Source organism: Mobula birostris, chromosome 10 (assembly GCF_030028105.1).
Source record: "Mobula birostris isolate sMobBir1 chromosome 10, sMobBir1.hap1, whole genome shotgun sequence".
Classification (NCBI taxonomy): Eukaryota; Metazoa; Chordata; class Chondrichthyes; order Myliobatiformes; family Myliobatidae; genus Mobula; species Mobula birostris.
In genome coordinates this window covers 29,241,424-29,489,496 of record NC_092379.1, presented here as the reverse complement: position 1 = coordinate 29,489,496, position 248,073 = coordinate 29,241,424, and the positions used below count along the sequence as shown (strand labels likewise).

Genomic DNA, 248,073 nt, shown 5'->3' with positions numbered 1-248,073 from the left:
TATATTCGTAATTAATTAAGATCATTTTGTCGAGATTCCTTTTCTCTTTGACACAAAAGTCTTTTTCTGTTGATCAATGTAAAAAGAAGCCAAATTAAATCCACTTTGATTCAGTGTTGTGAAACAATAAAACATGATAACTTCCGAGGAGGGTGAATACCTTTTATAGGCACTGTAACTCAGACTGAGTTATCAGATGAGACTCGCTCGACATAAAGGTTTCAAAATCTGTATCAGTTTCAGCGTTGTTTTTCATTCCTGACTCGTGCATTATAGCATCTTGATCTGCCTCCTCTAGACTCCATGTACTGGAAGATGATCGTCTTGTGGCACAAGTCTCATGGCTGAAGGGAGATTGGGATGTTCAGTGGATTACTTGTTTTTGCAGGGAAACCATACATTGTGGTCAGATGGAAGCAGCAGTCTTTACATGATCCTTCTGTTCTCGCCATATCATGGGGACCGTGAGCAACATGAACTTCAGAGTACCTCTGAGCCAAGCTCTAAGATTGACAGCCCACCTTGCACAACAAATGTGAGGAGCCCAGGCTATGAATTAGTCACCAATTTTAACACCAAAGTAGAGCTCATAGGATAAGTTTTATTAACAAGAGGTGTCATGCTCAGTCTTTGAGATTTAAGTGTATACCTTTAGGCGTTATATTTGAATGCCCTTAGTATATGGAGGAAGATAGATGAATTTGCAGCACAGTTGCAGATTAGCAGGTATGATATTGTAGGGATCACTGAATCATGGCTGAAAGGAGATTATAGCTGGAAACAATGTCCAAGGATACACATTGTATCAGAAGGACACCAGGAAGGCAGTGGGGGTGGCATTGCTCTGTTGGTAAAAAAAAAATGAAATCAGAGTATTAGAGAAAGGTGACATAGGGTCAGAAGGTGTTGAATTATTGTGGATAGAGCTAAGGAACTGCAACAGTAACAATACCTTGATTGAAAACACCCAAACAGTAGTAAGGATGTGTCCTACTAATTGCATGGGAGATGGAAAATGCATGCCAAAAGGGCAATGTTACATTAGTCATTGGGGACTTCAACATGCAGGTAGATTGGGAAAATCAGGTTTGTGCTGGATTCCAGGAGGGGGAATTTCTTGAGTGTGTACGAGGTGGCTTTTTAGAGCAGCTCGCTGTTGATCCTACTAGGAGATCAGCTATTCTGGATTAGTTGTTGTGCAATGAACTGGAATTGATTCGATAGCTGAAGGTAAAAGAACCCTGAGGGGAAAGTGATCATAATGTGATTGAACTCACCCTCAAAATTGAGAAGGAGAAGCTAAAGTCAGATGAAGCAGTATTACAGTGGAGTAAAGGGAAATACAGAGGCACGAGAGAGGAGCTGGCCAGAATTGATTAAAAAAGAACACTGGCAGGGATGACGGCAGAGCAGCATGACTGGAATTTCTGGAAGCAATTCAGAAGGCACAGGATATATACACCCCAAAGAGGAAGAAGTATTCTAAAAGAAAGGTGACACAGCCATGGCAAACAAGAGAAGTCAAAGTCAACATAAAAGCCAGAGGGAGGACATATAATAGAGTAAAAATTAGTGGGAAGTTAGAGGATTGGGAAATGTTTAAAAACCAACAGGCAACTAAAAAGTCATTAAGAAATTAAAGACGAAATACAAAAGTAAACTAGCCAATAATATTAAAGAGGATACGAAAAGTTTCATCAGATTCATAAAGGATAATAGAATGGAAAACGATGCTGGAGCGGTAATGGGGAGGATGAACTGAATAAATATTTTTTGTCAGTCTTCATTGTGGATGATACTAGCATTATGGTGCAAGTTCCAGGTATCAGGGCTAGTGAAGTTACCATAACTACAGAGAAGGTTCTTGGGAAACTGAGAGGTCTGAAGGTAGGTAAGTCACCTAGACCAGATGGGGTACACCACAGGTTTTTGGAAGAGGTGGCTGAAGAGATCATGGAGACATTAGTAATGATCTTTCAGGAATCAATTATTCTGGAATGGTTCTGGAAGACTGGAAAATCGCAAATGTCTCTCCATTCTTCAAGAAGGGAGAGAGATACAAAGAAAGGAAACTATGGGGCATTTAGTCAGACCTCAGTGGTTGGGAAGTTGTTGATTATTAAGGATAGGGTCTCAGGGTAGTTGGAGGTGCATGATAAAATAGGCTGTACTCAGCATGGTTTCCTCAAGGGAAAATCTTGCCTGACGAATCCGTTGGACTTCTCTGAAGAAATCAGTTGATGTGCACTTGGATTTTCAGAAGACCTTTGACAAGATGCCGTACATGAGGTTGTTTAACAAACTATGAGCCCATGGTATTACAGGAAAGATACTAGGATGGATAAAGTAGTGGCTGATTGGCCGGAGGCCAAGAGTGGGAATAAAGGGAGCCTTTTCTGGTTGGCTTTCAGTGACTAGTGGTGCTCCACAGGGGTCTGTATTGCGACCGATTCTTTTTACGTTATATGTCAATGATTTTGATAATGGAATTGATGGCTTTGTTACAAAGTTTGCAGACGATATATAGGTAGATAGATAGATAGATATACTTTATTAACCCTGAGGAAAATTTGATTTTGTTACAGCCGCACCAACCAAGAATAGAGTGAAAATATAGCAATAGGTGGAGGGGCAGATAGTTTTGAGGAAGAAGAGAGGCTACAGAAGGACTTAGACAGATTAGGAAAATGGACAAACATATGGCAGATGGAATACAGTGTTGGGAAGTGTATGGTCATGCACTTTGGTAGAAGAAATTAAAGGGTTGACTATTTTCTAAAGGGAAAGAAAATACAAAAATCTTTGTACAAAAGATTAGAAAATCTAGTTAAAAAGAAAAGAAAAGCTACAAAAGGTTCAAGAACCTAAGTACCGTTAGAGCTCTAGAAAATTACAAAAGTGTCAGGAAGCAGCTCAAGAATGAATTTAGGAGAGCTAGAAGGGGCCATGAGAAGGCCTTAGTGAGCAGGATTAAGGAAAACCCAAAAGCATTCTACAAGTATGTGAAGAGCAAGAGGATGAGCCGTGTAATTAATAAATACTTTGCTTCAATATTCACCAGGGTAAAGGACCTCGGCAAATGTGGGAATGACTTACAGTGAACTGAAATGCTTAAGTATATAGTCATTTAGAAAGAGGATTGCTGGAGCTTTTGAAAGGTATTAAGTTAGATAAGTCACCGGGACCGAACGAGATATACCCGGCTACTGTGGAAAGTGAGGGAGGAGATTGCTGAGCCTCTGGCAATGATCTTTGCATCATCAATTAGAATGGGAGAAGTACCAGAGGTTTGAAAAGTTGCAAACATCGTTCCCTTGTTCAAGAAAGGGAGTAGAGATAACCCAGGAAATTATAGACCAGTGAGTCTTACTTCAGTGGTGGGCAAGTTGTTGGAGAAGATCCTGAGAGGCAGGATTTATGAGCATTTGGAAAGACATAATCTGATTAGGAATAATCAGCATGGCTTTATCAAGAGCAAGTCATGCCTTACAAACCTGATTGAATTCTTTGAGGATGTAACAAAACATATTGCTGAAGGCAGAGCAGTGGATGTAGTGTATATGGATTTCAGTAAGGCATTTGATAAGGTTCCCTGTGCAAGGCTCATTCAGAAAGTAAGGAGCCATAAGATCCAAGGAGACCTTGCTTTGTGAATCCAGAACTGGCTTGCCCACAGAGGGCAAAGGATGATCATATTCCACATGGAGGATGGTGTTCCGTTGGGATCTGTTCTGGGACCCATCCTCTTTGTGATTTTTATAAGTGAACAGGATGAAGAAGTCAAATGGTGGGTTAGTAAGTTTGTAGGTGACACAGAAGTTGGGGGTGTTGTGGAGGGTTGTCAGAAGTTACAGCATGACATCGATAGGATACAGAACTGGGCTGAGAAGTGGCAGATGGAGTTTAACCCAGATAAGTGTAAAGTGGTTCATTTCAGTAGGTCAAATTTGAAGACAGAATGTAATATTAGTGCTAAGACTCTTGGCAGCATGGAGGATCAGCAAGATCTTGGAGTCTGGTTCCAAAGGACACTCAAAGCTGCGGCGCAGGTTGGCAGCGTCATTAAGAAAGTGTATGGTGTGATGGACTTCATCGACCATGGGATTGAGTTCAAGAGCCAAGAGATAATGTTACAGCTTTATAAGACCTTAGACCTCACTTGGAGTACTGTGTTCACTTCTGGTCACCTCACTACAGGAAGGACGTGAATGCTATAGAGAGAGCGCAGAGGAGATTTACAAGGATGTTGCCTGGATTGGAGAGAATGCCTTATGGAATATGTTGATTAAACTTGGCCTCTTCTCTTGGAGCAATGGAGGATGAGAGGTGACCTGATAGAGGTGTTTAAGATGATGAGAGGCATTGATCATGTGGATAGCCACTGGTTTTTTCACGGGGCTGAAATGGCTAACATGAGGGGGCATAGTTTTAAGGGGCTTGGAAGTAGGTACAAGGCGATGTCAGAGGTAAGTTTTTCCACACAGAGAGTGGTGGGTGCATGGAATGCACTGCCAGCGATGGTGGTAGAGGCAGATACAATAAGGTCTTTAAAGAGACTCTTGGGTAGGTACATGGAGCTTAGAAAAATAGAGGGCTAAGCAGTTGGGAAATTCTAGACAGTTTCTAGAGTAGGTTACATGGGCAGCATAATATTGTGGGATGAAGGGCCTGTAGTGTTCTGTAGGTTTCTATGTTACTATCTGAGGTGCAAACAGACTTGTGAGTCCTTGTGCATGATTCCCTAAAGGTTAATTTGCACATTAAGTCTATGGTGAGGAAGGCAAATGCAATGTTAGCATTCATTTCAAGAGGACTAGAATATAAAAGCAAGGATATAATGTTGAGACTTTATAAGGCACTGATGAGGCCTCACTTGGAGTATTGGGCCCCTTGGCTAAGAAAGGATGTGCAGAAATTGGAAAGAGCTTGAAGCAGATTCATGAAAATGATTCCAGGATTGAACAGCTTGTCATATGAAGAGCCTGTGATGGCTCTGGGCCTATATTCACTAAAATTCAGAAGAATGAGGGGTGACATTGTTGACATCTATCAAATGGTGAAAGTCTTTGATCAGGTGGATGTGAAGAGGATATTTCCTATGATGAGAGAGTCCAAGACCAGAGGACACAGCTTCAGAATAGAGGGGCATCCTTTTAGAATGGAGATGAGGAGAATTTCTTGAGCCAGAGGGTGGTGAATTTATGGAATTTATTGCCATAGACAACTGTGGAGGCCAAGCCACTGGGTATATTTGGAGCAGAGGTTGATAGATTTTTGATGGGTCAGGGCTTGAACGGAAATGGGGATAGGGCAGGAGATTGGGGCTGAGAGGAAAATTGGATCAGCTAGGATGAAATGGCGGAGCAGACTCGATGGGCCAAATGGCCTAATGCTGCTCTTATATTTTATGGTCTAATGGTATACTCGCCATAAATATAACAGAAAGTATCACACTGTTGCAACATTTTGCTGTCAGACAAACCCCTGAAAATACAATTACTTTATTATAATGAGTACACACAATATCCTATGCACGTAGAGCATGTACGTCAATGTGATAGCCAACCGATATAAATGTTAACACAATGTATAGAATGGTGTGTGCGTGCTGTTTTCATAACCTTTCCTAAACCTATCCTGTCATACAGCATTAGCCCTGCGTAAGCATGCCTGGACAAGGTAGAAAACTTTTCAGCTTATGTTGTGGGCAACATTTTAATTGATTTGAATTATGAATTGAAACAACATATAGAGGCCATTTCAAAAAAATGGTGCATGATCAGGAAATTTCATGGTGATTTTCATGATCAGCAGCCCCAAATCCATAATATACTGCCAAAAGTATTCAGGGAGCAAAATCTATGTTGTCCAGTGCATCACTGGTGAGGAATACAAGGACCAGCAGGAAGTAAACAAGCTAATGCCCTGGTGCAATCATAACAACTGGGAGAGATGAATACTGTGGAGATGAATATGGACTTCAGGAGAAATGTGTTTCTCTCCACCCACTCATCTTCATAAACAACTCTACAGTTAGCATTGTTTCAGCATTCAGATTCATCGGCATCTTTGTTTTTCAGAACCCCGTGAGAGAGCCATTTCTCTGTCATGAACAAAAAGAGCTGGGCAGGGGATGTATTTCTTGCAGCCGTTGGTAGAATACCATCTTCTTCAGGACATACCGGTTCATTTGCACAATACCAGCATAGAGTGCAACCAAAGTTCACTTTGGTGCAGCACCCTCTCACAATATACAAAAACTGGCAAACTCAGCTGAAAAGGGCATTGGCTGCTGCCTACCATCACTGCATGTGTTCAGGATAAAGAAGCAAGCAGGAAAAAAAATATCATTCTGAACATTAGTCACCTGCCCTTTCTCCCCCCAAAAGCTCCCTTCCAGAAAGCGCTAATGGCCTATTTAAAAAAAACTGCTAGTATCTTAAAAGTTTCCTTCCCCAGACAATTAACCTGATAAACCATTTTTATAATGTTGTTTACATTGTAAATACATGCTAGTATGTATGTATTAATGCACACTCCATATCATTACTTTAATCTCTAACTTTATTCTTTATAGAATTCTTTATTCTTTATGATAGTTGTAAGTTTTTTTTTGTTGTGTGTCTAACCAACTCACCACAGCAAATTCTTAATATATGTAAATATTTCTGGCAAATAAAGTTGATCTTTCTCATGAGCTTTCTACAATTACAGTCTCACTCATGCTCTCTCACTATCTCTTGCCTATTCATACTATCTCTTTCTCACAATATCTCTCATTCCCTCACACTCTTCTTCAATATGAGTCTCTTTAACATAGTCTCTCCCTCTCTCACACACACTATCTCTGTCACACTTTATCTCTCCCTGAACCTGTTTCTGTCTCACACACTATCACTCTCTCAATATTTATCTTTCATACTATCTCTCTTTTTCACAAACTCTTTCTCCCACTTTCACTTTCTCCCTTTCTCATACTTTCAAACTATCACCTACTCACGAAATATCCTCTTACTCACTCTATCAGTCTGTCTCACACTTTCTCTCCCCCTATCTGTAAATGGCTGTAATCCTTCACTCCCCAGATAGCTCAATGCTTTGAAAGTGAGACGAAAGCTACACTTGCGCTAATCCCCACAGCACTGGGCAATCCTGTGATCTCTGTCTTGGGGTTTGACATTAGAACCTTCACACCCCACCCCAACAGGGCATTGAAATCCTGTGCCAACCAACTGGCAGAAAATCTTTAACCTCTCACTACTGGTGTCGGAGGTTCCCACCTGCTTCAAAAGGGGAACAATAATATCAATGCCCAAGAAGGACAGGGAAAGCTGCCTTAATAACTATCACCTAGTAGCACTCCCATCTGCTGTAATGAAGTGATTTGAGAAGTTGGTCATGGCTAGAATTAACTCTTGCCTGAGCAAGGACCTGGACCACTGTAAATTACCTACCACCACAAGTCTACAGTTGGTGGAATCTCACTGGCTTTCCACTCGGCTTTGGACAACAGCAATATCTGTTGCAGGCTGCTGTATATCGATAACAGCTCTGTGTTCAACACTGTAATCATTTTAGTACTAGCTTCAACAAGCTTCATAACCTGGGCTTCTGCAACGTATCCTTGACTTTCTCATCAGGAGACCCCAGTCTGTGTGAATCAGTAATAACATCTCCTCCTCACTGACAATCATCACGGGTGCACCTCAAGGATGTGTGCTTAATCCAATCCTCTATTATCTTTACATTCACAACGGTGTGGCACAGCCCAGACGGCATCTATTAAATCACTGATGACAACACTACTGTTGGCAAACTATCAGATGGTGATGAGGCGTGTACAGGAGTGAGAAAGGTGGGATGGTTGCATGGTATTGCAAAAACAACACTCACTCAATGGCTGCAACATCTAGTAGCTCATTGTGGACTTCAAGAAGAAGGAGTCAAGAAAATACACACCAGTCATTATTGAGGTGTCAATAGTGAAAAGGATGAACAACTGCAAGTTCTGGGTCCAACATATTGATGCAATCACAATGAAAGCACATCAGTGGCTACTCTTCATTAGGAATCTGAGGAGATTTGGAGTGTCACCAAATACTCCAGCAAATCTCTGCTAATGTACCGTGGAGAACCTTCTGACTGGTTGCATCACGACCTGCTATAGAATGCACAGGATTTAAGGAGGCTGCAGAGGGTTGTAGAGTAGACTCAGCAATCTCCATCACAGGCACAACCCTCCCCACCATTGAGGATATCTTCAAAAAATTGTTCCTCAAGAAGGCAGCATCCCATCTCCGAGGGTCCTCATCATCCAGGACATGTCCCTTCTTGTTACTACCATCTGGGAGGAGGTACCCGAGCTTGAAGACCCACATTCAACATTTTAAGGACAACTCTCCCCTCTGCCATCAGAGTTCTGAATGGTCCATGAACACTGCCTGACTATGCTCTTTTGAAGAATTCATTCATTTTTTATCGTAACTTATAGTATTTTTTTATGTCTTGCACTGCACTGCTGCCACAAAAGCAATAAATTTCATGACATATGTCAGTGATATTAAACCTGATTCTCATATGCTCTCTCACACACACTATTTCTCTAACTCACACGACCTTTCTCTCATGCACCATCTCTCACACCTTGGGTTAAGTGTATCTCCCTCTCTGTCACACTCTATCACTCTCTCTCCCAAACTAATGTTCTCTCTTACTATCAATGTCTTTCTCACAATATTTCTCTCTGTCTCTCTCTCTCACACATACATACTGTTTCACTATATCTCTCACAAGCAATCACACCATCTCTCTCGCTCTATCTCTCTCTCTTGTGCTACCTGTCTCTATCTCTGCTACACATCTCTCACATACACTCTCTGTTTCTATAACAATCGCAAGCACACAATATCTCTCCATTTCTTTAACACACATCCTTCCTACTTCACACACATCCTCTCTCTCACTAGCTCTCTATCACTCTTTTTCATTCACTTTCACACTCTAATTATCTCTCTGACACTCTACTATCCTTCTCTCAATCTCCCTGTCACACATTAACTCTCCGTCACACAAACTATCACTCACATCACTGTTCTCTGACATACATTATACCTCTGTCTCCCTTATACTCATTCACACTATCTCTCTCTCACACTCTCACTATCCTTTCTCTCACACACTCAGTCTCATTCACACTATTTTCTCTCACACACTACCTCTGGCTGGCCCCGCACTCTCTCACCTGTATACAGTACATCTCTCTTACACTCTGCTTCTCTCTCTTGCACCATCTCTTCGTCTTTCTTAAACTATCTTTCTGACACTATTCCCCTTTCTCAATCTCCCTCAAACACGTTCTCCTCTCCCTCTGTCACATCATCTGTCTCTCACACTATCTTACTCTCACTCTAAAACCTCCTGTCTCTCTCTCTCTCTCTCTCTCTCTCTCAGCTATCTCTACCTCTCCCTTTCACACCATCTGCCAGGACAGACCAGAGAACTCAACCAGAGAGGTGTTATGGGTGGAAATGAGAAATAAGAAAGGGATGGCCACGTTACTAGGGATATATTACAGACCACCCAACAGCCCTAGGGATTTAGAGGAACAAATTTGTAAAGAGATCACAGACTGTTGCAAGAAGGTTGCTATAGTAGGTGATTTTCAAGCTCTCTCTTCAAGGAGGAGGAGAAGATGGCGGCACGACGGCAGCGCACGCGGCCTCTCTGGTGAATGATATCTGTAATCTGTCAAGTAGGAGACCGTGCACAATTCTGATTTGATGGAGACAGATGTGACAGTGCGGAGGAACATCTGGAGAAACTTCTGGAATGCCCGCTTCGCTACCGCTGCTACTGTGTGGTAACCAGAGTCTCCGGAGCATAAGGCCCGAATCCTCAGCTTTGCTTGTTTCAGCGGCCGGGGTGAGGTCGAAGGCGCTCGGCAGAGGATGGCGCTCGGGAGGCTGTATTGGAGGGGCTGGTCAGAAACTCAAAGTTTTCAGACAGATGGACTCAGTGTCGGCTGTGGTCGGCTGCTTCCAAGGCATCTGCAAGTTGACAGTGCCTGGAGGATTATGGCAGGGAGTTTCTCCCTTTTGCCGCCTGCTATCGGGGACTCAGGAGTTGATCGACTTGGGGACTTTGAGATTATTTTTTACCGTGCCCATGGTTTGTTCTTCATCAAATTATGGTATTGCTTTGCACTGCTGTAACTATATGTTATAATTATGTGGTTCTGTCAGTGTTAGTCATTGGTTTGCCCTGTTTTCTGTGGTATCACTCTGGAGAAACATTGTATCATTTCTTAATGCATGTATTGCATTTCTAAGTGACAATAAAAGAGGACTGAGTGTTCTCATAATCTTGATTTTAACTTTCCATGTATTGACTCGGAATCCCAAACTGTAAAAGGACTCGATGGGTTAGAGTCTGTCAAATGTATTCAGGAAGGTTTCCCAATATGAGGGGAAACTTCTTCACTCAGAGAGCCATGAGAGTGTGGAATGATCTGCCAGCACAAGTGGTGCATGCGATTTCAATGTTAAGAGAAGTTTTGATAGGTACAGTACGTGGATAGTAGGAGTATGCAGGGCTAAGGTCCCGGTGCAGGCCGATGGGAGTAGGCAATTTAAATGGTTTTAGCACGGACTAGATGGGCCAAAAGGCCTGTTTCTGTGCTGTACTTCTCTTTGACTATGACCATTTCCCCCTCTTTATTACACTCTCTTACAATATATCTCTCATCTTGCACACCCTATCTCCTTCATATTCTTTTTCTCTCTACCACGAAAACCTGGAAAATCCACTGTTCAAATTCCCAGTTAATGGACTCTGGAAGCAAGATGAGAGAAATAGTAGGTAAAATTGGATGTAGCGGTATTAGCATTGAGTGAAGGTTATGACAGGGGCAGGAGAATGGATTTGGACAAAGTTGACTAGAAGGGGACACTAGCAGGGATGGTGGTAAGAAAGCAAAGGCTGGAGCTTCTGGAAATAGTACAGAAGACATAGGATTAGTTCATCCCAAAGAAGAAGCACCATTCCAATTGGATCATGAGGCAACCATAGCTGACAAGAGAAGCAAAGACAGCATAAAAGCAAATGTGAGGACTTACAGTATAGCAAAATCTAATGGGAAGTTAGAGGACTGGGAAGAATTTAAACAACAACAGAAGGCAAGTAAAATAGCAATAAGGATAGAAAAGATGACATATGAAGGTAAGCTAGCCACTAATATAAAAGCAGATGCCAACGTTTATTTTTCAGATTCAAGATTCAAGATGGCTTCATATCATTTCCAATACAGAAGTGTAAAGGAGAATGAATTGTTACTTTGAACCCTATATGAGGTCATTCTCACCCTCTGCCACCAGGCTCTATAATGAGTCAACGTATAGCTGGGGAAGTGATCTTGTAATCTTTGACTTGTAAATCTTGTACATTTTGTTTTTATTTTTTCTTACTTCTCTTCTAATATTTATATATCTGTGCACTTGTAATACTACTGTGACTCTGTAATTTCTTTTGCGATCAATAAAGTATCTATCTATCTATCTCTCACACAGATACAGACAGACATTGCAGACAATGTACCCTCACTCAGGTATGGCCAAGAATTGCAAACAACATACCTCACACAGAGGGCACATGTCCGAATGCTGTTTCTGGATTTCAGTTCGGCATTCAGCCCTATTGTCCCACACACTTTAGTGAACAAACTCCTATCCTTAGTCTAAATACGCCACTATGCAACTGGCTGTGGGACTTCCAGGATGTGCATCTGCTACCCCAGCCCCATCATCCTCAACATGGGTGCCCCACAGGGCTGTGGGCTGAACTCATTGCTGTACACTCTGCTCTCACATAACAACATGGCCAAATACCCAAGGAATCACGTTGTCAAGTTCGCCAATGGCACAACAGTGTTTACAGCTCATCACCAACAATGATGAGATGGCCTACAGAGAGATGGTGGAAGAGCTCAAGGCCTGGTGCCAGGCGAATAACCTCTTCCTCAATGTCAACAAGACAAAGGTGATGGTTATCAACTTCGGGAGAACTTGTTCCACCCCCACTCAAATATATAAAGAGTAGAACAAAGGCAAGAGTGGACATCAGACAACTGGAAAATTATGCTAGAGAGGTAGCATTGGGAGACAGGTTAATGGCAGACAAACCGAATAAGTATCTTGCATCATTCTTCACTGTGGAAGACACTATCAACATGCCAGAGAATCAGAGTGTAAGGGGGAAGAAGTGAGTGTAGAAGCTATTATAAAGGAGAAGGTGCTTGGGAAGCTGAAAGGTCTGAAAGTAGGTTAAGTCACCTGCACCTTATGGACTACACCCCAGCGATCTGAAAGAGCTAACTGAAGAGATTGTAGGGGCATTAGCAGTGATCTTTCAATAATCACTACATTCTGGAATGGTTCTGGAGGACTGGAAAATTGCAAATGTCATTCCATTCTTTAAGAAGGGAGGGAGGCCAAAAGACAGGGAAATTATAGACTAATTGGCAAGAGTCCATTATGAAGTTTGAGGTTTTGGGTTACTTAGAGACATGCAGTAAATAGGCTGAAGTCAATATGGTTTATTTAATGGGAAATTTTGCCTGAGAAATGTGTTGGAATTCTTTGAGGAAATAGCAGGCCAGATAGACAAATGAGAGTCAGTGTATGTTACTTACTTGGATTTGCAGAGGCTTTTGATGAGATGCCACACATGAGGCTGCTAAACATGTTAAGAGCCCAGAGCATTAGAGGAAAGATACTAGCATGGACAGAAGACTGGCTGACTGGAAGAAGGAAAAATAAAAGGGAATAAAAGGGGCCTCTTCAGTTTGACTGTCAGTGACTAGTGATTTTCCACAGGGATTGGTGCTATGATCATTTTTCACATTATGTGTCAGTGATATGGATGATGAATTGATGGCTTTGTGACCAAGTCTGAGCATGATACAGAGATAAGTAGACAAGTCTCGTTGAGGAAGCAGAGAGTCTGCACAAGTACTGGACAGATTAGGAGAATGGGCAAAGTTTGTAAGTAACAGATGGAATACACAGCGAAGGGAACTGAATGGTCACACACTTTGGTAGAAGGAATAAAGGCATAGACTGTCTTCTAAATAGGGAGGGAATTCAGAAATTTGTGATGCAAAGGGACTTGAGAGTCCTTGTGCATGACTCCCTAAACATTAACTTACAGGTTTGAGTTGGTAGTAAGCAAGGCATTTCAAGGGGACTAGAACATAAAGACACGGATGTAATGCTGAGGTTCAAAAGGGCACTGATAAGACTGCATTTGGAGTACTGCGAGCAATTTTATAATCAATAGACAATAGGTGCAGGAGTGGGCCATTTGGCCCTAAAACCCAGCACCACCATTCACTGGGATCATGGCTGATCATCCACTATCAGTATCCAGTTCCTGCCTTATCCCCATAACCTTTGATTCCGCTATCTTTAAGAGCTCTATCCATCTCTTTTTTGAAAGCATCCAGAGACTTGGCCTCCACAGCCTTCTGGGGCAGAGCATTCCTTATATCCACCACTCTCTAGGTGAAAAAGTTTTTCCTCAACTCCGTTCTAAATGGCCTACCCCTAATTCTTAAACTGTGGTTCTGGAATCACCCATCAGTGGGAACATGTTTCCTGCCTCCAGCGTGTCCAATCCTTTAATAATCTTATATGTTTCAATAAGATCCCCTCTCAGCCTTCTAAATTCCAGAGTATACAAGCCCAGTCGCTCCAATCTTTCGACATATGACAGTCCCGCCATCCTAAGAATTAACCTTGTGAACCTATGCTGCACTCCCTCAATAGCAAGAATGTCCTTCCTCAAATTTGGAGACCAAAACTGCACACAGTACTCCAGGTGTGGTCTCAGCAGGGCCCTGTACAGATGCAGAAGGACCTCTTTGCTCTTATACTCAATTCCCCTTGTTATGAAGGCCAGCATGTCATTAGCTTTCTTCACTGCCTGCTGTAATTTTAGGCCCTTATCTAAGAGAGAATGCACTGGAATTGGAAAGGTCCAGAGAATGTTTATGAGAATGATTCTAGGAATGGAAGAGTTAACATATGAGGAGCATTTGATGGTCTGGGCCTATATTCACTGGAGTTTAGAATACTGGGATGGATCTTATTAAAACCTGTTGAATATTGAAAGGCCTGGATACGTTTCGAAACGTCGACTGTACCTCTTCCTATAGATGCTGCCTGGCCTGCTGCGTTCACCAGCGATTTTTATGTGTGTTGCTAGAGGAGAAATTTTGGTAGCCAGAGGATGGTGAATCTGTGGAATTCATTGCCACAGATGGCTATGGAGGTGAAGGCATTGGGTATTTTTAAGGCAGAGGCTGTTAGTTACTTAATTAGTAAGGATGTCAAAGGTTATGGGAGAAGGCAAGAGAAAAGGATTGAGAGGAAAAAATATATCGACCATGGTTGAATGGCAGAACAGATTTGATGGTCCGAATGGCCTAATTCTGCTCTTATGTCTTATGGTCTTATTATGGTCTTGTCTCTCTCACGTACACTACCTCTTTCTCATGTCATCTCTCTCTCTCTCTCACTAACTCTCTCGTACACACCATCCCTCACACATTTCTCACACAATGTTTCTCACATTCTCTCCACTAGCACTATCTCTCTCCTTCGTACTTTCTCCTCATGTCTCTCATGCAATCTTCCCTCTTTCACGCCGTCCCTCTCTCTATCGCACTGTTCGTTTCCCCTCACACACTCAACTTCTCTCAAACACTACTTCTCTCTTACACAAACTCTCTCTCTCAGGATTTCTCTCTCACACACTATTTCTCTATCTCTCCTTCTCATCCTTCGCACACCCTCTCTCTCACAGTCTCTCACTCCTACACATTGTCCGACTCTCAAACACATTGCTTCCCTGATGCACATGTTTGCACTCTGCATCATTCTCACTGTATCTCACACTATTGTCCCCTCTCACACTCTCTCCCCCTTCCACTATCTCTCTATCTCTCTCACACACTCTTTATCTCTCTCACTCTTTCACTCTCCCTCTCTGTCTCACACTATATCCCTCCCACCTTGTCTCTCTCTCTCTCTCACATTATCGTCCTCTTACTATTGTCTCTCTGACACACGCACTCTCTCACTATTTTATTTCTCTCTTACACGCTCTTGCCCTCTTGCACAATCTCCCCTCGCCTCAGAAGATGATTTTTCTCTTTCACACTACATCTCCACACACCCCCTCACACTCTCTCACACATTTTATATATCTCCATCATACGGTCTCTTTCTTTTGCACACTCTCACACCATCTTGCTCTTTCTCATGCTTCTCTCTATGTTTATGACCCTCTAAATCTCTCTCCCTCTCCCTGCCTCCCTCTCACATGTTATCTCTCTCTGTCTCCCTCTAACGCATTCCCTTTCTCACACAGTCCCTCACAATATCCTTCATTCCCTCACCACACACTGCGATCTCAATCTCTCACTGTTACACACTCTCTCGATCACACACTTTCTCTCACTGTTACACACTCTCTATCACACACTCTTTCTCACTGTTACACACTGTTTCTCAATCACACACTCTCTCTCTCACTGTTACACACTGACTCTTGATCACACACTCACTGTTACACACTATCCCTCAATCACACTATCTCCCTGTTACACACTCTCTCGATCACACACTCTCACTGTTACACACTCTATCACACACTTTCTCTCACTGTTACACACTCCCTCTATTACACACTATTTTTCACTGTTACACACTGTCTCTCGATCACATACTCTCTCTCTGTTACACACTCTCTCTCACTGTTACACACTATCTCACTATCACACACACTCTCTCACTGTTACACACTATTTCTTGATCACACACTCTCACTGCTACACACTCTCTCGATCACACACTCTCACTGTTGCACACTCTCTCTATCACACACTATCTCTCTATCACACACCATCTCTCTCACTGCTACACACTATCTCTCGATCACACACTCTCACTGTTGCACACTCTCTCTATCACACACCTTCTCTCTCACTGCTACATACTATCTCTCGTTCACTTTTACTCTCCCTTCATCATGTAGAAACTCCTTAAGAACAGCAGCAGAGTTGACCTGGCTTTGATTCCCACTGTTGTCTGTAAGGAGTTTCTACGTTCTTCCCGTGACCATTTGAGATTCCTCTGGCTGCTCCAGTTGCCTCCCACACTTCAAAGACGTGTGGGTTGTTAGTTTAATTGTTCACATGGGTGTAATCGAGCACAGCAGACTCAATGGGCTGGAAGGAACTGTTATCGTACCGAATCTCTAAATAAATTTTTAAAAATTGCTCACAATCTCAGTCTCTCTCATCACCATTTCCTCACACTCTCTCTCTCTCTTTCCATAAAAGGATATATGCCTGTCTCACATTATTTCTCTCTAACTCTCTCTCATGATATCTCACTCTCACACTACCTCTCTCTTTCTCACATATCATCCTGATTCAGACATGCATTATCTCCCTATTTCTCTTTCACACATCTCTCTCACCCTATCCCTCATTCTTGCTCTCTCTCTCTCTTTCACACACACTATCTCCTTCTCACACTCACTCATGCAGTCTGTCTCTCTCTTACATCTTTCCTTTTCTCTCACACGCTGTTCCTGGCCCTCACACGCTGTCCCTATCCCCCAGACTCTGTCCCTATCCCTCACATGCTATCACTCTCACTGTATCTCCCTCTCTCTTTCTGCACACATAATCTCTCCCTCTCACATGACCTCTGCCTTTCATTCACACATGCTCTCTCTCTCTCTCTCTCCTCATGCTGTATTCTTCCCTCTTTCCCTCTCACCCTCTCCCCTACACACACTGCGACCCTACCTCACCCTACATATCTTTGTCACATAGTATCTCCTTCACCCTCTCTCACTCTTTCCCATTGACTATCTCACTCTCTCTCTCTCACACAGTTTCTCTTTCATAATATCTCTCTCATAGTATGTCTCTCCTCTTTATCTCACTATTTCTCACACTTTCTCACACACACTATCTCTCCCTGCCTCCCCTCACACATTCTCCCACTCTATCTTAAATCCAGTGGCCTTACAATATCTTTCTCACACACGCTACCCTTTTCTCACCATATGTGTCTCTCACACACACACTATCGCTGTCTCTCTTTCTCCCCATACTATCTCCCTCTGCCATATAGTGTCTCTCCTGCTCTGGAACACCATGTCTCTCCCACATTATTCCCTTCCAACGCACTACCTCTGTCTCCCTTACGATCTCTCTCCCATACTCTCTGTCTCTCTCACTCTATCTCACTCACACACACTATTTAATCATACTCACTCTCATACCCTCTCTCTCCCTCACACACACACTCTCTGTCCCTCTCTCTATCACTCTCTCTCTCACACACATATTGCCCCTCTGTCTCACCACACATTGTCTGTCTCTTTCTCTCTCACTGCCTCTCTCAAACACTCACTCTCACACAAACTAAAATTCCTTCTGCACCATTCCTCACACAGTCTACCTCTCACTATTTCTCTTTTTCACATTTTATCTCACTCTCTCTCTCACACCACCTCAGGCACCGTCTCTCTCAGATTACCTCTTCCACATTACGATGGTAGGTGAAGCCAAATGGGTGGGCAGCGGGGTTGATAAAGTAGGAAGCTGGAAAGTGCTGGGGGAAAAGGCAAGGGGCTGGGATAAAAGGAGTCTGATAGAAAAGCTGAGTGAACCATGGGAGAAAGGGAAGGAGAAGGGGCACCAGGGGGACCTGAGGAGAAGATGTGAGAGGCCAGAGTAGGGAATAGAAGAGAAGGAAGGGGGAGGGGGAAAATGACCAGAAGTTGGAGATGAGGGAGGGGGGTGAATGGACAGGTGTGGCATTTCTCTCGCTTGTGCCAGTGGTCTGTGCCAGGAGGAGATGAGTGGCAAGGGATGAACGGATGGACAAGGGGGATGCAATACATATGGAGAACAGAGAGTGGAGGAGAGGTAAAGGTGAGTTTGCTGATAGGATCCCAATGAAGATGGCAGAAGGTGCAAAAAAATGATGCTTTGGAACCAGAGGGTCATGGGGTGTTAGGTGAGGACAAGGGGAACTCTATTCCTGTTAAGGAGGCGGGAAGATGGGGTGAGTGCAGATGTCTGTTAAATGGAGGAAATGTGGAGGAAAGGAAAGCCTCATCCTGGAAACGAAGAAACTGAGCAAAGGGAAGGAGACAGGGTGGGAAGAGGTATAACCAAGATAGCCATGGGGATCAGTAGGTTTATGAAGATATTGGTAGACAGTTGTCTCCAGAAATGAAGGCAGAGAGACTGAGAACGGGGAGAAATGTGTCAGAAATTGACCAAGTGAATTTAAGTCCTGACGAAGGGTCTGGGCCAGAAACGTCGACTGTACCTCTTCCTATAGATGCTGCCTGGCCTGCTGCGTTCCACCAGCATTTTGTGTGCGTTGCTTGAATTTCCAGCGTCTGCAGATTTCCTCGTGTTTGAATTTGAGAGCTTGGTGGAAGTTGGAGGCAAAGTTGATGAAACTGATGAGCTCAGCAAGGGCGCACAAAGCAGCACCAATGCATCGTCGATGCAGCGCAGGAAGACTTGGGGAACAATATCAGGGAAGGCCTGAGCCATGGACTCCTCCATGTAGCCAACGAAAAGGCAGGTATAGCTGGGGTCCATGTGAGTACCCATGCCTACCCCACAATTTTGGAGAAAGTGGGAGAAGCCAACAGAGAAATTGTTGAGGGTGAGGACCATTTCTGCCAGGTGGAAGGGGGGTAGTGGTGGAGGGAAACTGGTCAGCTCTATTGTCAAGGAAGACATGGAAATTTTTAAGGCCTTCTTAATGGGGGAACAGAAGTGTATAAGGACTGGACATGCATGGCGAAAACGAGGTGGTCAGGGCCAGGGAACTGTAAGTTGTTGAGATCGAGAGCATGTGAAATGTCGCAGATGTAGGTGGAAAGAGACTGAACCCAGGGGTATAGAATGGAGTGGAGGTATGCAGGTTTGAGTTCAATGGGGCAAGAGCAGGCAGAAACAATGGGCCTACCCAGGCAGTCAGGATTGTGGGTTTTGAGTAGAAAGTAGAAACAAACGGCGGGTAAGCGGAAGATGAGGTTGGTGGCAGTGGCTGGGAGTTCTCCAGAGTGCATGAGGTTAGTGATGGTGCAAGAGGCAATGGCCTAAAGGTCTGGAGTGGGATCCTTTTAAAGTACAGGGAGGTGTCCAAGAGTTGCGGCCTGGCCTCAGCACGGTACAGGTCAGTCCGCCACTCGACAACTGCACCCCCTTTGTCTGTGGGTTTGATAGTGAGGTTGGGGTGGGGGCAGTGCATTCAGGGGGGTTGAGATTCAATGAGGAGAGGGGAGTGCTGAAGTTGAGATGGTTGATGTCTCGTCAACAAAGATCCAAAGCAGGCAGAGAACCAGAGTGGGATGTCCAAGATGAGGAGGAGGGCTGGAGATGGGAGAAGAGGGTCATCGGTGTGGTGTGGGGAGTTCTTGCCAATAGTGTGGGCTCGGAGATGGAGGTGATGGAAGAAGAGCTCGGAGTCACAGTGGGAGTGGAACTCACTGAGGTGCAGGCGAAGGGGGACAAAGGTAAAGCTCTCGTTGAGGACAGAGTGTACTGTCACTCTCTCTCACACACTGCCTCCCCCTGTCACCCAATCTCTCTCTCTCTCATGCACACACACACACACACACACACACACACACACACACTGTCTCTATTTCAGACACTAGTATCTCTCATACTAACATCTCTCGTCAGTGTGCTAAATGAAGCAAAAACAACAAGCATTGAAGCCTACGTCATCAAGAACCAACTAAGATAGAACAGTCATGTTGTTCAGATGAAAGACGAACGGCTGCCGAAACAAATTTTCCACTCCCAGCTTAAAGAAGGCAAACGTAAAAGAGGCGGACAACAGAAGAGATTCAAAGATGTCTTAAAAGTCAACATGAAGAAATGTAACATCGACATCAACAATTGGGAAACCAATGCCAAGGACAGGAAACTCTGGCAAGCCATCATCCGAGAAGGAACAGCAACTTTCGAAGCCAACAGATGTGCAGAATTAGAAGAAAAGAGAAGAAAATGGAAGGAGAGGCAGCAACAACCAAAGCCCGATCTGCCATCTGGAACTACCTGTCCTGAATGCGGAAGAACTTTCAAAGCCAAGATTGGACTCATAAGCCACTTGAGAGCCCATAAATAGATCAACAGAATGGAGACCATCATCCTCGACCTCGAGGGATAGCCACAATGACGACGATCTCTCATACACACTATCTCTGTCACACACACATTCTCACACACAAACACACTCTCTCACATTCCATCTCTCAAAGAAATAGGTCATTACACACACACACACACACACACACACACACACACACACACACACACACACACACACACGCAGCATCCTACACCAATATCACTTCCTCCCCACACTTCAGCACTATCCACTGACCCACTGAAACCACCACTTCTCCCACCTTCTCTCCCAGCAGCAAGATCTGAAGGTGGAGAAGATCTGATAAGACGGAGCGGGTTGAGGTTTCCGCATTCACTTACCATGGTACGGAGAGAAGTCCCAGGACACGGGGGTGGGGGAGATACCAGTGTGAGCTGTGCTCTCTCCAGGCAGGGCTGTGATGGATTGGCAGAGGTCTGGAGCTGAGGACCCGACAGAGCTCTAGGCTGCAAAGGAGCCGTCTGCTCCTGGGGTGGGGTTTACCTGCCCAGACCTGCCGACTGATCCTCACCACACCTTCCCCGCTTCTGTCTGCTTTCTTAACTCTCAACACACCGGGAGTCTCTCGTTACTGGGGGAGGGGACGACAGCACAATCAAAATTAAGTTTATTATAATTTTCAAGGGTCAAGAAATTTGTTGTTGTTGAGCAACAGTGCAGTGCAAAGGTATAAAACCACTATAAATTACAACGTAAGTACATAGAGCAAATAAAAGAAATATTGAGGCGGTTCGCGGGTTCATGAGCTGTTCAGAAGTCTGAGAGCAAGAAGCTGTTCCGAAGGGATTTATCAGACTCCTCACTGATGGTGGGTACAAAGAGAAGGCATGTCTCAGACAGTGAAGGTTCTTAATGATGGATGTCTCCTTTTTAAGGCACCATCTTTCGAAGGCGTCCTCGATGGCGGGGAGCTTCGCAGAGGATCTGGCTGAATCTATAGTTCTCTGCAGCGTCTTGTGATCCTGTGCATTCGAGTGTGCACACCAGACAGTGATGTGGACAGTCAGAGTGCTCTCCACAGTTCATCTGTGGGCACTGGCAAGAGTCTTTGGTGGCAAACTGCGCATTTCATTCTGCACTTTATTCACCTTGTAATACCTCAGTGTACTGTTGTAATGAATTAACCTCTATGGACAGTATTCAAAAAAGTTTTTTTTCTCTGTATCTCTGTACATGTGACATATTAAACTAAGTTATCAATTCCCTCAAACTCCTATAGAGGTATCAACATGCATAACAGTTGCTGGTGCGCCTGCTGCGTTCACCAGCAACTTTTGTTCTGTGAGAGGTATCAACATTTTGGACACAGGATGGATCCCCTGAGGTGCTGACACCCAGGAACTTGAAGCTGCTAATCCTTTCCACTGCTGACCCCTGAGTGAGGAATGGCGAGCGTCCCCCCCCCCAACCTCTTTTTCTAAGTTCACAATACATTCTTTAGTCTTGCTGGCATTGAGTACAAAGCTGTTGTACTAAACCAGCTGATCTTTCTCATTCCTCTTCATCGTCACCTGAAATTCTGCCAACAGTTGTGTCATCGGCGAATTTATAGTTGGTGTTCGAGCTGTGCCTAGAAACACAGCCGTGAATGCAGGGAGAATAGAGGCGTGAACGGGAGGGGAAAAAATAATCAGCCATTGTTGTATAGGAAGCCAATGATCAGCTGAATGGTCTAATTCTGCTCCTATGTCTTATGGTCTTCTGGCTAAACAGAACCTTGAGATGCAGCTCTGTTGATTATCAGCGAGGAGTAAATATCATCACTGATACACACTGACAGTGGTCTCCCAATGAGGAACACAAGGATCCAGTTCACAAGGTTGGGGGGGAGGTACAGAGGCTCAGTTTTTGAAACTTGTTGATTAATACTGCGGCTATGATAGTGTTGAACGCCGACCTGTAATCAATAAACAGCGACCTGACGTAGATGTTGCTGGTGTTCAGAAGGTCCAAGGCTCGGTGATGAGGCAGTAAGATTGCTTCTGCCGTAGACCTGTTGTGGTGATAGGCAAATTTCAGCGAGTCCAGGTCCTAGCTTAGGCAGGAGTTAATGCTAGCCGTGATCAATCTCGCAAAGCATGCAATCATGTGAGTGCTACTGGGCGATAGTCGTTGAGGCAGCTCGTCCTGCTCTTCTTGGGCACTGGTATGATGCCCGCTCAAAGCGGAAGCGTCTGGATGCAGTAGTAAGAAATTGAAGATGTCCTTGAACACGCTATTCAGTTGGTTAGCATGGGTTTTCAGTACCCTGCATACATCATCAGGGTCCAACGCTTTGCGAGGAATCGTGCTGTGGAAAGATGTTCCAACATTTGCCTCCGAGACAGAGAAATGAGGCGGGGGGAAGATAAGGTGAGAAAGGGAGGTGAGTGAGAGGGGAGGAGGTGAGGAGAGGATGAGGATGAGGGGGAGAAGAGGGGCAGGGAGATGGGGACAGGGGAAAAACGGTGAGGGGAAGGAGGAGCAGGGTGGAGAGGGAAGGGGTGGTGGAGGGAGAGGGGGTGGAGGAGGAGAGAGGGGGAAGGAAAGAGGGGAAGGGGAGTAGTGGGACAGTGAAAAGGGGATGAGGGAATGTGGGAGCAGTGGAGGGAGAGGTAGGGGATATGAGGTAAGAGGAATGAGGGAGGGGCAGGGGATGAAGTGGGAAAATGTGTGAGTGGGAGGGAGAGGAGGCAGGAGAATAGGATGGGGAAAGAGCGAGAATTAAGGAGGCAAGGTGGGTGGGGGGTGGGGAAGAGAGAGGGGTTAGAGAGTGAGTTGAGAGAGGGAGAAATGAGGGGAGAGAGGGGTGGAGATATGTAAAGATGCACACACATCACACATACAGACAGGAAGATACAGAAACACACACACACACCAAAGGACAAGGTGAAGCATACGGTGAGGCTTCATCCACACTGTCCTTTCACACAGTCTCAAGATCAGAAGCATCAGAGGCATGTCCCAACAGACAGCTGTGTTGAAGTGGCAGATTGAAATTTTAGCCAATTTAAGTCTGTGGAGGCAAGATATTATTCCCTGTTTGTGTACTGTTCCCTCTAATTCCACCCCTCTCACCTTCTTGCCCCTGTGGCCTGCGAGCTTGCTCTCTCCCCTTCCCTCACTTTCCTTATCTGAGAAGCTCACTCTAACCTCTCCTCTCACTCACCTGGGTAGCTCCTGTCCTTTGAGAGCTCCTTTTAACACCCCGCGCCCACCCCATTCCTTGTCTGAGGAACTTCTATAACTCCTTTCTGCCAAGCTCCCTCCTTCTGGATCAAGCAACTCCTTCTCAACTAACCCCTCACTCTACTGTGTCTGAGGATCTCCCCCAAACCCTCCATCACCCTACTATACCTGAGGAACTCCATCCGACTTTCCTTTAATGAAGGCTCTCTCTGGCCTCCTCCTTCTCACTCCTCTCTCTGAGAGGCTCCCTCCATTGCCCCCCCTCAATCTTTCAGACAAATTCCTTCCATCCCCTCCCTCAGTCTGCTATGTCTAGACCCCATTGACCTGAACTTCCCAGACGATTCCCGATCAAAGAAAGATGTCACCAAGGCTGATGGGACATTTTTCACGTTGCTTTTGTCGATGTTTGCCCCCTCACTGCCCGCGGGAGTAGTACCCAGGAGATGGGAGGGCGGCAGATGTTATTCCTTTGTTTTGGTACATAAGTAGGAGTAACCCTGGGAATTATAGACCATTGACTCTTACATTGGTGGTGGACAAATTATTGGGGAAGATCCTTAGAGATGAAACTTAAAAGCATTTGGAGAGGCAGGGTCTGATTCGGAATAGTCAGCATGGCTTTGTGGGAGGCAGCTCACGCCCCAGGTGCCATATTGATTACTTAGAGAGAGTGGCAAATCAAGTTGATCGAGTGGATGTGGTATACTGTTTATGGACTTTATAAAGCATGTGGTGAAGTTTTCCAAAGTAGGCTCATTCCAGAAGATCAGGACAAATGGGGTCCAGGGAAGCTTGTCTGCCTAGATGCAGAATTGGTTGGCCACAGGTAGTTGTAGATGGAGAGTCAGTGGCCTGTGGTTTTCTTCAGGAATCTTTTCTGGGACCTCGGTTCATTGTGACTTTTATAAATTACTTGGATGTGGAAATGGAAAGGTTGGCTAGTAAATTTGTAGGCGGCACCAAGTTTGAAGGAGTTGTGGATAGGGCAGATGGCTTTCAACAGGACATTGATCAGATGCAGAAGAGGGCTGAGGAGCACAGCTATGTGGAGGAAGGGATAGATTGATCTAAGGGGACGTTAAACGGTGGGCACACAATCCTGGGTAGAGGGGCCTGTACTGTGCTATACTCATTTGTTCTATATTCCAATCCGTGTGGACTCGAGCATCCTCCCCGAGCGCCAAGGTCCCTCGGTCAGTCTCGTTCCTCGAGCGGAATCTGTCAGAAATCCCGAAAAATCTCCCACCCCCTCCACCTCCCCCGCCCTCCTCCCGGCAATAGTCCAGGAACTCCTCCCACCACATCCGACCCCAAACTTCCTCCAGCTGGCTCCCCCCTCGCACCTGATCTGTCTGCAATCAAATTCGGACTGGGTGACGGGCGTTGCGAGGGGGTTTGGGAGGGAGTTGGTCACGTGGTACGAACATTTGCGTCTCTTGGCTGCATTACACAGACCCTTCCGTCTAACTTGTCCACGCTGAGCAAGCTAAACTAGTCCTATTTACCGTACTCAGGCCATATCCCGCTAAAACAAGGGTTCCCAGCCTGGGGTGTACGGACCCCTCGGTTAATGGCAGGGGTCCACGGCATAAAGGAGTTTGGAAACCCCTGCTCTAAACCTTTCCTATGGGTGTATTCATAGCCGTCTCTACCACCTCCTCTGCAGCTCGTTCCACACACCTCTAGTGTGCTCTAGTTTTGAACTCTCCGACCCTGGGGAAAAGACGGTGACCGCCCTCTTAAGCCTTATGGTTTTATAAAACTCTATAAGATAACCATGCAGCCTCCTTCACTCCAGGGAAGACGGGCCCGGCCTATCCAGTCTCTCCCCGTAACGCAAGACCTCCACCCTCCTGGCAGTCTTTTTTTCTTTCTCTCTCTCTCTCTCTCTCTCTCTCTCTCTCTCTCTCTCTCTCTCTGTCACATGATCTATATCTTTCGGTGTCCTCTCTCTTTTCCTTCTCTCACATTCGCTCTATCATCTGTCCCTCAGCCGCTCCCTTGTCTACCTCTCGTTTTCCCACATTGTCTCGTTTATTTTCTGACGTAATTCTTCCTTACTTTTCCTTCTTCCTTTCCCTTATTCTGTCAATCTATTCATGTTTGTCTTTCTCTAGTTGTCTTGTTTACTCTCTCTCTTTAATCTCCCCCTCCAAACATTTCTCCTAATTTCTGCTTTCTGTCTCCGTCTTTCCCAATCGCTCCCTCTCTCTCTCTCTCGTTTTTTCCATTCTTTTCTAGTTTCAGACCAGAACTGCGCTCGATAAATGGGGTCCTGTTAATGCCTTGTACAGCTGTAATGTAATATCACAGCTGAGCGTCTTGTCCCATGTAGGCGAGCGCGCCAAACGCCTTCTCCACCACCCCTGGTGAAGAGCGAAGGGAACTTTGCCACCTATTGTTGACACATTTCCAGCGCTTCTCCCCTCGGTGACCAGTTGCCCTTAGCAACTCGAGGCCAGCTCCAGGAAGTCCGGCGATAATTAGATCCCACCCAGTGTCGGTTCCATCAAATATTAAATCCCTCTCATTAGCCGGATTAGAGCGAGGTCGGGGGCATCCTCTCGACGGTGAGAACAGCGTCGCTCGTGATCTCGAAGGTGGGTGGTAGATTCGGAGAGGGGAGCCACGGTGGAGAGGACGAGAACGGAGCGGAGGAGCTGAAGGAGAGTGGAAGGTGAGGGGTTGGGGTGGGAAGAAACGGGGTGGAATTCGGGTCTGAGGCGCTCCTGGTTGGGCGGGAAAAGGAGAAAGGGCAGGGGAGACCAAACCCATTCGAAACCGAGAGACGTCCGTATTCCGGATTGTCCCACAATCCGCACTGATTTAGGAAGGTCTGAGAAATTGGGGGGTAATGAGGGGAGAGTGAGAATGGGCTAAGGTGATTGCCAAGTGCACGAGGGGGCTACAGGGAGCACCCCGAGACTGGAGAGTGAAGTGTGGGTAGAGGGATCCGGGAGAGTGTGGGAGGGCACTCCCCAGATACTGAAGGAAGAATTTAGAGAGTTCCCCTAGATATTGGAGAATGAGGGGGTCATTAGAGGGAGCTTCACAAGTAGAGAGTGGGGGAGGGGTTGAGAGGGAGCTCCCCTGGGACAGGAGAGGGTAAGAGGGAGCTGCACAGAAACGTCGACTGCACCTCTTCCTACAGATGCTGCCTGGCCTGCTGCGTTCACCAGCAACTTTGATGTGTGTTGCTTGAATTTCCAGCATCTGCAGAATTCCTGCTGTTAGGTGCAGAAGTTGTTGGAGTGTGCTTCCCAGATACAGGACAGTGAGGGAGGTGTTAAAGGGAGCTCCCAGGCACAGGAGGAGAAGGAAGGGTTAGAAAGGGCTTCATGATGTCGGAGGGTGAATGAAGGTGTTGGAGAGAGGTTGCCAGATAAAGGAGTGGGGAGGGAGTGGTAAGGACTGTTAGCATTCATTTTGAGGAGACTAGAATGTAAGAGTAAAGATGTGATGCTGAGGCTATATAAGGCATTGGTCAGTCCGCAGTTGGAGTTGTGTGTGTCCAAGAAAAGATGTGCTGGCTTTGGAGAGGGTTCAGAGGAGGTTCATAAGAATGACTCTGGGAATGAAAGGGTTAACACGTGAGGCCGGTTTGATGGCTCCAGGCCTGTGCTTGCTGGAGTTTACAAGAATGAGGGGGATCTCATTGAAACCTATTGAATATTGAAAGGTTCAGAGAGTGGATGTGGAGAGGATGGTTCCTATAGTGGGTAAGTCTAGGACCGGAGGGCACAGCTTCAGAATATCGGGATGTCCATTTAGAACGGGATGATAAAAAAATACTTAGCTGGTGAATTCATCGCCACGGGTGGCTGTGGAGGTGAAGTCACTGAGTATATTTAAAGCAGAGGTTGATTGGTTCTTGATTAGTTAGGGCATCAAAGGTTATGGGGAGAACATAGCAGAATGGGGTTGCAAGGGACAATAAATTAGTCATGATGGAATAAGGGAGCAGACTCCATGGGCTAAGTGGCCTAATTCTGCTCCTACGTCTTATCAACTTCGGGTTAGAAGCTGCTCTCGAGGTACAGTAGGAATAGGGAGCTCCCCAGATACGGAGGGAGGGGAGTAGTTAGAGGGATCTCCCCAGACACAGGGAGAACAATCAATGCTCTGGCACTCAGAGCCCTGCAGACTGATGCTGGGCCATCCTGGACTGGGTCTATGAGGCCCCACGGGAGGCCGGCAGCACAGGCTGTGAAGAGCAGGAAATCCTCCGCCCTCACTGTGCTGGGCTCCTCCCTGTCACTGGAGGGATGTTTGCAGGGGTGTGAGGGAGGTAGCATGACCTCTCCTTATGGGAGACACCCGTCTCGGGGTCAGGGGTCACCCTGCAGCTTGACAGGAAGTAGCTAAACACAGCCCACCCTCCTAGGCAAGTTTCCAGACTCGGGCTCTGGCCTACCAAGCTTCATCCTGAAACAGACAATCCAGGGAAGGAATTAAGAGGAGAGGGAAGGCGTGGGTAGAGTAAGTAGGAGGTAGGAATTCCTCTCTCACCACCCCAACCCCACTCTCGTTTCATTGGAAGAGGTGCTGCTGATAAGTGCACAGGAAGATCCCATGTGTAGTACCACCTGTTGCTTTTGTCCGAAAGATTTGCAAGGGGTGCTGGGGGAGATGTGAAGCAGCCACAGGCAAAGTAAGGAACAGCACAGGAATAGGCTGCTCGGTTTCTACTCTGTCCCTCCCAACCATAACCCTTCCCCGTTCTATCGGACCGGGAATGACCCTCTACCCCAGACCCACCCTTCTGCACCAACCCCATCTCCCTCCCTCCCCTTCACATCCAAAACTCACCGACCCACCTCCTTCTGAGGGAGAATGAATTCCAAAGACTCACCTCTCTCCAGGGAATTGGGGGATGGATGCAGAAGGAATCGCTCCCATCTCTGTCTTGAACAGCCAACCACCTTATTCTGAGATGGTGACCCTCTCTTCCCCACCCCGAGTCAGGGGGTAACCTATGACCTCACACCCACCCTGTCATGAGTGAGTTTTCAATGAGATCCCCTCTTGTTCTTCCAAACCCCAGAGAATACAGGTCCAGCCAGATTAATCTCTCCTGATGGGAAAATACCCCCACTCCCACCCCATCCCAGGAAATGATCTGGTGAAACTTCTCCGTCTGTCACATATCTCCCCTTTCTTAGTCCGGGAGACCAGAGCTGTACACAATATCCCAGTTACAAACCATTTGGCTATCCTCATGTAACTAGCAACAGGCTTGACTTGGGGTCAATCCAGAGATGGTAGCGGGAGTAGAAGAGGTTCACTGGGATGCTGCCTGGCTGGAGAGCACGTGGCATGAGGTGTGGTCGGACAAACTTCGGTTTCTTCTCTGGAGTATCAGAGGGTGTGGGGTGACCTGTCAGAGGTTTATAACTTTATGAGAGGCAGTCATTTTGCCCAGGGTGTGAACATCAAACCTAGAGGGCATGGGTGAGAGGAGAAAGCTTAAAGGAGATGTGTGGGGCAACTTTCTTTTTATACAGAGAGAGGTGGACACATGGAACAGGCTGCCAGGGGAGAAGATGGAAGCAGACACATTAGAGGTGATTAGGGGGCATTTAAATGGGCACACAGATGGACAGAGAGAGTGAGGGGATGGAGGTCAAAAGAGCATTGCAATCGGCACTGACAGGGCGGCCCACGGGGCCCTGTTCCAGTCTGTCCCGTTCCATGATCTGTGGTGTGCGGTGCTGGGAGCTCAGCAGAGCCAACGAGATTCCTGTTGTACTCAGAAGCTGGTGAGGACTTGGATGCTACTATCTGGCGTGGGGGGTTTGTTGGTGGTGGTGAATGGAGATCGATCGATTGTGGTGAGGAAGCAGATGTGAGGGAAAGAGAAGGGGTGAAGTCATGGGCTCCATCCACTAAGGAGGGGTTAGGCACTTTTGTAGAAAGTCTTGTCTTTGAAGCAGGCACAGCAGAGGTGAAGGGGACCGAGAAACATGGAAGAGACGTTCAAATAATTAAGGCACATGGATCTTGGCAGATTGGATTCAGAACTAGCTTGCCTATGCAGGATGGTCAGTGCTGGTGGTGGAGTGTTACTCTGGCTGGAAGGGGGTTATTCTTTAACTTACTCTAGTTTTTGACTGTACCTCTTCCTAGAGATGCTGCCTGGCCTGCTGTGTTCACCAGCAATTTTGATGTGTGTTGCTCTAGTTTTTGATAGCTTGGGCCTCTCCTGATGGAACATAGAACATAACAGCACATTACAAGCCCTTCGGGCCACAACGTTCTGCCAACCTTTAAAGCCACTTCAAGATCAATCTAACCCTTCCCTCCTACAATGTGTTGCCGTTGGAGAAGGTCCAGGGGAGGCTCATGAGAATGATCCCAGGAATGAGAGGGTTAAAATACAAGGAGCTTTTGATGGCTCTGGGCCTGAGCTTGTTGGAGTTTAGAAGAATGAGGGGGGATCTCATTAAAACATACCGAATTGAAAAGCCTAAATAGAGTGGACAATAAGAAACTGTTTCCATTAGTGGGAGAGTCCAGGTCAAGAGAGCACAGCCTCAGAATAGAAGGATGTCCATTTAGAACAGAGTTGAGATGGAATTTCTTTAGCCAGAGGCTGGTAATCTGTGGTGTTCATTACAGATGGCTGTGCAGGCTATCATTGGGTATATTTAAAGCAGAGGTTGATAGGTTCTTGATTAGAAAGGTTACAAGGAGAATGGGGTGGAGAGGGAAAATAAGTCAGCCATGATCGAATGGTGGAGCAGTTAGAACATCTGTAGAAATTTGCAAGAGTCTTTGGAGGGCTGATTAGCAAATTTGAAGATGACTTAAAGATTGGTGGAGTTCTGTTACAGTGAGGGAAATTGTCAAAGGATTCAGCAGTATTCATACCAGCTGCAAATGTGGGTGGGAAAGTGGTACTTATCAATTGTTTGGTGACAATAAAGTATATTAGAACGTACAATCATCACAGCGATATTTGATTCTGCGCTTCCCACTCCCTGGATTACAAATATTAAATATTAAAAATAGTAAAAATTAGTAAATATTAAAAATTTAAATTATAAATCATAAATAGAAAATAGGAAAATGGAAAGTAAGGTAGTGCAAAAAAACCGAGAGGCAGGTCCGGATATTTGGAGGGTACGGCCCAGATCCGGGTCAGGTTCCGTTCAGCAGTCTTATCACAGTTGGAAAGAAGCTGTTTCCAAATCTGGCCGTACGAGTCTTCAAGCTCCTGAGCCTTCTCCCGGAGGGAAGAGGGACAAAAAGTCTGTTGACTGGGTGGGTCGTGTCCTTGATTATCCTGGCAGCGCTGCTCCAACAGCATGCGGTGTAAAGTGAGTCCACGGACGGAAGATTGGTTTGTGTGATGTGCTGCGCCGTGTTCACGATCTTCTGCAGCTTCTTTCGGACTTGGACAGGACAACTTCCATACCAGGTTGTGATGCACCCTAGAAGAATGCTTTCTACGGTGCATCTGTAAAAATTAGTGAGGGTTTTAGGGGACAGGCCAAATTTCTTTAGTTTTCTCAGGAAGTAAAGGCACTGGTGGGTCTTCTTGGCAGTGAACTCTGCTTGGTTGGACCAAGTCAGGTCATTTGTGATATTGACCCCGAGGAACTTAAAGCTTTTGACCTGTTTCCACTTGCGCACCACCGATGTAAATTCGGTTGTGTGGTCCGCTACTCCTTCTGAAGTCAACAACCAATTCCTTCGTCTTGCTGACGTAGAATCAGAGAGGACAGGAAAATTTTTAATTGGGGAAAGGCAAATTATGAGGCTATAAGGATAGAACTTGCGGGTGTGAATTGGGATGATGTTTTTGCAGGGAAATGTACTATGGACATGTGGTCGATGTTTAGAGATCTCTTGCGGGATGTTAGGGATAAATTTGTCCCGGTGAGGAAGATAAAGAATGGTAGGGTGAAGGAACCATGGGTGACAAGTGAGGTGGAAAATCTAGTCAGGTGGAAGAAGGCAGCATACATGAGGTTTAGGAAGCAAGGATCAGATGGGTCTATTGAGGAATATAGGGAAGCAAGAAAGGAGCTTAAGGGGCTGAGAAGAGCAAGAAGGGGGCATAGAAGGCCTTGGCAAGTAGGGTAAAGGAAAACCCCAAGGCATTCTTCAATTATGTGAAGAAAAAAAGGATGACAGGAGTGAAGGTAGGGCCAATTAGAGATAAAGGTGGGAAGTTGTGCCTGGAGGCTGTGGAAGTGAGCGAGATCCTCCATGAATACTTCTCTTCAGTATTCGCCAATGAGAGCGAACTTGATGATGGTGAGGACAATATGAGTGAGGTTGAAGTTCTGGAGCATGTTGATATTAAGGGAGAGGAGATGTTGGAGTTGTTAAAATACATTAGGACAGATAAGTCCCTGAGGCCTGACGGAATATTCCCCATGTTGCTCCACGAGGCGAGAGAAGAGATTGCTGAGCCTCTGGCTAGGATCTTTATGTCCTTGTTGTCCACGGGAATGGTACCGGAGGATTGGAGGGAGGCGAATATTGTCCCTTGTTCAAAAAAGGTAGTAGGGATAGTCCGGGTAATTATAGACCAGTGAGCCTTACGTCTGTGGTGGGAAAGCTGTTGGAAAAGATTCTTAGAGATAGGATCTATAGGCATTCAGAGAATCATGGCCTGATCAGGAACAGTCAGCATGGCTTTGTGAAGGGCAGATCGTGTCTAACAAGCCTGATAGAGTTCTTTGAGGAGGTGACCAGGCATATAGATGAGGGTAGTGCAGTGGATGTGATCTATATGGATTTTAGTAAGGCATTTGACAAGGTTCCACACGGTAGGCTTATTCAGAAAGTTAGAAGTCATGGGATCCAGGGAAGTTTGGCCAGGTGGATTCAGAAATGGCTTGCCTGCAGAAGGCAGAGGGTGGTGGTGGAGGGAGTACATTCAGATTGGAGGATTGTGACTAGTGGTGTCTCACAAGGATCTATTCTGGGACCTCTACTTTTTGTGATTTTTATTTACGACCTGGATGTGGGGGTAGATGGGTTGGTTGGCAAGTTTGCAGTTGACACAAAGGTTGGTGGTGTTGTAGATAGTGTAGAGGATTGTCAAAGATTGCAGAGAGACATTGATAGGATGCAGAAGTGGGCTGAGAAGTGGCAGATGGAGTTCAACCCGGAGAAGTGTGAGGTGGTACACTTTGAAAGGACAAACTCCAAGGCAGAGTACAAAGTAAATGGCAGGAGACTTGGTAGTGTGGAGGAGCAGAGGGATCTGGGGGTACATGTCCACAGATCCCTGAAGGTTGCCTCACAGGTGGATAGGGTAGTTAAGAAAGCTTATGGGGTGTTAGCTTTCATAAGTCGAGGGATAGTGTTTAAGAGTCGCGATGTAATGATGCAGCTCTATAAAACTCTGGTTAGGCCACACTTGGAGTACTGTGTCCAGTTCTGGTCACCTCACTATAGGAAGGATGTGGAAGCATTGGAAAGGGTACAGAGGAGATTTACCAGGATGCTGCCTGGTTTAGAAAGTATGCATTATGATCAGAGATTAAGGGAGCTAGGGCTTTACTCTTTGGAGAGAAGGAGGATGAGAGGAGACATGATAGAGGTGTACAAGATAATAAGAGGAATAGATAGAGTGGGTAGCCAGCGCTTCTTCCCCAGGGCACCACTGCTCAATACAAGAGGATATGACTTTAAGGTAAGGGGTGGGAAGTTCAAGGGGGATATTAGAGGAAGGTTATTTACTCAGAGAGTGGTTGGTGCGTGGAATGCACTGCCTGAGTCAGTGGTGGAGGCAGATACACTAGTGAAGTTTAAGAGACTACTAGACAGGTATCTGGAGGAATTTAAGGTGGGGGCTTATATGGGAGGCAGGGTTTGAGGGTCGGCACAACATTGTGGGCTGAAGGGCCTGTACTGTGCTGTACTATTCTATGTTCTATGTTGAGGGATAGGTTATTGTCTTCGCACCATGCCACCAGGTTCTTAATTTCCTCTCTGTACTCAAACTCATCATTACCCGAGATATGGCCTACAATTGATGGGGTTTCATCTGGGCAAATATGAGAGGCTGCATCTTGGGTGGTCCAATGTCAAGGAAAAGTGTACAGTAAATGGAAGTCTTGGAAAGACTAGTCTTAGTCTCGGAATGCAGGCCCATTGTTCCCTGAAGCTGACAACACATGCGACAAGATAATGAAGAAGGCAGACAGTACACTTGCCTTCATCGTTTGAGGTACTAAGTACAAAAGTTGGGATGTCACATTGTAATTTTACAAAACTTTGGTCAAACCGCATCTGGAACACCGTATGCAGTTCTGGTCACAGAAAGAATCAGTTGTGCTGGAGACAGTGCAGAGGAGGTTTTCTAGGATGGCGCTGGGACTGGGGGAGGACCTCAGTTATGGGTAGAGACGAGAAAGGGTGGGACTGTTCTCCCTGGAATGGAGGGGCCACCGATAGAAGTCTGCAAGGAGCACAGAAGCAGGAGATAGTTAAGTTTTCTTCAGTGGTAGGAATATCTGAATCAAGTTCAAAGCTGCAGTGTAATGCTGCAGTTCAATATAACTGTGGTTAGATTAGTTCCGATCGCTTCATTATAGGAAGGAAGCGGAAGCTTTCGAAATGGTGCAGAGCGGATTTACCAGGATGCTAAGTGGATCAGACAGCATGTCTTATGAAGATGGGCTGAGCGAGCTGCTGCTTTTCTCTGAGTGAAGGAGGATGAGAGGTGACTTGATGGAGAGGTAAAAGACTGCAAGAGGCATAGAAAGAGCAGAGAGGCAGACGCCTTTACTCAGGGTGGAAATGACTCATACAACAGGGTCTTAATTTTGTGATTGGAGGAAAGTATACAGCTGGCATATCAGTGGTAAGTTCTTTACACAGAGGGTAGTAGGTGTGTGGTTGCTGGAAGAGGAAGATACACTAGGGGCATTTAAGAAACTCTTAGATAAGCACATGGATGAAAGCAAAATGGAACATTTTGAGGGAGGGAAGGGTTAGATTGATCTCCGAGTAGGTTTAAAGCTCGGCACAGCACCATGAGCAGAAGGGCTTTCACTGTGTTGTAGTGTTGAATGTTCTATGTTGTAAGAGGAGGTCGTTTTAAAGGGAAGGGAGGGCGATTTAAAGGGAATCTGAGCATTAAGTTCCACAAGCAGAGGGTGGCAGTTATTGTGGAACAAGTTGCCGGAGTGAGTGGTATAGAGATGGTCACATTGTAGCACATTTGGACTGGTGTATGGATAGGAAAGGTGCAGAGAAATATGGGCTAAATGCAGGCGAATTTGAGGAACGTGGATAAGTTGGATGGTTAGTCTTTTTTGACCCAGAATAGAGGTCTAAATGTGGGGGTGGGGGGGTAAGAAGCAGATATAGCCAAAAGGCAGTTCATCAGCAACTTCACTGGCAACTCTGTAGGAGGGTACTTTCGTAATAGAAGCAAATAGGATCAGCGTAGACAGGTGGAGGTCCACCAGGACGAGATGGGATGAAGTACCTGGTTCTGTGCTGCACCACTCTGTGCCTGTGACTGGCATGATTAGGGGTGGGAGGGCAGAGAGTCGGGATGAGGGAGGGTAGTTGATGTTCTGCTGGGAGTCAGTGAGTGTGGGTCAGTAACCTGACCTGGCTAGTGGTTGTGGCCACAGCTGGATATCACCAGCTGGGGGGAGCCAACACGGCGGCAGTGACCACAGGAGAGGAACGGGTGGTGTCAGGCTGTCCCATGACAAGGGAGTGGGTCGGTTGTAGACAACAGGAGAGAAGTGACCAGCAGATGAGACTAGCAGCATGAGAACAGCGGTTTGTCAGTCACAAGAGTTGGAGTTTGACACAGTGTGGGTGGGCAGAGAGGAAGAAAGGGAAGTAGAGTGTAGAGGGAGAGAGTGGGAGTCAGACGAGGGAAAGAAGGACAGAAAGACACTGGGGGTGGCGATGGGAAGAGACGGGGGAATGGAGGTGGAGGGTAGGGCTGGAGGGATGGAGAGAGGGAAAAGGCAGGAGGTGGTAGAGGGGATGGGGAGGGGGGAAAGGGAGGGAGGTTGAGAGGAAGGGAGAGAGGTGGGGAGTGAGGGGGTGAGGATTAGGTGAGAGGATGGAGGGAAGAGTAGGGTAAGAGATGAGGGAGAGAAGGAGGAGGGGAGAGGGTGAGGAGGAGTGAGCTGGGGAGTGGGAGAGAGGGGGATTGAGAGGAGCTGAGTAGGAGGAGGGGAGGGCAAGAGAGGAGGGAGAGAGGTGGGTTGAGATGGGGAAAGGGAAGTGTTGAAAGGTGGGGGAAGAGAGGGTGATGAGAAGAGGGAGGAGAGAGGGTTTGAGAAAAAGGAGAGAGATGGGGATTGGGAGGAGGGAGAAATGAAGGGATGGAGGTAGTGAGGGGGTTGGAGAGAAGGTGAGGATTGTTTAAGGGAAGGGTAAGGAGGAGAGAATGACTATGTGAGGAGAAAAGACAGAGGGACACACACACACACACACACACACACGTGGGGAGCCCTCATCCTTTATAGAAGCAGAAGCCCCATCTCCAGTGGGACGTGTGAACCTGTTGTATCTGTGTTTTCCGGGCCCTGATCGATAGGAGCTGGCCACATCAGCAGACTCCATTAGTGTGGGATCCCGGCAGTGCACCGAGGTCGCTAATGGCTCACCCAGAGCTGCAGGCACAGATCCACACCTGCTGAATTATTGATCTCCCACTCGGGGGAGAGAGAGAGAGAGAGAGAGAGAGAGAGGGTGGGAGAGAGAGAGAGAGAAGGAAGAGGAGTAAGGAAGAAATGGAGGGGAGGGAGGGGGAGAGAGAGGGAGGGGAAGGAGGGAGAGTGAAGAAGGGAAGGAAGGAGGGGAGAGGGGTCGAGGGAGTAGAGAGATGGAAGTGAAGGAGGGGTGAGATGGAGAGAGGGGAAGGACAGAGGGAGAGAAAGAGACAGAATTAGTGAGGAGGGGAGGTGGGGTTGGAGAGAGGGAGGGTGGAGAAACGGATAGGCGGGAGGTAGAAAAGAGAGAGGGGGTTAGTGGGGACACAGGGAGAGATGGGGAAAGGTATGGAAAGGCCGGGAGAGGTGGAGAAAGAGAGACAGAGAGGTTAATGGGAACGGGGAGAGATAGGTAGAGAGGTGTGGAAAGTTGGAAGAGGGGAGAAGGGAAGAGGTGGGGACAGAAAGAGAGGAGGATGGGAGCGAGAGAGAGGCAGATAGAGAGGACAGAGGGTAAAGGCGGTAGCGAGAAAGAGATAAAGAGAGGAAGTGCGAGATCGATAGAAAAAGAGGTGGAAGAATGATTTCTGGGATCTTGTCGTGCCCGCCCAGGCTCGGCCTCCCTCCAACACTCGGGACATCTGTGGGTTGGGTGTGAGCGTGTCCGCGGGACGTCCGGAGAAGAGGCTCGCCTGTCCCTGCGGCTCCCGGGGGCGGGAGCGAGACCGGACCATTTCCCGGTTTGAGGCTCACGCCTCTTGATCTTGAAGTTGGTTTGGCGTAACCCACCCTGAATCCGACCCGACAAACAGGCTGTGCAAGTTCACTTGTGTTGCAGGAGGAGGAGATTTGGTCTTGTTTTACAATGCGAAGTGTCTTTGGATTCTGCTAATTCACCTGGAGGGAAAGGCCGCTCCGATTACTTGGGTGTCGTCTCAGGCCACCCGTCCCGACAGCTGGCTATCGATTTGCGGAGGTCTCCACACATTCACTAGGTAAGGACCCGATGGACAGCAGCGCCCCCAGAAGTCAAGGGAACTGCTCGGGGCAAGTTGAGATACGTCTGGAAATGAGGAAATGAGAGAGCGAGCGGGGCAGAGAGAGGGGGCTGGGGGCAAAGAGAGAGGAGAGGGCCAGAACGGGAGGGGTGAGACTGAGAAAGAGAGACAGTTACATCTGAGATATAATCCCGGGGTTCTGGGTTTAAAGGCAAAATTACACATTCTCCGACCGTGTTACAGGCTATGATTTAATCCAGGAATTCCGGAATTTTCTTTTTGTATGGAATTACAGATCCCCGGGAGTGAGTTACAGGCTGGAAACTAATCCAGAGGTTCATGCGATCTGGTTTTTATATAGCCCCCTGGATGATATTTTACCTTTTATTCCACTCCGGCGGTTTGTTTTTCTAGATATAAACAGTGCATTTCCGATTAGATTCCAGGTTGTAACTCAGTCCTTGGGGACCTGTTATTCTAAATATGAACGACCTGAACTTCAAACTAGATTCTGTGTAGTAACCCACTCCCGGGGATCTGTTATATATTTAAAGACTCCGAACCGCTGGATCAGATCTCACGCTGTAGATCGCTCCAGGGGATTTGTTGTTCTATGTATAAACCCTGAACCCATGAATTAGATTCCAGGCCCTTGACTCACTCTGGGGGAATCATTTATTCTATATATAAACACTTCAAATCCCTGAATCCTATTCCTGTAACTCAATCCTGGGATTGGTTAATTCCATACATACATCTTCTGAACCCCGGAATTTTACTCCAGGCATTCCCTGGGATCTATTTTTTGATATATACAGTGTCTATAAAAAGTATTCACCCCTTTATGGAAGTTTTTGAGTTTTATTGTTTTACAACATTGAATCACAGCAGATTTAATTTGGCTTTTTTGACACGGATCACAGAAAAAGTCTCTTTCATACCAAAGTGAAAATAGATCTGTACAAAGTGATCTAAGGTAATTGCAAATATAAACCACAAAATAATTGATTGCATAAGTTTTCACTCCCTTTAATATGGCACACCAAATCATCACTGGTGCAGCCAATTGGTTTTAGGAGTCACATAATTAATTAAAGCCAAATGGCCGACTTCTGCTCCTTTGTTTTATGGTCTTAAATGGAGATCTGTTTTTGGAGACCTGTGTGCAGTCAAGGTGTTTCAATTGATTGTAGTAAAAGTACACCTGTATCTGGAAGGTCCAGCTGCTGGTGAGTCAGTATCCTGGCAAAAACTACACCATGAGGACAAAAGAACACTCCAAGCAACTCCACAAAAAGGTTATTGAAAAACACTAGTCAGAGGATGGATACAGTACAAGAAAATTTCCAAGTCACTGAATATCCCTCAGAGTACAGTTAATTCAATCATGGAGAAATGGAAAGAATATGGTGCAGCAGACTGTCCTCATAAACTGAGTGACTGTGCAAGAAGGGCACTAGTGAGGGAGGCCACCAAGAGACCTCGACAATTCTGGAGGAGTTACAAGCTTCAGTGGCTGAGAGACTGCATACAACAACTTTGTCTGGGTTCTTCACCTGTCGCAGCTTTATGGGTGAGTGGCAAAGAGAAAGCCACTGTTGAATAAAACTCATATGAAATCTCAGCAACACACATCAAAGTTGCTGGTGAACGCAGCAGGCCAGGCAGCATCTCTAGGAAGAGGTACAGTCGATGTTTCAGGCCGAGACCCTTCAGTTAGTCCTGATGAAGGGTCTCAGCCCGAAACATCAACTGTACCTCTTCCTAGAGATGCTGCCTGGCCTGCTGCGTTCACCAGCAACTTTGATGTGTGTTGCTTGGATTTCCAGCATCTACAGAATTCCTTGTGTTTGCGTTATGAAATCTCAGCTAGAGTTTGCCAGAAAGCATGTGGGAGACTATGAAGTCAGCTGGTTCTATGGTCTGATGAAACCAAAGTTGAGCCTTCTGACAATCAGACTAAACACTATGCTTGGCATAATCCAAACACTGCACATCGTCAGAAACACACCATTCCTACTGTGGAGCATGGTGGTGGGTGCATCATGCTGTGGGGATGCTTCATTGCAGCAGGACCTGGAAGAGAGTAAACTGAATGCAGCAAAATACAAGGATACTTTGGAGGAATACCTGATGCAGTCTGCAAGAGAACTGTGACTTGGGAGAAGATTTGTTTTCCAGCAAAACAATGACCCCAAAGCTACACAGGAATGTCTCAAAAACAACAAAGTTAATCTCCTGGTCAGAGTCCAGACCTCAATCCAACTGAAAAATTGTGGCTGGACTTGAAAAAGGCTGTTCACTCACAATCCCCATACAATATGATGGAGATTGAGCAGTTTTGTAAAGAAGAATGGGGGAAATTTGCAGTGTCCAGATGTGCAAAGCTGATAGAGACCTATCCACACAGTCTCAAGGCTGTAATTGCTGCCAAAGGTGCATCTACTAAATACTGACTTGAAGGGGACGAGTAGTTATGCAATCAATTTTTTGTGTTTAATATTTGTAATAACTTTAGACCAATTTGTTTAAATTTGTTCTCACGAAAGGTTCTTCAAGAAAGCCAGATTAAATCCAATGTGATTTCATGTTGTAAAATAATAAAACATGAAAACTTCCAAGGGGTGTGAATACTTTTTATAGGCCCCTGTAAATCCTGGATTAGGGTCTCAGCCTTTAACTTGCTTCTGCACATCTCATATTCTATATATAAACCACCCACCCGCCCCCCTACCCAAACCCCTGGAGTGGATTCTAGCCTGTAACCCACTCCCAGGGTTCTGTGGAAGAAACATGCAAAATGCTGGAGGAATTCAACCAGTCAGGCAGCATCTGTGGAACGGAATAAAGAATCAAGATTTTGGACTGAAACTGGAACTCATCAAGGCTGGAAAAGAAGAGGGAAAAGCTAGAAATGTTACTCTATATAATCCAACGAATCCTTGGATTAAATTCCAGCCCGTAACTCCGTTCTGGGGATTTCTTATTTTACGTAGAAATCTCATCAAAACTTTGGATTAGATCTCAGTCTGTGATTGTATTCTATATATAATCCCTGAACCCCTTGATTACCTCCCTGCCTATAACTCTCTCTTAAAGATTTGTTATTCTATGTATAAACCCCCCGAACCCCTGATTAGACTCCAATCTGTAACTTACTCCCAGGATTCTGTTATTTTATATAGAAACCCTCAAACCCTCTGGATTGGATCTCAATCCTGGGGATCTGCTATTTCAGCCAAGTCCCATGTTATAACCTGATCTTTCTGTCTCTTGCAGAATTTGGACTTGCAGGGAGAGCTGGGACTCTGATCCTCACTGATCTGGCGGGCAATGGCGTCTGTGTGTAAAGGACCGTGAGGCAAGGGGAGCGCTGGTTGAGCTGGTGGGAGCTGGAAGCAAGTCCTGCACGGTGGCTGTGTGGGGGGCCATGTCCGGTGCGGCAGGGTGGCCGCCGGGCAGGAGGGGGAGGCGGTCAGACGCGCCTCGTCCTGACCATCACCTGTACGAGTCCTACCATCGGGTCAGCCAGCAGTTTCCACTGCTGGTGCTGCTTCTGCTCGTCATCAGTACGGCTTCTATTGCCCTGATCATCCTCTTCTTCAGCCGAGGACTGGTATGTTCCTCTGTGAGACCCGTAGCCTCCCATCCTGATCTCTGCTCCTATCCCCACTAACCACCTCTCCACCACCACCCTCCCTTTTGACTTGTGTTACTCCACAATCAGCTTGGGAGAAGAGGTTTTAGCCCACCCTGATGGTAGGAATGCCAGGATTTCAGGAGGGATCTCAGAAGTGTGATTCCTGGGAATGGAGAGAAAGAGCCCAGTCTCTCCTAATCACTCATCATCTTCATGAATCTTCTCTACATCCTCTCCAGCTTAAACGTATGCTTCCTCTAGCTGGGTGACCATGTCTTGTACAGCAGTATCATAACATCCCAGCTCCTGTACTCAGTGCCCCGACCGATGAAGTGAAGGTCAGTGTGCCAGATGCCTTTCTTCACCATCCTGTCTATCTGTGTCATCACTTTTAAGGAACCTTGTACCTGTATCCATAGTCTCTCATCTCCCCTCTTCGATTGGCCAGAAGATACAAAACCTTGAAAGCATATACCACCAGGCTCGAGGACAGCTTCTACACCACTGTTAGAGTTTCCTCGTATGATAGGTTGCACACTTGAACTCAGAATCTACCTTGTTATGACCTTATTGTCTACACATGCATCGCATGCTCTCTGTACTGTAACACTTAACTCTGCACTCTGTTATTGTTTTACTGGGTACTACCTGAATGCACTTTGCAAAGAATTCTATGCAGACAGTTTTTTGCTGTATCTTGGTATATAACAGATAGAGCATAGAATGCTACAGAGCAGTACATGCCTCTCAGCCCACAATATTGTGCAGACCTTTTTAACCAACTCCAAGATCAATCTATCCCTTCCCTTCCAATTGGCCCTCCATTTCCCTTTCATTCATGTACCTGTCTTCAATAGCCCTAATGCATCTGCCTCTGCCAGTAATTCTGGCAAAGCGTTCCACATACCCACTCTCTGTGTGAAGAACTTACTACTGACATCCCTGCTGTACTTTGCTCTACCCATTTCCACTGTCTGGCTATCTGCTCTATCTGCAGCTTTTATCATCTTGTACATCTCTGTCAAGTCGCCTCTCATTCTCCTTTGCTTCAAAGAGAAAAGCCCTGGCTCGCTCACCATATCTTCATAAGACATGCCCTATAGTCCGGTCGGCATCTTGGTAAATTTCCTCTAGACCCATTCTGAAGCTTTCCCATCCTTCCAATAATGAGGCGACCTGATCTGAACATAATATTTCACATCTGCTGCAACATTAACTCAAGGCTCTTGAACTTAATCCTCTAACTAATGAAGGCCGATACACTATATGCCTTCTTAACAACTCTGTCAACTTTAAACTGAGATACACCAGAAAAACTAAAGTAAATTGGAAACTTTTCACTGTATCTCAGTACACATGACAGTAAGAAACCAGTTTATAGAACAAGGGAACATACACAAACCAGTCCTCATGAAGGGATCAGAAGTGGAGAGAGTGAACAATTTCAAGTTCCTGGGTGTCAATATCTCTGAGGACCTAACCTAGATGCAACATATTGATGCAGCTATAAAGAAGGCAAGACAGGGGCTGTATTTCAATAGGAGTTTAATCTGATTTGTCACCTAAAAGACTCAAAATCTTCTACAGATGTACTGTAGAGGGCATTCTGACTGACTGCATAATAGTCTGGCATGTGGGGGTGGGGGGGTGGTTACTGCACAGGATCAAAGTAAGTTTCAGAACGTTGTAAAATTAGTCAGCTCCATCAAGGGTACTAGTCTCCGTAGTATCCAAAATATCTTCGAGGAGCGCTGCCTCAGGAAGGCAGCATCCATCATTGAGGTCACCCACCACCCAAGACATGCCTCTTTCCATTGTTAGCACAGGAAAAACGTATGCCAGCCTGAAGGCACACACTCAGCAATTCAGGAACAGCTATACTTACATTTTCTACTGCTGCCGCAAAGTTAGCAAATTTCATGACATATACTGGAGATATGAAACCTGATTATGGTTCTGATACTAATTTACCAGCACAGCACAGGAAGAGGCCCTGTGATGTGCCTAACTGATTCAACTAATAATTAACTAACTAAACTAGACATGTCAGTCCATGGCCTCCTCTACTGCTGTGATGAGGTCACTCTCAGATTGGGGAAGCAACACCTTATATTCCATTTGGGTAGCCTCCAACCTGTTGGGCATCATTGATTCCTCGAACTTCCAGTAATTGCACCCCCACTCTCCTTCACCATTCCCCATTCCCATTTCCTTCTATCTCCTTACCTGACCATCACCTCCCTCTGGTCCTTCTCCCCTTTCTCCTTCTCCCATAGCCTTCTGTGCTCTCCTATCAGATTTCCCCGTCTCCAATCCTTTCTGTCTTTCACCAGTTGACTTCCTGGCTCTTTGCTTCTCCCCTCGCCCTCTCCCGGCTTCACCTATCACCTATTACCTTTGTGCTTCTTCCTCTGCTCCCCCCACCTCCACCATCTTACTCTCACTCCTCATTCGTTTACCAGCCCTGAAGAAGGGTCTCAGCCTGAAACGTCAACTACTTGCTCTTTTCCATAGAGGCTGCCTGGTCTGCTGAGTTCCTCCAGCATTTTGTGTGTGTTGTCATGGTCTTTCCAGCATCTGCAGATTTTCTCTTGTTTGTAACTAAACGGATCTCTTCTGCCATCTCCATATACCCCTCAACTCTCTGCACATTTATGGCATATTTAGGAGCCCCTTGAATACCTCTGTTGTGTCAGCCTCCGTCATCCAGACACCCACCACTCCCCGTTAAAAAAAATAACCTGCCCTGCCCTGCACTTCTGCTTGGAACGTATCCTCACCCCCCCCATTTTAATTGCATGTCCTCTGGGATGAGATATTTCCACCCTGGGTAAAAGGGTGTCCGCTCTGTCTGTTCCTCTCGTGGTTTTATAAAACTTCTGTCAGGTGGGGAGGGTGGCGAGAAACCCCAGGGAGGGGATAGAACGGACAGGACTGACTCCCATCACCTCCTCTCTTGCGCAGGAGGTCTCGAAGAATGTGGCTTTCTTCGCCACTGTCGTCGTGGCTCTCGGAGTCTTCCTGTGCACCCTGGGCCTGGCTTACGTGGACCTGGTGTTCAGCAGGGGCATGAAGGCCCTATCGCTGCTGATCTGGGCCTGTCTAGTCGCTATGGGTTACGTCTTCATCTTCGAAGGGCCCGTCGTCAACGCCTGGGATCAGGTAAGAGCCGGGGACAGGATGGTAGGGAATGGATGGTAAAGGGGAGCAGGTGTCAGGTCTGCGCATGTATCACCTGACACATCCTCTGCCTCACCATTTATTCTGCATATTCACCCTCTCCCCCTTTCCTTTACCCCGCCTTCCCCATCTGCCAAACCCCTCTTCCTCTCCTCGTCCACCACTCCATCTCCGCATCACCCTTCCCCCCTTCTTCCATCACCCTCCCAATTAGCCACTCACTGCCCCTTCCCTCTCCACCTCACTTCCTCTTTCCCTGCCTGACTCCTTTTCCTGTTCCATCTCCGTTATGCTCCTTTCTCCTTCTCCCTTTCCCTTTCCCTCACCCTGTGTCCAACCCTGTCCCTGGGAGTGTGTGATGGGACGGTGTGGAGGGAGCCTCACCCTGTGTCCGACCCTGTCCCTGGGAGTGTGTGAGGGGATGGTGTGGAGGGAGCCTCACCCTGTGTCTGACCCTGTCCCTGGGAGTGTATCAGGACGGTGTGGAGGGAGCCTCACCCTGTGTCTGACCCCGTCCCCATGTGTTTGATCACCACAGGTTTACTTTTTCCTGTTCATCACCTTCACGGTCTACACCATGCTGCCCCTGTCCGTGATGGAGGCAGCCATCGCCAGCATCCTCAGCTCCGTCTCCCACATCGTGGTGCTGAGCGTGTACCTCCCCCTGACGTGGCCTACCCAGGCACTGCTGCCTCACCAGGTAATGGCTACGGGAGAGGGAGGGGAAGGAGAAAGAGGGGAGGCAGGATGGGAGTGAGTGGAGGAGTGCGGGCAGAAGGCAATCGAGATTGTTTCAACAGTTTGCAGAGAAGGATCAGCGTCTGCCGTTGGGGGAGGAGGGTGTAATTCACTCTGCAAAGGGAGCAACGTGTACCTCTGAACCTCTCAGTGACTGAACCTCTCTTCCTTCCTATTTCCCTACCACACCTCCTGCACTGTCCTTTCTGTCCCTTCACATCTCCCTCCCCCACTCATAACCACTCCCTCTCTGCACATCTCTCACTCTCCCCTTCATCCTCTCTCTCCCACACCATCCCTCACCCCTCACCCTCCACCTTCCTCGTTCCTTCCTCCCCTAATCCCCCAACTCTCTCCTTTGACTCCCTTTCTCCTTCCCTTCCTCTTTGCCTCTCCCCTGTCCTACCTTGTCTCTTCGCTTTGCTCCCCTCCACCTCTCACCTCGTCTATCTTCCCTCTCCTTCCTCTCCCCATTCCTTCTCTTCATTCTCAATCTTGTTTTCCTTACTCCTCACTTTTCCAACCCCCCCATTACCCCCTCCACCCTCCCCTCTCCATTTCCTCTCCACCCATCCCTACTTCCTCTTCCCCCTATCTCCCTGTTCCCCTTCTGTTCTCTTCCCCTCCTTGTTTCTTCTTATTTATTTCCTCCTCCCCCCTCTCTTCTCTTACCTCCTCTCCCATCCCTGTCTTTCCTCCCTTTACCCCTTCCTCTCCCCCACTCTCTCTCTGGCCCCCATTCCACCCCCTCACCCCGGATCAGCTGCTGGCCAATGCCGTGATCTTCCTGTGCGGAAACTTGGTGGGTGCCTACCAGAAGCTGCAGATGGAGCGAGCCCTGAGGAAAACATTCAAGGACACGCTCAACTGCCTCAGGTCCCACGTGAAGCTCGAATCTCAGAAGAGGCAGCAGGTAGGTGTGGGTGTCAGTTGTCACGTGTCACTCACGGAGGCCAGCCGTCATCTCCTAACTTTCCACTTCCTGGCCCTTAGTCTCCCTCCCCTTTCTTTCGACGTCATAATGAAGGCAAGGCGGTGGATGTGGTCTGCATGGACTTTAGCAAGGCCTTTAATAACGTCCCGCATGGGAAGTTGGCCAAGAAGGTTCAGTTGCTCAGTGTTCAAGATGAGGTAGTAAACTTGATTAAACAGTGGCTTCATAGGAGGAGCCGGAGAGCGGTACTAGAGTGGAAAACGAGATGCCACCGCAAGTGGTCCATACGAGCTCGATTTCAACGTTTAAGGGAAGTTTTGATGGTGCGTGATGCTAGGATTATGCAGGGCTATGGTCCCGTTGCAGCTGAATGGCAGTGGGCAGTTCAACTGTTCGGCATGTACTAGGTGGGCTGTAATTTTCTGTGACTATGTCCTGGGATCAGTGCATTCCCCTAGGAATTGCCTTTATCCAGACAGGACTTGGGGGGGGGGGGGGAGGTGGGGAAGGTGTATAGAGTGAGATGGAAGGAAGGGGAGAATGAGACAGAAATGAAGAGCAAGAACAAGACTGTGACAGATGTCGGGGTGGAGGGAGAGGAACGGACAAATAGAAAGAGAGAGACAGACAGAGAAAGAGAAAAACGGAGGGAGAGGTAGAAGGTGGAGGGGGAGTACAGTCAGAGAGAAACAGCAAGAGGTACTGAAAGGCAGGAAGGGGTAGAAAGAGGGAAAACAAGAGTGGGAGTAGAGGGCAGAGAAAAAGAGAAAGAAAGGGAAGAATAGAGAGAAAATAAGACATACAGAGAGGCGTTAAGGCGGCGAGGGCATGGGGAAAGTCAGGGGCAGATGGGACGTAATGGGAGAAGAGGAAGGGAGAAAGTAGGATGGGAAGAGGGGATGGGTGGTTAGAGAGGGAGGCGGAGAGGCAGGAAAGAGAGGGCAAGAGGGTGGACAGACAGGGAGGAGGAGAGGCATAGGGGCAGAGAAAAGGGTGTGAGAGATAGAGGCAGAGAGAGGGAGAAAGTTAGACAGGAAGGGTGGCCAGACAGAACGGGAGATAGAGGCGGCAAGGAGGAAGAGATTTGGGGAAGGAGAATGAGGGAGAGAGAGGGGCAGAGAGAGAGATAACGTGTGTCGGAGACGGTGTGCGTGCAGTATTTGCACATACTCCTTGTTACCCTGTGAGTTTCCCCTGAGAGCCTCTGGTTCCCTCCCACATCCCAGAGTTGGTAGGTTAATCAGCGACTCTGATTGCCCTCAATGGTTGATGAGGTGGGGTGTGGATACATAGGGCCAGTGGCCAGTAGGGGTGGGGCAGTGGGTGAATTGGTGGGACAGGGTTTGGATGTGGAAGACCACAGACTTCTGGTGTTGGGATGGAGGGAGGTTTGGTGGGACGACCAGAGGTTTGGTGGGGTGGGGGAAGATTTGGTGGGACGACCAGAGGTTTGGGGGGGTGGGGGAAGATTGGGCGGAACTGGGGTTGGACAGAAGATCAGTGGCCTTGGCTTCCCCCCAGGATCACCTCCTCCTGTCAGTGCTGCCGGTCTACATCGCCCTGGAGATGAAGGCGGAGATCATGGAGCGTCTGAGGGGTCCCAAGGAGGGCCAGCCCCAGGTGGAGAGTGGTAACAACTTCCACAACCTTTACATCAAGCACCACAAGGATGTGAGGTACGGGGGTGGGGGGTAGTGGTGTGGGATGGGGAAGGGAGGAGGAAGGGATGGTGGTAGGGAGGAGAAGATGTGGAGGGAATGGGGAGAGGGAAAGGGGCAAAGGCTGACAGACCCCAGAATCATCCTATGTGCACTCCCTCCAAAGACAGAAAGCGACCCTTCCGTACCCTCTGGGTCAGAAAGTGACTGTCATTGACTACTGGGACACGAGTAACTCTTTCCCCCCCCCCACCTTAATCCTCTAGGATAGGAAGTAACACCCCACCAACCTTCTGGGGCAGGAGGTAGCCCCTCTGGGTCGGGGAGTGACCACTCCCAACCGGGACAAGGATGGACCTCCACAGACCTTCTGGGACAGGGACAGATGCCCTGACCCTCTGGGAGGGAAAGTGACCACTCACTGGCTTTCTAGGACTTTCTAGGTCTTTTCTTTAAAGCTTTCTGTCCGTGGACTCACTTTACACCGCACGCTGTCGGAGCAGTGCTGCCAGGATAATCAAGGACACGACCCACCCAGCCAACACACTTTTCGTCCCTCTTCCCTCTGGGAGAAGGTTCAGGAGTTTGAAGACTCATACAGTCAGATTTGGGAACAGCTTCTTTCCAACTGTGATAAGACTGCTGAACGGATCCTGACTCGGATCTGGGCCGTACCTTCCAAATATCCGGACCTGCCTCTCGGTTTTTTTTGCACTACCTTACTTCCCATTTTTCTATTTTCTATTTATGATTTATAATTTAAATTTTTAATATTTACTAATTTTAACTATTTTTAATATCTTTAATATTTAATATTTGTAATCCAGGGAGTGTGAAGCGCAGAATCAAATATGATTGTACGCTCTAGTACCAATTGTTTGGCGACAATAAAGTATAAAGTATAAAAAAGCAACCTCTCACTTGGACAGGAAGTGACTTATCACTGACTCGAGGAATGGAGATGACTCCTCACTGGCCCTTGGGACAGAGAGAGGGACTCCCTCCCCACTGGAACAGGATGACTGGGACAGTGGGGAGGGGGATGAACCTACACTGACCCCAGTCCCTTGTTTCCACAGTATCCTATATGCAGACATCGTGGGCTTCACGCGACTGGCCAGCGAGTGCTCACCCAAGGAACTGGTGCTGATGCTGAACGAGCTTTTCGGCAAGTTCGACCAGATCGCCAAGGTGAGGCTGTCAGCGCGGTGGTGATGGGGAGGGGACCGAGCCCTGAAGCTTTGCCCATCCACTGAAACATCATGTTCCCCACTCCTTCTCCCGTTTCCCTCCCTTTCCCTCCCTCACCTCTCGCAGTCCCCTCCCTTCTGCTGGGATTTCCCTCACCTTCCTCTAGCACTGCCTTGTAAGTCTCGGCGTTCAACTCCACTCACTGCTTCGCAAATTCGTACAACACAGAAACAGAGCCCCTGACCCAACTTGCCCATGCCTCCCAGACATGCATCAGCTCCAGTCCCAGTGGCTCATAAACTCCTAACCCTTCCCCACCCCTGTGCCAGTCCAAATGTCTTATAATCATAATTGTACCTACCTCTACCCGCTGCTCCAGCAGCTCGTTCCACACACCCACCACCGTCTATGTGGAAAACTCACCCATCGGGTCTCTTTTAGAACTTTCCCTTCTCACCAACAGCAGTGTTTGACTCTAAATATCTGGTCATCTGCACAAATGGGTTAATGTTCTTGCTGGGGAATTTAGTAATTTATTCCCCCTCTCCCCCTCTCCCCCTCTCCCCCTCTCCCCCTCTCCCCCTCCACCCTTCCTCTCTCGCTCTCCTTTCCTCTCTCTCCTCACTTCTTCCCATTCCTTTCTCTCCTGTTCTCTCTCTTACACCCTTTCTTTCTCACTCACTCTTTCACTCTTTCACTCTATCTTTTACTCTCTCAATCTCTCTCTCTGTCACACATGCACTCTCACTCTTACTCTCCCTATCGCTCACTCACTTCTCTCGATCTATCTTTCTCTCACTCTCTCTATTCCACTCACTCTCTCACACTCTCTTGCACCCTCTCTCTCACTCTTGTTCTTGTTTTTCACTCTTACACTACCTTTTTCTCACTCTCTCACTCTGTCTACCTCTCCACTTCCCCTCCCAGGACAATGAATGTATGAGAATTAAGATCCTGGGTGACTGTTACTACTGTGTCTCTGGGCTACCTGTCTCCCTCCCTACCCACGCCAAGAGCTGCGTCAGGATGGGGCTGGACATGTGCCGGGTGGTGAGGTGAGTCACCCTCCCTCCTCTTCAGGAGTCTGACCGACTCGGGGGTGGGCGAGTAGGAATGAGGGGGTTGTGGATGAGAAGAGTGAAAGGTGGGGATTGGTGGTGTCGGAGGTGGGAGGAAGGAGGAGAGATGGATAGAGGGAGGAATAGGAGTGGGTCAGTAAGGGAGAAGATAGGAAGGAGCAGGGGTGCAGTGCTAGCTGGGGCGCAGTGGAGCACATCCCGCACGTCTTTAAGAAAAAAGCCAAAATAAACAAGCTAATTAATTAGGTGATGCCCAGGGTGATTTCAGTATCTCAGAAACTGCTGATCTTCTGGGATTTTTACACACAATGGACTCTGGAGTTTACAAAGAATGGTGCCAAAAACAAACAAAAAAATCCAGTGAATGGCTGTTCTGTGAGCGAAAGCATCTTGTTGAATCCACTCACTGGATTTTTTTTGTTTTTGCACCATTCTCTGTAAACTCCAGAGTCTGTTGTGCGTAAAAGTCCAGGAGATCAGCAGTTTCTGAGATACTCAAATCACCCTGGGCGGCACCTAATTAATTAGCTTGTTTATTTTGACTTTTTTCTTCAAGGTGTGCAGGATGCGCTCCAGCTAGCATTGCACCCCTGGGGAGGAGGGGAGGGGAAAGAATTGTGGATGATAAAGGGGAGCAGGAGGGGAAGGAGTAGGAGGATGAAGGAAAGGGCGAGGGAGGAGGGAGGGGTTGAAGAACAAATGAGTGATGTAGGTGAGGGAGAGTTGGAGGGAGAGGGAGGAAAAAGGGAAGCGATGAAGGAGTGAAGTGGGGTGAGAGGGGAAGAGGAGAGATGGATGGAGGGAGGAGTAGGTCAGTGAGGGAGAAGAGAGGGCAGAGGGGAGTGGAAAAGATTGTGGATGAAGAAGGGGGCAGGAGTGGGAGGATGAAGGAAAGGGTGAAGGAGGAGGGTGAGGGAGGGTTTGAGGAACAATGGAGTGAAGTAGGGTGAGGGAGAGTTGGAGGGAGAAAGAAGAGAAGGGATAAAGCATGATGGAGTGAAGTGGGGTGAGAGTTGGAAGGACAGGGTGGGAGAGGAAGGGGGAGGGGATGGAGGGAGTTAATTAGAGGGCGAGATATAGGGAGGTAGGGAGAGGAAAAGGTGAGGGGGAGGAGGGAGGAGGGGGGAAGGACACATTTGGCCCTCCTTACTCTGCTCCAGCCCCAATGTCAGTGACAACCATCCTCTCTCCGGCCCTCCCCCCACAGGAAGCTGCGGGACGCCACGGGCGTGGACATTAACATGCGGGTTGGGGTCCACTCGGGGAACGTCCTGTGTGGGGTCATCGGCCTCCAGAAGTGGCAGTATGATGTCTGGTCACATGACGTCACCCTGGCCAATCACATGGAGTCAGGTGGCATCCCTGGGTAAGTCTCTCCAAGCATCTCTGCCCCTCCCTCTCTCCCCACCCATTCTCCCCCTCCCTATCTCTCTTTCCCAACCCTCCCTTCCACACTCTCTCCCCCCACCACTTTATCCCAACTCTTTCTCCCTCCCTCTCCTAACCCTTTCTCTACTACACTCTCTGTCCCCCCATCTCCCCACCCTCACACTCTCTGCCCTTGCCTCTTTTTTTCCCTCCCTCATTCCCTCTTTCTCTCCCTCCACTCTCTCCCCCCACACTTTCCCCCTCTCTCTTTGCCCCAGCCCCACACCTCCTTGAACCCCTCTTTATCCCACCCACAGCCGCGTCCACATCACTGCCTCCACGCTTGCCCACCTCGGAGGAGCGTTTGAGGTGGAGGAGGGGAACGGACATCTCCGGGACCCGTACCTGAAGGAGAGTAATGTGACCACCTACCTGGTCATCGACACCTGGGTAAGTGTGTGGCTGCAGGGGGTTGGGGGTGAGGGAGAGAGAGGCATGGGAAGCAGTGGCGGAGGGGAGAGAGAGAGGGGGGGTTGGTGAAAGACTGTGGGAGGGAGAGAGAGGCGGGGAATAAGGAAGGGGTGGGAGAGAGATTTGGGGGCTAGGAGAGTGGGGCTACGGAGGGGAGCGCCGTGTTGCGGGGAGCTGCTGAGGAAGGATGGGAGAGGAAAGATAGGAAAGGAAGGAGAGGAGAGGCTGGGATTTTGGTATTGAGGAATTGTAATGAAATATGAGTTCTCCCTCTTTCTTTCTCATATCTCATTTCCACTTTCCCTCTCTCCCTCACCCTTCTCACTCCCCCTCTCTCCTTCTCTCCCTCCATCCCTCTCCCCCACTCCCCTCCCTCTCCCACCCTCCCCCCTTTCTCTTATCTCTCCCACTCCATCTATCTCCCCACTCCCCTCCCTCCCTATCTCTTCCTCTCTTCCCCTTCCTCCCTCACTGCCCCCTCCTCCTCCCTCTTCCTCCCTCTTCCTCTTTCCTTCTCCACCTCTCTCCCTCCTTAACACCTTTGCAATCTGTCTCTCCCCCTCCCTCTCTCCCCCTCCCTCTCTCCCCCTCCCTCTCTCCCCCTCCCTCTCTCCCCCTCCCTCTCTCCCCCTCCCCCTCTCTCCCCCTCCCCCTCTCTCCCCCTCCCCCTCTCTCCCCCTCCCTCTCTCTCCCCTCCCTCTCTCCCCTCTCTCACCCCCACTCCCAGTTCCAGGAAGAGCCTGGCAAGGAGTCCCTGACCCCAGACTGGGACGAGTGTGCCAAGATCCGTGCCTCTGTCCGGATGACCCGCTACCTGGAGTCGTGGGGAGCGGCCAAGCCCTTCGCCCACCTCCGGCACCGGGACAGCCTGCCGGTGGAGAGTCCGAGCATCAACCGCTTAATGAGGCAGGTGGGTTGTCTCGCCACAGAGGAGAGGGGCCAGACCACGTTTGGAATATTGTGAGCAGTTTTGGGTCCCATAACTTGGAAAGGATGTGCTGGCACTGGAGAGGATCCAGGGGATGAATACGAGAATGATCCCAGAAACAGAAGGGTTAGCTGATGAGGAAGGTTTGATGGCTCCGGGCCTGTATTTACTGGTATTGAGAAGAATGAGAGGAGTTTTCACTGAATCTTATCAAATATGGAAAGGCCTTGCTAGAAGATGTTTCCAGTTTTTGGGGTGTCCAGGGTCAGAGGGCACTGCCTCAGAATACGAGGACGTCCCTTTAGAACAGAGATGAGAAGGAATTCATTTTCACAGACGTTCATGGAGACCAAGTCATTGTGTACATTTACAGCAAAGGTTGATCATTTCTTGATTAATAAGAGCGTTAAAGGTTACAGGGAGAAGGCAGGAGAATGGGATTGAGGGGGAAAATAAATCTGCCACAATCGAATGGCAGAGCCAACCCAATGGGACGAAATGCCTAACTCTGCTCCCATTTCTTGTACTCTTATAGTCTTCAATGATACAGATCCTGGTAAGACCACCCCTAGAATGTTATGTACAGGTCTGGTCTCCCGACCTAAGGCAAAGGGAGACATGCGACAGGGAGAGAGCAGAAGAGAATCAGAAGACTTATTATCACTCACACACGTTGTGAAATTTGTGGCAGAAACATGGCATGAAAAATTTATTTACACAACAAGAAAAATGAAATATATAGATAATAGTGAGGTAGTCTTCATGAACTGTTCAGAAATCTGATGGCAGAGGGGAAGAGGCTGTTCCTAAATCATTGAGTGTGGGTCTTCAGGCTCTTGTTCCTCCTCCCTGATGGCAGTATTGAGAAGAGGGCATGTTCTGGGTGCAGGGAGTCCTTAATAATGGATGACGCCTTTTTCTGGTGCACCATAGCTTAAAGATGTCCTGGTTGGTGTGAAGGCTTGAGCCCATGGTAAAGCTGCATGAGTCTACAAACGATGACACGGGCGGGTCCCGCTCCAATGATGGATATTTCTTACAGTAATTATAGTACGTTTTATGCCTTGCAAAACTGCACATTTCATGACATATGTCAGTGATAATGAATCCGATTCCAATTCTGATTTTGGAATTCTCTCCCCGCAGAGGGAGCTGGGAGGTGAGTTTTAGACACAAAGGTGAGGGCGGGAGATGGGGATGTGGGGCTGGTGTAGAAGGTCAGTCCAGGTCTGATAAGTTGTGGAGAGGGTTGTGTTGAAGGTGTTGGCACGTGGCCAGGTGGTTAAGGCGTCAGTCTAGTGATCTCAGCTGAGGCAGTGTGTTGTGTCCTTGAGCAAGGCACTTAACCACACATCGTTCTGCAACGACACTGGTGCCAAGCTGTATCGGCCTTAGTGCACTTCCCTTGGACAACATCGGTGGCATGGAGAGGGGAGACTGGCAGCATGGGCAACTGCTGGTCTTTAATACAACCTTGCCCAGGCCTGCGCCCTGGAAACCTTCCAAGGCGCAAATCCATGGTCTCACGAGACTAACGGATGCCTATATATGTGTTGAAGGTACAGGTAGATGTTAGACTCACCTGCCTCCAAATGGGGCTTCTAGTTTTTGAATGAATTCCCACCCGAAGAATAGTAAATGGTGACACAGGACAGATCCTGCCTACAGCAAGAGTACATTCCCAGGGAGGAGAGGTTCAGACCTGGGGCTATGGTTCCAGGGACCTACCAGGCCAACAGGGTCAGCGGTTCTATTGGACTGTGAGGTTGGGGGACACTACAGGACCACCGGTGTTGGTATCCACAAGGCAGTTGGTGGAACTGTGTAGGACCCTGGGGTCAAGGGGCAGTGCCACTGGATGCTGGTCTGTGACCTTTGCTCCCTTCTCTCCTCCCCCAGGACATCCCGATGGGAAACGTCGGCCCGCACCGGAACATGGACAGGTGAGTGACCCCCCCCCCCCCCCCCGGGGAACGAGACTGCGGGTGGTTACCTCGGTGGTGGTGGTGGTTGTCTCAGATGTCCAGTTGTTGTCACCGCAGACCCCCCGTTGTTGTTGTCACCGTGGATTCCTGGATCCCTGCCCTCTCTCACCCTCTGATTGGTCGGCAGGGGCCGCTGGCAGCGAGGATTGGATGAGGCTGTTCACGAGAAGATCAGCGAGGTCATCGATGAGCTGAACTCCCAGAGGTGGGTAAGGTGGAGGGGTGTGGGACAGGGAGGGTGGAGGGATAATGGGGAGGGGGGAGGGGAGAAGAGAGGCAGAGGAGATGTGGAAGTGGTGGAGGGTGAAAGGGAGAGGTGACCAGGTGAGGGAAGGGGTATGGGGAGTGAGGTAATGGTGAAGGAGAGGGAAGAGGCAGGTATGCAGGGGGGAGTGAGGCAGGAGTGGTGACAAGCAGGGAAATGGGGGCTCAGGGAGGGGCAGTGGGAGGTGGGGAAGGAAGAGGGGGTTGGGTAGGGGGCAGAGAGGCAAGGGTTCGGGGGAAGGTGCGACTGGTAGGAGAGAGGCGGTTTTAGGGAGGGGAGGAGTGCGGAATTGCAAATGGTGGGGTTGAGGTGACAGGGAGGGGTTAGGTGACAGGAGGGAGCGGGAGACTGGGGTGTGGGGAGAAAGGAGGAAAGAAAGAAGGGGACCCAGAAGGAAAGAGAATGCCCCCTTTAATGGGGCTTGGTGACAGAGAGACTGGGCAGACAGTGAAATGTTCTCTGACTTTTCTCTCTCTGCTCTCGTGTAGCTGGCAGAGTGACCGGTCCGAACACTTAAACCCCTTCACTCTTTACTTCAGCACCAAGGCAATGGAGAAGCAGGTAAATGAGAGACAAGCTCTGAATTTGGTTAAACTGGCCTGCATGCGCTGGGGTCGCCCTTTCGCTCCCTCCCACCTTCCTTTGGGGGGGGGGGAGATTGTCTGATTTCAGGGGTTTGGATGCAAACTCAGTGAGGGAGAGAGAGGCATACAGACAGGGACAGGTGGATAGAGAGAGAAACTGACTGAGTGTTAGAGGGACAAAGAGTAGAGGCTGTCATGTGCCTGTCTAAAAGCCTCAATAGGTCTCCAGCGGATGCCATCTCTTTGGTTCTTCACATGGCCTTGGATCACCTGGATAATACAGATACCTACATCAGGGTGCTGTTTACTGACTACAGCTCAGCGTTTAACACCATCATTCCTACAGTTCTGATCAAAAAGCTCCAGAACCGGGGCCTCTGCAACTGGACCCTCGACTTCCTCACTGGAAGATCACAGTCTGTGCTGATGGGAAGTAACATCTCCACCTCACTGATAATGAACACAGGCACACCTCAAAGATGCGAGCTTAGCCCCCTGCTCTGCTCTCTCTACACCCGTGACTGCGTGGCTGAGATGCCATCTGTAAATTTGCTGGTGACACAACTGCTGTTGGCAGAATTTCGGCTGGTGATGAGGTTTACAAGAGTGAGATAGATCAGCTTTGCACTCAAAGACCAAAGAATTGATTGTGGACTTCAGAAAGGGCACACAAGCCAGCCCTCATCAAGGGATCGACACTGGAAAGTGTGAGCAATTTCAAGTTCCTGGGTATCGACATCCCTGAGGACCTATCATATTGATGCAGTTACAAAGAAGGTAGGGCAGCGACTATATTTCATTAGGAGGTTGAAGAGATTTGGTATGTCAGCAAAGACACTTGCAAGTTTCTACAGATGTACTGTGGAGAGCACTCAAAGCAGCTGCATCACTGTCTGGTATGGTGGGTGGTGGGGGGGGGGGAGCCGCGGACGGTTCTGCTGCACAGGATTGAAATAAGCCGCTGGAACTTGTGAACTCAGTCAACTCCATCATGGACACAAGCCTCCCCAGGACCCAGGACATCTTCAAGGAGCAATGCCTGAAAAGGTGACATCCATCATTAAGGACCCTCTTCACCCAGGACATGCCCTCTTCTCATTGCTACCATCAGGGAGGAGGTCCAGGAGCCTGAAGGCACACACTCAGCGAGTCAGAAATAGCTCTTCCCCTCTGCCATTACATTTCTGAATGGATATTTGACCCATGAACACTACCTCACTATTTTCTTCTCTCTTTTTGCACTGTTTACTTAATTTAACTTTATATATATGTTTAACATAATTTACAGTTTTTAAATTATTGTGTATTATATTGGGCTTCTGCTGCATATCAACAAATTTCACAACGTATGCCGGTAATATTGAACCTGATTTTGAATGCACGATCATATCTGCCTCCACCACCACCCCGGTAGCCTGTTCCAGGCTCCCAGCACTCCTCTCCGTTTAAAAAAAAATTAACATTTGCACCCCCTACATCCTTCTAGCCTTTACACCTCTCATGTTCAACCTATGCCTTCTGGTATTTGACATTTCCAATGTCAAATTAAAGAATTTAATTCTCTAAGTTTGGGAAAAAGTTCTGACTGACTACCCTGTCTAGGCTTTGAATTATTTTATAAACCTCGATCAGGAAGGATACATCTCTAAATAAATAACAATTTAAAAAAAAAAATTCCACTCATCCGTCACCTGTATCATCCCCTCGAACAACTGAATGAAGAGGTTAAAGAGATTTGGTGCGTCACCAAAGACACTCGCAAGTTTCTACAAATGTACCATGCAGAGCATTCTAACGGGCTGCATCACTGCCTGGTATGGGGTGGGGTGAGGGTTCCATTGCACAGGATCGAAATAAGCAGCTGGAGGTTGTGAACTCAGTCATCTCCATCATAGCCACTCCGTTACCTTTGTCACCCCCTTGAAGATGTTGTCCGAGGGGCCGACAAAGGTGACAGGTGAGTGGAATTGTTTTATTTGTGAGACGTGACCTGCCCTGCACACTAGCTATGCTAACTGTTCCTAATTGGTCCACGTTCTTCCAAATGCACGTAAATCCAATTCCCAGAAATGCTTTCCAGTAAATTCCCTCCCGCTGATGGAAAGGTCTCTGCCCTATAGATTCGTGAAATTTCCAGGCTCCCCTCTTTAACAGAGGTTCCTAACCGGGATACTCCCTCTATAACGGGGGTCCCTGCCTGAGAGGTTTTCTTTCTGAAGGTCCCAAGCACAGAGAGAAGGACTCCTCCTTTAACAGAGAGAATCCCCCTTTATCTTGCATCGCTGATGGAAAGGGACTCCGGTCTTTAATAGGGAGAGTCTTCCACTTTGATAGAGGTTCTAGATGGGGAGGGTCTCCTTTGTTAACAGGAGGGGGCAGTCTGACTCGGGGAGACCTTGCCTTCAGTGTCCCTGATTTCTGCTATCTTTGTCTCAGTATCGCTTGAGTGCGGTGCCAGGGTTCAAGAGCTACACGGCCTGTGCGGCATTGACCTTCACCTCCAGCTTCATCGTGCAGGTGCTGGTTTCGTACAAGTGAGTGCAGCGAAGGGGCGGGGGGAGGGGAGGGGAGGAGGCGGGAGGAAGAGAAGGAGGGGGTGGTGGGGTGGAGAGGGGAGAGTGGGGGGAATGCACAGGAAGTGGATAGGGTGGAAGATGGAGAGGGAGGGGAGGGCCAAATGGAGGGGGTGGGCATGGAGGGAGATGAGGGAAGGAGGGAGGTAAAGACGGAGAGTGGAGGGATGGGGTAGATAGAGAGGAGGCAAGGGAGAGGGAGGATGGAGGGGATGAGGTTAGGAGGGAGAGAGAGGGGAAGGGAAGGAGGTGGAGCGGAAGGGAGTGAGGAGGATGGAGAAGAGGAGTAGGTAAGGAGGAGGCGAGGGGAGAGGGAAGAGGAGTCTGGAGGGGATGCAGGTAGTGAGGAAGATGGAGAGGGAGGGGAGGGCAGGATGGAGGGGAGTGGTTAAAGTGGGAGATAGAAAGGGAGGATGAAGTGGGTTAGGGAGGGAGGGTGAGGGGGAATTAATTAATTATAGACAAGTGTACCGAGGTACTGTTCTACAAGCCATCCATACAGATGGTTTCACCGAGGTAGTACAAGGAAACAACAATAACAGAATGCAGAAAAAAGTGTTCCAGACACAAAGGATGTGTCGTTCAAGCAAACAATAAGGGCCTGGGGAAAGGAGGGGAGTGGTGGAGGAAGAGGGTAGGAGGAAGGGGTGGAAGTGAGCAGGAAGCGGGTGGGGATGGGAGGAGTAGTGAGAGGATTGGGGAAGGAAGAGTGCAGAAGAACGGAGGGAAGGGTAGGAATTGGGGAGGTGAGGACAGAAGAAGAGATGTGGAGGGAGAGGAGGGGATGGTTGGGAGACGGGGGAGGGACAAGTTGAGGGTGCTGGGAGGAAGGTGGCTGGGGGACAGTGGGGTGCGTGGAGTTAGGTTGGGGGAAGGAACTTCATTCCTCCCTCTCCAAACCATTCCCTCCTGCTGGGACCTCATTGACTGCTTACTGATGGAGACTAACCACCCTACCTCCTCCCCATCCTCACCTCTCCTCATCCTTTCCTCACTATTCCCCCTCACTCCCTCCATACCCTTCCCGTTTCCTCTCCCTCTCCTCGTCCTTCTCCTTTCTCTCCTTCCCTGCATCTCTCCTCACTCCATCTCCCTCATTCCCCCTCCCACCTCTTCTACCTCCCTTCCCCTTCCAATCTACATCTCCCTCTTGCCCCTCCCCCCTCCCCAACCCCTCCACTCATCCCCCACAGGAACATGGCGCTGGGAATCTCCTATGGTGTGACCTTCTTCCTCTTCCTCCTGGTCCTCTTCACCTGCTTCGCCGGCGACTTCTCGGTGTGTGTCTGAGGAGATCATGTGGGAGGGTGGAAGGGAGGGGACAGGATGGGGAGGGGAAGGGGAGAGGTTTGTGGACCCAGGAGAGAATTTCCCCAGAAGACAGAAGATGGTGAGTGAGGGAGGTATTCGGTTTTTGAGGTTAGAGGGTGGGGATCGGAGGAGGTGGCCTTGATTGGTAGGTCAACCTCTTGACCTTTCACCTGGGGGAATAGGGGTCAACTTGCAGGACCAAAAACAGAGAGACAGGGGCAGTGGGAGAGAGGGGTGGGAAAAGATAGTGAAAGACAGAGAAAAAGAGAGGGGAGTGGGGGGGGGGAGGTAGAGGGAGAGAGAAAGAGAGAGGTCAAGCTTCCTGCAAGGAAGTCAGAGACTTGACCTTTCACTTTAAAAATACCAGTGGTCATCTCCAAGTTTATTGAAGAAGAGAGATGTCATGAGCCCTCTTTGTTCACCCTCTGACCTTATGATGTTTAGGAGTCAACTGCAGGAACTGGAGCTCTATCAAGTGGTCAGATTTTGGCCTTTGACCTCAGTGGTGGATAGGTTGGGGGAGTGGTTCAAGCTCTCTGCCGAGGGGTCAGATGTTGACCCTTAAACCCAGGGTGCCAGGCTGGCGAGACAGAAGCCCCATTGAACTCAGAACACCAGGAACCTTCTGCCATGCCCAGGAATGAGGCAGGAGGGGGAGAGGTCAGAGATTGAGGGATTTGAGGTGGGGTGGAGGTGGGTTTGTCAACGTCCCAGAGCAAGTGAAGGAGGGAGAGAAGTCTGCAAGATGGGAGAAAGAGAGAGAGGGAGGGAGCATCTAGAGGGCAGGGTCTGGAATTGGGAAAGGAGGGAGGAAGGGGCCAAGTGGAGCATATGCCCTGTGAGGTCAATGTCCTAGATGGAGAGGGGAGGAGGAGGGAGTGGATGGGTAGGGGGGTACTGTGAGTGAGGGTCTGGGACATGGAGTGGGGTTGAAGGGTTCCAGATGGGGTGAGGATAGGGGGAAGGGGTGTGGAAATTTGCAGGGGTGGGTTGGGGGGCAATAAGAGGTGGGAAGAGGTGGGGTGGAGGGAGTGAACATCTGGGACATTGAGGGGATGAAATGGGGGGATTGGGAATAAGGGTCTGTGATGGGAGTGTTGTCATGAGATGGTGGGGTGACGTACTGGCCAATTGCCCTGACAGAAGTGTACGGAGAAGGGGCCCACAGCCTTCCAGTGGATTACCTCCATCTCGGCCTCGGTCACAAGGAAGCCCTGGCTCCACATCCTCCTAGCAACCATCACCATGACAACCGTGCTGGTCATGGCGGTCTTCAACCTGGTGAGTCGGGTGGACGGGGGTTGTGGGGTGAGGGAGATACACAATCCCTCACTCCAAGCACTCAGACAAAATGGGTCCTGGGAAAAAGGGGGTTGGGAGGGGTGTTTGAATAAGTGGGAGAGAGAGTGAGGTGCAAGAGTGGGGGGAAGGAGAGAGCAAGGAGGGGGAGGACAGACAGGGGTATGTGAGGTGTAAAGAGGACAGGAGAGAGTAAAAATGGTGATGGGGTTGTGAGGGGGAAGGACAATGATTAACTAAAAAGCCGGGGGTAGGAGGTAGGGAGAGAGGAGGGTGAGGAGTGAGACAAAGGGAACAATAGAAAGTGATAGAGTGGGATTGAGAGAGAGGAAGTGCAAGGGCGAGAGAGAGATAGGCAGTGGAAAGGAAGGAGAGGGCATGCACAGGAAGGAGACAGCGGAGGGAAACGGTGCAGAGAGACGAGATGCGGAGAGCTAGGGAGGAGATGAAGCATGTGGGAGCATGTGTAGAGAGTAGGAGGATCAGGAGGAGGGAGACGGAGGAGTAAATGGAACCCCTCTTACCAGTGCTTGAGGAGGGAGCTTTGTCACAGTGAAGGGGGTGAAGGCTGGTTGGTGGTCTGGTGTGGGAGGAGGGATGGAAATTTGGACCAAGTGGCTGACTGATCCTACCCCCCCCCCAACCTCTTTCCTTCACCACCACACCCACCCCCCCCCCCATGCCAGTTCTTCCTCCCGAAGCCCACGGGCCGTGACCCCTGCATGGAATGGAATGCCTCCCTGTTGATAAAGAACCTCACGAATGGGACAAATGGAGTAGAGGTTCTCCTCACAGTCCCGGTGAGTACACAGGGACCCAACCCCTCTCTGCCACGATACTGTAAGTCTGCCGATGATGCTATTTGTTGGTAAATGGTAGTCACTCAAAGTGAAGAGGGATTGGATTTGTGAAGGGGATCTTGGTCAATCTGAACAAGTACGAGATGTTGCATTTTGGGAAGACAAATCAGGGTAGGACTTTGTCAGTGAACAGTAGGGAGGTTTATAATCACCATCGTATATGGTGTGAAATGTGTTGCTTTGCAGCACCAGCAAAGGCAGAAAATTACTATAAATTGCAAAATAAATCGATGACACAAAGAGAAAAGGAATGATGAAGTAAGTATCACCGATTCCTCAGAAATCTGATGGTGGCAGGTGAAGAAGCTGTTCCTAGAATGCTGAGTGTGGGTCTTCAGGCTCCTGTACCTCATCCCTGATGGTAGTAATGACAAGAGGACATGTCCCAGATGGTAAGGGATCTCAGTGACGGATGCCAACTTCTTAAAGCACCAGTGCTTGAAGATGTTCTCGATGATGGTAAGGGTTGTGTCCATAATGACACTGGCTGCTTCTATAGTCCTCTACAGCTTTTTGGAATCCCCCAGATCAGGCAGTGATGCAACCAGTCAGAATGCTCTCCACCATATATCTGTAGAAATTTGATAGACATATCAAATTTGACATATCAAATCTCCTCAAACTTCTAACTAGCATGTTTGGGTCCCTGAAGGTGGTGGTGCAGGTAGACAGGGTGGTAGAGAAGGCTTTTGGCACACTGGACTATCAATCAGCGCAATGAGTACAGGAGGTGAGGTGTTACAAGGGCAGCTGTACAAGATGCCGGTGAGGCCACATTTGGAATATTGTGTTCAGTTTTGTTCACCCTGCTGTAGGAAAGATGGTATTCTGCAGTATATTCCACTAATAAGTGCATCAAGAGAATAGATTTCGAACGTTATCTGCCAAATGTGGGCAAATGGGACTAGTTTGCATGGGGCATTTGGTCAGCAAGGAGCGGTTGGACTAAGTTGCCTGTTTCCTTGCTGGTGCCTATGATTCCAGTTACTAATGTAAGGGGTTTCTTTTTTTTATGTTACTGCGTAGGCTAACTAAAATGGCTTCTTTGTTATGTTAAATGCTGAGAAAGTTCTCTCGCTAGCAGCTTGTTTGGGTTATATTATTGATAATAGAGCGAACGAACCAATGGGGATAGATGTTATTCTTTATAGTGTGTCTGTAAGTTATTGTGATGCGCAGGTTTTTGGGCAGAAGGCAAGAGAGAGAGGGAGAGACAGAGACAGAGAGAGAGAGAGAGAGAGAGAGAGAGAATGGACAAGGTGCTGTGAGCCGGCTAACGGGGCCGGACCCCAAGCAGGAGTCCGAGGTCCAGGGTTTTCGGCGAGGAGAGGAGTCGGAAACAGACTCGTGTGGAGCGTCTGGTCGACCACCGTGGTTGGTCCCAGGCAGCAGGTTGAGAGATAGTCAGAGGGGATCAAACGGTGAAGAGAGCATCATTACTAGAGCTCCAACTGTTTGTGCACGAAGAGATTGAACTTTGATAAGAGTGGCGCCTTTTATTTTCCTTTTATATTTTATCTCTATTAATTATATAGTTCCAGTAAAATCTATACACTATAATTCATTTAATCGTATATGGTGTACTGTCTGTTATTTGGGTGGGGTGGGGTACATCACACAGCATCCACACAAACTTAATTACCCAGTTTGGTGGGGCCGAGGCCTGTTTCCCTAGACAACAGAGTTGAGCGACCCTGAGGCTGCCAGGGAGGCTACGCTAATGATCCTGATGACGGATCTTGGCCCGAAATGTCTACTGTTTATTCCGTTCCATAGATACTGCTTGATTTGCTGAGTTTCTCCAGCATTTTGTGTGCATTGCTCCAGATCTCCAGCAACTGCAGAATCTCTTGTGCTAAGGAACTGTGACCAGGTTTGTAGACAATCCGAGACATGCGGAGGGTCAGGGAGTGCAGTGGAAGCAGGAGGTCTGCAGAGGGAAGTGGGTGGTTTGCGAGAGTGGGTAGTGAAGTAACAATTGGAACACGGTGTGGGGAAGTGTGGGGTTCTGCACAGACGTGGACTGTTTTCTAAATCGGAATTGAGTTCAGAAGTTGAAGTTGCAAAGGGACTTGGGAATCCCAGTGCAGGATTCCCTCAAGATTAACTTGCAGGCTGAGTCGGTAGTAAATTTGGTAAATAAAATGTCAGCATTAATTTCAAGAGGACTAGAATATAAGAGCAAAGATGTAATGTTGAGGCTTTCTAAGGCATTGGTCAGACCATACTTGGAGGAATGTGAGCATCTTTGGGCCTCATGAATTGTATAGTGAGAGTATGAGGCAGATGATAGGGCAAAATTTTAGTCAGTGGGAAGTGTAACATGGGGACAGAATCAAAAAGGACAGAGGGTGTTATATTTGGATGTGCACTGTGTACAGAATAAGGCAGATGTTCTTGGAGCGCTTTTAAGTATTGGCAGGGATGACATTGTGGGCGTTACTGAATCCTGCCTGAAAGAAGATCATAGTTGGGAGCTTAACATCCAAGGATACACCTTGTATTGAAAGGACAAGGAGGTAGACAGAACAGATGGGGTGGCTCTATTGATAAAAGTGAAATCAATTCCTTAGAAAGAGGTGACATAGGATCAGAAAACTTAGAATCCTTGTGGGTAACGGTAACATAGAACATAGAAGAGTACAGCACAGTACAGGCACTTTGGCCCACAATGTTGTGCCGACCCTCAGACCCTGCCTCCCATATAACCCCCCACCTTAAATTCCTCCATATACCTGTCTAGTAGTCTCTTAAACTTCACTAGTGTATCTGCCTCCACCACTGACTCAGGCAGTGCATTCCACGCACCAACCACTCTCTGAATCAAAAACCTTCCTCTAATATCCCCCTTGAACTTCCCACCCCTTACCTTAAAGCAATGTCCTCTTGTATTGAGCAGTGGTGCCCTGGGGAAAAGGCGCTGGCTATCCACTCTATCTATTCCTCTTAAGAAACTGCAAGGGTAAAAAGACCCAGCTGGAAGTTATACATAGGCCTTGAACAGTGGCCAGGATGTGGAACATCATTTATAATGGGAGACAGAAAAGCCACATAATGGAGAATTTCAATATGCAGGTAGACTGAGAAAATTAGGTTTGTTCTGGACTAACTTACAGGTTTAGTTGGTGGTAAGGAAGGCAAGTGCCACAATAGCATTCATTTCGAGAAGACTAGAATAAAAGAGCAAAGATGTAATGTTGAGGCTTGAAAAGGCATTGGTCTGGCTGCATTTGGAGTATAGTGAGCAGTTTTGGTCCCCTTATCTAAGGAAAGATGTGCTGGCTTTTGAGAGGGTTCAGAATGATTGGGGGGGTGGGGGGATCTCATTGAAACCTACCTGATATTGAATAGGCCTGGATAGAGTGGATGTGGAAAGAGTGTTCCCATCAGTAGGAGAGTCTTGGATCGGAGGACACAGCCTCAGAATAAGACACGTCTCTTTGGAACAGGGATGAGCAGGAATTTCTTCAGCCGGACTGTAGCAAATCTGTAGGATTTGTTGTCACAAAAGGATGTGGTGGCCAAGTATTTAAAGCAGAGATTGTTAGGTTCTTGATTTAGTAAGCTAATGGGAAAAAGATGGGACAATGGGTTTGAGAGAAATGACTGGCCTGATTGTCTGGTGGGGCAGATCTGATGGGTCAGATGAACAGGTTCTATACCAATACCTTTATCAGTTCTCCTGCATCCTTGGAAGGTATTCTGACTGGTTACATCACTGCCTGGCACAGAGGATCCAATGCGCAGATTTGTAAAAGGCTGCAGAAAGTTGACTCAGACAGCTCTATCTCAGGCCGAAGCCTCTGCGCCATGGAGAACATCTTCAAAAGGCAGACCTCATGTTAGCGGTGCTCGACACCTTCCAAGACATGCCGCTTCTCATTACTGCCATCAGGGAGCCTGGAGTCCCACACAATGATTGAACAGATTCTTTCTCCAGGCTTCAGAACAGTGCATGAACACATTAACACCACTTCATTTTTCATTTCTTGTATTGTTTGTTTATTTATTTTTGTTGTCAATAAAAGTAATATTTTGTGGCTTGCACCCTACTGCTGCCATAAGACAACAAACTTCAGGAGATGATATTGGCCTTCAGTCAGGCCATCATTGGTTTGTACATTATGTTGAGATCGCTGATGCCTTCTCTTTTCCTTGCTCCCCACTCCCCTAGTATTACATGTGCTGCTGCCTCCTAGGCTTATTGAGCTGCTCCCTTTTCTTTCGGGTGAACTTTGAACTCAAGATGGCCTTGATGTTCCTGGCCCTTGTGATCTACAATGTCATCTTCCTCCACACACACGCCTGGATGTCGGAATTGTACGTCTGCATCCTCTATCCCAATTCTACGCTGAGGTAAGTGGAGTGTGTGACGGGTCGGTGTAGAGGGAGTCTCACCCTGTGTCTGACCCTGTCCCTGGGAGTGTGTGACGGGACAGTGTGGAGGGAGTCTCACCCTGTGTCTGACCCTGTCCCTGGGAGTGTGTGACAGGAAGACTGAGGGTGAGAATCACCCTGTGTTTTGTACCTGCCAGGGATCAAGGGCTGGGTGTCCTGAAGGATCCGAAGGTGATGGGCAGCTTCTCGTTCTTCATCTTTTTCTTCATGCTGCTTGTCCTGGTGAGACAGGTAGGTTTGGAGAAGGGGGGTGAATGTGTCGAGTGCTGGAGGTGGAGGCGCAGAGGGTGGAAGGCGGAGGCACTCTGTGAGAGATAGGTGGAGGCACCAAGTGTGGAAGGTGGAAGCACCAATTGGGAGGGAGGTAGACACACTGTGCGAGGGAGGTGAAGGTGCCGAGTGTGGGAGGTGAGCGCATAAGGGAGAGCTGATGAGGAGGGAGGGAACACTGTTAGTGGGGCAATTAGGACAGAGGGGTTGTAAAGAAGGAGGGAACATTGCATCAAGGGTAATGAGGAATGAGAGAGAGAGAGTTGGAAGACGTGCAATATTTAGTGTTCTCTCTCTCACCCTTATAACTTTCTCCTCTTGCTTCTCACACTCTCGCTCTCCGTTCCATTACCCCACTCCAACACTCACCTATCTCTCTCCCACTATCTCCCTCTCTCCTATCATCCCCTTCATTCTGTCACAATCCCCCTTACTCGCTCTGCTCCCACATCTCCCTGTCTCTCTCACTCGCCGCCCCCATACTGCACTCTTCCTCTCCCCCACTCTCCTTCCCCCTCCCATTCTCCTCATCTCCCCTCTCGCCCTGTGCTCTGACCCCTCCCTGCTTCCAGAATGAGTATTCCTGCCGGCTGGACTTCCTGTGGAAGAGCAAGTTTCGTCGGGAGCAGGAGCAGATCGAGACGATGGAGAATCTGAACCGTGTTCTGTTGGAGAATGTCCTCCCTACACACGTGGCAGCCCAGTTCATTGGGCAGAACCGCAAGAATGAGGTGCCAGAACAGTGGAGAGGGCGGAAAGGGAAGGGGTATAGGGGAGGAAGAGGGAGGAGGAAAGAGGGGAGATTGGAGAGGGAGAGAGGGGGAGGTGGAAAGGGGAGACAGACGGGGGAGAGGGGTGAGGAGAGGAGGTGGATGAAAGGAGGAAAGGAGATGGAGAAGAGGAAAGACATGGGTGAAAGGAGTAGGTAAGTGTTGGGTGTAAGAGGAAGAGTGAGGGGGAAAGAGGGAGAGGAGTTGGTGGAAAGAGAGGGGAAAAGGAGGTAGAGCAGAGGGGAAGGGAGAGAAGGGGGAATGGGAGGAGGGGTGATACCATTGGCTCTAAATTCTCAGGGTTGTTGTACAATCAAATTAATACCTAGCTACTGCCATTACGCCACTGGCGTTTTGGGCAGTAATGAAGGTCCTCCATCTCTATTGGTGTTCAGGGCTTCCAGGAGGACCATAACCTTGTTGTAGGGTTTGGAGACCTGCATGCCACAATGACCGGGAGAGCTACGTTGGCTGGATTCAGGGCTTTATGCTTTAGTTCTTGGTAGGGGTCACCCAGGCCAGCCAGATCAAAGGGTGGAGGCCGCAGTAAGAGTGGGCTACTGGTCCTCTCAGTTTGGAGGTTCAGCTCAGGGCTAACAACCCTGACTGGTCAAACAAAACTGCTATGGAAACAGTAATGAAGAACCCTTCTGTATCTGTGGGCAACAGCATTCCTGAGTCTGCACCCAGGGCCTGCATGACTGACAGTAGTGCAAACCAAGCTACTGACACAATGACAGAAGCCCTGAGTCAAATTAATGTTGCAATGAAATACATAAAAGAAAGAGCTTTAGAACATGTCACTACCTAGTTGTACAAACAAGGCAATGAAAGGGGTTAATGAAGTTCGAAACACCAATGGAGCCAATCTGGCAGTTTTGTGATCGCATTGTCTCTAACTTCTTCGTGTTAAACTGTACAGTGTAGATGAGGGAAAGGGACAGGGAGGGAGATGAGATGGGAGATGAGGGCTGAGAAGGAAAAGGAAATAAGGGAAAGAGGAAAAGTGAGGGGGTGTAGGGGAAGGAGGAGGAAAAGGGGGAGGGATGGGAGTACAAGGAAGGGATGGATGGTGGAGAGGTCCCCCCGGTCTCTGTGGGCAGAGGGAGTGTATGGTGGGGGAAAAGCGATGCATCTGATGTTGTTGTTGGAATCTCTATTGCCCATTCTCCTTACCCGTGACTCATTCACCCCTCTCTCCCTCCTCCCCCACCTCCCCAACTTTCACCTTCAGGACCTCTACCACCAGTCCTACGAATGTGTCTGCATCCTCTTTGCCTCCATTCCCGACTTCAAGGAGTTCTACTCGGAGACTGGTGTCAACCATGAGGGGCTCGAGTGCCTCCGGCTCCTGAACGAGATCATTGCTGACTTTGATGAGGTAAGACCCCAATTAGATTAGATTAGATTCAACCTTATTGTCATTGTGCTGAGTACAGATACAAAGCCAATGAAATGCAGTTAGCATCTAACCAGAAATGCAAAGAATAGTGTTATTTACAAAATAACTGTGAATAAAAAGTAAGTGCTACAGCACACAAATATAAAAGTACTGAGATAGTACAATATGGGTGCAATACTGCTTAGCGCTATGATGTAAGGTTCAGCAGGGTCACAGCCTCAGGGAAGAAGCTCTTCCTGTGCCTGCTGGTGCGGGAGCGGAGGCTCCTGTAGCGCCTACTGGATGGGAGAAGAGTAAAAAGTCTATTGTTAGGGTGAGATGCATCCTTGATAATGCTTTTCGCCCTGCCCAGGCAGTGATTATGGTAGATGTTCTCAATGGTGGGCAATTGGGTGCCGATAATCCGCTGGGCAGTTTTTACCACACGCTGGGGTGCTTTGCAGTCCGATACGGGTCAATTGCCATACCACACTGAGATGCAGTTGGCGAGTATGCTCTCAATGGTACAGCGGTAAAAGTCTGTCAGTATCCTGGGACAGAGGTGAGCTTTCTTCATGCTCCGCAGGAAATAAAGGCGCTGTTGCACCTTTTTGATCAGGATGGAGGAGTTCAGGGACCAGGTGAGATCCTCGGAAATGTGGACACCAAGGAATTTGAAGCTTGATACACACTCCACTACGGCTCTGTTGATGTAGATGGGGATGGGAGTGTGGCTCCTAGCATGCCTGAAGTCCATAGTGATCTCCTTGGTCTTCTGGGTGTTAAGGGCCAGGTTGTTGTCGGCACACCACGCGGCCAGGTGCTGGACCTCATCCTGTAAGCCGTCTTGTCATCCCCTCTGATCAGGCCAACAACTGTGGTGTCGTCTGCGAGCTTGATTATGGAGTTAGAACCATGTACAGGAACACAGTTATAGGTGAAAAGGGAGTACAGAAGAGGGCTCAGCACACAGCCTTGAGGCACGCCGGTGTTCAGGGTGAGAGTGGAGGAGGTGAGGTTGTCTAACCTAACTGATTGACTATTAATCAGAAAGTCCAAGGTCCAATTTCAGAGGGATGAGCTGATACCAAGCTAATGAAGTTTGGCGAACAGCTTAGAGGGGATCACAGTATTGAATGCCAAACCAAAGTCAATGAACAGCATTCTGACGTAAGAGGTGGGTCAGGGCAGAGTGAAGTGCCGTGGAGATGGCGTCCTCTGTTGACCTGTTGGTGCGATAGACAAATTGATGGGGGTCCAGAGTAGTGGACAGACAGGATTTCAGATGTGATAGAACCAGTCTCTCAAAGCACTTTGCAATGATGGGGGTGAGTGCAACTGGACGGAAGTCATTCAGGCCCGCGACAGTGGAATGCTTCGGCACTGGCACGATGGTGGCGATCTTGAAGCTTGTGGGGACAATTGCCGGGGCCAGGGACGGATCGATTACAAACCCTCCCTGTCTTCAGGGTCCAGACACAGACAGACATTCACATAGTGATACTGAGATATACATATACAAGCACATCTCACACACATACACACGTTGGGATTAAATCTGGGTTTCTGGGGACATGGGACAATGACTTTAACCACTGGGCTACCTAGTTCTCACTCTCTCTCCCTCTCGACCACAGCTCCTCTCAAAACCCAAGTTCAGTGGCGTGGAGAAGATTAAAACCATCGGCAGCACCTACATGGCGGCATCTGGTCTGAATGCTGCTCTCGGGCAGGAGGGTTTGCAGGTAATGGGCCGAAAGGGGGTGAAGGGCCTTCCTGTAGGTGGGAGGGAGAGAAGGGGAGGGGGTAGAGCTGAGCGAGGGTTGCTGAGAGGAGGAATGGGAAGGTGAGGTGGAGGAGAGAAGAAGAGGGGTGTGGGGGGAGGGGAGAAAGAAGAGAGGGAAAGGGAACAGAGAAGTGGAGGGAGAGAGGGGAAAGGGGAGGTGTAGAAATGATTGCGGAGGGAGAGTAGGAAGGATAAGAGATGGGGAGGGAAATAAGGGAGGGGAGGGGTAGGAAAAAGATAGGGGAGGGAGACAGAGGGAAAGAGAGGAGGTTTTGAGGAGAGAGATGGGAGGGAGAGAGGGTTGTGCATTGTTAGAGAAATGGCGGGAGAAAGAGAGGAGAGGTGGAGGGGGGGTGACAAGGAGAATAGTCAATCATGACCACACAGTGCTGCTGACAGAATTATTCATGTACGGTCACTGAGGAGGGGTTGGGTGTGATATGTGGGGGAGGAATAGTTGTCTCCGCAGCTCTGAGGGTGGCAGTACAGCGTTGCCTGGTGGAGGTTTGTTGCCGGCTGGTTTAATTCCTCTGCCCCTTTTCCTTTTCTACTCTCCCTTTCCCCCTTTCCCCTCTTTCAAACACCTTTCACTTCCCTCTTTCCCCTCTCTTTCCTTCTCCCCTTCCCTCTCCCCTCTCTCCACTTTCCCTCTGTCCCCATACTTCCTCCTCCTCACTTCTACTACCTCTCTCCCCACCCCCTTGCCTCTGCCCCTTCCTCTCTCCCAACTATTCTCTCTCTCCTGCTCTCTCCCCCCCATCTCTGTCTCCCTCCTGCTTCCCCAACCTGATTTCCCCCCCCCCTCACAGGACTGCGAGCGGAACTATGCCCATGTCGGGGTGATGGTGGAGTTTGCAGTGGCCCTGATGGGGAAGCTGGACTTTATTAATAAGCACTCCTTCAATGATTTCAAGCTCCGGGTTGGTACGTATCTCCTGAGCCCACCCCCCCCCCCCCCAATATCCCTTCCACCCCTATCAATTCCACCACCCCCCTCCAATCCACTGGGGTAAGGCAGCCACTCCTGTACCCTGACTCACACAACCCATCAGGCCTGAACATTCTGTGCAGGTATTCCCCATGAATGAAAGCAGTTCGGTTGGTCCTGACCAAGGCTTCATCACCACAGAAACAGGCCCTTTGGATCAATACGTCCATGCTAACCTCACCCCTCTACCCTCCCACCTACATTGATGCAATTTGCCCCTTGTTGAGACCATGTTCCCTACACTGTGCCTATTCAGGTCACTGTCTAAATGCTTCTTGATTGTATCTGATTCTACCACCTTCTCTACCAACACATCCCAGATATCAACACCTCTCTTTGTGAAATATTTACCCCATCAGACCCCCTTTAAATCTCTAGCCTCTCCATTTAAATCTCAGCCCTCTTTTTTTTTTCTGATACACTGTCCACTGGGGAAAGAGATTCACACTCTTTCCCCTCTATGCCTCTTATAGACCTCTACCAGATCACCCCTCGGTTTCCTTCACTCCAGAGGGAGCTGTCCCAGCTTGTTTGATCTCTCCTTATAATTCAGGCCCTCCAGCCCCAACCACATCCTTGAACGTGGCACTGAGTAGAGCACAGACAATAAGACAGGAGCAGAATTAAGCCATTTGGCTCATCAAGTTTGCTCCACGATTTGACCATGGCCCATTTATTTTCTCTCCCAACCTCATTCTCCCTGTAACCTTTGACGCCCTTACTAATCAACAAACTATCGATCTCCGCTTTAAATATACCCAGTGACTTGACTCCACAGTCATCTGCAGCAATTAATTCACCATTCTCTGACAAAAAGAAATTCCTCCTCATCTATATTCTAATGTGACATCTTGTATTCTGAGTCTTTGCCCTCTGGTCCTAGACTCTCCCACTATAGGAGATATCCTTTGCACATCCACTCTGTCTAGACTTTTCAAATGCAGGAACTGGATCATCATGTTACAGCTGTACAAGATATTGGTGAGACCACACCTGGCATACTGTGTGCAGTTCTGGTCATCCAGCTACAGAAAGGATATGATTAAGCTGGTAAAGGTGCAGAGGAGATTCACCAGGATTTTGCCGGGACTGAAGGGCTTGAGTTATAAGGAGAGACTGTACAGACTAGGACTGTTTACCCTGTAGTGGAAGAGTGACCTGATGGTGGTTTATAAAATCATGAGGAGCAGAGATAAGGTGGATGGTCACCATCTTTTCCCCACGGTAGGAGACTCCAGAACCAGAGGCCACAGGTTTAAGTTGAGAGCGAAAGTTAAAGAGAGCCTGATGGGTAACTTTTCCACATCGAGGGTGGTGTGTATGTGGAAGGAGCTGCTGAAGGTGGTGGAAGAGATGTGTACAATTACAATTAAAAGACATTTTGATGAGTACATGGATAAGAAAAGTTCAGAGGGAGATGGGCCAGACATACTCAGATAAGCACCTTTGTCAGCACGGACAAGTTGGACCTGTTTCTATTCTGTGACTCTATCACTCTGTGATTCTGTCTCCTGTAGATCTCTATATGTCCTTCCCTCAGCCTCCTTCGTTCCAGGGAAAACAGTCTGAGCTTGCCAAGTCTCTCCCCGTAACTAAAGTCCTCCAGTCCAGGCAATATTTTGGTGAATCTTCTTTGCACTCTCTCCAGTGCAACTGCATTTTTCCTGTATTCTGGCACCACAATACTGCACATTGCTCCAGGTGGGGTCCGACCAGTGTTCTTGTAAAGTTCAACGTGCTCTTCCTAGCTCTCTGCACAGACCAGCAAAGGGAAGTCTGTGGTGCACTTCATAGGTCGAATAGGATTGGTGGTGATGGGGTAAGTGGGTGGTAGGATGAGCAAGATGGACCGAACAGCCTGATTCTGTGCTTCCTGGGCAGACCTGCTGCTCTCCTGTGCCTGTTCCCCACAGCTCTTGGCCCACCTCCCACTTTCCCTCCACACCCACATTCCCTCAGACATCCATCCACCTCCTCTTTCGACACCTGCCAGCATGAGAGTTCCTGAGATTCGCCACCCCTCCGAGGGAAGAACACGGAGCGTGAACAGTACGGCTCAGGAGCAGGTTCTTCGGTCTGCAGGCTCTGTGCTGTACACCGTGCTGAATTAAACCAAATCCCTTCTGCCTGCAAATGATCCATAACTCCCCATTCCTGGTGAATGTGTGTGTCTGTTTAACAGCCCCTTAAACACCTCTGTTGGATCTGTTTCCACCACCACCCCTATCAGCCCATTCTGGACATCCACCACTCTGTGTTTAAAATCTTGCTGCAGCTCCACACATCTCCATAACCACATAACCATATAACAATTACAGCACGGAAACAGCCCATCTCGACCCTTCCAGACCATGCCAAACTCTTACTCTCACCTAGTCCCACAGACCTGCACTCAGCCCATAACCCTCCATTCCTTTCCTGTCCATATATCTATCCAATTTAACTTTAAATGACAACATCGAACCTGCTTCAACCACTTCTGCTGGAAGCCCATTCCAAACAGCTACCACTCTCTGAGTAAAGAAGTTCCCCCTCATGTTACCCCTAAACTTTTGCCCTTTAACTCTCAACTCATGTCCTCTTGTTTGAATCTCCCCGAGTCTCAACAGAAAAAGCCTATCCACGTCAACTCTATCAATCCCCCTCATAATTTTAAATACCTCTATCAAGTCCCCCCTCAACCTTCTACGTTCCAAAGAATAAAGACTCAACTTGTTCAACCTTTCTCTGTAACTTAGGTGATGAAACCCAGGTAACATTCTAGTAAATCTTCTCTGTACTCTCTCTATTTTGTTGACATCTTTCCTATAATTCAGTGACCAGAACTGTACACAAAGGCCAGCATACCAAAAGCTTTCTTCACCACCCTATCCACATTAGGTTCCACCTTCAGGGAACTATGCACCATTATTCCTAGATCCCTCTGTTCTACTGCATTCCTCAATGCCCTACCATTTACCATGTATGTCCTATTTTGATTAGTCCTACCAAAATGTAGCACCTCACATTTATCAGCATTAAACTCCATCTGACATCTTTCAGCCCACTCTTCTAACTGGCCTAAATCTCTCTGCAAGCTTTGAAAACCTACGTCATTATCCACAACTCCACCTATCTTAGTATCATCTGCATACTTACTCATCTACTTTACCACCCCATCATCCTTTAAAAAGTGTTCCCCATAAACCCACTGGGACCCTGCTCCTCACTCCCTTTAAACCTACTGGCACCCCATTCCTCACACTAAACCCACCGGACCCCGTTCCCCACACTTCCTCTAAACCAAATGGGGTCCTATTCTCTTAAGACCATAAGATATAGGAGCAGAAATTGGCTATTTGGCCCATCAAGTCTGCTCTACCATTTCATCATGGCTGATCCTTTCAGTCCTAATCTCCTGTCTTCTTCCTGTACCTCTTCATGCCCTGATTAATCAATGTCTATCAACCTCCACCTTAAATACCCAATGACTTGGCTTCCAGTTATCTGTGGCAGTGAATTCCACAGATTCACCTCTCTCTAACTAAAGCAATTTATTTTAATCTCTGTTCTAAATGGACGTCCCTCTATTCTGAAGTTGTGCCCTCTGGTCATAGACTCCCCCACCGTAGGAAACATCCACTCTATCAACCCCATTCCCTGCACTCTCTTTAAAACCACTGGGACCCTGTTCCCTCCAGAGGCATCCATTAGTCTTGCGAGACCATGGATCTGCGCCTGGAAAATCTTCACTCTCTAGGGCGCAGGCCTGGGCAAGGTTGTATGGAAGACCAGCAGTTGCCCATGCTGCAATTCTCCCCTCTCCATGACACTAATGTTGTCCAAGGGAAGGGCATTAGGACCCATACAGCTTGGCACCAGTGTCGTCGCAGAGCAATGTGTGATTAAGTGCCTTGCTCAAGGACACAACACGCTGCCTCGGCTGGGGCTCGAACTCGCGACCTTCAGATCACTAGTCGAACACCTTAACCACTTGGCCACGTGCCCACACTCTCTTTAAACCCACCAGGGTCCCACACCCCGCTCCTATTAAATCCACCAGGGTCTCATTCCCCACAGTCCCAATGAACCCACTAAAGTCCTGTTCCCCACCCTCCCATTGAATTTAGAGGAACCCTGTTGCCTTCAGTACAAATCCAGCACAGTTGACACTATTGGACACTATCGGCCTTATCTGCAGAACTATAGCTATAAAGCAGTGGTAGGAGTTGCCAGGATATTGGAAAGGATGTGGTTGCTATGGACTCCAGGTAACTGTACCTATTTTGCTTCCTGTCAGGCATAAACCATGGGCCAGTCGTTGCCGGGGTGATTGGTGCCCAGAAACCCCAGTACGACATCTGGGGCAACAGTGTCAATGTGGCGAGTAGGATGGACACCACAGGGATCTTGGGCAGGATACAGGTAAATAGTGATCAGGTACTGCTCTGGTGACCACTAAAGGACCAGTTTATTCCCACTATCCAATCCCAACAGACCCTAGCCCTCGTAAACACTCCCACTGTACACAATCCTGATGGACTCAACAGTTCCCATTTACTCCCACTGTAGACAATCCCAACGGGACCCAACCCTTCCCATTTACTCCTACCAAACACAATCCCAATAGACGCTACCCCTTCCCATTCACTCCCACCATACACAATCCCAACAGACCCCACCTCTTCCCATTCACTCCCACCATACACAATTCCAGTGGAACCCACCCCTTCCCATTCACTCCCACCATACACAATCCCAATGGACCCCATCCCTTCCCATTCACACCCACCGTACACATTCCCAATGGAACCCACCCCTTCCCATTCACTCCCACCATACACAATCCCAGTGGACCCCACCCACACATTCACTCCCACCATACACAATCCCAATAGACCCCACCCCTTCTCATTCACTCCCACCATACACATTCCCAATGGAACCCACCCTTTCCCATTCACTCCCACCATACACAATCCCTATGGACCCCATGCCTTCCCATTCACTCCCACCGTACACAATCCCAATGCACCCCACCCCTTCCCATTCACTCCCACCATACACAATCCCAATGGACCCCACCCCTTCCCATTCACACCCACCGTACACAATCCCATTGGACCCCACCCCTTCCCATTCACTCCCACCATACACAATCCCAATGGACCCCACCCCTTCTCATTCACTCCCACCGTACACATTCCCAATGGAACCCACCCTTTCCCATTCACTCCCACCATACACAATCCCTATGGACCCCCACCCCTTCCCATTCACTCCCACCGTACACAATCCCAATGGACCCCACCCCTTCCCATTCACACCCACCATACACAATCCCAATGGACCCCACACCTTCCCATTCACACCCACCGTACACAATCCCAATAGACCCCACTCCTTCCCATTCACTCCCACCATACACAATCCCAATAGACCCCATTCACACATTCACTCCCACCATACACATATCCAATGGAACCCACCCCTTCCCATTCACTCCCACCATGCACAATCCCAGTGGACCCCACCCCTTCCCATTCACTCCCACCATACACATATCCAATGGAACCCACCCCTTCCCATTCACTCCCACCAAACACAATCTCAATGGACCCCACCGTCAATGACTCTTCACTGCGCAACATACTGGATAGTTTATGGCTCCCGGTTGAGTGGGTTTGTGGAGAGTGAGCTTCTGACTGAATCTCTCATCTAACCCCTCTCCCTCTTTCTTTTCCTTCTCTCCCACCGCTTTCTTCCACTTCCTCTTTCCCCACCTCTCCCCCTTTCCGCTCTTCTCTCCCTCCTGCCCCTCTACAGGTGACAGAGGAGACCTGCAGGGTCCTACGCCGCCTGGGCTACAGCTGCCAGAACCGTGGGCTGATCAAGGTCAAGGGCAAGGGTGACCTCCGAACCTACTTTGTCGCCACCGATTTGTCCCGCTCCAGTTCCCAGGGCAACGTGCTGAACTGACTGTTCCCCCATCCTCACTACCCCCCGGCATCCTGTCGCAGTCACTGCCCCCGCTGACCCGAGATGGACTCGCCTCGCAGCGGTAAACATCAGCAGCTGTTGGGACGGAGGAGAGCGGAGGGGGGAAGGAGACGAGGGGAGAGAAAAGGAGGCGAGCGGAGTTGAAAGCGTGGTGGCTGTCGGTAGGAAGCCTTCGAACGATTGTGGTCCCACCTGGATTTTCAGAGCAGCAGGGGGCTTGGTGGCATGTCCCTGGCTTCTCCAGCCCCAGCAACATCTTAGAGCAAAGCAGAATTGTTTCGTCTAACTGGGTGCTCTTGTAGCTACTGTGCACTGTATCTGTATGCTGGTTTGATGCAGTGTGTGTGTGTGTGTGTGTGTGTGTGTGTGTGTGTGTGTGTGTGATACTTGGAAGCATCCGTGTGTGGCCAGCGTTGCGCCCGATGGGTCATGCCTGTTTGCATCCAACCCAAATCCCTGGAAGTGTGTGATGAGACGGTGCCTCACCCTGTGTCTAACCCTGCCCAAGGAAACGTGTGATGGGACGGTGAGGAGGAAGCCTCACTCTGTGCCTGACCCCATCCCTGCTGAAGGAGGAGAACATACTGGAATGAACAAAATAATCCTCCCTCCAACCGCGAGCTGCTCTGAACTCTTTGCATCTTATTTGAAAGAATCTCGTATCCACCCTGTATGGGATGATCTCTCTGCATGTGTTTACCCGGTCTCTTGATACCAGCAGGCCGTTATTATGTGCTATTGTGCAATAAAATAGTTCTGTTTCTTTGTGGCTGTTTCCTGTTTCCTCTTGGGATATCTCCACAACACATACTTTGGGAGGATCTGTCTGACACTGGGATCCGGACTAACGCCCTTCCTCGGAATCTGGGAGGAGCTCACAGACATCATTTCACCATGCAGGAGACTCTCTCAGTGGACCCATTCCCTTCCCAGTCACTCTCACAGCTCACAATCCAAACGGAATCTATCTCTTCCCGCGAGTGTGGGAGAGTGTGCTTGTGTGTGTGAGGGTGAACATGGGAGTGTGTAAGGGGGAGTAACAGTGTGTGTCGGAGAGTAGATAAGGGAGTGAACGTATGTGTGGAGGATAAAGAGGGAGTGAGTGCATGGTGTGATGACGGTGTGTGTGAACATGAGGGAGAATGTGTGAGAACATATGAGGGAGTGTGTGTATTTGTGTGTGTGTGCGCACGTGCGGCAGACTATCTGGATGTGGAAGTGTGTGCATGCGCAGCGGACTGTCCAGATGGGGAAGTGTGTGTGTGCACGTGTGGTAGACTGTCTGGATGTGGAAGTGTGTGTGTGCGTGCATGTGGTAGACTATCTGGATGTGGAAGTGTGTGCGTGCACAGTGGACTGTCCGGATGGGGAAGTGTGTGTGTGCACGTGTGGTAGACTGTCTGGATGTGGAAGTGTGTGTGTGCACAGTGGACTGTCCGGATGTGGAAGTGTGTGTGGGAGGAACAGTGTGTTTGTAATGAAGAGTTGAGAGTATAAGAGAGAGTGTGAGTGTGTGGATGGGGGGGGGGGAGTGTGTGTGATGGAGAGGGTGTGTGAGAGGGAGAGCATCGGTGTGAGAGAGTGTATGGGTGTGTGAGAGTGTGTATGCGTGAGTAGCAGGCCAGACAGCATCTATAGGAAGAATTACAGTCGACGTTTTGGGCCGAGACCCTTTGTCAGGACTAACTGAAAGAAGAGACAGTAAGAGATTTGAAAGTGGGAGGCGGAGGGGGAGATCTGAAATGACAGGAAGGGAGGGATGGAGCCAAGAGCTGGACAGTTGATTGGCAAAAGGGATATGAGAGGATCATGGGCCAGGAGGCCTAAGGAGAAAGAAAGGGGGAGGGGATCACCAGAGGAAGATGGAGAACAGGCAAGGAGTTATTGTGAGGGGGGCAGAGAGAAAAAAAAAAAGGAAAAAGCGAAAGCAGGATCTCCCAGTGGCAAACATTTTAATTCCACATCCCATTCCCATTCTGACATGTCAATCGACAGCCTCCTCTACTGTAAAGATGAAGCCACACTCAGGTTGGAGGAACAACACCTTATGTTCTGTCTGGGTAGCCTCCAACCTAATGGCATGAACATCGACTTCTCTAACTTCCGCTAAGGCCCTTCTTACCCCATCCCTTTTATTTATTTATTATTTTTCCTTTTTTTCTCTCTCTCTCTCTGTCCCTCTCACAATAACTCCTTGCCTGCTCTCCATCTTCCTCTGGTGCTCCCCTTCCCCTTTCTTTCTCCCTAGGCCTCCCGTCCCATGATCCTATCCCTTCTCCAGCTCTGTAATCCCTTTTGCCAATCAAATTCCCAGCTCTTCGCGTATCCCTCCCCCTCCTGTCTTCTCCTATCATTTCGGATCTCCCCCTCCCCCTCCCACTTTCAAACTTCTTACTAGCTCTTTTTTCAGTTAGTCCTGACGAAGGGTCTGGGCCCGAAACGTCGACTGTACTTCTTCCTAGAGATGCTGCCTGGCCTGCTGCGTTCCACCTGCTTTTTGAGTGTGTTGCTTGAATTTCCAGCATCTGCAGATTTCCTCGTGTATGTGTGAGTAGTTATGAGTGTATGCATGGATGAGGAGAGAACGAGATAGGCATGGGGGGGTGGGTGCACAGAGAGAGTAAGAACGTCTACCTGTTGGATCTGCTTTGAACAAATCCTATGACTGGGAATCAATGATATCCACTCCAGAGCTCAAAAGTTTCATCACTAGCTTGGCAAACAGATCATGGCCCAACTCTGCAGTAAGTGTTTGACCCTTTTTATAAACAGTGACATCAGACTCTCCATCTTGGGGAAGCCATCCTGCCAGCACTCGGCATCTAATGAGTGAAGATGGGGAGGGAGGAGAATGGTTATGGGGGGACTGAACCATTGAGGTGGAAATGAGAATACAACTCCTGCTGCTAATTGATGTTTATAATTGTAATTAGAAGCACAGGCCAGGAAGATGGCAGCACCAGCTGCAAGGGATGTAACAACATGGAGGAAAGAAATCAGACTGTGAGAAATTCATTTGAAGTCAATATAGGTCTCTTGGCTCAGCCTTGTCGGCTGTTTTTGAAGGGCATAAATGGTCATTCCATCCAGCAAATATTCAAATGGAAAAACAAAAGTTTTCTTCAGCAGTTATAGAGAGATAAGAAAATCAAAGATAGCTTTGATTTTCTTAGCCAGATGGGTGAAAAACGTGAATAAAATTGGTGAAACATGACTGTTTGAGGTGCTGAAGCTGTGAGGGGAAGTGATCTTTTTGCCTTCAAGGAAACCTGCTCCAAAAGAAGACAGTTGAGTAAAATAGCAAATAAAAAATAATGATTTAACTTATTTGACTGGGAACAAACTCTTGTCACAGGTGCTATAGCCCCCTGCTCTACTCGCTTCATGCCAATGACTGTGTGCCTCAGTCGTCGTCGTCGTGGCTATTCCTCGAGGTCGAGGATGATGGTCTCCGTTCTGTTGATCTAGTTATGGGCTCTCAAGTGGCTTATGAGTCCAAGCTTGGCTTTGAACGTTCTTCTGCATTCAGGACAGGTAGTTCCAGATGGTAGATCCGGCTTTGGTCGTTGCTGCCTCTTTTTCCATTTTCTTCTCTTTTCTTCTAATTCTGCACATCTGTTGGCTTCGAAAGTTGCTGTTCCTTCTCGGATGATGGCTTGCCAGAGTTTCCTGTCCTTGGCATTGGTTTCCCAATTGTTGATGTCGATGTTACATATCTTCATGTTGACTTTTAAGACGTCTTTGAACCTCTTCCGTTGTCCGCCTCTTTTACGTTTGCCTTCTTTAAGCTGGGAGTAGAAGATTTGTTTCGGCAGACGTTCGTCTTTCATCCAAACAACATGACTGTTCTATCTTAGTTGGTTCTTGATGACGTAGGCTTCAATGCTTGTTGTTTTTGCTTCATTTAGCACACTGACGTTGGTTCTTCTATCTTCCCAACTGATATTTAAGATGCCTCAGTACAGCTCCAATGTTATATTCACGTTTGCTGATGGCATCATTGTTCCTGGTTGTTCCTGTATGAATCAGCATACAGGAGGGAGATTGAAAATCTGGCTGAATGATGTCATAACAATGAACCGTGTTCTTTGGGGACCTGAGTCACCCCAACCACAAACTATTCCAGCTGCTACCATTCAGGAAATGGTATCGCAGTATAAAAGCCAGGACCAATAGGCTCCGGGACAGCTTTTTCCACCAGGCCATCAGCACCAATTATCAAAGATCCTTACCACCCAGGCCATGCTCTTTTCTTGCTGCTACCATCAGGTAGAAGCCTCAGGACTCACACCACCAGGTTCAAGAACAGTTGCTATCCCTTGACCATCAGGTCCTTGAATAAAAGAGGATAACTACACATCTTTTGAGCTGTTCCTACAACCAATGATCTCAACTTAAGGACTCAACAACTTGCTATTTCGTACCCTCATTTTTTTTTGCTATTTATTTATATTTGCAGTGGCACAGTTTCTTGTCTTCTCTGTTCTTGCTCTTCACTAATCTTATTTACAGTTACTGTTCAATAGATTTGCTGAGTATGCCCACAGGAAAAAGAATCTCAGAGTTGTAGCTGGTAACATGTACACACTCTGATACTAAATTTTATTTTGAACTTTGTCTGCAGAGTGGGAACAGAGGGAACTATTGAAGAGCAGAGTGAGGGAATATATTCAAATATTTACACGCAATTGATAGAAATAGCAAGTAAGGATAAATAATCTTGCAACCATAAACACAGTTTGCAAAAAAAGATAATATGTATTGTGTCCATAATGACAGACGAGGAAGCACTTTAACTCAACCAGTCGGCAGCATTGATGTGCTGGTAGATCATCAAATTTCGGGCTGACCAAAGAGTGTTTTTCACCGTAACACAAAATACTCTGCAGATGCTGGGGTCAAAGCAACACTCACAATGCGCTGGAGGAACTCAGCAGGTGGGGCAGCATCCGTGGAAAAGATGAGTCAACGTTTTTTTTTCCAAAAATACTTTATTCAGAAATATTACAAAATAAAAATAATTACATACAGGAAAAGAAAACCATTCGTTGACTGTGAGTCCTTATTCAATACTGGTCTGGTTTCGGGCCGGAACCCGTCAGACCGACGACAGTACACCCCCAGCAGCCTCACACCGACGGGGGAGGTGACTATCACACACCCCGGTTACAGTTAGCGTGACCCACAAATACACACGCAAATAACTGTATAACCCAAGCTAAAATGTAACAATAAGTGAACTGGAACTTATCACCATAATCCCACAAAAGCATTTTAACACAATGATGCACAATCATTTACCACACACAAGAACAATAAACAGCACTGGTCATTAGAAATGTAGGGGCAGGCTTTCGACCACGGCCACACACACACATATATAGAAAACGTTATTACGCTATATAAAAGACAGGGGGGTCACAATTTAATTAAAGAATTGAAGCAAATTTCATCAAGCTCTGCGTGTGAGAAACTTCAAGTTATCCTCTATTCTTAAAGATGACTGATATAAAAATGATTTCTAAAAACGAAGTAAAAAAGAACGGCATCCATCTTTGTAATGGGCAGACAGGGGCAAGGAAGAACATAAGACATTAAAATTAACACATAAGTAATCAAACGGCATGCCCCTAGAACTAGGTGTGAATTTTGACGTTTTCATGCATTAAGAGGCGAAAAACGTTTTTGAGGCGAGGAAAACAATTATTACAGACACCCCGCTGTCGGCCATCTTTGTTGCGGGCAGTCGCCGGGCGTCACTTTGCATTGGCTGCCCCGCAAGGTTGGCCCAAAGTAGAGATGACGTCCCAGGGGTGTCATGCGCAGGCGCGAGCCGGGAGCAGTCGCCGGGAGGAGAGGCGGGCGGATGATTCTTCTGCGTGTTGAGCGGTGGTAGAGACCCGTAACAGCACTTGATCGTGGGAAAGTGGGGGTGGGGGAGGGGTGCTTCGATCGGTTGCCGTGATGACGTCCTCCTCAGCAGCAGCGGCGGCGGCGCTGCTGGGCAACCGGGCGCGCCGCCACAAGTGGGCCATCGAGCTGGCGCTCAGCAACAGCGGCAGGTGGGTAGCCAGGCGCGCGGGGGACGACGGGATCGGAGGATTTGTTTGGGGGGGGCGGTGGATACACTCCCCTGCCCCCAGACTCACCTAGAAAGGGACAGGAATTAGACAGCTAGTGTAGAGTACCCCTGTGGCTGTCCCCTCAACAATGCATACTGGCAGGGGTGGGGGAGCCGCAGCCACCGGCTCTCTGGCACGGAGTCTGGTGCTGTGGCTCAGAAGGGAAGGGGAGTGGAAAGAAGAAGCCTGCAGTACTGATAAGGGATTCTCTGTTTGGAAGAGTTGACATGAGATACTGTGGAGGTGAAAGAGACACCCCAGGTGCCAGAGTCAGGGTCATCTCGGATCTGGTCCACGACAGTCTAGGCAGAGGGGAGTGAGGGGGTAGAAAGAAATCAAGTCTTTGGAAAGAGGTGACATAAGATGGGAAGAATCCTTATGGGGAGATGTAAGAAACTGCAACGTTATTTAGCTGCTGGGAGTTACATAAAGGCTTCCGACCTGTAGTCAGGATGCGGGCTATAAATTACAATGGGAGATAGACAACGCATTTTAAAAGGATATTGTTTACGATAGTCATGAGGATTTCAATATGCAGGTAGATTGTTGGGGTGGGGGTGGGGGGAAAGGTTGCTGTTTTTTTTCCCCAAGGGGGGTAATTTATAGAATGCCTACAAGATGGCTTTTTAGAGCTGCTGGGGGTTGAGCCCACAAGGGGGAAAGCTATTCTGGATGGGTGTTGTGCAATGAACCGGATTTGATTAGGGAGTTGTACAGTCATAGAGTCACAGAAACAGGCCCTTCAGCCATCACATCCATGCCAAATCATTTAAACTTCCTCCTCTCATCGACCTGTATGGGGACCATAGCGCCCCATACCTCCAGCATCCCTGCATCTTTCCAAACTTCTGTTAAGTGTTGAAATCAAGCTCATAAGCACCCCTAGCAGCTCGTTCCACTCTCTCACGACCCTCTGAATGAAGAAGTTACCCTTCAAGTTCCACTTTTCACCTCTCACCCTTAATCTCAAGTTTTAGTCTCATTCAACCTCAATGGAAAAAGCCTGCTTGCAATTACCCTACCTAGACCTCTATCAAATCTCCCCTCAAGTTTATTAGGGTTATTATTACCGGCAGGTGTCGTGAAATTTGTTAACTTAGCAGCAGCAGTTCAATGCAATACATTGCAAATATAGAAGAAGAAAATAATAATAAATTAAGTCAATAACAGTATATGTATATTGAATAGATTAGAAATTGTGCAAAAAACAAATAATATATATTTAAAAAGTGAGGTACTGTTCACGGGTTCACTGTCCATTTACAAATCTTCTGTGTCCCAAGGGATAAAGTCCTAAACTATTCAATCCTTCCTTATAACTCACATCCTCCAGTCCAACAACATCCTTGTAAGTTTTCTCTGTACTCTTTCAACCTTATTTACATTTTTCCTGCAGGTAGGTGACCAAAACTGCGTACAACACTCAAAATTGGGCCTAACCAATGTCTTATACAACTTCAGCACAACATCCCATTCCTGTGAGTACTTTGACTTATGAAAGCCAACGTGCTAAAAGCTCTCTTTACAACCCTATCTACCTGTGACGCCGCTTTCAGTGAAGTATGGACCTGTATTCTCAGATCCCTTTGTTCTACAGCGCTCCTCAATGGCCTAACAGTCACTGTAAAATCTACCCTGGTTGGGCCTATCGAAGTGTAACGTCTTGCACTTGTCTGCATTAACTTCCATCTGCCATTTCTCAGCCCATTTTCCAGCTGGTCCAGATCCTGCTCCAAGCTTAGGTAGTCTTCCTCACTGTCAAAAACCCTCCCAATCTTGGTGTCATCTGGAAATTTACAGATCCGGTTAACCACATTACTACCCAGATCATTGATATAGATGACAAGCAACATTGGACCCAGCACCAGTTCCTGTGGCATTCCACTAGTCACAGGCCTCCGGTCAGAGAGGCAACCATCTCCTACCATTCTCTGGCTTCTCCCACAAAGCCAGTGTCTGATTCAATTTACTATATCATCTTGAATGCTGAGCAACCAAAGCTTTTTGACCAACCTCCCATGTGGGACCTTGTCAAATGCCTTGCTACAGCCCATGTAGACAACATCCACTGCCTTGCCTTCACCCACTTTCCTGGTAATATTGTTGAAAAACTCTGTAAGATTGGTTAGACATGACCTACCACACACAAACCATACTGACTTTCCCCAAACAGTTCGTATTTATCCAAAAACTCATATATCCGATGCCTTTGAATACCTTCCAATATCTTTCCCACTGCTGATTCAAGGCTCACTGGCCTATAATTTCCTGGTTTATTTTTGGAACCTTTCTTTAACAGCGGAACAACATTAGCTGTCCTCCAATCATCTGGTACCTTACCTGTCCCTTAGGCAGTATATACCTCCTCTATATGGGGTCCATGAAGTCGAAGCTGCTGTGCCTCACTTCCTGAGTAAATACAGTTGCAAAAAATCCATTTATGATCTCCCGCATCTCTTTTGGCTCCACATGTGGATTACTATTCTGATCTTCCACAGGACCAGTTCTGTCCCTCACAGTCCTTTTGCTCTAAACATATCTGTGGAATCCCTTGGGATTCTCCTTCACCTTGTCTGCTAAGGCAACCTCATGTATTCTTTTAGCCCACCTGACTGTTTTCTTAAGTGTTCTCTTATACTCTAAATACCACATTTGTTCCTACCTGCCTATACCTGCTATGCACCTCCTTTTTTTTCTTAACCAGGGCCTTAATATCTCCTGAGAACCAAGATTCCCTAAACCTGTTGGCTTGGCCTTTTATTTTGTCAGGCACATACAAACTTTGTACTTTCACTTTTGAAAGCCTCCCACTTACCAACTATACACCTTTGCTGGAAAACAACCTGTGCAATGCACACTTGGCAGATCCTTTCTGATGCCATCAAAATTGGCCTTTGTCCAATTAAAAATTTCAAACCACAGCCCAGACCGCTATTTTTCCATATTTACTTTGAAACTAATGACATTACGATCACTACATACATAGTGTTCCCCTACACAAACTTCTGTCACCTACCCAGACTCATTCCCTAATAGCAGATCAAGTATTGCACACTCTTACATTGGGACTTCTATCCACTGATTAAGGAAACTTCCCTGACTGCATTTGACAAACCCTGTCCCATCGAGTCCTTCTTCAGTATGGGAGTCCCAGTCAATACGTGGAAATTAAAATCATGTACTATCAGAAGATAGTGGAATCAGAATCAGGTTTATCATCACCGGCATCTGTGGTGAAATTTGTTAACTTTGCAGCTGCAGTTCAATGCAATACATAATATAGAAGAAAAAAAACAAAATAAAATAATAATACTAAATAAGTAAATCAGTTACAGTATACATATATTGAATAGATTAAAAATCATGCAAAAAACAAATAATATGTATTTAAAAAGTGAGGTAGTGTTCAAGGGTTCAATGTCGATTTAGGAATCGGATGGCAGAGGGAAAGAAACTGTTCCTGAATCGCTGAGTGTGAGCCTTCAGGCTTCTGTATCTCCTACCTGATGGTAACAGTGAGAAAAGTGCATGCCCTGGGTGCTGGAGGTCCTTAGTAATGGACGCTGCCTTTCTGAGACACCGCTCCTTGAGGATGTCATGGGTGCTTTGTAGACTAGTATCCAAGATAGAGCTGACTAAATTTACAGCCCTCTGCAGCTTCTTCTGGTCCTGTGCAGTAGCTACCCCATACCGGACAGTGATGCAGCCTGTAAGAATGCTCTCCATGGTAGATCTATAGAAGTTTTTGAGTGTATTTGTTGATATACCAAATCTCTTCAGACTGCTAATGAGGTATAGCCGCTGTCTTCTTTGTAACTGCATCGATATGTTGGAACCAGGTTAGATCCTCAGAGATTTTGACACCCAGGAACTTGAAACTGCTCACTCTCTCCACTTCTGATCCCTGTATGAGGATTCGTATGTGTTGCTTCGTCTTACCCTTCCTAAAGTTCACAATCAGCTCTTTCGTCTTACTGACGTTGAGTGCCAGGTTGTTGCTGCGATGCTGCTCCAGTAATTGGCATATCGTCACCATCTTAACAAGCGATCTTTCTACAGATTTGTTCCTCTAAGTCCCGAGTTTAATGTAAAGGAACCCTTCTGAGGCAGTGATGATGACAATATGATAGACCTCACCATGCAATTTGAGAGGGAGAAGCTAAAGTCAGATGTATAGGATTATAGTGGAGTAAAGGGAATTACAGTTGAATGAGAGGGGAGCTGAGCAATGTTGATTGGAAGGGAACACCAGCAGGGATGATGGAGTTTCTGGGAGCAATTTGGAAGACGCGGGATAGATATACCTCAAACAAAAACAAGGGAAGTGAAAAACAACATCAAAGAGAAAGAGGAGGCAAAAATAAGAGCAAAAATTAGTGGGAACTTAGACGATTGGGAAGCTTTTAATAAACAACAGAAGGCAATTAAAAAAGCCAAAAGGAGGGACAAGATGAGATATGAAGGTAAGTTAGCCAATAATAATCAAAGGGGACACCAAAAAGTTTTTCAGATATATAGTCAAAGAGAGGCGAGAGTAGATATTGGACCACTGGAAAATGATGTTATAGAAGCAGTAATGGGGACACGGAAATTGTAAACAAACTAAATGCATATTCTGCATCCGTCTTCACTGTGAAAGACATTATGCTGGAAGTTTGAGAGTGTTGGGGCAGAAGTTAGTGCAATTGTTATTGCTAGGCAGAAGGAGCTTGGGAAGCTGAAAGGTCTGAAGGTGGGTAAGTCACCTGGACAAGACAGACCACATCCCAGGCTTCTGAAAGAGGTAGCTAAAGAGATTGTGGAGGTGCTCTTTCAAGAATCACGAGATTCTGGCATCGTTTTGGAGAACTGGAAAATTACAAATGTCACTCCACTCTTCAAGAAGGGAGGGAGGCTGATGAAAGGAAATTATAGGCCAGTTGGTCTGACCTCAGTGGTTGGAGTCGATTGTTAAGAATGAGGTCTCGGAAATTGGAGGCACAAAGAAAAAAAGGCTAAGATCAGCATGGTTGCCTTAAGGGAAAATCTTGACAGACAGATCTGTTGAAACTCTGAAGAAATAAGGAGGATAGACAAAGAGAATCGGTGGATGTTGTTTACTTGCATTTTCAAAAGGCCTTTGTCAAGATGCTGCTTTGAGTTGAATTTCATTGACTTTATTTCTTACATCCTTCACATACATGAGGAGTAAAAATCTTTACATTATGTTTCCATCTGAATGTGCAATTTGCAAATTATAGTAATTTGTAATAAATAGTATGTACAGTAAGATATACAACAGAACAGTTAATATAGCTTAGAAATACTATTGTGTCAGTGTGAATTAATCAGTCTGATGGCCTGGTGAAAGAAGCTGTCCCGGGGTCTGTTGGTCCTGGCTTTAATGCTGTTGTGCATTTTTTCATCACACAGCCAGTATGTACAGGCCTAGTGAGGTCCTTGGTGACGTGTATACCGAGAAACTTAAAGCTGTTCACCCTCTCAATCGTAGATCCATTGACGTCAGTAGGGGTTAGCCTGTCTCCATTCCTCCTGTAATCCACAACCAGCTCCTTTGTTTTTGCGACATTGAAGGAGAGGTTGTTTTCTTGACTCCACTCTGTCAGGGTGATGGCTTCTCTGTAGGCTGCCATGTTATTATTTGAAATAAGGCCAATCAGTGTAGTATCATCTGCAAATTTAATTAAGCAGATTGGAGCTGTAGGTGGCGACACAGTCATGGGTGTAGAGGAGGGGCTTAGGACACAGCCCTGGGAGGCTCCTGTGTTGAGAGTCAGAGGGGCAGAGGTGAGAGAGCCCACTCTTACCACCTGCTGGCGATCTGATAGGGAGCCCAGGATCCAGCTGGCATACCAGCATAGATAAGAGGATTGGCTGATTGGCAGGAGGCAGAGTGGGAATGCAGGGAGCTTTTGCTGGTTGGCTGCAGGTGACTAGTGCTCGGTGTTGGGACCGATTCTTTGTATGTTATACGTCAATGATTTGGTGGAATTGATGATTTTGTGGCCAGGTTTGCACACAATATAAAGATAGGAAGGGCAGTGTTGGAAAAGCAGGAAGTCGGCAGCAGTTCTCAGATAAGGAGAATGGAGAAAGGAGTAGCACGATGGTATATAGTGTAGGAAAGTGTATGGTCATGCACTTTGTTAGCAGCAACAAAAGTTTAGGCCATTTTCTAAATGGGCAGGAAATTCAAAAAACCTGAGGTGCAAGGGGACTTGGAATTCCTTGTGCAGGATTCCCTGAAGTGTAACTGTCAGGTTGAGTCTGTGCTGAGGAAGGCAAATTAGCACTCATTTTAAGAAGACTAAGGATGTAATACTGAGGCTCTGGTGAGGCCTCACTTGGAGTATTGTGAACAGTTTTTCGAAGGAAGAATGTGCTGACATTGGAGAGGGTTCACGTGAATTATTCTGGGAGTGAAAGGGTTTTGGCATGAGGAGCGTTTGATGGTACAGGAACTGTACTTGCTAGAGTTTAGAAGAATGTGGAGGAATCTCACTGAAACCTATTGAATATTGAAAGGCCTAGATGTTGTTGGCCAAAAATGTCTGTAAAGCAGTGAATTCAAATGAATCAAGGACAGCGGGAGCAGGCGGACTAATTGCCTTTGTTCGTGCCATGAGGGAGGAGATAGATGCTGCCATTTTATGAAAAAGACCGGATTTTCCATTTTGTGAGTCAGTCGCTTGGCTAGATCAGTTTAAAGTAGACACAATGATGCCTCGGGTAATCTGCTGAACTCGGGATCATTTCCAAATGAGTTATTTGGGAGGTGTTCTTTGGTTGGATATTATGTGAGGGTTTGTGAATGCGGCTTGGTGTGATTCAAGCTGATTGAGAACAAAGAGCCATAAATTGTTGATTGTCACTTGCACAGTAGAGGGCAATGAATGGGTGCTGGCCTGGAGTAGAGCCAATAAAAAGGTGCTAAAGGTCAAACACATGACTTATAGCCAATGTCAATGGAATGTAATATTTTAATTGGTAAGAAATGAATATAAAAGCAGATGTTTCAAGTTTGCTGGCAGCCATAACTTTGTATGAGAACAACTATCATGGCTGTGAGGTGCCCAGGGACACATGAAGGTTCGAAATGAGACCACGAGGAACATGTAACAGCAGCAGAAGCCTCTTTTTAACTGGTATTACATTTTCTGTTCTTTGGCTGATCAGCATCTGCAAACAGTTTGAGCTAGCTTTGGGGAGCCAGGGTCAACCGCATGAAGAGCGAAGCCATGCTCTTCGGTAACTGGCCCGACCGATCCAGTGTCCTCTTCACCATCAGGTCTGACCACGTGAAGGTGTTAGGGATCTGGTTTGGAGGGGCCGAGGCATGCAGGAAGAACTGGCAGGAGAGGATTGCCAAGGTGAAACAGAAACTGGGACTGTGGGGTGGGTGCTCCCTATCGATAACGGGCAAGAACCTGGTCATCAGGTGTGAGATGCTCTCAGGGCTGCTGTACTTGGCGCAGGTGTGGCCCGATCCTGCTCCCACAGCTCGTAAATCACCCGAGCTGTCTTCAGATTCGTCTGGGGATCCAAGATGGAGTGGGTGAGACGGACTGTCATGCACAAGTCCCTGGACAATGGGGGCAAGAACGTCCCCAATGTCGCCCTCACCCTGATGGCCTGCTTTGTGTGTGGCTGCATCAGGTTGTGTGTAGAACCCAGGTATGTGGGCACCAAGTACCACTATGTGCCCAGGTTCTACTTGTCGCCCTGGCTGCGAAGGATGGGTCTGGCCCCACTCCCGCGCAACGCCCCAGTCAGCTGGTCATTGCCGCCATACTTGTCCTTCATAGAAAAGTTCTTCCAGGCCATCGCCTTTGACCACAGGGCCATCAGGCTGTGGTCGGCACGTAATGTCCTGCAGGCACTGCAGGAGAAGGACGGGATGGACACAGTGGGGTGGTTCCCTGAGCAGACTGCCCAGTTCATCTGGCAAAATGCCTCATCGCCAGACCTCACCAACAGGCACCAGGACCTCGCCTGGCTGGCGGTGAGAGGGGCCCTCCCAGTCACATCCCTCCTGTACGCCCGGAACGTCGTCTCCGCACCCCACTGCCCATGGGAGGACTGCAGTGAGGAGGAGTCTGTGACCCACCTCTTTGCACCCTGTCAGTTCGCAAAGAGGGTGTGGGGGAGGATGGACAGGCTAGTGTCACGTTTTATCCCCAGCAGCTGCGTAACAGAGGACTCTCTGATCTACGGACTGTTCCCGGGGACGCACACGGAGACCAACATCCGGTGCTGCTGGCAGATCATCAACTCGGTGAAAGACGCTCTTTGGTCGGCCCGAAACTTGATGATCTACCAGCACATGGAGATGTCCGTGGGAGAATGCTGCCGACTGGCACATTCTCGGCTGCAGGAGTACGTGCTGAGGGACGCACTGAAACTCGGTGCAGCCACTGCAAGCGCCCAGTGGGGAAGGACCACAGTTTAAGGTTCTTCTCCCGCAGGAGTGGGAAGGGTCGGGTGGCGGGGAGTATACCCCTCAACAATGGTGTGGTAAGGTGAACCAACAGAGTGTCACGTGGGTGGCCAAAAGTGTGGATATGTAGAGGCCGTAATGGAAACATCTGTAAAGGATTGAGAGTCATTGAATGGTTTATTGTTCATAATTTTATTTTTGAATAAAGTATATTTTGAAATTAAAAAAAATATTTTCTGTTCTTTGACTGTTCATGGAAGATCAGGAAAACTTAGTAGGTGTGCACACAGGTATCAGTTGTGTAAGTTCGTACGTGTTGCTAATTCTCTCTGCCCCACTGATCATTATTACAAGGGGTAAGTCTTGTTTCCTTTGGGGGGAGTCTAGGACCAGAGGGAACAGCCTCAGAATACAAGGTTGTCCATTTAGAATAGAGATGAGGAACAATTTCTTTAGCCACTGGGTGGTGATTGATTGGAATTCATTGCCACAGACAGCTGTGCGGGCAAGCCGTTGGGAGTATTTAAGACGGAGGTTGATAAGTCCTGATTAGGCAGGGTGTGAAAGGTTACGGGGAAAAGGTAGGAGAGTGGCAAAGCAGGCCTGAGGGGCTGAATAGCCTAATGCTGCCCCTATATTTTATGGTCTTATGATTGCTTGGACAGTGCTGCGTTTGGCTTGCAGTCTTGGTTCTGTCGTAGCACCCTCAGTGCCTAGTTGACGTCTTAAACCGCTCTCAGGTGTCTGGTTGACCAGCACATCACACCTGGGTTCACTATGCCACACTAGAGTGTCAGGTTAGCTCTATCTAACCACCTGTAGCTGCCTGTTTGGTTGCGTTACGTTGCCCTCCTGTTGGCTCTTTTATGGCACCACCACCCTCAGGTGGTTGGTTGACACTGTGCCGCCTGCTGGCCTCCCGTTTGGCTCCATCGGTCGTGCTGCCCTTGGCTGCTTGATGGCTCTGTTGTGTTGCCACTGGGTGAGCAGTTGATTTCTTTAAGCCATCCTTGGGTGCTTGAGTGTCTCCAATGTCCCTGCCCTTTGGTCATGGGTTGGCTCTGATTTGCCACACTGGGGTGCTCATTGGGCTCTTTTGTAATACTCAGGAATGCTGATAGCTCTGTTGACCTGTCCTTGGTCTGATTGGTTTTGTTATGCCAGCTTCATGTGTGCCTTTTGGGCCAACGACTCTCCCCCGCAACTTGGTGCTCAGGCACTAACACCTTTGGGTGACCAGGTTTTTTTCTCTCTCACCCTAGTGGCATTGCGAGTAAGGTAAAGAGGGTGGAAAGTGGAGCAAGAGGGCAGTTGGGGGGAGATGAAATGGTTGTGTAAAGGGGAATGGAGATGGGAGACAGAGGGGAAGGGAAGGGAGATGTAGAGGGGAAAGGAGGAATGGTGTGGGGAAAGGAGGAATGGTGTGGGGAAAGTGGGAAGTTAGGGAAGAGGAGGGGTTTGGGATCAGGAGATGGGGAAGGGTAGGTGTGAGAAATGGAGAGGAGGAGGAAAGGAGATGCAGTGTGAGTGTGAGACTGAGAGTTTGGGGTGGGGAGCAAGTACAGTTGGCCCTCCTTATCTGCGACGGATTGGTTCTGGGTCCCCTCGCAGATGCTCAAGTCTCAAGTGCGGTGGGCATTAGGACCTGGTGGCGGAGCTCTGAATCCACAGTGTTTCTGTTCACGAAAATAATCACGATCGCGATTTGAAATGAAGTTGAAATAATAAAGCGATTGGGAAGAGATGAAACACCATCTGTCATTGGAAAAGTGTTAGCCTACAGTCAGTCAACGATCGGAACAATTTTAAAGGATAAAGTGAGAAAGGCCCTGCCCCGATGAAAGCTACAATTATTACTAAGCAATGCAGTGGTTTAATTATTGGGTTTTGGGTTTTTGATCCTCCACATCAACCCGGCAGGGATGGACAGCGTGCTCGGGAACGCTCTGTCACTGGATCGAACTCGGGAATTTCCGTTCCCAAGCCTGGCGCTGAAACATACGTTTCTTAAGTGTTTTATATGCATAGAAAGGTAAAATATATACTATATACTAAGACAAACGTTTGACTATCTCTAAATAATACCGGATGTACCTGTTCCGACTTAGTAAGAGAATTTCCGTTTTTTTTTGATCCTGATCCACGATAACCTACGCACATCCTCCTGTATACTTTAAGTCATCTCTAAATTACCTAATAGAATGTAAATGCTATGTAAAATAGTTGTTACACTACATTGTTTAGGGAATAATGACAAAAAAAAAGTCTGTACATGTGCGAACAACAAGTGCTGGAAGAGCACTTCCGGGTTTTCTGGATTTGCGGTTGGTTGAATTCGGGCATGTGGAACTCGCAGATAAGGAGGGCCGACTGTAAAGGGACAGTGAGGGTTAGTGGGAAGGGGGCATAGACGGGGGGTGGGGGGGTGCAGAAGACTCTGCCAGCTTACAACATCACTTTCAGCCGACTCGTCCCCTCTTACCCTAGTTCCTCACCCCCTTGGTTCCCTTCCCCAGCTCCCCTTTGCTCTCTGTCCCCCCCACCACCTTTTCTCTCCCTGTTTCTCACCCACTGTGTCTGCCTTTCAGGGGGCGTGAGCGACAGGGTGCACAAGGAGAGCCAGTTTACCCCATTGGCTACTCAGAGAGGCAGCTGCCCGACACCAGTGTGCAGGAGACGGACCGGATCCTGGTTGAGAAGGTGCATCCCACTCCTTCATAACATGAGCACTCTTGGGAGAGGGTATCAATAACATAGGCTCCTTGGGCATGGGTATGTCTCTAATCTGGACTGTGACAAAGGTTGTCATGATAACTTGGCCATCCTTGGGTGGGGGGGGGGATCTCTGTAATGGAGGTGCATTTGGGAGCGGTTTCTCCCAATAATGTGGTTATCCTCGGGTGGGCAAAGCCCTGGATATCATGGGATCAGTCTGCACAATTTCTTGGTGAGGTGAACGCATTGAGCAGTTTCGTGGTGAAAGGAGCAGAGGATACGGTGGGAGATCCTGGTGGGGAGGGAGAGATGGAGCAAGGGGCTGGTGGGATGATGACATTGAACAGGAGTAGGGTGGAATAGGGATGTGCAGGAGATGTTGAGGATTGCGTGAGGAAGAAAGAAAGGAGGAATTGGGAGGGAGATGGAAAGGGTGACGGAGGGAGGAAGAGTGTAGAAGAAGTGATAGGGAGGAGGGAAGAGATAAAAGGAGGGGTGGAGGTGAGGGAAGAGGGGTGAAGAGTGGAGTAGGAAACGTGGAAGGAGGGGAAAGAGTGGGGGAGGGAAGGGGTGAGGCAGGAAGGGAGGGGAGTGAGGGGGGAGAGTCTGAGATGTTCAGGGAGAGGGGCTGGGTATCAGATGTACAGCTGTGAGTGGATAGGCCTGGATATGGTGGAAGGGATATAGACCAGGATCAATCCTTCCCCCTTGTGTGTGACCCCTGTCTCGTCTCCTGTCCTTCGCAGCGGTGTTGGGATGTGGCTCTGGGGCCTCTGAAGCAGGTACCCATGAATCTGTTCATCATGTACATGGCAGGCAACACCATCTCCATCTTTCCCATTATGATGGTGTGCATGATGGCCTGGAGACCCATCCAGGCCCTGATGTCCATCTCTGCCAGTGAGTAATGCTTCTCCTCCTCTTTAGCTCACCCCTTCCCTCCATTCACCTCTTCTTCTCCACTCCCTGCCATTCTCTCCTCAGCCCTCCTGTTACCATGTTTCTTCCACTCCTTTCACCTCCATCCCACTCCGTTTCGCTCCCCTCCCTTATCCGATCTTTTCCCCCATCCCTTCTGCGGCTGTTCTCCCTTCCAGGCTGGTTGACACATTCTTTGCTCTGACATGCCGCTCCTCGTACAACCATTCGTTCACTCCAGCAACACATCAAAGTTGCTGGTGAACGCAGCAGGCCAGGCAGCATCTCTAGGAAGAGGTACAGTGACGTTTCGGGCCGAGACCCTTCATCAGGACTAACTGAAAGAAGAGCTAGTAAGAGATTTGAAAGTGGGAGGAGGAGGGGGAGATCCAAAATGATAGGAGAAGACAGGAGGGGGATGGATGGAGCCAAGAGCTGGACAGGTGATTGGCAAAAGGGATATGAGAGAATCATGGGACAGGAGGCCCAGGGAGAAGGAAAGGTGGGGGGGGGGACCCAGAGGATGGGCAAGGGGTATAGTCAGAGGGAGAAAAAGAATGTGTGTATATAAATAAGTAACAGATGGGGTACGAGGGGGAGTTGGGGCATTAGCGGAAGTTAGAGAAGTCGATGTTCATGCCATCAGGTTGGAGGCTACCCAGACGGAATATAAGGTGTTGTTCCTCCAACCTGAGTGTGGCTTCATCTTTACAGTAGAGGAGGCCGTAGATAGAGATGTCAGAATGGGAATGGGATGTGGAATTAAAATGTGTGGCCACTGGGAGATCCTGCTTTCTCTGGCGGACAGAGCGTAGGTGTTGAGCAAAACGATCTCCCAGTCTGCGTCGGGTCTCGCCAATATATAGAAGGCCACATCGGGAGCACCGGATGCAGTATATCACCCCAGCCGACTAACAGGTGAAGTGTCGCCTCACCTGGAAGGACTGTCTGGGGCCCTGAATGGTGGTAAGGGAGGAAGTGTAAGGGCATGTGTAGCACTTGTTCCGCTTACACGGATAAGTGCCAGGAGGGAGATCAGTGGGGAGGGATGGGGGGGACGAATGGACAAGGGAGTCGCGTAGGGAGTGATCCCTGCGGAAAGCGGAGTGGGGGAGGGAAAGATGTGCTTAGTGGTGTGATCCTGTTGGAGGTGGCAGAAGTTACGGAGAATGATATGTTGGACCCGGAGGCTGGTGGGGTGGTAGGTGAGGACCAGGGGAACCCTATTCCTAATGGGGTGATGGGAGGATGGAGTGAGAGCAGATGTGCGTGAAATGGGGGAGATGTGTTTGAGAGCAGAGTTGATGATGGAAGAAGGGAAGCCCCTTTCTTTAAAAAAGGAGGACATCTCCCTCGTCCTGGAATGAAAAGCCTCACCCTGAGAGCAGATGCAGCGGAGACGAAGGAATTGCGAGAAGGGGATGGCATTTTTGCAAGAGACAGGGTTAGAAGAGGAGTAGTCCGGATAGCTGTGAGAGTCAGTAGGCTTATAGTGGACATCAATAGATAAGCTGTCTCCAGAGACAGAGACAGAAAGATCTAGAAAGGGGAGGGAGGTGTTGGAAATGGACCAGGTGAACTTGAGGGCAGGGTGAATGTTGGAGGCAAAGTTAATGAAGTCAACGAGCTCAGCATGCGTGCAGGAAGCAGCGCCAATGCAGTCATCGATGTAGCAAAGGAAAAGTGGGGACAGATACCAGAATAGGTTTGGAACATAGATTGTTCCACAAACCCAACAAAAAGGCAGGCATAGCTAGGACCCATATGGATGCCCATGGCTACACCCTTAGTTTGGAGGAGGTGGGAGGAGCCAAAGGAGAAATTATTAAGAGTAAGGACTAATTCCGCTAGACGGAGCAAAGTGGTGGTAGAGGGGAACTGATTAGGTCTCGTACCCCATCCGTTATTTATTTATATACACATATTCTTTCTCTCTCTCTCTCCTTTTTCTCCCTCTGTCCCCTTGCCCATCCTCCCCCTCCCCCTTTTCCTTCTCCCCGGACCTCCTGTCCCATGATCCTCTCATATCCCTTTTGCCAATCACCTGTCCAGCTCTTGGCTCCATCCTTCCCCCTCCTGTCTTCTCCTATCATTTTGGATCTCCCCCTCCCACCCCCACTTTCAAATCTCTTACTAGCTCTTCCTTCAGTTAGTCCTGACGAAGGGTCTCGGCCCGAAACGTCGACTGTACCTCTTCCTAGAGATGCTGCCTGGCCTGCTGCGTTCACCAGCAACTTTGATGTGTGTTGCTTGAATTTCCAGCGTCTGCAGAATTCCTCGTGTATTCCTTCACTCCCCCTCTTTTCCCCCACCCCCCAACCCGGTGCGGTCAGACAGGTTCCTTACTGCTTCATACAATCATCCTTTCCTCCCCTAGCTTTCAAGCTTTTGGAGAGCTCGAGCCAGCAGTGGTTACAGGGGCTGGTGTACCTCATCGGCAACTTGGTGGGGCTGGCTCTGGCTGTGTACAAGTGCCAGTCGATGGGCCTGCTCCCCACCCATGCCTCCGACTGGCTGGCCTTCATTGAACCCCCTCAGGTGAGTCTCAGCCCCAGCCCCAGCCCCAGATGGGTTACTCTTGATACTTGCAGACAACAATAGGAAGGGTTTTATTGTAATTGTGTGGTCTGCTCTCCTGACCTAAGGAAGGGGAAGGGTGTGATAGCGGGGAGTGTAAAAGGTTGAGAGGTCTTGCTTCAATGATACAGGGTACTGCTGAGACATTCCCTGGGAAAGTTCGAAGGAAGGGGAGACATGTGACAGGGACAGCAGAGAAGGTTCACCTCGTCATTTCCTGGAACAGGATGGGGGGGGGGTGGATTCTTCCAATGAGGAGAGGTTAAGCAGACTGGACCTGTACTCTCTAGGGTGCAGGAGAACGAAGGGAATCTCATTGAAAGCCCTCCTGAGGATTGATAGAATGAGTGTGTGGATTACGGTGTTTCCCACTGGCTGGGAGTGGAGGAGAGGTTCTGTCTCAGAGTAATGGATTGGTCATTCAGGACAGAGATGGGAAGATATTCCTTCCTCTCCCGGCGGGAGGCAAACTCTGGTGGTTTGTGGGGATGAGCCAGGTAGCCATAGTGCTGAATGGAGCAACGACATCCCTCCCTCTCTGCTGAAAGTGAATGAGGGGAAAAAAAAATGAGAGTAAGAGAATACAAGAGAGAAAAAGTGAGTGAGGCAGTAGAGAACTATAGAAGAAAGCGAATGAGGGAGAGGGGAGGGGGGAAAAAAAGACCAATAGGTTTTACTTCAGTTGCGGGCAAATGATTGGAGATGATTCTTAAGAGACAGGATTTACGAGTATTTGGAGAAACGTGGTCTAATTAGGGATCCAGGGAACTTGGCTGGCCAATAGAAGGCTGGGGGTCGTGGTACATGAAGCATATTCTGCCTGGATGGGTGGGTTAGTAAGCTTGCGAGGGCACGAAGGTTGGTGAAGTTGTAGGTTACAGTGGAACATTGACAGGATGCAGAGCTGGGCTGAGAAGTGGCAGACGGAGTTCAACCCCGAGAAGTGATCCACTTTGGAAGATGGAATTTGAAGGCAGAGTACGGGGTTAATGGCAAGATTTTCAGCGGTGTGGTGGAACAGAGCAACCTTGGGGTACATGTCCATAGATCCCTCAAGGTTGCCACACAAGTTGTTGGATTGTTAAGGTGGTGTATGATGCCTTGACCTTCATTACTCGGGATTGAGATCACGATCCATAAGATAATGTTGCAGCTCTATAAAACTCTGGTTAGACACACTTGGAATATTGTGTTCGGTTCTGGTAGTCTCATCAAAGGAAGGATGTGGAAGCTTTGCCTGGATTAGAGAGCATGTCTAATGAAGATAGGTTGAGTGAAGGAGAACCAGAGGCAATATGGTAAGAGATGTACAAGATGATAAGAGGCACAGGTAGGGTGGAAAGTCCCAGACTTCCCTGCAGGGCATAATTTTGGGGTGATTGGAGGAAAGTACAGGAGAATATCAGAGGTAAATTCTTTAAACAGAGAATGGTGAGTGCATGGAATGCTCTGCTAGGGGCGTTGGTAGAGGCAGGTACATTAGTGGCATTTAAGAAACTCTTAGATAGGCACATGGATGATAGAAAGTGGAAGGCTCTGTGGGAGGGAAGGGTTAGATTGATCTGAGAGTAGGTCAAGATCAGCACAACATTGTGGGCTGAAGGACCTTTGTAGTGTTTTATGTTGTATGCTTAAAATGAAAGGGTGTTATTGGGGGAAAAAATAATGAAAGTAACAGAAAACATTTGAGGAGCTCAGTGGGTCAGGCAGCATCTGTGGAAAAGAGTAAGAGAGTACAGGTCTTGTCTGCTCAAATTCCTTCTCGGACAATTCCCATCCCGTGCCTGCCCATGGAACTGATGCGATGAATCGTTGCTGGGACCCTGTATAATTGGATCAGGACCCCTCTCCTCTTGCTCTGCTTCTGTTGCACATCTTCCTTTCTTCGCTTCCCTGGAATCTTTTGTGTTAAAGAATTAACAGAGAAAGAAAATAAACGGAGAAAAGAACGAGCAGGAGAAACGAGATAGTGATGAAAACAAAGTGGCAACCTCAGTGAGGGGGCTGGGGAAGAGAGGGAAATGCTAGTGAAGGTATTTCCCTTGGTGGTGGGGGAAGAAGAGTCCAGAACCGGGTTGGAGTTGTCCGATTAAAGATGGAGAGGGGAAGGAATATCTTCTGCAGGGAGGCCTCGGAGCCCTGGGAATTCTATCCCCCAGAGGGGTGGGGTGGGGAGGAGAGAGATGGATGGGCAGGGGTGGGGGAGGAAAGATGTGCGTTGACAGATGAGTCTCACTGATCTCTTGTTCTCCCACAGAGAGTGGAATACGCAGGAGGGGGGTTGATCCTGTGATCGATGTCGCTCCTCCCTACCTACCCAAGCCTTTCGGCTGCTGCCACAGACGTGGGACCTGTGGGGTCGAGGCCATACACCCCTCACCAACCCCCACTGTGGAGCTGTGAAGGCCTGGCAGAGGAGAGATGCTGTGAGCAGGGTCCTGTCCCGTCTAGTCACCCGTCTCCTGGGAATCTGGACTGGGAGTCTTCCTGCTGGGACTGAACTGGAACAGGAGTGGGGTTAGAGGAATGTCCTCACGCTCTCACTCCTTTGATCTGCTCCATTCTTTCCCTCTTGTTCTGATCCCTTCATTTATTCTGTTCACTCTCATTGTCTGTCCTTAGCTCTTGTTCTATTAGCCCTCCACTCTCTCTCACTCCCTCTTTTTCTGTACTGTGCTCTGCTGTTCTCTCTCGCCTCACCCTCAGAGGAGACTGCCCTCTCCTACTCACCATCCGACACCAGCCCCGCAGGTAGTGAATCGTGCCCGTGGCCCAGGAAGGCCTCCCACATCGTCGTGTCTCACTCTGACTGAGTGAATGTTTGCACATGTGAAATAAAAAAAAGTTTGATCTGACTTGGGAGTCCACTGCAACATCAAATTTTTGGGTGGGGAGGGTGGGTCGCGCTGAGGAGGAAGGAGCCTTTTCACTGTGCAATGAGGTCATGGACAGGGGCAGGTATGTGTGAGGGGAGGGGAGAGAGAGAGAGAGAGAGAAAAAGAACATGAACGAGAACAGCAGTTGAGATAAATCTAAAGGTTGGGAAGGATGAATTAGCCCCGTGTGTGGGGGGAGGGTGCACTTCATTTAAAACGAGGCTGTCAGTGTGGAGATGTGCTCGAGAATATTTCTGCTCCACTGGGACGAATATTATCTGGAGCAGGGATAATTAGTGGGGAATAGCAGGCCATTCAGCCCTGTCTGTCCTGGTGTGCTATCCCAATTGTCCTTACTCTCTCCCAATGTATCAAAATCCACCATCTGGGAGGTGGTTTGACCCAGGGTTACTGATGTACTCTTTGGGCAGGAAAGCGCCTGTCTCCCTCAGGTTAATGAGAGGGCTACTGGCAGAGAGTGTGAGGGAGCTGGGTTAATGTTAGTGGGGACGCAGTCAGTAACTCAGGGCACGGGGGGGGGGTAGAGGAGTGACTGAGGTTGGTGAGATGGACAGGGAGAGCAGAGCTGTGTGGTCTGTTCTTCTACTCCCTCCATCAAACGTACAATATCAAACGTTTCTGCAACTCAAGTGGTTCACAGAACAGGCAGATGGAAGACACGGTTTAATGCATTTTTATTTTGTTCTCTTTCTTGCTGGGGTTTCTCTAATCACAGTCTGATCAACATCTCTGGTCCTGGCACCAGCTATTCCTGGGGGTTGGGGGGGGGGTGGGTGGTTGGAGAGAGAAGCAGCAAACAGGCATAGCTCCACTGTCCACAGTGAGGCAGAGAGCGAGTTAGCCTGGCCGTCATTACCAAGTGCATGCCAACGTAGTGCTGCTGAGACGTTCTGGTGTGAGAGGATGGCACCAGGCTGGTCACATCACCCCCTCTCACCAGAGTGTTCCAACAGAGGTCCCTAATGGACTGAGGCAATCCCCACCTTTTAACAGAGATCCCTGATGATCCCCCCCCACCTTTTTAAGAGGATCCTGCATTGAGAGGGACTTTCTCTTCAACAGGGGTCCCTGATGCAGAGAGAGTCCCTCCTTTTTGAAAGGTCTCCGATGGAAAGAGATCTCCCTTCAAAGGGGGTCTCTGATGAAGTGAGATCCCCCCCTTTAATGGGTCTGTGATGGAGACTCCTCTCTGTTGGAGACAGACTCCCTCTTTAACTGGCATCCTAGATTGAGAGGAGCCTTCCCTTTAACAAGGACCTCTGTTGGAGATACTTAATCCTGACAGGGAGAGAATCCCCCTTTCACAAGAGCCCGTGTGGTGGTGACATCCATCTGAGGGTCTCCATCTCAGCCTGCAACCCTGCCTGATGCTTGGACTTCTCCCGGATTGTAGCAGTTCGGGTTCCTGGGCCGATTCCCCCGCCCCCCCCCCCGCCAGCGCAGTTCATGGCTATTGAAGAGGAGGGCGCCAACCAAGGAAGTAAACGTTCCCCAAATTGTCTCCGCAGATCACCTGCCCTGGGCAGGCAGGGTTTGATACCAGGCACAGGACCGGAGAGCGACAGAGGAAGAGGCCAACCTGTAGGAGGGAACAAGGTACAGAGTTAGAGAGAGAAAGCAACACACACAAAATGCTGGAGGAACTTCACAGGTCAGGTAGCATCCATGGAAAGGAGTGGACAGTTGATGTTGCAGGTTGAGGGCCTCCTTCAGGTCAAGGGCAGCAGAAAGAATCTGATAGGAGAAGAGAGTGAACAATAGGAGGAAAGGAAAGAGGAGGGACCTGGGGTAAGTAAGTATAAGGCAGGTGAGCAGAAGTGGAAGATGAGATTAGAGAACAGCAGGGGGGAGGGGAGGTGGGGAGAGAGGAAATTCATTCACCAGAAGGAGAAATCAATATTCATGCCATCAGTTTGGAGGGTACCCTGACAGAATACAAGGTGTTGCTCCTCCATCCCAAGGGCGGCCTCAACTTGGCACAAGAGGAGGCCGTAGATCGACACATTGGACTGGGAATGGGAGTCAGAATTAAAACGTTTGGCTGCCAGGAAGTCCCGCATGTGGCGGATGGTAGGAGATGCCCAATGAAGCAATCCTTCAACTTTAAAATGGTCTCACCTACGTAGAGGAGGCTGCATCGGGAGCACTGGCCACAACGGACAACCCCAGCATCCTTGCAGGTGCAGTGTTACTGCCTGGGGCCCTGATCGGAGGTGCATGGGCAGGTCCTGCTTATACTGCTTGCAGGGATAAGTGCCTGGAGGGGAATTAGTGAGGAGCAGCGAATGGATATGGGAATCATAGAGGGAGCGATCCTTGCAGAAAGTGGTGGGGTGGGGGGAGAAGTACAGATATGTTTAGTGATAGGATCCCTTTGGAGATGGCAGACGTTGCAGGGGATAATGTGTTGGATGTGAAGGCTGATGGGGTGGTAGGTAAGGACAAAGAGACTCTCACTATTACGGCGTGGGGAGGATGGGTGAGCGCAGATGTATGGGAAATGGAGGAGATGAGGGTGGGGGCACCGTCAATAGTAGAGGGAAGGAAACCCCCTTCTTTGAAGGAGGACTTCTGGAATGGAAAGCCATATCTTGGGAGCAGATGCAGTAGAGGTGAAGAAACTGAGAAAAGGGAATAGCATTTTTACAGGAGATAGGGTGGGAGGAGATATAGTAGAGGTAACGATGGGAGTCAGCAGGTTTATAAAAGATGTTGATTGATTGTCTCCAGAGATGGAGACAGAGATCAAGAAAGGGGAGGGAGGTGTCAGAGATGGACCAAGTAAATTTAAGGGCAGGGTGGAAGGTAATGGCAAAACATAAAATTGACAAGTTAAGCATTGGTGCATGAAGCAGCAGTCAGGGTAGCGGAGGAAGAGTTGGGGAGTATAACCAGGGAAGGCATCGAACATAACTGTTTTGCATAGCCGATGAAGAGGTATAGCTTGGGCCCATGCGAGTACCCATGGGTGTAGAAAAGGTGTGAGGTACAGAAGGAAAATTGTTTGGGGTGAGGGCCAGTTCTGCCAGACAGAGGAGGGTAGTGGTGAAGGGGGATTGGTTAGTTCCTTTGTTAAAAAAGAAGCAGAGGGCTTTGAGGCCTTCCTGATGGCTGATATATGTATATAGGGACTGAGCCTCCATGGTGAAGATGAGATGATCAGGGCCAGGGAATTGAAAACTAATTATAAGATTGAGGGCATGAGAAGTGTCGTGGGTGTAGGTGGGAAGGAACTGAGCCAAGGGGGATAAAATGGAATTGAGATATGAGGACATGAGTTCAGTAGGGCAGGAGCAAGCACAGACAATAGGCTAACCTGGACAGTGGTTTGTGAATCTTGGGAAGGAGGTAGAAGCAAGCAATGTGGGGTAAGGTAACTATGATTTTGCTGGTAGTGCTGGGGAGTTCTCCAGAGTGGATGAGGTCAGTGATAGTGCCGGAGAAAGTTTTCTGATGGTGTGGAGTGGAATCCTCCTTGAGGCGTACGAATGAGGTGTCAGGGTTGCCGACTGGCCCAAACAAAGTTGAGGTCAGTGCGTCACACTACAACAGCACCCCCTTTGTCTGCAGGTTTGATGGGATTGGTACGGAGAGAGGTGGAGGGCAGTGCATTCGGAAGGGGTCAGGCTGGAGTTGGAGAGGGGAGAGTTGAAATGGAGATGGTTGATGTCTCATCAGTAATTAGATATGAAAAGAGCATGCAGAGAACCAGAGTGGGGTAACCAAGAAGAAGAGGGTTGAAGACAGGAAAAGGGGTTATCAGCATAGGGTGTGGAATCCTTGTCAAAGAAGCGGGCTTGGAGATGGAGGCAATGGAAGAAGAGTTCAATGTCGTGGTGGGCGCAGAACTCACACGTGCGGGTGAAGTGGGAGAAAGGTGAGGCCCTTACTGAGGACAGAACATTTTGCCTCAGAGAGGGGAAGGGCAGTGGGAATAGTGAAGACTCAGCATAGAGGAGAACTGTGATCAAAGGAGGGGGGGAGAGAAGAGAGCTGGTGGTGTCAGAGAGGTAAGGAGGGTTGGGGTATTCAGGGCAGGTGAGGTAGGAGGGAGAGAGTGAAGGAGCAAAGGAGTGGAAAAGAGAGAGAAGTGAGGAGTTGGTGGGGTAGCAGTTAAGAGAGGGAGAGATGAGACGAGGGGTACAGATTCAGAGAGAGCATGATGTAGTGGCGAGGGAAGACGGGGAAGCGTGTAGGGGGAGCAGGTCAGGAGAAGAAGAAAGGGGAGGGGGCGGTGTGAGGATTTACCTGCTTCAGGGTATCCCGGTCCCACAGCCGCACAGTCCGGTCATAGGAGGCTGTCGCGATTACATTCTCCGTCTCCGAAATAGCAGTCACTCGGTCAGAGTGAATCTGGAATAAAACATGTCAAGTGGTCAGTAAGACCTGTACACACCGTCCAGTTACACACTCCCAGGGACAAGATCCAGACACAGTGAGGGTCCCTCCACACCGTCCCATCACACACTCCCAGGGACAGGGTCAGACACAGGGTGAGGCTCCCTCCACACCATCCAGTTACACACTCCCAGGGACAGGGTCAGACACAGGGTGAGGCTCCCTCCACACCGTCCCATCACACACTTCCAGAGACAGGGTCAGACACAGGGTGAGGCTCCCTCCACACCGTCCCATCACACACTCCCAGGGACAAGATCCAGACACAGTGAGGGTCCCTCCACACCGTCCCATCACACACTCCCAGGGACAGGGTCAGACACAGGGTGAGGCTCCCTCCACACCGTCCCATCACACACTTCCAGGGACAGGGTCAGACACAGGGTGAGGCTCCCTCCACACCGTCCAGTTACACACCCCCAGGGACAAGATCCAGACACAGTGAGGGTCCCTCCACTCCATCCTATTACATACTCCCAGAGACCGGGTCAGACACAGTTAGGCTCCCTCCACACCGTCCCGTTACACACCCCCAGGGACAGGGTCAGACACAGGGTGAGGCTCCCTCCACACCGTCCAGTTACACACCCCCAGGGACAAGATCCAGACACAGTGAGGGTCCCTCCATACCGTCCCGTCACACACTCCCAGGGACAGGGTCAGACACAAGGTTACAGTCTCTCCACACCGTCCCGTCACAGGCTCCCAGAGGGACAAGCATTACTGAGGTTGCTGCATCACCTGTTTGTAGGTGCCATTCTGGGGATCTAACCGGAAGTCGAATGACTCTTGCTCGTCACCCGAACTTCTGCAGAACTTTTTCAGGTCCCAGGAATGACGCCACAGGCTCCCGGCCGAGAGTGTGTGGAACAGGTAGCAGTCTGGAAGAGAAGGGGTTAACGGCTATTGAATCCGAGCAATCTGGAGGGAGTGACCTGTGCCGTGTCACAGACGGTGTCGTGGCTGGAGATTTCACGGAAACAGCGTATTCATCCCGTCATTGCTGCTGTCATGGCCGCTGGTGTGTGGGGCAGGAGAATGTGCCTGTCAGCACAAGTGTGACCACATGGGGGAAAGAGGTAGTATGGAGGTAGAGGGTATATTCTAAATTTGAGCGAGTGTGTAGTTTTCACAGGGTGGGGGACGGGTTGTATCCTGAACCGCAGAGGGAGTAGAAGGCAATGGTTATGGTTACCTCCTCGGCAGAGTGAGGGAGGAGGTCGCAATCCTCACCTTTTCCGGGTTCCATCCCTGTCTGCTTGATGGCGGTGATCCACGCTGTTGTGTCCGCAGTCTTGTCATCTGGAGCGTGGACAGGGAGAGAGCAAAACAAATCCTTCAGCTCCACCTCCCCCTCCTCAGGGTCCAACTCATCGCCCTTGCTCTCCGCATTCTTCTGTGATTCCTCCCCCTCGCTCCCTTCCTCCTCTTCCTTGCTATTCACTCTCTTCCTCCGCTCGCCGTCCTCCTCCTCTTGTGACGACAGGTTCTATGGAAATTTGAAGCAGTGTTTGGGGAACGTCTCCACATTGCGCATCACCAAACTCGACAGACTCCTCGATTCAAGCAGTTCAGAAACAGGCCCTTCGGTCCACCATCTCAGTGCTAGCCCCAACTCCCCCATCTACACTGATCCCACTTGCCTGCATTAGAACTATACCCGCTACACTGGGCTATTGAAGTCCCTGTCAAATTTCTCTTAGTTGTATTTAATTCCAACAATATATACAAGTCCCATTTTGTTAAGACCTCTGACAAAGTAAAGAACCAAAAGGTTGAGCACAGTGCGACTAGTGTCCTGAGCTGCATATATTTCAATGCAAGATGTCGCATAGGAAAGGCAGATGATGGTGCTGAAGACGAGGTAGTTGGTTTACAAACAGAGGCAATGTGTAACGAGGAGAGGCTGTTGCTAGGGCAAAATTGCAGACAACAGGATGAATTGCAACGTACAAGGTGGACAAAATCGAAAAGGGTGAATACAGGACTGAAGGTGTTACATTTGAATGTGTGCAGTTTACGGAATAAGGTAGATGAACTTGCAGCACAGTTGCAGATTGTCATGTGTGATGTTGTAGCTATCACTGAATCATGGCTGAAAACATTACAGCTGGGAACATAATGTCCAAGGATACTCATTGTATTGAAGGGACAGGCGGGGGGTGTTGCTGTTAGGTTGGTAAAAAATGAAATCAAATCATTAGAAAGAAGTGACATAGGGTCAGAAGGTGTTGAAACTTTGTGTATAGAGCTAAGAAACTGCAAGGGGTAAAAAGACCCTGATGGGAGACCACCCAGACAGTAGTAAGGATGTGCCTACGTGAGATAGAAAATGCATGCCAAAAGGGCAAAGTTACAATTGTCATGCGGAATTTCAAAAATGCAAGTAGGTTGGAAAAATCAGGTTGGTGCTGGATTCCAGGAGAGGGAATTTCTGGAGTGCCTATGAGAAGGCTTTTTAGAGCAGCTTGTGGTCAGCTATTCTGGATTGAGGGTTGTGCAATGAACTGGAATTGATTAGAGAGTTCAAGGTTTAAAAAAAAATTGGGGGGGAGAATGATCATAATATGGTCAAATTCACCCTGAAATTTGAGAAGGAAAAGCTAAAGTCAGATGTATCAGAATTACAGTGGAGCAAAGGGAATTACAGAGGCATGAGAGAGGAGTTGGCCAGAATTGATTGGAAAAGAACACTGGCAGGGATGATGGCAGAGCAGCAACAGCTGGAACTTCTGGAAGCAATTCGGAAGGCACAGCATGTATACATCCCAGAAAGGAATAAGTATTCTAAAGGAAAGATGAGACAACCGTGGCTAACAAGAGAAGTCAAAGCCAACATAAAAGCCGAAGAGACCATATAATAAAGCAAAAGTTGGTGGGAAGACAGAAGATTGTGAAACTTTTAAAAACCAACTGAAGGCAACCAAAATGTTATTGAAGAAGGTAAAGATGGAATACAATAGTAACCTAGCCAGTAATATTAAAATGTAAAAGAAAGGAGAGAGTGGATATCAGACCAAACAATGCTGGAGAGGTCCTAATGGGAGATGAACTGAATAAGTATCTTGCATCAGTCTTCACTGTGGAAAACACTAGCAGGATGGTGGAAGTTCCAGGTGTCAGGGGTCATGAAGTGTGTGAAGTTACCATTACGAGAGAGAAGGTTCTTGGGAAACTGAAAGGTCTGGAGGTAGGACCAGATGGTGTACGCACTAGATCATGAAAGAGGTGGCTGAAGAGATTGTGGAGGCACTTTTCAAGAATCACTAGATTCTGGAATGGATCTGGAAGACTGGAAAGTTGCAAATCTCACTCCACTCTTCAGGAAGGGAGAGGGACAGAAGAAATGAAACTATTCATCAGTTAGTCTGACCTCAGTGGTTGGAAAAATGTTGGAGTCAATTATTAAAGATGAGGTCTCAGGGAGGCATAGCTTCCTCAAGGGAAAATCTTGACTGACAGCTCTGTTGGAATTCGTTGAAGACAAAGGTTAGACAAAGATGAATCACTTGATGTTGTGTACTTAGATTTTCAGAAGGCCTTTGATAAGGTGCCACACATGAGGCTGCTTAACAAACTACAAACCCATGGTATTACAGGAAAGATTCCTGGGTAAAAGAGTGGCTGATTGGTCGGAGGCAGAGTGGGAATAAAAATAGCCTTTTTCAGTTGGCTGCCGAACTAGTGGTGTTCCGGGACTGATTCTTTTTACATTATATGTCAATGATTTAGATGATGGAATTGATGGCTTTGTAGTAAAGTTTGTGGACAATATGAAGAAAGGTGGAGGGGCAGGTAGTTTTGAGGAAGTAGAGAAGCTACAGAAGGGCAGATTAGGAGAATGGGCAAAGAAATGGCAGATGGAATACAGTGTTGGGAAGTGTATGATCATGCACTTTGGCAGAAGAAATGAAAGGGTTGACTATTTTCTAAATGGACAGAAAATACAAAAATCTGAGGTGCAAATGGACTTGAGAGTCCTTGTGCAGGGTTCCCTAAAGGTTACTTTGTAGGTTGTGTCTGTGGTGAGAAAGGAAAATATTAGCATTTCAAGAGGACTAAAATATAAACCCAAGGATGTAATGTTGAGACGTACTTGGAGTATTATAAGCAGTTTTGAACCATTGATCTGAGAGAGAATGTGCTGAAATTGGAAAGGGTTCAAAAGAGGTTCACAAAGATGATTCCAGGATTGAATGGCTTCTCATATGAAGAGCATCTGATGGCTCTAAGCCTGTATCACTAGAATTCAGAAGAAAGAGTGATGACCTCAATGAAACCTATCAAATGTTGAAAGGCCTTAATAGAATGGATGTGGAGATGATGTTTCCTATGATGGGAGAGTCAAAGACCAGAGAACACAGCCTCGGAATAGAGGGGCGTCCTTTTAGAACAGAGATCAGGAGGAATATCTTTAGTCAGAGAGTGGTGAATCTGTGGAATTCTTTGCCACAGGCAGCAGTGGAGGCCAAGCATTTATTTAAGGCAGAAGTCAATAGATTCTTGATTGGGCAGGGTGCGAAGGGATGCGGGGAGAAGGCAGAAGATTGAGGGTGAGTGGAAAATTGGATTAGCCATGATGAAATGGTGGAGCAGACTCGATGGGCCAAATGGCTTGATTCTACTCCTATATCTTATTCTGGTCAAATACTATATCTGGTTCCTTAGAATACCTTCCAATAACTTTCCCACTACTGCTGTCAGACTCACTAGCTTATAATTATCTGGTTTATTCTTATAGCCTTTCTTAAGTACTGGAACAATATTAGCTATCCCCCAATCCTCCAGCACCTCACTCCTGGCTAAGGATGCTTTCAATATCTCTGTTATGGCCCCTACAATTTCTGCACTAGCCTCCAACAAGGTTTAAGGGAACACAATGTCAGGCCCCAGGGACTTATTCACCATGATTTGCTCCATAACAGCAAACACCTCCTCTTTCTGTAATCTGTATAAGATTCACGACCTCAGTGCTGCAATGCCTCACATCTATGGACTCGTCTCAGTCTCTTGGGTAAATACAGATGCAAAAAAAAAAATCCATTTAAGATCTCCCCCATCTCTTTTTTCTCCACACACCACCCTGAACTTCCAGAGGGATAGTTTTGTCCTGTTGTCTTTTTGTTCTTAAAATATTTGAGAAGCCCTTCACCTTGTCTACTTGAGCAACCTCATACCAACTCTTAGCCCTCCTGATTTCCGTAAGTGTTCTCTTATACTCTTCGAGCACCTCATTAGTACCTACCTGTCTTTACCTGCTATGCAACTCTTCCTTTCTCTTAACCAGGGCCTCAATATCTCCCAAAACCAAGGCTCTTTAAACCTGTTATCCTTGTCTTTTATTGTGACGGGAATATAGAAACTCAAAATTTCACTTTTGAAGACTTCCCACTTACCAAGCACACTTCTGCCAGAAAATAACCTGTCCAAATCCACACTTGCTAGATCTTTTCTGGTACGATCAGAATTGGCCTTTCTCCAATTTAGAATCTCAACCCGAGGATCAGACCTACTTTTTCTATAATTACCTTGAAACTAGTGGAATTATGATCAGCGGATGCAAAGTGTTCCCATTCCACAAGCTTCTGTCAGCTGTTCTGACTCATTCCCTAATAGGAGATCCAGTATTGTACTTTGAATGATGGGCTAAAGATAGGCCTCTACCGAAGGAAGTGTAAGGTGCTCCTTCCCTCCGCTAGCCTGTAGGGCAGGGCAAGGTATAGTACCTGTTTAGCACCCCCTGATCAGGGTCACGTGAAGTCAAGTGGTGGATGGCCGTATGAGCAGCTGGTGCATATCACAAGTCCTGGTTATGCCACCACTGATGCCAGGCAGACAGTCTCTGAAGCTCATAGGTGATGGTGTCTCAGCTGGTACGGGTACTGCAGAGAGTGGTATGGACAGCCCAGCGCATCTGCGGTTATGAACTTCCCTCCATTGAGGACATTTATAGCAGCAGGTGCAGAGGAAAAAGCCTGGAAGATCATCAGGGACACCAGTCATCCCTACCATAAACTGTTTCAGCTGCTTCTATCTGGCCAGTGGTACCGCAACATTAAAGCCAGGGCCAACAGGCTATGGGACAGCTTCTTTCTACAAGCCATTAGACTTTTAAGTTCACCTGTCTGTACATTGTGATGGAAGTCATAATGCAAAGATTTTTACTACCTCACATTGTGGGATGGATGTAAGGTTTAAATACATTCTAAAGTCACCTGTCTTGTAAAGACACTGCCCAGAAGAAGGCAATGACAAACCACTTCTGTAGAAAAATTCGCCAAGATCATGACCGCCTATGTCATACGACATAGCACTCTCTCTAACTGGGGAATTCGATGTATTGATCAAGGAAATTATCCTGAACACGTTTGACAAACGCTTTGTCATCTAGTCCTTTCACATTCCGAGAATCCCTGTCAATATGTGGAAAGTTAAAGTGGTGGTGGGTGGTGGGGGACGAGAAGGGGAGAGGGAGGAGAGGTGGGTGGCCAGGGCGGGGAGGGAGAGTGGCATGGGGAATGGAGAGGGGGCAGGGCATGACGGGGGGTGGAAGAAAGGAGAGGGGGAGGAGAGGAGGAAGAGGGGTGGGGGACAGAGGTACATCAATGGAAGTTGTACAGGTCTGACTGCCCATGCCTTGTCCCACTTACCTCTCTCGCTGGGGCCACCCGTGGCTTGCCGATGATGATTGTGCTGTTTTCGATCCCCGTCACAACCAGCACGGATCCGTCGGTGCGTTCCACCAGCCCCGTGGCTTGGAGGTCGCAAAATCTGTGAGTGGAGTGAGCGAGAGGTGAGGGAACGGAGATTAAGAGTTGGGGGGGTGCGAGTGCTTGGGGAAGAGATGAGGGAAGGGAGGATTGGACTCGGAGGGAGGAAACCAAAACTCACCCCATTTGTGCCCCCAAGAGCCAGGCCCCTGGCTCCCAGGTGTGGAGGGAGCCTCGCAGGTCCAAGATGAGGAGTTTCCGTTTGCCCAACCGGGCAAGGCAGCAGACAGGTGAGGGGAGGCCGATGGAGGACTGGGACTTCACTCTGTGCAGGAGAAGAAAGATGGGGGTTAGAGAGGCAATGAGGGAGACTCCATCCTCACCCCAGCTCCCAGTGTCTGAGGAAGCACTCACCGTAGAGAGGGAGTCTGCGAATGCAGAGTCACCAGCCAGACTGAAACCTGCCCGTCGTATGATCCCACTGCAAACTCTTGGTCTGAGAGGAAAGTGATGGCTGAGACCTGCTTCTGGTGGGCCTGGGAGAGAGAGAGAGAGAGAGAGAGAGAGAGAGAGAGAGAGAGAGTGAGTGTGTGTGGTTAAAGGTGGGCCTGAGGCAGAGAGTGAAGGGTGGGTGGGCGAAAGGGGGAGAGAGATGGGTTGCAAGGTTCGGGGGTGGTGGAGAAGAATGCCCAGTGGGGGTGGTTGGGGAAAAGACAATATACACAATCACACGACAGTAACAGCTGCCTTATTAAATTAATGAATACAAAATAAAGACCTGGTTCTTACTCACCAAAATGTGTCTTAAATGAAAATTCAGCAGCAGGAAATTGAAATATGGACGAGCCTATGTTACTTGGGGAAAAGGCCCTGTGGGGCGGGGGTGGTGGGGGTGGGGAAACGGCCCGGTGGGAGGGGGGCGGTGGGGAAGCGGCCCAGTGGGAGGAGGGTGTTGGGTGGGGAAGCGGCCCGGTGGGGCGGGGGTGGTGGGGAAAAGGCCTGGTTGGGGTGGGTAGGGAAAAGGCCCGGCGGGGGGGGGGGGGGAAACGCCCTGGTGGGAGGGGGGTGGTGGGGAAAAGGCCTGGTTGGGGTGGGTCGGGAAAAGGCCCGGCTGGGGGGTGGGGGGAACGCCCTGGTGGGAGGGGGTGTGGGGAAAAGGCCTGGTTGGGGTGGGTAGGGAAAAGGCCCGGTGGGGTGGGGGGAATGCCCTGGTGGGAGGGGGTGTGGGGAAAAGCCCTGGTGGGGGGTGGTCGGGAAGATGGGTTGAAGGGGATATGTATGGTGTTGTGGGGGAGAGAGGATTCAAACACCTCCCACCTGAAAGACAAGCTGGAGCTTTCCGGACTCCCACAGGGCAACCTCTCCGGCCATGCTGCCAGACGCCAGGAACCTGCCGGAAGAGGAGCAGCCCAGAGCAGTGACGGCGCAGCAGTGAGCCGAGGGGCGCTGGACACCTGGGGGAGGAGGATGGAGGTGTGAGAGGACAGGGGGTAGGGAGAGTGAGAGGATGGGGGTGTTTTGGGTTGGGGGAGGAGAGAGAAGCACAGCATCACATCAATGCCCACACTGAGATCACGGCCCTCTGTCTGCCTGCAAGGCCCAGTCACTCGCCCCACCCCACCGGGCAGGATGCACAGCAGCCTGAAGTCTCACTGCAGGTTCAGGAACAGCTACTTCCCTTCAAACACTCACTTCTTGAAATGATCTGCACAACCTTCAGTACAGCAACACTGTGACTGCTTTGCAACACTGTGGACTTCCTTTTGAATCCATGGTGTTCTTTGTCATGCAAATTAAACAAACAAAACATAGATGGGGGAGAGAATTCAAAATGCAGAGATGCAAAGGGACTTGGAAGTCCTTGTGCAAGATACCCTCAAGGTTAACCTCCAGGTTGAGTCGGTTGTGAAGAAGGCGAATGCAATGTTGGCATTCATTTCTCGGGGTATAGAATATAAGAGCAGGGATGTGATGTTGAGGCTCTATAAGGCGCTCATGAGACCACACTTGGAGTATCGTGTGCAGTTTTGGGCTCCTTATTTTAGAAAGGATATACTGACATTGGAGAGTTTTCAGATAACATTCACGAGAATGATTCCAGGAATGAGAGGGTTATTGTATGAGGAACTTCTGGCAGCTCCTGGGCTGTATTCCCTGGAGTTCAGGAGAATGAGGGGGTAGCTCATAGAAACATCCCGAATGTTAAAAGATCTGAACAGATTAGATATGACAAAGTTATTTCCCACGGTAGGGAATTCTAGGACAAGAGGGCATGACTTTAGGATTGAAGGATGTCCTTTTGGAACTGAGATGTGGCAAAATTACTTTTGTCAGAGGGTGGCAAATCTGTGGAATTTGTTACCACGAGCGTCTGTAGAGGCCAAGTCATTGGGTGTCTTTAAGGCAGAGATAGATAGGTTCTTGATTAGCCAGGGCATCGAGGGGTACGGGGCAAAGGCAGGGGAGTGGGGATGACTGGAAGAATTGGATCAGTCCATGATTGAATGGCGGAGCAGACTTGATGGGTCGAATGGCCTACTTCTGCTCTTATGTCTTATATTTGTGCTTTTTCTTGTGTACACTGCTTATCTGATGCTGCTTCCAGTAAGTTCTCGATGCCTCTCTGCTTTTGGACAGATGACAATAAACTTGACATTGACTTTAAGCCTGTCTGGTCGGGGCAAACTCTACATCTTTGGGTAACCAGCTCTCTGACCAGGAGAACCTCTCCATCCCTGGGTCATCACCTCTCTGGTCAGGAGGACCTCTCAAGCCCCTGCTAAACTCCCCTGTGGTCAAAGCAACACTCACAACATGCTGGAGGAACTCAGCAGGTCAGGCAGCATCCGTGGAAACGATCAGTCGACGTTTCGGGCCGGAACCCTTTGTCAGGATGCTTCGACCCCAGCGTCTGCAGAGTATTTTGTGTCCTCTGTGATCAAGAGGACCTCTCCAACCATGGGTACCACTCTTCTGCCCAAGTCAACCAACAAAACGTACCTCGTCCACGTGGGACGTCCCACACCCGGAGGGTCTGGTCTTCAGCCACAGTGAGGAAGAGAGGGAGGTGATTCTCAGCGGCTGCTCCTCGGACCACCGCCCCGTGCCCAGTGAGGGTGGCCACCTCTTCCGGCTGTGGGGTGCAGGAGAGAGGAATCAGGAGGTTCATCCTGACCTGTATTCCACCCCAGAAACCCAGACATGACACCTGGAGTGTGCGGGGTCTGGGGTGTGGTAAAGGGGGTGGTTGAGGAGGACTGTATGTTGGGAAAGGGACAGTGGGGGGAGGTGGGGGAGATGGGGAAGGACAAGGGACCAGTGAAGGGGATAGATACAGGGGATGGGTTAGAGGAAATATTGGAGTTCAGGGGAGGAGAGAGTGGGAACAGAAGGGGGAGATGGGAGTGGGACCAGGGTTGCTGGAGACACAGATGGGAACAGAAGGGGGACATGGTTTCTCCAAATGCTTTCGGACCAAGTACTCACCAGCAGTGGGTCCCAGCACCGAACAAGTCCGTCATCTGCTGCTGTTAAGACCTGGACACGACACTCGTCACCTTGCGCTCCTGAGAGGGTGGGGGAGATAGGACCATCAGTCTGGAATGTTCTCCTGGCCCTCCCCCACCTTTCTACTTTGATACCTCTAAACCACCTTACACCTGTATCCTCAAAAAACCGCCTGCCCCCTAGCCACTGCTCCCCACACCCCCGCGTGGAGCTGGTTCCTGTTTCTGGACTGAGACCTCTAAGAACACTGACCTCCTGTCACACTCCAGGAAGGAGAATATCCCAAAATATCCTGGGGTTTCACAGAGGGGGAGAGGCTCATTTGTGCAGGGCTGTGGGGATTATACAAGGCTGAGAGAGTGGGTCAATGGGATTGATACAGGACTTGGGGGAGTGGTACTGATACGGGGCTGTGGCGGGAGAGAGGGGCCGTAGGACTGAAACAGGACTGTGTGGAGGGAGCGGATCAGTGGGACTGGTGTGGGGATTGATACAGGGCTCCGGGGAGAGAATGAGTCAGTGTGATTAGTGTGGGGGTTGATACAGGACTGTGAGGAGAGGGAATTTCGAGTCCTAATCTTACCACCGGTTCCTTCTTTCGAGCCCACTTTCCGATAGGTTGTCAAAGCATTGACACAGCAGGTGTGGGCGGGGATGGAGGTTACAGCAACACGAGAGTTCTTCCATACAAGCAGGTCACCTGTTCCAGTCACTGACAGGAGCAGCTCGTCCTGAGAAAGGAGAGAAGGATGTCAACAAGAGCGTGCCGGGTCACTGACTGATAATAATCCAGCTCCCACACACTGACCTTCAGTGACCCCTCTCTTCCCCAGCACCCTGTGTCACGGACTGTATCCCTGCTTATATTAATTCAGCTCCTTCACATCGTCCTTCGATACCCCCTCTCCCCCAGCGCTGTGTCTCTGATTGTATCCCTGCTTATTGTAACACAGCTCCGAGACACTGTTCCTCAGTAACCCCTCTCATCTCGTGTCCTGTTTCACTGACTGCATCCTCCTTGAAGTTAACCAGCTCCCTTAGTTTCCCCTCAGTGACCTCTCTCCCTCATGGCCTTACAATATCCCTATTGCCGTTAACCAACTCCTTCACAGTGTCCAAGCTCCCCTCACACCGGCCCTCAGCGACATTCTGCCCAGCTGACCGTCTCCCCACTGAAGATATCTGAGCTCCCTCACACTACCCTTCGGTAACCCATCCCTGTTGGAGTGGGCCAGGGTTAGAGTGGGAAGCTTCAGCTCAATAGTCTTCAGCAAGAACAGACGGAAGCTCTAAGTAAGTTCCGAGTAAGTTTGTTTTTCTTTGTTTATTAGTACATGGCTACTGTGCTGAGAAGGAATCCAAGGTTCGTGGTATGTTCCTTGCATGAGGTGCAGGAGCTGTAGGAGACTTCTAGCCTTCTTACATCTGCACAAAGTGCATCGAGCTGCAGCTCCTTAGAGACTGAGCTGGAGAACTGGAGCTGCAGCTGGATGACCGTCAGCTCACACGGGAGAATGAGGAGGTGATAGATAGTAGCCACAGGGAGGTAGTCAGCCCTAAGCTGCAGTAGACAGGCAGCTGGGTGACTGTCAGGAGAGGGGTAGGGAATAGGCAGCCAATGCAGAGTACAGCTGTGGTTGTTCCCCTCAATAACATCACTTTGGATACTATAGAAGGGGTGGGGAGAGGCTACCTACTAGGGAGAAGCCACAGCAACAGTCCCTGGCACTGAGTCTGGCTCTGTGGCTGAGGAGAGGAATACAGCACTCTAGGAAGGGTCTCGGCCCGAAACGTCGACTGTGCCTCTTCCTAGAGATGCTGCCTGGCCTGCTGCGTTCACCAGCAACTTTTCTGTGTGTTGCTGGAAGTTCCAGCATCTGCAGATTTCCTCGTGTTTGCGGAATACAGCACTGATAGGGGATTTCATAGTTGGAGCATCAGGCAGGAGATACTGCAGATTTGAGAGAAACAACCGGATGGTATTCCAATCACAAACAAGAGAAAATCTGCAGATGCCGGAAATCCAAGCAACACACACAAGATGCTGGAGGAACTCAGCAGGCCAGGCAGCATCTGTGGACAAGAGTACAGGTTATGCATTTCAGTCCTGCTGAAGGATCTCGGCCCGAAACTTCGTCTGTACATTTTTCCTTAGATGCTGCCTGGCCTGCTGAGTTCCTCCAGCATTTTGTGTGTGTGTCTCCCAGGTGCCAGAGTTAGGGATTATCTTGGATCAGGTCCACAGAGGGGAGGATAAATGGCCAGAAGTTGTGGTGCTTGTTGGTACTAACAATAATAGTAGGAAGAGGGAGGTCGATCTGAAGAGTGAATATGCGGTGTTAGATAGAAAGCTGAAAAGCAGAACCTCAAGGGAAGTAAGCTCTGGATTACTGCCTGTGCCATGTGATAGTGTGGGTAAAAAGAGGATGGTCTGACAGATGAACGCATGGCTGTGGAACTGGGGCATTGGGCAGGGTTTCAGATTTCTCGATCATCGGGATCTCTTCTGGGGAAGGTGTGACCTGTACAGAAAGGATGAGGAAGGCTTGCCCCTAAACTCTAGGAGACCAACATCCTTACAGGCAGGTTTGCTAGAGCTGTTGGGGAGGGTTTAAGCTAATTTGGCAGAAGGACGGGAACTGGACTGATAGGGCTGAAGGTGGTATACAGCTAGGTGCAGTGTGTAGTGAGACTGTGAGGAAGAACAAGCAGATGACAGGGCAACATTGCAGACAGTGGGATGAACTGCAGTGTAATATGGGGTAAAATCGAAAAGGGTCATGAAAACAGGATCAGAATCAGAATTATTATCACCACCACGTGATGTGAAATTTGTTAACTTAGCAGCAGCAGTTCAATGCAATACATAATCTAGCAGAGAGAGAAAAAAAAATAAAATAAAACATAATAATAAACAAACAAGTAAATCAATTACATGTACTGAATAGATTTTTTAAAGTGTGCAAAAAACAGAAATACTGTATATTAAAAAAAAGTGAGGTAGTGTCCAAAGCTTCAAAGTTCATTCATGAATCGGATGGCAGAGGGGAAGAAGCTGTTCCTGAATCGCTGAGTGTGCGCCTTCAGGCTTCTGTATCTCCTACCTGATGGTAACAGTGGGAAAAGGGCATGCCCTGGGTGCTGGAGGTCCTTAATAATGGACGCTGCCTTTCTGAGACACCGCTCCCTAAAGACGTCCTGGTGCTTTGTAGGCTGGTGCTCAAGATGGAGCTGACTAGATTTACAACCTTCTGCAGCTTCTTTCGGTCCCGTGCGGTAGCCCCTCCATACCAGACAGTGATGCAGCCTGTCAGAAGGTAGTGTAGCTGAATATGGAATAAGATAGATGATCTTGTAGTGCCGCTAGAGATTGACAGACATGTTATGGGCATCACTGAATCGTGGCTGAAAGCAGATCATAGTCGGAAGGTTAGCGTCTATGGATACACATTGTATTGGATGGACAGGCCGGGAGGCAGAGGGAATGGAGTGGGTCTGTTGGTAAAAAAAAAGAAATCAAGTCATTCGAAAGAGGTGACACAGGATCAAAAGATGTAGAATCCTTGTGGGTAGAGACTTCAAGGGTAAAAAGACCCTGATGGGAGTTGTATACAGGCACCTGAGCAGTAGCTGGGACGTGGCACACTAACTACAACAGGGGATAGAAAAGGCATGCAAAAAGGGCAATGTTATGATCGTCATGGGGATTTCAATATGCAGGTAGATGGGGAAAACCAGGTTGGTGTTGGATCCCAAGAAAGAGAATTTGTAGAATGCCTTCAAAATGGCTTTTTAGCACAGCTTGTGGTTAAGCCCTCTGGGGAAAAGGCAGTTCTGGATTGGGTGTTATGTAATGAGCCTGACTCGATTAGGGAGCTAAGGTAAAGGAAACCTCGAAGGCATAATATAATATGATTGAATTCACCCTGCAGTTTGATAGGGAGTAGCTAAAATCAGATGGAGTAAGGGGAATTACAGAGGTATGAGAGGTGCTGCCCAACATGATTTTGACACTAGCAGGCATGACCGCAGAACAGTAATGGCTGGAGTTTCTGAGCTCAGTTTGGAAGACACAGGATTGATTCATCCCAAAGTAGAAAAACGACTCAGATGAAAATGGTGATGGGTGGGATAGTAAGTTTTCAGATGATACAAAGGTTTATGTTGTTGTGGATTGTGTAAAAGACTGGCAAAGGAAGCATGGGAAGTAGATCAGTTGCAGAGATGCATGAGAGAGGAGCTGACTAAAGTTAAAGTTGTCGGCAGAACAGCAATGGCTGGAGTTTCTGGGAGCAATTTGAAAGGCACAGGATAGATACATCCCAAAGAAGAAGCATTCTAAAGGGAGAATGAAGCAATTGTGGCTGACGAGGAAAGTCAAAGACAGCATAAAAGGAAAAGAGAGGGCATATAATTTAGCACAAATTAGTGGAAGCTAGAGGATTAGGCAGCTTCTGAAAACCAGCAGAATGTAACTAAAAAATAAGCCTGAAGAAGAGAAAAGATGAAATATGGATGTAAGCAGGCCAATAACATAAAAAAAAGTTACAAACCGTTTTTCTCTGATATATAACGAGCAAGAGAGAGGCGAGAGTGAACATTAGACTGCTGGAAAATGATGTTGGAGAGATCGTAAAGGGGGACAAAGAAGTGGTGGGAAACTTGATAAATATTTTATGTCAGTCTTCACTGTAGACGACACTAGCAGTATGCCAGAAATTCGTGAGTTTCTGGGGCAGAAGTGAGTGTGGTTACTAATACAAAGGAGAAGGTGCTTGGGAAGCTGAAAAGGTCTGAAGGTAGACAAGTCATCTGGACACGATCAGCCAAACCCCAGAGGTAACTGAAGAGATTGTAGAAGCATTCCAGGTGCTCTTTCAAGAAGCGCTGCATACTGGAATGGTTTCGGAGGATTCAAAAATTGCAAATGTCACTCCACTCTTCAAGAAGGGAGTGAGGCAGAAGAAAGGAAATTGCAGGCCAGTTAGCCTAATATCTGTGGTTGAGAACATGTCGGGAGTCCATTATCAAGACCATAAGACATAGGAGCAGAATTGGGCCATTCAGCCCATTAAGTCTATTCTGCCATTTGATCCATTTCCCTTTCAACCCCATTCTCCTGCCTTCCCTTCGTAACTTTTCATGCCCTGACTTACTAAAAATCAAACTCTGCCTTAAATACACCTAATGACTTGGGCTGCACAGCCATCTGCGGCAATGAATTTCACAGACTCACTACCCTCTGTCTAAAGATATTCCTCCTCATCTCTGTTCTAGATGGACATCCCTCTATTCTGAGGCTGTGCCCTCTGGTCTTGGACTCCCCCACTATAGGAAACGTCCTCTCCATATCTACTCATCTAAGCCCTCGTGAAACACTCCTCATATGGTAAGATTTTCAATCCCAGAATCATTTTTGTGAACCTTTGAACCTTCTCCAATGTCAGCACATCATTTCTTACGTAAGAAAGTATGATTAAGGATGATATTTCAGGATAATTGGAGGCAGATGATAAAATGTACCAAAGTCAGCATGGTTTCCTTATGGGGAAATCTTGCCTGACAAATCTGTTGGAATTATTTTTTGGAAATAACAGGCATGATAGACAGAGTCAGTGGATGTTGTGTACTAGGACTTTCAGAAGGCCTTTGACAAGGTGCTGCTCATGAGGCTGCTTAATAACAGCCCATGGTATTACAGGGAAGATACTAGCATGCAGAGAAGATTAGCTGACGGTAGGGTGCAGAGTTGAAAGAAAGGGAGCCTCTTCAGGTTGGCTGCCAGCGACTAGCGGGTTTCCACAGGGGTCTGTGTTGGGACCACTTCCTTTCACGTTCTGTTAATGATTTGGAAGATGACCAACTTCGTGGATGATACAACGATAGGTAGAGGGTTGGGGAGCGTTGAGGAAGCAGGAAGTGTGTAAAAGGACTGAGACAGATTTGGGGACTGGGCAAAATGGCAGATGGAATACAGTGCAGGGAGGTGCATGCTCACGCACTTTGGTAAAAGGAAAAGAGGCACAGACTATTTTCTAAACAGGGAGAAAATTCAAAATTCAGAGGTGCAAAGGGACTTGGGAGACCTCATGCAGGATTCCCTAAAGGTTAACTTGCAGGTTGAGTCAGTGGTAAGGAAGGCAAATGCAATGTTAGCATTCATTTCAAGAGTACTAGAATATAAAAGCAAAGATGTAATGCTGACGCATTGATCAGACCGTATTTGAAATATTGAGAGCCGTTTTGGGTATCTTATCTAAGAGAAGATAAGCTGACATTGTATATTCACGAGAATGACTCTGGGAATGAAAGGATTAAAGAAGTGTTTGATAGCTCTGGGCCCGTACTCGCTGGAGTTCAGAAGAACGAGGGGTGGGAATTTCATTGAAACCAATCGAATATTGATAGACCGAGACAGAGTGAATGTGGAGAGAATCTTTCCTACAATGGGGGAACCCAGTACCAGAGGGCACAGCCTCAGAATACAGGGGTGCCCATTTAAAACAGAGATGAGGAGGAATTTTTTTATCCAGAGGATGGTGAGTCTGTGGAATTGCAACCACGGCATTGGGTATATTTAAAGTAGAAGTTGATAGATTAATGATTAGTCAGAGCGTCAAAGGCTACGGGGAGAAGGCAAGAGAATGGGGTTGAGAGGGATAATAAATCAGCCATGATGGAATGGTGGAGCAGAATTAATGGGCTAAATGGACCAATTCTGCTGTTGTGCCTCATGGTCTCTCCACCAGCGCTATATCACTGACTGTATCCCCACTGACAATAACCCAGCTCCCTCACACCATCCCTCAGTGACCCTTCTCCCCCTGCACCCTGTGACACTCACCGTGATGTGAACCCCAGTGAGGGGTGAGGAACGTCCTCTTAATTCCCAGATGCACTCGATGGATTCCGGATTCCACAAACGAACCAGCCCGTCATTAGAGCAGGAAGCCTTTCAGAAGAGATGCAGTACAAAGCACTGAGCAGTCAGCACAGGAACAGGCCCTTCAGACCATGGCTGCTGCGACAAACTCATTAAGTAGGTGACACCTAACCCCTCCTGCCTGCACCAAGTCCCGACTCCCGCACATTCGCGTTCCTGTCCAAGGGCCTCTCTAACGAATCCGTCACATCAGCCTCCACCACCCTCCCAGGCACCCATCACTTCTGGGGCTACGTCCACCCTCGACCGGATAAATCCGTAACCAAAGCTTTTTCTCTTCGTTTTGACCCTCCGTCCACACTGAAACGTCTTAATGTAACATCGGATGGAAATACAAGATAACACTGATGCAGACATGATTTATACATTTAACAAAGTATTGCTTGTGCAAACATTCAATAGATGCAATTGTCACTTTTGCCCGGTAACTCGTTCTATTCCACATGTTAAATACAGCAAAATAATGCACAACGACATGGCAAATGTAAAGGCAAACAAATGAGGTAACAGCAAATTTCACTTTTGCCCAGTAACAAGCCTTACTGCATTTAGTTGTAGCTGTCGTCCCTTTCATCGGTGAAGAGACTATGGCTGTAGGAAATGTTTCTGGACAAACGCGCAGCAAGTCTTTCGTTTGGCAATTTCCTTTTAAGTTTTTCTAGTCTGTAACTGGACAAACGCACACCAAGTATACCATTTCCTCTTCGCTTGTTTTCTGTGTGTCCTGCGCATGCCCAGTAGGAGGAGGTTCACCCAAATACCCGTTTAACGTGGACAGAAGTATTTTCAAAAACGCCTGGTGTGGACGCCTATCGTTTTTACGCGAAACCAGCGTTTTCAAAATTATCCGGAGTAGTGTGGACGTAGCCTAGGTAAAACTAAACTTGCCCTGCACATCCCTCTTTGAACTTACCCCCCGTCACCTTCTTCTGTTGGACGTTTCAACCCTGGGAAACAGACTCCAGCTGTCTCCTCTGTTTGTGCCTTTACAATTTTATACACTTCTATCGGGTCTCCACTCAGCCTTCACCACTCCAGACAAAACAGCTCAAGCTTGCCCAACCTCTCCTGATAGCTCATACCCTCCAATTCAGACAGCATCCCGGGGAATCTCCCCAGCACCCTCTCCAAAGCCTCCACAACCTCCCTGTAATACGGCAGCACACAGGCAATAGGGTGGTCAAAACTACAGCCTAGCCAAAGCTTTATACATCTTTAACAAGACAGGTGTGAGGGCAGAAGTAGAGTGTTAGAGACAGGTGGGGGCGCAAGGTGTTTAGAGACAAAATGCAGGGGCAGAGGAGGAATTAGAGGGGCTCAGGAACAAGGAGGAGTATAGAGGGAGTGGAGGGGATACAGGTGGTAGGAACGGGAGGGTGAAAGGGGGAGTAAATTACAGGGGTAAGGGCGAGTGCGTTATTCATTGGGGAGGGTGGTAAAGTGCCTTGGAGGGAGTGGGCCTGATGGTAACAGGGTTGAAGTGGACGAGAGGTCCAGGTGGGAAGGGGGTGTCTGAGTCAAGGAGGCGTGTAGGCAGAGCCAGGGGGTTGGGAGGGGGGGAGGAGCGGCAGACCGACCTGGGAAGGAGGAGCAGACTTGGGGAGAGGAGAGCTGTGTGGTGGGGGAAGAGAACTGCTGATGTCAGCTCATACTCACCACGTATTGCGGGCCCCAACAGCAGCCAGTCACCCAGTCTCTGTGCGCCAACCTCCGGCCGCGAGGGGAGGCGATGTCCTCGCCCTGCAGGTCCCAGAACAACAGGCTCTGCCAAAGGTAACGTCCGGTCAGGATCTCAGGATGTCTGCCCCACCGCCCACATTCCAGACCTTGTCCCCACCCCATCTCCCTCGCTCTCTGCCCTGCCCAACCCTCCCCTCTCATTCCGACCCCACCCTCGTCTGCTCCGCACCCCGGATGTCTCCCTCCAATCCCTTCTCTCCCCACTCTTCCCTTCCACTTTCCTCTCAAACCTCACCCATTCCCTCCCTCCATCTTCCCTCCCCGCTGGCACTGTAATGCACCCTCCACCATCCCTCCTGCTCCACACAACCCAATGTCAAAGGTCAGCAGCTGACCTCCTGACTTTGATGCCCACCTCATGGGGGATTAGTGGGGTGACGGACGTCGCCGTTGGTCCCTGGTTGGACTTGGGGGGAGGTTCACTATGGGTCAAAGGACACCCTGTCCGAGGGTCAATTCACTTGACCTCTGGAGGGTGAAGGGTCGCACTGTCACACCCTTGAACCAATGTGGGGGGGGGCGAGGGGTGCAAAGCAGTCAGGGTGGGGTGATACATCCCAGCTTCCTACCTTGTCCCGACTGCCAGTCACCAACCGGTGGCCCTGGGGGCTGAACGAGCAGCAGGTCACGGCATCCGTGTGGGATCTCAGCACGTGGGCGGGGGACACCTCCTCCTCCTCCCCCTCTGTCAGGTGCGCTAGAGTCCAGAGGAGCAGCGTGCAGTCCGCTGGGGGAAGGGAGAAAGAGGGGTGAGAGAGGGTAGTGGGAGAGAGGGCGCTGGGCTGGGGAAAAGGGGGAAGAGACCGCTGATGGCAAGGGGAGACCGCAGACGGGGTCAATGGTTTAACACTCACCGGAGACAGATGCCAGAAGCCGGCTGGACCGTCCCAAGGCGAAGAGGGGTCCCAAGTGGCCCCGGCCTATCCGTCGACAGCTGGCTGTCCCATCTCCCAGCCCCCACACCCGCAGCAGGCAGTCATCTCCTCCTGCGGCCAGGGCCTCTTCACCGCTCAGCCACTGTAGGCACCGGATGGGCAGCCCCGAGCCCTCGCACTCCGCCACTTGCTTCCCTGAGGGCAGGGCAACGGGGAGGGAGATTTAGTGTCCTAGATGTTTGCCTGTCCCATCCTCCTCGCTCCTGGCTGCATCCCCCGGCCCCAGTTTCCGTGGTAGCATCAATCTTCCCCATCTCGTGTCTCCCTGTGGTCCCAGTTGTCTCCCTGGGGCCTAGATATTTCCACATCTCTGCACCAGCAGTCTCCCCTGATCCTGGACCCAATGGCAGTATCAGTCTCCCCATCCCGTCTCTTCTGTTGTCCCAGCTGTTTCCTCGTCCTCTCTTTGCTTGGTCCCAGTCTTCCCCCCAGGCCTCATTTCCTCAATAGTCCCAGCCACCTCCCTGCTCCCTGTTCCGCAAGCACTGTGGTCCCAGTTGTCTCCCCTGAGTCCTTCTTCCCTTAGGCCCAGACTTTGGCCTGTCCCATCTCTTCCTTTGTCCAGCTCCCCTCGATTAGACTTCCCCCCCTCCCCCACTGTGATCTTCTCCCCCCACCCCAGCCGACACTACCTGTTCCGAGGTCAAAGATCTTGGTCCAACCGCTGCGGTAGCCCACTGCGACAACTCCCCCATTCTCACTGACGGACATGCAGAGGGCAGGGGGGTTCCCCTTCGCACCCATCTCCCCGTTCCTCCGTCCCAGCAAGCCGGACCAGATCTGAACCTGGAGCAGGGGGCCAGAGAAAGGGCGGATGCAGTTAAGTCACTGTCACAGCAAGCACACCACTCCTCACCCAAAACTCTGCCTGCAAATGTCCCGGATCTCCACCAACCCCGGGCATGAGTTTGGGCAGAGCCTGGGAAATCTCCTCCCTACTCTACTCTCTGTACACGGATAAGTGCATGGCCACATGCTGTCCGAACTCCATCTGCAAATTTGCAAGTGACACCACCATCATATTTCAAATAACAATTACAGGAAGGAGATAGAGAGCTGAGTAACATGGTGTCATGACAACATCAATCTCAGCCGAACAGAAGTTGGTCATTGATTTCAGAAGGGGGAGGGAAGTGTTTGCGCTCCTGTCCACATCAGTGAGACTGAGCTCGAGATGATTCACAGTTGCAAGCTCCTGGGAGAGAACATCTCCAACAGCCTGATCAGTTCTATCCACGTTGATGTCACGTCCGAGAAAGGCGATCAATGCTTCTACTTCCACAGGAGGCTGACTTTACCCATTTTTACGGAGGCCCAATGGAAAGCATGCTATCCAGATGCACCACCACTTGGAGCGACGGCTGCTCTGCCCATGATCGCGAGAAACTAGAGTTGTGGACACAACTCAGCACGTCACAGAAAACAGCCTTCTCTCATGGACTCCGCCTATACTTCCGGCTGCTTGGTAAAGCAGCCCACGTAATCAAATACCTCACTCGGCCAATCTCTCTCTTCCGCCGCTCCCATCAGGCAGAAGATACAGAAGCCTGAAACCACTAGTTTCAGGGACAGCTTCTATTCCACTGTTGGAAGACTATTGAATGGTTCCCTAGTGAGATGAATCTACCTCATCGTGACCTTGCCCCTTGTTCACCTGCACTGAACTTTTACATTTAATTCTGCATTGTTATTGTACCAGCCCTACCTCAATGCTCTGTATAATGATCTGATCTGAATGAACAGTATGCAAGACGATCTTTTCACTTGGTACCTTGGTAAATGTTACAATAACACGCCAAGTCCAAACACCACCCCTCTGTGGAAAAGTGCTCGGTTGTAATCTTTCCTTCAACCCGTACACTCTAGATTTTAGACTCCTCTACCCCGGGAGAGAAGGCCTGCCTCCATCCACCATGCTCTTTAGAATCTGAGGAACTTCTGTAAGACTGAGAGGCAGAATTAGGCCATTCAGCCCATCGAGTCTGTCCTGCCACTCCATCATCGCAGATTTTTGTTTCTCAACCCCATTCTCCCGCCTTCGCCCGTAACCAGTCAGGAACCTATCAATCTCTGCTCTGTGACTTGGCCTCTGCTGTTCCCTGTCACCTTAACTCCACTGTTATAAGCCTATTGAAAAGAATCAGGTTTAATATCACTGGCATATGTCGTGAAATTTGTTAAATTTACGGCAGCAGTACAACGCAATACATAATAGTAGAAAAGAGACAGTGAATTGAGAATTTACATACGTGTGTGTTTGCGAGTGCAAATATATACAGCAGGGGTTTGCCATTGCCTTCTGTCGGGTGAGTTTCCAAAGAGATCACCAGCTCGTAACCCAGCACAGATGGAAAGCGTGCAGGGGAGCCGGCTGGATTCGAACTCGGGACCTTCCGTCCCAAAGTCCGGCACTGATGCCGCTATGCCACCAGCCGGGTCATAGTTAAATTAAGTAAGTCATGCAAAAATAGAAATTAAAAAGTGGTGAGGTATTCTTCATGGGTTGAATGTCCATTCAGAAATCATACAGCTGAAAGGAAGAAGCCGTTCCTGAACCGTTGAGTGTGTGCCTTGTCAGGCTCCTGATGGTAGCAATCAGCAGAGGGCACGTTCTGGATGACGGGGGTTCTTAATGATGGTCGCCACATCTTTTGAGACATTGCTCCTTGAAGATGTTGATGCCTCCAGAAGACACGGTACATCATTAAAGACCCCTCACACCCTCTCCGTGAACTGTTTGTTCTTCTGCCATCAGGCAAACGTTACAGGAGCATCAAAGCTAAAACCACAAGGCTACTAAACAGCTTCCTCCCACAGGCAGTCAGACTGCTAAATAGCTGCTCTACCTGACTCTGCTTTGGACACTTTTAACTTGCACTGGACACTTACAACTTGATTTTAACTGACAAGTGGCTGTTGTGTTTTACTATTTATTGTTATGTTTATTATTTAGTGTTGTGATTGTTACGTTATGATTGCACTGCTCCTGAGAAACGCTGTCTCATTCTGCCCTGCAGAGCCGATGTACAGTTAGAATGACAATAAAGTTTTTTGAATCTTGAATCTTGAAATACTACGGAGGCTAGTGCTGATGATGGAGCTGACTAATCTTACAACTCTCTGCAGTTTATTTCGATCCTGTGCAGTAGACACCTCCCCATATCAGAGAGATCAGACAGATCGGTATTCAAGGGAGTCCCCTTGAATATGATGAATTCTTGACCTCACGATTCTCGTCGTCATAGCCCTTGCATCTAATTGTCCACCTGCACTGCACTTTCTCTGTAACTGCAACACTTATTGGTTTTCCCTTGCAATGATGTTGTCTGTATGGATGCCTGGAAAGGTAAGTTTTCACTGTATATCAGTATCCATGACAATAATAACCAGGTTGCATTACGAACCTTGTTCTCCCTCAATGCACTGTGTAATGATCAGATCAGTACAAACAACATGCAAGACAGTTTTTCACTGCACACCGGTACTTGAGACGATGACAAACCAGTTTACCTTCTGGTCCTCCCCAGTGGAGAGGAGCAGGCGACCTTCGTCCAGAAACCGCAGGGCGGTGACAGAACCCCGATGGGCCTGGTAGCCGCCAGCGACAGACCCCGACTTCAGGCACCAGTACAGGACGTCCCCCTGCAGCGAGGCTGACACCAGGAAGTCTCCATCTGGGGAGAAGGCCAGGGACTGGACGGAGGACTGGTGTTCGTTGAGAACCTGGGCAGCCAATAGAGTGATGGGGGGTCGGGGAGAGAGAGGGAGACATGAGGCTTCATCAGTGTTCACAGCTGGAAAAAGATGGGGGGGGGCTAAGAGAGATGAAGGGCCACGGTGGGGGAAGGGAGCAAGCAAGGGCTGGGAATGAGGAGAAAGAGAGAGATGGGGTGGGGGTGTTCAAGGAGACACAGTGGGAGTGGGGGTGGGGTTGGGGGTTCAGAGAGACGGGCTGGGGGGTGGTTTGGAGAGATGGAAGGTAGGGTTAGGAGACAATGAGGTTCAGAGGGAGAGTGGGAACATCGGAGGAATGGACGGTCATGAGGTTTGTGGGTTACAGGGTAAGCTGGGAGGGAGGATCCCCAGGAGGGTCTGGGGGAAAGACAGTCCAGGCAGTCCAAGGGAGGGAGGGCTGGGTGTGGGTAGGAGGGAGGGTTAGCAGGTAAAAGGGAAGAGATTGGGAGGGAGGGAGGGTCAAGGGGATAAGGATCAGTGGGAAGGAGATTGGGAGTGTTTGAGTGATGAGGCTAGGAGGAACGGTCAGGGGAGTGGGAGGGAGGGTCGGAGGGACGAGGTGAAACACTCTCACCTGCACTGGTTCCGCTGTCAGCCACTTCCAGAGGCGGATGGTGTGGTCCCAGCCCCCCGTTGCCAGCAGATGACCGTCGGGCCGAAAGGCCACACAGTTGAGGGGGCACGGGCAGTGCAGTTGAACGTCCAGTGTCCCTGTGGGCACGGCCCACACCTGTGCAGAGGAGACACCCCCACCCCCCCAAAATTAGTCTGGGCTTCGGCAAGCCACTGCAGATCTGCCCTCATCTCTCTTTCCCACCATCCCCGGGTGGGGAAAAAATGCCCCTTGGATCCCCCTCCTCCATCCCCTCAACACTGCCCATGGATCTCCCACCCGACACTTATCCCTGTAAGCGCAAGTGCTACACCTGTCCCTACACCCCCTCTGTTGCCACCATTCAGGGCCCCAAACAGTCCTTCCAAGTGAGGCAACACTTCACCTGTGAGTCTGTCGGGGTCATCTATTGCATCCGGTGCTCCCGGTGCAGCCTCCTCTACATTGGTGAAACCCGACGCAGATTGGGGGACCGCTTCGTCGAGCACCTCCGCTCCGTCCGCCACAACAGGCAGAATCTCCCGGTAGCCACCCACTTCAACTTTGCTTCCCACTCCCATTCAGATATGTCCATACATGGCCTCCTCTACTGCCATGATGAGGCTAAACTCAGGTTGGAGGAGCAACACCTCATATACTGTCTAGGTAGTCTCCAGCCCCTTGGTATGAACATGGAATTCTCCAACTTCCGGTAATTTCACCCCCCCCCCCTTTCCCCTATCCCTATGTCACTCTGCCACCTCCCCCAGCTGCCTATCACCTCCCTCATGGTTCTGCCTCCTTCTACTACCTATTGTGCTTTCCCCTATTCCTTCTTCACCTTTCCTGCCCATCACCTCCCCCACCTTCTTTACAGGGCCTCTGCCCCTTCCCCCTACAGTCTTGACGAAGGGTTACGGCCCGAAACGTTGACTGATCGTTTCCACAGATGCTGCCCGACCTGCTGAGTTCCTCCAGCGTGTTGTGAGTGTTGCATCCATCCTCTTCATCGACCTCCTCATATCCACCTCCCTCCCTCAGGGTAGCTCGTGACAGCAGTGAGAAGTGCTGCCTCAGAGCCCCCCCCCCGAGACCCGCTGTGATCATCCTCACCACCAGCATCGCCCAGGTGTCTGTGACTGAGGGTATCTCTTTGCGTTTGGTGTATGCTGCGTGTCACTGTGTGTGACCGTGTACGTGTTGCTGTGTCTGCAGACTATCGCGTGTGCCTCTGTGTCTAAGCACGAGTCAGCCTCCGTCCGTGTGCAAGTCCATTCTCGTCACCCTGTGCTGACGTTCCCACATTCTCCCTGTGACCCCGTGTAACGCAACCAAGTTCCCCACGCCAGGCGCTCCCGTTCCTTCTGAAATTCCACTCCCCGGATTCTCTGTCCTCCTGCATGTCAGCACACTCCCTCCTCTTTCAGCTGCACGCTGTGGGTGGGAGCAATACGCAGTGACTAATCAAACCACCAGCCGCACCCCTCTGGGGCGAAGAACCATATACCCCAGCGGTGGAGGGGGGTAGCACAGGGACGGGATATATCGCTGGGTTTGGAGTGGGACCCACCTTCAGTGCCCGATCCCAGGAACAGGTGGCCAGCCGCTTCCCGTCGGGAGACACGGCACATCCCGAAATCCGATCAGAGTGGGCCTCGAGCAGCAGCAACCTGCAGGAGAGCCAAAGGTGGGGGGAGGGGTTTGTGAAATAGCTGAATAAATGGAGGGAAGAGATTCCTGTGCCAAAGCTGAGCTTGCACAGCAAATGGAGGTGGGCAGGGGTGTTGAGGGGTGGGGAGGGAAGCGGGGTGGGGATGGTGAAGGGCAAGGGGTTACAGTTAGGGATGTGGTGGGGGGGAAGGGTATTGAGAGAGTGAGGGGGTCAGGAAGAGAGAGGGGGTTTGTGGGGAGGGGGGGTTCGGCAGGAGAGTGACAGGAGGGGGGGGGAGTATGGCTGGGAAGAGTACAGGCCTAGTTGGGGAGGGAGGGCAATACAGGGGTGTTTTGGATTCCGTCGGGAGGGGTGAGCGGGTCAAGGTCGGAGGATTGAGCGGGTCAAGGTCAGAGGGGTGAGCGGGTCAAGGTCAGAGGATTGAGCGGGTCAAGGTCAGAGGGGTGAGCGGGTCAAGGTCAGAGGGGTCTGAGATGGAGGGGTGGAGGAAGGTGCTGGACGGTGGGCGGAGGAAGGTGGTGCTGGGTGGGGAAAGGACTGAGGAGGGGAGACGATCCCAGTTGGGGAAAGGGCAGAGAATGAAAGATGATCCCAGACGAAGAGAGGAGGAGGTGGTGGAGAGGATCCTGTACGGAGAAGATGGGACAGGGAGCGAGGTGGGAGGGGTTTGTGATGGGTCAACAGTACCTTCACCTACCTGCAGCCTTGGCTGAGGTCCCACACCTCGACCTTCCCATCGAAAGAGGTGGTGCAAAGCGTGCCCTCGCTCAGGAAGGCGCAGCACGAGACCCCATCACCCTCGCTGACCAGCGACTGCACCTCCTGTGTGGACGAAGGAAGCACGGGGAGGGTGGAGAGAGAACAGAGGGACTGAACTGACACATCACGGCCTGCTCGGCAAACGCTCTGCCGGAAAGCACAAGGAACTGCAGAGAGTGCGGGCACAGCTCAACATCTGGATACCAGACTGTCTGCACTTCTCACTGTCTGAGCAAAGCAGCCGACTTCAGTGGCCACTTCACTAGGTACACCTGTCGTTAGTGCAAATATTTAATCTGCCATAAATGTATGCAGACATGGTCAAGAGGCTCACTTGCTGTTCAGACCAACCATTAGATCACATTTCTCCCACATTCTGATGACTTTGACCATGGAATGATTGTTTGGTGCCAGATGGGGTGGTTTGAGTATCTCAGTAACTGCTGATTTCCTGGGATTTTCATGCACAATAGTCTCAAGAGTTTACAGAAAATGTTGCGAGGAACAAAAACATTCCAGTGATCCGCAGTTCTGTGAGTGAAAATGCCTTGTCAAAGAGACAGGTCAGAGGGGAACGGCTAGACTGGTGCAAGGTGACATTAACTCAAAAAACAATGCATTAAAACAGCGGCGTGCAGAAAGGCTTCTCTGAAAGTACAACATATCGAACCTTGAAGTGGATGGGCTACAGCAGCGGAAAAGCATAAACACCCAGCAGCTACTTTATTCGGTTCCCCCAGTAATAACAATAACAAGTCCCTTCCAATATTTGCAGAAAACAGGTAACATTTCAATTCCGGTTCCCACTCCAGCACTGACATGCCTGATCCTGGACTGCTCTACTGTCAAGCTCAGGAAACGCAGGTTAGAACTACAGCTCACATTCCTTCCTGGCTGTCTCCAACCGGACGGCAGCAACATCGATTCCTCTGACTACCAGTCACCCCTCCCTCTGTTCCCCATGCATTCTGCCTTACCCTCATTCCTCCTCCTCCTCTTTCTGCTGTCCTCATGACCAGCCATCACACACACACCATCCTCCTCTGGTTCCCCACCCCTTCCCTTTATTCCATTGTCCACTGTCTTCTTCTGTCAGGCTCCTCTCTCAGCCTGTTGTCCCTTCCACCCGTCACCCGCCAGCTTTTCAATCATTCCCTTCCGATCCCCCTCTCAACAGACTCACACACCGACCTCTCCCTCAGCTGGTCTCATACTCCAACCTCCTCCCCTCACCCAGACTCACCCCCTACCTCCCCTCTCACCCAGACTCACCCCCTACATCTCCCTCACCCAGACTCACCCCCTACCTCCCCTCTCACCCAGACTCACCCCCTACCTCCCCTCTCACCCAGACTCACCCCCTATATCCCCCTCACCCAGACTCACCCCCTACGTCCCCTCACCCAGACTCAACCCCTACCTCCCCCTCACCCAGACTCAACCCCTACCTCCCCCTCACCCAGACTCAACCCCTACCTCCCCCTCACCCAGACTCAACCCCTACCTCCCCCTCACCCAGACTCACCCCCGACCTCCCCCTCACCCAGACTCACCCCCGACCTCCCCCTCACCCAGACTCACCCCCTACCTCCCCCTCACCCAGACTCACCCCCTACCTCCCCCTCACCCAAACTCACCCCCTACCTCACACAGACTCAACCCCTACCTCCCCTTCACCCAGACTCACCCCCTACCTTCCCTCTCACCCAGACTCACCCCCTACCTCCCCCTCACTCAGACTCACCCCCTTCGTCCCCTCACCCAGACTCACCCCCTACCTCCCCTCTCACCCAGACTCACCCGCTACCTCCCCCTCACTCAGACTCACCCGTTACCTCCCCCTCACCCAGACTCACCCCCTACGTCCCCTCACCCAGACTCAACCCCTACCTCCCCCTCACCCAGACTCACTGCCGACCTCCCCCTCACCCAGACTCACCCCCTACCTCCCCCTCACCCAGACTCACCCAGACTCAACCCCTACCTCCCCTTCACCCAGACTCACCCCCTACCTCACCCAGACTCACCCCCTACCTCCCCTCTCACCCAGACTCACCCCCTACCTCCCCCTCACTCAGGCTCACCCCCTACGTCCCCTCACCCAGACTCAACCCCTACCTCCCCCCACCCAGACTCACCCCCAACCTCCCCCTCACCCAGACTCACCCCCAACCTCCCCCTCACCCAAACTCACCCCCCACCTTACCCAGACTCACCCCCTACCTCCCCCTCACCCAGACTCACCCCCTACCTCCACCTTCACCCAGACTCACCTCCCACCTCCCCCTCAGCCAGACTCACCCGCTACCTCCCCCTCACCCAGACTCAGCCCCTACCTCCCAATCACCCGGACTCACTCCCTACCTTCCCTTCTCCCCTGGATTCACTTAACCCCATCTGCTCACTTCGATCCATGCATTACCTGTTCTCTGACATTCCTCTGCCTCCTCCTACCTCTGACCTGCTGAGTTGCTCCGGCATTTTGTGTGTGTGTGTGTGTGTGTTCTGTGTGCGTGGTGTGTATGTGTGTGTGTGTGTGTGTGTGTGTGTGTGTGTGTGTGTGTGTGTGTGTGTGTGCGCATGCGCGCAGAAAATGTGCACCGTTGTAATTCCCCTTGCCTCTGCCACACTTGTCACATCACTGTCTGTGCTGAGGCCACTGGAGGCCCGTGTTTCATTGCAGCTGGAACCCCAGTGTACCCGCGCAGGTGACAGTAAACTCAGCTCGATCACAAAAGCCCTCCCACTTGCCTACTTACTCCCACCCCCTACACGCGGGTTGCAGGGAGGGTTGGAAGGGAGTGGTCTGGAGGAGGACGGGTAGGTGGAGGGAGTGCCCTGCCCGCACCAACCCACCTGGCCACTCTCCAGGTCCAGGAGGTGGAGGGATCTGTGCCTGGTGCCCACCACTGCCTGCTTGCCGGTAGCCGAGACGCCGACACAATCCGGTATGGATGGCACCTTCATCACCCTGCTGGGGGACACGGAAGCGACGGGGCGAGTTATGCGTTAGGCCAGCATCACCTCCCTGCCCACCCCTTGGAACATCTCCAAGCTTCTCTTTGGATCTTCACCTCTCTACACCCCTCCTCCCCACCAGCTGAGCCCCATAAGGTCGAGTGGTGAAGGGTGGTTTCCAGACACCAGTGGTGTATGTGCGTCGGAGATCCCAGGCACCTGTTGCCCTGTGACTGATCTTTGCAGATGCTGGGATGGGGATGCTGCTGACTCAGATTCTGGTTGTGGGACAGGGATCGGTGGTGCAGCCAATTATCAGTTGCATCCATCAGCCCTCTGCCCTCTCGGGGCAGGGGGAGGTAGATGGGGAGAACCTAAAGCCCCCAAGGCCTCACTAGGAAGGGACCCCATCTGCCCACGACTCCACTCTAACCCCACTGTGAGCCTTCAGGCTGGTTCGCCAAGAAACCAACACAGAGCAGAGGGTCGTCCCTCCAGTTCCAAATGACCTGAGGAGTTGTGGACAGCTCAGAAGATGGCCAAAGGATTTGGCGAGACATTGATTAGTTACAAAATCAGATGGAGGAGGGAGCAAATCTGAGGGGGACCTTCTTCAGCCAGAGAGGGGTGAGGCCCCGGGACACAGGAGAGAGAGGGGTGAGACCCCGGGATACAGGAGAGAGAGAGAGGTGAGACCCCGGGACACAGGAGAGAGCGGGGGTGAGACCCCGGGACACAGGAGAGACAGGGGTGAGACCCCGGGACACAGGAGAGAGCGGGGGTGAGACCCCGGGACACAGGAGAGAGAGAGGGGTGAGACCCCGGGACACAGGAGAGAGCGGGGGTGAGACCCCGGGACACAGGAGAGAGAGGGGTGAGACCCCGGGACACAGGAGAGAGAGAGGGGTGAGACCCCGGGACACAGGAGAGAGAGGGGTGAGACCCCGGGACACAGGAGAGAGAGAGGGGTGAGACCCCGGGACACAGGAGAGAGAGAGGGGTGAGACCCCGGGACACAGGAGAGAGCGGGGGTGAGACCCCGGGACACAGGAGAGAGAGGGGTGAGACCCCGGGACACAGGAGAGAGAGAGGGGTGAGACCCCGGGACACAGGAGAGAGCAGGGGTGAGACCCCGGGACACAGGAGAGACAGGGGTGAGACCCCGGGACACAGGAGAGAGCGGGGGTGAGACCCCGGGACACAGGAGAGAGAGGGGTGAGACCCCGGGACACAGGAGAGAGACAGGGGTGAGACCGCGGGACACAGGAGAGAGTGGGGGTGAGACCCCGGGACACAGGAGAGAGAGGGGTGAGACCCCGGGACACAGGAGAGAGAGAGAGGTGAGACCCTGGGACACAGGAGAGAGCGGGGGTGAGACCCCGGGACACAGGAGAGAGCGGGGGTGAGACCCCGGGACACAGGAGAGAGAGAGGGGTGAGACCCCGGGACACAGGAGAGACAGGGGTGAGACCCCGGGACACAGGAGAGACAGGGGTGAGACCCCGGGACACAGGAGAGAGACAGGGGTGAGACCCCGGGACACAGGAGAGACAGGGGTGAGACCCCGGGACACAGGAGAGAGCGGGGGTGAGACCCCGGGACACAGGAGAGCGGGGGTGAGACCCCGGGACACAGGAGAGAGGGAGCTGGGAGGGCGTTGACTAACTGTCTGGACATTCAGGTACAGACGGCGTCAGGACAGACTGCACTTGGTCGCCTCTCCCAAACTGTTAATGTAGATCATGAAGCACTGTGAGCCCAGCGCTGACCCCTGTGGCTCCTAGCTCACCACTGACTGAAACAACATTTATCCCAAATCACTACTGGTTAACTAATCCTCCATTCGTACATTACCCCAAACTCCATACTTCCTTATCTTTTGGATAAGTCTTTCATGTACACCAAATGCCTTCTGGAAATTTAACATCCACCTGCTCCCTTCTATCCACTGTGGCTCATTCTATCCAGAAAGAACTCCAGAAGTTTGTCCAACAGGACTTCCCATGTCTGTGTCTGCCCAATTTCTACCCAGATTCTTGAGTCCCAGCCCAGGTTTAAACCCTCCCCCTGTTCTGCCTCCCGTTCCCCCATCCTACCCAGGACAGAGTGCTCACCGAGCCTCGCACGGGGCTGGCTGCGGCCGGTTGACCCAGCAGATGAGGCGGAAGTCCAGTGGGGTGAGCCAGCGTTCCGGGCTGGTCCCGAGCAGATTCCGGGCCTGGCGCTCCACCAGAGAGCCCTCCTCCTGATTCAGTGCCTGCTGCCAGAAGAGGAGGGGATAGCGGGACAGGAGGGCTGAGTTGGCAGCCACAAAATCCTGGCAAGTTCTGACGTCTGACGGGTTGGGGGAGTCACCAGACGGCTCCACCTCTGTGGCCCCCTCTCCAGCTGAGCCTGGGGGGTGGGGAAGGGAGGGAGAAAGGGTAATTACCATCACAAGAGGCCGCGGGGTCAAGATCGCGCAGCAGGGTTTGGAAGGGAGGTCATGCCACAGAGAAACGAGGGCAAGGATCAGAGGTCAGGGCACGGAGAAGCAAGGGTCGGAGAGAAAGAGAGAGCTGAGGTTGGAAATCACGCCAGGGGCATGTGGGGCGTGGGACCAGGGTCATAGTTTGAGCTGAGCGTGCAGGGGGCGAGAGGGTGTGGGACTAAGGTCGCAGTTTGAGCAGAGGGGAAGGGCGTGGGTGAGAGGTCCCGCTGTCGAAAGGCGACGCAAGGATTAGAAGTTGAGGGTTAGCGGTAAAGCTGAAGCGAGGCTGAGGGTCGGAGGTCATGGTGTGGGGAGCGTGATGCAAGGGTCAGGGTTCAGAACTCTCACCACAGCGAGCGAAGGCAGCTCCCAGCTGGGGCAACATCCCAAGGCGCAGGTGGAGCCAGGAGAACCGGAGGTCGGATAGGAGGGAGGAGAGGAGGACGTGTTGTCCTGATCCCACCTGGAATGAGAGGGAGAGGTGGCAGGGTGAGGGAGAGAGGGGAGACGGGGGGAGGTGGGGAGAGGGGAGACGGGGGGAGGTGGGGAGAGGGGAGACGGGGAGGTGGGGAGGCGGGAGACGGGGAGGTGGGGAGGCGGGAGACGGGGAGACAGGGAGGTGGGGAGGCAGGAGACGGGGAGGTGGGGAGAGGGGAGATGGGGGAGGTGGGGAGAGGGGAGACGGGGAGGTGGGGAGAGGGGAGACGGGGGAGGTGGGGAGAGGAGAGACGGGGAGGTGGGGAGAGGAGAGACAGGGGAGGTGGGGAGAGGAAAGATGGGGGAGGTGGGGAGAGGGGATAGGGCATACAGTAAAGGAGGTGGAGAGGTGAGGTGGAAGGGGAAGCAAGATAAAACTCACCCTATTGCAGAAATTTTCAGTTGAATCTTCCACCCATTGCTAACAACACCAACCCCACCCCACACAGACAATGTCCTGTCCCACAGTGCCTGACCCCCACAATCAAACATGGATTCCACAGCTGGGCACCAGCTTTGCGGTTCCCTCCATCCCCTCCTTTTGGTTCCTTCCCTTCCACCGTCCAGCAGCACGCACAGACACGCACCAGCACAGCCAAGGGCGTGCACAGATCGCACACATACACACACACTCAAAATCCACACACAGGCACACACTCGCACACAGAGACACGCACGCTCGGACCCAGCCCCGCGGGAGGGCGAGGGAGGTGCCCAGTACCAGATGAAGCGGTAGGTCAGCCAGGGCCTCGGGGTCGCAGTCGGTGAAGTTCCTGTCCCCAGCTGGATCAGTCAGTCTCCACAAGTGGGCTGTGGACAAGTGAAAGATGAGGTAACATCACCTACGCCCGACACTGACAGAAAGTGGGAGGAAGTGGGGACGGAGCAGTGGGACAGCGGAGGGGGGAGGAATGGGACTGCGATGGAGGGTGGGAGGGTTGAGTAGTGGGAGAGGGGGCACGAGGGCTCAGGACGGGGAGGGAGAGGGGGAGGGTGAGGATGAGGCCACGGGACAGGGAGGTGGGGAACGAGGCTGTGGGATGGGGAGGGGGAGGGTGAGGCACGAGGCTGCGGGACAAGGGGAGGGGGTGGGTGGGGACGAGGCTGTGGGACTGGGAGAGGCAGGATGGGCATGAGGCCGCGGGAACAGGAGGGGGAGGGTGGGGGACAAGGCCATGGGAATGGGAGGGGGAGGGTGGGCACGAGGCCGCGGGACGAGGGGAGGGTGAGACAACTGCACCAGTCCCTTAGGGAGCGGTTGACAAGGGGGAGCTCTCCCATACCCACCGGCCAGTAGCAGGTGAGAGAGCCGGGCCCTGTCCCCCTCCCGGAGGTATCGCTGCTCCACGACTCCCTGCAGCAACGATCCGGACAGACGGAGACGGGAACCAGAGCTGGCAGCCAATCCCCACACTCCACTCACACTAAAGGTGGGTGGGGAGGGAGGTAGAGTCGACAAAGGAGAATGGGGGGGGTGGTGAGAGAGAGTGATATGGGTAGGGGATAGAGAGAAAGAAGAGGAGGAAAGATGGGGCGAGACGGGGGTCAGGGGAGAGTGGGGATGAGGGATTGCAGAGGGTGGGGAAAAAAGGAGAGTGGTAGTGGATGGGGAGAACAGTGATAAAAATTAGCAGATGCAAAATACACCCCTGTACCTCCGTTTCACAAATTACCTCTCCTCGAAATCTACCAACTGTTCTTCCTCAACTTCCTCTGCCCGTATCTGCTCCCCACCCCACACCCCTGGCCATCTCCCCACGCAGCATGGAAATTGGGACTTCAGCCCATCGTGCTGATACTGACCAGTAGGGCACTCCCTCTCCGCCACCCTTATCTCCCCATTCCCTCACTCATCTCCTCTCTCGCCCCTCCCCCCACTCCCGAGAGCACCCCCCCCTCGACCCTCATTCACCCCTCCCTCTAAGGGTTGAGGGAAGCCTGAGGAAGGCAGCGAGGGACCCTGAAGGAGAACGGGATCATCGGACTTACGCAGCCAACCCTCGCAGCAGACGGGCAAAGGTTGCCATGGCGATGGGTCGTCTGGGAGCCAGCGTCTCCTGCATCACCTCCTCCCATCTCGGGGAGGCCCCTCCCTTGCACAGGCTCCTGTGGGTGCAGAGGGTGGAATAGAGGTCGCCCTCACGCAGGCCTGTCATGGGCAGGGTGGGGTCGGGGGGTGGGGTGGGGAAGAAATCAGGAAATTAGTTACCGCCAGCAAAGTTGCCAGGATTCGGGGCTTCAACCCGTGTCTGACCCTGTCCCTGTTGTCCCTGGGGGCTGGTGACAGGACAGGCCAGAGGGAGCCTTACCCTGTCCCTGGGAGTGTGTGATGGGACAGGGTGGGAGCCTCACCTCGTGTCTGACCCTGCCCCATTTTTTTAAAATACAAAATATCTTTATTACAAATTCAGTGCTATATATACAAACCAGTGACTAACACAATTACTACACTACAAATAGACAATACACACTAAACTAAAATGTTCCCGTCTCTGTCAATGACGGCAATAGCCCCCCGCAGAGCCCAATAGTCCCGGAACGCCTCTATGGTCACCACGGACTGCGTGTGTTCCCTCTCAATATTTACCCGGGCACGAACATACCCCCTAAACATGGCCAGGCAATTTGCCCGGGCAGATCCTCCTGCCACCCATTTCCAAGACCTACGGATGGCTGACTTCGCCAGCCCCAGGAAGGTGACAAGGACATCCCTCATCCCTCCGTGCCCCCCTCCTTACTGGATGGATCAATAGGGTGGGGCTAAAATGCAACCAGAAGGCGAGAAGCAGCCCACGCAGATACGCTGAAAGGGACTGCAGCCTCACACACTCCATGTACAGGGGGTACGTGGTCTCTTCTAGACCACAGAACTGGCATGCGGCTGGGAGATCCCTGTACATACTAAAGAACTTATTGCAGGGCACCGCTCTATGCAGCAGCCTCCACCCCAGATCCCCCAGGTGCATGGGAAGAACCCCCTCGTAAAGGGACTTCCATTGGGGAACTCCTCACCTCCAGGTGGAAAGACCGACCGCCATGGTGCGTTGGGACGGTGGACAAGGGCAAGGAAGTGGAGGGTGTGGATCAGCAGCCCATAAAGGTACCTCCTACCTGCATCCCTGAATGGGATTGTGGGTGTCGAGGAGAGACGGCTCAAGTTGTGTGGACTCGGCTCTCGGAGAAGATTGCGGGGCCTGGGCCTGACAAGCAGCTCAGCCCGAGTCGTTCCACACACCTGAGCCGTACCGACATCCGTTGAGACAGGGCAAGAGTCGGCCAGGACTCCACCCTCTGCCAGAGGATGGGATTCCCGGCCTGAGGCAACCATGTTCCAGACTCTCAGTGGGTCCTGATAGAAGCCGGGCAGCCTCCGCAGAGCAGCACGGCTGACGCCCGCCAGTGGAGGCTGCATCTCATCATGAAGACAGCAGCCCTTCCAGAGGAAGAAAGTCGCCAACACGTGCCACCTGGGAGGGTGCTCGGCGTATAGGAATCTCTGCAGAGTCCTGAGGCAGAGAGCCACCAGTCGCATACGTACACACACCAGTGACTGTCTGCCCTCTCCCACTGGGAGACTCAAGGCTGCTGCGGAGACCCAGTGTTTCCAGTTACCCCAGAAGTCCACTAATTTCCTTTGCATTCTCCTGACAATGGTTGCGCCAAGGTGACCATCCGGTACCACAACATGGAGGCCACCAGCTGGTTTATGACCACCAGCCTGCCTCGATAGGAAACCACCCTGAGAGGGCTCAGCTGGGCCATGACTTTTGTCTCCAGGTCCTGCCAGTTCGCCAGCCAGGTCTCCCCAGAAGGACTCAGGTAGACTCCCAGATAGAGGAGATGCTTAGTACTCCACTTAAAACTCTCATCTTCACCTGCCACTGACCCACTAACGGTCTGGAACAGTTTGCCGAGTTGATCCTAGCAGAGGACGCTGCCGAGAAAACTTCTTAACCCTCGCGCATCCTCCGCAGGGGGAGTGTGTGATGGTTCAGTGTGGAGATAGCCTCACCCTGTGTCTGACCCTGTCCCTGGGAGTGTGTGACGGGACGGTGTGGAGGGAGCCTCACCCTGTCCCTTTTTTTTTTTTTTTTTTTTTTTTTTTTTAACAAAATTCTTTATTACAAATGTCGGTGCTATACAATATTTACAAACCCAGTGAATAACACATTTACTACACTACAAACAGACAATACATGTTAAACCAATATATTGCCATCCTCGTCAATGATGGCATTTACACCCCGCGGAGCCCAACGGTCCCGGAACATCTCGACGGTCGCCGTGGACTGCGCGTATTCCTTTTCAATGCTCACCCGGGCTCGAACATACCCCCTAAACATAGCCAGGCAGTCCGCCCGGGGAGAACCTCCTGCCACCCTTTTCCAGGAGCCACGGATGGCAATTTTCGCCAGCCCCAGGAGCAAGTTGACAAGGACATCCTCATCCCTCTGTGCCCCCCTCCTTACTGGATGACCATATATGAATAGGGTGGGACTGAAATGCAACCAGAAGGCGAGAAGCAGCCCACGCAAATACGCGAAAAGGGGCTGCAGCCTCACACACTCCACGTACATATGGTACATGGTCTCCTCCAGCCCGCAGAAGTGACACGCGGCTGGGAGATCCGTGTACAAACTAAAGAACTTATTGCAGGGCACCGCTTTATGCAGCACCCTCCAGCCGAGATCCCCAAGGTGCATGGGAAGGACTCCCTTGTAGAGGGACTTCCACTGGGGACCCCCCTCACCTCCAGGTGGAAAGACCGACCGCCATGGCGTGTCGGGACGGTGGACAAATGCTAGGAAGTGGAGGGTGTGGAGCAGCAGCCCATAAAGGTACCTCCTGCCTGCATCCCTAAATGGGATTGTGGGTGTTGATGAAAGACGGCTCAAGTTGTGTGGATTCGTCTCTCGGGTAAGGCTGCGGGGCCTGGGCCCGACGAGCAGCTCAGCCCGAGTCGTTCCACACACCTGAGCCGCACTGACATCCGTTGAGACAGGGCAAGGGTCGGCCAGGACCCCGCCCTCTGCCAGAGGAGGGGATTCCCGGCCTGAGGCAACCATGTTCCAGACTCTCAGTAGGTCCTGATAGAAGCCGGGCAGCCTCTGCAAAGCAGCACGGCTGACGCCCGCCGGTGGTAGCTGCATATCTTCGGCAAGACAGCAGCCCCTCCGGAGGAAGAAAGTCGCCAACACGTGCCACCTGGGAGGGTGCTCGGCGTACAGGAATCTCTGCAGCGTCCTGAGGCGGAGAGCCGCCAGTCGTGTGCGTACACACACCAGCGACTGTCCGCCCTCTCCTTCTGGGAGACTCAGAACCGCTGCAGAGACCCAGTGCTTCCTGTTTCCCCAGAAGAAGTCCACTAGCTTCCTCTGCATTCTTGCGACAAAAGGGGCAGGGGGGGCCAAGGTGACCATCCGGTACCACAACATGGAGGCCACCAGCTGGTTTATGACCACCACCCTGCCTCGATAGGAAAGCACCCTGAGAAGGCCTGACCAGCGCCCTAGCCGGGCCATGACCTTTGTCTCCAGGTCCTGCCAGTTCGCCAGCCAGGTCTCCCCAGAAGGACTCAGGTAGACTCCCAGATAGAGAAGACGTCTGGTGCTCCACTCAAAAGCTCTCATCTCCTCCGGCAGGGAGTCCACCTGCCACTGGCCTACTAAGAGTCCGGAACATTTCGCCCAGTTGATCCTGGCGGAGGATGCCGCCGAGAAAACATCTTGGCACTCGCGCATCCTCCGCAGGTCACAGGGGTCTGTCATCATGAGGAGTACGTCATCGGCGTAGGCCGAGAGGACGACCCCCATGTCCGGTTCGCGCAGAACCAGACCTGTCAGCCTTCGCCGAAGAAGGCCGAGGAATGGCTCGACACAGATCGCATACAGTTGACCGGACATGGGGCACCCTTGACGCACTCCTCTTCGGAAGTGGATAGGTCCTGTCAATGATCCATTAATTTTAACTAGGCACTCTGCGGCAGAGTACAGGAGCCGAACTCGGGCCACAAAGTGTGGTCCGAGCCCAAAAGCCTGCAGGGTGCCCACCAGGAAACTGTGGTCCACCCGGTCAAAAGCCTTCTCCTGGTCAAGAGAAAGAAACGCTGCCGGGGTCCCAGTCTCCTGGAGTAGGTGGATCAGGTCCCGTACTAGGTGGACATTGTCCTGGATGGAGCGGCCCGGGACTGTATAAGATTGGTCAGGATGGACCACCTGTCCAATTACCGAACCCAGATGGTTGGCCATTGCCCGGGCGAAGATCTTGTAGTCCACGCACAAGAGGGAGACCGGCCGCCAGTTCTTTAGCAGGCGGAGGTCTCCCTTCTTGGGCAGTAGGACCACAACAGCTCTCCGCCATGAGAGGGGCATTTCTCCAGTGGCTAGGCTCTCCCCTAGGACAAGGCTGTAATCATCCCCCAGGACATCCCAAAAAGCCTGATAAAACTCAACACTCAGTCCATCCAAACCAGGGGACTTGCCCCTCCGGAGTTGCCGAAGGGCAGTGGACAGCTCCTCCCGAGTCAGGGGGGCATCCAGACGCACAGCGTCCTCTGGGCTGACCTTCGGCAAATCCTCCCAGACCTCATTACACGCCTCCGCATTTGACGGATCAGGCGAGAATAAGGACCGATAGAATGAACGGACCTCGTTGTTAATTCCATCAGGGTCCGTGATGGAGGAGCCATCGGCAGCCAGCAGCTCCACTAGCTGCTTTTGAACTCCCCGCCACCTTTCCAACGAGTAGAAGAAGGGTGAGCCACGGTCCAAATCCTGCAGCATTTGGATCCGTGACCTCACGTACGCACCTCAGGACTGCTGGAGCTGCAGGTTCCTTAGTGCGTCCTTCTTCTCCTGGTATTCCTGCCACAGCTGCTGGTCTCCAGCGGTCGGACCGAGGCGGGACTCCAGGTCAAGCAACGCTCTCTCAAGCCGCTCAACTTCAGAGCTCCGCCTCTTTGTCGACCCCCTAGTGTACTCCCGACATAAAAACCGGATGTGGGCTTTGTCCACATCCCACCATAGCCGTAGGGAGCAGAAATCTCTCCGCCTCTCCTTCCAGGAGACCCAGAAAGCTCGGAACGAATCCCGGAATCGGCTGTCCTCCAGCAGCCGGTTGTTAAAATGCCAATACCCGGATCCCACCCGAGGGTGTAGTGGAATAAATTCCATCCACACAAGGTGATGATCCGAGCACGACACCGGCCGCATGGAGGACGCCGACACGCGGGAGACGTAGGCCCGAGAGATGTAAATGCGGTCTATCCTGGAACCTCCTTCTCTAGACCTTCTCGAGAAGGCGCTAGAGTTGGGGTGAAGATTCCGCCAGCTGTCCACCAAGTCAAAGGAGCCGACTAGCTCCTTTAACTTTTTTGCCGATGCTGGGTCGCGTTGGAGGCCCGAACGGTCCTCCGCCTCGAGGGTACAATTGAAATCTCCCCCGAGGATAACGCAGTCCCCAGGATCGATGGAGCTCAGCAGGGTGGACAGCTGGCAGAATAGGCGCGTCTGCATCACACCGCGCCTGGGAGCATACACATTGATAAAAAGCAATGGTACGCCATCCAGGCGCACAACCAGGTGGAGCAGACGGCCGGGCACAACGTCCTGGACTCTTTCAATTACTGGCTGGAAGGTCGGGGCCACCAGGATCGCCACCCCGCTAGAAATGGAGCTGAGGTGGCTCATGTAGACCCCGCCCCGCCACTCCAGGAGCCAAGCAGACTCGTCCCCAGGGATGGTATGGGTTTCCTGCAGGAAACTCACCGTATACCGCCCATCCCTGAGGGCTGAGAGATTGTTATGCCTGCGAAGAGGACCCCTGCTGCCGTTTACGTTGAGACTAGCTATGGTAAGCTTCATGGCGGGAGCACACTAGGGCTCAGCAGCTGTGCCCATTTCGGTGAGAGCGGAGGCGTCCTCCACCACACTGTCCGGAAAGAAAGCAAGGTTACTTTTTGCCTTCCGGGCTCGAGCGGTACCAGCGACACCCTGTGACCCACCATCCCCTGTAGGAGCGAGGCTGCTTCTCCCTCTAATGTCCCTTACTAGGTCATCTAGGAAGGATTTTAGTTGCCGTCTGTCGTTCCCCGCCACCGCATTCCTCTTTCCCTTTCCCTTTCGTCCGAGGATGACTCGCAGGGACCTCACCAGCCTCGGCATGCTGGGCCAGCGTAGCGAGGCTAGTTGAGGCCGGTGCTTGGCACCCTCAGAGGTAAGAATAAAATGCTTAATTTCCTCTACAGGTATCAATGGGGACTTCTCAGGAGGGGTGAGGATGTCCATTATTTCACTATCGAAAGAGTCCCCCTCCAACCCGTCACTGCAGACAGAATCCCCATCGGCCTCCCCGCATGTTCCAAAAGATGGCTGCGCTTGTGACCCATACCGCGCAGCGGGCACCTCGCTCTTACCTGCCCGCTCCACCGTCGCATCAGCCTCATCCACATTTGCGACAGTGGAGGGACAATCCCCAGGGACTCCCTGCAAGTCATTAATTGCTGGGGTCGACGTGCACAGAAAAACGCCCTCCCCAGGGGGCAGGCATAGAGGGGAACCCGGCACCTTTGGTCCAAGGGATTCACAAGCAGCCTGGTGCTGAGAATGAGAGAGCTTTGTCTCGTCTCCTCTTACATTATTCGGTACACTGGCCTCCAGAGAGGCGCTGACTTGTAGGTCCTCGGTGGAGGCCTCCAGGGCTGCCTCATTTGTGCAAACAGGGCTATCACAAGCTATTTGCACAACCACACCATCTTCCCCAGGACTGGTGGCTACATCTGGGGACTCAGGTTTAGAACCAACCCCTACCCGGATTCCCACCCCTTCCTGGGACTCCTCCGCATCTACATCCCCTGCCCTCTTGCGGGAACGTTCCCTTCTCCTCTTCACACCGGAGGAGCACACAGGTGCAGGCTTCACCGATGGGGCGGCGCTCTCTGTTTCCATCGCCCCATCTGCTAGCGCACCTCCCCGAGCCCCACGCTCCACTTCAGGCGAAATGGGCGTGAGCTCTGCAGCCTCAAAGGCCCGCTTCTTACTGTGTTTGGATTTCCCCTTTGCCTTCTTACTCCGCACAGACTCCACCCCGTCCCCCACCCGAACCACAGGGAGAGGAGCAGGGACCGACCCAACCGTAGGAGTAGGGGTAGGGGTAGGGGCAGGGGCAGGGTGAGGGGCTGGGGCAGGATTACGGGCGGGGGCAGGGTCAGATGCAGGCGCAGATGCACGTGCAGGAGTAGGATCAGGGGCAGAGGTAGCTGGGGCACTGGTGCCCGAAATGGGCTCCCTCGGGTTCCGGCCGGCAGGACAGTCCCTCCGAAAGTGCCCCACCCCCCTGCACGCATGGCACCGCGGGCGCTCGGAGCTCCAGTACACCTGATAATCCACTCCCTCGTGCCGGACAGTAAACCGGCCCTCAACATCGTCCTCCCTTTCCAGCTGCATGAATACCTGACGCCGGAAAGAGATTACGGTGCGGAGGGTGCGTCTCTTAAATTTGTGTCGGATGGCAGTGATCTCCGACCTTACTTGCCCTAAACGGGCCAGTGGGGGTAGCAAGTCCTCATTTGGAATGAAAGGCTTAACATGCCCAAGCACGATACGTTGCGTGGGGGCCGTCACCAGCTCCATAGGTAAAAAGATGTTGTCTACCGTGACTCCCCTGCTTAGGGCCCGGTGCACTAGCTCTTCATTCACCAGATAAAACACCGCCTTTCCAAACTCCTTCTCGGTGGCCAGAATACCACCTTTCCCAACAAGGTCCTCCATTGCCTCCGTACACTTTTCTAGTGTCATTCCAGGGCGCAAAATACATTGCACCCCACGTTCCACCTTCACCGACCGAAAAAGGGCGTTGTCCGAGGCCGGGGAGGCAGCCGCCCTTGCATAACTCCCCGAAGGCCCGCGACTCCCTGGAGACCGGTCCGGCATGCTGGCGCTCTTTCCAGTCCGAGAATCCTACAGCGGTGCCGGTTAGAAGTCCTGGAACGAGTCGGATAACTGGCCGGGAAAGTTTGCAGTCGACAGTTCTTCGCTGGCTCGACGCCAGGAAAGGCTCCGTCGGACTTGCAGAGACCCAGGCCGGGAGAGGCCGAAACGTCCTTCCAGATGCTCCGGCACCGACACCGGACGAAAATCAGGAAAACAATGGAGGAGGAACGTTGCCCCGCTGTCAATGGGGGGGAACGACGGCGTTTGCCTCCGGTTTTGGAGCGAACCGGCTTCCTGGCGAGTTGCCAGCGGCCGCAGCTGGGAGCTACGCAGTTAGCAGCCGCCGACAAACCCAGCCCAAACCGGCAGTAAAACTGCACACCGAGTTTCCACACCAGCGCCGTCACTCACTCGGTTGTCCAAGAGACTTTTAGAGCCACCTCCAAAGTATTCCACGAACTTTATCCAGTAGTTTTGCCTCGATTTCTCCCAGCTCAGTCAGCACAGCTCCTCTCTGTGTCTGACCCCGGGAGTGGAGGGAGCCTCACCCTGTGTCTGACCCTGTCCCTGGGAGTGTGTGACGGGACGGTGTGGAGGGAGCCTCACCCTGTGTCTGACCCTGTCTCTGGGAGTGTGTGACGGGACGGTGTGGAGGGAGCCTCACCCTGTGTCTGACCCTGTCCCTGGGAGTGTGTGACGGGACGGTGTGGAGGTAGGACGTTGTTGATGGAGCCTCACTCTATGGCTGACCCTGTCCCTGGGAGCCTGACGGTATGGTGTGAAGGAATCCTTAAGCCATGTAAGGTGCCCAGGAGGACTGGAATGGCACTCAACCCCCGCCCCCTCATTCCGTAGCCATTTACCTCTCTTGCTGACGCTGAGAGTGCAGAAGGCGAAGGTCATTGTCTCTGCTCCAAATTCCTGCTCCAGTCTCCCCAGCACCCACTGCAGCATCTGGCGCAGGGTTGAGGGCATTGCACGGATCCTCTCCGAGACCTGCAGGAGGAGGTAACAGAGAGGGGTTGTTGAGGGAAAGCTCTTTTTTTCCTCCAGTCCTGATGAAGCATCTCGGCTCAAAACGTTGACCGTTTATAATTTTCCACTGAAGCTGCCTGGCCTGCTGAGTTCCTCCAGAACTTTGTGTGTGTTGCTCGGGTTTCCAGCATCTGCAGATTTTCTCTTTTTTGTGGTGGGAGGAATCCGTGGACTTGGCATCAGAGGCGAGAAGCAAAGGGGTGAGCCACGGGACGGCCGGGCAGGAGATTTGCGCAGCCATGTGTTGTGGGTGCGACAGGCCGGGCATTAGCTGGTGGGGGGGGGGGCAATACGCCCAGCATGTGGGGAGGAGTTTGGGGGGGCGGAGAAAAGGAGGTCAGAGGGTCGTGCCTACATCCTCACCTTCTCGAAGACCCCAAATGTGCGGAGCTCCTCTGCGGCCATCTTGAGGTAGAGGGGCTGGTGCGACTCCCTCTTCGCCACCAGCAGCCTCATCTGCAAGGGGCACAGGATTCAACTGACGCTAGTGTCACACACACACCTCCCTCCTCCCCGCCCCTCCCTCCCACCACCCAGTTTCCATGGCGATCGCAGAGCAAGCCCCCAGCACCCTCAGTCTGTCACGAAGGTTCGGAGAGCGGGAATCTAAACTTTGATTTGGCCACACTTATGCCGTTCTGGAGACCCTGCTGCAGGACAAAGTGGAGGGTCCTTGGGCGGGGAGCACGTGGAAACAATCAGTACAGTGGGGGATTTCTGGGAATGGTGGGGCCCTGCAGAGAACATACTGTTTCATAGACACTAATAATAACATTTCAAATTTTAATGTGCTCACTTGATGTTTGCATTTTGTGTACTTTGTGTGAATAAACTTTTGTGCTTTTGCAAAAATAGTGGGACGAAAAGGAGGCTTTGGAGAGGGTGCAGAAGGAGTTCATCAGCATGAAGGGAGAGCATGAGGTACAGGGAGAGGCTGGATGGAGTTTGGGATGTTTTCTTTGGACCGCTGAAGACTGAGGGGAGACCTGATTGACGTTTATAAAAAGTACGAGAGGTCTAGATAGGATAAGGAAGAGTCTTTTCCCTCCCAGGATGGAAAGGTCACATGCTGGAGTGCTTAGACTGAAAATCAGGAAGGGGAATGTTTAAATGGAGATGCGCAGAGAAAAGTTTTTTTTCACACCGAGAATGGGGGTGGGGGGTCCCAGGAATGGTGGTGGACAATGAGGTTTAGCAGGTTCTTAGACAGACAGGGAATGGAGGGATAGGGAACCCATGCAGGCAAATGGGATCATGGACAGCACAGAGAGGGTGGGCCCCAGGGAGCAGAGCACCCTCTCCTTGCTGGCATTCCCTCTCTCCCTGCTGCCACGCCACCCTCCCACACCACGCTCCTTGGCACTCCTCTGGCGCCCCCTCCTGCTATGCTTCCTCCTCCCTCCTTGCAGGCATTCCCTCCCTCACTGCTGCCTCTCCTCTCATTCGTCCGCCATTCTTTGGTGCCTCTTCCAGTTACATCCCCTCCCTCCTCGCCAGCATTCCACCCCCTCCTGTCACCACTCGGCTGCCTTCTCCCCCCCAACCCCACCACTCCAGCTATACTCTCCCCCCCTCCCCCCGCACCCCACCGAGCCCCTCTGTCCCTGCTGCCCCTCACTGCACACTGCCACCCCCACACATCCCAGCCCTCAGACGTCTCCTCTCGCACGCGTCACCTGGTTGTTGAAGGGCGTCTCCTCCAGACGCTTGCCGTACTGAGCCAACCGCGAGCGCACAACCTGTGCCCTGTCCAGCGGCTCCAGCGGCCCGAGGCCAAAGGTCAGCACCTGCCCGCGCTTGTCCAGGGTCCGATGGAGGTCGGACCCTTCGGTCACCGACAGCACCAGGGTCACTCCCTGCGGGGGTGAGGAGACAGAGAGAGTGGCAGGTGGGACACTCAGATAGGGACAGGAGGGCAAAGGGCAAGAGCGGGGGTGGGGAGGAGGCGAGGAGGCGAAAGAGAGCAAAGGACACACAGCGAGAGGTGGAAAGTGGTGCACGACAGAGAGGGAATTTGGGAGAGGTGAGGCACACCAGTGAGGGGGAAAGGGTGTGAAATGTAGGAGCGAGGGGAGGGCGAAGGGGCTGGAGCGGGATCGAGGGAGGGGCGGAGGGGCTGGAGCGGCAGCGAGGGGGGGCGGAGGGGCTGGAGTGGGAGCAAAGGAGGGGCGAAGGGGTTGGAGCGGGATTGGGGGGGCAGAGGGTCTGAAACGGGATCCAGGGGGGATCATAGGGGGAGTGGGAGCAGGAAGAGAGTGGGGTGGACGGATACAAACAGGAGTCGGGGTGGAAGTGGGGATCGTGCCACCTACCTGGGGGACAGGCTCGGGTATCCAGTCAGAGGAAGGGGAGCCCCCAGGCCCCAGTAGCTGGTCTGCACCGTCCACCAGGAGGACGAGCCGGCGGCGGGAACTGGTGCGGTTGGACAGCAGGCTGTGGAAGAGTTGCACCAGGGACCTGAGGGGAGAAACAGCAAGTGCCCTCGTCAGCCCAACACAGACCTCGTAGGTGTGTGGGGGGGTACTCAGGGGACTGGCAGCAAGCACAGAGTCAGAAACTCCTGCTGTTTCCAGCTCAGCGCTGTATTCATTGTCTCTGTTCTGTGAGCCTCACATGATTTCATGTACATGATTCTGTCTCTCCATGCACGTGTCTGTGATTGCCTGTGCACCCATATCTGTGCATCTGTCCGTCCACCCCTGCGTCTGCATCCGTTTGCCTGCCTACATCTGTGTGTGAGCTGAGAAGGGATCTGGACTGCACAGCCGGGACGGACTCCTCAGCCTAACGTGTCCGTGCGGGCCACAACCCCAAGATAATTACTCACTTTGGGAGGTCAAATGTAAGGAGGGGTTTGCACTGTTCACACCGGGACCCTTCGTGTCAGTGTAGAGGGACCTTCGGGGACAAATCCACAGCTCCCTCAGAGTCAATGGGGTGGTAAAGGTGGCACAAGGCAGGCTTGCCCTGACCAGTCAGGTTCTGAGTTCGAAAGCCAGGAAGTTACGTTGCGGCTTTATAAAACTCTGGTCAGGCCAACAGAAGAGAGACCGAGCTGCCAGGAGTTCACAACGGACAAATAACATTTATTGTGTTTCCTGGTAGATACCTTTCTGTAACTATTGGTAGTTATCTTTTTGCTAATTATTATAAGTTTGATTTTTGATGCACTTCATGAGCAACTCCAGCCACTTTTTCCCTTGGCCGTAACCCAGTGGGGCAAGTTTTCTTTCAACTCAGAGTGATGGGTGTCTGGAACGCGTTGCCGGTGTAGGTGGTAGAGGCAAACATAACAGGGGCATTTAAGAGGCTCAGACATTCACATCAATGTATGGGGAGTGGAAGAATTCCCACCGAGTGTGGGCAGAAGGGACCGATTTAATTGGCCGTCACTAGCTTGGTTATACTGGCACAGCATCGTGGGATAAAGGGTCTGTTTCTGTGTTACAATGTCTCTCTGCATCATCGTTACTTCCCGAGCAGCTGAGATCCTTGCCCCGGACCCCAGTGCCTGTGGCTCCTTAGGTGAACAGAGACCTTCCCCCCGCCAACCCACCGAAGCAGTGGCTATGCCCCACTCCTGTCTCACCTGTGGGTCTGAGGAATGTCCCGGTCCGAGTGTGGGTCCAGCTGCTGGCAGACACGCTGGAGGAAGGCGGTGCCGCTCTGCGCCCCCTCGCCAGCCGCGGTGAAGTGGTAGAGGAGGCTGCGCTGCGCTGGGACGTCTGACGGCTCGGAGGGGGAGAGCTGGTTGACGAGTCCGGCCTGAGGTTCGGAGAGAGAGAGAGGGAGGGGAGGGCAGGTGAGTGTCCATCAGGGACAGCCAGAACAATAGGAGGCTGGCTGGTCGGGGTTTGCGATCCAGTTCCCACACCCCCTTGCTCTCCGTAAATAGATACCAGCCCCCCTCCCACCGCTCCTCAGAAGGTAGACCCACCCCATCACCTCGCCACCGTTCCAGGGTCCGTTCTGGTAAAACAGACCCAACACCACCAGGCTCAGGACATGCCGCCTTCTCATTGTTACCATCCGAATGAGGTACAGAAGCCCAAGACACACATTCAGCGATTCAGGAACAGCCTCTGCCATCCAATTTCTAAACGAACATTGAACCCATGAACACTACCGTATTACTTTATTTCTGAATTTTTGAACTACTTATTGTAACTTAACTATTACTTAATGTAATTCAGTTTTGTTTTCACTATATTTATCCATCATGCATTCTGTTGTACTGCCACAGCAAAGGCAACAAATTTCGCAACACATGCCGGTGATATTAAACCTGATTCTGATTCTGAGCTGCTTCCTGTCAGCCATCAGGGTCCTGGAAACGAGCCGCACAAGCCCAGCCCGTCCTCTGCAATGGGACCCCGCGGGCCCACCTCTTGCACTGCCGCAGGCTTGTTCCTAACTGCACTTTCTCTCTGCACAGTCTTTCGTTTCTCTCCGCACTGACTTGGTACAGCAACTGCTCTGTCCACAAAACCACAAGAAAGTGCAGGGAGTGGACACAGCTCAGCACATCACTCAAACTAGCCTCCCTACATGGGCTTCTTACTGCCCTGGTAAAGCATTATCAAGACCACACTCAACCCAGAATTCTCTCTTCTCCGAGAAGAATCAAAAGCCTGAAAGTCCAACTTGGAATCACAACCTGGTATGGAAGTTGTCCTCTCCAAGACTGGAAGAAGCTGCAGAAGACCGTGAACACGGCGCAGCACATCACACAAACCAATCTTCCGTCCGTGGACTCACTTTACACCGCACGCTGTCGGAGCAGTGCTGCCAGGATAAGCAAGGACACGACCCACCCAGCCAACAGACTTTTCGTCCCTCTTCCCTCTGGGAGAAGGCTCAGGAGCTTGAAGACTCATACGGTCAGATTTGGGAACAGCTTCTTTCCAACTGTGATAAGACTGCTGAACGGATCCTGACTCAGATCTGGGCCGTACCCTCCAAATATCCGGACCTGCATATCGGTTTTTTTTGCACTACCTTGCTTTCCATTTTTCTACTTATGATTTATAATTTAAATTTTTAATATTTACTATTGATTTGTAATCCAGGGAGCAGGAAGCGCAGAATCAAATATCGCTATGATGATTGTACGTTCTGGTATCAATTGTTTGGCGACCATAAAGTATACTACTCCATACCACCAGGTCAAGGACAGCTTCTGCAGCTGTTATCAGACACCTGGATGGCTCCATAGTGTGATAAGATGGACTCTTGACCTCACAATCTACCTTGTTGCGAGCCTACACCTGCTCTGTAGCTTTTACACTTTACACATTGAGTACAACTCAATGCACTCTGCAATGGACTTCAGAAAAGGTAAGACAAGGGAACACACACCAGTCCTCAAAGAGGGATCAGAAGTGGAGCGAGCGAGCGATTTCAGGTTCCTGGGTGTCAATATCTCTGAGGACCTAACGTGGACCCAATGTAATGATGCAGCTATAAAGCAGGCAAGACAGTGGCTATATTTCATGAGGATTTGGAGCAGATTTGGTATGTTATGAAAAGCACTTGCAAGTTTCTACAGATGTACTGTGAGAGCATTCTGACTGGCTGATTCACTGGGGGAGGGGGGCAGTGCTACTGCACAGAATTGAATAAAGCTGCAGAGAGTTGTACAATTAGCCAGCTCCATCATGGGAACCAGTCTCCACAGCATCCAGATCACCTTCGAGGAGTGGTACTTCAGAAAGGACTTCATTAAGGACGTCCTCACAGTGAGGTAGTGTTCATGGATGCAATGTCCATTCAGAAATCAGATGGCAGAGGGGAAGAAGCTGTTCCTAAATGGTTGAGTGTGTACCTTCAGGCTTCTGTACCTCCTTCTTGATGGTAGTAATGAGAAGAGGGCATGTCCTGGGTAGAGGAGGGTCTTGGCCCAAAACGTCAACTGTACTTTTTTTCCATAGATGCTGTCTGGTCTACTCAGTTCCTCCAGCATCTTGTGTGTGTAACACTACCTCACTACTCCTTTTGAATTGTTTTTTATTCCCACTACTTATTTAATTCAACAATTTTTAACAAATTTCACGACATATGCTGGTGATATTAAACCTGATTCTGATCTGTGTGAACAGTATTTCACTGTATCTCAATACATATGACAATAATAAGCCAATAATTCCAATTCTGTGTGCTGTCTTATAATCTGTAGCTACGTGCTCTTGACCCGCTGAAAGCAAGTTTTTTATTGTACCTGTACCTCACTGTACTGGAACACAAGACAAAAAACTCTACATGACCCGAGTACACACTCAGTCTGCTTGATCTGTCCTAACAAGACAATTCCACACTCCACCCACCTGGTCGTAAGAATGATTCTTGTAAACCATGCACTTTCCTTGCTGCCAGGAGATGCAGGGCACTGATGTCCACACCACCAGGTTCAGGAACAAGTACTTCCCAAACTCAAAGACAGCTTTTCTCCTACAGTTATCAGACTTTGGAGAGGTCCCCTTACTTTGCAGAGAGACATTGATAGGATGCAGAAGTGGGCTGAGAAGTGGCAGATGGAGTTCAACCCAGAGAAGTGTGAGGTGGTACACTTTGGAAGGACAAACTCCAAGGCAGAGTACAAAGTAAATGACAGGATACTTGGTAGTGTGGAGGAGCAGAGGGATCTGGGGGTACATGTCCACAGATCCCTGAAAGTTGCCTCACAGGTGGATAGGATAGTTGAGAAAGCTTATGGGGTGTTAGCTTTCATAAGTCAAGGGATAGAGTTTAAGAGTCACGATGTAATGATGCAGCTCTGTAAAACTCTGGTTAGGCCACACTTGGAGTACTGTACTGTGTCCAGTTCTGGTCGCCTCACTATAGGAAGGATGTGGAAGCATTGGAAAGGGTGCAGAGGAGATTTACCAGGATGCTGCCTGGTTTAGAGAGTATGCATTACGATCAGAGATTAAGGGAGCTAGGGCTTTACTCTTTGGAGAGGAGGAGGATGAGAGGAGACATGATAGAGGTGTACAAGATATTAAGAGGAATAGATAGAGTGGATAGCCAGCGCCTCTTCCCCAGGGCACCACTGCTCAATACAAGAGGACATGGCTTTAAGGTAAGGGGTGGGAAGTTCAAGGGGGATATTAGAGGAAGGTTTTTTACTCAGAGAGTGCTTGGTGCGTGGAATGCACTGCCTGAGTCAGTGGTGGAGGCAGATACACTGGTGAAGTTTAAGAGACTACTAGACAGGTATATGGTGGAATTTAAGGTGGGGTCTTATATGGGAGGTAGGGTTTGAGGGTCGGCATGACATTGTGGGCCGAAGTGCCTGTACTGTGCTGTACTATTCTATGTTCTATGTTAAGTGATAGGATAGACTCTTGACCTCAAAGTCTACCTTGTCGTGGACTCTGCAACTTATTGTAGGGTCATAGAGCACTACAGCACAGAAACTGGCCTTTTGGCTCACCTAGCCTATGTCAGCCTGGTCTTCTGCCTCGTCCCATCTACCTGCACCCAGATCATATTCTTCCAAACACTTCTTACACATGTACCTATCCAAACTTCTCTTAAATGTTGCAATTGAACCCACGTTTATCACTTCTACTGGCAGCCTGTTCCATATTCTCACCATCCTCACAGTGAAGTTCCCCCTCAGATTTCCCTTAATTATTTCACCCTTCACCCTCAACCTCTAGCTCTAGTCTCACCCAACCTGAAGGGGAAAAAACCTGGAAGCATTCACCCTGTCTGTACCCCTCATAATTTTGTATGTCACTAGAGGATTTACGTTCATTCTCCTGTGCACCATGGAATAAAGCCCTAACTGGTTCAACCTTTTCCTTTAACTCAGACCATCAACATCTTTGCAAATCTTCTTTGCTGTACTGCATTATATTCTGCATGCTGTTACTGTCACTGTTTTCCAGTTGTATTATTTCGATGCAGTTAGCCTGACACGATTACAGCTCCGGGCATCAGAGGTCGGAGGTCAATTCCTGCACCCTCTGTAAGCAAGGTTGCATGTTCCTTCTGTGCGAGCGTGGGTTTCCTCTGGGTGTGCCGGCTTCCTCCCACAGTCCAAAGACAGTTAGTTGGTTGTTGCAAGTTGTCCTGTGATTAGGCCAAGGTTAAAATCGGTGGGTTGCTGGGTGGCACAGCTCAGTGGGCAAGAGCTGCCTTCTCTCAGCTCTATCCCTGAATAAAATAAATCTGTAGGGAGGGCACGTAGAAATAAGTTTTTCACTGCCCTTCGGTACATGACAACAATAAACAGGTTTGTCAATTCTTCAACAGTCAGATTGAACTGACTTATGGACTCACTTTCAAGGACTCTACAGCTTGTAGTCTCAGTACTATTTATTTACTTATTATTTTATTTGTAGTTTGTCTTTTGCACATTGGTTATCAGTCCTTGTGTATAGTTTTCACTGACTCTATTGTATTTCCGTTCTACTGTAAATGCTTGCAAGAAAGTGGATCTCAAAGTAGGCTATATATGTTCTTTGATAATAAATTTATTTTGAACCCCATGTCAGCAACAGAAAACTGCAGACCATCTCTTGCACTGTCACAAACTTGTTCCTGATTGTGCTTCTGCGCAAGTGTCTCATTTTGCATGCTTTCTCTCCAAAATCTTGTATAATTTACACCCTATTGGTGTTCTCCACATGGTCTGAAACCAATATACCTGTGATGCTGCTGCAAGCAATTCCTTCATTAAACCTGTGCCACACTGTACTCGTAGACATGACGATAAGCTTGACTAAACCTGCTCTGAACTGCTCCCAACACATCAATAACCTGCCCTAACTAAAGGAGACCAAAGCTGCCAACACATAGCTAAAACAGAACCACCTTCTTTCTGCATTAGGATTCTGCACCCGGTGACCCTGTTAGCCAACTGAATGACAAGCCTTACTTTGCGCTGGTCTTTGATGAATCACACACTTGGCCGAACATCCACGTCAATGTGGTCATCTGCACTAGTCCCATTTGCCCATATCTGGCCCAGATCCCTTTAAACTTTTCCCAACCACTTACTCTTCCAAAAGTCCAATAAACATATATTTTTTCAGGGCATTGAGAGCAAGAGCCACGAAGTCACATTTGCAACTGTATTAAACTTTTGGCTAGGCTGCACAGAGTATTGCATATGGTTCTAGACACCCTGCTACAGGACAGATGTATGGACTTTGGGGAGGTTGCAGTAGAGGTTCACCAGGATGCCGCTGAGATTAGAGAGTTTGAGCTGTGAGGAAAACTGGAACACTGATTTTCTCTGCAGCATCAGAAGCTGAGGGAAGACCTGACGGAAGTTAATAACATTATGAAAAGGCTACCCAGAGAAGACCAAGTCTTATTTTTCCCCAAGCTCGAAACATCTAATACCAGTGAACATGAAGGTGGGGGGGGGGTAGTTTTAAGGCAAAGTTTAGTTTCTTTTTACACCATAAGTAATGGGCGCCTGGAATGGGCTGCCAAGGAAGGTAATAGAAGCTGTTAGACAGAGACTTGAACATGGAAAGGAGGGAGGAATGGGCACCATCCAGTCAGAAGAAATTTAATTTAATTTGGCACTGTGCTCAGCATAAATATTATGGGCCAAAGGACCCGTTCTTGTGCCGCATTATTCTAAGTTCTAATGTCTATTAACCACCTCCACTGGTAGCTCATTCCACATGTCCACCACCTATGCAAAAGAAAAATCCCCCAAATCCCCTTTTAAATCTTTCTCCTCACCTTAAACCCTTGGCTTTGAGATTTGAACTTCCCCATCCTGAGGAAAGAGACTATGGGTATTTATCCTGTCTAAGCCCTGCATGATTTTATAGACCCACTATCAGGTCAGCCTTGAGCCTTCTTCACTCCAGGGAAAACAGTCCCCGCCTGCCCAGCCACTCACGCCCTCCAGTCCAAGCAAATCTCCGCTGAAGCGCTTGTATTTTTCCATGGATTGAAAGCCATGGGTGACCCTTCTGTTCTTATGCAAGCCTACAGGACATTAACTTTGTTCTTAAGCCATTCCTGTGTAGCTTTGGTTTTATACTTGGGGTCATTTTCTCCCTGGAAAACAAATCTTCTCCCAAGCTGCGGTTCTCTTTCGGACTACATCAGATTTTCCTCCAGGATTTCCCTGTATTTTGCTGCATTCGGTTTACCCTGTACCTTCATAAGCCTTGCAGTACCTGCAGTGAAGCATCCCCACAGCATGCAGCCACCACCATGCTCCACGGTAGGGATGGTGTGTTCCAAACATAGCGTTTAGTCTGATGGCCATAAAGCTCAATTTTGGTTTCATCACACCATAAAACTTTCTTCCAACTGAATTCAGAACCTCCCACGTGCCTTCTGGCAAACAGATTTCATGTGAGTTTTATTCAACAGTGGCTTTCTCTTTGCCACTCTCCCATAAAGCTGCGACTGGTGAAGAACCCGGGCAATAGCTGCTGTCTGTGCGTTCTCTCCCATCTCAGCCTCCGAAGCTTGTAACTCCTCCAGAGTTATCATGGGTCCCTCATGAGTCACCTTCTTGCACAGTCACTCAGTTTTTGAGGATGGCCCGCTCTAGGCAGATCTACAGCTCTGCCATATTCTTTTTAATTCTTGATGATTGACTTAACTGTCCTCCGAGTGATATTCAGTAACTTGGAAATTTCCTTGTATCCATCTCCTGACTTGTGCTTTTCAATAACCTTTATGCAGCGTCCTCATGGTGTAGTTTTGCCAGGATACTGACTCACTGGCAGTCAGACCTTCCAGATAAAGGTGTATTTTTACTACAAGAACGCATCTCCGTTTAACTAACTGTGTGACTTCTAAAAACAATCGGCTGCACCAGTAATGATCTGGTGTGTCATATTAAGGAGGGGTGGTGGGAAAACTCATGAAGTTAATTATTTTGTGGGTTTTATATTTGTAATTAATTTAGATCGCTTTGTAGAGTTCTGTTTTCACAGACACAATAGTCTTTTTCTGTTGATCAGTGCAAAAAAAGCCAAATTAAATTACTGTGATTCAATAAGACATGAAAGCTTCCAAGGGGGTGAATACTTCTTATAAGCACTGTACCTTGTCTACACAATTACAGATGTAGCCAGTGACAAATGAGGCACATTCCATGAGGTCTGTGTCTTCTCCGCAGTGCACAATGATTAAGCACATGGATAAAAGAAGAATGGAGGGCTATGTGGGAGGGTAAGGTTGGGAAGTTACTGGCTGAGGGCCTGAACTGCTCTATGCTCTATGAACTCAGCAGTTCAGAAACTGTGGAGGGAAATGGACAGTCGAGGTTTTGGATTGAGACCCTTCATCTGGACTATTTCCTGGAGCGAAGGAATAGGGAACCGAGAAAAGATGGATGGTCACACTTAGTTTTCCCAGGTAGGGGAGTCTTAAACTAGAGGGCACAGATTTAAGGGCAACCTGAAGAGCAAATTTTTCCACACAGAGAGGTTCAAGCACATAGTTCCTTCAAAGTGGTGAGGAAGGCATGTTGGCCGTCATCATTTGGGTCACTGGATACAAGAGTTGAGACCACAGCATCTGTGCAATTCTGGTCGCCTAGCTATAGGAATGATGTAACTAAGCTGGAGAGGGAGCCGGAAAGGGTCACGAGGATGTTGCCAGGACTGTAGGGCTTGAGTTATAAGAAGTTGCACAGGCTCAGACTGTTTTTCCTGGAGCGGAGATGACTGAACAGTGACCTGATAGAGGTTCATTAAATCAGGAGGGGCCTGGATAAGGTAGGTGGTCACAATTTTTTCACAGGTGAGGAGGATAAGGAGGTTCGCCGAACCCTCTAACAAACTTCTACTGGTAGTGTCTTGACTGGATGCATCACAGGCTGGAAAGGCAATTCGAATGAGCTGTAACAATAGAAGCTGCAGGAACTGCTGGACTCAGCCCAGTCTATCATGGGCATTTGCCTTCCCACCACCAGCTGTATGTCTAGGAGGCAATGACAACAAGCATCGTCAAAGATCCCACCATCTGGGTCATACCATCATCTCACAGCTACCTTCGGGCAGGAGGTACAGAAGCCTGAAGTCCACTTGATTCTTCAACCAACAGGCACAACACTAATCAGTATGTCAGTACAGCAACACTGTGACCACTTTGCACTAAATGCATTTTGTTCTTTGTTCTAATCCTGTTCTTTCTTTCAAAAAAAAAAAATTAGTGCCTGATGCACACTGCAGCACAGACCAGACCTTTTAGACCATTCTAACCTTAAATTTGCCCAGTCCCAATGACCTGCACCGACCTAGTTCTCCATACCTGGCCAAACTACGTACCTAAAACTTCTCTTAAATGTTGAAATTGACCCCCTCATCCACCATTTGCACTGGCAACTCATTCAACACTCTCACCAACCTCTGAGGGAAGAGGTTCCCTCTAATGTTCCCCTTAAATATTTCACCTTTCATCATCAACCCATGACCTCTAGATGTAGTCTCACCCAACCTCAGTGGAAAAAGTCTGTTTGGCGTTTACCCAAACTTTTCCTCTCAATTTTGTATACCTCTATCAAATCTCCCTTCAGTCTTCCACGTTCCAGGGAATAAAGTCCTAATCTACCCAAGCTTTCCTTAATACTCAGGTCCATATAGAACATGAAATGTACAGCACATTACAGGCCCTTCGGCCCACAATGTTGTGCCGACCATGTAACCTACTCCAGAAGCTGCCTAGAATTTCCCTACCGCATACCCCTCTATTTTTCTTAGCTCCATATACCCAAGAGTCTCTTAAAAGACCCTACTGCATCTGCCTCTACCACCTTTCACTCGCAGTGCATTCCATGCACCCACCACTCTCTGTGTGAAAAACCTACTTCTGACATCACCCTTGTACCTGCTTCCAAGCACCTTAAAACTATGCCCCCTCATGTTAGTCCATTCGATCCTGGGGAAAAGCCTCTGGCTAGCCACATGATCAATGTCCTCATCATCTTATACACCTCAATCAGTTCACCCCTCATCCTCCGTCGCTCCCAGGAGAAAGGGCTGAGTTCACGCAATCTATTCTCATAAGGCATGCTCTCCAATCCAGGCAACATCCTTGTAAATCTCCTCTGCACTCTCTCTATAGTATCCACATCCTTCCTGTAGTGAAGTGACCAGAAATGAACACAGTACTGCAAGTGGGGTCCAGCTAGGGTCTTATATAGCTGTAACATTACTTCATGGCTCTTGAACTCAATCCCATGATTGATGAAGGCCAACACACCATACGCCTTCTTAAAAACAGTCAACCTGTGCAGCAGCTTTGAGTGTCCTATGGACACGGACCCCAAGATCTTGCTGATCCTCCACACTGCCAAGGACCTTACCATTAATATTATATTGTCTTCAAACTGGACCTACCAAAATGAACCACTTCACACTTATCTGGGTTGAATTCCATCTGTCACTTCTCAGCCCAGTTCTGCATCCTATCGATGTCGTGCTATAACCTCTGACAGCCCTCCAGACTATCCACAACACCCCCAGCTTTTGTGTCATCAGCAAACTTACTAACCCATCCCTCCACTTCCTCATCCAGGTCATTTATAAAAATCACAAAGAGGAAGGGTCCCAGAACAGATCTCTGCAGAACATCACTGGTCACCAACCTGCATGCAGAATACAAACCATCTACAACCACCCTTTGCCTTCTGTGGGCAAGCCAGTTCTGGATCCACAAAGCAAGGTCTCCTTGGATCCCATACCTCCTTACTTTCTGGATGAGCCTTGCATGGGGAACCTTATCAAATGCCTTAATGAAATCCATATACACCACATCCACTGCTCTACCCTCAATGTGTTTTGTTTCATCCTCAAAGAATCCAATCACTTAGTAAGGCATGACCTGTCCTTGACACAGTCATGCTGACTATCCCTAATCAGATTATGTCTCTCCAAATGCTCATAAATCCTGCCTGTCAGCATCTTCTCCAACAATTTGCGCACCACTGAAGTACGACTCACTGGTCTATAATTTCCTGGGTTACTCACTGGTTTACAATTTCCTCGGTTTCCACAAGTCCTAGCAACACCCTTGTAAATTTTGTCTGCACTTGTTCAACTTTATTTACATCTTTCCTGTAGGTAGGTTACCAAATCTACACACAATATTCCAAGTTAGGTTTCTGAAACATTTTATACAATTTCAACATAAAATTCCAACTCGTATTCAATACATTGATTTACGACGGCCAATATGCCAAAAGCGCTTTATGACTCTATATACCTCTGATGCCACTTTCAAGGAATTATAGATCTGTATTCCCAGATCCCTCTGTTCTACCACACTCCTCAGTGCCCTGCTGCTCGCCATGTAAAACCTACCCTGGTGACCCTGGCACCCAGGAGGCGACATACCATCTGGGAAATTCATTTGTGTCCACAGAACCTCCTTTCTGTTCCTCTAGCACCATAGCTCATCTCTTCTCCTCCCTTCCCTTCTGAGCCTCAGAGCCAGACTCAGTGCCAGGGACCTGACCGCTGTGACTTTTCTCTGCTGGGTCATCTCGCCACAACCAGTATTCAAAGTGGGGTAAACACAAAATAATCTGCAGATGCTGGGATCAAAGCAACAATCACAATACGCTGGAGGAACTCAGCAGGTCGGGCAGCATCAGTGGAAATGATGAGTCAATGTTTCGGGCCGGAACCCTTCGTCAGGACTGAAGAAAGAAGGTGGGGGAGGGTTGGAAGAAGGCTCGTAGTTTCAGTTGAAAAACCAGTAATTTGAAAGACAAAGAGGTGGGGAGGGGAAGCAGGGACGTCATAGGCAGGAAAACAATGGGTAGTAGTAGAAGGAGGCGGAACCATGAGGGCGGTGATAGGTAGCTGGGGGAGGGGGCAGAGTGAAATAGGGATAGAGGAAGGGAGGGGGGGGGAATTACCGGAAGTTGGAGAATTCTATGTTCATACCAAGGGGCTGGAGACTACCTAGACGGTATATGAGGTGTTGCTCCTCCAACCTGACTTTAGCCTCATCATGGCAGTAGAGGAGGCCATGTATGGACATATCTGAATGGGAGTGGGAAGCAGAGTTGAAGTGGGTGGCTACCGGGAGATCCTGTCTGTTGTGGCGGATGGAGTGGAGGTGCTCAACGAAGCGGTCCCCCAATCTGCGTCGGTTTTCACTGATGTAGAGGAGGCCGCACCGGGAGCACCGGATGCAATACATGACCCCAAGTGTCTGTCGGGGTCATCTATTGCATCCGGTGCTCCCGGTGCGGCCTCCTCTACATCGGTGAAACCCGACGCAGATCGGGGGACCGCTTCACCGATCTGAAAAAAAAAAAGCAGGATCTCCTGGCAGCCACCTATTTCAATTTGATTTCCAATTCCCATTACGACATGTCAAATAATGGCCTCCTTTACTGCCATGATGAGTCCCCACTCAGCTTGGAGGACCAACACCTTATATTCTGTCTGAGTAACCTCCAACCTGATGGCGTGCTTTGAAATGACTTTATTTCTTACATCCTTCACATGCATGAGTAAGAATTGATTTCATGAACTTCTGGTAACTGCTCACCCCCTTCCCCATTTCTGTTTCCCTCTCTCACCTTTTTTACCTGGCCTTCACCTCCCTCTGACATTCCTCTTCCTCCCCTTTCTTCCATTGTCTTCTTCCCTCTCCTATCAGATTCCCCCCTCCTCCAGCCTTTTATCCCTTTCACCATTCACCTTGACAGCCATCCTTTCCCCTCTGCCGATTTCACCTATCACCTACCACCTTGCACTTCGTTCTCACCTCCCCCCCCCACCTTCTTACTCTGACTTCTCATCTTTTTTTCCAGTCCTAATGAAGGGTCTCGGCCTGAAATGTTGACTGTTTATTCGTTTCCACAGATGATGTCTGACCTGCTGAGTTCCTCCAGCATTTTGTGTGTGTTGCCTTGGACTTCCAGCATCTGCAGAGTTTCTCATGTTTGAGGTCTATCAACTACTTAATGCCAGATTTAGTTAAAAGGTTAATCTCATGGTTCTCTTGTGAATGGCTGTTCACCTGATACTGTGTGTCTGTGATGCTGTATACTGGGACCAATACACATGACAATAAACTTGTTTTTGACTGTGGTGCAGAGGCTGGCTGATCCGAAGGTCCCTGTGCTGTAAGGCTCCGCGGAGAAGGCAGAAGCATGGGTGCCGCTTACCAGGAAGGTGGTCTTGCCCTCGCTGGGGCGTCCGTGGATGAGGAAGATGGTGCCCTTCCTCTGCTGGAGGATCTTGGCAGCCGCTGCCGAGAGCTGCTTGCGCCGGCCAGACAACTGGCTGCTCTGAGCCTCCAGGAAGTTCGCTTGGAGGCCATCTTGGTCATCTTCGGCGCTGCCCTGGCCCTGCTGGTTAGAGGGAGAGCGGGAAGCAGTCAGGGGGAAGGTGCTGGGGGAGGGAGGAGGTGGAGGCCCTCCCTTCCTGTCCCATCCCCCAACATCCTCACCTATCCGTGCCTCGGCCAACAGGTTGACGGGCGGGCGCGTGCACGTGCTAAGGGGAAACAGCAGGCAATGCACGCACAGGAAGATCCCACGATAGGAAGTTTGAGGGAAGGTTTCGCGAGAGTTCCTTCCCTAATGCAGCTGGGATTGTTGGGAGAGCTGAAGGAGTGGCTTTACTGCTTCCTGGGGTTGGTAGTGGTGTCAAGGGAGGGAGCCAACTCCTTCCTGGAGGTGTAGAGAGGTGAGGAAAGGGTTAAACTGTGGCTGGGGTGAGGTTAAGGAAGGCGCTGAGCATTTTAGTAGTGCTGGTGGAGAGTAGAAGTGTTTCACGTCTCCCTTGACTTGGGTAGAGCGGTGAGTAACCATTGTTGGGTTGGGGAGAGGATACTAGAGAAAAGGGATAACCGCTTGGGTGTGGGCCGAAAGCCGTGGTGGGCGGGGGGTGTGGAGAGAGGGCTGTGACCATTCGTAGGTTAAGAGGAGAGCAGTGGGGGGGGGGGTGGCGGGGTGTTACACGGATTCAGCGTGACTAACCTGGCAGTGTTGAGCGAGGATGGCCTCCCAGAGTGTGCGCAGGACACTGCTGCCGAATTCCTCGAGTCTCGCCAGGTAGGGCTTCCCGTGGAGGAGCCCACCCCACTCGCTGCGGTAGCTGGAAGCAGATGACAGGGCGAGGAGTTGGGGATGCAGGACCAGACCCACTCCCAAGAGCACACGTCCAACTCAGTCTCCCAGGCCGCGGCGCGCTCGCAGGTGCATCGCCGGATTGCGCGCGCGCCCCCGTGCCATACGGCTACACCATTCCTCCCATGGACCACACCCGCACAGGCCTGCACCACACAAATTCAGGGTTGCGAACCTCTTCCTCAAATGCAGGATGCAAACTCACTTCCTCCCCTGCCGCTAAACGCAGGAATGGAAACCCTTCACACATCCCCACCACCTCACCGCAAATACAGGAACGGAAACCCCACCCTCATCACGCACCTCCCAAACCCAAAGTTTCCTCCCCTACAACAGAGGGAATGAAACAACCACACAAAAGCAGCAATACAAACTCCCTCCACCAAATGAACATCTTCCACATCAAAAGCAGGAACATAGCGTAATTGGCTGTTTTCCCCTGGGAACGGGACAACGATTGGGACAGAGAAGGGGTACAGAGCGGCAATTCGAGCAGGAAAATGAAGGGATATGATGGGCTGAGCATCAGCAGGACATGTGCTGTAGCTGAGCCCGGACACACAGCGGGTGAGGGCGAGGGAAGACGGGAGAAAATCACGCATGAGATCCTTACTTCTCCAGGGTCAGCAAATCTCGCTCCTTCACCTCCCTCTTCAGCTCAGCTACCCGGAGTTTCGCCTCCTCTGACTCCGCTGAGAAATCCGGTGTCCACTGCTCTGGAATTGACCTGTTCCAAAAGGGAGGGGGAGTGAGGGAGGGGTGATGGAAACAGTGTCCCATTCACTCCCACCTTATATGATCTCAATGGAACACACTCCTTCCCATTCTCTCTCACGATACCCAATCCCAACAGACCCCACTCCTTCCCATTTACTCCCACTGTACACAATCCCAATGGATCCCACCTCTTCATGTTCACTGCCATTATACACAATCCTAATGGACTCATTCCTTCCCATTCACTCCAGATGGACCACCCCCATCCCCTTCCCATTCACTCCCAATGGACTCTATATCCCTTCCTATCACATACAATCCGAACAGACCCCGTCCCTTTCCCCTCCACGGGTTACATTGAACCACCCTCCCTTGCCCACCTTTGGACAGCCGGGTCTCTCGTGTAGACAAAGCAGGTCTGTCTGGGATCTCCCGGGTTCTGTCTCAGGAACTGCATCAACTCCATCTCAGTGATGGAACGACCTCTTGGATAGTCCTTAACCTGGGAGGGTGGGTGGGTGGGTGGAGGGAGGAGGGAGGATAGGAAGAAACTCAACATAAGAAATAGGAGCATGACCTACTCCGCCATTCAGTAAGATCAAAGCTTATCAGGCCGTGGACTCAGCCCCACCTACCGGCCTTTTCCCTATAACCCTCATTTCCCAGCTATGCAGAAACCTGCCTGTCTTAAATAAATTTCATGAGGTAGCTTCTACGGCTTTGCTGGGAAGAGAATTCCACAGATTCGCTAGTCTCTGGGAAAAGCAATTTCCCCACATCTCTGTCCTAAATCTAAACCTCTGAATTCTGAGGCTATGTTCCCGGCTTCTAATCCCACCAACAGCAAAAATAATTTTCCTCAATTTATAGGCCTGTGGATGCAGTTGGTGAGCAAGAGTGTTCGGAGCTAGTGTACGAGTGAGGATTGAGAAGGAAAAGCAGGATGTAAGGACTGGATACAATTGAAGGAGGCAACTCTTGCACAGCACTCCGTACACTGATCACACTCTTCCAGGGGCATGGTCAGACACAGGGTGAGGCTCCCTCCACACCGCCCCATCAGAGACAGGATCTGGCACAGGGTGAGGCTCCCTCTGCAGAATTCTGGCGTATTTGTCCCCTTTGTTCAAGACCTTCCCACCAGTGGAAACATCTCCACTCTCCTATTGCTCTCCCTGGACTTGAAACATTTGGAGAGTTGACCCTTGTTCTACTAGGCACCGAAGAACATAATTCCTATTCCTTTTTGTAACCAGACAACGCTCTTATCCCAGTAATTAGCCTTGGGGAATCTCTTCTGGACTGTTTCCAATATGCATAACGTTCTGTATGTAACTGTACAATTCTACACAATACCTCCACTTGCCTCTGCCCCCATCCTCTGGTCAGGAGACCAGACCTTGGCAGAATGCTTCAGAGGCAGTCTCACCGAGAACCTGTATTATTGAGTAAGGGATCTCCACTCTATTTTGACACAGTCTCAGATTCGCACAATGCAGCATGGAGACAGGCTGTTTGGCCCAATTTGTCCAACTAAGCTAACTGTATTTGTCCACAGTCAACCCCCATCCCCTAAACCATTTGCACTCCATGTACATGCAGAAACGCCATTGCAACTGTGCCCCCCTCGACCTCTTCCTCTGCCGGCTCGTTCCACATACCTGTGTGTGAAAAACATCCCGTTTAAATCTTTCCCCTGCTGCCTTAAGCCTGTTCCCTCTGGTTCTGGACTCCCTACCCTGGGGAAAAGACCCATCTATCCCTTCTGTGCTTTGCTTTGCTTCATTTGATAAACCTTTATCAGCCTCCTTTGCTCCAGGGAAGACAGCCTTTATAATTCACCTTGGTGAAAGCCCTATGGTCTTTTTGATCCTATCATACCTTTCCTACCTTGCCTTTCCAATGCACATACTCATCTAAATACCTTTTAAATCTTTCTTCTCTGACCCTAAATCTATGCCCTTTAGTTTTAAACACCCTGCCCTGGGAAAATATCATGGTCATCTTCTTCCTTAGGCAGGGTGACCAGACCTGTACACCATATTCCAGGGGTGGTCTCACTGGGACTCTATAAATGGAGCCAGGGCTCTCTAGTCCCACACTCACCCGTATCGCTTTCAGGTGGTAGAGCAGACCTCTGTCCCCGATAAGAGTTCAACATCCCAACCTCCGCCTAGTACTGCACTCAAAAGGGGAACGTGTAGCTTTGGTAGGGGCCAACGGGGTTTGAACATCCGAGCTGAGTTCTTCCTTACCCACTGGAACTGGGGCAGGTCTGGCAGGGAGTAGCTGTCCAGGATCTGTCCGTAACGCTCGCCCAGGATCAGCACGAAGAGCTGGCAGCGGGAAACCTCAGACAAGCAAAGCTCCAGTTGTCTGCGGATGGGGGAGAAGCAGTGGGAAGATAAGAAAGCCGTCGGGAGTGTGAAGGGGAGAGGGGGAGTGAGGGCAGGAGGGCAATCTGAAAGGAGGAGAGTCCCGGCGATGGGTGGAGAGTCACCCCGGCACCCCGGAGTCACAGCGTGCGTGGCGGGGGGGGGGGGGCGGGGGGAGAGGTCACATCCCACACATCCCAGGATGGCGGTCGGAGGGATGTCACGCTGAGGGATAGTTGGGTGGGGTCAGAGGGAGGAGGTCGTGCAGGGTTGCAGAAGGGTCAGGTGGAGTTCATTCCCGAGGGTCAGGGGGTCAGTGTCAGTGGAAATTCACGTCTAAAGCTTACGGATCAGTGTCAGAGAGTCACAACAGGATCATGAGGTCAGTGTTGTAGGAAAGGTCATAGGGTCAGTGTCAGAGGAAGATCATGCCAGACCTTCATAAGGTCAGGGGGTTAGCGACCAAGACTAATTGGGGGAGGGGCTAAAGACTAAGGGTCACGGGGTCAGAGCGGGGCTCTGACCAAAGGTCAGGGATTGGAGGGAAATCGTGGCTGAAGGTCACAGGGGTCAGAATCGAAGTCCAGGCCACCTACCTGTTGCTGCGGCTCTCCTCCTCGGTGATGCCCCAGCGCAGGTCGACCTCCTGCAAGTGAATTCGGTGGGGAGCAGCCCTCGCACGCAGCTCGGGGAGGACGGCGCGCACCAGCAGGTCCCGCTCCCCTGCCATGTCCCGGAACGTGGAGGAGACGAAGATCCGGACAGTCCTCCACCTGCAGGGAAACGGGGTTGTGGGGTCAGAGCCGTCAGAGGGAAGCAGTCCGAGGAGGGAAGGGGCTGGCACTGTTAAACTGCCTTTTTTTAAAATAACACTTTTTAAGATTTGTACTTTTTAACAAACTCATGAATTTTACAAACTCACTGACAGAAAGCGGTATAGCAGCTAAACTAACAGTTTGTCATCTTTCTTACTGGTAAGTATTAACACATTACATATATGTAAATGTTTTAATTATGTAGCCTATTAATCACGAAGGAACTTTCATTATCTTATCTATGAAAGTGATAGATTTTTCAGAAACACCATCTTTTATTTCTTTATTCCTTTGTCTTATACTCCTTAGCATTAATTCCCCTCATAGAATCATTTCTCAGCTGTTCCTTTAGTTTGCACATTTGTTTGCATTCTAAAATAAACAGAAATTTTGGAATTAAGACTACTTACTGTTTTTGACTCCTGAACGAACCTGAAGGATCAGAAATTGGCATTTATTTCAAGGGGGAATAGAATACAAAAGCAAGGGGATAATGCTGAGGCTTTATAGAATACAAGTCAGGCCACACTCGGAGTATTGCCAACAACTTTGGGCCCCATATCTCAGAAAGTATGTGCTGTCATTGGAGAGAGTCCAGAGGAGGTTCACGAGGATGATTCCAGGAATGTAGGGGTTAACATATGAGGAGCGTTTGGCAGTTTTGGTCCTGTACTCACTGGAATTTATGCAGGGAGGAGGATCTCATTGAAACCTACCGAATGTTGAAAGGGCTCGATAAGGTGGACGTGGGGGTATCCTGAATTTTGTTCTAAAAGGCCACCCCTCAATTTCAAGGCTGTGCCCTCTAGTTTTGGATACCCCCACCAGAGGAAACACCCTCTCCACTTTCACCTTATCTAGTCCTTTCAACATTCAATAGGTTTCAATGAAATTCCCACTCCCCCGCATTCTTCTAAATTCCAGCCTCAGCATTATCTCCTCAGCATTATATTCTATTGCTGTTGAAATGAATGCCAACTTTGTATTTTCCTTCATTAACCTTCTGGGAGTCTCCTAAGTCCCTCTGCACCTCTGATGTTTGAATTTTCTTCCCAGTTAGATAATGGTCTGCATTTCTGTTCCTTTTACCAAAATCATACATTTCCCAACAGCGTATTCTATCTGCCACTTTTTTGCCCATTCTTCCAATTTGTCAAAGTCCTTCTGCGATCAGCACTACCTACTCCTCCACCCGTCTTTGTATCATCTCCAAACTTTGCCACGAAGCCATCAATTCCATGATCTAAATAACTGATAAACAATGTGAAGAGTAGCGGTCCCAACACTGACCCCTGAGGAACACCACTAGTCACTGACACCCAACCAGAAAAGGGCTCCTTTATTCCCCCTTGCTGCTCCTGCCTGTCAGTCATTCCTCTATCCATGTCAGTATCTTTCCTGTAATGCCATAGGTTTTTATCTTGTTAAACTGCCTTGTGTGGCACTTTTTCAAATAACTCCTGAAAATCCAACTAAATGACATCCACTGCCTTTCCTTTGTCCACCTTGCTTGTTACTTCCCCGAAAAACTCTAACAAATTTGTCAGGCAAGATTTCCTTTACGGAAACCATGTTAACTTTGACTTATTTTATCATTAATCTCCAAGTACCCTGAAACCTCATCCTTAAGAATGGACTCCAACACTTTCCCAACCACTGAGATTAGGCTAACTGGCCTATAATTTCCTTCCTTTTGCCTTTCTCCCTTCTTAAAGAGTGGAGTGACACTTGCAATTTTCCAGTCCTCCGGAAACATGCCAGAATCAAGTGATTCTTGAAAGATCGTAACCAATGCACCTGCTATCTCTTCAGCAACCTCTCTCAGGAGTCTGGGATGTAGTCCATCTGGCCCAGGCGACTTATCCACCTTAAGACCTTTCAGTTTGCCTGGAACTTTTTCCTTTGTAATAGCAATGGCACTCACTTCTGCTTCCTGACACTCACAGACCTCTGGCACACTACTAGCATCTTCCACCGTGAAGACTAATGCAAAAGACCCATTAAGTTCATCCGCCGTTTCTTTGTCCCCCATTACTACCTCACCAGCATCAGTTTCCAGTGGTCCAATATCAACCCTCACGTCCCTTTTAATCTTTATATAACTGAAAAAAATGCTTTATTTTATTTCCCCTCGTATTTCACCTTTTCCCTTCTTATGGCTTTTTAGCTGCCTTTTGATCGATTTTAAAAACTTCCCAGTCACTTTTGTTGCATTATATGCTCTTTCCTTGGCTTTTATACTGTCCTTAACTTCCCTTGTCAGCCACGGTTGCCTACCCCCTGCCATTTGAGAACTTTTTCTTTTGGGTATATCTATCCTGCACCTTGTAAACTATTCTCAGAAACTTCAGCCACTGCTGCTCTGCCGTTGTCCACACCAGTATCAGATAGGTCCTTCTGCCCCTCCTCACACTAGGGGTTTGAGGAGAAAGATGTGAAGATTTTAATTCCCTACCCCGCCTCGCTCTAGCGTCTCTGCTTGCTGTCCATTTTGCACATATGCAAGTTACATATAATTTATGCCAAGTAACACACACACAAAATGTATGTATTGCTTAACGTAAATTATCTCATCTTTATGATTACAAATTACAAGTCCTTTCCAGTCCCAGTGATGGGTTGTGGCTAGAAAGTGTTGACTGATCATTTCCCTCCATAGACGTAGCCTGACGTGTTGAGTTCCTCCAGCAATTTGTGTTGCGTTGCTTAAGATTTCCAGCATCTGCAGAAGCTCATATGTACCTCTACTATTTACAATATAGAACAGCACAATGTGGTCCACAATGTTGTGCTAACCCTTTAACCAACTCCAAGATTAATCTAACCACAGAAGTGTAGTGGTTAGCATGACACTATTACAGCTCGGGGGCGTCAGAGTTGAGTGTTCAATTCCGCTATCCTCTGTAAGAAAATTTGTATATTCTTCCAGCGTGCATGTGGGTTTCCTCTGGGTCCTCTGGTTTCCTCCCACAAACCAAAGACGTACCGGTTAGTAGGTTAATTGGTCATTGCAAATTGTCCTGTGATCAGGCTAGGGTTAAAAATCAGTGGCTAGCTGGTTTCCATAATTAGAGGAGCAGAAAACAGACATGGATGGTATGTTGCCCCCTAGGTGCCAGGTCAGGGATGACTTGGGTTGGATTCACGGTATTCTAAAGGGGAAGGGTGAACAGCCAGATATCATGTTACATATCAGTGTCAATGACATAGGTAGGAAAGGAGAATAGATCTTGAAGAGAAAATCTAGGGAGCTGGGTAGTAATCTCTAGATTGTTGCCCGTGTCTCATACCAATCAGGGTTAGAGATGATTTGGCAGATGAATGCATGGCTGAAGAAATGGTGCAGGGGGCAGGGTTTCAGATTTTGTGATCACTGGGATTTCTCCTAGGGAAAGTGTGATCTGTGCAGAAATGACAGGTTACAACCGAACCCGAGAGAGATCAATATCTTCACAGGCAAGTTTGCTAGAGCTGTTGGGGAGGGCTTAATCTAATTTGGCAGGGGTACAGGAACCAGAGGGATAGGGCTGAAGATGGGGCAGTCGACATACAACTAGATACTAGTATGTAGTGAGACTGTGAGGTGGGACAGGCAGGTGATAGGGCAAAATTGCAGTCAGTGGGGTGAGTTAAAGTGTAATAGGGGACCAAAATCAAAAAGGACGATGAATGCAGGACTAAAGGGGCTTTATTTAAATGCTCACAGTTAACAGAATAAGGTAGATGATCTCGTAGCGCAGTTAGAAATTGGCAGGTACGATGGGCATCTCTGAGTCGTGGCTGAAAGAAAATCATAGGTGGGAGCATAATGTACAAGGACACACATTGTATTGAATGGACAGGCAGGTAGCCGGGCAGGGGGTGGTGGGAGGGAGAAAGTGTCGGTAAAAAATGAAATCAAATCCTTAGAAAGAGGTGACATAGGATTGGAAGATGGAGAATCCTTGTGGGTAGATTTAAGAAACCACAATGATAAAAAGACGTTGATGGGAGTTGTATATAGGCCTCCGAACAGTAGCCAGGATGTGGGATACAAATTACAATGGAAGATAGAAAAAGCATGTTAAAAAGGGGAATGTTGCGATAATCATGGAGAATTTCAATATGCGGACAGATTGGGGAAAATCAGGTTGGTGCTGCATTCCAAGAAAGAGAATTTGTGAAATGTCTACAAGATGGCTTTTTAGAGCAGCTTGTGGTTGAGCCCACTAGGAGAATGGCAATTCTGGACAGGGTGTTATGTAATGTCTCAGATTTGATTAAGGAGCTTAAGGTAGAGGAACCCTTAGGAGATAATGATCATAATGTGATAGAATTTACCCTGCAGTTCAAGAAGGAGAAGCTGAAATTGGATGTATCAGTATTACAATGGAGGAAAGGGAATGCAGAGGCATGAGATAGGAGCTGGACAAAGTTGACTGGAAGGAAACACCTGCACAAATGACGGCAGAATTGCAATGGTTGGTGGGAAATTTGGAAAGAGCAGTAAAGATATATCCCCAAGATGAAGAAGCATCATAAAGGGGGGATGAAGCTAAGCTGTGGCTGACAAGTGAAGTCAAAGACAGCTGAAAAGCAAAAGAGAGGGCATATAACAAAAATTAATGGGAAGATAGCGGACCGGGAAGCTTTTAAAAACAAACAGAAAGCAACTAAAAAAGCAATAAAGAGAAAAAAAAAGATAAAATAGGGAGGTAAACTAGCCAAGAATATGAAAGAAAATACAATTCTCGAAAATATGAAAGAATATATTTTTCAATATTATAAAGAGTAATAGAAAAATAAGAATGGATATCAGTCCGCCTGGAAACTGACACTGGAGAGGTAGTAATGGGGTCCAAAAAAATGGCGGACGAATTTAGTAAATATTTTATGTCACAGTTGAAGATACGAGCAGTATGCTAAAAATGTGATAGTATCGGGGGCAGGGGTGAATATAGTTGCTATTACTAAAGGGATTTTACTATTACTAAGGAATCTGAAAAGTCTGAAGGTAGATAAGTCACCACGACCAGATGGACTACACCCCAAGGTTCTGAAAGAAGTACCTGAAGAGATTGTGGAGGCATTAGTAATGATCTTTCAAGAATCACTAGATGGTGGAATGGTTCCTGAGGATAGGAAAATTGCAAATATCAGTCCAGTCTTTCAGAGGGAGGCAGAAGATAGGAAATTATAGACCAGTTAGCCTGACTTCGATGAGTGAATTATTAAGGATGGGGGTATTTGGAGAAAAGATAAAATTGGCCAAAGTCAGCATGGTTTTCTAAAGGGGAAATCTGGCCTGACAAATCTGATAGAATCCTTCGAGGAAATAATAGTCAGGATACACAAAGGAGAGTGGATGTTGCTTAATTGGATTTTCAGAAGATTTTGACAAGGTGCCACATATGAGGCTACTTAACAAGAGCCCATGTTATTACGTGGAAGGGACTATCATGGACCAAAGATTGGCTGACTGGCAGGAGGCAAACAGTGGAAATAAAAGGATTTTTTTCTGGTTGGCTGCCATTGCCTAGTGGTGTGTCGCAGGTGTTGCTGTGGGACCACTTCCTTTCAGGTTATACATTAGTGATTTGGATAAAGGAATTGATGGCTTTGCGGCCAGGCTTGCAGACAACACAAGAATATGTGGAGGGACAAGCAGTGTTGAGGAAGTAAGTGTCTAGAGAAAAACTTGGACAAATTGTGGGAACGGGCAAAGAAGTAGGAGATGTACTACAATGTAGGGAAGGGCATGGTCATGCAATTTAGAGGAAGGACTATTTTCTATATGGCGAGGAAATTAAAAATTTCAGAGGTGCAAGGTGACTTGGGAGTCCTCTTGCAGGATTCCCGAAAGGATAACTTGCAAGTTAAGTTGGTAGTGAGCAAAGCAAATGAAATGTTAGTATTTATTTCCAGACGATTAGAGGGCAAAGACAAGGATGTAATGCTGAGGCTTTATAAGCTGTAGTCAGACAGCAGTTAAGAGTATTGTGAACAGTCTTGGGTGCCTTATCTAAGAAGAAAATGTGCTAGCATTGGAGAGAGCCCAGGAGAGGTTCACAAGAATAATTCCGAGAATGAAAGGGTTTACATATGACAAGCATGTTATGGCTTTGGGCCTGTACTCACTAGAGTTCAGAGGAATGTGGAGGGACCTCATGGAAACCTATTGAATATTTAAAGCACTAGACAGAGTGGAAGTGGAGAGACCATCTCCTATAGTGATGGTTGTGGAACCAGAGTGCAGAGCCACAGAATTGAGGGGCATTCATTTCAAACAGAGATGAAGAAAAATTTGTTTAGCCAGGTGGTGAATCTCTGGAAGCCACTGCCGCAGAGGGCTGTGCAGGCCGAGTCATTGGGTATAATTAAGATGGAGGCTGATAATAATAGGCATCCGTTAGTCTCATGAGACCATGGATTTGCGCCTTGGAAGGTTTCCAGGGCACAGGCCTGGGCAAGGTTGTATGGAAGACCAGCAGTTGCCCGTGCTGCAAGTCTCCCCTCTCCATGCCACCGATGTTGTCCAAGGGAAGGGCATTACGACCCATACAGCTTGGCACCGGCGTCGTCGCAGAGCAACATGTGGTTAAGTGCCTTGCTCAAGGACACAACACGCTGCCTCAGCTGAGGCTCGAACTAGCGACCTTCAATTCACTAGACAAACGCCTTAACCACTTGGCCACGCGATAGGTTCTTGATTAATCAGGGTGTTAAAGGTTATGGGGAGAGGCAGAATGGGGTTCGGGGGATAATAAACCAATTATCGAATGGCAGAGCAAACTCGATAGAACAAATAGCCTAATTCTGCTCATGTCTTATGATCTTATCCCTCTGTTCTTCTGCAGCTTTCTAAGAACCCTGCCATTAACCTTGAATTCTGTCTTCAAATTCAACCTTCCAAAGTGAATCACTTCACACTTTTCCCCAATTGAATTCCATCTGAAACTTCCTAGCCCAGCTCTGTCAATGTCCCAGTCTAACATATGGTAACCTTCCACACTATCCACAACACCACCGACCTTTGCGTCATCTGAAAACTGATTAAGCCACCCCTGATTAAGTCATTTATAAAAATCACTTTACAGCTCTAACATCAGTGTTCAATTCCACACAAAATTCTTCCAGGTGCTCCAGTTTCCTCCCACATTCAAAGATGCATGGTTTGAAGTTACTGAGTTGTGGGCATGCTATGTTGGTGCTCTGTGGCTCCACTTGTGGGCCAGCCATCACAAATTCTGCTGATTTGATTTGATGCAAAACGACACACTGTAGGTTTCGATGTACCTGTGATAAATAAAGCTACTCTAGAATAAAAGATAAAAATCATAATAAGCAGGAGTCCCAGAATAGATCTCTGCAGAACATCACTCATCACGGACTTCCAGGCAGAATATACTATCTACACCCACCCACTGCCTTTTGTGGGCAAGCCAATTCTGAATCCACAGATCAAGTTTTCCTGGATCCTATGTCTCCTGATTTTCTAAATGAGCCTACTGTGAGGAACCTTGTCAAACACCTTACTAAAATCCATAGACACCACATCCACCGCAATGTCTAAATGTTAACTGATGATTGTTGTTGTCTTGTGCTACGCCTCCACTGCAGATAAAGCTACTTTTCATGACATGTACAGAACTGTGCAAAGGTCTTTGGCTCCCCAGATTTTTGCTTATATGGGTTTCTAACGGCATGGCCTTCACAGAGACCTGATCGCAACATCATTGAGGCTGTCCAGGATTACCTAGAGAGGCAGAAGCAAGACAGCCAAAGTCTGTTAAAGAACTGTGGCAAGTTCTCCAAGATGCTTGGAACAACCGACCAGCTGATTTTCTTATAAACCTGCATGACAGTGTACTTAAGAGATTTGATGCAGTTTTAAAGGCAAAGCGTGGTTACACCAAATAGTAATTTAATTTTAGGTTTTACTGTTTGCTGCTCTTTATAGTAATTTTTTAGATATTTAGAAACTTTTCACTGCATTCTTTTTGCAAGCACTTTTGCTTTACAGACTTGTTTTTACATGGGCCTAAGACTTTTCAGAGTTCCGGATACTTCGTGTGTCTCTGCCTGTGACAACAAGCGAGCTAGTGGGGAAAGTTTCTCACACAGTGGCTAGTGGGAATGTGGAAAAAGCTGAAGCAGAGGAGGGAGAGGGAGGGACATCTACAATGGTTAGACGACTTTTGGACAGGTAGGGAACTTTTAGAGGGATATGAGCCAATCCCGGGCAAATGGGACCAGAGCAGATGGCATCTTGGTCGGCATGGACAAGATGGGTTGAACGACTCTCTGACCTGTGGATGGGAGCCCGGAGAACACTGGAAAGGGAAGTTGGTTCCATCTCCTTGAGGACACGGACATTCTCTCGGGCTTTCGGAAGACGGAAGATGTCGTCAATCTTCTCCACGTGTTCCAGGAGACGGCAGGAACCTCGCTCGCATAGAAACCTTGAGCAAGCAGATTTGAGCTCAGACTGGATAGTTACCAACAGCTTCCCAGTATCACACAGGACACACATCAGACCAGGGTCAAGGTAAGGCACAGGGCGAGGCTCCTTCCACCAAGTCCCGTCACACACTCCCAGGGACAGGGTCAGACACAGGGTGAGGCTCCCTCCACACCGTCCCGTCACACACTCCCAGGGACAGGGTCAGACACAGGGTGAGGCTTCCCTCCACACCGTCCCGTCACACACTCCCAGGGACAGGGTCAGACACAGGGTGAGACTCCCTCCACACCGTCCCATTATACACTCCCAGGGACAGGGTCAGACACAGGGTGAGACTCCCTCCCACACCGTCCTGTCACACACTCCCAGGGACAGGGTCAGACACAGGGTGAGGCTCCCTCCCACACCGTCCCGTCACACACACCCACAAAATGTTCACTATTTTTCTGTCTTACCTTAAGATCTGGTCACTGTAGCCAAAGAGGGTGATGTCATTTCCGCGGCTGCTCATTTCAGGGTCGATACTGTTGAAGCAGAGAGAGAGCGACAGAGAGGGATTAAGGTGTGCTTGCTCCTGCAGTAAACATCTGCAATTAATAAGCTTCAAGGAAACAGTCGGATAGGAGACCTCATTGTCCCTCTGCTCCTGGTTATTGGCCAACGTGTTTGTTCATAGACCCAGTGTCAGCCAGAGGGCTCAGGCCGTGCCAACTGCAAGCCCCTCTTCAGAGATGCCCGTGACCAGGTGAGGGAGAATGCAGTGTCCACGGGCACTTTGGAGGCTTTCTGAGCCCCTAACATTCTGTGAGAGGGAGGGAAAGAAATCTCCAGAATTCTCTCCTCAGTGAGCTGGGGGGAGTGGTCAAGGGAGTGGTTAGAAGATTAGAGTGGCCAAGGTCAAAAAAATCATAAATTGCTTCTCTTTCTACAGATGATCTACTGAGTGTCTCCAGCATCTTCTGTCCTCTCCCACTCCCACTGCCCTGCTCTCCCTTCCTGTCCATCTCCCCCACTGCCCATACTCTTCCTTCCACCCCACTCCATTCCACCTCCTTCCTGCTCATCTCATCCTCTCTCCCTCGGATGGGACACGACACTGTGCAACAAACCAATCTGACAAGAATAGCTTGGAGAAGAGGCCCTGGGCCTACCTTTTTCTCTGGGCTGAGAGATCCACCTGGACGAAGAGGAGGTTGCTGTTGACAAGGCGACGGTAGACTTGGACCATCTCCTCCGTCTGTGAACTGCGGGACAGGTCCAGAAGGGTGTCGATCTGCCGGGTAAGGGGGGAAGAGTCAGGCAAACCCTCCTCTGCATTGCTCGGCGAAACAGACTCCACCACACGCCATCGTCCATTGTAGAGCAATTCCCCAGCCCCTGCCCCCTTCTGGTTACAGGGACTAGCCCAATTGTGGGACCCTCTCCACACTGCCAGTCCAACCACTAGATGGGGCGTTGGGTGGGGTTTGCCAAGGCCAAGGAAGCTTAGCAGCTCCTCTGCCCAGTCATAGGGCCAAGGCAATCTAGCAGGTCCCATGACTTGTTCCTTTTTGAAACATCCCAACCAAACAAGCCACGGCTTTGCCCAGGAAATTGCACCGAGCTGGAGACCCAGCCCAGCCCGACACTAACCATTTAACCCCTCGCTGGACCCTTCCCTGCACTTCCAACTGCCTCGGGAACAGTAGACCACCCTCCCAACCCAGACCTCCTCTCTCCTGCCACGCAGAAGGTACAAACGCACATACCCCCAGGCTGAAGGGCAGATTCTACCGCACTATTACCTTGAGCAGATAAGGACAGACTCCTGATTTCCCAGTCTACCTTCTCGAGTCCCATGCACCTCATTCTCCGCATGCACTGCGTTTTCTCTGTAATGTGATATCATATTCCACATCCTGTCACAGCTTTTCCTTTTGTGCAACCACGACGTACTCATGCCTCGAGCACTCTGCCTGGATGGCACGCAAAATAGAACTTTTCTCTGCGCCACGCTGTCCAGATGCATCACAGCTTGGTACGGCAACCGCTCTGCAGGAGACTTCAGAGCGCTCACCACATCACAGAAACCAGCCTCCCCCTCTACGGGCTGTCTACACTTCCAACTGCTTCAGTAAAAGCAGCCAACATAATCAAAGACCCCACCCATCCCAGACATTCTCTTTTCTCCCCTCCCATCAGGTTCGAGGACAGCTTCTATCCTGCTGTTAACAGTCTATAAAATAGCTGTCTAGTAGCATAAATTGGACACTTAACTCCACAATCTACCCCACTCTGATCTTACAGTCTGCCTGCTTGCCCGCACTGCAGCTCCAATTCCTTATTATTTTATCCTGTTCTACCTCAGTGCACTGTGTAATGATCTGTTCTGTACGATCAGTATGCAAGACAAGCTTTTCGCTGTACCTCAGTCATTGTCATCATTATGGGCTGTATTGTATGACGTGGATGATCATGGTCTTTCCGTGACCATGATTATCCTGGCCATATTTTTTTCTAACAGAGTGGTTTGCTATTGCCTTCTCCTGGGCAGTGTTTTTACAAGACTGGGGGGGGGGGGGGGCAGCCATTCTCAATACTCTTCAGAGATTGTCCGCCTGGCGTCAGTGGTCGCATAACCGGGACTTGTGGTACGCTCCAGCTACGCATACAACCATCCACCACCTGATCCCATGTCTTCATGTAACCCTGATCGGGGGGAGGGGGTTGCGGTGGGCTGCACCTTGCGCAAGGGTGACCTACAGGCAAAAGGAGGGAAAGAGCACCTTACATCTCCTTTGGTAGAGACGCATCTCCTCTCTGCCACCCAGGATATGAGGCAATAATGCAGCAATAACTTGCTAGAGGTGTACAGGGTGATAAATCGGCGGGAGGAGAGAGAGAAGCGCGCCGCATGTGCGCAGCCCTCTGGTGAAAAATGATATCGTATCCGTTAAATAGTGGCTGTGGACAATTCTGATTTGATGGAGACGGACGTGAAAGCACAAAGGAACATCCGGAGAAATTTCTGAAATGCTTGTTCGCTGCTGTCATTACTGCATGATCGGGAATCTTCCGGAGGGAAGGCCTCAAAATCCCCGGCTTTGCCTGCTGTTAGCGACCGAGATTGAGGTCGAATCATTCGGACAGTGATGCCGCTCAGTACTCGGTGTCAGAGAGCTGACTCGGAGGCTTGAAGTTTTCGGATGACTCAGAGACGGATTGTGGTCGGGCATGGCAGGGAGAGATTTTCTTCATTCTCCCGTCTGCGTGAGATGTGGGACATTTGAGAGACTTTGAAATTTTTACTGTGCTCATGGACTTCTTCATCAAGTTATGGTATTGTTGCACTGTTGTAACTATATGTTATAGTTATGTGGTTTTGTCAGTTTTTTCAGTCTTGGTCTGTCCTGTGTTTTGTGATATCACACCGGAGGAAATATTGTATCATTTCTTAATGCATGCATTACTAAATGACAATAAAAGAGGACTGCATGTCTTCATAATCTCAAAAGGCATAGATAGACTGGATAGCCAGGGCCTTTATCCCAGGGCAGTTATGGCTAATACTGGAGGACATAATTCGAAGGTGAATGGAGGAAAGTACAGGGGAGATGTCAAGATAGGGTTTTAAACAAAATATATATACACACAAAGTTGTAAGTGCCTAGAACACGCTGCCTGGGTGGTGGTGGAGGCAGATACATTAGGGACATTTAACGGACTCCTGGATAGGCACATGGATGGAAGAAAATCGAGGGTTACGTAGGAGGGAAGGGTTAGGTTGGAGGAGGTTAAGAGGCTGCTGCAACATGAGCTGAAGGGCGAGCAGTGAGCTGTGCTGTTCTATGTCCCCAATTCCAATACCAAGTACCTCGGTACACACTCAGGGGCCACACTATCAAGTACACCTGTTCATTTATGCAAATATCTAATCAGCCAATCATGTGACAGCGACTCAGTGCACAAAAGCAGGCAGATATGAGGGTGCGTTTCTTTAGCCAGAGAGCGGCGAATCTGTGGAAGGCCAAGTCATTTAGGGATGAGGTTGATAGATTCTTGATTAGTCTGGCCATGAAGGGAAATGGGGAGAAGGCAAGAGATCGGGCTGAGAGGGAAATGGATCAGCCATGATGGTGGAGCAGACTCGATGGGCCAAATGGCCTAATTCTGCTCCTGTATCTTATGGACGTGGTCAACGGGTTTAATTGTTGTTCAGACCAAACAGCGCAATGGGGAAGAAACGTGATGTGAGCGACTTTGATCATGAGATGATTGTTGGTGCCAGATGGGGTGGTTTGAGTATCTCAGCAGCTGATGATCTCCTGGGAATTTTACCAACAACAGTCTTTAGAGTTACAGAAAAAGCTACGAAAAATGATAAAACAATCAGCAAGCAGCAGTTCTGTGGGCATAAGCAACTTTTTAATGAGAGGTCAGAGATGAATGGCCAGAGAGGAAATTGACAGTAATTCAAATGACCATGCGTTACAACAGTGGTGTGCAGAAGAGCATCTCTGAACGCACAACACATTGATCCTTGAAGTAGATGGGCTACAACAGCGAGAAGACCACAAACATACTGTACATTCAGTAGCTGTTTTATTAGGCAGCCACCGTATTAGGACTAACAACCTGAAATGTGTATTTCTTTTAATAACTATTTATTACTGTAATGAGAGTTTATACCAATATGATGGTTCTGACAGTTGCACACCCTCGAGGCACCCTCTCTGCCCCTCCGCCTCTCTCCCTCTGCCTGGTTGGACTCACACTCATTGCCACTATCTATCCCATTAACCGCACCTCATACTCCCCACACCTTCCCCACCTGGCCACCCCGTGCTGTCGAGGGCAGCTTATCCCCGCCCCTCTCGTCCACCGTCCCCCGTCCCGCTGCGCCTCGAGGCACTGGCACCCACCTGCACGTGATCTCGAATGCACTCAGTGAGGAAAGAGTGGGAAACGTCAATCATGAACAAGCCATCCCACTTGTCCGCGTCCTCCATGTCCTGCAGACAGAGTGTGCGGGGTGGGGAGAGAGGACAAGGGTGGTGAGGAGGGAAGGGGGCAGCATAAAATCAGGGAGTGGGGGGGATATGGGGGGCAGAAGGTATGGGAAGGGGGAAAGGGATGTTCATTGGGAAGGGGTTGACAGTTAGATCCAGTAGAATGACTCCCACAATGCCAACACACCTCCAGATGGAGGGCCCTGCCACTCTCCACTCACACCCGCCCCAACACCACGTCAGCACCACCCTCTCACCAGTACCTTACAGGGAGGGGCCTCCTCCTGCAGCATTACCAAGAGGAAAACACACTCTCCCCATTACGTTTTGCCGAGTCAGTTCCCTTCAGCCTCCTTATCTCCCCTCACCCCTCTCTTTCCCCCTCTCCACCACTGCTTTTCCCATTCCTCCTCCACTTCCGCCCTCCGCCCCCAAGTCCATCTTGCCCCCTGCCCCTCCATCTCCTCCCCTTCATTTTCCCCAACCTTCTTCCTCCTCCAACCAACACCAAGGGACGGCCCGGCATCTCCGTCATCCAAACAAAATCCCCTCCCTACCTGGCATGGCATGCATATTCCGCTCCCCTCTCCCCGTCCTCCCCCCAACCCTGCCACGAGGTCAACTGCTCAACTTGACCAAGGTCAGGGTGGAAGTTTTCAGTGCACCCGCCCCCACCATCCCCTGCCCCATCCCCAAACTCCCAACACCTGCCAGATCCTTGCGGTGGCAGTGGGGGAGAGCTCTGACCTTGGCCTGCTCTAGGACCTGGGTCACACCGGAGAGGATCGATCCGCAGAGAGTTTTCACTTCCCGGTGGGAACGGCTGGTGCAGAGGACCAGGCGGCAATGCTCGCTGACGTGCTTGGCCATCAGTCCCAGCAGCACAGCGGTCTCCAGAAGCTAGGTGAAGAAGGGAAACGGCTGAGGAAAGCAGGAGCAAATAATATCATCAACACCAAGAATCGCATCAGTATGTGTGTGTTTCCTCAGGGGGCCAAGGAAATTGAGCACATCCCCAGCAATCCACACCAATGTTTATCACTGCACCATCAACCTATCGGAATGCATCACAAACACCAAAAAATCTGCAGATGCCAGAAGTCCAAAAGCAACACACAAAGAAAATGCTGGAGAGACTCAGCAGGCCGGGCAGCATCTATGGAAAAGAGTAAACAGTCGACACTTCTGACCTAGACCTATTATCGCTGCTCTGACTGTGACCGCAAGAAGCTGCAGAGCTGTGGATGTGCCTCGGTAGATCATGGAAACCGGCCTCCTCTCCATGCCTCATTAAAGCAGCCAGCTTAACCAAAATCCCCTTCCTTCTCCCCCTTCCCCCTCCCGTCGGGCAAAAGCTCGAGAGCACCTCCCACCACACTCAAGGACAGCTTCTACCCTGTTATCAGACTCTTGGAAGGACGTCTGGCATGATAAAAATGAACTCTTGATCTTCTCGTCAGGGCCCTTTGACTTGATTTGTTTCCCTGCACTGCACATTTGCTCTAACTGTAGCATTAAATTTTACATTCTGCTTTATTTTTCCTTTTGACTACTTCGATGTACTTGTGTATGGAAAGATCTGTCCGGATGGCGTGGAAACAAAAGATTTTCACTGTAGCGGTTGATGCATGACAATAATAAACCAATTACAATGCCATTTGAGTGGTGTTGATCTGCGTCAGGTCTCATCTCAACTCCTCTCCCAGTTCCCCAGTCTCAGTTCCACCCTCCCCAATCTGTCAAGCATCCCTCTCTGCTAAATAACCATCTCCCTGCTCTTGTAACTCTGTCCCCTTGTTCGTGACTCTCCCACCAGTAGGATCACCTCCACATCTCCCCGTTACCCTCCCCAAGACATGGCATCTTTCACTACACCAGCCCCCATTCTTCCAAACAACAATAAATACAATTGTTATTCCTTTTTAAAACACATAACCCTCTTAAGCCAGGGGATTATTGCTGGGAATCTCATCTGGACTGTTTCCAACTGATGTATGGAATAAACTTAACTGTGTAACTCTCCACAGAACCTATTCGAGTATTCTCCCTTCGCTTCCTCAAGTCAGAGAGCCAGATCCATACACAATATTCCAGGGACTGTCTCATTGGGACCCTGCATTATTGGAGTAAGATGTCTCTCCTCCAGCACTCCATGTGAAGCAAGCCTCCCCTTCCTCTTCTTTGTTCCTCCTCATCTCCCCTCTCCATCTACTCCTCCTTCCCTTCTCCATTTCCATAACACCACAAGATATAGGAGCAGAAGTAGGCCATTTGGCCCATCAAGTCTGCTCCGCCATTCAATCATGGGCTGATCCAATTCTTCCAGTCATCCCCACCCCCCTGCCTTTTCCCCATACCCCTCAATGCCCTGGCTGATCAAGAACCACCTTAAATACACCCAATGACTTGACCTCCACAGCTGCTCGTGGCAACAAATTCCAGATTTACCACCCTCTGACTGAAGTAATTTCTCTGTATCTCTATTCTGAATGGACATCCTTCAATCCTGAAGTTGTGCCCCTTTATCCTAGATTCCCCTACCATGGGAAGTAATTTGGCCATATCTAATCTGTTCAGGCCTTTTAACATTCGGAATGTTTCTCTGAGACTTTCCCCCTCATTCTCCTGAACTCTGGAATACAGCCCAAGAGCTGAACCAAACCTGACCTGCCCACAATACAGTGGATTCTAGTTAATTGGGCCATAGGTTAATCAGGAAAGCCACTTATTTGGGACAGCTCTTAAAGAATAAAAATTAATCTAGTAAACAGCTGGGATTACTTTCATTTATTTGGAACACTATGCTGCTTAATTGGGACAGGAGGGTGTTGCCAAATACTTTCTAACTAGTGACAGTCATGTGCACTAACGTGGCCTTTAGACACTACACAATGCTTAGAGCAATCAGTTTTTAAGATAGCTTCAGTCTAGTGTGCTTGTGTTTAAAAAGCAGTGATTTTTGTTGCTGATAGATGTCGAGAAATAAGCAGTACGACAACTCAGAACTTTTATTCCCTGCACTTTCAAGCATTCAGACTTGGCTGGGAAACAGCCAGGAGTGAAAATGAAACGATTTCACTACTTCAAGTTAGGAATTATGATGGTATCGACAATCATCTTGAATGTTACAACTAAAGTGAAGATTTGGAGGACGCAATCATCTAAAGGATTGTATGAAGGCAGTCCATTATCTACAGTAGGTATCTATGATTATGTTCATTTACAATCAATCAAAAAAAGAACACGGCAGGTGAATTCCTCTGTCAATAGCTATTCAGAATTAATACAGTTATACAGTAATGTAGATGTATTGGTAGTGTTATAATATGTTCTGTAATTCATTTAACCACATGATTTGTTACTCAGTTAAACCGGGCTTGTCTGTTTTATACTTTTTAACTATTCCAATGCAGCTTTGGGACCTGCTTAACTGGGGCAAAATGTACTGGTCCCAAAATGTCCCAATCAACTGGAATTCACAGTATTCCAAGGGACAATGTCAACTGCACCCTATATTGTTGGAGTGAGATGTCTCTTCACTTTCACTCCCTCTGTCACACACCTCACCTTCTATAGGCCGAGAGACCAAACCTGTTCCCAATATTCACACTACAGGATCCACCTCTCACCTGCCAGATCTTGCTCCACCCCACACCGCCCACCCCTTTCTTTACACTGGCTATCTCCCTCTTTCTTTCCAGTCCTGATAAGGGATCTCGACCTGTAATATTGACTGTCCACTTCCTCCACAGAAAGTGCCCTGCCCTCTAAGTTCCTCTAGTGTTTTGGATGGGCTGCTTTGGAACTCCAGCATTTTAAGTCTCTTGTGTCTCCCAGGCACAACATCCGAGGGGTGGTTCCACCAGGACACTATCATTGGAGTAAGACATCCCCATTTTCTCATTGCCCCTTGTTAGAACAAATGATGTTGTGTGCCATCTTAACCAACCCTAAGATCAATATTCCCTCCACGTAGCCCTCCTTGTTTCTATTAACCACGTGCCAAACTAAACGTTCCTAATGCATCTGCCTCTACCATCACCCCCTGGCATTGAGTCCCAAGTATTTATCACTCCGATATAAAAGATCCATCTAATATCTTCCTTCCACTTTCCTCCAATCATTTTGAAAGGATGTCCACACTTACCAGCCTGTGAAAAAGCTGCTGGCTCTCCATTCCGCTGATGTCTCTTAACATCTTCTGCACTGATATTAAGTCCCCACTCATCCTCCTTCACTCCAAAGGGAAAAGCCCTCGCTCACTCAGCCTTTCTTCAGAAGACGTGCTGCCTAATCCTGGTAGCATCTTGGTAAATATCCACTGTACCCTCTTTAAAGCTTCCATATTATTTCTACAGCGAGGTGATCAGAATTGAACACAGCAATCCAAGTGTAGTCTTAAGCAGAGTTTTATAGAGCTGCAACATTACCTTGCAGCTTTTTAACTTAATTTTCTGACTAACGAAGACTAACAGCATAGGCCTTCTTCACCATCTTGTCAACTGCACCAGAATTCATTCACCCCTTCACCCAATCTCCCCCCACCACCACAGATGCTGGTCACCTGCTAAAACTCCAGCAGATCAATTGTTGCCCCAGATTCCAGTGTCTGCAACCTCTTCATTCCTTTAGTCGCTGTGGATGGGACAGACCTCCAGTCCCCAGGGAAACATTTGGGCAGTCTTCTCGGGATGGCCTCTGGTGTTGGGACATCCTTGAAGGAGAACAGATCCACTCACGTTTTTCTGGGCTGGGAGGCTGGGCCTCTCTTGGTGCCTGAGAAAACTGACACGGGGCAGAGTGACTAGGGAGGCGGGAAGAGATCTCACCTTGGGGGCCCTAAGCTGGGTCTCGCTCTGGGTCCCGGGAAAGAAGACGTCCCATGTCCCCTGCCAGGGCTGCTCCGTCAGCAGACCGACAGGACACAGGACGACGGTGCGGCCTGAGAGAGGGGGAATGTTGTGTGTGGCTGAGATCTCGATGGCATTCTCCAGGGCGTTCCTGTACTGATCCAGGAGGCTCCGGTCATACCGAACATTCCTGGAGGTGGGGGGGGGGGGGGAGGAGAGGGTAGGGAGTGGGGGCACAGGGGGAGGGGAAAAAAAAACAAATTTTATGTCATATGACAGCCATAATAAACCTGATTCTGATCTTGTCTGGCATGAAAATACATTCAGAGTAGAGCACAGAAATGGGCCCTTTGGCCCAACTTGTCCATGCCAACCCATTTGCCCAGTGAAGCCATTTGCCCGACCAAGATCTATGCCTTAAACTTTCCCCATCTGGCTACGTTTGGCCCATAGCTCTGCACACCTTTTCTATCCATGTACCTGTCCAAGTAACTATCAAATGCAATTACACCAGCACCCTCTGGCAGCAACTTCCACATACCCACAATTCTCTGTGTGGAAGAAGTTGCCCCTCAGGTCTCATTTAAATCTTTCGCCCTCCCAACTTCTACTTGTGCCCTCTAGATTGTTATTTCCTTACTGAGAGTGTTGTCCACATCTCTGCCCCTCAGGATTTTATGCACCTCTATGAGGTCACCCTGAGTTTCCTACACTCCCAGCCAGCCCAGCATCTCCCTTTCACCCAGGCCCTCGAGTGTGTCAACATTCCCATAAAACTCCTCTTCACCCTTTACAACTTAATAGGGCCACTCCTCCAGCAGAGTGACCACAACTGTACACAATACTCCAGGTGGCAGCCTCACCGATGTCTTGCACAATGGCAACGTAATATCCCAACACTTTCATTTAGTGCACTGACTGATGACGACCAGCTTGGAAAAGATCATTCTGCCTACCTGTGAAGCCATTTTGAGGGAACTATGTACCTGTACGCCTCGGTGCCTCTATTCTACAACACTTCCCTGTGAGCGTCCTAACCAGTTTCTGTGCTGGATGGTTCACATACAGTACAGAACAGGAATAGGGACTCCAGACACAATAGCTGTGTTTGTTAATTCTTTTAACCTTTCATGATCCACATTCCTCCATTCCCTGCGTATTAATCTCCCTATTTACAATACTCTTGAATCCTATCATCTTATCTGCCTTTACCACCACCCCACATTTCAGGCATCTAAATACCGTAGAAAACATGCTCCACGTCTCCTCGAAATTTACCCCCTCTAAACTTAGACCCACACAGAGCGTGGAATATTACAGCATAATACAGATCTTTCAAATGATGTTGTGACAGCCTTTTAACTGACTACGCCTCATCTCCAACACAGACCCCCATTTTATCTTCCATGTGTCTATTCAAGAGTTTCCTAAATGCCCCAAAGCATCTGCCTGTTCCAGCACCCGTGGCAGAGCACACACACTCACCACTCTGTGTAAAGAACTTATCTCTGACATCACTCTTATACTTTCACCTTAAAATTATGTTCCCTATTTCCATCCTGGGGAAAATGTCTTTGGCTATCCACCCCATCTGTGCCTCTCATCTACTTGGACACCTCTACCGAGTAACTTCTCATCTTTCTTCACTTCAAAGAGAAAAGCACCAGTTCATTCAGCCTATCTTCATAACACATGCCCTCCAGTTCAGGCAGAATCCTGGAAAATCTCCTCGGCATCCTCTCGAAAGCTCCCACGTCCTTCCTCTAATGTGACCAGAACTGAACACAATATTCCCAGTGTGGTCTAGCCAGGGATTTTAGAGTCGTAGCATTACCTCGTGAGTCTTGAACTCAGTCCCCTGTCTAAAGAAGGCCAACACGCTATACATCTTGTAAATCCAAACTTATCAACTCTAGTTTTTGACCCTTTCACCTTGGGGGGAAAAAGTCTCCAGCCATCAATCCTATCTGTGCCTCTGATGATTTTATTAAGATTTGTCAGGCTACCCTCAGCCTCCAATGCTCCAGAGAAAATAACCCAAATCTACCCAGTCTCTGCTCACACCCTCTAATTCATGGAACATCCTGGTGAACCTTCTCTGCACCCTCTCCGAAGCCTCTACATCTTTTCTGTAATGGGCGACCACAAATGCGCACACTTGAGCTGTTTTCGCTGAGAAAACAAAGTGTAGACGTTGTTGAGATTTTGATAGGTTGGACAATCAGAAACTTTTTCCCCAGGGTAGAAAAGTCAAGCACCAGAGGATGCCTGCACATAAGCATACCCCTCTATGCCCTGCATATTCACGTGTCTGTGAAAAAGCCTCTTAAACACTGCTGTTGTGTCTGCTGCCACCACCACCCTGGGCAGAGCACTCCAGGAACCCACTGCTCCCTGTGTAAAAACAAATTTTAAAAAACTTGTCCCACACATCTACTTTGAACTTTCCTCCTCTCACCTTAAAAATTACAGATTCAGTTTATTCACTTCACAGGGACTTCAAAGTATCAAAGCACACACGTCGTTCGTGTCAACGACCGAATCAGTTCAGGAATGTGCTGGGAGCAGCCCACAAACGTCACCATGCTTCTGGTGCCAACGTATCATCCCCCCCACTCACTAATCCTAACCTACACATCTTTGGAATGTAGGAGGAAACCAGAGCACCAGGAGGAAACCCAAGCATCACTGGGAGAACATACAAACTCTTTACCGACAGTGGCGGGAATTGAAACCTGGGCTGCTGGCGCAGTAAAGCGTTACGCTAACTGCTCTGCCACTGTACAGTCACGTTTGCTGTTGACAATGTGACATCTCTAACCTCAGAAAAGTACTTGTGTCTCAACTTTACCTACTGCTCTCATCACTTTATTAACATCTGTCAGGTCTCCACTCCAGCCTCTAGTGCTCCACAGAACATAACCCAAGTGTGTCCCCCTCTCCTTCCAGCTTCTATCCTCCAATCTAGACATCCTGCACCCTCTTCTACTCCCTTCCTGAAAGGGGAGGTAATCACAACTGTATGTGCTGGAAGCCCTGGGAGGAGTGCACGCGGCGGGAAACCTTCTGCGTGAGGGATTGAGCGAGGCTGCCTCTTCACGTCCTCAGCAGACGCCGCTTACTTGCGTTCCTGCAACTTCTTGAGTTTCCTGGTCACTTGCGTGGAGATCGACGTGAAGGCACGGGCTGCAGCCTGGGACGGACGGGAATGGACCCTGGACCCCTGGAACCGACACTGCCGCTGGCGGATTTTGGCCATGACCTGCTGTATCATCTCCTGCCTCGACGGCAGGGGGTCGTCTAACCAAGGCAGAGAGGAAAAAAGAGTCAGCTGTGGGGAGACGGGTGTGAAAAAATTCAGGGTCGATGTTAACCTGCTGATGGGGAAGTTTGTGCGGGGGCTGCACACGATCCCACCAGAAGGATGCAAGACAAGTGGGCTGGCTTCGCTTACAAAAGTTGCCTTCTCCCTCGCCTCTCCATTCATCACTGTAACACACTTCCATTCCTCCCTTGGCTCTCCCGTGCTTGCCTTTGACGTCCCTCACCTCCCACCTTGACCTTTCTTGCCTCTCTTCCCTCATGCTTCCACTGGCTCCCTTTGCCCTCTCCCTCCCCTGCCCCTGATCTCACCCTTCCCCTCGTCCCTGACCTCATCCTTCTCCTTGAACTCCCTCGCCACTAACCTCACCGTCCCAATTGGCACTGGCCAAAACCTCACCCTCCATGACCTCAGCTGTGTCCTCCCTCTCCACAGCCTCAACCGTGCCCTCCCCCCTATCCCCCATGCTTATCCCTGACCCCCTCCCCCATACTTCTTCACTCCCCTCGACCTCCACAGCTCTGCCTCAACCTTCTATTCCCCATTTCTCCCTAAACCTGACCTCAAAGAATCAGTGGGTATCCACATTGCGCACCCTCTCATCCATCCCCACACAACCCCACCACCTCTTACTTTCTTTCCCTCCCAATGTAAGAATGCTCCCCCACCCCACTCACCCTTGTGTTTCAGCCACTCATCCAGCTCAGCGAGGACGCGGAAGGCAGCGAGGAACCGGAAGGGAAACTGGCGGCTCTGGATGACGGTTTTCTATGGAGAGACGGAGGGGGGGAGATGTTGGTCAGTCTCTGAGTAGACAGAAGGGGGTGGGGGGTTGGATAGCGTATCGCCATGGAGGTTCAAATGGAGCTGATTCACCCCTCCCCATTCACAGGGCAGGTTGCTTCTCTGAGGTCCCGCCCCCTCTGCCCATTGACCACGGAGTCCCTGCTCCCTCAGTCCTCACAAACTCAGGACTCCAGGGAACCTGCTCCCTATGAGGCTCCGACCGTTGACTCCCTCAGAAGCCCCACCCACTCAGCCTCCACCTCGCCTCAGGGGACCTAAGAGGATCCACTTCTCCAAGCATAAGAACATGAGAAATAGGAGCAGGAGTCGGCCATCTGGCCCGTCGAGCCTGCTCCGCCATTCAATAAGATCATGGCTGATCTGGCCATGGACTCATCTCCAGCTACCGCCTTTTCCCCATAACCCTCAATTCCTCTACTATACACTAATCGATCCAACCTTGTCTTAAATATATTTACTGAGGTAGCTTCCACCACTTCATTGAGCAGAGAATTCCACAGATTCACCACTCTCTGGGAAAAGCAGATCTCCTCATATCTGTCCTAAATCTACTCTCCTGAGGCTATTTCCCCTAGCTTGAGTCTCACCTACCAGTGGAAGCAACTTTCCTGCCTCTATCTTATCTATCCCTTTCATAATTTTATATGTTTCTATAAGATCTCCACTCATTCTTCTGAATTCCAGCAAGTACAGTCCAAGGTGACTCAAACTGTCCTTATAGTCCAACTCCCCTCATCTCTGGAATCAACCCGGTGAACCCCTGCACCGCTTCCAAAGCCAATATATCCTTCCTCAAGTATGGAGACCAGAACTGCACTCAGTACTCCAGGTGCAGCCTCACCAGCACCCTGTACAGTTGCAGCATAACCTTCCTGCTCTTCAACTCAGTCCCTCTGGTAATGAAGGCCAATACTGTATTCCATTTGCTTTCGTGATAGCCTGCTGCACCTGCAAACCAACCTTTTGTGATTCATGCACAGGCACTCCTGGTCTTCTGCACAGCAGCATGCCGCAATTTTTTAACCACTTAAATAATAATCTGCTCTTTCATTTTCCTTCCAAAGTGGATGAGCTTGCATTAAGCAACATTGTACTCCACCTGCCAGACCTTTGCCCACTCACTTAACCTATCTATATCTCTCTGCAGACTCTTCATATCTTGTGCACTATTTGCTTTTCCACTCAATTTACTATCATCTGCAAACTTAGATACACTACACTCGGTCCCCTCTTCCAGATCATTAATGTATATGGTGAACATTTGCAGGCCCAGCACTGACCCCAGCAGTATAATGCTCACCACTGATCGCCACCCATGATTCCCAACTCTCTGCTTTCTATTAGTTAACCAATCCTCCATCAACGCTAATACATCACTCCCAACTCTATGCATCCTGAACTTACGGATAAGTCTTTTATGCCTAATTGAAAACCTTCTGGAAATCCAAGTAAGTAATGTCTAACTGTTCCCCTCTATCCACTGTGCTCCTTATATCCTCAGGAAGAACTCCAGTAAGTTTGTCAAACAGGACCTGCCTTTGCTGAATCCATGTTGCATCTGCCTGATGGATCCATTTCTTGCCAGATGCCTCACTATTTCTTCTCTAATGATAGCTTCAAATATTTTCCCAACTACAGATGTTAAACTAACTGGGATATGGTTATCTGCTTTTTCCTACATCCCTTCTCAAACAGTGGCGTGAGATTCGCTGTCTTCCAATCCGCCAGGACCTGCCCACAGTCCAATTATCACCAAAGCCTCTATTACAACTTCTGCCATTTCTTTCAGTACCCTGGGATGCATTCCATCAGGACCAGGACACTGATCTACCTTCAGGCCCACGGTTTGCTCAGCACTACCCTTGGTGACTTTGTATGCATGAGCTTTTAGTTTGATGCCTTCTTTTATTTCCTTAGTTATCCAAGTCTGGCTCTCTCCACCCTTGCTGTTCTTGCTTTTAACTGGAATATACTCTCGTTGAGCACCATGAAAAATCTCTTTGAAAGTCTTCCACTGTTCCTCAACCATCCCACCATGTCGCCTGTGGCTGCCAGTCTACACTAGCCAAATCCTCCCTCATCCCATTGTAGTCTCCCTTGTTTAGGCATAATACATTGGCTTTCAATCGAACCATTGCACCCTCCATTTGCATGAGAAACTCAATCATACAGTGATCACACTTTCCAAGAGGATCCCTAACTACAAGATCACTAATTTAATGTGTCGCATTAAAGAGGACCAGATCTAAGACAGCACCTAGATCTAAGCTTCCTTGTAGGTTCAGTACCAAGCTGTCAAGAAAATAATCACAGATGCATTCTATGAAGTCACCCTCAAGACTGCCTCAATTCACTCAATCTATGTACAAGTTAAAGTCCCCCAAGATAACTGCAGTTCTATTCTAACATGCCTCAGGTCTTTCTCTGTTTATTGCCTTTGCCACTGTAATATTATTTGGTGGCTGATAGACAACTCTCACCAGTGATTTTTTTCTCTTTACTATTCCTAATATCTACCCAGATGGATTCAACAATCTGCTCCTTAGATTTTACATAGTCTCTTACTACTGCCCTGATCTCATCCTTAATTAAGTGCTACCCCACCTCCCTTACCTTTCTGCCTATCCTTCTGTATTACCCGACATCCCTGGATATTTAATTCCCAGTCCTCTCCACCCTGCAACCACATTTCTGCAATGACCACTAAATCACACGCCTTTCTACTGATTTGTGCCACAAGTTCACTGACCTTGTTTCGAATACTACAGCCATTCAGATAGAGCACCCTTACACTCATTGTGCTTTTAAAATCTTGTAATCTTTTACTCTCTTGCACTTGACTTTTCCTCACTCTACTCTTACTTTTCCTTTTTTTAATTTTTGCTTTTACTTTATCCACACTTTTCTTGCTTACTTTATCCATACTTTTCCAATCTGGTGAACCCAGCCCCTACTATTCAGTTTAAAGCCCCATCAACAGCCCTAGTTATGTGATTCGCCAGGATCCAGGTCCCATCACGATTCAGATGGAGCCCGTCCCATTGGTACAGCTCCCTCCTTCCCCAATACTGGTGCCAATTTCCCATGAATTCAAACCCACTCCTCCCACTCCAGTCCTTCAGCCACACAATAAACTCTCCAATCTTCTTGACCCTGTGTCAATTCGCACATGGCTCAGGTAATAACCCACAGATTACCACCTTGTTGATTCTACTTTTTAATTTATTCCCTAGCTGCTCAAATTCCCTCAGCAGAACTCCTTTTCTTGTTCTACCTACGTCGTTGGTCCCCACAAGGACCACGACAGCTGGATCTTTCCCTTCTCACTGTAAATTCCTCTGCAGGTCAGATACAATGTCCCAAACCCAGGCACCAGGCAGGCAACACAGCCTTCGGGACGCTCTAGCCCTGTCTATTCCCCTGACTGTACTATCCCCAATTACCACTACATTTCTCTTCTCTCTCATCCTCTTGAATGGCTCCCTGAACTGCAGTGACACATTTAGGTTGCATATCCTTCCTACAGCTCCCACTCTCATCCACACAGGGAGCAAGAATCTCAGACCTGTTGGACAAGCTCAAGGGCTGAGGCTCTTCCAGCACTGTCTCTTGGATCCCACTACCCGACTCACTCGCAGTCACACCCTCTTGTTCCTGACCACAGACCGAATTTGAGGCAGCTAATCTAATTGGTGTGCCTACAACTTGAAACAGAGAATCCAGGTAACTCTCCCCCTCCCTGATTTGTCACGGAGTTTGAAACTCAGATTCCGGGTCATCAACTTTGAGCCCGAGTTCCTCGAACAGTCAACACTTGCTGCAGATGTGGTCACCAGGAACCACAATGAGGTCCACCAGCTCCCACATCATGTAGCTACAGCGCATCACCTGATCCTGCATCATCCCTAATTTATTTAATGAGCTACAATTTATTGATTTTTTTTTATTCAACCACTACAAAAGCCTTATCTCCTACTTACCTGTGCCTCCTCACCAAAGCCTCAAGTTCCCACTCATACACTGGTCCACTCACACAATGACCGCTCTGCTTTAACCCTGCTTTACTTTTATTTGCTCCTGCTAATGAACTGCGAGTCAATTGGTCCGCTGCTAGTGCGCCGAGCCCCGTGAAACGCTCTTTTTTAAAACTCTTCTCCCTGACCTGTGTGAAGCTCTCTCTCTGCGAATCGAGTGGTCCACCGCTGACATCTACACCTCACCAGATGCCCCTCAGAGTCCCGACTTCACTCTGAAAAACCCCAGCAGAGGTCCTCCTCAGAGGCCCTGCCTGTCCACTTAGACCCTAGAGACCCCCCACCTCTTCATAGAGCCCGTTCCTCACTGCCAAGAAGCCATGCCCCTTCCCCCGATCTGCACCCTCCACCCTGTCCAAGGCCCCACCCCCTCTCCTAACATTGCAGGCCATACGCACAACCCCCACCTCTCCCGTCCCTGACCCCATCCAGCATCCCACTGCTGTTCTAGGCCCTGGCCTCCTCCTTGCCACCGCCCTGCCCCACTCCTCCAACCATCAATCCTTGCCCATCTTCCCCATCAGCACCTTAAGTGGTAGATGGGGAGGGCAGTTGTCAGAAGTGGGATGCCTCACTCACCTTGTCCGAGAGCCTGGAGAGGATCAGCCGGTGGTGACGTGGACTCAGTCCGCAGGTGATGATATTCCGCAGGTTACGGAGGGTGGCCATGAAGGGCAGCTTCTGGTTATCTGTGGAGTGGGGGGTGGCGACGGGATGGAGGAGGGGAGTTGGTGGAGAGATCCCAGTGAATTTACTTCATTTGGAATTGACCAAAATAAAAGCAGGCAACGCAGGCAACGAGTGGCAGTTGAAGGACTCCAAACCGTACCTTACAAGTGCCAGGAACTGGAGCTATCCGGCAAGATTAAGCCAATGGCATTGAACTGTCTCAGTAAAGTGGCAAGCGTGAGCAAAGACCCCACCCACCCCAGATATCCTCTCATCTTTCCTGCTTGCAATTAGATGCGAAAGCATGTACCTCCCCCTCCATGTACTCTATCTATACAGCTTACTGCCTTGGGAAAGCAGCATAATCAAAGACCCTACCCACCCTGGACATTCTTTCTTCTCCTCCCCTCTCCTATTAGGCAGAAGAGACAAAAGCCTGAAATCTTGTACCTCCAGGCTCAACGACAGCCTCTTCCTGGCTTTCGCCTCCTGAACAAGTAGAGCTCACCAGGCCTCTGCTTCATCAGGGGGCTAAAAAAAAATTGGCACGTCCCTATCAACCCTCACCAATTTTTATTGATGCACGATAAGAGAACATGCTACCTGGATGAATCATGGCTTGGTACGGCAACTGCTCTGCCTGCAATCCCAAGAGACCACAGAGTTGAGGACACAGCTCAGCACTTCATAGAAACGAGCCTCCCTTCCACGGACTCAGTCTATACTTTCCACCATCTTGGTAGAGTAGTCAGCACAAACGAAGGCCCCATGCATGAACGCTACTGGCATGAACAGACGACTTGCTGACTGGCAGGAGGCAAAGAGTGGGAATGAAAGAGGCCACATTTGCCACTGATTTATGGCGTTCCGCAGGGGTCTGTGCTGTGACAGCTTCTTTTCATGTTTTGATGATGAATTGATGGCCTTGTGGCCAAGTTTGTGGGCAATATGAAGATAGGTGGAGGGGCAGATGGTGTTGAGGAAGCAGGGAGTCTGCAGAAGGACTGAGACAGATTGGGAGAATGGGAAAAAAGTAGCAGATGGAGGAATAAAGGCATAGACAATTTTATAACTGTGGAGGAAATTCATAAGTCAGAAGTGCAAAGGGTCCTCGCGCAGGATTCCCTAAAGGTTAACTTGCAGGCCGAGTCAGTGGTAAGGAAGGCAAATGCGATGTCAGCATTCATCTTGAGAGGAACATAAAAGCGAGGATGTAACAATGAGGCTTTATAAAGCCTTGGTCAGACCACACTTGGGTGGTTTTTGAGCAGTTTTGGGCCCCTTTTCGAAGTAAACACATGCTGGCATTGGAGTGGGTCCAGAGAAGGTTCATGAGAATGATTCCAGGAATGAAAGGGTTAACATCTGAAGACCGTTTGATGGCTCTGTACCCGTACTCGCCAGAGTTTGGAAAAATGAAGTGGGGGGGAGGGGAATCTCACTGTAACTGATCCAATATTGAAAGGCCCAGACATAGTGTATGTGGAGAGGATATTCCCTATAGTGGGTGAGTCTAGGAGCAGAGGGCACAGCCGCAGAATAGAGGGAATCCACAGAACAGAGATGAAACAGAATTTCTTTAGCCAGAGGGTAGTGAAATTGCAGAATTCACTGCCACAGACGGCTGTGGAGGCCAAAGCACTTAAAGTGAAGTTCACAGATTCTTGATGAGTCATGGCCTCAGGGGAGAAGGCCGGAGAACAAGGTTGAGAGGGATAATAAATCAGCCATTATGGAAAGGCAGAACAGACTCGATGGGCTGAATGGCCTAATCCTGCTCGATGTCTTGTGGTCGCATCACAGACGTTCTGTCTTCTCCCATCAGGCAGAGGATACTGAAGCCTAGAAGCATGTACCACAGGGCTCAAGGACAACTTTGAGCTTATTGTAATCAGACACTTCAATGGACCTCTCGTATGATACAATGGACTCTTGCTCTCTTTCTCTGTATATGTAACACTGTTTTCTGTATCCCATTATCTTTATTCCATGGACTACCTCCATGTACTGAACAGATAGCACGCAAGACTCAGTATCTCAGTACATGCGACAACGATAAACCAATTTACCGCCTAACTCCCCAAAGCTCGTCCACCGTCACCAAGGCACAAGTCAGGGAAGTGACAGAGCAGTTACAGAGAGGGAGAGGGACTGAGGGAGGCCGGTCAGTGTACAGATTCAGTGAGGTGCAGCAAGTACCGGGGCAGGGTCCGGCCTAGCTGAGACGTGACAAGTACACTGGCACCACACGGGGACACGGGACACAGCAGCACACTCGATCGGCACCCCTTCCTCAGTCTCTCGCCCACTCTGCCACCAACGCACAGCGAGCACAGTGTTTACCGTCGACAGGATGCATTGTGGCAGCTCGCTCCTACCAACCCTCCTCCCCCACCCCCAGCTGGACGGGTGAAGGCAGCAGAACCAACGGAGGACAGTACCTCTTGGAAGTTGCCCTCCAAACCACCACGCGTATCCTGACTTGGAAATATGTGCCCGTTCCTTCCCTGTCACTGGGTCAGAATCTTGGAAGTCACATTGTGGGTGTAACCAACACTTCAAGGGCTACAGCAGTAAGGCAGCTCTCACCGCTGCCCATGGGCAACTGGGAGAAGCAATTAAATGCCGGAGCAGAGTGCAAAGGCCACATGCCTTGAATGAGTAAAAATTAGACATATCTTTGGCCTGAAGCATAGAACAGTACAGTCCATGATGACATACCGACCAATCAATCTACATCAAGATCAATCTAACCCTTCCCTCCTATGTAGCCCTCCATATTTCTTTCATCCGCATGCCCATAAAATTCTCTTCAATGTTCCGAATGTATCTGTCTCTACCAGCAGATCTGCAGGGTGTTTCATGCACGCACCACTCTCTTTGTAAAAAAATAACCACCTTTGACATCCTGCCTGCACATCGTAAAATTATGCCCTCTCATTTGGCCGTTTCCTCTTTGCCAAAACAAAAAGGTATTAGTACCCCTAATCAACTTGTACACCTCTATCAAGTCACCTCTCACCCTCTGCCGCTCCAAAAGGAAAAGCCCCAGCTCACTCAATCTTTTCTCATAAGACATGTTCTCGAATCCAGGCAGCAGCCTGTTAAGTCTCCTCTTCACCCTCTCTGAGGCTGCTACATCCTTCCTTGGACGAGGCAAACAGAATTGAATACAATACCCGAAATGTGGTCTATTTTCTCCCCGAGTATTTACAAAACCTTGTGACTCTATTTCTGATCTGAAGAATTGTTTTCTTTTGTTGCGTTTCAATGACTAATGCCACCGTCCTGCCTTGCGAATCACCTTTCCCTTGCCCGCGTGGGAAACATAGAAACATAGAAAATAGGTGCAGGAGTAGGCCATTCGGCCCTTCGAGCCTGCACTGCCATTCAGTACGATCATGGCTGATCAACCAACTCAGAACCCTGCACCAGCCTTCCCTCCATACCCACTGATCCCTTTAGCCACAGGGCCATATCTAACTCCCTCTTAAATATAGCCAATGAACTGGCCTCAACTGTTTCCTGTGGCAGAGAATTCCACAGATTCACCACTCTCTGTGTGAAGAACTTTTTCCTAATCTGGGTCCTAAAAGGCTTCCCCTTTATCCTCAAACTGTGACCCCTCATTCTGGACTTCCCCAACATTGGGAACAATCTTCCTGCATCTAGCCTGTCCAATCCCTTTAGGATTTTATATGTTTCAATCAGATCCCCCCTCAATCTTCTAAATTCCAACAAGTATAAGCCTAGTTTATCCAGTCTTTCATCATATGAAAGTTCTGCCATCCCAGGAATCAATCTGGTGAACCTTCTTTGTACTCCCTCTATGGGAAGGATGTCTTTCCTCAGAATAGGGGACTAAAACTGCACACAATACTCCAGGTGTGGTCTCACCAAGGCCTTGTACAACTGCAGTAGTACCTCCCTGCTCCTGTACTCGAATCCTCTTGCTATGAATGCCAGCATACCATTCGCCTTTTTCACCACCTGCTGTACCTACATGCCCACTTTCAATGACTGGTGTATAATGACACCCAGGTCTTGTTGCACCTCCCCTTTTCCTAATCGGCTACCATTCAGATAATAATCTGTTTTCCTGTTTTTGCCACCAAAGTGGATAACTTCACATTTATCCACATTAAATTGCATCTGCCATGAATTTGCCCACTCACGTAACCTATCCAAGTCACCCTGCATCCTCTTAGCATCCTCCTCACAACTAACACTGCCACCCAGCTTCGTGTCATCTGCAAACTTGGAGATGCTGCATTTAATTCCCTCATCCAAGTCATTAATATATATTGTAAACAACTGGGGTCCCAGCACTGAGCCCTGCGGCACCCCACTAATCACTGCCTGCCATCCTGAAAAGATCCCGTTTATTCCCACTCTCTGCCTCCTGTCCGCCAACCATTTCTCTATCCACATCAATACCTTACCCCCAATACTGTATGCTTTAAGTTTGCACACTAATCTCCTGTGTGGGACCTTGTCAAAAGCCTTTTGAAAATCCAAATATACCGCATCCACTGGTTCTCCCCTATCCACTCTACTAGTTACATCCTCAAAAAATTCTATGAGATTTGTCAAACATGATTTTCCTTTCACAAATCCATGCTGACTTTGTCCAATGATTTCACCGCTTTCCAAATGTGCTGTTATCACATCTTTGCTAACTGACTCTAGCAGTTTCCCCACCACTGATGTTAGGCTAACCAGTCTATAATTCCCTGGTTTCTCTCTCCCTCCTTTTTTAAAAAGTGGGGTTACATTAGCCACCCTCCAATCCTCAGGAACTAGTCCAGAATCTAAAGAGTTTTGAAAAATTATCACTAATAGAACATAGAATAGTACACCACAGTGCAGGCCCTTCGGTCCACAATGTTGTACCGACCCTCAAACCCTGCCTCCCATATAAGCCCCCGCCTTAGATCCTTAGATTCCTCCATATACCTGTCTAGTAGTCTCTTAAACTTCACTAGTGTATTCGCCTCCACCACTGACTCAGGCAGTGCATTCCACGCACCAACCACTCTCTGAGTAAAAAACCTTCCTTTAATATCCCCCTTGAACTGCACACCCCTTACCTTAAAGCCATGTCCTCTTGTATTGAGCAGTGGTGCCCTGGGGAAGAGGCGCTGGCTATCCACTCTATCTATTCCTCTCATTATCTTGTACACCTCTATCATGTCTCCTCTCATCCTCCTTCTCTCCAAAGAGTAAAGCCCTAGCTCCCTTAATCTCTGATCATAATGCATACTTTCTAAACCAGGCAGCATCCTGGTAAATCTCCTCTGTACCCTTTCCAATGCTTCCACATCCTTCCTATAGTGAGGTGACCAGAACTGGACACAGTACTCCAAGTGTGGCCTAACCAGAGTTTTATAGAGCTGCATCACTACATCGCGACTCTTAAATTCTATCCCTCGACTTATGAAAGCTAACACCCCATAAGCTTTCTTAACTACCCTATCCACCTGTGAGGCAACTTTCAGGGATCTGTGGACATGTACCCCCAGATCCCTCTGCTCCTCCACACTACCAAGTATCCTGCCATTTACTTGGTACTCTTTCTTGGAGTTTGTTTTTCCAAAGTGTAATGCATCCACTATTTCTTGGGCTACTTCCTTAAGCACTCTGGGATGCAGACCATCTGGCCTTGGGGATTTATCTGCCTTTAATCCCTTCAATTTACCTAACACCACTTCCCTACTGACATGTATTTCCCTCAGTTCCTCCATCTCACTGGACCCTCTGTCCTCTACTATTTCCGGAAGATTATTTATGTCCTCCTTAGTGAAGACAGAACCAAAGTAGTTATTCAATTGGTCTGCCATATCCTTGCTCCCCATAATCAATTCACTTGTTTCTGTCTGTAGGGGGCCTACATTTGTCTTAACCAATCTCTTTCTTTTCACATATCTATAAAAGCTTTTACACTCAGTTTTTATGTTCCCTGCCAATTTTCTCTCATAATCTTTTTTCCCCTTCCTAATTAAGCCCTTTGTCCTCCTCTGCTGAACTCTGAATTTCTCCCAGTCCTCAGGTGAGCCACTTTTTCTGGCCAATTTGTATGCTTCTTCTTTGGAATTGATACTATCCCTAATTTCCCTTGTCAGCCACGGGTGAACTACCTTCCTTGATTTATTCTTTTGCCAAACTGGGATGAACAATTGTTGTAGTTCATCCATGCGATCTTTAAATGCTTGCCATTGCATATCCACCGTCAACCCTTTAAGTGTCATTTGCCAGTCTATCTTAGCTAATTCACGTCTCATACCTTCAAAGTTACCCTTCTTTAAGTTCAGAACCTTTGTTTCTGAATTAACTATGTCACTCTCCATCTTAATGAAGAATTCCACCATATTATGGTCACTCTTACCCAAGGGGCCTCTCACGACAAGATTGCTAATTAACCCTTCCTCATTGCTCAATACCCAGTCCAGAATAGCCTGCTCTCTAGTTGGTTCCTCGACATGTTGGTTCAAAAAACTATCCCGCATACATTCCAAGAAATCCTCTTCCTCAGCACCCTTACCAATTTGGTTCACCCAATCTACATGTAGATTGAAGTCACCCATTATAACTGCTGTTCCTTTATTGCACACATTTCTAATTTCCTGTTTAATACCATCCCCAACCTCACTACTACTGTTAGGTGGCCTGTACACAACTCCCACCAGCGTTTTCTGCCCCTTAGTGTTATGCAGCTCTAACCATATCGATTCCACATCTTCCTGGCTTATGTCCTTCCTTTCTACTGCGTTAATCTCCTCTCTAACCAGCAACGCCACCCACCTCCTTTTCTTTCATGTCTATCCCTCCTGAATATTGAATATCCCTCAATGTTGAGCTCCCATCCTTGGTCACCCTGGAGCCATGTCTCTGTGATCCCAACTATATCATATTCATTAATAACAATCTGCACTTTTAATTCATCCACCTTGTTACGAATGCTCCTTGCATTGACACACAAAGCCTTCCGGCGCGCTTTTATAACTCTCTTAGCCCTTATACAATTATGTTGAAAAGTGGCCCTTTTTGATGCTTGCCCTGGATTTGTCGGCCTGCCACTTTTACTTTTCACCTTACTACTTTTTGCTTCTACCCTCATTTTACACCCCTCTGTCTCTCTGCACTGGTTCCCATCCCCCTGTTGTGAACTAACCTCCTCTCGCCTAGCCTCTTTAATTTGATTCCCACCCCCCAATCATTCTAGTTTAAAGTCACCTCAGTAGCCCTCGCTAATCACCCTGCCAGGATATTGGTCCCCCTAGGATTCAAGTGTAGCCCGTCCTTTTTGTACAGGTCACGCCTGCGCTAAAAGAGGTCCCAATGATCCAAAAACTTGAATCCCTGCCCCCTGCTCCAATCCCTCAGCCACGCATTTATCCTCCACCTCATCGCATTCCTACTCTCACTGTCGCGTGGCACAGGCAGTAATCCCGAGATTACTACCTTTGCGGTCCTTTTTCTCAACTCCCTTCCTAGCTCCCTATATTCTCCTTTCAGGACCTCTTTCCTTTTCCTACCTACGTCATTGGTACCTATATGTACCACGACCTCTGGCTCCTCACCCTCCCACTTCAGGATATCTTGGACACAATCAGAAATATCCCGGACCCTGGCACCAGGAAGGCAAACTACCATCCGGGTCTCTGGACTGCGTCCACAGAATCGCCTATCTGACCCCCTTACTATCGAAAGTGTTGGTAGATTGCAGAGTTAACACTCCCTGCGTGGCTCCAGCCTTTCTGTGGGATCGATCCGTCAGTCTCAAGGTGAGCAGTGGGTGGGATAAAGGTGAATGTAGTCGTGGGTGGTTTGGACGGAAGACGCGAGGAAGGCCCAGAGGAATGGATGGCACCCTTCCTGACCGTGCCACTAGTGATAAAGCTGTGAAGCCAGTGTCCTACCTATCAGCCGCTCCCAGACTTTGGCCGTGTTGCCGTGCAGCGAAAGCTCCCTCTCCCACGTCTCCGGAACTGGTAGCTTCATCCTCTTCCCAGCTCTCTGGGAATCCCAGGGCCCAGGCAGACGGCTGCGGGAGAATGACTGCAGATCCGAAGGGTACCTTTTGCGGTTGGGTGGGGAGAAAGAATGCATTTCAAAGTGATATGGACAGAGAGACGGAGAGAGGGAGGGAGAAATGGATAGACAGAGTGAGACAAAGAAATGCAAAAGAAAAGACAAAGGCAGATAGACAGAGGGGGAGGGTGGATGGGGAAGCGCAGACAGAGGCAGAGGGAAGGGGTGATGTATTGCAATGCAATATGTGACAGATGACAATTTTTCATAATAAAAACTGTTCTCCACAATTCACAAACACCGCCATAGCGTTGCTGTGTACATTTTAGGAGAAGGTGTCTGAGGTAATTACATCAGTGTAAGGCGACTGCTTTTGGTTTGTTTGTCATGGAAGTAAAGAGCGGCGGTTTATATTAAGCACATAAAATGAATTTTGTATGTTTTAGTTGCAAAATCCCACAAGGTGAGTTGGGGGGGGGTTGTGGGGAGGGAGATCTGGGCAGGGAGATGTGGGGCAGGGCGAGGTTAGACAGAGAGACAGTGCATGATACAGCCCTCTCCCAGAGACACTTTCCCCACCATCACCGTTGGCCAACTCTCACCTTCGACCCAACAGGCACATGATTTGATTGGCTGGCTCCTTCAAATGCAGCCATTGGACAAGCTTCTTCAGAGTGAACGGCATGGTCTTCGCAACATCCCGGTTTGGAACACATTTGCCCCTCTGGTGGTAAGAAAATAGGAACATTACTCCCTAGATTGCCCTGGATCCCTAGGTTTTACCTGCCCTCGATTAACTCTTCCTATTCATACCCACTGTACACAATCTGAACAAACCTCCACCCTTTCCCATTTAATCTGACTGTACACAATCCTAATGGACTGCATCCCTTCCCATTCACTCCCACTGCACCCTATTCCCAATGGACTCTACCCCTTCTTATTCATTCCACCATCCACAATCCCAATGACCTCCACCCCAGCCATTCACTTCCACCATACACAATCCCAATAGACCCCACCCCTTCCCATTCACTCCCACCATACACAATCCCAATGGACCGCATCCCTTCCCATTCACTCCCACCATTCACAATCCCAATGGACCCCACCCCTTCCCATTCACTCCCACCATACACAATCCCAATAGACCCCACCCCTTCCCATTCACTCCCACCATACACAATCCCAATGTACAACACCCCTTCCCATTCACTCCCACCATACACAATCCCCATGGACCCCACCCCTTCCCATTCACTTCCACCATACACAATCCCAATAGACCCCACCCCTTCCCATTCACTCCCACCATACACAATCCCAATGTACAACACCCCTTCCCATTCATTCCCACCATACACAATCCCAATAGACCCCACCCCTTCCCATTCACTCCCACCATACACAATCCCAATGGACCCCACCCCTTCCCATTCACTCCCACCATACACAATCCCAATGGACCCCATCCCTTCCCATTCACTCCCACCATACACAATCCCAATGGACCCCACTCCTTCCCATTCACTTCCACCATACACAATCCCAACAGACCCCACCCCTTCCCATTCACTCCCACCATACACAATCCCAATGGACCCCACTCCTTCCCATTCACTCCCACCATACACAATCCCAATAGACCCCACCCCTTCCCATTCACTCCCACCATACACAATCCCAATGGACCCCACTCCTTCCCATTCACTCCCACCATACACAATCCCAATGGACCCCACTCCTTCCCATTCACTCCCACCATACACAATCCCAATGGACCCCACTCCTTCCCATTCACTCCCACCATACACAATCCCAATGGACCCCATCCCTTCCCATTCACTCCTACCATACACAATCCCAATGGACCCCACCCCTTCCCATTCACTCCCATATCATACACAATCCCAACAGACCCCACCCCTTCCCATTCACTCCCACCATACACAATCCCAATGGACCGCATCCCTTCCCATTCACTCCCACCATACACAATCCCAATGGACCCCACTCCTTCCCATTCATTCCCACCGTACACAATCCCAATGGACTCTACTCCTTCCCATTCATTCCCACCATACACAATCCCAATGGACTCTACTCCTTCCCATTCACTCCCACCATACACAATCCCAATGGACTCTACTCCTTCCCATTCACTCCCACCATACACAATCCCAATGGACTCTACTCCTTCCCATTCACACCCACTGTATACAATCTAATTGAACAGCACCCCTTTCCATTCACTCCCAGCATACACAATCCCAATGAACTCTACCACTTCCCATTCACTCCCACCATACACAATCCCAATGGACCCCACCCCTTCCCATTCACTCCCACCATACACAATCCCAATAGACCCCACCCCTTCCCATTCACTCCCACCGTACACAATCCCAATGGACCCCACTCCTTCCCATTCACACCCACTGTATACAATCTAATTGAACAGCACCCCTTTCCATTCACTCCCAGCATACACAATCCCAATGAACTCTACCACTTCCCATTCACTCTTACTGTACATGAAACCAACGAACCCCACCCTTTCCCATTCACTCCCACCAGAAACGATCCCACTGAAACACACACCGTCCCCTTCGCTGCCTCCCAACAGACCCCACCATGTTCGGTTGACCCCCATGTCATGCAGACCTACACTGGGACTGGGAGGCACCCCATTCATAGAAAACATAGAAAACAGGTGCAGGAGTAGGCCATTTGGCCCTTCGAGCCTGCACCGCCATTCAGTATGATCATGGCTGATCATCCAACTCAGAACCCTGTACCTGCCTTCTCTCCATACCCCCTGATCCCCGTAGCCACAAGGGCCATATCTAACTCCCTCTTAAATATAGCCAATGACTGGCCTCAACTGTTTCCTGTGGCAGAGAATTCCACAGATTCACCACTCTCTGTGTGAAGAAGTTTTTCCTAATCTTGGTCCTAAAAGGCTTTCCCCTTATCCTTAAACTGTGACCCCTCGTTCTGGAGTTCCCCAACATTGGGAACAATCTTCCTGCATCTAGCCTGTCCAATCCCTTTAGAATTTTACACATTTCAATAAGATCCCCCCTCAATCTTCTAAATTCCAGACAGTATAAGCCTAGTCGATCCAGTCTTTCATCATATGCAAGTCCTGCCATCCCAGGAATCAATCTGGTGAACCTTCTTTGTACTCCCTCTATGGCAAAAATGTCTTTCCTCAGATTAGGGGACCAAAACTGCAGACAATACTCCAGGTGTGGTCTCACCAAGGCCTTGTACAACTTCAGTAGCACCTCCCTGCTCCTGTACTCGAATCCTCTTGCTATGAATGCCAGCATACCATTCGCCTTTTTCACAAGGCCTGCTGTACCTGCATGCCCACTTTCAATGACTGGTGTATAATGACACCCAGGTCTCGTTGCACCTCCCCTTTTCCTAATCGGCCACCATTCAGATAATAATCTCTTTTCCTATTCTTGCCACCCAAGTGAATAACCTCACCTTTATCCACATTAAATTGCATCTGCCATGAATTTGCCCACTCACCTAACTTATCCAAGTCACCTTGCATCCTCCTCACAGCTAACGCTGCCACCCAGCTTCGTGTCATCCGCAAACTTGGAGATGCTGCATTTAATTCCTTCGTCTAAGTCATTAATATACATTGTAAACAACTGGGGTCCCAGCACCGAGCCTTGTGGTACCCCACTAGTCACTGCCTGCCATCCTGAAAAGATCCCGTTTATTCCCACTCTTTGCTTCCTGTCTGCCAACCAATTCTCTATCCACATCAATACCATACCTCTAATACCATGTGCTTTAAGTTTGCACACTAATCGCCTGTGTGGGACCTTGTCAAAAGCCTTTTGAAAATCCAAATATACCACATCCACTGGTCTCCCCTATCCACTCTACTAGTTACATCCTCAAAAAATTCTATGAGATTGGTCAGACATGATTTTCCTTTCACAAATCCATGCTGACTTTGTCCGATGATTTCACCGCTTTCCAAATGTGCTGTTATAACATCTTTGATAACTGACTCCAGCAGTTTCCCCACCACCGATGTCAGGCTTACCGGTCTATAATTGCCCGGTTTCTCTCTCCCTCTATTTTTAAAAAGCGGAGTTACATTAGCCACCCTCCAATCCTCAGGAACTAATCCAGAATCTAGAGTTTTGAAAAATTATCACTAATGCATCCACTATTTCTAGGGCTACTTCCTTAAGCACTCTGGGATGCAGACCATCTGGCCCTGGGGATTTATCTGCCTTTAATCCCTTCAATTTACCTAACACCACTTCCCCACTAACAAGTATTTCCCTCAGTTCCTCCATCTCACTAAACCCTCGGTCCCCTACTATTTCCAGAAGATTATTTATGTCCTCCTTAGTGAAGACAGAATCAAAGTAGTTATTCAATTGGTCTGCCATGTCCTTGTTCCCCATGATCAATTCACCTGTTTCTGACTGTAAGGGAGCTACATTTGTCTTAACCAACCTTTTTCTTTTCACATATCTATCAAAGCTTTTACACTCAGTTTTTATGTTCCCTGTCAGCTTTCTCTCAATCTTTTTTCCCTTTCCTAATTAAGCCCTTTGTCCTCCTCTGCTGAACTCTGAATTTCTCCCAGTCCTCAGGTGTGCCACTTTTTCTGGCTAATTTGTATGTTTCTTCTTTGGAATTGACACTATCCCTAATTTCCCTTGTCAGTCACGGGTGCACTACCTTCCCTGGTTTATTCTTTAGCCAAACTGGGATGAACAACTGTTGTAGTTCGTCCATGCGATCTTCAAATGCTTGCCATTGCATATCCACCGTCAACCCTTTAAGTATCATTTGCCAGTCTATCTTAGCTAATTCATGTCTCATACCCTCAAAGTTACCCTTCTTTAAGTTCAGAACCTTTGCTTCTGAATTAACTATATCACTCTCCAACTTAATGAAGAATTCCACCATATTATGGTCACTCTTACCCAGGGGGCCTCGCATGACAAGATTGCTAACTAACCCTTCCTCATTCCTCAATACCCAGTCTAGGATGGCCTGCTCTCTAGTTGGTTCCTCGACATGGTGGTTCAGAAAACCATCCCGCATATATTCCAAGAAATCCTCTTCCTTAGCACCCTTACCAATTTGGTTCACCCAATCTATATGTAGATTGAAGTCACCCATTATAACTGCTGTTCCTTTATTGTATGCATTTCTAATTTCCTGTTTAATACCATCCCGAACCTCACTACTACGGTTAGGTGGCCTGTACAGAACTCCCACCAGCGTTTTCTGCCCCATAGTGTTATGCAGCTCTACCCATATCAATTCCACATCCCCCTAGCTAATGTCCTTCCTTTCTATTGTGCCAGTCTCCTCTCTAACCAGCAATGCCACCCCACCTCCTTTTCTTTCATGTCTATCCGTCCTGAATATTGAATATCCCTGAATGTTGAGCTCCCATCCTTGGTCACCCTGGAGCCATGTCTCTGTGATCCCAACTATATCATATTCATTAACAACTATCTGCACATTCAATTCATCCACCTTGTTATGAATGCTCCTTGCATTGACACACTAAGCCTTCAGGCTTGCTTTTACAACACTCTTAGCCCTTATACAATTATGTTGAAAAGTGGCCCTTTTTGATTTTGGCCCTGGATTTGTCGGCCTGCCACTTTTACTTTTCACCTTAATACTTTTTGCTTCTACCCTCATTTTACACCCCTCTGTCTCTCTGCACCTGTTCCCATCCCCCTGCCACATTAGTTTAAATCCTCCTGAACAACAGTAGCAAACGGTCCCCCTCGGACATTGGTTCCAGTTCAGCCCAGGTGCAGACCGTCCTGTTTGTACCGGTCCCACCTCCTCCAGAACTGGTTCCAATGCCCCAGAGGTTTGAATCCCTCCCCCTTGCACCATTCCCACCTACGTCACTCACCGCCCCTTTTCGGGTCTTGCCGCGCTGCCGCCTGGAGTTGTACTTGGCCAGCTGGTACTCGTCAAAGGAGAGGAAGGCGTCGCTCAGACTCTGTCGCAGGCAGGACGGGAAGGGCGGCCACTTGCTGCCAGACTCCGCCAGGCTCTTGGGTGGGAGTGAGCAAGGAAAGGGAGACAGATGGGGTACGAGGTAAAAAAAAGAGTCAGAGAGATGGGTGTCTGGTGGAATAAACCTTACAGATAAAGAATCACAGACAACATGGGAGGAGGGAGAGGAACAATAGAGGGGTGAAGGAGGGATCTTGTGGGAGGTGTGGAAATGCAATGGGAAGGAGCGGCTGGGGAGAGGGTGCAGGGCAGCCAAGCAGGGCCAGCGAAGTAAGGCTGGGGGTACGGAAGGGTGGAGATACAAGGGAAGGGGAGAAGGGAAGTTTCTGCACCCCTTCCCCATTTATTCCACCTTCACATGCCCCCACCCACCTACAACATGCTCACCACCCCACGCCCCCACCAACCCTCAGCTTACTTGGCAAGCTCCCTGCCCTCCCCCTCCACCTCCGGGCCTACCTGGAAGGTCTTCGCCACCTCGATCCAGTCAGAGGGCAGGCGCACAGTCCGGGCAAAGTATCGCCGCAGGTGGGGCCTCGTGGCGGGGAGCAGGGCCGCCACTGCCAGCAGGAAGTTGGCCGTGCTTCGGATGTTCAGCTCTTGCCTGGTGTACAGAGCGACCTGCAGCAGACAGGGTGGGGATGGAGGGGGCGAGGGACAGGTCACTGAACACAGAGAGCTGGTGGGGGGGGGGGGGAACCGGGTGTAGAAATACTGGGATTCCTCCCCCCCACTTCCTTGGCCCTGAGGTGGAGGGGGGAAGGAGGAGGCAAAATCTTCCACAGAGAAAGCCCTCAGAATGTTTCTCACCTCCGGATCTCCGGGCCAGTATGCATGGTCCCAAAGGAGGGTGGGTCCATCATTCCAGAGTCCCCCTTCCCTTCCCCTCACTGCCTCCAGTTGCAACCCTGAGCAAACTAGGCGCGTCCCCATCAACGCACAATAGAAAGCATCCCCTCTGGACGCTTTGCGACTTGGTACGGCAAGTGTGGCAACAAGGGACCATGGACACAGCGAGGCCCCACCACCAAAACCAGCCTCCCCACCATGGACTCTGACTACATTTGTTCCCGTCTCAGTGAAGCAGCCAGATAGTCAAAGCCCTCACCCACCCCCAGACATTCTCTCTTCTCCAGTGTTCTGAGTGGTCTGTGATCACTACCTCGTTATCCTTTTATTTTTGGACTATTTCCATCAGTAATATATAACGCTTTGTGTCTTTGCGCATCACTCTGCCGCAATACAACAGATTCACGTCACACACCAGCGATTCTGATCAGAAGGTACAAGAGCTTGAAACCATGTACCACCTGGCTCAGGAGAAGTTCCTACCCTGCTGTTACAAGACTATTGAACAGTCTCTCCTGGACAACAAGATGGAGCCTTGAGCTCACAATCTACCTCTGTCCTGGCCCTTGCACCTTGTTGTTCATCTGCACTGCAGACTCTCTGTAACTGTAACACTTTAGTTTGCATCCTGTTATTGCTTGTCCCCGGACTACCTCAATGTTCTGACGTGGTGGAACGATCTGTCTGAATGGTGTGAGAAACCAAGTCCTCCAGTGTAACTCAGCACATGCTACAACACCAAACCAATATTAATACTGAAAAAAAAATACAAAGGAACATTACAGCATCTACACATCCCCCTGTCACATTACTTCAGAATCCTAAATCTTTTTTATGCTCCCTCCTTACTTTTTTTAAAATTTAGAGACATTTATTTGGAGGTACAGCACAATAACAAGTTCTCCTGGCCCAGCAAGCCCATGCTGCTCAGTTACACCCATGTGACCAATTACCAATTAACTTGTCAATCTCCACACATAAAAGTTGCTGGTGAACGCAGCAGGCCAGGCAGCATCTCTAGGAAGAGGTGCAGTTGACTTTTCAGGCTGAGACCCTTCGTCAGGAATAACTGAAGGAAGAGTGAGTAAGGGATTTGAGAGGGGGAGGGGGAGATCCAAAATGATAGGGGAAGACAGGAGGGGGAGGGATGGAGCCAAGAGCTGGACAGGTGATAAGCAAAAGGGATATGAGAGGATCATGGGACAGGAGGTCCGGGAAGAAAGACGGGGGGTGGGGGGGGGACCCAGAGGATGGACAAGAGGTATATCCAGAGGGACAGAGGGAGAAAAAGGAGAGTGAGAGAAAGAATGTGTGTATAAAAATAAGTAACAGATGGGGTACGAGGGGGAGGTGGGGCATTAGCGGAAGTTAGAGAAGTCGATGTTCATGCCATCAGGTTGGAGGCTACCCAGACGGAATATAAGGTGTTGTTCCTCCAACCTGAGTGTGGCTTCATCTTTACAGTAGAGGAGGCCGTGGATAGACATGTCAGAATGGGAATGGGATGTGGAATTAAAATGTGTGGCCACTGGGAGATCCTGCTTTCTCTGGTGGACAGAGCGTAGGTGTTCAGCAAAGCGGTCTCCCAGTCTGTGTCGGGGAATAACTTGTCAATCTCTCTGTCTTTGGAATGTGGGAGGAAACCAGAGCACTTGGAGGAAACCTAAGCGGTCACGGAGAGTGCATACCATCTCCTTACAGAGAGTAGGTGGAATTGAGTTCAGATGCCTGGCTCTAGGCACAAGCGGTACAGCAGTGTAGCGCAGGGGTCCCCAGCCCTTTTTGCACCGCGGACCGGTTTAATATTGATGATATTCTTGCCGACCGGCCGCCGGGGGGTGGGGGGATGTTCAAGTTCAAGAGTGCGTGACAGGGAATGAGGAAAGGAGCAGCTGACTCATATCGTTTCATATCGCCAAATCATATCGTTTCCTTGCGGCCCGGTGGCACATCTTTGCGGCCCGGTGGTTGGGGACCACTGGTGTAGTGGATAGCACAATGCTTTACAGTATCAACAACCCAGGTTCGATTCCTGCCACTGCCTGTAAGGATTTTGTACGTCCTCCCCAGTTTCTTCTGCATTCTCCAGTTTCCTCCCAGTCCAAAGACATACCAGATGGTAGGTTAATTAGTCATTGAAAATTGTCCCGTAATTAGGCTAGGGTTAAATTGGGGTTGCTTGGCAGCACAGCTGGAAATGCCAGAAGGGCCTATTCTACAATGTATCTCAACAAGATAAATAAACTTCGGGGCCACCCAATCACACTGCTCTACCTTACTTTGTTGCTGGTGATGTGACAACCCTCTCATTCCTAGCAACGCGCATAAAAACAGCAGGCCAGGCAGCATCTATAGGAAGAGGTACAGTCGACGTTTTGGGCCGAGACCCTTCATCAGGACTAACTGAAAGAAGAGTAAGTTAGAGATTTGAAAGTGGGAGGGGGAGGGGGAGACCCTCTCATTCCCAGTGCTTTTCCTGGGGATCTCTTCAGGATGGCTTCCAGAGCTGGGATGTCTTTCCTCTCATCTGGATGATGGCAGATCCAATGTTCTGGAATACTTGCACAGACTCCAGCTGTGCACGGGGTTACGGCTGCACAAGCAGGCTCAGAGTCTGGGAACAGACCCCAACCCCTGCCGTTTCTGCCATTCCGTGCTCTCACTGCCATGTGGACTCCATCACCAGAGAGATGTGCAGTACCAGAAACAGGTCCGTCAACCCACAGTGGCTGTACTGACCATGATGTCAAATTAGACTAACTCCTTCCTGTGGAACACACAGTGATCCACATCCCTCTGTTCCCTTCTCGTCACCAATTGACTGGAGTCTGAAATCCTGCACTCACGGCTCATCCATACTTTACTTTTCATATGCAGAAGGAGAACAGCATAGACCCTGTCACCAAACCGTTCTGGATTATGAACACAGAATGCCTATTTTTTTTTTACAGAATTGACCAACAGTCACAGATATTGAGCATTTGGTAAACTGTATTTTTGAATTCCTTAAACACGAGGAATTCTGCAGATGCTGGAAATTCAAGCAACACACATCAAAGTTGCTGGTGAACACAGCAGGCCAGGCAGCATCTCTAGGAAGAGGTATAGTCGACGTTTTGGTCTGAGACCCTTCGTCAGGACTAACTTAGGACTAAAGTTGGTCCTGACGAAGGGTCTGGGCCCGAAACGTCGACTGTACCTCTTCCTAGAGATGTTGCCTGGCCTGCTGTGTTCACCAGCAACTTTGATGTGTGTTTTTTGAATTCCTTACTTGCAGGATCAGCCGCCCTTCACAATGCATGTGTCAAAAGAAACTAAAAACTAACAACTGATGATAGTGAAGTTGGTAAAGCAATCATCCCTTTGATTGTGCGTGTGTGTGTGTGTGTGTGTGTGTGTGTGTGTGTGCTGTCCTTCCATTACATTCTTATCTCATCTCCAGTAAGTGATATGGCCTCTGGGAATCTGCTGTGCAAAGAGAAGCCATGCACTTTAAAGACCTTTCTTGCCTGGGCTGTCAGCACCTTATCGGCAGTCGACCCTTGCCTGAACATAACATTACCCCTTGCCTAAACTTGCACACATGAATATCCATGTATTTGTCCAGCAGGCTAACAAGCACCTCTATCATACTGTATCTTCCCCTACCACCGCGCCAGCAGCTCCTTCCAGCCAGTCACCTCAGTGGGAGAAAATATCACCCTGCACATCTCCTTTAAACCATCCCCCTTTCACGTTGTCTATATGCACCAGTATGTGACACTTCCAACTGGGTGGGGCATGGTGGGGGAATAATCTGTCTGCTCTGCCGACATCTCAGTTTTTTTAAACCATATTGGATCCCCTTCAGCTTTCGTCGCTCCAAAGAAAACTAAGTTTGTCAAACCTCCCCTTATTTTTAATATCTTCTAATCAAGTCAGCACCCTGGTGAATCTCCTCTACACACTCCGCAAAGCTTCCACATGCCTCCTGTAATGGGGCGAGTGTTTCCTTGCCTCTCCCCCCAACTCCACCATTCACAAATGCAGCACACCTCTCCGTGACCTGCCTTTCCAACTCCCCACCACCACCGACTCTCCCGGGATCTCTGCCTTACCTTCAGGATAAACTCCGGGTCTTCCTCCGCCACCTCGCGGCACAGGCTGAGGAGGAAGCAGCGGGTCTCATCTCGCGGGTTGGTGAATTTGGGCCCCGCCAGCAGGGAGCAGCAGACAGCATTTAGCAAAGAGATCTGTGCGGGAAGAAAGGAAATCAAAGACAGCTCAAGGTGGGTCCGAAAACAGAACAGCACAGGAGAAAGCCTTTCGGGTCTGTGCATCTTGACCCGGAAAGGATGAAAGAGCAGTGTTTCCCTTCCACTACCAACAATGCTCCTCACTACCATCACCTCTATTTCCAGTACATCTGCCCTGACCCTAATCCTCCTACTCTCATAACAGGGCTAGGGTTTCCCTTGTCCTAGACCGCAACTCTGCAAGCCTCCCTATACAGTACATAATTCTTTGTAACCTCTGCAATCTCCAAAGAGATCCTACCACAAAGCACCTCCTTCCCTCCCCGCTTTCTGTAAGGACTGCTCTCTATGTGACTTCCTTGCACCTCCCCACGAATCTCTCTCTTGGCACTCGTACCTGGAAGTGGGACAAGTACGACACTGCCCCTACACCTCTGTCCTCACCGCCATTCAGGATCCCAGACTGTGCTTGCAGGTGAGGCCACCCCTCCGCGAGTCATTTATTGCTCCCAGTCCGGTGTCCTATACATCAGTGAGACCCGAAGATACTGCTTTGTCCAGCACCTTGGCTCCATCAAGTGCAGAATGCACGATCTCCTGGTGGCCACCCATTTCAATGAGACTTCCCATTCACATTCCAGCATGTCTGTCCATGGCCTCTCTCCTGCCATGATGAGGCCAAACTCAGGTTGAACGAGCAACACTTCACTTTTCCCAAACATAAGAAAATCTGCAGACGCCTGAAATCCAAGCAACACCCACCAAATACCGGAGGAAGTCAGCAGGGCCAGCGGCATTTATGGAAAAGACGAAACAGTCGACCTTTTGTATCGTGACCCTTCATCAGGTCTTCATATTTCGACTGAGTAGCCTCCAATCTGTTGGCACGAACATCGATTTCTCTAACTGATCATAATTATCCCCCCCTCCTGCTCTCTCCCCCATCCCCCATTCTTGCTCCCCTCTTATCCTTTCTCTTCTCCTCACCTGATCATCTCCTTCCACTGGTGCCACTCCTCTCCATTCCTTCATGGTCCACTATCCTCTACTATCAGACTCCTTCTTCCCCAGCCCAATACCTCTTGTACCTTTCACCTCCCAGCTTCTAACTTCACCCAGCCTTCCCCTCATCTGATCTCACCCAGCACCTGCCAGCTAATAATCCTACCATTTCTTATTCTGGCTACTGCCCCTTCCTCTCCAGCCCTGATGATGGGCCTCAGCCTGGACTGAAAACCATTGACTCCCTCCGCAGATATTGCCTGACTTGATCCATCGTTTTGTGCGCGGTGCTCGAGACAGGATGTGCTGGTATTGAGGGGGCCCCAGAGGTTCACGAGAACTATCATGGAAATGATAGGGTTAACAAATCAGGAACATTTGATGCCTCTAGGCCTGTATGTGCTGAAGTTTAGAAGCATGTGTTGGGGGTGGGGGGGGGGTCGATCTCCTTGAAAGGCCTGAATAGAGTGGACACGGAGAGCATGTTTCCTATACTCAGGGTGGGGTGGGGGGGGTCTTAGGTCATAGGGCACAGCTTCAGAATACAAGGATGGCCCTTTGGAACAGAAATGAGGAAGACTTTCTTTACTCAGAGGCTGGTGAATCTCTGGAATTGCCACATACTGGTTTAAAGGCTGTCATTGTGTACCGGTAAAGTGGGCGTTGATAGGTAAGGGTGTCAAACAAGGAGAAGGTAGAAGAATGGGGTTGAGGGGGAAAATAAATCAGCCATGATCAAACGGTGCAGCACACTCAATAAACCCCACGGCTGAATTCTGCTCATATTTCTTATGATCTTGTGGTTTGATAGCCAGTTTCCACACCACCTTCCTCCCTTCCAACCCTACTCTTAACCTCCAGAAATGTACTGAGTGCCATTTGAAATGAACTCAGCTGCCCACTTTGTGAGAAGAAACATAGAACAGTACTGCACAGAAACAAGGTCTGCACCAAGACACTACATCGAATTAAACCAAATCCCTTCTGCCTGTATGTGGACCCTATCCGTCCATTCCCTGAATGTTCATGTGTCTATTGTGACGAGAATACACATAGATTAAGATGTAGCTGTCCTGTGCTGGCATGAGTGGGATCAGCAGTTGGTCTGCCACCTGTCTTCAGGAGAAAGAGAGGTAAGGAAAACAATGGAGCAGCATTTGGAGATATTAATGAAGGGACGGGAGAGTTTAACGGAAGGAGAGCTGTCAAGATCGGCTCCCCCTTTGAACCCTGAACTGTTTGAAGTGATGGACAGGCGATACCCCAGCAGGGGGATAAAAAGGGACAGGTTCGCTAAGGCAAGACACACACGACACCACGAGGTAACGAGACCCTGGAAGCGGTGTGCCTCCCATAAGTCAGTGGGAGGTTTTGGAGGGCTGGTCGCGGGACCAAGCCATAGACGCACAGGGTGGAAAGGCACGATCGGCGGGAACCTGGTGTGTGTCCGCCCTTGCCTGGGTGCCAGGTTCACCGCAGAGAAACGATCGTATCTGGAAACGGAGGGGTCACGGTCGGTGACCTCAGAAGACATGACAAAGGGCTCGCCCGAAAGCTGACTGCAAAGAATATCAAAGGTCTGTGTGGAAGCCGTTTGAATATTCCTTCCCCCCACTGTCCATCTCCCACGGCAGTGATTACGGTGAACTGAACTGAACTCAATTGAACTGAACTTTGCGTCACTTTGAAACTGGTCATTTACCCCTAGACGACGATAGAGCTTGATTGATCCTGTTATCTTAATTCTGTGTACATGTGTGTTTATCATTGCTGAACTGTTGCATTTATTATCCTTTTGATTAGAGTACTGTGTTGCTTGTTTCTTTAATAAAACTTCCTTAGTTCTAGTAATCCAGACTCCAACTGAGTGACCCATTTCTGCTGGTTTGGCAACCCAGTTACGGGGTACGTAACACTATCCAAATCACCATCTTATCTGCGTCCACCACCTTCCCCAGCAGCCTGTTCCAGGCACTCCCCCACTCTCTGTGAAACAAAATAAAATTGCCCTGCGCGACTATTTTAATCGTTCACCTCTCATACCATAAATCCATGACCTCTCATATCTGACATTTCGAAAACACTTGCCTCATTTATGTTTTTCCCTTCTCACCTTAAACTTCCACCCTCTAGAACTTGACATTTCTATTTCCAGGACAAAGATCTTGACTGCCTACCACTCGTACTCTTTAAAAACTTCCATCAGATCTCCCCTTGGCTTCTGAAGCTCCAGAGGAAAAAAAAACGCATGTTTGTCGAAATTATCCCTACAGCACATGCCCTTCAATCCAGGCAGAATCCTGATGAACCTCTTCTGCATTCTCTGCAAAGGGTCCACACCCTTTCTCTGTAATGGATTGAACAGAATTGCACTCAATACTCCATGTGAGCCCTAACCAAAGTTTTATACAACCATGTAATCTTGCTCTTATACTCAACGCCCCAACCAATGAAGGCAAGCAAACTTCTTTTTACCACCCTGTCATCTCGTGGGGTTCATAAACTTCAAAATTATACATCAGTGGTAGGGAAATTATTGCAGCGATAGGATTTAGGTACAAGCTGAAAAACAAGGACTTGTAAGGGTTAGTCAACTTGGCTTTGCGCAAGAGAGGTCTTGTATCACAAAAATGAGTATTTCTTGGTAAGTGATGATTAATTGATGAGGTCATGGACTTTAGTAATGATTTGTGCTGGGTCCGAGGAGCCTCACCAGAATGATCCCTGGAACGAAGTGGTTAATGTATGGGAAGGATTTGATGACTCTGGCTGTTGTTGCTAGAATATAGAAGCATGAGGGGGATGTCATTGAAGCCTATGGAATATTGAAAGGCCTAGGTAGAGATGGCATGGAGAGATGTTTCCAATAAAGGGAGAGTTTGGGATCAGAGAGCACAACTTTTGAATAGTTAAATGTCCCTTTAGAACAAAGCCGAGCAGAAATTTCTTTAGCCAGTGCAATTCATTGCCACAGATGACGGTGGAGGCCAAGTCATTGGGCATATTTATAGCGGAGGTTGATAGGTCTCAGTCTCCTTCCCTCCCTTTGTCTGCCCCCCACCATTCCCCCATCTGTCCCTCCTCCCACCTTCCCCCCCATCCATCTGTCTACCTCCCTCCTGCAAAACTCTCCATCCCGGTCTCCCTTCCTTGAACCCTCCCTCCCCTCCCCCACTTAATCTGGTCCCCAGCTCCCTCCCATCTCCCTCCCCACCCCATTCGCCAACTCAGAGACGTTTTCACTTGCCCTCTGGGGGCTCCAGTTCCTTCCCACCTCCCAAAGACGTGCGAGTTGGTTGGTTAATCGGCCAGTAGGAATACTGCCTCCCACCCCAGTGTGTGGATGAGGGGTGGTACGTGGCAGAGGGGCAGTGTTGGTGGGAAGACGAGGGGTTGGGGGTGGAATGCACTGAGTTTGCTGCTGCACAGGTCCAGCACGGACTGGGGCGGGCCAAAAGACTGAGGGGAAACGGAGGACGGCAGAAATGGCATCGTTCAACCTCACCTTCTTCTCTCGCAGTCTGGCATCCTGGTCTGCCGACTGCCCCAGAACATCACCGAGCTCCGCGGCCTCTGAGGCATTCTGCACTTCTGCCAGATCCTCATAACCTTGCGCAGACAGGTCATAGCTGGGCATGTGCAGAGACGACTCCACGGGGTCCTCGGGTGAGTGGAAAAGGAAAGTAATCTTTGAAACTCCAAAGAGCAAATTATCTTTCTCAATAAACACTCATTCCAATTATAGCTGGGATACGGGACACAAACAACTCCCGAATACCAACTAAATCTTCCAGTTTATAACTATCAGCAATCTGTTGTTATATATGCAAGCCTCTGAAACCCTGCAATATATCCCAGTCTTTAACTCATTCCCGGGAATCTGTTACTTTACATCTTTCTGATCCCCTGAATTAGACTTCTACCTGTAACTCACTCTGGGATCTGTTATTTTATATATAAACTCCCCAAAACGCTGGATTAGATTCCTGCCTGTAACTAACTGCGGGGACTTGGAGATTTTTTTTTTGCATGACTGTATGTTTACCTGTTATCCTATATGTTCTTGTACTGTGTATGTTTTGCACCTTGGCCTGGGAACAACTCTGTTGTTTGGCTGTATTCGTGAATGACTGAATTTTAATTAAACTTGAACCTGTCATTTGACATACAAGTTCTCCAATCCCCTGGATTAGATCCCGACCTATAATTCACTCCCAGGGATCTGCTATTCTATATATAAGCCCTCCACCCATGAATTAGATTTCAGCCTGCAACTCACTCCCAGGGGTCTTTTACTCCATACGTAGCAACCCCCACCCCGTACCCTTGAATTAGTTTCCCGCCTGTAACTCACTCTTGGGAATGTGTCACCCAATGCCGAGAGACCTCTCTTGTTCATCCTGTCCTTCCCAACACCCTCCAAGTTGACCTCCTTACCCATTGCCACTCGCCATCCTGTTGTTCCAACTGAGTCTCCGCACCCGGTGGGGTCTTCTCTTCCCTCTGCCTTGCCCTGTCCCCTGTGGGACCCGAGGTCGAGGGGCCAAGCGCGGAGGGCAGCCGGGGGCAGAGGGAGCGGCTAAAGCAGAGGGGTACAGAGGGGGCAGTGGGAGGCCCGGTTGTCCGTGTCTGGCCGTTGAGGAGGCGGTTCCCCAACTGGATGCAGCAGGACAGGAGGTGGTCAGCAGAGACGGCCGGGTTCCGGGCGGTCAGCGGCTGCAGGGGTGGACCTGAGAGGTGCCGGTTGGCCAGGGAGGGGCCCCGCATCAGATCCGGGCCCCTCAGCAGGGGGTTCTCAGTCTTCATCGCTGCAGCGGAGAGAAAGAAGAGGGGTTTAGGGAGTGTTCTGTCTCCCAGGGGGTAGGAGAGGAGGGCCCTTCAAAACTTAAGGGTACCAGGGTGGTCCTCTCCTAGCACCCTCCAGAATCCTGTAATCCCACACACCCAACCACTCCTCCTTTCCTTCTCAGAAGCCATCCCAGCCCCTGATCCCCTTCCTATCCCTGCAAACCCCTCCACCCCTCAAACTACTGCCAGTCCTTTCTTTCTCTGTAACCCCCTCCAGGCCTTTTGCCCCTACCCCAAACCCTGAAACTCCTCTGCCACTATCTCTGCACCCCTCCCAGTCTCTGTAACTCCCTCCTTCCCTTAAATCCATTCCTAATAGTGCACGACTCCCAGCTCCTGGGACAACTATTACTGTTATAACTCCACCCACTCCCAATTCAATGTCTGTCCATCCCTCCCTATCCCTGTAAATCGTTACAGTCCCTGCTACCCTTCAACTACTCCCAATGCGTACAACCATCCCCACCGCCCCCTCCCTTTTCTGTTCACGCCTCCAGATCCGACACTCCTCCCTAACCCTGCAAACCCCCTCCAGCCCCCTCCATCTGCGTACGCACAACTGCCCCCCCCACCCTACTACCGGCACTTACACCCTTCCTCACCGTATCTCGAAAGAAAACTCCTGCACTTCTCCCAGCCCCTATCCCCTAACTATACTTCTCCCTGTTGCCTAGTCCCTCCATTTCGGGGAGAACGAGCAGACTCCAGACAGACAGGTACATACACGGCCAGAGAAAGAACCTCTAATGGCTGGGCCCCATCTATTCCCTGAAGGTGTGCAGGCTTTGCTTTTGAGGACATCAGAAACGAGTGCAAAGCCGGTTAGACCAGCACCTTGAGCACTGCGCGCAGTGGTGGGTGGCAGATTTGATGCCCCTCGCACCTCCAGTGTGCCGGCCTCACTGTGACTCTCCACCGAGTGGCCATGGGTGAATTGGCCATTGTCAATTTTCCCCATGAGGGGCAGAATCAGAGGGTGGGGTTAATGGGAATACTTGGAGAATATTTTGGCCAGAGTATAGGCATCCGTCAGTCTCGTGAGACCATGGATTTGCGCCTTGGAAGGTTTCCAGGGCGCAGGCCTGGGCAAGGTTGTATGGAAGACTGGCAGTTGCCCATGCTGCAAGTCTCCCCTCTCCACGACACCGATATTGTGCAACGGAAGGGCACTAGGGCCGATACAGCTTGGGACCAGTGTCGTCGCAGAGCAATGTGTGGTTAAGTGCCTTGCTCAAACTAGCGACCTTGAGATCACTAGACCGATGCCTTAACCACTTGGCCACACGCCAACACAGCCAGAGTGGGAAAGCAAGATTCCAGCATGCTGGCGGAGCCGTAATTGGCCAAATGGCAAGAGGTAGAAGGATACGGTCCTCGTGTGGGCGAGGGGGATGATTGCAGGTGGGTAGAAAGGAAAAAGGGTCTGCATGGAAATGCTGGGCCGAAGGATCGGTTTCTGAGCTGGGCAACCGGAAGAACGTTCCGGAAAAAGTGTGAAGTGATACATTTTGGAAGGTCGAACCTGCAGGGGACAAGGTCAATGGCAGGATTCTTAGCAGCAGGGAGGAACAGAGGGAGCTTGAGGTCCACGTCCATAGATCACTCAAAGATGCTGCGCAAATTTATTGGGTGCTTATGGTGTGTTAGGGGATTCAGCACTGCGAGGCAACGTTGCAGCTGCATAAAACTCAGGTCCGATCACACTTGGGAGTATTGCATTCAGTTCTGGTTGCCTTATCATAGGCAGGATTTGGAAGCATTGGAGAAAGTGCAGAGGACATTTACCAGGATGCTGCCTAGATTAGAGAATGTGTCTTATGAGGAAAGGTTAGGCAAGCCAGGGCTTTCCTTTGTGGATGACTTGGTGGAGGTGTACAAAATGATAAGAGGCATACAGTGGACAGACATTGCCAGAACAGCAACAGCCGATATGAGAAGACATACTGTTAAGGTGAGTGGAGGAAAATTTAGGGGAGATATCAGAGGTAGTTTTTTGGTATTCACAGAAAGTGGCAAGTGCCTGCAACACCCTGCCACGGGTGGTGGGAGAGACTGACACATTAGAGACATTGAAGAGACCTTTAGGTAGACACAGAGATGAAAGAAGAATGGAGGGCTATGGGCTGGTAGAGGAAGAGGTCAGATTAATTATGGAGTGGGTTAAAGCCACAGGGCCCATGCTGTGCTGCACTATGTTCATTGAAAGTGAATGAGACACCTATTTCCCTGAGCAGTGGGGTTCAAGGAGGAAGACGTCATGGAATTAATCTAGTCACCAAACTGAAATGGCTACAGCCAATGTGGGACCAAGGCCCAGTTTAACCAATCTTCACTCTTTGGGAGATCCCATTGCCCCAGATCGGCAGCTGCAGAGGGAGAAAATGATTAACAACAGTTTTCCAGATCCACAGCCAGACAAGAAAACCCACAGGCCAGTAAATAGAAAGCCGGCAGCCCAACAAAAAAACAAAACAAAAAAATACCGGCTGTAAATTTTTTAAAAATCCAAAGACCTTGCAACACAACCCACAGACTGCACAGCCTGACAATCCGGGAAGAGGGGTGGGGTGGGTAGAGATGCGGATTCCAGGAGCTAGGTTTGACTAAATGGGTCAGACGGCTTCATAGTTGCAAAGCACAGAAAAAAAGACCCTTCGGCCCCCTTTATCAATGCTAACCATCAACTATTTCCCAATTCCATTTACCAGCACTTGGACTGTTCCCACTAAGTCAGCAATTCAGCTGCTTGTCTTGCTATTTCTGAAACAGTGTGGGAGTCTCTCAGGCCTCCCTGTGGTCATTATACCTCCCATCCCCTCCCCCCGATCACATCTGGAAACCACAACCACCCAAATAATCACAACAGCCGCCATCTCCTACCTCACCTCTTTATCTCCCTCTTTGCCCTGCTCCCAATCTCTTCTCGGTTTCCCACCTCTCCCCCTCCTCATACAATCGCTCCATCCTGCACCACTTTCCCCTCGGCTTCCTCTCTCTCCCCCTCCTCTCCTCGTTTTTCCCAGTATCCCTTCATTACCCCAGCCTATTTCCTCCTCCTAGGTTTTCCCTAGTCTCACTTCCTTCCCCTTCTTCCATCCCACTTTCCCACCCTCCTCGTTCTCTCCCATTCCTTTCTTCCCTCTGACACTTCCCTTTATCCCTCCCTCCACCTAGCCCCTCCAATATCAGCGGTCACCCATTCCATCAGCCTCCTCCCCTGCCCATTTTCCCCCTCCCCTCCCATTGCCGAATCAAACCTCCAGCAGCGCCTCTTCCGCATTGCTGACGTCATCCAGACGGAGTCGCCGAATGCCGGGCGGAGAGCCAATGGGAGAGAGGGAACCTCACGGACATCCGCCAATGGAACAATGGGAGCGTCCGGGTGACCGGGTGACCGGGTGTTGCCGGGAGGCAGCGCAGAGTGCGGACGGGACGCGTGAATGGTGGGCAAAAGAAGTGATTGACAGACGGGTGAGTGGCAGAGGCAGGCGGTGGGAGGGACTGACGGCAGAAGGGAGACGGACAGGAGAGTGAGTGGGATAGACGTGCAATTGACTGGGAGAGCGAGTGGTTGGTAGGTGGGAGAGAGAGATTGGCGGGGGCGGGGGAAGCGGAAATTAATGGTTGGTGGAGGTCGTGACAGGGATTGCGGAGTGTTTGACGAGTGGACTCCTTTAAATGCTGGAGTGTCTTTTTCTCTCCAATCCTGGTGAAGGGTTTCGGCCCGAAACGTCGGCTGTACTCTTCACCATGATGATGCTGCCTGCCCTGCTGGGTTCCTCCAGCATTTTCTGCGTTTTTCTTGGATTTCCAGCATTTGTCTTGTTTGTGGCTTACACTGTAACCGATCTCATTTCAGAGTGTGAGGGCTGTGTTTCCTCAATCCTTCTCTGCCCAGTGACACTGACCAAGTGAACAGTTTGCAGATTAACCCCATGGTTTTGCCCAATCAGAACATTTCCTTTTATCCCCTCTAACCACCTTCCACCTCCCCAGTCGCCACATGCTCTGCAACTTAAAACTGAATGCTCTCTTTCCCGGTTCTGAGAAAGAAGCTCTGCCTGAAATGCCAGCTGTGCTTCTCTCGGCACAGACGCAGGCCTCTTATTCCAGGTTCCCACATCTGGAATACGTCTTGTTTTATGTGTGAGTGAATGACAGGTGGGGAGCAATGATTGACAGGCACAGAGGATTGATTGAAAGGAGGGAATGTGATTGGTTGGCTAGTGGAGAGTAATGATTGAAGGCTGGTGAAGTGATTGAGAGGAGAAAGCCAGTGACTGATAGCAGGAAGAGTGATTGACAGGTAGAGAGCAATGAGTGGCAGATTTAAATAATTGACAGGTGGGGAGCATTTATTGACAGAGTGGGAGCAGTGACTGACAACAGGGGATCATAGATTGACAGGGGACTTTTGATGGACTAGAAGGGGACTATTGATTGACAGGTAGGAAGAGTGATTGACAGCCAGGGAGCAACGATTGTTATGTGGAAAGTATGATTGACTTTACTCAAACAATGATTGACAGCAGTGAGCGTGAGTGACAGACAGGATTGAATGGTCGTTGTGCAAGGTCAATGATTGACAGGCAGAGATTTAGTTCAAGTTCAAATTCAATCGTCTACATCTTTACAGCTAAACGAAACAACTTCCTCCAGGACCAAGGCGCAAAACAAAGTACACGTATCACATACAGCACAAAATAATGTTAACACAACAATATTAACAACATTAAAAAGGATTCTGCAAAAAAAAATTGGTTTAAAGTGCATATACGACATATAGTGAAATATAGAAAATTATACTGCTACTGGCGTTGTCATAATTACTGGGTGGTAGCAGGATGTTCAGAAGTCTCACAGCCTTCAGGAAGAAGCTGTTACAAGGATTAACCCTCAAGTATTTCCCCTCAAAAATAATGATTAATTAAACACAGAGAGGATCAGTATTTACTGAACTGGATCAGTTCACAAGCACACAAGCTTACACAACTGAATATCTGTGTGCACACTTGTTACAGGGAAGCAGATTCACAGGTTTGGTAAGTGACACAAAAGACTCCAATTACAAATAAGCTCATGAACCATGTATTTACAAATAGTAAAACATTCAAACAAACATCAAGGTCACCCTTAGTTACAGAAACTATGACACTAAACGTTCAGTAACACTTCAAGCTCAACAAGTGGTTCATTAAGTCTGCACAACCACGAAACTAAACATTCCACAGATACTTAGCTAAATATGTGCCTGGGTGCTCCAGTATCTGCAGTGTACTTTTGCCATGGTTCCTTGGCACTGGTCATGACATCAGTGTGAAGAGGAGCCCCTGGAGGCAAAGGGAAGCCAGCCAGTCTCTTGCATGGGCTATGCTTGTACCCCCGAGGTGCACGGAACTGGACCCTGGTGCTGTGGTACAACAGGCAATCAATGGGGAAGGGCTGTTGCATCCTTTGAACGGGACAATTGACAACCGGCATGGCAGAAGTGGCTTTCGACTGGCGAGTAAACTAAGCCCTCAAATTACTGCACCTACTCAGTTTCCCCGACCATTCAGGAACAGTCAAATAAGAGAAAAGTTAGCAGCTGGGAAAATGAGTCTATGCTGTCCAGGTATCCCTAGTGGTTCTGAAGTGATCTCCACGTGTCCGCCATCTCCTCCACAACTGTGCCTCTGGAGATCTGCCATTGCCTTTAATTCTAAAATCCTGCATTCTTATTCTTTTCCTTATCAGATCAATTTATAATGTTTCATTTCTCATTGGATGTAGCCGAAGGCTGCAAGCAGTCGACGTTTCGGGCCGAGACCCTTCGTCAGGACTAACTGAAAGTCTCGGCCCGAAACGTCGACTGTACCTCTTCCCAGAGATGCTGCCTGGCCTGCTGCATTCACCAGCAGCTTTTATGTGTGTTGCTTGAAATTCCAGCGTCTGCAGAATTCCTCGTGTTTGTGGCTGCAAGCAGTATTGCTTTATGGTTGTTTCCCTCAGCCTTGTGCCTTAGTGATTTCCTCTGTTTTTTTTTCCCTTAGTTCAGACTGGTCACCCAAACACTGGGCCCAACTGATCAGACGCCAGGCTGTTCCTTCTGCAAACAAGCTATTTTACACAATAAACTGTTTTTTTAAAATCTGAGACTGGTCTCAGGTTTAGCAGATCATCAGCAGAAACTGCTCTAATTAAGTTATCCTTGACCAAGAATCAGTTCACAAAATGGCCACCTCCTTTCCTGCTAGCAAATAGAAAGAACAAAGACATTTGCTTTGCCCGTTTCCACAACCCTTGCCTTGTTCCTGCTCACTAATTTGTTGACTGCCGTTCTTTCCGGCCAGCGAGGCTGTTAGCCAGAATAACAGTCCTTGTTTTTATGCTGAGGTACTCTCTGCCAGAAGGTATGAGGTCAAAGAGATTGTGGGCCAGCTGGAAGTCCTTGATAACGCTGCAGGCTTTACCGATACATGCTTCCGGTATATGCCCTAGGTGGGGCTATTGACATGAAGGGGCATGACTGACAGGTAGGATGTGTGATTGATGTGCAGTGAGAGTGATTGATAGGCGGTGTAAGGGTCTTTGCCCCACTGACCCCCCAATTGCCTAGGTGCAATTGTGAGTTGCCCAATGATCAGCCACGACACAAATATGAAACAATATACCAAGTGCGAGTAAATAATTATACTTTATAGCAGATTTTTGGTGCTGGGTTGGTAGAAACAACTACAAGAAAAGGCGCCACATAAGTAATGATTGTCTTGAGCACATAATATTTTAATAAGTTGGAGCTCACGCCTCCAATTCCATCCACACCGTCCTTCCGAGACTCCGGCCACTGTCCGAACCCCCGAGGTTCGGTGTCCGCCGCCCAGGAACCCCGTCCATTCCTCACACGTCCGTCCTGTCTGCTCGCCTCCCGAAAAAGCCCGCGCTCCTCAACTCAGCACGTGTATACAAGATAACAGAACATGACTTCCATTGGCTAACAAATGAATACAATTTCCATTATCACTGAGTATAACCCAAACAGTGCAGTTACAGAGAACTCCTTGCTCAGCAGTTAACATTACAAGAAGCTATTTTAATATAACACTTCAGAGAAGCCATTTTGGTAATAAGGGATCAACAGTTAACAGTCCACCTAGTATACTGAGAGCCCTACAGCGGGAACAATGATCATCATGCAAGCCCAATGATTGTCAGTGCAGTTGTTTCTCTACGTGGCATGTCATTGATCTGTGTGTCACTGAAAACTGCAGTACAGTGAAAGGAGTAGAGAGGCAAATGATTCTAATTCATATTTGTTTATGATTCGTCGTCGTGGCTATCCCCCAAGGTCGAGGATGATGGCCTTCATTCTGAAGACATGGTCCACAGCCTGTGCGTGTATTTGTTTAACGTGTACTTGATGTTGCACTCCAAGAAGCACACGATACTTCACAAATCAACCAACTGATTCCAATGGCATGGAAACCACGACGATTGGAGCTGATGGATTTGTTGCAGCCTTCATCCGCCTTCACAGCTGTTGAGTTCGAAGTAACTTCGTCCACCTGTTCCACCGTTGAGGTCTTGGCTGTATTGTTCTTTGTCAGGGACCTCACCCTCGACCTTACCGCCATGGGTGACCCTACCAGGAGCACAGCTCCAGACGGCATTGCTCTGGGGATCACAGGACCACACCAGCTTCTCCACCACGACAAGGTGATGATCCACGGAGAAGGTTTATGATTAGGCAAGAATGAAATGAAATTTTTGCTGACGTGAAATTCACAGACCAGGCAGTACACGCAGTGATAAAAAAAATTGCAGCTATAAGTACAGCAATGAGCAGAAAAGAGACAGAATGGGGCAAAATACTATCGTGCAAAGTGAAGTGGAGAGAAGGAAATGCTGAAGTAACAATAACAGAAGAGGTAGAAGCAAGTGACCAAGTTTGCACCGCTGTGGAGGAGATGTGGAAGAGGTTACTGGTTCAGTAACCTGAGACCAATGCGAGCAGAGATATAGCCAGTCCTTTTCCCCAAGGCAGAGACTACGAGAATGACAGGGCACAGATTGCAGGTGAGAGGAGAGAAATTTAAAGAACGTTTGAGGGGTAAAATTTTCATACAAAGGGTGTTGGGTATATGGAATGAGCTGCTAGAGGAAGTGAAGAGGTAGGTACAATTACGTCGTTTAAAAGGCACTTGGACATGGGAAAGGTTTCGAGCGATAAGGGTCAAGTGTGGACAAATTAGACTCGCTCTGCTATCATGTTTGGCATGGCTAAATTCGACCACAATACCTGCCTCTGTGCTGTATAACACTGTGATTCTATGTTCCATTTACAGTGGGAGAAAGCTTTTCAGATGTATAATTAAATGTCTTTGCAAAACAAATAAAAGCTGAACACTTTGGACCCAGAAACTAAAAGCTCACCAGCGTCTGCAGAGAAATGTATTGGGAAGAAAACTAAAGCTGAAATGATATCCAGCAATAAATATGTTACACTGGGATGTGCACAGTAACAAGAGCTGCAGTACGAATCTGTTTTCTTATTCCCCTGAAACTGCTGATGCGGCGTAAGCAATTGTCACGAGAAATTGTTTATCTTGTTGTAGAAAGAGGAAATTTTGTTATGACTCCTTGGACTTCCTCGTGGACTGCAGACAGTGCCAGGAGGATCAGTTTCTGTTTGCACAGGTTGATAAGGTGGTAAAGAAATTGCACGACATTCTTGTCTTCATTAGTCAAGACAGTGTGTTTACGAATCAGGAAGTTATGTTGCAGCTTTAAAAGACTGCTTTTTTTAAAGATCAATTTCATTTGTTTCATATACATCTAAATATGGAGACATAAAATGCAATGTCTCATTTGCATCAATTACCAACGCAGTCTGAGGCTGTGCTGAGCGAAGCCCATGGAGTCGCCATGGTTTTGGTGCCAACATAGCATGCCCACAAATTACCACTTCAATCACGTAGGTCTTTGGCATCCAGGAGGAAACTGGTTCCCATGATGAAAACCCACATAGTCCAGGCAGAATGTACAAACTCCTTACAGACAATGGCAGAAGTTGAACCCTGATCGCTAGCATTGTTAAGCATTGCTCTAACTGCTAGGCCACTGTGGCACCCCCCTCTGGTTAGGCTGCCTCTGGGATATTGCCGTACGCTCTGCTTGCCCACTTACAAAAGAGTGTGGATGCTTTGGAGAGGGCATAGGAGGTTAAACCAGGATGCCAGGAGAGGGCAGGAGCTGTAGGGAGAGGTTGGACAAAGTTGGGTCAACTTATTTGGAGAGCGGGAGTTGAGGGAAGTTTATAAGGCAAGGATAGAGTAGACAGCCAGTAACTGTTCCCCAAGGACAAAATAATCTATCATCTAAGGGCAGGCAATTAAGGGGGCAGATTAAAGGGAGATGTGCAGGACAATTTTTTAAATATAAACAGAGTGGTGGGTGCCTGTAATGCACTGCCAGGGCTGGTGGTGGAGGCAGATGTGATAGGCGTGTTTCAGAGACTTGTAGATAGGCACGCGGGTGTGCAGGGAAACTTCTGCACATTCACCTGCTAAACTAGTCACTTCTGCCTACAATTATGGACATTGTGGAGGCAGTAGGAATGAGATTTGTGTCATGTTTCTTTTCCAGTTTAGTTTGTTCAGCACAATACTGTGGGCTGAAGGGCCTTTGCCTGTGCTGTACTGATCTATATTCTCCTTGATGCTCTCGATTATCTCTGCGGAATCCCTGAAGAAGGGCAGGATTGCTTTAGTGATAATTCTGACTTACTATTTTACTAATTGTTTGATTAATATCTCCTGCATTTTCCTATTTCTTAATAAATTCAGTCTTTTGTAACCTTATGCCGTTGAAGTGTTCTTTTTCGGAATCATTAGTCTGAATTCTGGAAACCTGCTGAGACAGCTCCTGTTCCTGGCCCTCAGGGGAGCGTTGTGGGTTTACAGTGTTCAAAGCTGATTTGCATGACAGGATGGGTTTGCTGAAAACAGTGCCACAGCTACACAGTGTGATGAGAAAGCTGCTTAGCATTCTTGCCTTCATCAGTCAGGACAATGAGTGATAGAGTTGAGTCGTTTTGTTGTATTTGTACAATATGGTGGTGAGGCCACACTTGGAGTATTGTGTACAGCATTGGCCACTCTTTTATAGAAAGACATGCTTAAGCTGGAAAAAGTTTGCAAGGGTGTTTCCATGACGAAAGGGCCTGATTCATAGGGCGGGCTTTTCTAGCCCTGATCTTTAAATACTTGGAATGTATAAGAAAAAGGGGTGAACTGATAGAGGAGTTTGAAAATTATGAGAGGCATAGATACAGTGGCTGTAAAAAGTATTAACCACCCTTGGTAGCCTTCATGTTTTATTGTTTTACAGCATTGGATTGCAGTGGATTTAATTTGGTGTTTTTGATACCCTTTCGTGTCAAAGTGAAAACAAATTTCTACAAATTGGTCTAAATTTATTATAATTATTAAACACAAAATAATTGATTGCATAAGTATTAACCCCCTTGAAGTCAGTATTTAGTAGATGCACATTTGGCAGCAATTACAGCCTTGATTCAGTACAGATAGGTCTCCATCAGTTTTGCACATCTGGACACTGCAAATTTTCTCCATTCTTCTTTACAAAACTGCTTAAGCTCTGTCAGATTGCGTGGGGATCATGGGTGAAGAGCCCTTTTCACATCCAGTCACAAATCCTCAATTGCATTGAAGTCTGGACTCTGCCTTGACCACTCCTGGACATTAACTTTGTTGTTTTTAACCCATTCCTGAGTAACTTTGGCTTTATGCTTTGGATCATTGTCTTTCTGGAAAACAAGTCTTCTCCCAAGTCACAATTGTCTTGCAGACTGCATCAGGTTTTCCTCCAGGATCACACTGTATTTTGCTACATTCATACCTTCAAAAGCCTTCCAGGGCCTGCTGCAGTGAAGCATCCCTACAACATGATGCAGCCACCACCATGCTTCACAGTAGGGATGGTGCATTTTTGAGGATGTGCTTACGCCAAACATAACGTTTAGTCTGATGGGCAGAAAGCTCATCACACCATAGAACTTTCTTCCAGCTGACTTCATAGTCTCCTACATGCCTTCTGGCAAACTCTAGCTGAGATTTCATGTGAGTATTTTTCAACCTTGGCTTTCTCTTTGCCACTCTCCCATAAAGCTGTGACCGGCGAAGCACCCAGGCAATCGTTGTTCTATGTGCAGTCTCTTCCATCTCGGGCACTGAGGCTTCCAACTCTTCCAAAGTTGTCATAGATCTCTTGGTGGCCTCCCTCACGCGTCCCCTTCTTGCATGAGTTTTTGAGGATGGCCTGCTCTTGGCTGATTTACTTCATGATTGACTTCACCGTCTCCAAGGGATTTTCAGTGAGTTCGAAGTTTTCTTGTATCCATCTCCTGATTTGTGCTTTTCAATAACCTTTTCACAGAGTTGCTTGGAGTGCTCTTTTGTCTTCATGGTTTAGTTTTTTGCACCAGCAGTTGGACTTTCTAGATACAGGTGTATTTTTTCCTACAATCATCTGAAAGAACTTGACTGCACATAGGTGATCTCCAATTATGTTACTTCTAATGATTTGGTGTGTCATATTAAAGGTGGCGAATATTTATGCAATCAATTATTTTGTGTTTTATATTTGTAATTAACTTAGATGACTTTGTAGAGATCTGTTTTCACTTTGACATGAAAGAGCCTTTTACTGTTGATTGGTATTAAAAAAAAAGCTAATTTAAATTTACTGTGATTCAATGTTGTAAAACAATAAAACACGAAAATTTCCAAGGGTGGTGAACACCTTTTATTGACCATGTAAGTTAACTGTCTTTTCCTCAGGTATGAGAGTCTGATACCAGCAGACATAGGTTGAGGTTGAGAGGGGAATGATTTAAAAGGGACCTGAGGGGCAACTTTTTCTCCCAGAGGGTGATGAGTACATGGAACAAGCTGCGATATGAATTGCTGAGGCAGGTACAATCGTATCATTTAAGAAGCACAGCTTTGAGGGAGAGTCGTCAAATGCAGCTAATTAGGACTAGCCGAGTGGGCACCCTGGTCTGTATAGGTGGGTTCAGCCAAAAGTCCAGTATCTATTCAGTATTGCTCTATGACACAATGGATGAGGCAGAGAGAAAAAAAAACAATATGGAGACAGGTTAAAAGAGATCTTTCAGAAAGGTAGGGGAGCATAATGACGCAGTATTGACTGAACTGCAGAGAGATATGGATCAGTTAGGAATGTGATGGAGACAAGATCAATGGAGTTCAGTCAGGGCATGTATGAGGTGATGTATTTCGGGAAGTGAAATGCAGGGTGAAAGTATACAGTAAGTGGCAGGATGCTGGGGAGCACGGATGCACAGAAGGATCTTGCGGTGTAAGTCTGTAGATCCTCAAAAGTGGTTATTCCAGTCAATAAGGTGTAAAGAAGCCACTTGGCATACTTACCTTCATTGGTTAGGGTGCTTGAGTACAAGACCATAAGACACCCTTACTAATCAAGGACCAATCAAGCTGTGTAAATACCAAATGATGGCCTCCACAGCCATCTGTAGCAATGCCTTACACAAATTCATCACACTCTGGCTAAAGAAATTCCTCCTCTCCTCTATTCTAAAGGGTCGTCTTTCTGTACTGAGGCTGTTCCCATTCTCTTCATCTGTCCTTCTGCAGACTCCCTGCTTCCTCAACACTACCAGCCCCTCCAACAGTACCAAAGCCACCAGAAATAGGGAGTCTAGCGGAGGCAGATGAAGGGGCCATGATGCATGAGTCAGGAATGGAAAACGACACTGATACAGATTTTTAACCCTTTATGTCGAGTGAGCCTCATCTGAAAACTCAATCTGAGTTAAGTGACCTGGTCAGAGATTTGGGATTGGCAAAAGCCAAAGAAGAATCACTGGATTTAAGACTGCAAGGATGGAATCTTCTGTCACCTGGCACAAAACTTTCCATGAAGGAATTTGACAGTTGAGGTAGATGTTCCCCACAATAACTGATACCAAGATTACAGAAGGCATTTTGTTGGTCCACACCTCCGGCAGGTCAGCAATGACAGGCAATTCAAAGAACTTCCAGTGGGACCAGAGTAAAATCGCATGGAAGGTATTCAAGATGTTGTCGAATTTTTTCTTGGCAGCTATGTGCAGCTGGCTGAGAACATTCTTCAAGCATACAAAACCGTGAAGTTCACCATGTCACTAAAGACTCATTTTCTGCATTCCCATTTTGATTTCTTCCCTGCAAATCTTGGTGCTGTCAGTGCTGAGCTTAGTGAAAAGTTCCACCAGGACACTGCAGTCATCAGGGCATCTGGCTGGCTAATTATTGTTGGATACTTAAGCAAGAAACCTCAGATACTGAGTACAGATGAAAATCATTAACATAACATTTTTAGCTTAATTGAACTATTGGAAAGCATCAGTGCAGTTATGCAATTACAGTAAATGTTTTATATTCAATAAGAGTTAATTTTGTGTTTCTGCAAAGTCCTACGTGATGCAAGTAGTCTGAAATTATATTTGTATTCAGCTCCAAATGGTCTATGATAACCACAAAAACTTCCGAGGAAGCAATAGTTTCCCAAAAAAAAAAGGTTGCTGCCCAGTGTATGTTATTGATTAATAAGGACATCAAAGATGGGAGAAGGCAGGATAGTAGGACTGAGAGGGATAATAACTCAACCGTGGTTGAATGATGGAGTAGACTAGATGGGCCAAATGGGTTAATTTTGCTCCCCCATCTTATGATCTTATTACACAACACCTAATCCAGAATCGTCGCTCCCCATAAACTGCTCTAAAAAGCCATCTTGTAGGCACCCTGCAAATTCCTTCCCCTGGGATCAGGCTCCAACCTGGTTTTCCCAATCTACATGCATGTTGGAATCCACCATGAACATCACCACAGGAAGAGTGTGAAGGCTTTAGACAGGATGTATCAGAGGTCCGTCATTGATAATTGCAATGATGCACAGCAGCCCAGTCTGTACCTCCTGCAGCAGCTCCCTCCCTCTTTGAGCAGCTCCTTCCAAACACACCCCCTCTACCAGCTGGAAGGATGAGGGCAGCAAATCCAATAGGGCACACCACTTCTTGGAAGTTGCCCGCTATGCTACTCTCTCCCTCAGCTTGGAAATATATCCACGTTCCATCACCGACGCCGGGGCAGAATCCCAGATATCTTTCTCTGATGGTACTGTGGATGTAACCTGCACTTCCAGGGCGGCAATGGTTCAAGAAGGCAGCTCTGTACCCCTCTGAAGGGTAACGAGAGATGTGCAACAGAATGGCGTTGCAGCCTATGAAGTACACGTCCATCAAATTAATCTGAAAGAGGTCCGGTGTGAACAGCAGAAAGAATGAACCACTCACCCACCTAAAGCATCAGCCACCACAATGCCCAGCCATTACGTCAGGCTGCAGCTCCCACTGTCTGTTACGAGATGCCCCCAACCAAGCCACTACCCAGATTTAAGCACTCTAACTCTCTGGAGTATGGATAGCTGGCACAGCCCTTTTAGGGGTTTGGAAAATTCCCGTTAATTGATAATCATGTTTTGGCCACCAAGAGTTGAGTATTTAAGGAACACCTGAATATAGGTTCAGTGCTCTTTAGCAAATCAGAAGCTAAGGGGTCGGTGAGACTAAGAATTAGGGGATTATGGCAAAATCTGTGGGATAGTAGGCATAAGAAGAGACAACTTTACAGAATACATAAAAACTGTTGGATTGTTGGGGGAGGGGGTAAGACAAGAAGGGAAGGGATTGTATTGACTCCTTACAATTGGGCATACTATGCTTAATTATTCCTTATATCTTGTAGGAAACCATCACTCTAGGGTGTGTAGGTGTTGTCATCAGTATGAAACAGTTGAACACATTCTTTTACAATGTGACGCATATAAAGTTGAAAGAAAACAAATGCGGGCTGCAGTACTAGTTTTGGGGGTTGACAGTTTTCATTAAAAAATTTTTAAGTTATGGAAGTGACTTTAATTCACAATAGTGTCTTTCATTATTTAAAATCTACAGGGCTTTCTGGGGAAATTTAGTTTTCAGTTAATAAAGAACTAGCAGGGCTTTTATTTTCCAACACATTCCGGTCCAGTTGGTAGCGGTAATGCACCTTAAGTTGGACTGCCAACTGCCTTTAAAAGTCAAAAGAAAAAGAAGAAGGTTCAGTACTGAATTGTAAGTCTGCCAGCAATTTGCTTTAGCATTTGGTTTGTGCTCAGTTTCTCAATCCCAGCCTCCGATATTCCAGCATCCTTGTCAATGAGTTTCGTCACTGAATGATGGAGCCAATATGGACCCAGCGGCGTATCAGAGTCCGTCATCTGCTGTGACCGGCCACAGAGAAGATGTTTCCAGACAGAGCCTCAATATTCACAGTCTCCTCAGAGCCATTGGTCAACCTTCGCAAGGAGGAAGCCAGAGTCGCTTCTGAGAACCAGTTGGACCCACTCCGGAGTGAGTGCATCTACCAGCCCCTGGGAGATTCGATGTAATCTGGGCTCTTGCAACGGCTTCCTCATGCAATGCTTGTTAGTATATGAAACTCAGCCGTCCCGATCCCCCGGAGCATGGAGAAGTGGCCTTCATTATCGCTCTCCTGTCTGGAAGAGCTCTGGCCTGGGCCACCACGCATTGGGAGTGTGGTTCAGAGTTCTGCTCGGATTTGAAGGAGTTTATGGCTGCCATGAGGAAGGTGTTTCATCACCACGCTGGAGGCAGCTAGGCCTCAGACCACTTGATGAAGATTCGACAGAGGGAACAGTCAATGACCGACTACGCGATCGAATTTTGGACCTCGGCCCAAGAGGCTGGTTGGAACGGGGAAGCCTTGGCCACGCTATACCACCATGGACTCCGAGACGAACTGAAGGATGCCCTTGCCTTGGAGAGCCAGAAAAGAACTTAGATTCTCATCGGCCAGTCCATCCGTCTCTATAGTCATCTGGCAGGGCGGAAGTGGGACCACTTCATGAGGCCGAAGAGAGCCTTAGAAACATAGAAAACCAACAGCACAGTACAGGCCCCTCAGCCCACAAAGCTGTGCTGAACATGTCCTTACCCTAGAACTACCTAGGCTTACCCATAGCCCTCTATTTTTCTAAGCTCCATGTAACTATCCAGGAGTCTCTTAAAAAACACTATCATTTCCGCCTCCACCACCGTTGCAGGCAGCCCATTCCACACACTCATCACTCTCTGTGTAAAAAAACTTACCCCGACATCTCCTCTGTACCTACTTCCAAGCACCTTGAAACTATGCCCTCTTGTGCTAGCTATTTCAGCCCTGGGAAAAAGCCTCTGACTATCCACATGATCAATGCCTCTCATCATCTTATACACCTCTATCAGGTCACATCTCATCCTTCGTCGCTCCAAGGAGAAAAGGCCGAGTTCACCTATTCTCATAAGGCATGCTCCCCAATCCAGGCAACATCCTTGAAAATCTCCTCTGCACCCTTTCCATGGTTTCCACAACCTTCCTGTAGTGAGGTGACCAGAATTGAGCACAGTACTCCAAGTGGAGTCTGACCAGGGTCCTATATGGCTGCAACATTACCTCTCGGCTCTTAAATTCAATCCCACGGTTGATGAAGGCCAATGCACTGTATTCCTTCTTAACCGCAAAGTCAACCTGTGCAGCAGCTTTGAGTGTCCTGTGGACTTGGACCCATGAATGTCTGCTTGTTCCATATCATCAGCTCCAGGATTGATGAAGGCCAATGCACCATATGCTTGCTTAACCACAGAGTCAACCCGCACAGCAGCTTTGAGTGTCCTATGGACTCGGACCCCAAGATCCTTCTGATCCTCCACACTGCCAAGAGTCTTACCATTAATACTATATTCTGCCATCATATTTGACCTACTAAAATGAAGCACCTCACACTTATCTGGGTTGAACTCCATCTGCCACTTCTCAGCCCAGTTTTGCATCCTATCAATGTCCGCTGTAACCTCTGACAGGTCTCCACACTATCCACAACACCCCCAACCTTTGTGTCATCAGCAAATTTACTAACCCATCCCTCCACTTCCTCATCCAGGTCATTTATAAAAAGCATGAAGAGTAGGGGTCCCAGAACAGATCCCTGAGGCACACCACTGGTCACCAACCTCCACGTAGAATATGACCCATCTTCAACCACTTTTTGCCTTCTGTGGGCAAGCGAGTTCTGGATCCACGAAACAATGTCCCCTTGGATCCCATGCCTCATTACTTTCTCAGCTCAGTCCCTACGCAGTGCAGTTCTACTCCCCACCCTCCGGCCATGACCAGCCCATCACCGTCCAGTTGAACCCATGCAAGTTGGTTGCAGTAGACTCCCCACCCATGAGAGGTCCTGGTGTCGGAGTCAAGGCTGCTGCCTTCACTGCGGGGAAGCAGGTTACTTGCGGGCCGAATGTCTGAAACTGAAGCCAACTGGGGAACTACTAAGATCGTCTAGTGTCGGAGGACTGTGACGTTAGCAGCAGCTATGCCCAATCCCACGGATTCCGGTTTGGTGCTGAAGGCGGAGTTCACCTGGGGTAAGAACTCGAGGCATGAGAAGGCTTTTGTGGAATCGGGAGCAGCAGGTAATTTTCTGGCTTTAGAAACCACCCGTCTGTTCAAAACGTCACTGTGAGAGTTGAGCAAATCCTTGCCCACAAAACCGTCTTGGGCAGCTGACTGCTAGTTCCGGGCAGACCCAGACACATACTGTGGACTTACAGATGAGGATAGGGGATCATGTGGAAGATATTAGTTTCTACATTGACTCTCCACTCCTACCCCTAATTCTCCAGTACCATTAGCTGTCCCAGCGTAACCCACCTGTGGAATGGAGAGAGGGGAGAGTCATTGCTTGGCCCATAGTAAGAGGCTTTGTGTACGTCATGGTGTTCCGACACCCAGACTCTCTATTGATCAATGACCTATAAGGGGACAACTTCAGTGCAAGGGAATAGGACCTGGAGACCTAGTCCAGTCCTCAAGCACAGACAAGCTGGTTCTGGCCAATGGGACAGTGCAAATCCCGACAGTCTAGTCAGAATCCTACAGGAACCAGACAGAGAGCTTCCTGGTCGGGAGAAGACCAAGGAAATATCCGAGCAGTCTGGGAGACTTGCCCTGAGGCTGAAGGGAAGTAGCTGCCAGGTCTCTTTCTTTATTAATCTTTTATTGATTTAAAAGTAGCATAAATACAATCAAGAGGAGAATGATCTCAAATATATATATCAGTAACAATATAAACCGAGATTAAGATAAACATTGACAAAATCATAGATATTGTTAAACTAGTATAAAATATACAATAAAAAAATGAAAATAGCAGTTCTCCTCTTATCAGTTTATAAAGAGAAAAGAAAAAAGATTGAGCTTTAAATGGAGAGGAAAAAAAACCCACTACACTATATAAAAAAAACCCAAAAAGGGACAGAGCAGTCCATTTTGAGGATACGACCAAAAAAAAAAGAAAGAAAGACTTTCTGAGCAAATCTAAAACTTTGAAAAAAAAAGATTGAAAGAGTAATAAATCAAATTAAATGAAAATATTGGATAAAAGGTCGCTAGATACCACCAGGTCTCAAGGAAGTGAAGGACTCGTTCACACCGATCCTTGAAGCTTATTCTCGGGGATGCAGGAACCCTCTGTAATGCCTCACTGCCATTGCCTGTGGATACAGACAGGGGAGTCGGACTCTGATTTGGCCAGTGTTTCCACGGATGAACTTCGTGAGCTCCAAGAGAGGACTCTCAAGCCCTTCGAACCACCGCTGTCACCAAAGAAGTCTCAGGAGTCGGCCTTGAAGGAAGGTCCATAGGAGATAGCATCACCCAACCGGTCAAAATCCCCTCTGTTTACAAGGACTTGGAGGAGGTTTTCAGCAAGGAAAAGGCCTCGACAGAAGACTGTGCCAGACACCTGCTGCCCGGCACCTGTATTCTGTGGGGTCGGTTGTACACGCTCTCAGGCCCAGAGAGAAGTGTCGTGGAGGAGTAGGTAAAGGAAGCTCTTGCCACAGGCTTCATTGGACGCTCCACCCCACCCGCCGGCTCTGGTTTCTTTTTTCTACGAAAGAAAGACAGGAGCTTGCGGCCTGTCATTGATTATCCAGTATTAAACCACATAACGACCAAGAATCACTACCCCCTTCCTCTTGTGAATACGACTTGTGATGCTCCAAGGGGCAAGGGTTTGCATAAAGTTACACCTCCGGTGTGCCTACAATTTGGTTTGGAGCAGGAAAGGCCAGACAAAGCGGTGCAACGGCCAGATGGAATGGACCAACCAAGGTTTGGAACATACCCTGAGAGACCTGGCCTCCAAAAGACCTGTTGAGTTGTGTGACTATTTAAAGCGGGTAGAGGTCACCCGCAACACCTTACAGCACTCGGCGCATGGGATGTCACCGTTCGGTTGCTCTCCGCCTGTCTTCCCGGAACAAGAAGCGGAGGTCGGGGACCCTGCAGCAGACAGTCTGGAAGGAGAAACTGATGCGGGCAAGAGAGATTTTGCTGGCCTCTACCTGGAGAGCGGAGACCAAGGCAAAGCGAAGGATATCTGGGACCCGCGTTACAGCCTGGGCAACAGGCTGTCCACTCACGATTTGCCTCTCTGAGTGGAATCTAGCAATTGCCACCCAAGTTCATTATATTGGTAATCAAATGCCCGACTACACTAATCCCTTCTGCCTACAAAATGTCCATATCTCTCCATTTGCCGCACATTCACTAAAAGTCTCTTGAATTCCCTCTTCCACGCCCATTGATAACCAATCTACTTTGAACTTTGAACTCTGAACCAGCACTGCATGCAGCACATTCCAGACATCCATTGCTCTGCTTGTAAACAACTTCCTCCGCACATCTCCTTTCAACTTATCCCTCTCACCTGTAATTCACATTTCAACCCTAAGTAAAATATAATGACTGTCTACTCTGTCTACGTCACTCATAACCTTATAAGCATCTATCTGACCTCCCCAAACCCCTCAGCCTCTGCTGCCCCACAGAAAGCAACCCTGGGTTGTCCAACCTCTCATGACAGCTTATGCTCTCTAACCCAGACAGCATTCTCGTAGTGAAAGAGTGGTTTAAAAAAGGCCACGTTATTAGCTTATAAGAAAAAGGAATGTTTAGAAGTTGTGAAGTTATTGCAGAGCTGAACCAGCTGGATAAAGTTTTCCCGAGGTCAGAACACCAGAAGAAGAAGTGACCAGTTCAGGTTAAGGGATCAGTTGTTCAGGATTGTGACAAGGAAAAGAAAACTCTTCACCCAGGGGCTGATGAATATTTGAAAAGATCTACCTGGGAAGGATTCATCATTCTTCACCCTTCATGCAGGAGGTCAAACAAATCTGTTCAAATTCTTTGAGGACACAGTAGGCAGAATAGACAAAGAGGAGTCAGTTGATGGTGCTTACTTGGATTTTCAGAAGGTCTTTGATGAGGTGCCACAAATGAGGGTGATAAACAAGATAAAAGCCCATGGTATTAAAGGGAAGGATGGACTGGTTGACTGACAAGAGTGGGAATAAAAGGTTTTTTTTTCTGTTTGGCTGCCAGCAACAAGTGGATTTCCACAAGGTTCAGAGTTTGGACCGCCTCGTTTCATGATAAATGTTCATGATCTGGATGACGCAGTTGATGACTTTGTGGCTAAGTCTGTTAATAATACAAAGACGGACTGAGGGTGGAGGTTGTGTTGAGGGAGCAGGGTGTTTACGGAAGGCCTTTCAGTGTTCGGAAGTGTATGGTCATTCACATTGGTGGAAGGAATAAAGGTGTGGTCTTTTTTTTTGAATAGGGAGTGAATTCAGAAATTAGTGTTGCAAAGGGACTTGAAATTTTTCATGCAGGATTCCCTAAAGAATAACTTGCAGGTTAAATCAGTGGTAGGGAAGGCAAAAGCAATGTTATCATACCTTGAGAGACTAGAATATAAAAGCAAGGGTCAAAAGTTGAGGCTTTATAAGGCATTGGCCAGACAGCACTTGCAGTATTGTGAGCAGTTTAGCGCCCCTTACCTCAGAGAAAAATTCTGGCATTAGAGATGATCCTGAGGAGGTTCATGGGAATGATCCTCGGAATGAGAGTGTGAAAATGGAAGAGTGTTTGATTGCTCTGGTCTGTACTTGTTGGAGATTAGAATCTCATTGAAATCCATTGAATATTGAAAGACCTAGACAAAGAGAATGTGGAGTGGATACTTCCGACAGTGGGGGAGTCTAGGACCAGATGGCACAGCCTCAGAACAGAAGGACATCCAATTAAATCAGAGATAAAGAGGAATTTCTTTACCAGAGGGTGGTGAAGCTGTGGAATTCATTTCACAAACTGCTGTGGAAGCCAAGTCATTGGATATACTTAAAGCAGAGCTTGCTGGGTTCTTGATTTGTAAGGGCACGAAAAGTTACGGGGACAAGGCAGGGGAATGGGGTTGTGAGAGATAATTAATTAGACATAATGGATAGGCAGAACAGACTTGATGGTACAGAAGGCCTAATTCTGCTCCTTTGTCTTATTGTCTCATAATGTTAAGGTCAGCAGATGGCTGGATAATAAAGGAATTAGGATCAAGGACACAGGCAAAGTTGAGTTTATTTTCAAAGTTTTCAGGAATATCACAGACACATAGCATGAGACAAGCAGCATTCACAAGAAAGATGAAAGTTAAACATAAACTAAACACAATTTGTAAAAGAAAGGGCACGATTAGAACAAGAAATATTTGTCCATTGTCCAATCTGCTATTCATTATTAGTTGAAAAGTAAATAATTTCCAGTACCTTGGAAATGACTTACCATGGCCTCCATTGAATATTGCCTTGGGACCTTTTATACCTGTTTATTCCTGCATTTAGCATGCAAAATCTGATATCAGCGGACAGGCAATTTTGTTTTTTGCAGGTGTTGGCTCCTCAGAATTTTTTTGTGGTTATGATAGACCATGTGAATGTCAACACAACTATAATTTCCGACTACTTGTCTCATGCAGGGCTCAGGAGATACAAGAAATTTACTTTTATTGATTATGATGCATTTAATTTCATTATGGTGCAATAGTTCAATTAAGCTTAAAATATTTTGTCGATGGATTTCATTTATACTTGGTGTTGAAGGGTTCTTACTCAGTCAGTATTGATGGATTCTAGTTGCCCTGATACAATATCCTGGTGAAACTTTTCACTATGCTCATCATCGACAGTGCCTAGATTTGCAGCAGAACAGTTTAAGTAGGAATGCAGAAAACAAAATGGTTTTGTATTCTTGAAGCATGCTGTCAACCATCTGCACATAGTTTGGTTTGGTGCTCTGTAGTTGCCAAGAAAAAATTCAACAACATCCTTGATTTCTTCCATGCAATTTTCTCCTGTCCCACTAGAAATTCTTTGAATTGCCTGTCATTGATGGCCTATTTGATCTGTGGACCAACAAAAAAACCTTCCTTAATCTTGGCATTGGTTGTTTGGGGAAACACTTGTCTCAGATATTGAAATCCTTCACCTTCCTTGTTCATTGCTTTCACAAAATATTTCCGAAGCCCTGGTTTTATATGAAGAGGAGGCAAAAATATCTTTTGTTGGGTCTACAAGTGGCTTAAGAGCCACACTTTCCCACTCCGGAACCAATTGCATATGGAATGGCTAATCCTTCTCAATGTAATGAGATTTTTTAGCATGGCTGTCACATTTGCAAATGAAACAGCAGTACTCGGTCTATATAAGCTGCATTCCTGATAGCAGCACCACGACTTTCCGATCACCACGGATGTTCCAGTTGTAGTTGGATCGAGAACCTCCGGAGACAAAGGCCCCAAATCCTTGGCTTTGCATATTGCCTGTTGCCGGAGCTGCGGTCGAAACGCTCAGCAGAGATGGTGCTCAGTGCATCGGTGTCGGAGGGCCGGTCGGAGGCTCGGAGTTTTTTGGACGGACTCCGAATTGGACTGTGGTCAGATGCTTCCGGGATGGTGCATCGGCAAGCTGGCTGGAGGTTTACCGTCTGGTGTGAGATGATGGGACTTTCGAGTGACTCTGAGACTTTTACCGTGCCATGGTCTGTTCTTATCAAATTATGGTATTGCTTTGCACTGTTGTAACTATATGTTATAATTATGTAGTTTTTGTTAGTTTTTAAGTCGGTTTGTCATGTGTTTTCCGTGATATCATTCTGGAAAAACATTTTTATCATTTCTTAATGCATGCATTACTAAATGACAATAAAAGGGGACTGCGTGTCCTCATAATCATAATCATAGTTGCTGTACTGTATGTGTCTCAACAAGACTTCCAAATTTTGGGAGTTTTCTTTCACATGTGCTGTATAGCTCATTGATATTGAAGGGTGGGCATTGTTGTTGTGTGTAGCAGAGCAGCGTTCCGGCTTAACACTGAAGAGTCAATATAAAGATGCCATTGCTGTGGGTCATGCTGGCAACCCAAAGCATTCAAAAGCCCATGAATGTCAATGCAGGAACACAGGTTAGCAACCTGACTAAAGAATTACATCAAACCTTTTTGGAGTCAAACTCCATCTTTGAGATTTAAGTGTATATTCACTACAAATATAACAGAAAGAATCACGGCTGTTACAACATTGGTGAGACATTTTGCTATCACAAATAGTCCTGAGAATACAATCACTTTATTATAGTGAGTATGTACAATATGCTATGCCTGTAGAACATGACCATCAACATGATCACAAACCGATATACGTGCAAACGCAAAGCGTAGAACGGTGTATGTGTGATGCTTTATAGTCTTTCTGAAACCTGTCCTCCCATGCAGTATCTGCCCTGCCCGAGCATGTCCAGGCATGCCTGGACACAGTAGAACACTTTTCAGCTTACAAGATGTGCAACATTTTAATTGATTGAATTGTGAATTGAAATAAAAATATAGGTGCTTTCAAAAGATATTGCCTTATTGGGAAATTTGTTGATTTTCATTGTCAGCAGCTAAAAATACATATGATACATGCAAGAGTATTCAAGAAACATAATCGTTGACCAGTGTAATTGGAACATTTTAGGTGCAGCACAATGCTTTTACCGAGTTCTGTTATAACTCTTGAATGTTGTTGCGTTGTCAACTATTTCCACTAATTTTCTCCCCTGTGCTTTTAATCTGCCCATCACCTCCCACTGGTTTCCAACCTCCTTTCTTCTATTCAGTAGTCCACACTTTCCTCATATTACATTTCTTCTCCTTCAGTCCTTCTTCCACCAATCACCCCCAACTTCTCAGCCCCCTTCTCCCATTACCCCTTCCTCCTTACCTGATCTAACCTATCACCTGCCAGCTTCTATTCCACCTTACCCACCTTCTTATTCTGCCCTTTGTTCCTTCCCTTTCCAGTCCTGATGAAGGGTCTCAGCCTGAAACATCGAGTGTTTATTTCCCCACATAGATGCTGCCTGACCTGTTGAGTTCCTCCAGCATTGTTTAGGTGGAAAAGAAGAGGAAACGTATCTTCACTCAGAGGTTGTTTAATCTTTGAAGTGCTCTTCCATGAGGGCTAGGGCTCTGAGTTCCTTGCAAGCCGAGGGTTCTGCACCTGGAGGAGTACAGGGAGGTCAACAGAACACCATAGGAATCACAAAGAGTTGCACAGTGGAGAAGCAGCCCCTTCGGCCCATTGCCCCAGGGCTGACCATCTTGTCTATCTATGTGATGTGACAATGACCACTTGCCTGGTTGAGTGCAGCTTCAATGACTCTGGGTAATTAGATTAATTCCACATGTGTTTAATCCTCTTGAAGGATGTTACTGGTCCTACGGGGGGGGGGGGGGGTGATTGATAAGTTTGTGGCCTAAGGTCAATGTTAGAAAACCTAGCACATTTATTTTTCAACATAGTCCCCTCCGACATGTCAAAGTTGCTGGTGAATGCAGCAGGCCAGGCAGCATCTCTAGGAAGAGGTACAGTCGATGTTTTGGGCCAAGACCCTTCGTCAGGACTAACTGAAAGAAGAGCTAGTAGGAGAACTCTTACTAGCTCTTCTTTCAGTTAGTCCTGATGAAGAGTCTCAGCCTGAAACGTCAACTCTACCTCTTCCTAGAGATGCTGCCTGGCCTGCTGCGTTCACCAACAACTTTGATGTGTGTTGCTTGAATTTCCAGCATCTGCAGGTTTCCTCGTGTTTGCCCCTCCTACATTTACACACTTAGTCCAGCGGTCATGGAGCACACGGATCCCTTCTTTGTAGAAATCGGCGTCTTGGACCTCTGGAAAGTGGTCCACAGCGGGGGTGATTGATAAGTTCGTGGCCTAAGGTAGAAGGAGATGAGTTATTAACTTCAAACTTTTCACATAATCACTCAAAGAGTTGAACTGCAAGTGCATGTAACGAGAACTGTATAACACATCTCCTTCTATCTTATCAATCACCCCTGCTGTGGACCACTTGCTGGAAGTCCAAGGCACCGAATTCTACAAAGAAGGGATCCGTATGCTTCACGACCGCTGGACTAAGTGTGTAAATGTGAGAAGGGACTAAGTTGAAAGATAAATGTGCTAGGTTTTCTAAAACTGAGTCCTACCTTAGACCACGAACTTATCTATCACCCCTCGTACTTCCACCAGCCCCTCTGGCGGATCATCCCAGTTTCCATCTACTGAACTCGGGATTGAACCAGGTTCACTCGAGCTCTGGGGCAGTCGTGCTAAGTGCTCAGCCGTTCTTCAGCTTTTAATCTCCTTATTCCTTCTGCAACACTCACAATCGGGCAACTTACAATAGCCAGTTAACTTATGCTAGGCCTAAAAGTTGGAGGCAATGTTTTCAGTAGCAGAAACACGGACAGTCAAATAATGGGACATTTCTTTCCCCTTGCCGAGCAGTCAGAATAAGACATGGAGCATTACCGCAGCCGCTCTGCCTTGGAATGAGCAGCCCTCAAAGGTTTATGAAGAAGAGACATCCTAATTTTTGATAAATTAAGTGGCTTACCTTTGCAGTAATTTTACTGATGGTGAGAGTAAAATGAACCATTTGTGATTACACACGAGGGATACAGTTGACAGAAATCCTCTTGAAATCCAGTCAAGTGTTGCCCACCCTACACTCTCCGCCTTGGTATAAGTTTCACTGCCAAACTTCAGCTGGTACTTTGGAGCTCCTAGTTCATAATGGAAGATCTCATAAAAAAATTCTGCAACATTAATAATGATCTATGTTTACTGTTTATCCCCTGTGATTCCTTTTAATCATCTTCCTTCTCACCTTAAACCTATTCTCTCTAGTTTTAGACAACAACACCATGGGAAGTAGATGCTTAGCTCAATCTATTGCACACACAATGTTATAAAACTATCTTGTCACATCTGATCCTCCTTCACTCATGTGAAAATGATCCCAGTCTATCGAGTTTCTCTTTATAACTCAAGCCCTCCAGTGCCAGCAACATCCTGGGGAATCTCCTCTGTGCTCTCTCCAGTGCAATGCTCCCTCTTTCCCACTTTTTCTCTCCACCTTGAATCTTTTCTGACCCTTTTCCAGTTTCACAATATCATTCCTGTCGCCATTTCTCTCAATAGATGCTGCCTTACCCTTTGACTCCCTCCATCTTTTTCCATTGGCGGCCCATTCAATTTTGCCTCATAATCCAAGTACTCCCTTCCTGGCAGCATCCTTGTCAATCTTTTCTATACCCTGGCCAACTCAGTCACATCGTTCGTAGAATTGCACACAGTACTC

At 49.0% G+C, this 248,073-nt stretch overlaps 3 protein-coding genes across 11 annotated transcripts; 2 read left to right on the top strand and 1 right to left on the bottom strand.

The window, feature by feature from the left end:
- Window positions 1-25,426: 25,426 nt before the first annotated feature.
- Window positions 25,427-77,494, top strand: LOC140203927 (adenylate cyclase type 4-like). 2 transcript variants are annotated; one of them, XM_072270089.1, is made up of 27 exons: window positions 25,427-26,127; window positions 36,936-37,092; window positions 40,375-40,711; window positions 43,700-43,897; window positions 44,454-44,615; window positions 45,417-45,566; window positions 47,109-47,263; window positions 48,325-48,436; window positions 49,364-49,491; window positions 50,723-50,881; window positions 51,201-51,333; window positions 52,082-52,264; window positions 54,182-54,225; window positions 54,395-54,472; window positions 55,021-55,093; window positions 57,553-57,650; window positions 58,883-58,967; window positions 60,144-60,281; window positions 60,986-61,099; window positions 65,334-65,515; window positions 65,695-65,788; window positions 66,400-66,558; window positions 67,832-67,978; window positions 69,616-69,723; window positions 70,574-70,688; window positions 75,032-75,156; window positions 76,558-77,494. In XM_072270089.1, the coding sequence occupies exons 3-27, from the start codon at window positions 40,526-40,528 to the stop codon at window positions 76,708-76,710; spliced, it is 3,279 nt and encodes a 1,092-aa protein (XP_072126190.1). In that variant the 5' UTR covers window positions 25,427-26,127; window positions 36,936-37,092; window positions 40,375-40,525; the 3' UTR covers window positions 76,711-77,494. The 2 variants fall into 2 exon arrangements, with proteins under 2 accessions (XP_072126190.1, XP_072126191.1); XM_072270090.1 differs by having other exon boundaries at window positions 36,710-37,092.
- Window positions 77,495-82,558: 5,064 nt separating this feature from the next.
- On the top strand, window positions 82,559-100,355 carry LOC140203926 (ER membrane protein complex subunit 4). Of its 2 annotated transcripts, none has more exons than XM_072270086.1 (5): window positions 82,559-82,793; window positions 93,879-93,990; window positions 94,752-94,905; window positions 97,301-97,461; window positions 99,758-100,355. In XM_072270086.1, exons 1-5 carry the CDS (start codon window positions 82,696-82,698, stop codon window positions 99,791-99,793), a joined length of 561 nt encoding a protein of 186 aa, XP_072126187.1. In that variant the 5' UTR covers window positions 82,559-82,695; the 3' UTR covers window positions 99,794-100,355. The 2 variants fall into 2 exon arrangements, with proteins under 2 accessions (XP_072126187.1, XP_072126189.1); XM_072270088.1 differs by lacking the exon at window positions 82,559-82,793 and adding an exon at window positions 84,254-84,331.
- Window positions 100,356-100,942: 587 nt separating this feature from the next.
- On the bottom strand, window positions 100,943-224,714 carry tep1 (telomerase-associated protein 1). Of its 7 annotated transcripts, none has more exons than XM_072270079.1 (54): window positions 224,619-224,713; window positions 220,951-221,321; window positions 220,019-220,174; window positions 215,374-215,508; window positions 210,887-211,048; window positions 210,321-210,464; window positions 204,994-205,115; window positions 204,280-204,437; window positions 196,271-196,380; window positions 191,528-191,618; window positions 190,651-190,828; window positions 187,508-187,718; window positions 183,426-183,578; window positions 182,592-182,681; window positions 178,842-178,963; window positions 178,146-178,214; window positions 177,536-177,688; window positions 169,029-169,205; window positions 168,313-168,433; window positions 166,438-166,559; window positions 165,954-166,067; window positions 165,191-165,308; window positions 164,375-164,560; window positions 151,847-152,022; window positions 150,570-150,714; window positions 149,934-150,113; window positions 148,621-148,713; window positions 148,086-148,218; window positions 139,283-139,442; window positions 138,581-138,717; window positions 138,015-138,103; window positions 137,165-137,279; window positions 136,461-136,740; window positions 134,245-134,362; window positions 131,327-131,451; window positions 130,528-130,627; window positions 128,940-129,095; window positions 128,141-128,353; window positions 125,263-125,416; window positions 124,550-124,765; window positions 124,265-124,422; window positions 123,612-123,719; window positions 121,857-121,964; window positions 115,596-115,743; window positions 114,992-115,071; window positions 114,506-114,638; window positions 112,823-112,959; window positions 111,920-112,041; window positions 111,687-111,830; window positions 111,446-111,566; window positions 106,029-106,284; window positions 105,537-105,676; window positions 104,646-104,750; window positions 100,943-101,976 (listed from the first exon to the last, which is right to left on the bottom strand). In XM_072270079.1, exons 2-54 carry the CDS (start codon window positions 221,317-221,319, stop codon window positions 101,848-101,850), a joined length of 7,740 nt encoding a protein of 2,579 aa, XP_072126180.1. In that variant the 5' UTR covers window positions 221,320-221,321; window positions 224,619-224,713; the 3' UTR covers window positions 100,943-101,847. The 7 variants fall into 7 exon arrangements, with proteins under 7 accessions (XP_072126180.1, XP_072126185.1, XP_072126184.1 ...); XM_072270084.1 differs by having other exon boundaries at window positions 136,461-136,734; XM_072270083.1 differs by having other exon boundaries at window positions 164,375-164,557.
- Window positions 224,715-248,073: the final 23,359 nt, after the last annotated feature.

What these genes read in the sequence shown, in the direction of transcription:
- LOC140203927 (XM_072270089.1), top strand. Translation starts at nt 40,526, where the DNA reads ATGTCCGGTGCGGCAGGGTGGCCGCCGGGCAGGAGGGGGAGGCGGTCA. An exon ending in AGGCACTGCTGCCTCACCAG is followed by an intron (nt 44,616 to 45,416) that starts GTAATGGCTACG and finishes ACCCCGGATCAG; the next exon opens with CTGCTGGCCAATGCCGTGAT. An exon ending in GGCAGAACCGCAAGAATGAG is followed by an intron (nt 66,559 to 67,831) that starts GTGCCAGAACAG and finishes TTTCACCTTCAG; the next exon opens with GACCTCTACCACCAGTCCTA.
- LOC140203926 (XM_072270086.1), top strand. Translation starts at nt 82,696, where the DNA reads ATGACGTCCTCCTCAGCAGCAGCGGCGGCGGCGCTGCTGGGCAACCGG. An exon ending in GCGCTCAGCAACAGCGGCAG is followed by an intron (nt 82,794 to 93,878) that starts GTGGGTAGCCAG and finishes TCTGCCTTTCAG; the next exon opens with GGGGCGTGAGCGACAGGGTG. An exon ending in ACCGGATCCTGGTTGAGAAG is followed by an intron (nt 93,991 to 94,751) that starts GTGCATCCCACT and finishes TGTCCTTCGCAG; the next exon opens with CGGTGTTGGGATGTGGCTCT.
- tep1 (XM_072270079.1), bottom strand. Translation starts at nt 221,319, where the DNA reads ATGAAGACTGAGAACCCCCTGCTGAGGGGCCCGGATCTGATGCGGGGC. An exon ending in GAGGAGAGCCGCAGCAACAG is followed by an intron (nt 168,434 to 169,028) that starts GTAGGTGGCCTG and finishes CCCCATCCGCAG; the next exon opens with ACAACTGGAGCTTTGCTTGT. An exon ending in GGTGCTGGGACCCACTGCTG is followed by an intron (nt 114,639 to 114,991) that starts GTGAGTACTTGG and finishes TGCACCCCACAG; the next exon opens with CCGGAAGAGGTGGCCACCCT.